The 288358-nt window shown below is 37.9% G+C and overlaps 2 protein-coding genes and 3 pseudogenes across 5 annotated transcripts; 2 read left to right on the plus strand and 3 right to left on the minus strand.

Annotated features, from left to right (window-relative positions):
• Positions 1 to 35558: 35558 nt before the first annotated feature.
• On the minus strand, positions 35559 to 37933 carry C2CD4A (C2 calcium dependent domain containing 4A). Its single transcript, XM_036081084.2, has one exon. The coding sequence runs from the start codon at positions 36810 to 36812 to the stop codon at positions 35751 to 35753; it is 1062 nt and encodes a 353-aa protein (XP_035936977.2). The 5' UTR covers positions 36813 to 37933; the 3' UTR covers positions 35559 to 35750.
• A 6384-nt stretch (positions 37934 to 44317) lies between these two features.
• On the plus strand, positions 44318 to 219418 carry VPS13C (vacuolar protein sorting 13 homolog C). Of its 4 annotated transcripts, none has more exons than XR_013450452.1 (85): positions 44318 to 44528; positions 54990 to 55033; positions 57909 to 57951; positions 60720 to 60815; positions 62219 to 62320; positions 66599 to 66661; positions 71448 to 71513; positions 71790 to 71899; positions 74140 to 74199; positions 77087 to 77146; positions 77960 to 78040; positions 79245 to 79302; positions 80772 to 80899; positions 82757 to 82863; positions 83409 to 83580; positions 84732 to 84794; positions 94516 to 94645; positions 95193 to 95287; positions 97539 to 97681; positions 98498 to 98690; positions 100319 to 100433; positions 101047 to 101183; positions 102120 to 102243; positions 104159 to 104276; positions 107560 to 107689; positions 108513 to 108591; positions 109662 to 109801; positions 113532 to 113685; positions 116876 to 116955; positions 118546 to 118605; positions 119944 to 120103; positions 120851 to 120967; positions 122050 to 122153; positions 122362 to 122529; positions 123016 to 123320; positions 125508 to 125655; positions 131206 to 131314; positions 134860 to 134996; positions 136785 to 136941; positions 137767 to 137846; positions 138374 to 138433; positions 139565 to 139727; positions 141331 to 141447; positions 142737 to 142840; positions 148176 to 148343; positions 148995 to 149299; positions 150256 to 150403; positions 153726 to 153876; positions 155915 to 156024; positions 158640 to 158809; positions 160300 to 160547; positions 161695 to 161924; positions 163628 to 163720; positions 165891 to 166256; positions 166647 to 166733; positions 168175 to 168330; positions 168503 to 168767; positions 170346 to 170506; positions 171476 to 171597; positions 172094 to 172388; positions 173652 to 174041; positions 175601 to 175705; positions 176384 to 176548; positions 178073 to 178201; positions 178648 to 178781; positions 180241 to 180367; positions 183877 to 184112; positions 188247 to 188388; positions 189887 to 190027; positions 190799 to 190880; positions 191013 to 191082; positions 191907 to 192018; positions 192137 to 192250; positions 194245 to 194384; positions 196046 to 196127; positions 197313 to 197426; positions 198221 to 198296; positions 198713 to 198876; positions 200121 to 200166; positions 201801 to 201924; positions 202444 to 202558; positions 203286 to 204690; positions 204793 to 204907; positions 207645 to 207733; positions 215537 to 215569. XR_013450452.1 is itself a non-coding variant. In XM_078079265.1 (85 exons), the coding sequence occupies exons 1-85, from the start codon at positions 44429 to 44431 to the stop codon at positions 217519 to 217521; spliced, it is 11259 nt and encodes a 3752-aa protein (XP_077935391.1). In that variant the 5' UTR covers positions 44318 to 44428; the 3' UTR covers positions 217522 to 219418. The 4 variants fall into 4 exon arrangements, 2 of the variants coding, with proteins under 2 accessions (XP_077935391.1, XP_077935392.1); XM_078079265.1 differs by lacking the exons at positions 203286 to 204690; positions 204793 to 204907 and adding exons at positions 217019 to 217099; positions 217420 to 219418 and having other exon boundaries at positions 215537 to 215660; XR_013450451.1 differs by having other exon boundaries at positions 203286 to 204907.
• On the minus strand, positions 92500 to 93080 carry LOC118521239 (small ribosomal subunit protein eS10 pseudogene; annotated as a pseudogene).
• On the minus strand, positions 115368 to 116402 carry LOC118521236 (heterogeneous nuclear ribonucleoprotein A3 pseudogene; annotated as a pseudogene).
• Positions 219419 to 286124: 66706 nt separating the features above from the next.
• LOC118521237 (signal peptidase complex subunit 2 pseudogene) lies at positions 286125 to 286797 on the plus strand (annotated as a pseudogene).
• Positions 286798 to 288358: the final 1561 nt, after the last annotated feature.

Here is a 288358-nt window from a genome sequence, read left to right on the forward strand (position 1 = left end):
GCTTGTGCGTGCTATCTCTCTGACAAATAAATAAAATAAAAAAAAGAAAGGTTTATTTCAGTATCCTAACTCATTATTGGTAATGTCACCTAACATTTTTAAGATTGCAGTCAGAAATAGAAAGCATAACCTTCATTAGCTTCATGATAGATCTACCTCTTACCTCACTCCTCTCCCTGACATAAACATATGAGATGATGCCTCCCTGTCTATTAAACTCTAAGTAAGACCTTGGCTCAAATTCCTAATCCAGCCTTTATAAAAAATAAAATGGCTTCCCCATGATTTTTGCAATCCCTGGGTAGTGTATTATATACTTATGGTAGTCATTTTTGGGTAGCTCAGCATTTATTCACTGTATTTCTAGCAACAGTATTTTTGGTTTTTCCTCCCCTCCCCCACTCTGAATCTGTAGAGTTAAATGGGACCCACCTCTAAAATTTGGGTTGGAGCACATATCCAATATCGAAGACCAGAAATACATTACATTCCTCTTGGCCACCACCTTTGACTCTGGGATAGGCATGAAACTCAGTCAGAGTCCATGATACTCAATTAGTCTTTTGTTGAAACTTTTGGGCAAGAGACGCTTACTCTCTCCTGAGAAGGTGTGAGGTTTGATAAAGTATTAAAAGTGTCCAAGGAATTTTAGGACTGTGTGAGCCAGTTTGGAGAGAGGGGAAAAAATGGGCTAAATTTACCTGTCTAATATTTGGGAAAAAGGAATCCATGTTTTGTTAGGTTGACAGATATCGGGTTACTACCAAAGGAGAGAAGACACCAAAAAGAGAACTGAGGAAGATGAACAAAAAAGGGAATTTGATTTTCTTAGAAAAGGGAGACATTCAGCCCCTTGACCTTTAAGAGTAAATGATGGGCCCAGCCAAGGGCAAAACAATCCAGTGTCTCCATAGCCAGAAAGGTTTATAAACATCAACCAGTGACCCATATATTTTAAGTTGCACTTAATGCCTAGAACATTTGAGTTGGAAGTGTTCTTCTTGAAAGACCAGGTTTGGAAAATAGTAGGATTTCATTACTAAAAATAAGTTTCATGTTCAAGGGAGTCTGATGTGTAATTTTTATTAATCTTCTTTCTCAAAGCAAGACACTGCATATCCCCATCTCTACATAGAGATAATGAAAGCATAAGACACATTCTGATCATGATAGCCTTTTTCTCAGTCTATGTGGGATGATCACGGATCTATCTTCCCCACTAGATTTTAGCTCCTTCCAAAGATCTTGCTTATATTATATTTTCCCCCAAAAAGCCTGGCATAGAATGGGCACTCAAAACAAGCTAGGCAGACTTAGGTTTGGAATCTTAGTTCTTTCACTAGATAGATATCCTTGAACAAATTATTTTAACCTTTATGAAAGCTCTCAGCACATGCTTGGTGCAGAATATATGCTACTTCTTCTGAATAAATGAAATGGAGGAAAAAGTTGATTTGCCAGTAAACTATTAAAAACAGGTATGGGGCGCCTGGGTGGCTCAGTTGGTTAAGCGACTGCCTTCGGCTCAGGTCATGATCCTGGAGTCCTAGGATTGAGTCCTGCATCGGGCTCCCTGCTCAGCAGGGAGTCTGCTTCTCCCTCTGACCCTCCTCCCTCTCATGCTCTCTGTCTCTCATTCTGTCTCTCGCAAATAAATAAAATCTTAAAAAAAAAAAAATTGCTAAAAAAAAAACAGGTATGACAAGAATCCATGACTTTTGGATCGTTGGCCCAAGAGTTTTATGTGCCAATCTTTCTTTGGTCAAGAGGAAGACATTTCTGGAACTCATCTCTCAAATCCAGCTTTTTCATATTTGACAGGAAAGCTGTAACCCATAGCAACTCCTAGCCCTGGTAGATAGAACGCTCTACAGAGGAAACCATGCGGCTGGGCCGCTAGGCACAGCTGATTAAATATTTGAGCAACTCATTTTATAATGTGATTTCACTAAGTGCCTACCTATTGCACCAAACCCATTGGCAATTAGAGGGCACAGAAATTGCCTCAGAATGCAAAGGCACATCTTTCACTGCTTAAAATAGAAAAATCACTAGTGCTCTCCTGGAGGACGCAAATAGAGATGTTGGGACATATGCCATTTTTAATGACTCAGGCAGAGACAAGTCCATGTCAATGGGACTCCTCCACGTTAGGCCAAATGTTACATGACAAGCAGTTGTAGAGCATGATTTAGAATTTGTGTTCTGGCGGCCAACCCCACGGAGTGTGGCTAAGGTTGGGATTTACCTTCATGTTTACCTCCTAGGGAGCAATCACTTCTTTTTGAGTTGTCCACAGCTGCCTGACTTCCTCTGACGTCAATGAATTAGCCAGACTTCCTTCTAAACACATTTTAAAAAAAGGATCTAGTGAATTAGAATTTTCCACTCATATGGAGCATAGAAAACATCAGCGTCCATCACATGTGATAAGAGTAAGGGATGTCCCCTGCAACATTTGTTTTCGTTTCATACATGAAATGCATTATGATAGAAATGTATTACTTATTGTGGATCATTTTAAGAAAACAAACAAACAAACAGAAAAGCCACTGGGTTTGAGGACTCCTATTGTTAAGATGGTTTTACCAAATGTTTGTCTTCATCTATTGCCACAAATTTCAGTGAAAATCGAATACAGTCACAGCTTATTTTTGGTAATAATACCTAGTATTTGTTGTATACCCACTACATCCCTGATAGTATGGAAGGTGACTCACATAACTTAATTTCAAGGTAAGGAAAAATATCCCTATTTTATTTTTATTTTTATTTTTTTTTAAAGATTTTGTTTATTTATTTGAGAGAGAGAATGAGATAGAGAGAGAGCACAAGAGGGAGGAGGGTCAGAGGGAGAAGCAGACTCCCTGCTGAGCAGGGAGCCCTATGCGGGACTCGATCCAGGGACTCCAGGATCATGACCTGAGCTGAAGGCAGTGGCTTAACCAACTGAGCCACCCAGGCACCCCCTATTTTAGCATTGAGGAGTCCAAGGTTTAAAACTGTTTGTTGGTATGTTTAACATCATACCACTTGCAAATATCTCCCTCTACGCCTGCCTTCTTTTCCTTATGCACAGCATTTTAATGAAAAAAAATAATAATTAGTGCAGCATTTAATGAAAGGATAATTAAGGTGCTCTTAAAATCTATTTGATTTAGGTTTGGAAAAGATCTGAACTGTTTGGACTTGGTTGTTTGGGAATTTGCCCCACACACATAAAGGTCTGGATCTACTGGGAGAATGCTGGGAAAGACAGAGGTGAAGGATTAATGCACAGGGGCCCACACTTCCTAGCCACTGACTCAAATGATCTAAGGAAGATAAAAGTAGGAGGCATTCTGCATCAACTCTGAAACTGGAGAAAAGTGTCCTCTCTATTGCAGGCTTGGAGGCATTTCTGTCATATATAGTCACCCAGGGCCAATTCACAGCTCTATGTCATGGAAAGTTCTAGCAGCCTCCCCTCTCCCTGGTTCATACATTCCTTAATTTAGAGGGTGGATACATTGCCCTCTCTAGCTCTAATCTCTTCTCTTTCTCTCCCTCCCAATGCTTTTCAACACACACAGAGATACCAGGGTGGGTTTGCCTATCCTGGGCTTGCTTGCTCTTCGGAGATTTCCTTTTTCTCTCCCCCGTTGGAGAGGAGGGTCATAAGGAGCAGAGTAGGGGGTCTTGGAAAGGTAGCTGACTCCTGCAGTTTGTGTATCACAGGCTCTTAAATGGGCTTCTACCAATAGGAGGTGCTGGTGGCAGAAGATTGGCAGGTGGGAGGGAGAATGCGGAGTATTTTCTTTACCTTCCTCTAATTCAGGGGGCATCTCCAGCAACCCCGCATTTCCTCTGTGGCTCCAGGTCCAGTTGGATGGGCCCACCATAATTCCAGTTTCTCCTGTTTGTCCCCGGTCTAGAGGTCATAGCATAGTGGTTGCCCATTACTGCTAATCTCGGAGCTGCCTTATCACACTCTACTGGCTCCTTGCTTTTACAACGCCTGTGTAATTTGTTCCCTGCATTAAAATCCCATAGTTTGAAATATCTGGGGTTATTTCTATTTTCTTGTTTGGACCCTGACTGATATAGTGGGGTGGGTGGGGCACTGGCCCAGAGCCATTCTCTGAACCCCAGTTAGGTTCAGCTGGAACTCTTTGTTACTTATTTACCTGAAGACAAATAATTATGGCCGTGTGAGTGGATATATAATCAATAAAGTGTCTGAGAACCTACTGACGTGTATATGCTGTAGCAGATGCAGGCTCTGGATCTTGGATGACCTATTTCTGCAAGCAGCATCATGATTGCTCCCCAGGTCTGACTCTGTGCAGTGGACAGGCATCACTGTTGGAGCCCAGGGCTAGCTGGATCCTGCTAAGAATGGGGAAGGGAGGAAGGGAGGAAAGGAGGAAGGGAGGGAGGGAGGGAGGAAGTAAGGAAGGAAGGAAGGAGGGAAGGAAGGAAGGAAGGAAGGAAGGAAGGAAGGAAGGAAGGAAGGAAGGAAGGAACGGTTCCACCATCATCCCCACTGCCCCATACTTAATCCTGTCCGGTGACTGTGGGCAAAATAAAGGTCTTACCTGGTTGTGAGAAGGACAAGAACCTGGGATACCCTGGGGTTTCCTGCCAAGGTATATTCTTCCCCTGGCCTTGGCAGTTCCTTTGTCTCTTTTTCTTTTATAACAAATGAAATATATCCAGAAACAAAATTCAAAGATAATAAAGCTTACCTACATTTAGTCACCTTAACAAAAAGCAATATAATACAACTATAATATAATGGAGAAATAAAATAAATGTAATAATGATAACATTTGTTTCATGTAAATGGTGAGGTTTGATTCCGCAAGAAGCCATGAATTGGTCGCACCCATGCCTAATACATGAGTCGAGCTTTAAGAAGAGGAAGCAGCTAAGATGCCGCTCGGTCCACAAGCTGTAAGGGAGAGTAAAAGAGCAGCGGTCCTGCGGAGGACACCGAAGTAGGAGCCGGTGTTAGGATACATAATAGCAGACCAGAGTTATTTAGCTGTGATAAGCAAAAGCAGGAAGTAGCCTTAATTGAAGTAGGGCTAACATGCCAAGACGAATGACATACTGACATAGCAGAGAAAACGAGGAAGTGTGACAGTCTTTTAATGAGCTGGGACTTATTTATAAGTATACCATCAATTATTGCCTTTATAATGAGATAGGACTGAGTGACAATTTCATGGAAAACACACTTCCTATATCGAAATCCTGCCACGCATTGACTATTTTTTTTTTTTTTAATTCCATCTCTAGTACATTAAAGACACTTCAGGGACCATATACTTCAGTAGGTGATGGAGAATAAAGGGTGGACTGGAAAAAGAACAGTCATTCAGGGGTAGAATTCAGGGTCACTATTAGAATAAGATGAAAAAAAAACAGGAACCCTAAAATAAATGCTTAATGTGATTACTAGATTTCTTATCTAAATGCCCATCCATCAGTTTGTCTACCCAGGCGCCGCCCAGGCTCTTGCTAGCCCATACGGTGGTCGTGATGGTGCCTTCCTGTAGATTCCTACAGGGCACCCATCCTGGACACTTCTGTAGAAAAATGCCTTAATGCGCTGATTTTGTCATAATAAATCTATAGATCTGTACTGTCTACAACGTGAATGTTCCCTTTCCTCCCCTCCCAGTGCACAATCTGCCCAACCCTTTTCTTCTGTACGACTCAGGCCACTGCTACCTCCTGGTTTTGCTCAGGTTGCTGTTTGTAATCATTCTGATTCTGAATTAAATTAGTAAGTACCTATTGATCACCTACTATGTGTAAGGTTCTGTGCTCAACACCGAGAGGGAAATATAGAAGGCATCAAGACATGGCTCCCGAAGAAACTTACCACTTGAGTTTGTGAAAAGATAGTGTGCTGGATATTGTCCCGGCTACTGCTTGGGTCAGCAACTTCATGTTAGATCATTTGATTCACCTGACAGCAGATGGTTTTACAACACAGATTCTCCTACCAATGTCATAGTAATTGTTTTGAGAAATGATGATTTGGAAAAAAAATAAGGTAACTTAAACAGTTTTTTTCTTTTAAGATTTTATTCATTCATTTGTCAGAGAGAGAGCAAAAGAGGGAGAGCACAAGCGGGGGAGAGGCAGAGAGAGAGGGGGAAGCAGGCTCCCCGCTGAGCAGGGAGCCCAACGCGGGACTCAATCCTAGGATCCCGGGATCATGACCTGAGCTGAAGGCAGACGCCCGACTGACAGAGCCACCCAGGCGCCCCTAACTTAGACATTTTAAAAGTAGGGCCTTACATGATTTTCTTCTACTTAAACATAGTAACTTTGGAACCTGAGTCTTGCTGGGAACGTGTAAAATCTTGCCTTTTAAGAGACTCAATTTTGTCTTGAGGCCAGTTGGAAGATATATCACTTTTTAGAGTGTCCACTGAGAATTTGCTTCTAGCAATTTCCTGGTGAGCTCCTTTTGTTTTTTAGCTGATAATGCACATAGGATGTGCCCTTCTCAGGGAAAACTACAAACTTGTAATAAGAAAAAAATGGATGGCTTTAATTAATCTGAAATAACACAAAAATACAACAATCATATTTTCCTTTAGGAGCTCTTCAACACTCTTCAACATGATTCAAGTGCACTAATAAAGTTGTCCCCGTCATAGAAAGATGAGCAAGCCATGCACAAGTCCTTAGGAACACTGGCAGTGGATGCTTCACTGTACTAGTCAGGTTCTTGGTTGCGAGCAACTGAAACCAACTCTAGTCCTTTAAGCAGAAAAGGAATTTATTGATAGAATTTTTTTAAAAAGATTTTATTTATTTATTTGACAGAGAGAGAGAGAGCACAAGCAGGGGGAGCCGCAGGCAGAGGTAGAAGGAGAAACAGGCTCCCCGATGCGGGGCTCCATCCCAGGACCCTGGGATCATGACCTGAGCCAAAGGCAGTCACTTAACCAACTGAGCCACACAGGCGCCCCATTAATGGAATATTTTTATGGGATTAGGAAGGCTAGAGAACAAGACTTGGAAAATGGGGTGGCGGGGGGTGAAAGAGAGGATCCATATAGTCAGAACAAGAGCCAAGGACATGTCCACCATTCAGTCAGTCTCACAAAGAGTCTGATGCAGCCACCATAAGCCCGAATGCTGCCACTGCCCCCCACCGCCTCGGAGAGCAAGTGTTGTGGGCACCTCGGCCCTGCTTCTCTGAGTCCATATCTGGAGGCATCTGATTGGCCACGCCCAGGTGATGGGCTCCTGCTCTAGTTACAAAGAGGGCTGGGAAAATGAGTCTGGCCTTTACAGCCTCTGTGGTGACAGCTGGGCTCTGCATCTTACCAAGCATCAAATTCAAGGGAATTCTGAAACATAGGAGGACGGTTCAGATGCTAGGCCATAAAGTCAGACAAACATTCCTTTCTCTCATGGAATGACTAAGGAGAATAATTGGGACAGGAAAGTGTTTTATCTTACTCAACTGATTATCTTCATCACTTTTAAAATCAGTATTCCTTTTTTTTTCCTAAAATTAAAAAAATGTAAAAAATCCAAAGTAGCACTTCGGCTATGCTTGTCCAAGAGCTTATGTTTGTAAATAAATGCCTTTTTCTTTGCTTAAGAAGCCAAAACCTGGGAATGTAAATTGGTGCAGCCACTATGGAAAACAGTGTGAGGGTTTCTCAGAAAATTTAAGACAGAACTATCATATGATCTAGTAGTTCCACTTGTTGGTATATACCGGAAGGAAACTAAAACATTTCATTGAAGATATATCTGCACTCACATTCCAAGACATGGAAACAGCCTAAGTGTCCATCGACGGATCAACAGATGATGAAAACGTGAGATAGCCACATAATGGAATATTATTCACCCATAAAAGGAAGGAAATCCTAGCATTTGTGACAACAGAAATGGAATTTGAGGGCATCATGCTAAGTGAAATAAGTCAGACAGAGAAAGACAAATAATGTATGACCTCACTCATATGTGAAATCTGGAAAAAAATAAACTCATAGAAACAGAATAGATTGGAGGTTGCTAGAAGTGAAGAGGAGGCAGTGGGCAGCGGGAGGTGGGGAGCAAACTTCCAGTCACAAGATAAATAAGTCAATAAGTCCTTAGGATGTAAGGTGACTAGAGTTAATAATACATACAACTATATTGTATGTTTGAAAGTTGCTAAGAGACTAGATCTTAGAAATTCTCATTACAAAAAATTAAAATTGTGTATTATATATGGTGATGGATGTTAACTAAACTTATTGTGGTAATCATTTTGCAATATATACATATATCAAATCATTCTTTTGTACACCTAAAATTAATAGTGTTAGACTTCAATGTCAAGTATATCTTAACTCAAAAGAACCAAGACAATACTTGAGGCACCAGGTTTCCTATTGCCAGCCTATGTCTTTCATCATTTCATTCCCTGATCAAGAACCTAAAGTGATTCTCTGTTGTCCACCAACAGTGCATCCCCACTCTCATTTCTTCACAGTGAGCGCTCAGTTCTAGTAGGCTACGCCATCCCCAGATGAATGGAAACTTGTTGAGCAATCTCAGAGACTCTTGCCCCATTAAACTAGTTTTCAGATGCTAAAGAGCTGACTCCTTCATGGTATGGAACTCTCTGGTAGCTTTCCTCTGTATATCGCCCACAGAAAGCTGGCCACAGAATCGTCCCCAGGCTAACGCAGCCCATGTGTGGACTTCAGTCTTTGGGCCAAGGAAGGTCAATGTGATATGAATGTTTCAATTGTATAAATCATGCCATCAAATTGGTGATTGTACATTAAAATGAGTATGTAATTAATTATATTAGTCCTGAAACAAAATTGTACTTGAATGGATACCAACTGTAGCTAGATTTTCTTTCGAATCTGGCCACAGCATTATGGTCCTGGTGTACACATTTTGATTTGGCTTTGTTCTTTCGTGACAACAGAGGAGGAAAACAGCGTAACTGTCAAAGCACATCTATGCTCTACTCTAATGACCTTTGGGTAATAAATTATGCAGTCAGTTGCACAGGAACCTAAATCCTTCCTTCCTAATTCCTAACTGGCTGAGCAGTTGTAAGGCCAAATTATATAGCACTGACTAAAAAGTTAATATGGACGTGGATCAGTGAATTACCGTGTATAATTCAGATTTCCTCTACTTCTGCCAAAAGCTGCCCCTCTTTCATTAGTTATTCCTTAGGTTATTGGGATAGAGTATAGCCCACCTGGGTTATTATAATACTCAAAGAGATCATGCATCCGTTTCACATGTAAGTCCAGAGCATCTGTGAAAGAGCTTTGAACTTTGTCAGGCTTTCAGGTAGAGGCCTCAAAAGCCTTTGTCACAATCAGCAAAGATAAAGAACTATCATGATGATAGCTCTTCAATACCTGACCTCTTTTGAGTCAAGAGAATGTGAAGGTCTTTGTTAGAATCATATAATATTATAAATGTACAGGCCAAATGGACATTTATTTATCAATCATTTCCTCCAACAGATAATTTCCCTTCTCTTATACTTAGCAGACTGATATTTTAAAGCCCCTTTACTGTAAAATATATCATCATAGAGAAATGAGCAAGAGAACAAAAGGGTACAGCTCAAGGATGAGTCACAAAGTAAGTGCTTGTGAACCCACCACCCAGGTCAAGAAATGAAACATGCTTACATGGAAACGTGTGCACAACTATTTATTGCAGCTTTTTTGGTAATCACCAAAAATTGGAAACAACATAAATGTCCTTCAATGAGTGAATGAATAAACAAGTGGTGGTACGTCCACATAATGGAATACTACTCAGTAATGAAACAGAACTAACTATTAATACATGCAACAACTTGGATGAATCTCAAAGGCATGATGAGAAGTAAAAGAAGCCAGTCTCAAAAAGTTACATGCTGTATGATTTAATGTACGTGATATTCTTTTTTTTTAGATTTTATTTATTTATTTATTTATTTATTTATTTATTTATTTGAGAGAGAGAGCACAAGCAGGGGGAGCTGCAGGCAGAGGGAGAGGGAGAAGCAGGCAGAGGGAGAGGGAGAAGCAGGCTCCCCGCTGAGCAGGGAGCCTGACACAGGGCTCCATCCCAGGACCCTAGGATCATGACCTGAGCCAAAGGCAGACCGACTGAGCCACCCAGGCGCCCCCTGCAGGTGATGTTCTTAAACAGACAAAACTACAGTCCTGGAGAAGAGACCAGTGATTGCCAGGGATAAAGGGGTTGGGGAGGAGGTAACTGTAAAAGGCTAGCATGAGGGTGCTTTTTGGGTGATAGAACCCCCAAATCCTGGCTTTGGTGATGGTTACACAAATCTACACATGTGTTAAAATTCATAGAACTGTACACCAAAAGAAAAAATAGTCATTTTTACTGTAAGATTATTTTAAATATTAAAAGACAAGAACTGGAACAGGGCAAGCACCCTATAGCCCTCCTGGTTTCTCCTGCCAGGGACTACCCTTCCTCCCACTGAAGAGATAAGATTATATTATATATATATATATATATATATATATATATATATTGAAAGATTTATTAATTTATTTGAGAGAGAGAGAGAGAGCGTACTCAAGAGGGGGAAGGGTCAGAGGGAGAGAGAGAATCTTAAGCAGATTCCCCGCTGAGTGGGGAACCTGATGTGGGGCTCAATCCCAAGACTCAGAGATCATGACCTAAGCTGAAACCAAGAGTAGAACGCTCAACCGACTGAGCTACCCAGGTGCCCAAGATTATATATATATATTTTAAGATTTTATTTATTTATTTGAGAAAGAGTGAGTGAGAGAATGAGAGAAAGAGAGCATGAATAGGGAGGGCAGAAGGAGCGGGAGAAGCAGACTCCTGGCTGAGCAGAAAGCCCATTGCAGGGCTCAATCCCAGGACCCTGCGATCATGACCTGAGCCAAAGTCAGACGCTTAACCAACTGAGCCACCCAGGCGCCCCCCAAGATTATATTTTAAATAATGTATATCAACTGCTTTGGCTTAGCAATATGCTTAAATCTTTTCTGATTGCTGTCAGGTGTCAAACAGTGCTTCAAGTCAAGGGGCTACTCAGCAAATCATAGGAGCTCAGGACTAGAAGTGTTGGCTTGTGGGTATTTCCTAATCCAACATATTTCATTCAAATTGAAAGCATAATACAATCTCAAGATATACTTACAGAATCAATAAATAAAAAACTTAACAAGGGCGCCTGGATGGCTCAGTTGGTTAAACGACTGCCTTCGGCTCAGGTCATGATCCTGGAGTCCCTGGATCGAGTCCCGCATCGGGCTCCCTGCTCGGCAGGGAGCCTGCTTCACCCTCTGACCCTCCCCCCTCTCATGTGCTCTCTCTCTCTCATTCTCTCTGTCTTAAATAAATAAATAAAATCTTTAAAAAAAATAAAATAAAATAAAAAAATAAAAAACTTAACAAAAAATAGAAGAGATTTTCAAATCATTTGCAGATCATTCTCAGTTCCACTGCCACTTCACTCAAAATCATCAAAAAGAGAAATTGAAATGATCTGTAAATTTGCTATGATAGCACAGCAACCATGAAATGTGGGCAAGGTTTTTTTGAAGCATTTTCTTTACAAATTTTATTTTTGACAACTTGCATTACTATAGCTATAGCAGAACGTTTTCTCTCTTCCCAAATTAAAACTATTTAAGGAACTCTGCAGGACAAGAAAATTGAACAAGTTCCCATACCTTTGAATAAAAACCCAGGCAGCTGAAAAAGAGGAAGTTATCAAATCAACCATGATCTGATTAATATTTTAAAATTTGTTTTTTTTTAAACATTTTGTTTATTTATTTGACAGAGAGAGACGTAGCGAGAGAAAGAACACAAGCAGGGGGAGTGGGAGAGGGAGAAGCCGGCTTCCTGGGGAGCAGGGAGCTCGATGTGGGGCTCGATCCCAGGACCCTGGGATCATGACCTGAGCCGAAGGCAGATGCTTAACAACTGAGCCACCCAGGTGCTCCTAAAATTTGGTGTTTTGTTTTTTTTTTTTAATTGAGAGAATATCCTCTTTGCTTTTTGTTGCTTTTGGTTTTAAGCTTCTAGGTTGATATACATGGTAACTTTTCTTTCATCACAAAGAATGTTATTTGGTTATTTTTCTTTTTATTTAAAGATTTTTATTTATTTATTTATTTAACAGAGATGGAGAGAGAGCACAAGTAGGCAGAGCGGCAGACAGGGAGAGGGAGAAGCAAGCTTCCCGCTGAGCGGGGAGCCCCATGCGGGACTCGATCCCATGACCCTGGGGTCATGACCTGAGCCGAAGGCAGCCGCTTAACCTACTGAGCCACCCAGGCGCCCCTGTTATTTGGTTATTAATAAAGTTATGTAGCCATGTGTGACAAGGCAAACTTATTTTTATATACTAAGGGTGGGTGTTGGAGGACTAACATCTGTTGCTCTTGTTCCGCATCCCTGTGCTCTCTTCTGGGACAGCTCCCCTCCCCGGAGCTCTAGGTCCTTGGCACCCCTGCCAGCAGCCGAGCCTTCCCCGCGGTGATTGGCTCAGGGAGGGTCACGTGACTAATCCCGGCCCATCGGAAGCTTTCCTAGGAATTGTGGTGTTCTTCTTTCTTCTGCGGTTACTAGGCTAGTCTGACACATGCTGGAAATGTTAGGAGTCACCACCTCCACCCACTATTCTCTCCATTCCATGCAAGAAGCCTAATCACAGTAGGAGAGGGAGAGATGGAGAGAGAAACAGAACCGTAGATGGTGGTTGCTGCGGCCAGGCATTGTTGAAGACCCATGTCCTTGCCCTGCCTGACAATACCCGTGTGCACACTCCTTGCCAGCGTCAGGTGTCAGTTATCTATGCCCTCTTATCAATTGTAAACAATAAGACTAACACTAATGGCGAACACTCACTGAGCTTGTATGATGTGTTAAGCCTTTGCCTCCTCCCCACCCCCCAGCCCCGTCATGTTTTATTCTCACAACCCCTCTAGAATGTTACAGGTTCAATCCCTACCCCTACTTACCAGTTGAGGAAACAGGCACAGAGAGGTTAAGAAATGTGTCGAAGTTCACGAAGCTAGTAAGAAGGAGCCATGGGATTTAAGCTGAGGAAGTCAGAACTTAGAGCCTCAGTCAGGTTTCTAGGCTTCCAATGTGAGAGAGATGCATACACAGGAATCCATGCCTCCTCTTTGAAGCCTTCCTGCATTACACATGCTACATTGAATTTCCTAGGTCCTAGCCTTATTTATGCTTGTGGCCACTTCACCAAGTGGTTAACATGAGAGGTAGTACAGAGTTGTGGTTAAGGGTCTGGGTTCATATTCTAGCTTGGCCTCCTACTAGCAGTGTGACTCCAGCCACCTTTACTCATTGTAAAATGGGAATAAAAACAGTACTTTAGCGGGGCACCTGGGTGGCTCAATTGGTTAAGCACCTGCCTTCTCCTCGGGTCATGATCCTGGGGTCCTGAGATGGAGCCCCATGTCGGGCTCCCTGCTCAGCGGGGAGTCTGCTTCTCCCTCTCCCTCTGCCCTGCTCGTGCTCTCTCTCTCAAATAAATAAGATCTTAAAAAAACCCCAAACAAACAGTACTTAGCTCCTGATGTTGTTTCAAGTATTAAACATGTTGATTTATGTAAGGCATTTAGAGCAGGATGTATCATGTGAAAAACTGCTATGTGTTAGCTATTATCAGCTCAATGTTCTCCACATTGCCTCCCCAGGTAGAGTTTAAGCTCTATGAACGTTGGGTCCCTTGGTTCCTCTGGCATCCTCTAAAGAGGCTGGTGTGGTAGGGATCACACGGTAGGCATTTATGGGTTGAATGCTCATGGGTGAAGCCTGCCATGTTTTGACTCTGTGTCCCCTCCTATAAGCATTATTAAAGATGCATAAGGCATGACTGCTCATTTGGAATTTTGCTTTTTATGCCCTAAATTCATATTATCTGTGTCAGTGGCGGCCTTCAATTAAATGTTGCTGTCCTATAAAAATCAGAATGTACACCTGAAAATCAGGCACACTTTCTGGGAAACTTCCCACTCATGACTCAGCCTTTGGAAACCTGACGTTTCCCAGCAACTGTCCCAACAGGAGGCGGCCTGGAGAGGAGTGAGCAAGGGAGGGGACTGGAAAGGAAATGTGAGCTCTGAGAAAACAGTCATCTCTTTCAAAATATCACCAGCAGAATGAGGCGCGTCACGTCCAGCTGACATTTCCATTTTATTGAAGAGATGCAAACAAATGATTTGGTAAGGGTTTCAGCCTTTATTGAATCAGTGTTAATTGCCCTTGGGGCTTTACTTAGTGAAATCACAAAGATCACCAGGCTTAAGCTACTGGAATCATCTTTGAGAAGAACAGCTTCATCATTTGGCAGCTGGAGATATCCATTAGTGGGTAATTTTCCTCTACATGAGGCTGTGCAGGAGCTTACAGGGCTGATTCCAAATTTTTAAAAGAGAGAAAGAGCAAAGTGTTGCAAGTGGACAGAACCGGGTTCAGAACCTTTATTTGCCATCCATAGCTGTGTGACATTCTGGAGTCTTCTATGTAAAATGGAAATAAATCACACCTGCTCTGCTGGACTGAGGTGAGGATTTGAGATAATAAATGGAAAGCACCTAAACTGTGCCTTGTGAGTCCTGGGTGCTCAAAAAGTAACTTTCCTGAAAGGTATGATACCAAAGGCAATGAACAAAACGGCTGGGTTGAATGTTACCAGCTTTACATTTAACAATTATTTCCTAACCAAGCAGATTTGAGGCGGGATATATTCAACTTAAGAATTAAGATACATAGTTGAGAAATGGAGCTTACCCCTCAAAACATAGGTAATATTGGAATGAATGTTCAACTGGCTTCATTCCTGGTAACTTCTTCTGTTCGTGTTTGTATTTTAGCTGGTGTCTTGAATACGGGGCCTTTTCATGTAAAAGAAAGGCTTAAAGCAGGGATAAAATATGGGGCAATACCTCCTTACCATGTGCCCATGACAGTCATTACTTACCAATTACAGTTCTCGTTGTTGAACCTGACTGGCTTCTCTATTCTTCTCAACACTGCTCCAGACAGCCTTTACTAAGTGAGCACATTTGGGATTTCAGATCAATCCTGGCTTATATTTGGATAATTCCAGGAATAATAGAAACCTGTAGGGTAGATAATTTTGGCAAGGTAAGCCTTCTGTGCCCCTCAGATCATATCACAAGAAGCTGCCAATAAAATCTAACTAAAGTGAACAGAAACAAACATCCATTCGCCTGCAGCTCTTTGAAATTTTGCTGCTTCTGATATTGTTTTTATGTGGCGCTATCAGCATGAATTTAAATCGACACAACCTGTTTCCTTTGAGAACTTGCTATATGTAACCCATGGAGTTCTCACAAATAGGACAGTGCAGAAAGCACAGAGGCAGTCTATGGAGGGGTCTGAGAGGTGAGGTGCCAAATGGATGCTGGTTCCTTTCTGTCACCCCGAGGAGGAGGGATGGAACATGCCCACCAGGGACCACTGCATGTTTGAAGCCCTCACAGGAGTTCTTCCCTACGGTGAGGCCCCGGAGGCTGCCCTCAGAGGCGGAATTGCTGGAGTGGAGGTTGGCTTGGACTAGACTCTAGTAATGACTTGCCAGCCTAAATAGTTCTCATTATCCAAAATTTAAATGTTTGGGCCTGGAAAAAATTAGGTTCAGCAGGTCTCACCATCCCCTAGGCAGCTCCCTAAACACTGGTGCTCTAGATCCCTTGGAGATGGGGACCAGGAGGGAGCCAGGAGGGAGCCAGGAGGGAGACTTGCAAGATGCCCATGGATGTGCAAACTGTGCTCCCAGAAGACCAAGGGATTCCAGGAGGTACTCTGGAAGCACCTAGGAGGTTGAGGGGGTGGGGCCTTGAAACCATGTCCGGACCCTAAGACAGATTTCTCACGCCTCCGCTGCTACTGCGCTGGTCTGAGCCGCCTCATTTCCGCTGTGAATGAGGCAATAGCCCCCTATTGGGCTCTTTCGCTTCCGTCCTCCTCACCATCTAGTCTATTCTCAAGACAGCAGCTAGAGTGAGGCTGTTAAAACAGAAGTCACATCCGGCTACTCCTTGGCTCAAAACCCTGCAGTGGCTCCCCATTTCCTTCAGCGTGCAAGCCAAATTCCTGCGCCCAGACTCAGACTGTGGCTTGCACAGTCCAGCCCCATTACGCCTGCAGTCTCCTCTCCCATTGCTCTCCTCCCCGTGCACGCACGCCTGCCGCCGCCCTCTCTTTGCTGTTCCTCCGACATGCAAGTGTGTCTCCACGTAGGGCCTTTGCTCAGGCTGCCCCCCTACCTGGGATGCTCTTCTCCCAGACATCTATTTGGCCGTTTTCTCTTTTTTCAAATCTTTGCTGAAACCTCAGTTTCTCCGTGAGGCTTTTCCCGACTTCCTTGTCTCTTACGGTTTTCCCCACAACAATCGGGCTCTCTGGACTCCCCTTCCTCCGGCTTACTTTACTTCTCTCTGTTATAGGTATCACCTTCTGACATATCCTATAGTTTGTTGATTTACTATGTTTATTGTTTATCGTCTGCCTCTCCTTGCTAGAAAATTAAATTTTCTAGCAGGGCTATTTGTCTGTTTTGTTCACTAATGTTTCCCAGGCAGTTAGAACATTGCCTGGCCCATAATAGGATTTCAAAAATAGGGCTTCAGGGCACCTGGCTGGCTCAGTCGGTGAAGTGTCCAACTCCTGATTTCAGCTCAGGTCATGATCTCAGGGTCATGAGACCGAGTCCCATGTTGGGCTCCACCCTGGGCATGGAGCCTGTTTAAGATTCTCTCTTTCCCCTACCCTCTGCCCCTCCCCCACCTCCCTCTCGCCCCCTCTCTAAATAAATAAATAAATAACGTTTCAAAAATAGGATTTCAATTAGTGTATAAATTAATAAATGAGTGAGCGAATACATGAATGGGTTTCTGGATCCATCACATCTTCATCAACCACAGTAATTTCCTCTTTAAAATTTGCTTTGTTGTTAGGCTTCTGCATAAGATTCCATTCAAAGAAAAGATTCAGCAGCTAAAAAGTCCATGTAGACAGCAACTCTGATCCAGTGCTCCACTTATAAAGATGGAGGAGCCTGGGCCCACAGGAGTCACACACCTGGTTAGAGCAGAACCAGAGGATGACCCACCTCTCCTGATTTATAATCTCCGCCTCTTCGGTCTAGTTCACTCATCATTCCCACCTAAATGCCCTCCCTACTCTTGCCTTAAATCTTTACATCTGCTTTTAAATGAAGCAGCATTTCCCAGGTACCTGGGTAGCAACGATTCTTGGTTTTGGCTCAGGTCATGATCTTAGGGTCCTAAGATCGAGCACCGAGTTGGGCTCTGCACTCAGTGTGAGTCTGCTTGAGTTTCTCTCTCCCTCTTCCTCTGCCCTTTCCCCCTACTTGCTCTCTCTCTCAAATAAATAAACAAATCCTTAAAAAAAAAAAAATTAGTCTAATCAGGAGTTTAACCACTAAGAAATAGTAGCAGGAGCCGTGCTCTGAACAGCCCCTCTCCCTTTTTCAAGCCCTGATTACCGCCAAGTGACGGGTTTGTAAGTATGTGATAAGCTGGGTTTTCTATTCCAGCTCAACCACCCCAGGTGTGATTAGGCTTATTAATGCTGTTATTGATAGTAATTAGCTTTTAGATATATTTTTTCTTCTGGCAACACCCAGTTCCTAGAAATTGCGCAAGCATTTCTCACATATGCAAAGGTGAATGAAGTAATCGCCATCTGTTCTGTATTTTCCTCCACAGAAGGTGTTTTCCCCTCTCTTTTTTTTTCCTTTATGGTACCTTAGCAGGGCAACGGTTGACAAGTCATCCAGCCAGAGTCATAGATATATTTAATGGACTTTGTCTTGTTTCCAACTTTATTTTTTATTTATTTTTTTTATCTTTAGTTTTGAGAGAGAGAGAGAGAGAGAGAGAGAGAGAGCAAGCACGTGATCCGGTGGGGGAGGGCAGAGGGAGAGGGAGAGAGAATCTTAAGCAGGCTCCACCCCCAGTGTGGAGCCCAATGTCGGGCTTGATCTCACGACTCTGAGATCCCGACCTGAGCTGAAATCTAGAGTCAGACACTTAACCGACTGAGCCCCCAGGTGCCCCTTGTTTCCAACTTTAAAGAAAAAAAAAGAAGAAAATTCCCCAAAGGGTTAGCTAGTAATGCTGGGGACACAGCATTGTAATGGTGGTCATTCTAGGACAAGTGGTCAAGGCCTCTAGCAGTGGCTGTTTCCTCTGTCTGGGATGCTTTGCCCACCAGGCCCGGCTGGGTTGGCCTGAGCTGCCTCAGCATCATCACCATCATCTAAGACAGACCTTCCCAATCTATCACATCTCTGTTCTATCATCTTCACATTACTTCCCTTCCTGTACCTCGTTTATCTATTGCTTTAAACTCATTCACTGTCTCCAGCCCCATCTAGAATGTAGACCCCCTGAAAGCTGGGATCTCATCTGTGTTGTTCCTTGCTGCATCCCAGGGCCTGGAAGAGGGCTTGTCATGAGTTAAGTACATACTTTGATTTAATCAATAGTTCAGAAACTTTACCTCATCTAGAGTTACTAATCCCTAGCCTACTTCAGCATCCCTTTTTTGTTTTCACAGTCCTTCCCACCCTTTGTAAGCAATTCCCTGTATTATCTTACCTTTGTTTGAAATACCCAGAGAGGTTTCTGTTTTCATGACTGGACTGGTCAGTGGTGAGGTGACCACCACTCAATATCTGAAATGAAAAAACAAAGCTGAATTTATTGCATCCTATAGTAAGGGAGGACATATATGTCAGGCAGGCACATTCTCTTTAAGCAGAGAAATCTACTGGTATTATATAGGAGTTTGGGGAAGCATGGAGTTCAGGAATGAGAGGACTTTCAGAGGCAAAACTCTTGTTGACATGATCTGCAGAAGTTTGGTTACTTGGCTGATTGGTTAACTCAGAGTCATGTTGATGGAGGTGAGTCCATCTCTGGCTGACCTTTAGAAGTGAGGGTTGACACTAGTTGGTTGGCTTGCAGAAGCCTGTTCAATGAGGCAAGCTGTTGATCAGTTAAACAGGCTTGAAACCAGTTTGGGTGCCTTCTTGCTACCAGGCCTGACAACAGTCAATCCTTTCTCAAGTTTGTGGAAATATTTTCTTTAATTTAAATTTTTTTATTACTATAATTTTTTAATTGCAGTGTAGTTAACATACAGTGTTATATTAGCTTCAGGTGTATAATATTGTGATTCAACAATTCTATTACTCAGTGCTCATCATAATAAGTGTACTCTTAATCCCCTTCACTCATTTTACCCATCCTCCATCCACTTTTCCTCTGGCAACCACCAGTTTGTTCTCTATATTTAAGAGTCTGTTTATTTGTTTGTTTGTTTGTTTTGCCTTTTGTATTTTGTTTTGTTTCTTAAATTCCACATATGAGTGAAATCATATGGCATTTGTCTTTCTCTGACTGACTTATTTCACTCAGCATTATACCCTCTAGAGCCATAGTAATAATATATATATACATATATATGTTTATATATATATACCCCACATCTTCTTTACCCATTTGTCAGTTGATGGACACTTGGGTTGCTTCCACATCTTGGCCATTGTAAATAATGCTGCAATAAATATTAGGGCACATATATCTTTTTGAATTAGTGTTTTCATATTCTTTGGGTAAATACCCAGTTGTGGAAATACTGGATCATATGGTAATTCTATTTTTAATTTTTTGAGGAACTTCCATGCTGTTTTCCACAGTGGGTGTACCAGTTTGCATTCCTACCAAGAGTGCATGAGGGTTCTTTTTTTTCTACAACCTTATCAACACTTGTTTCTTGTGTTTTTGATTTTAGCCATTCTGACAGATGTAAGATGATATCTCCTTGTGGTTTTGATTTACATTTCCCTAATGATTAGTGATGTTGAGCATCTTTTAATGTGTTTGTTGGCCATCTGGATGTCTTCTTTGGAGAAATGTCTGTTCATGTCTTCTGCCCATTTTTTAATTGGATTATTTGATTTTTTGGTGTTGAGTTGTATAAGTTCTTTATGTATCTTGGATATTAACTCCTTATTATATGTATCATTTGCAAATATTGTCTCCCATTCTGTAGGTTGCCTTTCTGTTTTGTTGATGGTTTCTTTTATAGTGCAAAAGCTTTTTATTTTGGCATAATCCCAATAGTTTATTTTTGCTTAAAGTTTATTTCCCTTGCCTGAGGAGACATATCTAGAAAAACATTGCTATGGCCAATGTCAGAGAAATTGCTGCCTGTGCTCTCTTCTAGGATTTTATGGTTTCATGTCTCACATTTAGGTCTTTAATTGTGGGAATATTTTTATTCTCAGTTTCTCCTTTTGGCCCTCATTTAGCCAAAGCTACAAGAGAGATTATCAAGGTATGTCCAGATCTTTGCCACTATCACTGATTTTCCTAAAAGATGTGGTTTCATTTGTAGACTTCTGGTTTTCAGGTTCCACACTGATCACTGTGATTCCATCTGTTTTCATCATGAAATGATATGCTGAATGATCTGTCAGAACAATGGCTTCTCAGCATTTAAGACTCTGGAAAACAAACACTGAACAACTATAAGACAAATGAGTATAACTAGAAAGATGATATAAAATGGTAATGAGAAGACAATACAGAACCATGACCAGGATTTTCTAGGCCCAAGTAAGAAAACAAGTCCAAATGTCTCCCTGTATCTATCTCAGATAGTCACGTATAATTACTTCTTTTAGGTTTGACATAGATTGCTTTATTCACCCATAGCATTCATCCAGGTACAACACAAAGTGCTAGCAGCGATGTGGGCTACCACACAGTTGGGAAAAAAAATCCAAGTGCACGGAAGTATTTTTCTGGACATGAACACTTCTGGAATTATAGAAACATAATCGTGGAAAACCTCTTTATTGACTGTAGGATATAGTGTTGTTGGATTAAGAATGTTACACCAGTGGTTGCTAATATAAGAAAGAGAAAGTAATAATAATTCATAATTAGCTAAGTACTTAGTAGAAAAACAGTGGGTGATTGTTGCTGAGGCTGACTCATCTGGCAGGAGATTTTGAAAGACAAATGGAGTTTGAGTACAGGGGGCCTAGTGAGTAAACATGCTGGTCCAATATTCCCTGGAATGCTGCCAAACCAGTCTTCAGATCAATCCTAGGGGAATCTCCAGAAGTAGTTAAAGGATCATAAGAGCCCCCACTCAATATGTCAGAAAAAAGTTTAATTTATTGCTTACTATAGTAAGAGAGAGCTGTGTTGATCAGCACAGTCTCTCTGAATAGAGAAGTCTGCTAATATGATACAGGGGTTTAGGGAAACATGGAATTCAGGGTTTGGAGGATCTTCAGAGGGAAAATGTGTTGGCCTTATCTGCAGATGCTTGGTTACTTATCTGAGTCTGTTGTTGGTTGGCTGTCATTCAGAGGCACAGTTATGGAAGTGAGTCCATCCCCGACTGGCCTACCTTCGGAAGTGAGGGTTGACACTGATTGGTTGGCTTGCAAAAACATGTTCCCTGGAGCAAGTTATTGATTGATTAAACACATTTAAAACCATTTTGGTGCCTTCTCATTACCATGGTTACGTGACAATCAGTCTTTTCCTAAATTAATGGGAACTTTCTTTTTATGTTCGACTCTAACTGATACACCTCCCTTAGTTTAGGTCTGGACTCTGGGTCTATTTCCCACTATGCCCTTTATTAACTTTGTGTATTTCTTGAAAAAGTTACTTTACTGAACTTTAGGCTCCTCATTTGTAAGACATGGCTAATGATGCCTACCATTAGGATTATTGTAAAGATTAATGTTACAATGGTCATGAAAATTGTAAATTATAAAACATCCTGAAAATATAAAACACTTGAAATCCTCTCAAATTGTGATAATATATGCCAAAGTGGTGTTTAAATTCTAAAGCACTTTATAGGCATAAATATTTATATGAACATTTTTAGTATTTAAATTATTATTATCAGGGGCACCTGGGTGTCTCAGTTGGTTAAGCATCTGACTCTTGATTTCGGCTCAGGTCATGATCTCAGGGTCCTGAGATTGAGCCCTGCGTTGGGCTCCGTGCTGAGCATTCTTTTTTTTTTTTTTTTTTTAAATATTTTATCTATTTATTTGAGAGAGAGAGTGTGAGAGAGAGAGCATGAGAGGAGAGAGGGTCAGAGGGAGAAGCAGACTCCCCGCTGAGCAGGGAGCCTGATGCGGGACTCGATCCTGGAACTCCAGGATCATGACCTGAGCTGAAGGCAGTCGCTTAACCAACTGAGCCACCCAGGCACCCCGTGCTGAGCATTCTTAAGATTCTCTCTCTCCCTCTCCCTCTGCCCCTAACTCCTGCACATGCATGCATGTGCACACGCGTGCTCTCTCTCTCTCTCTCAAAAAACTAACATAATAAAAAAATAAATTACTATTATCATGCCCTGTTCTTCAAGACCCAGCTCAAGTGTTCTTTTCTTCAAGAATATAGTTTTGACTACCCAAGTCTTCACTGATCTTCCTCTTCTCTGGATTTTCACATTTATTATCTGTACCATACAAATCATACCATCTTGATTTATTTACTGTAATTTCTGATTGTAGGTCTTATTACTCCAAACAGATTTAAAGCTACTGAAGGCAAGAATCTTGTCTTCATTAACATTGAAGAATATCACATGCTGTCTTAGAATTCGTTTCAGCAAAGCACTTGAGGCATCCGCTGTACCTGAGATAACTCTCCCTTGCTAGCCTGAATCTATTCCAAACTTCTCATTTTGCCAAATGATGAGATTAAAGCCCTGAGAAGGAGTACCTTGCTCACAGAATACAGAGCCAGAACTAGAACCTGGGTCCTCCCGTCCTTGTTATCATTCTTGCTTCAGTATCACTACAATGCTGCATTGTTAATATCCCCAAGGTGCCTGCCACAGTTGCAGAGCTCATACTGGGCACCCAACAAACACCTGTAACCACCTTTCTCATGGCTGAGTTGACTCAGGTATTTGGAAAGCAGAGCTTTTCCACAATTACTGTTGACACTGTAATTTAATACTGCTGGGTCTTCCCGAGGTGGCAGCTTAATTCATGATTGTGAATCATCTGACATTTCAGTTCAGTTTGTAGTTTTCATCCTCTTTTCCTTCTATAAGAAGTTCCATAGAGGATCTCCCAAATCTCTTAAAGTATATACCCTCCCTCACCACTTGCCAAAGTCTACACCAGTAATACAAATGGAAAGAATTAGTAATTGCAGGAAACCTTCCTAGTTAAACATGGCAATGGAAAAATTTATCAATCACCTTCATAATGAAAAGTAGATTTAAAGAGCGTAAGTCTAAAAATGTATTTGCGTGAGATTAATATATTCTCAGGCAAATTATTTAAAACTGAATTTTATACTTCTGAGCTAAAATTCTTCTTTCTGGTTCTTTCTCCAGGCACTTAAATGGGCACTTAACACAACAGTAATTAAACGCACTAGGTTCTTTTGAACTCCAATGCACAAATGATATTTTTGCTTTTTGGAGGCTGTTGTTGTAAATTAGACTCTGACATGGAAGAGAAGATTGGACAGGAAGGGGGCCTTTGCTCAGAAAGTGCCCAGAGCAGCATACCCTTTCAGAAAGACTCCCAAATTTCCATTAATACCTAACAATGATAGTTGCACTTACCAGAGCAAGCAAACCATCCTCACTGCCTTTCACTTGCTGTGTTATCTCTGGGAACACTGTGCCTTCCACAGACAGGTTCAGCTCTTTAGTTGCAACCCTATTTAATTTAGGATTTTTCTCTTCCTCCCCCAAGAGTCCTTTCTTTCCCCATTTTACTTTGTAAAAGAAAATATAACCAACCAGAAAGGGCAATTTATCAACATGCATTAGGAGCCATAACAATGTTCATATCTTTGATCCTGAAATCTTTTCACTTGGAACTTATTCTAAGAAAAAGAATCAAAAGAAGAAAAATAATAATAAATTGGGAAGAGTGAAAAATGTTTAATAATAGGGAAATAGTTATATTAACTATTACATATCTACTTCAAAGGTTATGATATCAAAGACTAACAGCAACATAAACAACTCTTAAATTATAATCATAAATTCAGAAGAGGAAAAAAATGGTATGTTTATATAGAGACTGTTTTTGGAACCATATAAATCTAGGTATACTTACGAACAAAGACTGGAAAATAGTGGACAAAGACAAAAATACTTTAGATCAGAGCAGCAAGACAATGGCTGTGTTTTGATGGTGATAATTTTTCAAAGTGTTTTTTAATAACACAAAAATTCATAGTTCATCAATGTAGTTAGTCTTATGGCATATGAAAACAGAAAGCACTCTAGTCTGGGAGTCAGGAAATGCCGCTAACTGGCAATATGACCCTGGAAAAATTTTTTGCTCTTTCATCTTCCTTTTATCATCTATAAAATGAGGACACTGAGCAATCTTTTTCTAAGTTGACTTGTAGTTTAAAATTCTATTATCTTTCATGGACATATTTTCTTCTTTATTTAATGCTGGTAAGTGTTTTAATGTTTAAGAATGGAGGGGCGCCTGGCTGGCTCAGTTGGGGGAGCATGAGACTCTTGATCTCAGGGTTGTAAGTTCAAGCCCCATGATGGGTGTAAATAGTACTAAAAAATAAAATCTTAAAACATAATAAATAAATAAATAAATAAATAAATAAATGTTCAAGGGTGGTAAACACTTGCCAATAATAGTTGCACTTACCAGAGCAAGCAAACCATCCTCATTGCCTTTCACTTGCTGTGTTATCTCTGGGAACACTGTGCCTTCCACAGACAGGTTCAGCTCTTTAGTTGCAACCCTATTTAATTTAGGATTTTTCTCTTCCTCCCCCAAGAATCCTTTCCCCATTTTACTTTGTAAAAGAAAGTATAACCAACCAGAAAGGGCAATTTATCAACATGCATTAGGACCGATAACAATGTTCATATCTTTGATCCTGAAATCTTTTCACTTGGAACTCTAAGAAAAAGAATCAAAAGAAGAAAAATAATAATAAATTGGGAAGAGTTTCAAGGCCTTAGTCCAGTGAAGAAACTCAAACCTAAATCTCAAGCTTAGAGAAATGGGCTGCATAAAATAAAAAGTAATCTGTCTTGGTTCAAAGCTAGTGGTTTTTCTTAAGCTTAAAGCTTGGATTTATCCACTTTTCAGAACAGCTCATACTTCCAACCTGCTGATGATTACACAGTTAATCATGCAGTAAAATGTCTTTAAAAGATGGATAAATAGGGTTATCCAAGGGCAGTGTGATAATATGAATGAATAAATCCTGACTGCTAACATAGGATGAGCTGTTCTTTTCTAATTGTTGCAAGGCACAGTGAGCTACTTTTAGCTTTTTATGTGCTGAGGTGTCAGCAACGCAAAGTTCTCAGGAGGTGGCAATATGATCACCGAAGCTTCCCCCCAGGGGCCATTGGGAACCTAAGAAGCAGTGTTTCCAGAACACATTTTACTTCTCTTGGATCTCAAACTTAGTTCCTTTTCCAAGGCTTACCTTCTCTCTTTTCTCTTTATACCCAAATTCAGCTCACCTCTTGAGTACCCAAGGCCTAGAAGAAGTTTTGTGGTCATATGCACATGGCTCCAAATCACTGGCCTTCCCCTTTCCTGGCTGTTATGACCATGGATCTTCTCTGAGCATCAGGAACTAGTTATTATGTCCTTCTTCAAGCATCTGGGGCACAAGAGATCTACTACTTAATGTGTCTCTAGTACATTGTCTGGTACATGATGAGTGTTAAATAAATGTCAGACCTTTCTCATTTCCCAATTCCCAATTCCCTCTGTTAAGAATCCTTGTCTGTAGCACTATTGTTTGTAACATTTAATTTGTTTTTCAAATGACTCCTATGGGTATAGCTTCTCCACTCAATCTCTTAGATGGAGGGTCTCAGTTACAGGATAAGCACCTACTGAACATGATAGAAGCTTGGGAAAGTGCGGTAACATCATCTATTATGAAGAAACCAAAAATAGAACTAATATTTATTAGGTGGTTCTACATACCAGGCACTATGTGTGGACTTGGAATACATTAGCTATTTTAATCCTTTAAAAAAAATCCCAGGTGGTAGATAATTTTACTGCCTCTCTACTAATGAAAACATGACATTTAAAAAAGCTAATGGATGTGACCAAGAAACGCAGAGAGTGAACAACAGCTGAGATCTAGAATCTACATCTTTCTGATTTTGAATATAAACTCTTAAGAAATGAATTTACTATCAACAACTTGTAGAGTTGCTGAGTACCCACAGCCATCACCCGAGCCCAGATCTGTAGACGGTGTGGTGCTTTTGCCCAGAGACTTGGAAACTGGCTCCACAGCAGTGTTCTTGCTCTGATGTCACTAGGAAGTTCATATTTCTGCTCCTCCAGCTGCAGGGTGATGCAGAAAGGAAAGGAGAGATTGTCGACTCCTCGGCAAAGGAGATCTCTACCAACCTGCCTAGAAGAAAGGCAAGAGTGTCTCTAACCACCATCTCTATTCAGGCTTTTCTTTCTTTCTTTCTGTCTTTCTTTCTTTCTTCCTTCCTTCCTTCCTTCCTTCCTTCTTTCTTTTCTTCTTTCTTCATTTATTTCTTCTTTCTTTCTTTCTTTCTTCTTTCCTTCCTTCCTTCTTTCTTTTCTTCTTTCTTCTTTATTTATTTCTTCTTTCTTTCTTTCTTTCTTTCTTTCTTTCTTTCTTTCTTTCTTTCTCTTTCTTTCTTTCTTCTTTCCTTCCTTCCTTCCTTCCTTCTTTCTTCTTTATTTATTTCTTCTTTCTTTCTTTCTTTCTTTCTTTCTTTCTTTCTTTCTTCTTTCCTTCCTTCCTTCCTTCTTTCTTTTCTTCTTTCTTCTTTCTTTCTTTCTTCTTTCTTTCTTTCTTTCTTTCTTTCTTTCTTTCTTTCTTTCTTCTTCCTTTCAGATTGATTTATTTTAGAGAGACAGAGAGAGCCAGGGGGTGGGGTGGGGGGCAGAGAGAGAGGGAAAGAGAATCTTAGCAGACTCCCCGCTGAGCCTGAAGCCTGACACAGGGCTTGATTTCATGACCCTGAGCTGAAACCAAGAGTCAGAGGCTTAACCAACTGCACCACCCAGGTGCCCCTATTCAGACTTTTCTTTAATGATACAATCCCTATTTCCTTTCTCTCACAACATTTGAACCTGGTCTATGATAGTTCTCTTTATATGTATTGGCTTTATTTATTTACTTTTATTTTATTTTTAAAGATTTTATTTATTTATTTGAGAGAGAGAGAGAGCAAGTGCTCATGTGCACGAGCAGGGGGCAGGGGCCAGAGGGAGAGGAAGAAGGAGAAGCAGGCTCCCTCCCACAGGGCTCCATCCCAGAACCCTGAGATCATGACCTGAGTGGAAGGCAGCCACCTAACCGACTGAGCCACCCAGGTGATGCTATCTGTATTGGTTTTAAATGCTAAATTTATAGCTTTGGGAAACAAACTCAGTAACTCAGTGCTGGCAAGGATGTAGAGCACAGTTCTCATATGCTCTCAGTTGGAAAGTAAAATGATAACGACTTTGGAAAAGAAGTCATCAGTTTTTTAAGAAGCTAAATTTACACCTATCACATGATGATTTATCCATTCTACTCTAGTGATTTACCCAAGAGAAGAGAAAGCATGTACCTACACAAAGTCTTATACATGAATAGTCATAACAGTAAAAAACCAGAAACAATCGAAATATCCATCAATATGTGAATGGATACAAATCTAGCTTCCTGAATGGGGTTAGCTTCTTTTCTTTAGCTTAGAATGAGTTCCAATATGTAAAGAGCTTGGAAGTTGTCACTCTCATTCTTACAACAAGAAAAAAGCTGAACAAACTGAAAATTATTGACATAATGACTTTTCATCAGAGAGCTGAGGTAGCAGAACAAACCACCACTCTGGAATCTGAGGAGAATATAGAGAATCCCAGCCAGGAGCAGCCTATCTGAAACAGAAGCCAGGCAAGTCATAAGCTGACAGGAATACTTAAATGGTAATTTTGACAAACTGCTGGGCCCTGAGTGTGCACTAATGTGAAGGTGAGATATTCCTGATACCCAAGGTCTTGGGGGTAGGGTTTTGGGTAGCGTACTTTCATAAGTTTCTTAATAATAACTATGATTAATATGTTAAGGGCTCTAATGGAAAAAGTAGAGAACATGCAAAAGCAGATGGACCAGGTAAGTGGAGAGATGGAAATTTGAAAAAAGTCAAAAGGAAATGCTAGAAATTAAAACACTATAACAGAAATAAAGGGAGCTTCTGATGGGCAGACTGCATACAGCCAGGAAAAGAATCAATGATTTTCATGATATGTCCATAGAAACTTCCCAAATTGAAATGGAAGGACAAAGAACAACGAAGAAAAAAACCCAGAGCAGACTACCCATGAACTGTGGGAGTGTTTCAAAAGGTATAACATATGCTTAATACCAGGAGGAGAAGAAAGAGAGAATGAGACAAATGTAATACTTGAAGTAGAAATGGATGAGAATTTTCCAAAATAGATGACAGATACCAAAGAACAGATCCAGGGAATTCAGATGAACAAGGAGGAAAAATACACGCACACACACAAACACACACACACACATCTACACACACAAAAATATCACATTCAAACTGCAGAAAACCAAAAACAAGGAGAAAATCTTGTAAGAAGCCAAGGGGGAAAATACCTTACCCATAGAGAAACAAGGAAAAGAATTATACTGGAATTCTCAGGGTGACTGTCTGGCTCAGTCAGTAGGGCACGTGACTATTGATCTCAGAGTTGTGAGTTCATGCCCCACACTGGGTGTCAAGATTACTTGAGAAAAATAAAATCTTTTTTTTAAGATTTATTTATTTATTTGAGAGAGGGAGAGAGAGCATGAGCATGGAGAAGGGCTGAGAGAGAGGGAGAGAAGCAGACTTCCCGCTGAGCATGCAGAGCCTGTCTAGGGCTCGATCCCATGAGTCTGAGATCACGACCCCAGCCAAAACCAAGAGTCAGTTGCCTAACCAACGGAGCCACCAGGTGCCCCAAGAAAAATAAAATCTTTAAAAAAGAAGAAAAAAAGAATTAATTATATTGGACTTGTCAGGAATCACACAAGGAGGAAGAGAGTGAAGTATATAAAGTATTGAAAGGAAGAAACCATGACAATAGAATTCTATATCCAGTGAAATTATCCTTCAAAAGTGAAGGAGAAATAAAGACTTCTCAGGCAAAGAAAAACTAAGAGAATTCATTGCTACAAAATGTGCTCTGCAAAAAATGTTAAAATAAGTTCTTTAGGGAGAAGCAAAATGACATAGGTCAGAAACGCAGCTTTACATGTCAGAGAAGGAATAAATATAAGCTAAATGAAATATTTTATTTTTCTTATTCTTATTTGATTTGATGGATAACTGTTCAAAATAACACGGGTGCCTGGGTGGCTCAGTCTGTTAAGCGTCTGCCTTTGGCTCAGGTCATGATTCCTGGGTTCTGGGATAGAGCCCCGTGTCAGGCTTCTTGCTCAGCAGGGAGTCTGCTTCTCCCTCTCCTTCTGCTGCTCCCCCTGCTTGTGCTCTCTCACTCTCTCTGTCAAATAAATAAATAAAATCTTAAAAAAAAACTGTTCAAAGTAACGATAGTAATATATTGGTAATACATTACAGCATAGTAATAATTATAGTATATAGGTAAGTAAAATGAAAACATTATAAGAGATGAGATGGAGGAATTGGAAATACTGTTTTATAATATACCTGCACTACCCATGAAATAATAGTGTTATTTGAAAGTGAATTTAGATTAGTTGTAAATGTATACTGCAAGCACTAGGGCAACCACTAAAGAAATTTTCTAAAGAAGTATAATTGATATGCTAAGAGAAAAGAGGAAGTGAAATTCTGTAAAATGCTTAATTAAAACCAGACAAGGCCAAAAAGGAAGAGAAAAGGAAAACAAGAATCAAATAGCAAGTGCAAGGAATAGAAAACAGTGACAAACAAGTGAATGGATAAAAGAATTGTGATTTATCAATTCAACATTCATTCACAAATATAAAGGAACAAAATACTGATAGAGACACCAACATGCGCGCATCTCAGAATAATGATGCTGAGTGAAAGAAGCCAGACCGCCCTCCCCCCAAAGCATATATATATATTTTTCCATTTATATGAATTTCTATAAAATATAAACTGATTTATAATGACAGAAAGCAGATGAGTAGCTCCCTGGGGACCAGAGAGGGGAGGTGAGAGAAGTTCAGAAGAGAGGGATTATAAAGGAGCATGAAGAAACTATTACGAGTGATGGATATGTTCATTATCTTGACTGAATTGAGTTTCATGAGCATATATGTATGTCAAAACTCATGAACTTGTATGCTTTAAGTAAGTGCAATTTATTGTATGCCAATTGTATCTCAAAAAAAAGTTTAGAACAATAGCTTACATGAAGAAAGAGTGCGAAATAAAAAAAGTAATGAGCATGGAGGTCTGGGAGGTCTGCAATTAAATTAATCATTTACTTGATGCATGGTCTTAAGCAACTTATTTAAGTCCTCTGAATCACAGTGTCCTTCTCTGTAAAATGGATATTGTAGCAGTTAGGATTATGTTCATATATTTCTGAAAACTGGACAATGGCAGAAACAAGTTAGGAATGTATTTGTCTTATGGACAAGAACTTTGGGGGGAGGCTGTCCAGAGCCAGCGTGGAGGGTCAGTGACGTCACTGAGAAACCAGTATCCTTTAGCTTCCTTAGTGATGGCTGCTGTTTCTCCCAACTTGTATATTCCAGCAGGATGAGGGAGGAAAGGGAAAAGGCACCATTAGCTGGCCTCTTCCTGCGTTTCACTGGCCATAACTGAGTCACTTAGTTATCCATAGCTGAAAAAGGGTCTGGGTAGGCAAGTGTTTGTTCTCTAGACTCTATAGCACATAAGGGAAAGCAGTAAGGGGCTGGGGTGGGCGTTAAAGGGGCCAACCTACAGCATCCACCCCAGGTATAATAAGAGTACCTACCACAAATAGTTGTTGAGAAGTTTCAAGAGCATAAAGGATAAAAATTAGCTGTGAAAACCATAAAATACCAACAAGAAAAGTCATGTTGTTATTTGCTTCCTAAATGTCCCAGAAGGCCTAATCTGACCAGAATTTATCATCCTCTCAAATTAATGCAAGTGCCATTATAATGCCGTAACAAAATTCTTAGCTAATGGTATGATAATATACAAATGATAAAATGCAAAAATAGTAAAAATTGTGTTTGTAAACACCATGGGCTGCCTCAGGTTTATTGTATCCGTTAGACTCATAAGCCTGGAGGCAGACGAGCTTCTATACACTAGAGTTGAACCACAAGGGAAGTGGTGATAAGGTATTAGCGGAATTTCTAGGAAAGCCCTTATCAGGGCACCCTGGAGGCCAGGAGTCCCCACATCAGCAAACTGGATTAAACTCTGTGTATGTGAACCTAGAGAAAAGGCTCAGTGTCAGGTCTTCACACAGGCCTTGCTTAACCACCCAATCTGAGGTGCCTTTTTGACCATAGTCATGCCTTTGTTCATTATCACATTTTATTTTCTGAAGTGCTACTGAAATTATTTATTTTCTGTCTCCTTCCCCAACTTTGAAAACCTGATTCCATAAGAGCGAGGACATTTTGTATCTTATTCACAGGTATAAATCGAGATTTTTGAAAAGTATTCGACCCATGATAGATATTCTAGATAAACCTTTTGTTTATTTTTCATTTTTTTTATTTTTTAAAGATTTTATTTATTTCTTTGGGAGAGAGAGCATGAGCAGGGAGGGGCAGAGGGGGAAGCAAAGGGAGCAGGGCAGAAGGGGAGGCGGGGCAGAGGGAAAGGGAGAAGCAGGCTCCCCACTGAGAGCCCATTGAGGGACTCAATCCCAGGACCCTGGGATCATGACTTGAGCTGAAGGCGGACGCTTAACCGACTGAGCCGCCCAGGTGACCCTCTAAATAAACCTTTTGAATGACCTTTTATCCACTTATATATATTTATTGCTTCCCCCATCTAGTTAATTAACTCTCATCACCTCACATATTTTTCTTCTTCTTTGTGAGAACATTTAAGTTCTACACTCTTTATAAATATCATTATAGAATACAAAGTTATCCACTTTAATCATATTATACGTTAGATCCTTAAACCTTATTCATCGTATAGCTGAAAGTTTGTACCCTTTAACCATATATTGTTACTTTAATATCATGGTACCTACTTTTTGCCCTGTCTTTCAAATATCTTTACCAAAAATAGTATCCTGACCTAGGTCCTGGGAATGGATATGGGGGAAAGTTTTGTGAATTGTAGTGTGTGTAAAAGAAAATTAGATTCTAAAGAAATAATCTTTGAGGCATGTTCGAGCCATATTAAAGCTAGTATTTTAAGTATAGAATACATTACCTTTACAAAACCAAGTAACCAAGCTATTGATTTGATTTTTAAATTTGCACTTAACTAAAGCTTTTTAAACTGGCATGTTGTGGTCTGTTGTGTGGGATTTTTCTTTGAATATGTTCATATATTTAAACCACAAAGAAGCAAGATTGCGTAATATCATTTGTGCAAAGATATGCATATCTAAACCTGATTGAGAAACACGAGAACTCTAAAAACAGTTTTCTGCAACCAACATGCCATTGACACATACATACTCCCAGCTTCGTAATTACTGGGAAGATTTCTTTTGTTTTCATTTTTAATCTGAACATTTTTTTGGCATCTTCTACATCCAGATAGCTGTATTTAGTTATTTTGCAGTGTGAATCTTCACCATAATCTGATATTAGCACACATCTTCAAGGTCATTGGGTTCTGACCTTACAATGGTCTTTAGTATTTAGTTGAGATGGTCTAATACCAAGGAGTAAAAACACTGACAAAACTTATGAGGGATCCACTAGAGGGCAGCAAAGTGCAAACCAAATTTAAATTTGCCCAAGGCAAGGCTGATGCTTTCATGAAAAAATTTGTATTGCAAAGATTTCTTAAATGCAAAACATTCAAATTAGTTCAGTAATGTAAAAGAACTTACATACAAATGTTTCTCTTTCTTGGAAGTAGTGGTCCAAAGACTCATTAGGTTGAAGAGCAAAATGAGAATAGAATTGGTCCTAGCCCCACCTCTTATACTAATTGTGTGATTTGGGGCAATCTACAGTTTGCCTTTTCGGTCCTTTTCTATGTTACATGGGTTTGCACAAAATAATTCTTAAAGTTCTTTTCAACTCTAAAATCCCAAGGTCTTATGATTTATGATTATATTTTAGTCATTTAAGTCTTGCTGATTAGGCTCTTACATTGGTTGATTAACCATAACTTGATATTAGTGGAGATTCTGTTTGGAAATACCCACCATTATTTCATGGAAAATTTAGGTCCCTGAAATATGTTGATGTTACCTTAATAAAATGATACTTCTGCCCCCAAACTATTACTTGTATATAATCTAGTGACAATAGTGATTGCAATGTTTTCCAAATAGGTTTTGATATTTAAACCATCAGTGCAATCTTTTATTTTTTAAAAAAGCAGCAAAATAGGGGCACCTGGGTGGCTCAGTCGGTTAAGCGACTGCCTTCGGCTCAGGTCATGATCCCAGAGTCCTGGGATCGAGTCCCACATCGGGCTCCCTGCTCGGCGGGAAGTCCGCTTCTCCCTCTCCCACTCCCCTTGCTTGTGTTCCCTCTCTCGCTGTGTCTCTCTCTGTCAAATAAATAAATAAAATCTTTAAAAAAAAATAAAATAAAAAAAAAAATAAAAAAGCAGCAAAATAAAATCCCAACGTGATATATTGTATGTAGCCAAGTTGTTTTCACTTTCCATTTATTTTCCTTTTAAGGTACTACATATGTGAACTCAGTATTAGTTATTCTACCAAAATTCTGAAATCATGAAGAAAGTTATACATTTTTTAAAAAGTTGTTGGCTTGAAGGCCAGGGATATGGTGACTTAGACTGAGGGGCACATGAAAGGTCTGAGCTACTGTTATGTCACCATTCACTTGGTCAACCACATGGAGCTTCTGGATGTGGCTGATTTTGACAGTGAATTCACAGTTATTCTTCACATTTGTTCAGTGCTGGTCATTGTAAGCACCCACCACAATAACCCATTTTCAGCTTATGCCTGAGTTGTGACTAAAACTGAAACCCTGTTCTAAACAGCATTTTTTCATGAGCACCAGTGGATAAAACTCTAACGGTTTAGTGAAAGCAGAAAAGGTTTCTGAATCCAGACTGCTAATGTAGTCATATTTAATACCACACCACACCACACATTCAAATATTTTCAACCCTCATTTAAGGACATATTTTCCTCCTATATGCATAAGAAAGGGAGAAATATGCTTATTTGGCAGTGAATGTGACCGAGGAAGGAAAGTCATCCCTTAAAACATAATACACTTATTATCACTAACAGAAGCCAGAGGTAGAACAATATCATAATTATGTTCTAGACTCCCTGCCTTTGCACATTAGCTCAGCTGGGGCCAATTAGGCTACCACCCTTTTTTCTATGACTGAGACTGGTTAGCATCTTCTCAGAACCTTAGACATTAGCGTGAGATAATAAATTACTCATTCGAGCCAATTTGCTTTTCCACTAGGGTGTGAGGATGTGAAGAGACCCCCAACTCAGAATCAACAGTTTCAGATATAAGTTGCCATCCTGCAACAGTAATGAGATGAACCCTTCAGAGGCTTGGTATTATTTCTAGAAACTAATGAGTAAAATACTGGTTGCTTACATGCAAATCCTGACTCTGCTCTATATTCTGTGCCTCAATATCCTCATCCCTAAAATGAGGACAACTGTGCCTGTCTTTCAGGTTTGTTTTAAAAATTAAACTAGTTAATACTTGTAAAACTGTTATTATTTTAACTTAGAATATTAAAATGGCTTCAATTTTCCCAGTGCTTTTCCAGCAAGATGTAACTAAAAGTATCAGGTTTGAGTTTCTATTAATAATTCACTGTTGAGGGGCGCCTGGGTGGCTCAGTCGTTAAGCGTCTGCCTTTGGCTCAGGTCATGATCCCAGGGTCCTGGGATCGAGCCCCGCATCGGGCTCCCTGCTCGGCGGGAAGTCCGCTTCTCCCTCTCCCACTCCCCCTGCTTGTGTTCCCTCTCTCGCTGTGCCTCTCTCTGTCAAATAAATAAATAAAATCTTAAAAAAAAAAAATAATTCACTGTTGACCTTGAACAAGTTACTTCACCTCTCTTGGCCTCATTTTTCTCACCCAGGGTCTTAAACAATGCTTCAAAGGTAATACCCGCTCTAAGATGGTCTCAGTAGATGTTGTGGAATAAACAAACTTCAATATGAGGAGGTTGGGGCAAATAGATCACCAGGACACCCTCTAGTTTTAACACTTCCTGTGATCCATTATCTCCCAATAGGGGCTGTGAGGAACATGAAGTGCAATTGTCTATCTATATTGGGAACCACTACTGCAGAACACCAGACCATTTGCTGAAACGAATTTTGAAGGCATTACACAAAATATTACGTCCTTTATTGTGATAATTCATCTAGCAACATATGTGCCAATATTGGACTGAACAAAGAGCTGGGTAGAAGAATAAATAAATAGCATTTATTTTGTACGGAGCGGCTGTCCGTGTCCGAGGTCCCAGCGGGCGGAGAGCGCCCCGAGGGCACAGACGGCCCGAGGCCCGGGCGCCCTCAGGGGAGCAGCAGGGAGCCCAGCAGCAGCTCGCCCTGGCCCAGCAGGCGGCCCCGCTCCCGGCCGCGGCCCCGCTTCTCCGCCTTGACGCGCACGGCCAGGCGGCGCAGCTGGTCCTCCGACAGCCCGTCCAGGCACACGTCCTGGTCGAAGGCGGCCTTGCGGCTCGGCCGCACCACGGCGCTGCGCTGCGGCCGCGTCTTGCCCGGCGGCCGCAGGACGAAGCTGACGCGGCAGCCGACAGCGCGGGGCTCGGCGGTTCCCGCGGCCAGGCCCTGGGCGCCCAGCAGCCGGACGCAGAGCCGCCCGCTGGCCCGACTGTACTGGGCGGCCAGGCGCAGGGCGCCCCCGGCGCCGCCCAGGGCCACGGTGCCCTCGGCCTCCAGGCACTCGGGCCCCGGGTCGGAGCCAGGCGGCGGCGGCGGGAACGCGGAAGGGGCCCGGGCCGGGGGCCGCGAGCCGGCGCCGCGCTCCTCGTCCTCGTCCCCGCTGGACGCGCCGCGGGCGCGCGCCAGGCCGCGGCTCCTCCGGGCCCGCAGCGCGCGGCTCAGCAGTCCTTCGGGGGCGCGCAGGAGGCGGCGGGCGCCGGGCGGCGGGGCGGGCGCGTCCGGGGTCGGGCGGGGGCCGGCGGGGAGCGCGGGGGCGGGGGCGGGGGCTGCGCCCGGGGGCAGGAGCGGGGCGGCCCCGGGGCCCCCGAGGAAGAGCGACTCCTTGCGGCGAGTGTGCGGGCTCTCGAGCAGCGCGCAGAAGCCGTAGGCGGTGCGCGCGCGCGGCAGGTGCGGCAGCGAGAGCGCGGCCTGCGAGCGCGGGTCCCAGTCTGTGTGCCCCGCGGCGTTGTCTATTTCTGCCGCTTGGATCCAGGAAACCCGGAGTGCAGCCAGGGCCGTGCAGGGCGCGAGTCGCGGGGGGATGCAGAACTCAGGGATGCGGTCCGGGGTGAGCACGTTTTCCCACGCGGCGGGCATGAGGGCCGGGACTCGGCGGCCCCGACCCTGAAGAATCCCGTTCCTGCCCCTCAGGAGGCGCTCGGGACCCAAGCGGAGCCTCTCCAGGCACCACATAAGGCGGCGGGTGCCGGATGCGAGCGACCCTCTGCTGGTGCTGCTGGGCTTGCACTTTGCAAGGGTACACCAGTCGTCAGAGGGAGCTCTGCAAGGCGCAGCAATTCCCGTGTCTTTTCTTCTACTTGAGGGGTGCTTTCTCCTTCCTCCCCTGGGACAGTGCAAGCTGCCCTTCACGCTGCTATGGCAAGCTATGCTTCAGTGATTGAGGAACAATCGTTCTTCTCTTGTCTCTAGTAGTCCTGTACAGTCGGGGCTTGTTGATTTAATCTCGATCCTCCGCTGGTTTAAGGCGGAGATTCTCACAATCTTGGCCTTTAACTTTGGTCGTGCCGTCCTCAATGCCAGGAGGCGCTTTGCTTGGGCAATCGTTTCCCGAATCCTTGGATTATTGCACTCTAGTCCTCGGCGAGAATTAAAATAATAATTATCCCCTCTAGGACTCACGGCTTGCCCCCAGGGGAGTTAAACAAGGATGTGGGTCCCTCCTAGCGTACCTGGGGTCCGGTGTCAGATGGGTGTCCGCCTGAGGCACGGTGCCAGGGAGGCGCGCAGCTTCTGGGAAGTTCAAAGCGCGCGCGGCGGGATTCAGCACCGCTGTTCCGGGACAGTCGGCCTGAGCCTTTATACCTGGGGCCCCGACAGCTGGCCAATGGGCGGGCGCGAGAGGCGCTGCTTGGTAACCTGACACCAGGCCTCCCGCTCTGCCACGTGGCTAGGTCGACTGCGCAAATTCGAAACGTCCAGTTCCTTCTCCCCCTTGCGTCTGGTGGGTCTGTAATTCTCAGAAACCCTAAACAAGTTTCTATTTTCTCACGTGCGAAAAAGGGTTAAATCTCAACTATATCGAGAGTCATTGGGGGGATCGCCGCACGTATGAGTGTGAATCCACGGAAGCACTCTAAGCCCACCACCACTAAAAGAAGATTAAAAGTCGGGTTTGTATTATTCTTACTTAAGACCGTCCCTGTCCCCTAAAAGCCAGCCTTTGAAGTTTCTTACCTGCTTTCTGGTGTTCAGTCCTGATTTTAAATGTATTTTCTTTGTTGATTATGTTACTCGGTACAGGAACCTTATGGAGTGCTGAAAATATTCCATATCTTGATCTGGGTGGGGTTACAGAGGTGTTTCCATATGTTAAAAAAATCAGTTAGCATACACTTAAAATTACGTATAGGATTGTGTGTATCTCATACCTTAATTAAAAGAAATCACAACCCACTTCTTAAGCCATGTGTGCTGATTTTTGATTGGGAAAATACACTCCTGCATACAACTGTGCTGTTGGAACCATCCTTTGAAGGCACCCGGACAACCTCTGGCCTTTCTAGGCTGTACCCACCTGGAAGACCGTTTTTCTTCCTTTTGAAAACTGACCCATGTTCATTCTGTAAGAGAACTGGTTCCAGCTAGCTCAGGTTAAAAGAGATCTGAGGCATTTTGTTCAGAATTTGTATGCTATTTCTGCTTAAAATACTGCCCTGTAAGTTAATTGCTTCTCCAAATAATGTTTAGTAATTAAACAAAATAATGTTCAGTGAATCATTTATCCAAAGGTGGTTTTAGGATGGGGCATGTGCATTTTGCTTTCAGGGTATACATACAGAGGCACTGTGCTTGATGATTTACATAATAGTCTCTGGAATTGTCACATAAACCTGCAAATTATGATTATTCCTAGTAACTTACCATGTTCACAGTGATGGGAAATGGAGGAAATAATACACATTAGTGGTCATAATTGAGTTGCTTTGGGAATTAAATGAATCTAATAATGTAAAATACTTAGCATTGTGCCTGGAACATGGTAAGTGCTAAATACACAGAAGTACTGATTATTATTAATGATAATAAAAATAGAAGAGACGCTGTTGAGTGCTGTGGTTAAGAAAACTGGGTCTGAAATCAGATCTGGTGTTTTTTTTTAATTTATTTATTTGAGAGAGAGAGAGACAGACAGAAATAATGACAGAGAGTATGAGTGCGGAGGAAAGGGAGAAGCAGGCTCCCCGCTCAGGAGGGAGCCTGATGCGGGGCTTGATCCCAGGATCCTGGGATCATGACCTGAGCCGAAGGCAGTCGCTTAACCAACTGAGCCACCCAGGTGACCCTCAGATCTGGTTTTGATTGTAGAATGGCTCCTTACTACGTGACATGAGCAAGTTACTAAACCTTTCTAGGCCAATGTATCAGACGTACAATAGTAGTTGGGACCTTTGAGAGGTAATTAAATTAATGATGGTATAAAAGAGACCCAGGAGAGCTCCCTCACCCCTTCTGATAATAGTAGTATGTACCTATAGGGTTGTCATAAGTATATAATAAGATAATGCATATAAAGAGTTTAGCATACACAGCCTAACATATACAATGTCTGATATGATATTTGTTGTTATTATAGAAGAGAACAAATGCTCATTAGTTCATTTATTCATTCAAAGCAATATTTACTGACTGCTTCCTGGGTTTCAGCCACCATGTTAGGCATGTGCAAGATCACATCAGCTATATTCATCCATCAGAGGAGCAATGATGAGGATGTACTATTTGAATTCTGTCTAGCAGAGGCAGGAGTGAGAAGAAACTATTGAACAGGATTTATATACACTTAGTCTTGGTAGGGAGGCAGGGTTGACAGGTCCCTGGGCTTGCCATGCCCTTGACTAGCTATTTCTTTGTCTTTATATCATCTCCATGCCTGGCCAGAATTCTGGGGGCAGTGCTAAATCTATGGGAGAATGACTGCTGAATTATATACTTGAGGGTGGTGTGCATGTGTTTTGACTCACCTTTTGTCAGGAGACAAGAGGCTGTTAGCTCTGCAAGTGAGAGCCTAGAGAGCCCTTGGTTAAAATGGTGAGGCTCACAATCTGAGAAGTTGTTAAGCAAAGCTATGTTGTGGTGGGAGAAAGGAAGAAAGCACCAGAGCATGAGAAATGATTTATGGGTGAAGAAATAACAGACTTTGGAGTAAATCTGTCCTAGGTTGAATCTGTTTATGCAAATTTTTAGCTATGGGACTGTGGGCAAGTTAATTAACCTCTTTGAGTCTAAGTTGTAAAATGAGGGTAATAATATCTATCACACAAGACTATTGTGTTAAAAATACATGAGATGTCTGGCACACAGTAAGTGCTGGTGAACTATTAGCTGTTATTATTATACAGGTTTGCTTAGTCAGGGACTAGTGATTCACACATGAAGTCCTCTAAAAACATTTTTCTTTGTGGCCAAGCAAGGCAGATTTGCTTTGTTTTTATTAACAATTCACCTTCTTCAGTGACACTTTAGAAGCATTTCCTGTGTAAGGTTTCTTGAAAACAGCAGCCCTGTCTTTGAATGGCGGGTCCCCTGTGGCCACATTAAGCCTTATGTTTTCCTTACCTTAGAAGCATGAGCCATGGAGTACTTAGGAGGATGGTGTAACTGGGTCAAGCCCTGTGCCTGGAACACATAGATCTACTCAGAAGAAGGCTGTGGCCCTTTAGGGCTCACAGCTGGAACCATGGGAACATCCAGTAATGGAGCTCTAAAATAATTTGGTGAAATAAGCATGAATAGATCACATACCATCCAGGCCAGAGGTGTTCTTGCAGTAGGAGGAAACTGAACAATATAAAGTAGACTTAAAAAAATAATCACTTGGAGGTTGGGTGTCACAGAAAGCAAGAAAAAGAGAGTTTATAACCAAGTAAAAAACATCAGTGTTCTGGATTATCCATCTTTCTCATTCAAGGAAGTGGAGTATGGAGCAATGGAAAAAACACAGGCCAGGGAGTCAGGACATTGAGCTTTAGCTCTGACAGTCACTAACTTGTTGTGGAACATTAGCAAGTCCCTTAATTCTCTTTCATGCTCACTGTTTCCACCTGTCAAATGAGGGGGGTTGGATTAGCCAGATTTGTTTTCCTCTGGCTCTCAAATTCTACAATCCGATCCAGTGCTTTCCCGCCAGCTAATCTTCCTAACTTTTCTGACGTCCATGGTGTTATGCTTATTCTCTAGCTTGCTCCTCCATTTCTTTCTTTTCCCCCCAAATGCCTTTTGCTTTTCTTAACAAAATGTAAGAAAATAGCGTGTGGATGTGAGGTAGTGCAAAGTTAGAATTTCTTATTTTTTAGTTTTTAAGCAAGCGTTGTTAATTTTTTTTTTTTTTTTTTTTTTTTTTTGAGAGAGAGAGCAAGCAAGCACACACCTGCGAGTTGTGGGGAGGGACAGAGAGAGAGGGAGAGAGAGAGAGAGAGAAACTTAAACAGACTCCTCCACAGCACAGAGCCCGATATGAGACTCAATCTCACCACCCTGAGATCATGACCTGAGCTGAAATCAAGAGTTGAACACTTAACTGACTGAGCCACTCAGGTGCCCCAAAAGTTGTTGGTTTTTAACAAGTGTTCCTAATTTTGACTTCCGTTTTTAAAACAGAAATTATATTTTGCTCACCTGTTGTTATTGCTCAATCCCACATTGCAATTTACTTTTGCAATTGCCTTTGTTGTCGCGTTATTCTTAAGCCAGATTGAATGTAAGAACTGTAATTACTACAATGTTCACTTTCCTATCCAAATTCCCTTGGGTATAGTGCTATACATCAGAGTGTTAATGGTGTTTCTTTACATTAGTTTGTTTTGGATTAGGACTGTAAATATCTGATTTCTTCAAGAAGTATGCAGGATTTGGAGCATTACTTTATGCACCTTATCAAACCCTCAAAACACATTTAAAAAGGAAAATATTAAAATTTATAAGCTTTTTCTACTATGTGGTAATAGCATTATTTATACTGCCAATATTAAGCTGAATTTTCCATCCTGAGATTTTCTATTCTTTCATTAACCTTCCAAAGTAAGATCTCTGAGAATTACTACTAGCTTAGCAGTGATTTAATAACTACAATTATTGAAAGAGAAAAGGGTGGCAATGTTCGGGGAGCTAAAGGAAATTAATGCCTGCTGTGTAATTTTGGGTAAATTGCTTAATATTCCTGACTTATTTTTCTGTAAAATGGGGCAGTACTACTACCTGCATGACTTATCTCACAGATTTTTTGTGAGGATTACATGAAAATGCATACCTTGGCATAATAATGGTATGATAGCTCATGAGTTATAACTGAATATTAATAAAATGGAATAATGCATATAAAAAGCACATACATTATTCTTTCAAAAGTGTAAAGTACCGTAGAAGTGCAAGGAATTATTATTATACAAGGATTAGTATTGCTCACTTCTCCTAGCAGATTATGCCTTCTGTTTCATTTGCTTGACCATGCTATTCTGCCTATGGCATATTCCATATGATCTTGCACTGTTCATACATCCTTGCATTGTTTGCTTAACTGTTTTATGGTGCATGCCTATCCCAACCAGATCATTATATATATATATATATACATACACACATATATATTTTTTTCTTTCCCTTCAGTGCATAGTTGGTGTGAGTGTACAAGGAGAGAGGGATTGTTGGAGGAGGATGGGTGGACTAGAAACACCTTGGGGATAGATCTAGGAGGGCGTTCAGAACCCTGGAAAGTTACTGGGTGTTTTTGAACAGGTGACTGACTTGAGTTCGCCTGTGCTTTAGAAACTAGCTCCCATGGCAGCGTGCAGATGGATGGAGAAGGGAAAAACTGGAGGCCAGTTAGAAGGTGATTGTGTGCTCCAGGTGAGATGTAAGAAGAATTTAGGAAATGTCAAAAGTGAAATAGACAGGTTTGGCTTTTATTTATTTATTTTTTAAAGATTTTGTTTATTTGACAGAGACACAGCGAGAGAGGGAATACAAGCAGGGGGAAAGGGAGAAGCAGGCTTCCCCCAAGCAGGGAGCCTGATGTGGGGCTCGATCCCAGGACGCAGATGGTGAAGGAAAGAAGTGCAAAGTGCCTGCTAGGTATTTCGTCAGGGTGACTGAGCAAGGAAAAACAAATGGTTAAGGATTTATTTCCTGTGTGTAGGAGTGGAGGATAGAGGTGGGTATCGATAGTACTGATTAGTATTGGTTCTTCTTTTATGTCCATTTTACATAACACCAATTGCAGACATTTTGACTTTTTTTTTCTTCTCCAGTGGATTTTGAACTTAAGTGATTTTTCTTTTTGACCCTGTCTTAGTCCATTCAGGCTGCTATAACAAAATGCCATAGACCGTGTGGTTTAAAAACAATGCAAATTTATTCCTCACAGTTCTGAAGATTGGGAGTCCAATATCAAGGTGCCAGGCAATTCAGAATCTGGTGAGGACCCACTTCCTGGTTCACAGATGGCTGTCTTCTTGCTGTGTTCTCACATGGCAAAAGTAGTGAGGGAGCTCTCTGGGGTCTTTTTGGGAGGGGTGGGGGGGTTCTTTTTTAAAAGGGTACTAATTCCATTCATGAGGACTTTGCTTAATTATCTAAGTACCACCTTAGGGCCCCATTTCCCAATAACAACACATTGAGGATTAATATTTCAACATATGAATTTTGGGGGGACACAAATATTTGGTTGAGAGCAGTTGTTTAGGAGCAATTCGGTTTTTCAGACATTATATGTAATGTAGCAAAGCAGTTAATAAATGCTTCTGACTACAAATAATCTTAGCATTTCTTAGGTTTATTTCTGTTCGCTGTATCTCAACAGCTTTCTGAAATATATTTTAGAAAAAAAGTCCAGTTCTCTAAAGAGAATTGGTTAATGGGTGGTTAAATTTTAAGGTAGAGAGTTCTTGCACTATAAAAGCCCCGCTTTTCAATGTCTTGCCACACTAGAACAGTTCAATGATAGTATGGAAGAAAGTGATATATAAATAACAGCTAACCCATACTTAAAGAAAATAAAGGAAGTACTACGTTTGTTCTTCATTTCCTTAATGAGGTAAGAAATGCCTCCTGAGTAAAAGTGAATCAAGCACAGGAGAAGGGTAAGAACAAAATGCACATCCCGTTGCCATTTTATCTTTTCATCCTATGATACCGTTCTGTTCCCTCTCACTTTTAAATAATTAAAATTTTCAAGAAGCAAAAAGAAACGGAGATGTTGCCCCCGGCGGGGTTAATGTAGCAGGACAAGAGTGCAGGGTCTCCTTTTTCCCACCTGACCCACGGGTGAAAGGGTAGTTGCCTGCGAAGTGCTGAGGATGGACTTGGGGCCTGGGAGGCTCCGGACCGGTCGCGTCGGGTCCGCTCGGGGCAAGGCGAGGCGCTGGGGAGCAGCTTCTGCCCTGGACGGTGAGCTCTGCGGACCCAAGGTCGACAGGAGGCGACGGCAGGCAAACAGAGCGGCCACATAGATGTCGCTGTGCTCAGTAACTCCTGCCCTTCCTTTTCTGTTTGGTGCCTCGGGCGCAGCTCCCCGTCGCTCCTCCGCCCGCCCTCGGATGGCTGGGGCCGCAGCCGCAGAGAGAAGGGGAGCTTGCTGCACAGCGGCCGCATCCTGAGATTGGCCGGGGCGGCTGCGGCGGCGGGGGGGCGGCGGCGGCGGCGGCGGCGGCGGCGCGCCTGCGCACAGCCCGGGTCACGCGCGCGGCGCGGGGGCGGGCCGGCGCCTGCGGGGCTGTCATTCGCGGCGCGGATCGCCGCCCTCAGCTGCGCCCAGCGGTTTCGGCTCCTCCCTCTCCCGGCGCCTTAGTCCCACCATGGTGCTGGAGTCGGTGGTCGCGGACCTCCTGAACCGCTTCCTGGGGGACTATGTGGAGAACCTGAACAAGTCCCAGCTGAAGCTGGGGATATGGGGCGGTAAGCGAGAGGGCGCGGCCGGCGGGCTGCCCGCGCTGGCGGAGGGGCCCACGCCACGGGCTCTTCCCGCCCGGCTCCCTCCGCCTCCCGAGACTCCGCCTCCGGGGAGGGGGCCTCAGCTGAGCCCCCTCCCCGGGCTGCAGGTGCGGGGTGCCGGGAGGCCTGTGCCCGCTTCCGCCGCCACGGGGTCCCGGGTACCCGCCCGGGGTGGGGAGATGCCGCAGGGTCGCGCTCGCGCTGCCCGAGTTCCCACCTTTCGCGTCCCGGAGGCGGACTCCCTGCTCTGTCCCTCCCTGCCCTCCTTGGAGGGTCCTCTCGCTGCCCTCAGTCTGGCCCCGTTGGCTCCACAGCATTTAAAAAAGCTTTCTCCTCTTGCACCGCGTGCGGGGGGCGGGGGGGGGGGGTGGCTGCGTGGTCACACACGCCTAATAAAGTGGCACCAAGGAAGAAGAAAGAGGAAATTGGGTTTCGCAGTTACCTTCTCTTGGCATTTTATGGCGAACAGGAACTGGCTTCCTTCTCTCTAGAATTGCAGGATTTTTGAAGGGATCTATTGGCCCTGGGAGATCATTACTAAAGGCCTGTTTAGTATGGCTTCTTACAATACTTTCACCTTTTGAGAAAACGACTTCTTAATATTTACTTCACCTCAGTAAGAAGATGACTTTCAGTTTTGTATGATAGAAAAAAATAATTCAAGCCACGACAGGCATCATCATTAATTAGGTGCATGCCCAAAACACAAACGTTTCTGTTCTCAACATTGAGTGTGTAGAAGTAGACAGCAAGTAGTATGCTTGCACACAGTTCAGAAGGATTGATTATTTGCACTGATTATGCGTATTAAGCTTTGGGGATCTTGGGGATACCGTTTCACTCTACAAAACACTTTTGGGAATTCTGTCAGCTTTGGAAAGAAATCCAAAGAACTACTCAAATGGATGGAACTGCTTTTAATTTAGTCAACAGTTTATGGACCTGTCCAATAGCGCTGTCCGATAGGGTAGCCACCAGCCACTGCGGCTATTAGGCACTCGAAATGTAGTTAGTGCGAATTGAGACTTGCTGTTGAGTCTAAAATAACGTGGAGTTTTGAAAATAGTGGGAGAAAGAGTGTAATATCTCAGTCTTCTATGTTGATTATATCTTGAAATAATACTTGATTATATTGGGTTAAGTACAGTATATTATTAAAATTCATTCCCTCGTTTCTTTTTCCTTTTTTAAAAAAACTTGGTTCCTGAAATTTATAATTACATATGTGAACCATATATTTATATTGAGCAATGTTGTTACAGAACTAAGAGTACTGCCCTGGTTGGGGAGGAGCCTTTTTGAATAGGTTGCTGATCATTTGATTGGTTCTGTGTGTTTTGCCCAGCACCACATCCTTTGTTTACATGCCCTCCCCCAATGCTAATATAATGCAAGAGAAAGAGAAGTAAAGGAGGAGACATTTAAGGAATTAAAAATCCAGTACCTTCTGCAGGAGTCAACTCTTTCTTCAGAATACTGTTGAATACAAATTATTCCTTCTGTAGTCTGTAAACATTATTATTTTTTAAGATTTTTATTTATTTGAGATAGTGAGAGAGAGCACAAGCAGGGTGAGGGGCAGAGGGAGAAGCAGGCTCTGCACTGAGCAAGGAGCCCCATGCGTGGCTAGATCCTGGGAATCCAGGATCCTGACCTGATTCAAAGGCAGACACTTAACCGACTGAGCCACCCAGGCGCCCCTCTAGTCTGTAAACATTGTTTGAAATCTGAAAAAGCACTGGGCTAGGATTTAGGAAACGTGGGTTCTAGGTTGTTGTGTTGGACAAACCACTAACCTTCCTCCTTGTTAGTTTCATCTTGATTTAAACTTTAAAAGAAAAAAAGTCATACCAGATTAATATAATATTCCTACACAGTCACTACTCAGAATCACCTAGCAAGTTAAAACACTGTGCCCTATTTGCGTCAGATTTTTTTTAAAGGAAGTTTATGGGTATATTCAAAGATTTCTTCTCTACCAAATCTTACTTTCCTTTTTCTTTAAAATTGGGAGTTGGAATAGGTACCATCTGAAGGTCCTTCCAGTGCCAGTACTCTGTGATTTTAATTGTACATGTTTTTACTATGAAATTGTGAAGTATGCTGCCTGGGGATTTTGAACTTTTTCACATCTGAAATTAAAATGCCACAATATTATGTCATTTATTCCTCTCTTTTTTGGTGGACTTTAGGAAAAGAAACTTTATTTTCTTTCATCTCATTTTCTTTTTTTTTAGAATGAGGTATGCTGCCGGTGGCAAACATCAATTTTATAATAGGCCTCGGAAAATAAACTCCTTTCTTTCAGGAACTGTATCCATTAGAAGTCTAATCTGGGATTCCCTCAGCTTTATCAGCCTACATCTCTGCTTCTATGAAGTTTTGCCACCTTTTATTTTTGTGGTTGTTATAAAGGAAGGTTCTATAGATATTATTCAATATATTTTCTTTTTTTTTTTCTTTTTTTTTTTTTTAAGATTTTATTTATTTATTTGAGAGAGAGAGTGAGAGAGAGAAAGAGCACAATAGGGGGGAGCAGGAGAGGGAGAAGCAGACTCCCTGCTGAGCAGGTAGCCCGATGCGGGACTCGATCCTGGGACTCCAGGATCATGACCTGAGCCGAAGGCAGTCGCTTAACCAACTGAGCCACCCAGGCGCCCTCAATATATTTTCTTTATGACACTGATTCTCCCATTAAAAAAGAAAGGCAAGATATGTGAACTATTTTTCTTCTCTGAAAATATCCCTGAAGAAATGTATCTTTAACCTTTTATGGTAAAAGGTATAATATACCTTTTAGGGGTATATTAATGAAATAGCTGATATTTATGACATCCATGATATTGACAGATTTTATAAAGAATTGAAAATTTTATATATTCTTATTTGAAAACTATTTGTTTTAGTAAATAGAGTTTGGCTGTTTCCATTTTTTTTGTTGTTAAATTTTCACATCCTGGGATGCCTGGGTAGTTCAGTTGGTTAAGCGTCTGCCTTGGGCTCAGGTCATGATCCCGGGACACAACAGGCTCCTTGCTCAGCGGGGAGCCTGCTTCTCTCTGTCTGCCTGCCACTTCCCCTGCTTGTGCACTCTCTCTCTCTCTCTCTGACAAATAAATAAAATCTTTAAAAAAATTCTTTTCACATCCTGAGAAAAGAATTCAACCTGTAAAAAAAAAAAAAAAAAAAAAGAATTCAACCTGTAAAAATGTCACAGGGCTAATCTTACTATTTTTTAGAAACAAATGGAAAACTAAATTGATACTTAGTTTGGAACTGGAATAACTGGAATATTTGACTAGGCTAAAGCAGTGATTTTCAACTGAAAATGACTTTGCCCCAAAGGAATATTTGGCAATGTCTGAGACATTTTTGGTTGTCGCACTGAATAGTAGAGGTGTGCTACTGGGATCTAATGGGTAGACCCTAGGCATACTGCTACATTCTGCAATGCACAGGACAGCTCCCCACAACAAAGAATTATCCAGCTGAAAATGTTTGTTGAGAAACTCTATTCTAAGGAGAATATTGAGATTGTCTTATGCGTTTTTAAGAGAACTTCTGGGTGCTGAACACATTATAGTAAGAGGTGAAAAAGGACTTAGAGGATGTATATGCCTCATGAAATTTATAATTTAAGAGAGAAACATGTCTTAACTGATTGAAAGGTATCATGTTGGTAAAAATGGAAAATGATATCAGGAAGTAGTAGCATGTAAAAGAAATAACAAAAAGTTCAATATTCTAATATATCTTTAGGCCCAGTTAATTATCAAAGCAATGCTTAAAAACTTAAATTGAAAATACCTTACCACACTTTTAAAGGCATCATAAATTAAAAATCCACCCCTTTTCCAGAAATAAAACTGGAAGTTGGTGGTTTGATAACCATTTCGCTAGGAAAGAATAAGAAATCCTCACTATTATGAGATCCCTGAAATGTTCCTGAAAGGGAGAAAGTTCGTTGGTAATCGGGCAGCTTTCCACCTTTCTTTGCCAAGACTTCCTGTTTCAATAGGGAAATGGAAAGAGTAATAGTCAATTGTTTCCTCTCCTGATGTCTCCCACAACAAAGTCTCTGTGAACTATTAAAGGGAGTCTGTGGGAGGTGCCTCCCTGGCTCAGTTGGAGGAGGGAGCCGTGGAGGAGCCTGTGTTACTCTTGATCTTGAGGTTGAGATTTCAAGGCCCACGTGAGGTGTAGGGATTACTTAAATAAAACCTAAAAGAAAAAGGAGTCTGCGTTAACTAAATTAGTTAATTTGGGTTGAATGGAAAAGTTCAATTGAAATGAATTGCTACAATAGTTTCTTCAGTATTCTTTACTAAAGCAATGGTTATTAAAATAATTTGATTTATTCTTTAAAAAACTTCAGTCATTTACTTTAGCTCACTTTTTTAGAGAATGAGTATGTCTCAGTATTTTGATATACTTTCAAATAAATAATGAGTCTGTGATACATAAAGGAAACAAAACAAATATATAGCACTGTATATTCTTTTTTTATTTTACAATATGCAAAACTAGTTTCATGGAGTAAGGTATGGCATTTTTGTTTGTTGGGCTTTTTTTTTTTGGTTTTGTTTTGTTTTTAAACACAGTTTTGAATTAGTCTCTGTTTTATGTTAGGAACATTGACCAGGAGGGGCGCCTGGGTGGCTCAGTCGTTAAGCGTCTGCCTTCGGCTCAGGTCATGATCCCAGGGTCGTGGGATCGAGTCCCACATCGGGCTCCCTGCTTGGCAGGAAGCCTGCTTCTCGCTCTCCCACTCCCTCTGCTTGTGTTCCTGCTCTCGCTATCTCTCTCTCTGTCAAATAAATAAATAAAATCTTTAAAAAAAAAAAAAGAACATTGACCAGGAGTCAGGAGACATAGGTTTTATTAGCTCCTCTACACATTAATTGTATGATCTTAGATAAACCACCTGATCTCTTTAGGCTTCATTTTTTTTTTCATATGCAAAGTGAGAGGGAAGTAGGTTTAAAGATCTTTATGGTTCTGAATAGTTATAACTTAAGAATTTCTGTCTTTTGTTTTTGGAAAAACGTAGGTTTTTGAAAAGTACTAAAGTGGTCATTTTGCAATGCCATCCCCTGCTTCTGTGGTTTCCACTGTGGCACTATTCTTTCTTCTGATAATCCTCCTAACATAAACCTTGACTCTATATTTACTTACTGGCTTTGTCCTTGTTAGTTTTACTGATTTTAGTTTCCCTTTTGGTTTTGGATTTTTTTCACACTCTTAAAATGCAAAGACCAAAAGTGGATCCACCAACTACACAGGCCTCTCAATGTATGGCATTTTTTTTCTCCACAAGGGAGATAGAATTATCTTCAGAAGTAGAACTGCTCTGCTCTTTGGGAGCCAGTGTGATGTTCTGAGCAAAACACTGGGCACCAGTAAATTTGAGCCCTGGCTCTACCACTTACTAGATTGACATAGTGTCCTTAGGCCAGTCATTTAGCCTCCCTGTGCCTGAGTTTCTGTGTCCTGTCTCCTTCATTAGAAGGCTGGTGAGGATCAAGAAAGGTTATAGCTCAGAAAGTATTTTCTAAAATAGAATGATTTTATCTGCTTATTGTAGTCGTCCTACCCCAGTGTAATATGCATTCTAAATCAGTTATGTCAGTGTTTACTGAGCACCTACTATGAGGAGAATCAGTAAGGAGTTTATAATCAGGTTGGGGATTTATATAGTTAAGTACCATGAGAAAGGTATAGCTAAACTTCTGTGAAAGTTCAAATAGATTATTTCTGACTGGAGGTATTTAACATCAGTACTATGTTTCTTTATTTTGTAGGCTCTTATGTGTTTTAGAAGCTATTCTTGGATTTAGGCTTGTTCCGTATTATGCCAGTACCATTTCATTTGTATTCATAAATGTACTAACTTGGTTTTTTTCTGTAATTTAGCAACCATTTCTTTTTCTATTGTATTTTTTTTGAGATGACTCCAACTCTGCTTACTTTGGCATCATTTGCTAATTTAATGGATTTACCATCATTTTCATCTTGTGGTTCATTAGTAAAGATTATTAGATAAATTTTGATCCAGGATTTACCCTTTAAGGTACTTCTGAAAATACCCTTTAAGATTAACTTTGGGGTGCCTGGGTGGCTCAGTCGGTTGGGTGTCTACAATCGACTCTGGTCATGATCCTAGGGTCCTGGGATGGAGTCCCGCTTCTGGCTCCCTGCTCAGTGGGGATTCTGCTTCTCCCTCTGCCCCTCCCCCTACTTGTGTGTGCGCTCTCTCTCTTGAAAAAAAATCAATCAATCTTTAAGATTAACTTTGAAACTTTATATGTGACTCCCCAGCTATGTGTGCTCATCAAAATGTCTCTAGTTTATTACTGAGAATCATAAGGTGAGAATGAGAAACCTCTTCTGAAACAGACTGCCCTTACTGCTTACTCTCATCCTTTAGGCCTCTCAGTCCATCATAAAAGGAAATCACTTCATAGAACTTCCTTACTTGTCTATCACCATGGTCTCCATGGAACTTCTCCATGGGATTAGAGACACCGGATTGTGGGATTGGCTTTAGGGCCCTCCTTGCTGGCAGTGTTAAGTTTATCTAGTTTATCTATCTCCAATTATTATTCATTCTTTTTCTTGTTTGTTTTTTTAAGTTTTGACACAAATATTTACCCTACCTCCGGATTTTCAGGAACTTTCTGTGGCCTCTGTTCTTAGCCCTGTGATCTGGCTATAGCAATAAAGTTATTTGCTTATATATGGGATTATTATGTTATCTTGAACTAGAAACAGGAGATTAAATACTACCTTTTTCCTTAGTATTCAGTTAAATATAAAATGGTTGATATTTAGGAGGGGGTCAGCTTTATTCTTAGTCTTATAAATTATTTTTTACATAAACAGAATTTCTGACATTCTGAGGATATAGACAATTCAGTTCCTGCATATATATCTACAGAAAGGCATGCAGTTTAGTGGAAGAGTACCTGTTAGCACGGTGCCTTACCTAGATAAAGTACTCGGCTACTGGTTGAATGAATGCACTTTTACCCTGGTGTTAATCTGTAATATGCTGCTATTCCTCCCCTTTTCTTTGTATTATGGCTAGTGGCTCCTCTTTCAGTGCAAATAACTTATAGAATGTGTCATTCTTATTTCATTGTTATATTTACTGTTTGTTAGATAGCATTCACGTTTTTCAGAGAGGAAGTATGCATTTGTTTGCTAGACTCTAAGCAGAAATAAGATTTTTTTTTTTTATGTGTCTTGTAAGTAAGGTAGATATTAGATGTAGGAGGAATGTATATAAAATATGTTGAGGTCCTATTGACATTAGAATTTACCTTTGTTTTGTTTTCCGTTCTTATTAAAATTTGTATAATTTTAACATAATCATATTTGATTTTTATAAAAACTAGCAAATACTGAAAAATATTAATTAAAAAAATCCTTAATCCTGTTAGCAGTAATCACTATTATTATCTCTTTGTCTGACTTTCTAAGTATACTTGTTTAACTCTGTTAGCCGTATTGGTAGTTTTCAGTATTTCACCTTTAAATACCATCTATTCGTTAAAGAATCAGAGTGCCACTGTGCTAGAAACAGTCCACTTTTTATAAGCGCAGTCATATTTTTACACACATTATGTTAGTGTCTTAATAATTGTTAAAAAATTACTTCATATCTAATGCAGATTATTTATGAGCACTCTTGGTGACACTTGACCCATGAGTGAGGATCACTGGGTCGAGCAATCCAAATTCATGAGCAAGTTTGCAAGTCTCTATATGGGCCTTAGATCTTGTTAAACTAGTTTGGATTGCTTCAAATATGTACTAACATCTGTGCAGTTCACTTCTTTTGGCTTGAATCGAGTCCCCAGTTGTAATTATTTATAATTCATCATCTGATGAAATTAAATCCAGGAATATTTTTCCTTTTTATGTAATTTTTACACATAATACTTGTTAAGGATTTCTTTTCCAATTCCAGAACACATGTCTGTTTTCCACAGCTACTTTTATTATCCCTGCATTTGGTCTGTAATATCATCTTGTCAGTTCTACCTATAAAATAACTTCTTACTCTGACTCTGCCTCTTTGACCCTGAAGTTACTATTTCAGGTTTTAATTTCTCTTTAGTGTATTTTTCTTTTTCTTTTTCTTTTTCTTGCTTGCTTGCTTGCTTTTTTTTTTTTTTTTTTTTTTAGAGAGAGCATGCGTGAGCAGGAAGAGGGGCAGAGGGAGAAGGAGGGAGAATCTTAAGCAGACTCCTGGGCAACATGGGGCGACGCCAGGTGACATGGGCTTGATCTCAGGACCCTGAGATCCTGACATGAGCAGAAATCAAGAGTCAGATGCTTAATGGACTGAGCCACCCAGACCCCCCTTCTCTTTAGTGTATTGTAGAAGCTGCTTGACTGCCTATATTCTTTCCATTTCTTCCTATTATAATGCTGATAGTATTTTCTTCCCTTTTGTGAGACTTCTTACCTCCTCTCATTTTTTGCAGGTTCAACAGTTTATTTTAGAAAATTTAAAATATATGTATAGCAAATGAACTTTATTATATGGAAATAACTACTCTGATCATTATGGTGTCTAGTCTTCCAGTTGTTTTCTTTGTATGTGTGCATATATACTCTTTAAATTATATCAGATTGGATCAATCTGGGCATTCTTTGCCCTTTTTTTTAAAAACTTAATATTCTGTGAATATTTTCCCACATCTAATTTTTTGCTCTATATTATAGATGTATTATGATTTATGCCTTCTTCTTGGACATTTAGTTCTTTAGGTTCTCCCTCCCTCCACCCTCCCTCCTTTGTTCCTATTCATCCATTCTTTCTGCCCTTATAACAAGTACTACAATATCCTTGTAGCTAAATTGTTTGGACAGATCCATGGTTATTTCTTAGAAGAGCAGAGTAATGGTTCTAAAATAAAGCTTTGATTTTGTCATCCCTATTATACGTATTTCATCTCTGTGTTGTGACCAGTCTGAACTTTTCATGCTAAAAACTCTTTGTTAGTCTGGCTCCTGCCAACCTTTCTGACTTTATCTCCTATCCTTTTCTCACACCCTTTAGCTACACCAAACCACATGTGGTTTCTAAAATGTGTTTTACTCATGCACGTGTATTTGCCCTCTTTTCTTATCCAGCTGGTAAATATTTCTTTGGCCTTCTAGCCTACATTTTGGTGGGAAGTTCTTGATCTCCCTAGGCAGTTAGGTGTCTCCTTCTTTGCATCTGTGCACTCTTCTCCCGGAATGCCACTAGAATATTTCCAAAATTTCAGAAATTTGGTCTCCTTTGCTAGGCTGTAAGCTCCGTAATAGCAGGGATGTTGTTCTTATCATCTCTCTCTTTTCAGCACCTAACTCATAGGAGGGGTTTTTTGTTTGAAAAAAATCCGAGATCTGGGGAAAAGTACATCCTAAGGATGGCATAATAGAATTAAATATTCTTTTTAATTCATTCCAAAATACTGTGAGGGGAAAAATTACTTGATTGAAAAATATTTATGGATAGCATAGAAAGTATAGTATTTTTAAAAATATAAATGTGTCATGAGTGAGTAAGTAAATATATAACTGAATAACTCAATGCTTGCATTTAATATTGAAATGATAGTTTTATTAACTTTTAGAGAATTTAAGTGAAATGGAAACTTTCTTTTGGTTAGGTTTTTATGTAAGCAAGAATATTTAAGTATAATATATCAACAAATATAAGTACAGTGTTTAAAACTGGAGTCATGTAATAGTATCATGATGGCTTTAAATAGATTTAAGAAGAATTGGACTAGTTAACATTAGAACCATAGGGGCGCCTGGCTGGCTCAGTTGGTAGAGCATGTGACTCTTGATCCTGGGGTCATGAATTCAAGCCCCACATTGGGGTGTAGAGTTTACTTTAAAAAAAAGTAACTTTAGAACCATAAACAATAATCATTGGGAAGGTAGCATGTTTGGAGTTTCAAAAGACCAACATTATATTCCTGTAGAAAATGTTCATTGATACCTTAATTAAGGAGAGAATCCTGGGTTGCAGTATAATTGATCTGTTCTAATAGTCATCTGTTTTTTGTTTTTTGTTTTTTGAGGTTTTTAGCTTAATCATTCAAAATGATAGATATTTTCTTTGGTTCTAGAGTTCTTTAGTCTGAGAGTCTCCAAATTCTTACTCATTGTCTACTTGAATGTTAGTCATTTTAAGTATTTTGTAATTTCTTTTGTATTGGGCTAACCTATATATATATACTATCACTTACATATATAGCACCTCTTTGTGTTAGTAGCTGCTTAAGTTCTTGAAGTTTTCTTTGCTTACCTCTTGTCTTCTTAGCACTTAGCATAGTGTCATAGTGTTTGGTACTGCATTATGACAGGTTACACTAATTGGTGTTTTAACTTCATATTTTCCCTCCTTTTTTTCTAAAGGTAATGTGGCTTTAGATAACCTACAGATAAAAGAAAATGCTCTGGTAAGTTTTCAAACTATGTTGATTACTCAGTTAATTTGGTAAACTCTCAGAAATTCTTGGTTACTTGGTATCTGGTATCAGGTACCAGATAAAGTGATTGAGTTACTCAGAGAAGGATTACTTGTTGAACTGTCTGCTATAGGAAAATCTGAGATTAAAAATTTAGATTTTTTTCCCCTGTTGATCAAAATGGTATTTCTTGGAAAGTGGAATGTTTTTCCTTGACTTAATTTGACTGAATAGCATTGTAGTAGACATTTGTCTTACTTTAAATAATTTTCTCCAGAATTATCTTTACATATTTTTTTGGTAAATAAGAATTTGATTTTAACAATTTATCAAATGAATAATTATATTTTTGGAAATACCTTGACAGTCCAGCCTTATAATATTATGGTGATATTAACAGGTCGAGTAGATTTTTTTGGATTCTCGTGCTCCATCCCCTACTTCCCCTCCCTCCCTGTTAGGCTTTAGCCTATTGGACTTAAATTTGATTTTATGAAGTCACTTAAGAATGAGTTTATTCTTTTTTTTTTTAGATTTTATTTATTTTAGAGAGAGAGAAAGTGAGCAAGAGCGCACACATGTGAAGAGTGGGGGGAGCAGAGGTAGAGGGAGAAGGTGAATCCCAAGCAGACTGTGTGCTGAGCATGGAGCCTGATGCAGGGCTCAGTCTCAGAACCCTGAGACCATGACCTGAGCCAAAATCAAAAGTCAGACTCTTAACCCACTGAGCCACACAGGTGCCTCAGAATGAGTTTATTCTTTAATTAATAGGTCAGATTTCTAACAAACTACAGTATGTTTTATAATCCTAGCCTTGACTTCTGGTTGGATTTCTACATGATGATGAACTGTGTAATTAAGGAGAGTCTTATACCCAAAGTGCTCACATGATTGGTCTCAGGGAAGCCAGTTTTGGATATGGAAGATCCTCGGAATAGGACTTTGTCACGAGGAATAACAACTGATTTTGTTCTACTAAAAACAACTTGGGGGCGCCTGGGTGGCTCAGTTGGTTAAGCGACTGCCTTCGGCTCAGGTTATGATCCTGGAGTCCCTGGATCGAGTCCCGCATCGGGCTCCCTGCTCGGCAGGGAGTCTGCTTCGTCCTCTGACCCTATCCCCTCTCATGTGTTCTCTCTCTCTCATTCTCTCTCTCAAATAAATAAATAAAATCTTTAAAAAAAATAAAAAAAAAAAATAAAAACGACTTGGCAGGCATGGTGGAAAGGGCATGGATCTTGGAGTGAGGCAGACCTGGGTTTCAGTGCTAGCTCTGCCCTTTTACCAGCTGTGTGACTTTTGGCACGTTTCTTAGTTTCTGTGAGCATCAGTTTAATCGTTTTTAAATTGGAGTTAATAATACAAGATAATATAGTATGTCTGTGCTTTTGTGGCTTGAATAAGATCAGAAGTAGAGCCTGGCAAGTAGTGGGCACTCAAAATATTTAAATTTTCTTTCCCTTCCTTTATTTATATAGGATGCTACAACTTTTTAAATTTTACCCCAAAATTTAGAACCTAAGACTCTTTTGCTGGAGATTGGAGTAAAGGTTATTTTTTCCCTTTTTAGGAAAATATTTTAGAAGGAAAGAAGTATAAATAAAATTACGGTGAGAGGATATATATCTAACATACTTAAGAGACAAATTGAACTCTTTGTTAGCCTAGTTTGAATTTGGGTTATAGTTAAATATAATAAATTATTTTGTAATTAATATTCTCCATTAATTCAAACTATAGCTTCCTTTCCCCGATTAAATTAGATTGGTGAGGTTTTACTTTGAATATGGGTTCTTTACATTTATTTTTAATGAAAAATTATTTCATGAGGATCGAAGTGAGCATGAGCCCAAACTTTTAGAAGTGTGTAGTTTAGAGTTTGTATCTTGCATAACATAAAGTATTATATGAATGCCCTTGAATGCATCCCTCCCTACCCCAGCTTGCTGCTGCCACCTGCATATAGAGCTGCTCTCTTACCACCAGAGAGGAATTTTGTTTTTTGGTCTACAAAAAGATCAGTATTATGTTTAATTCCTGTTCACCTAGAATGCTTGAGTGATCAGATGATTGGGTAAATTGATTATTTTAGTTAATTGTTACCTAAAGTACTATATTTCAGTCACCACGTTGATAGTATTAGTATGTACTAAGGTACATCTAACAAAAAGGCTATTCTGATTGGTTTAATTTTTAGTAATTCTAAAGACTCAAGTGATCATTGTGAATATCAATTATTGTTTAGTACTCTGTGAATAAAAAAGTTATTTGTACTTTCTAGTGGTTTGGAATCCAAATAAGTGAAAGTTTATTTTTATTAATGATTGGTACCTGTTAGTAGTAACTTAATCTAAAGTAAATGCTAATTTGGTAAATAATAAGTGGAGACTCTCCCTTTCCTTTTAAGATTCTTTTGTTTATTTACCAAATGTTTTATTTGAGTGAAAATAGTTGTTCAGTTATTGTTTTCAACTAATTTTTGTGAAAGGACTCTTCCTTTTCCTATTCTAGTATTTTAGATAAGCAGTGTCTATCATTATTTTAAAAGTTCATGGCATTTCCGTCTGTCTTGGTTTGGTTTATTAAAACAATATCCAGTTTATCTAATTACTTTCTTTAGCTACAAACTCTTTTCCTATCGTTCCTAGTTATAGTTTTGTTTCTCTTGTGAATTCTTTCCTCAAAGTCAAATTTAAGTCAATAGAAACTCTTTTTTTTTTAGGATGTCCTGAGTTACTCAGATACAGAAAATTTGTTTCATGTTTTTCCTTCGAGAAGATTGTGTATTTAAATGATGATATAAAGGTGATTTGGGGGGAGCTTAATAATTTAAGATGTCTCTTAAATTTTTTTCTTTCTTTCGAAGAGTGAGTTGGATGTTCCTTTTAAAGTCAAAGCTGGCCAAATTGGTAAGTACTCTTCACTTGAGTTATTCTTAATCCTTTTAGTTTTTTATTTTTCCGGTGTTATTTAATCTAAAAGATTTTTTAGCTTGAACAAAAATGTGAGAGGTTTTGGCTTATGTTGGTTAGAGCTTTTGGAGCTCTGGGCCTAATATATATTGTATGTCATACATAAATACTTCAAACTTTCTGATGAAAGGGTAGAAAATTACCCTCTAAAATGGAAGGATGTTTGAACTGCAATGATACATTTTAGGCTTTGGTTTTACTACACAAAATATATCTTGATTTTCAAAATTGATATCTAAATTCTGTATGCTTTTTCTTTATATGTGAAAGTAGTATAATTTAATTTGCAAAGCTCTAGTGAATAAAATTTAAGTGTAGCGTATTTCCCTCATGTTTTGTTCAATCATTTCACTTGCTATATTATGCAGCAGCGTGGTATAGAGGATATGTCTTGGTAAGTAGAAAGTCTTTGCAGCTAAACTCTTACACTAAGATCATCCATAGCTAAACCTTCATCTTTTTTGAAGAAATTTTTTAATAGAATGTTAACCCGTGAAGTCCTCTTAGCTGCTCCATATTACCTGATTTTTACTTTTTTAAAATTTAATTTACAGCCCTAGACAATTTGCTGTTACTTTAGAATTTTCACTTATGCCACCATCATTCCTTCCACTTCCATCACCCTGCTACTTCACCACGTGGCTTTCCTGCTTCATTTATTTTGTATTCAAGGAAGACGTTGTCTTTCATTCTTCTAGCATCTCTTAGTGATTACTTGAAAACTTCTGTTTGAGTCTACTTTATATCACCTATACGTGTTCCTTTTAATATAAAGTAACGTTTTTATGTTTCTGTCTCTTGAAACAGGAGACACTCCCTTAGATTGAAAGCATCGCTAGGGCATGCGTTGTCTTTTTCGTTTGTCTGTTATACAGAGCCTTGTGCTGTGTGAAGTGGTAATATTTAGCTGTGGTGATATCTAGAAGTATTGTGGTCCTGCATGCTTAATTGAAATCCTAGAGTAAAGCTAAAGCCATTCATTCATCCTTTTACTTTTGAGATATTTATGCATACATTGTTATGTGTGAGACTACGTAGGTAGCTGTGGGAGAAGCAAGGATGAATATATGTTTGTCTTCAGAGAAGTTAGATCCAATTTTAGGACATAGTATTAAAATTGCGTTTCTAGGGTACTGGATGAGTTATATTTAACTAAAGAACTTTTACATTATTCATTATGTTATTAGAACTAGGTTTATATTTTAGAAGAGGTTTGCTAATGTTTCAGAATTTGTTCTTTTTTCTTTTAAAGTATTATAAGAATTTAATGACTCCCTTCAGGGTTACTCACTGACCCTTTACGTATAAGGATGAAAAGCATATTGTTTAAAAAATATTTATCCCTTTTTTGGTTTATGGAGCATTTATATTAGTTAAATTTCTCTTAGGTTAAGATATTACACCTGTAAAGTCAGTGTGGCTAAGTAAGCTCAAGAAAGTTTTGGTTTTCTAAGAGCTAGACATATTTGTGGGTGTTCTTTGGTTATCCTTTTACTTAAAGATTAAAAAGTTTCCTATTCTATAAATGGTAGGCAGTGATATAACTAACTTAATTCCAGTGGAATTCAGGATAATGAAGGATGGGAGGATAATGAGTTAGGGTAAATGGAGAGAAGAAAAGGTATAAGGGACAGACAGTCCCTTTTTTGGTATGCTACAGTTAAAGGGGCATTTCCAGCTTTTTCAGTCTCATACCATAAAGGCAATCAAATCAACTTTTTTTTTTTTTTAAGATTTTATTATTTGAGAGAGAGAGAGACAATGTGCATGTGAGCAGGGGGAGGGGTAAAAGGGGGTAGGGGGTAGGGGAGAAAGAATCTTGAGCAGACTCCGTGCCCAGCGTGGAGCCTATTGCAGAGCTTGATCTCAGGACTCTGAGATCATGACCTGAGTGGAAATCAAGAGTTAGATGGTCAACCGACTGAGCCACCAGGCACCCCTCAAATCAACTTTTTAGGAGTTGATGAGTTAGCTACATATGTAACAGTATCTGTTATAAATATAGGTGGTTCTCACTATAAAGTCATTAGACTTAGAAATGGCATTACCTCTAGACTCCCCTGACATGGAAGCTATTTTGGAAACTCAACAGGTTTATAAACAGAAGAAAAGTAAAATTTAAATGGAGAAATAATTTGCGATTTTAACCCTGGGAATAGATTCCCAGGTAAAACTAGTTTACCTACATAAGCCATGCAGGTGAATCAAAATATGCTCCCTTACATGGCGTTATTTTATTTCCTCTTCTGCATATTATGCTGTTAAACAGTTCTTTGAACTTCGGGCATTTTTATTTAAAGGTGCCAGTGATTCTGGTGATATAAGTAGTTGAGTCACTCTGGCATCCACACTGATGACTTAGGTAGACTTACGTAATTTATTTAAGTTCTCTGGAAGTAAGTTTCCTATTTTCAAAATTGAAATGATAGCTTATATCATTATATATGTTGGGAATATCAAATGAAATGATATCAGAAAGTTGGAAAAGTATAAAGCACAGTATGAATAGTTACTTCTAATAGTAATTAATATGGAAGAGATCTTTGCAAACTTCAGTGTTGGGAGTTTTTTCATTTTTTTCTGAGTGATATACATACCATGTGTGAAGGGTTTTGTTATACTTTTTCTCTAAATGGAAAGTGGGAAGTGTGTATCTTCTGGAGCAGCCCAAATAAGAGTTAAAGGTTGAAATTATGTTTTTTTAGATAAATTAACTTTGAAGATTCCTTGGAAGAACCTTTATGGAGAAGCAGTTATTGCGACCCTAGAGGGACTATACCTGCTCGTTGTCCCTGGAGCAAGTATGTTGTTTTAGGTTATAACCATTCAGCAACAGCATAGTGAAATTAAGTTGTTACCTTGGTTAAATATTTTAATATGTTTAATAAAATAGAAGATACTTTAAATAAACTGATCATATGCATATATGCACAAATATACATACTTTTTACCTATATACACATATATATTGCCACAGTTGTACATAAAATATTTTTATGTTGTTGGAAAGAATAATTCCAACCGTTTGTTAAATTTATCCTCTTCTCTGTGGATAATTATTTTGCAACTAAGTCTTCATTTTAAGTTTGAGATGCATTAAATAATTTACTTTTGGAGAATGAAATGAAGTAAGTTTTTAAAAAGTACTGATGTGCTAATCTACAGATTTAAAGTTCGGAAATTTTTTTTTCTCTATTTGTTGCTTCTGATTTTGAGTGTATGTGCATTCAAAATGTGTGAAATACGTAATTTTTTTTCATCGTAAATAAAAGTGTTTTAATTTTTAATTAATGTTGTATGTAAAGCAGTAGTGTTTATTTAGGCAATATATTTTGTTATAACTGTTTTTTCAGTTATAAGAACAATATAATGTGAAGAAAAGTTTGGATATTTTAGGGAAGAATTACTTGTTTTCCCAACCATAAAGCAAACAAAATTTTTATTTTTATATTTTGCTTTCCATTTTTTACTATATACATATTTGATTTGATACAGCATTTGTCACATTATATGGATCTGTTTTTTTACTTAATGTATATATTTTTGATATGTGATAGTGGTAATTTTGAAAGGCTGTATGATATTTCATTGTGAGCTGCCTACTCTTTTGGACTCTTAGATTGAACATTATAAACACCTCATTCTTATAGATACCTTTTTTTGTTCTTTTGTGTTATTTCCTTAGGATACATTATCAAAAATGAGATTTCTAGATAAAAAGGAAATATATATTTTCTGATTGTTGATACATATTCTTAAATTACTTTCTGAAAGTCTTTTTATTAATCTATATTGATACCAGCTAGTACTGGATGTTACATATTTTTTATAGTTACTCAAAATTTTACCCTTCAGACAAAATAACTGGAAATTATCTGTTATATTTTCTGCCTTCCTTCTGTTTCTCCCTTTCACCTTTCTACTCACTCTCTCCCCCTCTTAACGTTTTTCCTTTCTTCCTCTCTCACTTTAATTCTTTTCTTTCCCTCCTGTTTTGATAAAAGCTTTGTAAGTAAATAGGAATCATTTATTTATGTTTAAACTTTTTGTAAAACTAATTTAAAGAATGCAGTTCTTTTGAGTTACAAAAAAAAAATGGCTTACAAGACTTACAGTATAAATACACAATCATCATGATGTTGAACTTTTCCTCTTTATTTAATAATTGTATTTCCTAGTGTGTGAGCTAACTATATATTTTTAGGTATTAAATATGATGCTGAAAAAGAAGAAAAATCCTTGCAAGATACTAAACAGAAAGAGCTATCCCGAATTGAAGAAGCCCTCCAAAAAGCAGCAGAGAAAGGTACAATATGTTTATGTTTTATACATGATCTTAGCCAAAAGACCAAGAAGTGATACAATATGTTTATGTTTTAGATAAACTTACATATAGCTATATTTTAGATATATTTAATGCACTGTAGAGAGGATGCTTTCATAAGCCTCCATAAGTTGTAGTTCCAAAGAAAGAATATTCTTTTAAAATCGTATCTCAAAATATTGAGATATGCAGTTTAAGAATCTGTATTTTTATGAAAACGGTATTCTTTTTTCTATTACTTTTGTATGCTAAATAAAGCAAGATGAAAATGGTTTTGTTTTATGACAATTCCGTGTGATTATTCACTTTTACTCACTTTTTGTTAATTAGTATATGTGGAAATAGTACCATAAAATGAGGAGAAAGACTTGGAGAGCACTAGAATTTCATTTCTTTCTTGATACAGGTCAGATTAAGTATATTTTTTAACACACTGTATTTATTTATTTATTTATTTTTTAAAGCTTTTATTTATTTGTTAACAGAGAGAGAGAGAGATAGTGAGAACAGGAACACAAGCAGGGGGAGTGGGAGAAGGAGAAGCAGGCCCCCCGCGGAGCAGGGAGCCCAATGCGGGGCTCGATCCCAGGACCCTGGGATCATGACCTGAGCCGAAGGCAGACGCTTAACGACTGAGCCACCCAGGCACCCCAACACACTGTATTTAATGATACATATTCATCAGTAGGCATATTGATATATATTTAGATAAATTGATACATACATAAAATGTATCATAATATATGTATAATATAGCATAATTATAAACATACAATTTATTATGTATATACAAAATTAAGTTATATTTTTCCTTTTCAGAAACAAACCCCAAATTCCTCTTTTTTTAAATTTTTGCATGGAAATAACTGTGATTATTTAAAAATATTTTCGTGTTAACAGTGAACTGTAAGAAAAAGCATGTATAGTCTGTCCTGTTCTAGTAGTATATAGCTTAATTGGCAAATGATAACATGCTATACGTTTTATATTGAGTACCTATGAAATTTTGACTCCTGGGTCTTTAATGCTTAGGCAATTTATATGTTTAGGCCTGGCAGAGAGGCTGTTAAGGATGACTTGATATATTTATAAGGGCTGAACATCTGTGGCACTAAGTTTGTGTAACTAGGACTATTAGGCTTGTATAATAATTACATTGTAGCTTCGTGGATGATAAAATTTAGGTTTTGCTGGGATAGAACTAAAATTCAGAAAGTGATACTCAGTTTTAACATTATTATCTTAGATTTTTCAGAAAAATGTTTTGAGTATAAAAGAGATGAATTCTGGGTGCCTGACTGGCTCAATTGGTAGAACATGTGACTCTTGATCTTGGGGTTGTGGATTCAAGCCCCATGTTGGATGTAGAGATTACTTAAAAATAGTATCTTAAAAAAATAAAAGAAATGAATTGGGATATATGGGATAATTGGGATATATGTTGATATTGTTTTTTTTAATTGCAGTAAATTTAATTATCTTGACTGCATATAATTGTTTTTCTAGTTTCTATGAATATCGGTCACATTTTCATGTATTATTATTTGTACGAATGATAAAAGACACCCTGGTCATAGATGCCCTGCATTTCATCATTATTAATAATTATTACTTAATACCATACTTTATTTTTGAGGCTTATTTTTTTCCCAATTATTTCTTGGTTTTAAAAGCACAAAGGTACCATGACACATGTATAGAGACTCAGAGAAGGAGAGAAAGTGATTCAGCCCCAAGCAGCAGATGATAAAATTGAAAACAAAATCATCATGCTAATCTGCTTTAAAAAAGTATTTTTACTTAATTTGTTTCATTTGGTAAAATACAGTGCTGCCCACAATCATGTGGGAAAAAATAAAATTGAAATATAAATGAGTTCATTTCTAAACAGTTTGGCAACTGTAAAAATAAACTTCTTGATGTTTTTCTTCTTTTATCTTATTGTAGTGAGTTTATTTTCCTGGAAAGGCTATTATAAAGTAAAGGGAAAGAGGAAATTCCTAGTGAGGCCAAAGATTCCCAAATCCTATATATTCTGTTTTTATCTAAGTGATATATACACACACTTTAAAATCAAATAGCTTTGCCAAAAAGACTTCTGATGAAACATGCCAGTCTCCTGTTCCACTCTTCTTTACCCTTTAGACCCATTCCTTAAAGGGAACCATGGTTTTAGATATATTAATGTTCTGTCATTATCTAATCTATTAATGTAAGGTATTATCTAGGATTTCCTGTTATGGTAGTCAAGGAGTTTACTTCTCTTACCATCTCCTTTCACTCTAAATTCCCCTCTCTCTCCTCATAATATGGTTATATCATAATTTTTGGCCAATTACTAGTCAAAATTTACATTACTATGACAGTGTAATTGTTCACTGTATAGGTCAAATGTACTAGATTATATTTCCTTTCTTATGCAACCTTTTGTTTTTCTTGAATTTGTAAATGCTTCTTTTTCATTTGCTTTATTTTCTGTGTAAATTTACCTTTAATTCTTTTCCCTTGCTATGTGAAATCTGTTATATGACTATCAGTGTTACTTTCCAATTGCCCCTATCCACCTATTGGTCCCCTCCCTGGACCCATTTTTCTCTTGGAGATCGACCATTGAAATGGTTGTTTTTTCAGTCCGGCTGCACAGTTGTCATCCTAGGATTGGTCTTCATCCCTCTTCTGTGTTAAATTCATTGTTTCCTGGGTCCTTTGCCTTTTGTTCTTTGTTACTTTGCTTTGCTAAAGCGTATCTAGTAGCTTTGAAGAAAGGATACATTGGATATAATTGTTAAAACCCTTTCAAGTCTGAAAGTCTTTGTTTACTTAAGCACTTGTTTTATTTGGCTGGAGATAGAATGCTAGGTTTAAAATTAGAATTTTGAAGGCAGTATTGTTTAGTTTCCAGGTACTTTTGAGAAGTCTGATGCCAATCTGCTCAACACATTGTTGGAAACCTAAAAATTAGAAAACCTGTGAATCCTGCTGTCAAAAACCTTACATTTTAGAGGAGAAATAAGAAATGTGCATAATCAATCTTAAACAGGAAAAAGTGTTGAGTCTCATCAAAGTGGTACACATAAGAGTGGTAAGAGAGTGAACATACCACATTAAGCCAAAGAGATCAGGACAGACACTATGAAGATAAATATTTCAGCTATGTCTAAAAGATGAGTTTTCAGAAAAGGAGAGAGGGTCTTCTAGGTAGAGGGGACAGTAAAGAGAAGGAAGTATAGAACAGGTACGGGGAATAGCTAAGAATTTGGGAGTTTGATGGAATGTAATTAGATGTAGGTTGAAAAGCTGAGTTTAGGTCAATTTTAAGAGATTTGAATGCCATGATGGTGATAATGGTGATCGTTATGACAATGATAGCAGCCAACATTTATTGAGCATTTATTATTTGTCAGTCACTCTTCAAAATGCTTCAGATATATTGACTCATTTAATAGTCATAAGTCTATGATATAAGGCTATTATTGTTCCCATTTTACAGTTGAGAAAGCTGCAAGTTAAATAACTTGTCCTAAGTCACACAGCTAGAAAATGATAGAGCTATAATTTGAACCTACTCTGGCTCTATCTAGATCCTATATTTTTAGTTTTGTGTTATAGTGGACTTTCATCTGTAACCAGTGAGAGAGTCAGTAGTAAGTTTTCCTTTTTCTTTCTTTAAAAATCCAGGAGTGATGTCGTCAAAGTTGTGTTTTCGGAAGGTTAAACTTGCCTTCGTGTCTGGGCAGTATGTGAGGAGGGAAATGGAGGAGAGTGCTATGTAGCCATCACTAACAAGAATGGATAAGAAAGGATTCAGAAAGTGTATCTAAAGGGAACAGATCAGACTAAAGCTAACTCTGAAGTTAGTGTAAATATCACAGCAATATTTCATTCTGCAAATGGGCAAAACAGTGGGCAGAAAGGGAACCAAAATAGCAGATTTTTGCTCTTTTTGAAAATTTCAAATAATTTGTTGAGACCTTAGCCATAATTGATATTTGTCTGCCTTGCTTAATTTGTAATTATTAATTGTTATAATTTTAATTATTAGAAAATTTTGTTATAATATGATAATAAAGTTTGTATGTTGAACTAATGGAAATAGTTCCTTAGAAATAGATTGTTCTGGTGTCGCCACATTTTACTTGTCTGTTACGTCTGTTACGTGATTTCTCAGTCTTTGAATTAAGTTTAGACATGTTTTACCTGTGAAATTAAGGTGTCTCTTAAATGCTTTGCATTCTGGTTATTGCTGCCATGCGGATGCAGGCGCACATTCAGGGGAGTTCATATATGGCTTGGAAAGCTTTGTTTACAAGGACATCAAGCCTGGTGGGTATGCATGGTTCATTATATTTAGCTATATAAAAATTATATTCCTATCTACTCTTGAGCTTTTAGTGGAGCCCATTTGATGATATGCCATTTTTTTTTTTTTTAGAAAATATGGAAATGTAATTCATGTTTTTCTCTTTTACCATCATTTCTGTTTCCCAACCTTCTGTAGCCATTTGTTCATTCACTATACTATTTAGTGTCTTCTTGTGGAAAGCACTGTGCTGGATGCTGAATATTCATGGGGTGAAGCAAATATGATCTACTGCCCTTGTGAAGCTTACAGTTCGATATATAGATAACTTTCAAATCTAGACTGTCTTTCTGACTTTGGTTCTGTAGTGTAGTAGTTTCTCAGTTAGTCAATTCCTCTCTATAGCAGTGGTTTTCACACTTGTAAAAAGCAATAAAATGGAACCTTTTTTAGTGAGTGAGACTTTATTTAGAGCCTTGATAAGAAGTGTTCCTCTGGGGTTCTTCATATCCTTCCTGATTTGCTTTATCTCTGTAGGAGCTCCAGAGGCACATGTGGACTATTGTCTTATACAGCATATTGAAATTTGAGGCTTCACAAAAGGCAGATTTGAAGGCTGACTGCTTTAGGATTTATAATAGGATTTTTTTATATGGTAGGGAATTTAATACATACAAGTACATTAAAATAATAATTCTGATATTATATAAAATGATTTGATGTATTTGATTATATTTTCTATAACTTTATAGGAGTTTATTATATTAACTTAGTTACACTTATAATTTGTTTTGATTAAGTGGCAAGTGGGGTCTGTACTAGAAATGTAAACAATAAGCATTATGTTAGAATTACTTCTGCAGCTAGAAGCTTCTTTAATATTTAGGTTCATTTGACAAATGGAAGAAGAATTTGCATGGCAAATTTCACAGCAATGAGTGAAATTACCCTGAAAGGCGTTTCTCTTTTAATAAAATCTGCCCCTTTAGCAAGTGTAACTGACTATGTTAATTTGTCTTACAGTTATTATTTAATATAAAAGATAGTCTGGAAATACTCATGGCTCAGTGTTTAATTTTGTTATAATTAGACCAACTTTCTGCAGTCTGCTAGGGCAGTATTTTCTGATATTCCTAGGAGGAATCTGCCTCCAAGGTACAAATGAATTCCAGTGGCCCATTCAAGTCATAACAAAAATCACTGGGTAACATTGGTGGTAAAAACAAACAACCCCCCCCCCCAAAAAAATCCAAACAGACAGTGGTCACTATAAAGGAAAACCTAATTAATTCAGAGTTTATTTCTTTAAAAACACTGCATTAACCTGGATAAAAATCTGGGCCTAGAATTTGGTGATTCTGAAATGAGAACAGTTAATTTTGTTGATGATATCTTGATTCATTTGGCTAGGACTTAATGTAGACTCAGATCATTTCATCTTTTTACTTGCTGAATGTGTATTCCTTCCTTATTTGATGTCATTTAAAAAATTTTTCCAGAGCATGTCTCTCAAAACGTCAAAACTATTTTCATAATAATGCTAAAATAATACGTGATTTTTCACTGTGCCGCTGCTGGAGCTGCCGGTGCATAGGCAACATTGGGTAAAGTTGTGGCTGCCTTAGCATGACTCAGGGCAGTGGCACCGAACGTTACTGGCAGCCAGCCATTGCATTGTTCAGTGTACTCACAGTAAAAAATAAGATGAAACAAAAGAAAAAGAGCACCAATTTTACTTAAGAATATTCTTGATGGAATAGGAAAAATTTAATTTTAATAAACTTAAGCTCTTGAGTATGTCTTTAATATTTCGTGTTACAAAGGAGGAAATAGGTATTAAGCACTTAAGTAGGATAGTTGTCTCAAGGAAAAATACCTGTGCGTTATTTGAATTGTCAGCTGAACTAGTTGCTTTTTTTTTTTTTTTTTCTTGGAAAACCATTTTACATGAAGAGTGATTGACAGACTATTATTCAGATTTGGGTGTTTGGTAGATACTTCAACAAAACAACTTCAAGAAAAAACAACTGATGATGTTTGTTGCCAGTGATAAGATTTTTTAGCTTTTGAGCAAAAATTAGAATTTTGGAAAACTTTTATTTGCCACCTGGAGCTTGGCAGCTTCCCAGTACTTAAAGACTTTTATGATGAGATTAGTGGTGATACAAATGTGATTTTTGATATTAAATAATGAAATCACTCAACATTGAGAAGATCTGCATAATTCAATGAGGTGATATTTCCATATTACCAATGCATGATAAAAAATCAGGTATGTGTCAAAGGTCCTTAAAGTGTAAGGTAGGCCAATTGATTTTAATTCGTATGAAAAAATTATTGATAAAGTTTCAGATTCCAAAATGCAACTAACCTTTAAGAAATTATCACTTGTTGAGTTTGGGTGTAGTATCCATAATTACATGAAAAGACCATGAGGATGTTCTTCCCTTTTTTATTACATATCTGTAGTTAGGTCAGATTTTCTTCATGTGCTTCAATCTAAACAACATTTCAACAGACCAAAGGCAGAAGGAGATAGGTGAATCTAGCTGTCTTCTGCCAAGCCAGACATTAAAGAGATTTGTAAGAATGTAAAACAATGCTACTCTTTTTACTACAACCCTTTGTTTGGAAAATATGGTTATTTTCATAAATATGTGTTATCAGTGCTATCACATGTTTTTTATTTTATTTTTTTACATAATGTTTTTTAAAATATGAATTAATAAATGTTTTTAAAATTTCTCCATTTTGATTTCCAATATGGTAAATATCAATAATTGTAACCCACACTAATAAAAAACTTTTTAGGGTTCTCAAGTAAGTGTGTTAAAGGTGTCATGAGACCAAAATATTTGAGGACTAATTTAGAGAGTGACACAGAATCATAAATTTAGTATTCATCAGGTTAAATAGAAACTTTCTCTAAAGAACTGTGTGGCAGTCAGATTAGATTTTGAAACTATTTGGAGAGTTTTAAAACATGGTACATGTAACATTGAGATCAAAGATGGAACAAGGGGCTAAAACAGTTGTGAAGCCAGAAAGATAATAGAAGGTCAGGTAAGAAGAGTGAGTTATGGTACAATCTAAACCCAGGCAGCTGAACCTGTTTCTGAAAGCTGTTCTAGCCAACTGGGATGGTTTTCAGGGCTACTCTGGCTTTCTTGTTTCTTTTCAAGTGATATTTCTTTGAAAACTCAGTCTTTCTCTAAATGTTTAATTTATGAATGAAAAAGACCATCATTATGGCAAGAAATACTGGTAATAGCAAAGTCCAGATTCTTTATGTCTTTATTAAATATTTTCTTCTTGAAACTCAGGGTTTTATTGTTGAAATCCAGGATTTGGTTCTTAGTTTTTATAGTGGCAGGACAATTTGCTTTAAAATATCAAGGGAGAACAATTTTGAAATTTCAAGCCAAATTTTATGTATATTCTATCAAATACTATATATATAACATGAACTGAACTTATATATTTTATTATAATGTTCAGATGTGGATTTTTTGATTCATTTGAACAGATGCATATCATGTGCTTTGTGCCCAGATACTGGATAATTCTTGTCCTAATGAAGCCTCCTGCCTGGTGACAAGACAGTTGTACAGACATTTCAATTTCAGTATAATCACTGCTTAGTGGAAGTCTATATAAAGTGCAGAGGTAGATGGCCCTGGAGCTGCTTGAAATCGTTGAAGAAAGCTTCAGACAGGCTCTTGCAGACCTGAGATTTGGGAGCCTTCTGGCAATTTGCCTGGTGAAGAACTTCAGGGAAGGCAGCTGAAGTTCAGAGAATGATCTATACATAGAGAGAGAAGCCTTAGCCATTAGAAAGTTGGGCTTGTTGTGGAAATTACGGATAGTGTTTCTGAAGTGTCCAGTGCAAGGATGAGTAGAGGAGATAGAACAGTACAGGGAGTTAGGGGTTAGGTCATGAAAAGACCTTTGTGTCATGCAAACACTTTTTCATTTTATCTGCCAGGCTGCAGAGAGCCTTTAAAAGAATTTCAAGCAGGGGATTAACAGGCTGTGAATGGTATTTTAGAAGGTATCAGTCTGGTGGCACTACAGAAGAATGTTTAGTAGGAGGTAGAGTGGAGACTGGAGGCAGGGGAAACCATACAGAGACCACCTGGTGTGCAGGCTAGAGATGACGTCTAGTAGGAAGTTAAATGTAAAGGTTTGTAACTTGGGTATTGTTTAATGCCATGAAAGTGAGGTAGTGCCAAATAAAAGAGGATGAGGTTTTAAAGGAATTAATTATTAAGCCAATTTCCAGTACAGTTCAGTGTACATTTTTTGCCCTTTTGGTGTTCTTTGTATCCTTAACTCATTAAAGGATTTTGCGTGTGAGGTGTATCATCCAGAGGAAGTCATCTGTCAGCAACCTGCCCATTCATTTCATTTGTGTTCCTGTGTCCCTACCATATACTTATGAAAACCTTTCCCTGAAAGTTTTATATTCTGTCATTATTACATTTCCAATATTTTGATAACATTGAAATTAAAATTAAACTTTGTATTGTGAAAAGTCATAAATATTATAAAGGGCTTTGCATATGGATATTTTGCCCAATTTTTGTATAATTGTATTTGTCAACTTATTTGCTAGATTAAAGGAGGTTATTCTAAAGAAGGTTTGTGAATTTCTGTTTGTATTGAAATAGCAGAGGTCAATTTAGAATAAAGTAAAGTGAATTGTACCAAAATTTGCTGTCAGGAAGAATTCTCTTGTTTTCTTTTCTGTCCTCTAGTCTGCTAACTTGAATTTTATCCTTTTCTCACTAAAATGCTTCCACTGAGAAGGACGTAAACGTAAAAAGCACAAAAAACATTTTAAGAAACCTTTTAAAGGTCTTGATCGCTCGAAAGGTAGGTAAAAGTAGTTTTTATGCCATGTGTTATTTATACACATCGCCACTTGATTTCTGTCTCCAAAGGTAAAATGAATGTTACATACAATGTAACTTCAAAAATAAGTTTTAAGTTGGGAATGCATATTAAAATAAAATAAATCTAAAATAAAACAAGGACACCAGAATAGGCTGTCCTTTCTATTGAGTAGTGCCTTAGCTATCCTTTGGTCATTTGATTATGAAGTATGTGAGAATTTCAACTCTTGACCTTGTATTTTTCTGTTTTTTATAGATAAACCAAAAGAAGCCAAAAAGGATACGTTTTTGGAAAAGTTGGCAACCCAAGTAATTAAAAATGTACAAGTAAAAATCACAGACATTCACATTAAGTATGAAGATGATGTAAGTAATTTCAATTTATTTAGTTTAAGTTAGTAATTAAATGTGTATTTTATGATAATAGTATTGATTTGTCTAGATATGAGTTACCTGTACTAGATTTTAAATCCAAGGTTGTTTTTTATTGTTGTTGTTATTGTTTTCTGATGAGTACACTACCGTATCTTCTTTCCTGTGTTACACCTTTTTCACCAGGCATTTATATATAAATGTAAAACCACCATATGTTCCTGTCTAAAGGTAATATGACAGATTTTCCAGTTGTCCTCTATTATTTATTTTGAATTTTAATGCTATAAGATGTATACTATTATAACTTTAAGGAACTATACTGACAAAAATATTAGTTCCAAGTGGTGATGGAAATAGTCAATTACAATGGTATTTGGTAGAGAGGGGACTAAACCCCAGGTCAGTAGACCACTAGTCTCACTCTCTTTACATTCCTTCAGCTTGGATTGAACATGCACAGCTTACATACATGTGCAAAAGTGTATTTAGAAACCACGCTTCACTTATAACCAGAGTTTAACGTTAGTTGATTAAAAAACTGCTGATTAATTTTAGCTAAACTAAATATACATTGCTTTGTTTTAAAGTTTGAAAAATATGTAAAATAACCTTGAATTTTTTTCGTTTACCTAAGATGATGGAAATATTATTCTGTCTCTTCTAAAATTTGGATTTAATTAAAGCCATACTGACATACATAGAATTTATTTTCTTTTCCTGATAAGTTCCTCATAGAACTTAAATTTCAGTGAGACATATTTGTAGTTTTTTAAGATATACTATCTCCATTTTATATTGACTTTATCTTTTGGTTTTATGTAGTTATTAAACTGAACTTTGTCAACAAATAAATGTCAAAAAACCTAACTCATCAATGCCCTTGTTTAAACAGACTTAGCAAAATAAATCAACTCAACACATCATGGAAGTGAAAGAATTATTCTTAAAACTAATGGCATATTGATGAATGAGTACCTCAGTTTGAACTTAAACTAAGCTTTTTACTGAGCAAGTACAATTAGAAAGGTACATCATTTCTCTCTCTTTAATAAAAAAATACAGAGAGGCACAGGAATGGGCTAAGTACCTCAATTAAGTTGGTATCATTGACAAAATATATTAAAATAATCTAAAAGGAAAGAATTAAAAAGTGCAGAGGGATCTTTCTTGTATCATTCCTTTTTCACTGTGATTACCTTAATTATCGTATGTAGGATAATGAAAAATAGAGTTTAGGAAGTGGGGAATGGGGAAAGTGTAATAATTTATCACGAAGATGTTCATTGAATGATAGTAATAGTTTGTGGGTAGTGCCTTAGCAAGTGAGGTTGTGTGTTACTAAATTTCCTTCTGAAATAGGTGCAAGTTATCTTGAGCTAGTTGTCTATAGGTATAAAAAAGTTGAGTGTGAGAATAAAGGAGGATATTAAAAACTGAGCTCACAATGCTATTTGTGCTTTTTCAATTATTCCAGAGCATGCATTTTTTCCTACATTTGACAAGGGTCTATGTGACTATGCTCTGGAGTCTACGTAACTATACTCTGGATGATTTAGAACATTATGTTTTTTCCCTCTCTCTTGAGTTTCCCTGGTTTCTGTCATGGTCCAAAAAAACTCTGTAAGACTTGGACATCCTTATGATGTCTAAAACAATGACATTGTACACATTGTGGTACAGTGTAACCCTGGTGTATCAATATAACTTAGGAATTGAAGATCAGGAATAGAAGAAAAGTTTTGTAGGTTAAGAGACTGAGGATATTAAATGTTAAGCATCTTGGGCATTTCCTAACAAAGTATTTTTGAAAGTTAAGGGTATTAAAGACTTCACATTTCTAAGTGTGAAAATTGTAAATGTTTGAAAAGTAATTTAGTTGCAGTGTTATCTGTGACATCTTGTTTTATTTATCTAGGAAGAACATCTTTAATGATAGACATAAAGAAAACTGTTTCTTTTTCTCTATTGAAACAAGAATCTTGTTAGTGAGAAAAGAGTTCACTTCATAAGAAAAGAGTTCCACTGGGAAAGTGTCATTTCAGTGTCCTGCCTACAAAATATGGCTAATCCTAGCCTTGTTATTCCCCTTTTCTCCTCTTTTTTTTTCCACAAATCCATTTGGGTTGTGGGACTTGTATACTAATTGCCCTGTGTTGCGCATTGTACAGAGTGGAACATGGATTTACTCTCACCATCAGTGTATTTTAATGTCACCTTTTCTTTTTTGCTAGGTCACTGATCCACAGCAGCCTCTTTCATTTGGTGTCACACTGGGAGAACTTAGTCTGTTGGTAATGTTGGCCTTATTTACAATTTTTGTGAAACCTGTAAAATATTTCCAAGTCACAGGGTGAATTGCCTAAAATCAGCTATCAATACAAATAGCTATTTTATTTTTATGTACAATTTTTTTACAGTTTTTCTAGAAATTTAGAATTTATAGTGATGCTGTTATTACATTCTCTAATTATTTTGCTTTGTCTTTGAACTTAAGAAATATCAAAATGCCAATACCAAATGTTTTTAAAGAATTAAAAGCTGTATCTTAAACATGTGGGAAAATAGGGCAAGGTAAATTTTTATAGATCATGTTCTCATTCTTGGTATAGGCAGATAGAATTTCCAAATAGATTGTAAATGTGTATATGTACGTGTGTGTGTATGTATTACACTGAGATGTATATAAGGTCATTTATTTTGGTTATATATTTTATTATATAGTTTGGTTTTTCTCCTAAAGATCTTTAAGGATAGTGTGTATATTTAGGTTGGACATTCTCCCCTCTATTTTCTGTGGACAACTAAGTGGTAGGAAAAACGTTTTGAAGTTAAGGACAGTGAACAATAAATCATGCTGGGTACGTGTTTGTCTTAATGATAGTTATATGGAGAGGGCCTTAGTAGGGAAAGAAGAGGAAGAGAAATGAAAGAGAAGTGGAATTCCAGAGGAACAGAAAAAGGACATGGTTACATAGAGGCCTTCAGAATGATATTTCCATACAGATAAGTAGAGATATCCATCAGATTGAAGACCAAAGAAGAAACATTGAAAAAAAAAACAAAAACCCTGGAGAAACAAAGTTAAGGGAGTCAAGGAAGCTAGTGTTTATTATACTGTTTATCCTCTGCTTCTTTCCAAAATGAATTTTAAGTGGCTTTTGATAAAAAAGAAATAATACAATAACAGAGACTAGAGATAATTGCTCCAGAAAAACCAGACTAACAATATTAGTCATAAATGAGCACAATATTTTGAGTTTCCAGCCAACAAAATAAAAAAATTACAAAATAGTTATGTACCTCTCATTGACTGATAGAGGCATCCTAGTGCATAAGAATGATGTGTAGTTTCCTTAGTGTGTATTGTTGTTTGATTCTCTGTATCTTTTCTCAGACTCTTCATACTGTTTTCTTAGCCTGTGTTACTTTCTTCCCTTTGTCTCCCTGGTGATTCTGTTCAGGTTTTAATTCTTATGTTAGATATTACCTTGTCTTTCTTATTCCTTTTTCACTTTCATCTTAGAATTTATCATTCTTTCTTTTATGCTCCCCATTATATTTTATTATGGCACCTGTAACATATTATTATACTGGTTACCATGGTGATCTTCTGTCTAACCTTCATTCTTTCACTGGTAAAATAGTACCTTTATTTTAGAATTTTTGCGTTGATTAAATGAGATAGTTTGTGTAAAGCATTTGGCACATGTGTGGCTCAGTTATTTCCTGCTTCAGCTACTACATTGACTGTAATAACAACAGTAACCCCAGACTTACCTCTTTCTGTATCCATAGCATTCCTTTTTTACATCTTTCCAATTATAATCTAACTCTTATATCTAGGGTAATCTTCCCACCTCTGATCTGGATCCCATCCTCCCCATGTCCTGGGAGCCTTTTTTCCTCCCTTTCTCTCTGCCTCTTTTCCTCCCTTCATTCTTTCCATCACTTTCCTTCTCTTTCCTACATCCTCAACTCCCTTCCCTCCCACTTTTCCCTCCTCCTACTCCTTCCTGTAAGCTAAATTTAAACACATTCAAGTCTGTCTTTTACAACAAAATTAAAAAGGCCCTTCTTAATCTCAGGAAACAAACTGAGGGTTGCTGGAGTGGGGGGTGGGGTGGGAGGGATGGGGTGACTGGGTGATGGACACTGGGGAGGGTATGTGTTCTGGTAAGCGCTGTGAATTGTGCAAGACTGTTGAATCTCAGATCTGTACCTCTGAAACAAATAATGCAATATATGTTAAGAAAGAAAAAAAGAAGAAGAAGAATGTAGCAGGAGGGGAAGAATGAAGGGGGGGAAATCGGAGGGGGAGAAGAACCATGAGAGACAATGGACTCGGAAAAACAAACTGAGGGTTCTAAAGGGGTGGGGGTTGGGAGGATGGGTTACCCTGGTGATGGGTATTGAGGAGGGCACGTTCTGCATGGAGCACTGGGTGTTATGCACAAACAATGAATCATGGAACACTATATCTAAAACTAATGATGTAATGTATGGGGATTAACATAACAATAAAAAAATTTAAATTAAAAAAAAAAAAAAAAAAAAGGCCCTCCTGAACCTTCTCCCACTCTACCTAGGCCCCATCTAACTGCTGCCTTCTCTATCTTTTCTTTCTAACTCAACTTTTTGAGAGAATTCTCTACCTTTACTATCTTTGTTTCCCCACCTCTGTTACTCTGCTACTTCTCTGAAATTTTTCTTAACAAGTCCATTAGTAACGTCCTGGCTGCTCAATAAACTAATTTTAGTTTATCTGATTTGACATTGTTGATCATGCTGACTTTCTAGAAACATGGTCATGCTGTTATTTCCATATTCTCATGGTTTTCTTTGCAATAATTATTTATTTGACTTTTTAAAAGAATGTGGACCTTCACTATCTTATAGGCTAGCTTTCTTTCTTTTTATTCATACCCAATTCCTTCCACACAGACACAAAGTAGATCAGCAGTTATTTTCTGGATGAATGAACTCAGTTAAATTAGAACCTCCTCAATTCTGTTTTCACTGTTTCTTTGAGTTTGTCCTATAGATATGTAAGGAAACAGCTCACAGTAGCCGTGGTTAGCTAGATGTCTTTTCTTTAAGTTATTTTGTTACAGTTTATAAATATTAGAGTACTGTTTTATGATATATATACTTTGTTTCACAGTTATTTTTTTCTTTCAGACTGCAAATGAACACTGGACTCCATGCATATTAAATGAAGCAGAAAAAATTATATACAAGGTATTAGACTGGATTAAGAAATTCTTGTTACTTTTCTAGGTGCAAACACTTAATGTAGTTTTTTGAAACCTTGATGGAGCCCAATGTGCCATTGGAGTATGAGTTAAAATTGTAAGGTCTAGTTTTGGCTCTGCTACTTACTATGTGACCTTCTGTAATCACTTACCTTTTCTGAGGTTTAGGTTCTTCACCTAGCAAAAGAAATCAGATAAAACTAATATTTCCCAAATTGTATTTTATGGAGCATTAGGTAATTGAGATATTAGCTTTGTAGAAAAAATATTCTCTGGTCAAGATTACTGACTAAAGTACTAAGCTGTACATAGTTAAACTGTGTGTTTCATTTTGTTTTAAACCACAGGACTTCACAATACTTTAAATATGCTAATAAACATTGTGAATTTTCAAGAGGGGTGTCTAGTATGTTGCTTTCCCCACCTTGCTGTTCTAGAATCCCCTCCCTTCACCCCTCCTTCTAAACAGTCATTCATATCCACTGGAGGAATCATGTCTTTCTTATTCAGCAAAACATGTACAAGTCTGTTAAAGAGTAAATTCTCAATTAATATTTGATAATTGAATGAATGAATCTCCGTGGAAATAGTGTTGCTGGAAACACAATTTACCAAATGCTAAGATTAATGAAGTCTATGAATAACGTGTGTATTTTCCCCATTTTTGCTTTATTTTTTTCCTTTAAAAGTTCAAAATGGCAATTGGATAATTCTAGGGTGAACATGAGAATAATCTTTTAATACTGATGCATAATTTTCATGTGTTAGTTGCTTGACCTCTTTCATTTTTCTTTTATAGCTTATACGACTTGATAGTCTTAGTGCCTACTGGAATGTAAACTGCAACATGTCTTACCAGGGATCAAAGGAACAGATCTTGGTAATTTCAGTTTATACCTGGAAGAGCTAACTCCACTCCCTAAATTTTTTTAACTTAAGAGGTCTTTAATGAGGACAGGGTATAGTCTTTTGTTTAAGTTGTATTTAACCAAATCAGAATTGTGAAACAGTTTTTGGAATCCACTCCTTTTTATGTATGTATGCATGTATTTATTTATTTTTTTTTCAAGATTTTATTTATTTATTTTGACACAGAGAGAGAGACAGCGAGAGAGGGAACACGAGCAAGGGGAGTGGGAGAGGGAGAAGCAGGCTTCCCGTGGAGCAGGGAGCCCGATGCGGGGCTCGATCCCAGGACCCTGGGATCATGACCTGAGCCGAAGGCAGATGCTTAACGACTGAGCCACCCAGGCGCCCCGCCACTCCTTTTTATTTCAAAAAAAAATGTTCATATAAGAATGATTACTTAAAGAGTATTGTAAAGAAAGAGGATACTTTTCAGATCTAAAGAATATATCCTTAGCAAATTTTCTTTTAAATTGAAGTATAGTTGACCTTAGCAAATGTTTTATGCATTTGTGATGATGATTTCTTCAACAGTGAAAGGTTAATTCAAAACTTCAGTGTGCTAAGTTAGTCTTAGTCATTTTTATTTAACTTAGAGGAAAAAGGAAGAAGAGTTGAATTTTCTGAACTTGAATTAATTCCAAGGTTCTCTCTCTTATTGCTCAGAAAGATATTGTAACAAATAATTTGCCTTTGTCTAGAAAGTGTTTGAGATCCCAATTCATGGATGTTTAGTTGTTTTTTATTTTTAAAGATTTACTTATGTATTTGAGAGAGGGGGGAAGAGAGCTCACACAAGTGAGTGGGAGGAGTGCCAGAGGGAGAGAGAATCCTGAAAGCAGACTTCCCGCTGAGCCCAGAGCCTGACCCCAAGATTCATCACCTGAGCCAAAATCAAGAGTTTGCCACTTAACCAACTGAGCCACCCAAGTGGCCGTTTTTGTTTTTGTTTTTAGTCAGAGGGGAACACAATGTATCATATTTTTAGATATTTTTAGAATTTTTAAAAATGATCTACTTCTATATTCTAAAGAAATATATCCATAAGTAATTCTCACTGTATTTTTCTTATGGACTACTAATTACAAAGAAGAGAATAAAGATATTGATTTAAGAACCATGTGTGTAGCTGAATATGTGTGCATTTTTTTCATTCTCATCTTCAAATTTTTGTTTAGGATCAGCTGAAAAGTGGAATTCTTACAAGTAACAATATACCTGCAAATCATCAATATAGTAAGTAGGGGTAAAAGTTTATTTCATGTAATAGGAAGCATAGGATTAAATACTCTGTCTTAATATACTTTTTCTGGTAAAGTTACTTTGACAAATAGAAAGAATTTTATATTTTAGTTTTATAATGCAGCATATTTGGCTTATAACAAATTGCTTAGGAATAGATTATGACACATACACCACTGGAGAATAAGAGAGAAGAGAGCAGGAGGACTGTAGTTTACTCCTAACAGCTAAACACCCTTGGCCTTCATGTTTCCTTCTTGTTATCTCCTTTGTTTTAGGAATTAGGTTTTCTTTTCTTTGTTTAATAACTAAATCTCTGAGATCTTGGTATCCACGTCAACCTTGCCATGTCACTATTACGGTGTTATGACAAAGCAACCACTCTAGAGATTTTTCCAAGTGGCTTTTCTAATTTTTGGCATCCTCACCTTTACTTATTTTTAAATAGACTGCTAACAAAGCAGACTATTTATTTATGCCATCTGTTTTCTCCATTTTAGTTTCATTCCAAAGAGGCTATTTTTTTTAATTGAGTATACCCCTTTATGTTTATCTTCAGCTTTCATGCCCATCTTCTTCCATATTCCATATTACTCTGGTTCACTATTGTTTTCTTCATATTCTTTTATAGCTGACTGCCATTATATAAGAGTTGGCACTTTCTCTTTATGTTCGTACATCTATTTAGTGATGATGTTTTCAGATGAAAGTGTTTATTTTCATTTGTGAAAGAACTAGTTCAGAAAAATCTACAACTTCATTTATAAGTGGTATCCTCCACTTATAAAAACCTCTAAGTTAAAATTTTTATACAATCTTATGCAATTGTAAATAATGTAAGATATCACAATTTATCTAATTTTAATGCTATTCACAGTGAAATTTATTATATTACTTTTCCCTGTCACCTTCCCTAATAACACCTTTTCATGCTAGTTCTTAACTTCAAGAATATTTTCTGACTTCATTCTAAGATTATATATGTAATGATCATTTTGAAAATTGTGAAGTAGTAAGCATTTTTTTCTTGGTAATATGAATTTAATTTGTGATTCTGTTCCTAAGTTCTGCCAGTGATTGAATAAGACAGATTAATCAAATTTTGTTTCCTACCTTGTGTTAATATTTTTAATGAATAATAAAATCATTAAATGTAGTAAGGAAGAGAAGCCTAATTTTACACAGACTGAATAACTAAGAGTAGATTGTCTATTACTTTTGTACATTTTTACCTAGAGGCATAGGACTCCAGTTTCCTCCTTGGAGATTCCACTTTAACTTGCAATTGGTATTATGCAAATAAGTAGATGCTTGAATATTTTTTGGTAGTGATTTTTTACAGTTTTTGCACATTTTTGATTATTTTTCTATACTTTCAGAGTAACAGTGTTCTCATAATTATTTGCAGTTGTTCATATGTAAGGGCATATAAACATATCTTATGTCTCCCCATGTGATGTAAGTTTTCCAGCCAATATCAGCTTCTGCAAAGCTCTACATGAATCCTTATGCGGAAACAGAGCTCAAAACACCCAAACTTGATTGGAACATAGAAGTACAGAATATTGCCATTGAATTGACCAAACCTCAGGTAAGATTCAGGTGGTAATTTCTAGCTTTGATTAGCTTTGAATCTCAGCTGCTTTTGTCCTTTGTGATTATTCCTTCTCCAGTGCTCTAGTGGTTCTTTTTATACTTCTATTTCTCTCTCTATATGTATATGTATATATTTTTTAAGAAAATAAATACCAAATTTAAGAAATAATTTCCTTCATTATATCTGGTCTTTTCCTTATTGGTGGAGAATCTTACCAAATTATAGCAAATGACATTATTTCCATTTAATTCCCAATTGATGGAAGATTTTAATGTGTTTTTTTCTTCCTCAGATTTTAATAAAGACTTTTATATTAAATACTGTCTACTTAATTTTTAGACCAACTATGTTGGCAGCTTTTTTCCTTCACCATTTGTTTCTCATTTTGAGTATATGCCCCGAGAGTTTGGATAACAGACCTGGAGAACTGGAAGTAAAAGGAGGACAAGGGATTTAGCTAAATGAGCTTTTAGCTCAGTGCAGTCCAATAAAAATATACAGTAGTTCCCCTTCTCGATGGTTTCCTTTTCCTTGGTTTTGGTTACATGGGTCAACTGTGGTCTGGAAGCAAATGATCTTCCTTCTGATGTATGGTCAGAAGGTCATTAGTGGCCTAACACTATGTCACAGTGCCTACATCATTCACCTCACTTCATTTCACTATTAGGCATTTTATCACAAGAAGAAGGGTGAGTGCAGTACAATAGGATATTTTGAGAGAGAAACACACCACATTCACATAACTTTTATTACAGTATATTGTTAGAATAGTTCTATTTTATTACTAGTTATTGTTGTTAATCTCTTACTGTGCCTAGTTTATAAATTAAGCTTTATCATCAGTATATATGTATAGGAAAAACATATCATATGTAGGGTTCAGTACTATCCATGGTTTCAGGCATCCACTGGGGGTCTTAGAACATATTCCCTGCGGATAAGGGGGGACTACTATAATGCTGGTTGTATATGTAATTTTAAATTTTCTAGTAGCTACATTAGCAAAGTAAAAAGAAAAGATGAAATTAATTAATAAAATAACATTTTATGTAAGCTAACGTTCCCAAAATATTATCATTTCAGTATGTAATCGGTGTAAAAAGTGTTAAGATATTTTACCTCCTTTTCTTTTTCCTAAATCTTTGAAACCTGGGGTATATTTTAAACTTAAAATACATTTAAGTTCAGACTACCCATATTTTAAGTGGTGAATAGCCACATGGTAACCATTAGGTAGAAGTGCATTAAGAAAAACCAAAAGGAAGAAGCTAGATTTGCCCCTTTCTTTATCTTATCTACAGTCCTGTGTGTGTGTGTGTGTGTGTGTGTGTGTGTTTCCCTCAGTTTGAGCTATTTACCAGGTACATGCAGAGTTATACTGATGGTAAGATGGGCAATTAAATAGCTTTATCTTGCTTTAGTTATGTAATGATTTTCTGGAGGAGTTTGCAAATCAGCTCATAGATAGGCAATGTTGAAATGATGGTCCAGAGGAAACTATGTAGTTTTAGGAACAACCATGTTCCAGTCACTAGTTACAGATAGTGTATTTTGTTGTTTCTAAGATGTTCATTTATTGCACACTGTAACATATTTGAAAATAGGATGTATATTACTATTGATGGTATGACAGTTTATTTGGCAGCACTTTTTCTTTTTGTAGTAGAACTTAAAAATTATGTTACAACTTGTAGTTGATGGCGTCTTAAATTTGATGAAATATAATATTAACAGGCAACCATGATATTCATTGTTCACGGAAGTTAGAGTTTTACTAGACTGAAAATATAAAATTTGGTGTTTATCCATGTGTGCAATATAATAAATATAACTGTATTTTTGTTTTAATAGTACTTAAGCATGATTGACCTTTTGGAATCAGTGGATTATATGGTTAGAAATGCCCCTTACAGGAAATATAAGCCTTATTTACCACTTCATACCAATGGTCGAAGATGGTAAGTTAGACTCTTTTTTTTTTAATGAGAAATATATAGTTAGGAACTCTCAGATTTAGGAGACCTTTAAAGCCATGTAATGAAGCTGCTTTTTTTTTTCTTTATAGACATGAGAGGGATATGTTTTGTATTAGGTCTTTGTTACTTTTTTATAAACACATTCTCTTGTGATCTTGCTTTTCCCCAAATTCTCAACTTAGCATTAAGACTTTAATCATTTTTTGGTCTTAGTACCCTTTAGTCACCACATGGGCTCAATGTTACAACCATATTGGGATAGTATTGATTTTGCATAACATGTCATTTTGTGTCTTTTTTATTTTGCTTTGACATACCATCTTACTGGAGTAATTTGCTCATTTTGTAATCTGTTTAAGTCAGAGAATTGTACTGGGGAATTGAAATGCTAATTACTGGGCTCTTACAGGAGAACAGTTAATAAGAACAAGAAATGTAACAGTGTAGATCTAAAAAGTGAAAGCCATTTTCCTGCTGCTTCTTAAACCTTTGTATTCAAATGTGCATTAACAAAATTTGATTTGCAGGTGGAAATATGCAATTGATTCTGTTCTTGAAGTTCATATAAGAAGGTATACACAGATGTGGTCATGGAGTAACATAAAAAAACACAGGCAGTTGCTCAAGTGTTATAAAAGTGCCTACAAAAGCAAGCTAACCCTGACTAAAGTCCCAGAAGAAATACAGAAACAAATTCAGGTATATCTCATATATATTGGTGAAAACTATTCTTTGCTAAGTCATCCTTTAAATTTTCCTAAATTTAATTTGAATTAAAATATAATTTTAGAAAGAATAGAACTGATCTCTTTTTGAGATAATTTTATGGGAAAATACAGAGTATTTTTTTTTTCAGTTTTTTCTTTAAACAAATCTTTCCCTCCCATCCTAATATCAGATAAAAGTAGAATACTAGTAACTATTTGGAGAAATGTGTCGTTTTTATAATAATATTTTGAAAATCAATATCAGAGCTATTCATATATATGTTTATTATTAGCTAGATATATGTTATTAGTTTTGTTAGTGGCTTTTTTTACGAGCTCAAAGTATTATATATAAAAAACAGCTCTTATTCCTCAAAATAGGAACCCCTTTTGAAATATAGAAAAATAACACACAATATATAAGTTGCTTAATGTCGTCTGGTCTTGATTATATAATCATTTCTGCCACAAATTCATAACGTAAAGAATTAATTGAATTCCTATTATTCTGAAATATACGAGAATCGCTAATATTATATATTAGAAAAAGCATCAAGTTTCTCAGCATCTCAGATCTGATGTTCTCATGTATAAAATGGAAACAATATCTGTTTTACAGAGTTGTGAGAATTGCATGAAATAGCAGATAGATTACCTCATACACAGGTCACCCAATACATGTTAGATTCTTATATATTTTTATATAAATTCCCCAAATCAGTTTCTAGTTTAACTTAGTTGTTGATTTGTAGAATTTTCCATTTTTAAATTCTGTGTTTTATAATGGTGCCTTTAGTACAATGGTTATAAAATAGTATGAAAAAGAGTGAGTCAGTATGAACCATAAGGATAATACCTAAAACAAGCCCCCCTCCTAAATATTCTTGTTTCTATAATGGTGTCATTAAATTCTTATTTTTATATTGTATTTATTGAGGATTTACTTTCTTAGAAAACTTATTTCCCTTATTGCAAAAACTAAAAGTATAAAAGCCAAGTGTACATTCAAATTTATACTTAATCCTTTCATTAGATCACAGTTACTGTTTGTTTATGGACTGGGTAAGCCTAGAAATTCTAGAATAAAATATTTTTTAATCTAATGCCATTTTTCTTGTTTACAAGTATCTCTTTGTTTTATAGGATTTGGAGAAGACTCTAGATGTTTTTAACATAATTTTAGCAAGGCAACAAGCACAAGTTGAGGTAATCATTTTTATGAGCTGATTTTATGTTTTAAGCATGTTAATACTACTCCTTTAAACTTGAGATCAAAAAATCTTAAGCTTCATGGGAGTTGTTCAAGTAACAATAAAGGTTGATTTTCCATGCCTTCATTTAGTCTCAGGAGAAAAATTGGAACATCGGGGAAAAAAACCCACTAATATGGAAGGGAAAAATTCATAAATTTTATAAAAAAATCTGAACCTCCCCCAAGAAAGAAAGTAAATAAAAGTTGTCTGTAATCGTAGCAACGTAGAATGCGGCGCTTAACATTTTGACATACGGTTTTCCAGTTTTTCTCCCATGCATATGTACCAACTGATACTTGCTTTTTATCCCCCATCCTTTCACTTTATCTTTGCTTTGTTTCCTTTTCCTTCTCTTCCTTCCTCTTTCCCTTCCTCCTCTCACCCTCTCTCCTTTCTCTTCTTTTTTCCCATAATTGGAATCAGTTTATATTTCATAATTTATGCTGATTTATGCCACTTGGCATATCCTACCTTGTCCACATTGTTCCATGTCAATCCTATTATTCTGTAACATGACTTTTTTGGTAATTAAAAAAGTCAATTACAAGTGCAGTACAACTCACGATAGAAAAGTTAGGAAATAGAGATACACAAAGAAAGAAAATAGAAACACCTATTATCTCACACTAAAGATACCTACTGTTAATACTTTTTTGTATATTCTTTTAGTCTTTTTTATATTCATAGATCTCCAAACACATGCTCATGTTTTTAAATGGAATTAAAGCACATACCTGTTCATTCATTTACTTAGTAAGTACTCATTGAGTGCCTATTTTACTAGCATCATGGTGAAGAGTGTGGGCTCTGGAATCAGCTTTGCCTACTTGTGTGATCTTGGGCTGGCTGTTTAACCTCTCTGTTCCTCAGTTTCCTCATTTGTATAATAGGATTGATTCATAGTACCAATATCATAGGGTTACTGTGAGGAGGGCATGATGATCCATGTAAGCCCTTAGACTATTGAGTACCTGGTACATAATAATTACTAAATAAGTGACTTACTTCATCATCATCATCATCATCATCATCATCATCATCATTTGCATTAGCAAACAGAAGTGAACAGACAAAAATCCCTTATTTACATTCTAGTAGAAAGGATAAGAAAAACATAAATAAAAATAAAGTAGAAAGGAATATAGAGAAGGAATATGTCACTGGTTAGGCACTGATGATGATGAGGATTGCAGTTTTAAATTGGGTGGTCAGGGAAAGCCTCACTAAGAAGGAAACATTTGAGCAAACACCTAAAGAAGGTGAGGGAGTCACCAGAAAACTATCTGAGGGAAAAATGTACCAGGCAGAAAGAATATAGCAAGTTGAAAGGTTTTGAGGTGGGGGCATATCTGGTTCATTCACAGAACTAACAGAGTGGTGAGAGAGAAGAGAGTGGTGGTTAATGAGGTCAGAGCAGTAACATAGTAGAGGAGTGGAAGGGGTGCTTGTGGGAGTTGGGGAGGATGCCAGATTGTAGGGTCTTCTAAATAATTATGTGAATTTGGCTTTTACTCTGAATTTGGGGAGCCATTTTGAGAATGGAATGATATAATCCACTTAAGTTTTAAAATGCACTCTAGCTGCTCTTTTGAAAACAGACTCTAAGAGAGAGAACAAGGGTGAAAATAGGGAGATCAGTTAGGATGCTACTGAAATATTTGAGGTAGAGATAATGGTAGCTTGGCTGAGAGTAGTTGCAATGGAGGTGATGAGAAAGGGTCATATTCTGGATGTTTTTTGAACATGGAGCTAATATTTCCCAACTTATTAGATATGGGTTATAAGAGAGAGAAGTTGGAGATGACTTTAAAGATTTTGGCCTGTTGCAGTTGGAAAGATGCAATTTTCATGAAATGAGATGGGGAAGTCTGGATAGAACGAGCTTGGGTGAGATGGAGAGATCAGGAATCCAGTTTGGGACTTATTAAGTTTTAGCTATATTTTAGACAATGATGTGGAGCTACGGAGTAGGCTGTTAGATACATGAATGTATGGTTTAGAAGAAAAATCTGTGCTAGATATATAAACTTGGGAGGGATCAGTACATAGATGGTATTTAAACCCATGACATTCAGTGAGATCACCTAAGAAATTAGAGTAGCTAGAGAAGTGTTCCAAAGACCCAAAGTATTCTGTTAGAGGTCAGAGAGATGAGAACCAACAAAGGTGACCATGGAGGAGTTGCCAGAGGTGTAGTTGGGGAGCTCTGTGAATGTAATATCCTCAGTCAAGTGAAGAAAGAATTGCAAGCAAGAGGGAGTGGTCAACTGTGACAGATACATGATTGGTCAACTGAGCTGGGGACTGAAAATTGGCTATTAGATTTACCAAAATATGGGGTGTTATAGCCATTATTTTTTCAAATAATTTTTTTCTAAGTAGGCTCCATTTCCAGCATGGAGCCCAACACTGGTCTTGAACTCAGGACCTGAGATCAAGACCTGAGCTGAAATCAAGAGTTGGACACTTAACTGACTGAACCACCCAGGCACCCCTCTTCAAATAATTTTTGATCAAATTTCTTTCTTTTTTCTTTTTTGGACTCTGATTTTGTACCCCCCCCCCACACACACACAGTTGACCCTTGAACAATGTAGGGGTTAGGGACCCCCTGCATAGTAAAAAATCTGCATATAACTTTAGACTCCCCCAAAACTTAACCACTAACAGCCTACTGTTGACCAGAAGCCATACTTATAAATAGTTGATTAAAACATATTTTTATGTTATGTGTATTATATACCATATTCTTATAATAAAGTAAGCTAGTGAAAAAATGTTATTAAAATCATAAGGAAGAGAAAATACATTGACAGTACTATACATATATTTATTGAAAAAAGTCCATGTGTAAGTGCACCTGTGTAATTCAAACATGTGTTCAAATAATTTCTGGTCTAGATTTCTTTCTTCTTTCCTTCCTGGGCTCCAATTTCATACACATACACACAAATGTGTACGTCTATACATATATATGTACATATATACTTAAACGTGAGACCTTTTGATATACCACAAGTTCCTGAGGCTTTGTTTCATTTTCTTCATCAGTCTTTTTACTCTCTGTTCTTTAAATTGTATAATTTCTGTTGATATGCCTTCAAGTTTATACTTTTCTCTTCCATCTCCATTTTATTTTCGAGCCCATCCTAGTTTTTATTTCAGAAAATGTTTTTCAGGTCAAAAACTCCTATCGAGTTCCTTTTTATAGTTTCTGTTTCTCTGCTGAAAATTCCAATCTTTTTAATAATTTCAAGTGTATTTCCCTTTCTATCATGTAACAAAGATAACATTGGTTTTCTGCTGGTTTCACCATATAGGTAATCTGACTATTGACATCTGTTAATTGATTAATTGTCTTTTCCCTTAAAAATGGGCCACATATCCTTTTTTTTTTTTTTTTTTTTTACTGCATGTCAAGTAGACTTGGATTATATCCTAGGCATTGTGAATATTATGTAGTCTCTGGGTCCTTCTTATCTTCTGGAAAATGTTGCTGTTTTGTCTTAGCACACAACCTAGTGAGGCTCTGATCTTTAGTTATGTTTTGCATTCTGTGGATCATGGTTCAAATCTCAATTCCATGTTTTCTGCCTTTGGTATGTTGGTTTAGGTCCATTTTGCACATGAGTAGTACAGGAGTTTGTTGCAGACTTGTGCAGGTGGGTTCATATCTCGGTTCAGGTCTCTAAACCTTTGCTACTTTCATTTAGGTTACTCTTATACATGGGAAGCTTGTGTTAGACTGAAATTCATGCAGGTTCATACACAGAATTAAGAGATAACCCATTCTCTGACTCTTCTCCCTCTAGCGTTTCCTTCATCCCCTCTGGTTTTCACAGACTCCATTTTTCTCATTCCTTGGCCAGACTGGAGTTTCTTTCAGGGGTTCAGCTGCTTGTGCCTCTGCAATGCTCCATGACTGAGGCTTGCCTCAGGGTACAGCCATGTGAAATAGATTTCTCTAGCTGCATGATAAACTCAGTGGCTTAAAGCAATACACATTTATTATCTCAGAGTTTCTGTGGGTCAGAAGTCCAGGTATGGCTTACCTGAGTTCTCTGCTTAAGGTCTCAAAATATTGCCATCAAGATGTTGGCTGGGACTGTGGTTTCATCTGGAGTGTCACTGATGAAGGATCTACTTTTGTTGGCAGATTTTAGCTCCTTGTGCCTGTGGGATGGAGAACTTCAGTTTCTTGCTGGCTGTTGGCCAGAGGCTGTGCTTAGCTCTTAAATTTCATTTCATTTCCTTGCCAGATGGGCCTCCAGACATAGACAGCCCACAACATGGCAGCTTGTTTTTTCAAAGGGAGAGAGAGACTGCAGCAAGACAGCTGGTACAGTTTTCATGCACATAATCACATATATCTCGTCACCTTACCATATTCTGTTGGTTAGAAACAGGCCATAGGTCATGTCCACGCTAAAAGGAAGGAGACTGCTCAAGGGCAAGAATAGGAGGGAAAAGTTATGGGGTGTAGGAGGGTAGGGAGAACATGTGGGGGGAATAAAAAAAACCATGGGAAACTCACTCTGGTGAAGGTCACTTCTCCAAGTTTTGACTCCATTCCTGCATTTGCCTACTTTGCTTTTCAGAGTCTGTTGTAGATGTTTTTTTTTTAAAGATTTTATCTATTTATTTGTCAGAGAGAGAGAGAGCACAAGTAGGGGGAGCAGCAGGCTGAGGGAGAAGCAGACTCCCCACCGAGCAAGGAACCTGACGAGGGACTCGATCCTAGGACCGTGGGATCATGACCTGAGCCGAAGGCAGACGCTTAACCAACTGAGCCACCCAGGCACCCCTGTTGTAGATGATTTTTATATTTTCAGAATTTTTAGTCATCAGCATAAAGGATGGGCTGTAGAGGGCTTATGTCACCATGGAACTGAAAGTTCATTGTTGGATTTAGCAATCAGAAAATCATTTAAAAAGCAATGTTTTTTTCTTTTTTTTTTCAATTCTTTTTTTTTTTTTTAAGATTTTTTATTTATTTATTTCACAGAGAGAGCAAGAGCAGGAACACAAGCAGGGTGAGTGGGAGAGGGAGAAGCAGGCTTCCCGCCAAGCAGGGAGCCCGATGCAGGGCTCGATCCCAGGACCCTGGGATCATGACCTGAGCCGAAGGCAGAGGCTCAACCATCTGAGCCACCCAGGCGCCCCTAAAAAGCAATGTTTATAGAAGAATGTGGGTAGAAACTTGATAGGAATGAGAGAGAGTGGATGTAAGGGGAGAACAGGTAAATGGAGTGGTAACTGGTGGGGAATGTGGAGTCAAGAAAAGGTTTTATAACTTGCTTTTTATTTCTTTTAAAAATTTATTAGTGTTTCATTTTTATGCCAATAGAATAATTTATCCAACATTTTAAATAGCTGAATGGTATTCCATTCTGTGCATATATCAGAATTTGCTTCCCTATTTCCCACTGGTTATATTTAATTATAAATGACACTGCAATGAATAACCTTGTCTACATGCTTTCTCAAACATCTCTTGTTTTTTTTTTGTTTTTTTTTTATTTGACAGAGAGAGACACAGTGAGAGAGGAAACACAAGCAGGGGGATGGGGAGAGGGAGAAGCAGGCTTCCCGCTGAGCAGGGAGCCCGATGTGGGGCTCGATTCCAGGACCCTGGGATCATGACCTGAACCGAAGGCAGATGCTTAATGACTGAGCCACCCAGGCGCCCCACATCTCTTGTTTTCTTAAGGGCAAGTTCCTCAAGGTGCAGTTTTTGGGTCAGGGTGTATGAGTATTTTAGAAGGTATTAGCTACTGCTGGGACTTGTTCCTATGAATTAAAGGAATGATTTGCCAGAGGAACAGATCATTTCAATCCTTCCTAAATTAAGTTGCTTGACTTCCATTGGATGTTCTTTTTAAAAATTTTTTTTGAGAGAGAAAGAATACAAGTGGGGGACGGGGCAGGGGAGAGGCAGAGAGAGAGAGGGAGAGAGAGAGAATCTTAAGCAGGCTCCACACCCAGTGTGGAGCCCAACATGGGGCTCAGTCTCAGGACACTGAGATCATGACCTGAGCTGAAAGCAAGAGTTGGACACTTAACTGATGCCCCTAATTGGGTGTTCTTAATACCAGTTACCAGTTGCTTAAAAATTGACAAAAGAGGATTTATTATTGGATGCTATAGACAAAGGGATGGATATACATGAAGAAAAGATACTTAGATTCATCCAAGGCTGAAGTTTTTTTACTGTAAAGGAAAATCCACAGGGTCACAGAATTTAAAAGACAGGCAGGAATTGACTGGAGTTATTTGCCATATACTTTTAGCTGAACTAGGAAGGAAGTGAAGACAACAGAGATGGTATTAACGTGAAACAATTCTGTATCTCTCTTTTTATTAGGTCATATATATTTTAAAATTTATTTTTGGTCTCATATAGATATATTTTACTTTGAAATAATTATAGATTCATAGGAAGTAAAGCAGAGATAACTCACAGAGGTCCTTGTGTACCCTCCCCTCAGTTTCCCCTAATGGTTATATCTGACATAATTATAATATTAAAACCAAGGATTAGACGCTGGTACATTGTGTGTGTATAGTTGTAGATCAGCTCTCATTTTTAAATGTATTTTTTAAGTGATAATTGTCAACATATAGGAAAGTCTTTTTTCCAGTATTTTTTATTTTGTTGCTTTATTTTCTTCATAGTTATTCTCACTGAAATTAGTATTTTTATTTGTGTGCTTTCTAATTAATTCACTTCTGTCTTTTCTCTTTATAAAGTCTTTTAAAATTTTTCAATTTATTTTAAAATCTCTCAAAGTCTGTGACATGCTGATCAAAGATTTACAAAGCTTTACAGATATTTCAGTGCTAATAGTGGCTTTATCTTTTAAAATATTTAAAAAATTTTTTATTTTATTTTATTATGTTATGTTAGTTGCCATATAGTACATCATTAGTTTTTGATGTAGTGTTCCATGATTCATTGTTTGCATATAACACTTTTTAGGGATTTAAATAGAGATTTGGGAGGGGGAAAGTTGAATGTTGCATTGGTCACTACATTACCTTAATGTCTCTTATCAACATTATTTTTTAAATTCCTCAATGATTAACTTAATTTATTTTTCAAAGTAAAAATGTTTCCCTTAAAGTTTAAAAATATATGTTGTGTATTACCAAAAAGTAAATTTTTTATGTGTGGTAAAAAAGATGGTAACAAAAAAATTTAGTGCTTGCTCTTTTAAAATCATCAGTTTAGGGGCACCCGCCCCCCGTGGCTCAGTTGGTTAAACGTTGGATCTTGATCTCAGGGTTGTGAGTTCAAGCCCCAGGCTGTGTGTGCTCCATGCTGGGGGTGGAGCCTACTTAAAAAAATTTTTTAAAAATTCTTTTAATTTTTAAAATGTTTAAAAAACCTCTTAACTAAACCTAGAATTCTCTTTTTAAAAGTAGGCTCCACGCCCAGCGTGGATCACTGCCTGGGGCTTGAACTCACAACCCTGAGAGCAAGACCTGGGCTGGTATCAAGATCCAATGCTTAACCAACTGAGCTACCAGGGTGCCCCAACATTTTTTGTTTTAAGTAATCTCTATGCCCAATGTGGGGCTTAAACTCATGACCCTGATATCAAGAGTCGCATGTTCTACCCATTGAGCCACCAGGCACCCCAGTTTAGTTAAAAAGATTTTTTTTTTTAAATTTTTTTGTGGCTACAAATTTATTCAACACAAAACATCTCCAACTTTACTGAGGTGGCTGACCACGTCCACGACCAAATCTGCCTCTAAACTGGAACTCAGTTGCTGACCCAGCCCCGGCCTCATCTTTCTTGTCAGCACCAGGGGACACAGCGCTTCGTCTGTAGGTGTCTCTGTGAGCTTCCACTCATGTGAGTCTTGAAGGTCGCTCTCCCTCCAGACCTTTGGGCCGTGGTTGGCCAGTCTCAGGGCGGCTGCGGCTCAGAGTGGCAGGCACAATCTTGGGGGGCAGGTGGAGGTGATCATGGAGATACTGGATGCCCTTGTTGGTAAGGTACCAGTAGAAATGTCTCCAGGCAAACTGTTCCTTTACGTAGCCTCGTGATTTGAGAGACTGCATGGCCTTCATGACATGAAGGTTGGGCACATTCTTGTCTGCCAGCTCAGGGTGTTTGGGCATGTGGACATCCTTCGTGGCCACCATCACTCCCTCCTTGAAAAGGAGTTCATAAATGGCAATTTGGTTCTTCTTGGGCATCAACATCTCAGCGGCTGCTACATCCGGGGCCGGGGCTCAGTTAAAAAGATTTTAATAAAATATCAAACACTGCACAGCTGTTCCTGTATTTAGATTTATAGAGAACTGTTCATAAATCCATCTGTTTATTAAGTCCAGTATGTAAGACAGGTTTAAGCTTGCAGGCTCTGGTTGCATTTTCCCTAAAAGAATTGTTGATAGACTCTTTAAAGCTTAAAAACCCAGATGATACACATTTAATTGGGTGCCTTTTCTGAAATAGCTCAGTTTCATCTACTCCCTGCTTGATGATCTCCACTGTTGTTGAGGAAACTCTTAGGTAGTTATCTTGTTGGTTCTGAATCCTGCTGCACATTAGGATCCATAGGGAATTTTTTAAAAAAATGGTGCCTAGAGTCCATTTCTCAGGATTTGATTAATTGTATGTGGTGGGGCTTGGGCATTGCTGTTGTTTTTTGCTTTTGTTTTTGTTAAAGCTTCCTGATGATTCTTAAGTGCATTAAGGATTGAACACCACTGAGCTATGATATCCACAGTAGCTGATTTGTCATTCACTTTCAGTTTGCAAATTCAAACAGGGCCTGAACATATGCACTTCTCTCTCTTTTGTACATGCTCTCTTTTGTACTCTCTTCCTCAAATAAATAAATAATATCTTTAAAAATAAATAAATAAAAATAAAGAGAACTTACTTAACTTGGTTTAGACTTCTCTTTACTAATTCAACTTTTTTTCAACTTCTCTTTTGGAGTATTTCACCTTTTGTTACACAGGGAGGCTTGCAATAGGTTACCAATTTACTACTAATTTAAAATACTATAAATTTTAAGTGGGAAAATTATTAAAGTTTACTTACTCAGGGAGTGAGAAGATAGAGTCTAAATTATTTATCCCCTTTATTCTATTTATTCTCTGTTTTCTGCTTTTTAGTTATTCATCTATATTTTAGTATTTCAAGGAGTTGCAGAAAATCAAGCCAGGATTTATTGAGAAGAGAATGAAATGAGATTTAAGGACTATCTGTTTTTATTTATATTCGACCCCTCTCCCATGTCCATAGTTAGCAAACCAGTAATGTATATGAATTCTGAAATATGATTGTTTTAAACTAATACTTCTGAGTGTGGAAGCATCTCCTTTATAGAGAACTTTTCATTTTATAAATCTGCAGTCTTAGTGGCTGTTAACTTAAATATTTGGAAGACATATTGCTCAAAAAAATTCACTTGAATATTTCTGTTAAAATGCAGCATCATCAAAATTTGATCAGTAGGTGTGTAAAGTAAATTAACGGTGGAACTATATTAACCAAATCATGTTGAACACCATTTCAGAAGGTTCTCTTGACCGTTTTTAACCTAATGTCGTGTTAAAATAATTAACCATTGTTCTTACCTGGCTATACCTGAAAATGAAGAGGGCATTTACTCTTTAATTAAATTTAATAAAAATGTTTACTTTTCAGGTGATTCGATCTGGGCAAAAATTAAGGAAAAAGTCTACTGACACAAGCGAGAAACGTGGAGGCTGGTTTAGTGGGTTTTGGGGTAAGAAGGAGTCTAAGAAAAAAGATGAAGAATCTTTGATTCCTGAAAGTAAGTTCCAAGTCAGATAATTTGTTGTACACTGATAAGTAAAAAATACATAAATTCTATTTTAGCCAGTTAGTGGACTTTTACGTTTATTATAAGCAAATTAGTGTAAAGGTATAAGCAAATACTTCAGGCTGGAACATGTCTGGGTTTATCTAACTAAATTAAAATTTTGATATTTTTGAGGAAATTATTTGTGTGAAATTTTATAAGTTTGAATTCAGAAGCGTCAACATCTGCCATTTCTTATTGTTACTTTTTACATGAATATCAGAAGTTTCACTTAATTTTTAACCTACTTAGGGAATTCTAAAATTCTTATATGAGACCAGAATTCCCTTAATGGTGTCTCTTTGCCTTTTCTTGACATAAGCAAGCAAATGCATGATGTTTGTTTTAAGTAGGCACAGTAGTATATTAGAGGGAATTACCCGGCTGCTTTTGCTTTTAGCATTGATTTTAGAGCACTTGTTAGTTTGGTTTGATTGTTTTTATTGTATCTGTAAAACTGAAGCAATTGATTTCTTAAAATACTGTCCTTTCTTTGTAGCTATTGATGACATTATGACTCCAGAGGAAAAAGATAAGCTCTTCACTGCTATTGGTTATAGTGAGAGCTCCCACAACTTGGCTTTACCCAAGCAGGTAATTATTTTTTAGGTGGTTTAAGAAGTATTTTATTTCATTTTACTGTATTATGTTGAATTGGATTAAATGAGTTATTGATTTTTATAAAAATGTTATCATTTGTTTCTTCTCACAAGAGTGTGTGAGAAGAATTGGAGTAAATTCTTTTTTAAATGTTTGATAGAATTTACCAGTGACATTATCTGGTCCTGAGGTTTTCTTTGTCGGGAGGTTTCTGATTATTGACTCAATCACCTACTCATTATTGGTCTGTTCACATTTTCTATTTCTTCATGATTCAGTCTTGGTGGATTGTACATTTCTAGAAATTTATCCATTTTTTTCTAGGTTGTCTAATTTGTTGGTATATAAGTGTTCATAGTAGTCTCTTATGATCTTTTGTATTTCTGTATATGAGTTGTAATATCTCCTCTATTACTTATAATTTTATTCACATGTGTCATCTTTTTTTCCTTGCTTAGTCTAGCTAAAGGTTTGACAGTTTTGTTTTTAAAGAACCAACTTTTGGTTTTATTAATCTTTTCTATTGTTTTTTTATTCTCTATTTCATTTATTTCTTCTCTAATTTTTATAATTTCCTTTCTTCTTCTAACTTTGGGCTTTGGGATGCCTGGGAGGCTCAGTTGGTTAAGCTTCTGCCTTTGGCTCAGGTCCTGGGATCGAGTCCCGCATCGGGCTCCTTGCTCGGTGGGGAGCCTGCTTCTCCCTCTGCCTGCCACTCCCCTGCTTGTGCTCTCCCTCTCTCTCTGAAAAGTAAATAAATAAAATCCTTAACTTTGGCCTTAGTTTGTTCTTCTTTTTCTAGTTCCTTGCGGTGTAAAGTTAAGTTGTTTATTTGAGATCCTTCTTTTTTCTTGTATGAATTTATCACTATAAACTTCCCTATTAGAAGGAAGATGCTTCTGCTGCATCCCATAAGTTTTGATGTATTCAGTTTCCATTTTTGTTTATCTGATGCTATTTTTTTATTTTCCTTTTGATCTATTCTTTGATACAGTGGTTGTTCAGGGGTGTGTTGTTTAATTTCCACATATTAGTGAATTTTGTAGCTTTCCTCTTATTAAGATCTTATTCCATTGTGGTTGGGAAAGATACTTGATATAATTGATACCTTCTTGAATTTTTTGAGACTTGTTTCATTGCCTAATATATGATCTATCCTAGGAAATATTCCTGTGGGCTTGAGAAGAATGTTTATTCTGCTGCTGTTGAGTGGAATGTTTTGTGCATGTCTGTTAGATCCCTTTGGCTTACAGTGTTTAAATCCACTGTTTCTTTATGATTCTCTGTTAGGATGAGCTATCTGTTGTTGAGAGTGGGTTATTGAAGTCCCCAACTATTGCCATTTATTTCTCTTTTTAGTTCTATTAGTATTTACTTTATGTATTTAGGTACTGTAATGTTGGGTGCATAAGTTTTTACAAATCTTATGTTTTCTTGATTGACTGATCTCTTTATCATTATATAATGACCTTCTTGTCTCTTTTGACAACATTTAACTTAAAGTTTATTTTCTTCTGATATAAATATAGCTACCCTTTTTGAGGGGAGTTACTATTTGCTTGAAGTATCTTTTTCCATTCCTTCACTTTTAGTCAATGTGTGTCCTTAAAGCTAAAGTGAATGTCTTTCTTGTAGGCAGCATATCATTGGATCTTATTTTTTTAAAAATCCATTCTGCCATTCTTTATCTTTTTATTGGAAAATTTAATCTCCTTACTTTTAAAGTAATTATTTAGGTAAGGACTTACTGTTGCCATTTTGTTAATTGTTTTCTGTTTTATGAATCTTCCTCTCTTAATGTCTTCCTTTAAGGTTTGATGAGAATCAACTCCCTGCTTCTCTGTCCTACCTCGTTTTGACCTATCTATTTTTTGGTCAGGATTTTTTTTTTCTCAGTGTTTTTTTAACCCTTCCAAGACATCAAGCAGATGTTCTCTATATTTTGTCCAGTTTTTGAGCCAGAGGATTGGTCTGAATTAGTTTGCTTTAGTGAAAGTTGATGAATTGAGTCTTTATATGACAAAATATTTTATCAAGTTTCATTTTTATTATCTCAAACTAGGAGAAATGAATTTTGGATCTCTTGTAGTTGTCCTTTTTGAACAATTTTGTAATTTTGTGTTGAAGTTTCTAATGTTCTTTTTGAACATTTAGATCACCTTATAATTCAACAAATTTAAATAAGAAATTATTAAAGAAAGTAATAATTAAACTGTAACAATTTTCATTCATTCTTTTTGTTTAGTATGTTGCCCATATAATGACACTGAGACTAGTGAGCACCTCTATCACATTAAGAGAAAACAAAAATATCCCAGAAATACTGAAAATTCAGATAATTGGCCTGGGCACCCAAGTATCTCAGCGACCAGGAGCACAAGCACTTAAGTAAGTTTTAAAAAGCTTATTATTTCAGTTTTTATTTCTAGATATGACTTGGCCAAAAAATAGTGTTATTTAGCATTAAACAACTTCTTTAGTTTCTTTTCCTTTTGTGTGTCAGATGGTCTTTTTATATTTGAATTTGTTTTGTTACAAAGCTATATGAGGAGTTCATCATTTACTCTACCCTCTGTTCTTTCCTTCGCAAAAATTTATTGGATACTGTTAAATTTATCAGTTTGATACTATGAAGGCTAGCATAGGAACATTAAGTTTCTGTTTTTAAGAAGTTTATGCTGTACATGTTAAGAGAGGATAACCAAAAAGTTAATGATATAAGAACTATATAACATATTAGCTGTAGGTGAGAAGATGCTGTAAAGTGAAATCCTTGAGGTTAATGCTACACAAGCTCAGTTGCAGAGGAGAATAACTTGGGCTAGAAGAATTGGGATTTAGGGTAGCTGAGTAGAAAGAAGCAGGGATGAGGGTGTTTTCAGGTGACATGAAATAGAGGGTTGAGTTCCCTGAGTGAAGTGTAGCTTACGTTCATGTAACAGTGATCATCGGAACTTCTGTAGTGTTCAGGAGTTGGCCAAAGTGGGTTTCTCATGCGGATGAGAAGTTAAGAGCCAAAAACCAAAACAAAACCCCAGATTGTATGGGTAATTAAATGCCAGGCCAAGGAGTTTGGACTTTACCTCGGGTAATAGGTGTAGTACTGGCTCTCAAAGGAGTTTTTTTAAAAGGAAAATTTATATTTTAACCCATTATGTTACACAGCATCTTAATTATATTATTTATTTACTCACTGGATTGTAGGGTGGAAGCAAAATTAGAACATTGGTACATAACAGGTCTGAAACAGCAGGGTGTTGTACCGTCACTCGTGGCTTCCATTGGCGATACTACCTCATCCTTGCTTAAAATCGAGTTTGAAACCAACCCAGAGAATAGCACGGCTGACCAGACTCTGATTGTTCAGTCTCAGCCTGTGGAGGTCATCTACGATGCTGTAAGTGCAAGGAGAAAGTCAATCTTTATTAAACCCATCTTATACTTCTGACATATGGTGTTCTTATTTTTCCTCTTTTATACCTAACATTTATTTACTTAGCAACTAAGTTTACTAACACTTTTTTCTTGTTTTAAAAGCAGTACATGCGTACCAGTTAATTTTACTTTTTCGTATGCTGCCATTTTTTTTTCTACTGTACTTATCTATGCTTATGTTAAAGTAAAAAAAAAAATCTAATATACTATTCAAAAAGTCTGTGTTGGAGTGCCTGGGTGGTTCAGTCGGTTAAGCGTCTGCCTTCAGCTCAGGTCATGATCCAGGGTCCTGGGATTGAGCCCTGCCCTGGGCTTCTTGCTCAGCGGGGAGTCTGTTTCTCCATCTCCCTCTGCCTACCGCCCCCCACTTGTGTGTGCACATGTGTGCACATTCTCTCTCTCAAATAAATAAAATCTTTTTTTAAAAAAGTCTGTTTATTGTACCAACTACTCCCAAATAGTTATACACTGACTTCCTGTTCCAGTTCAGTTTTGCTTATTTTCCCTTTCCTCTAAATATCTGGACCAATTCAAATTGCTTTAGGAGTAATAAAAGAATTTTAAATATTGTTCATATGAAAAAAAAGCATTGACATTTAGATGTCATTGAAAATGCTGGCTCAAGTTCTGTATCTATGGTTCCATCTTTTATTCAAATGCTCTTAACTCATCTCAGGCTAGCCAACAGGATCACTAGTCATTGTATCTTTGTAAGTTCGTCCTACTCTGTTGTTGAGAACCGTGACTTTTTTTTTTTTACTTCACAGTTTAGAAGTGTAGTCACAGGCAGGGTTTAATTTAATTTTTTAAATTAAAAAAAATTTAAATTGTGGTAAAATACATAAAATTTACCATCTTGGCAATTTTTAAGTGTATAGTTTAGTAGTAATGTCCATTGCTATATCAACATGACACCTTAGAACATACAAAGTCACCTTAATGACATGCACACATTTGTTGCTTCTCTAGTAAGCTTACTTGGGCTATTCCTTTTTTTAGATTTTTTTTTTTTTCCACGAGAGAGAGAGATGCAATAGGGCAGAGTATCTTTGGAGGTATCTCCTAGGTTTGGAGCCACAATTGTTTAGAATTAAACTGAAACTTTATTTTATTTTATTTTTTTCAGACTAAAACACATTTTATTGTCTTTGTCAGAAACTGTGAAACGTACATTTTTTTAGCAGGTACTAATTGTACCAATGAGATTTGTCCAAACCACTCTCATCTGGGATGTGGTTAATTCTTTTTTTTTTTTTTTTAATTTTTATTGTTATGTTAATCCCCATACATTACATCATTAGTTTTAGATATAGTGTTCCATGATTCATTGTTTGTGCATAACACCCAGTGCTCCATGCAGAACGTGCCCTCCTCAATACCCATCACCAGGCTAACCCATCCTCCCACCCCCCTCCCCTCTAGAACCCTCAGTTTGTTTTTCAGAGTCCATCGTCTCTCATGGTTCTTCTCCCCCTGCGATTTCGCCCCCTTCATTCTTCCCCTCCTGCTACTAGAATTAAACTGAAACTTTAAAATTTATAATATGGAAGTACTGTGTAGAGCTTGCTTATATTTTAAATTATTTTACAGAAAACCATCAATGCAGTGGTTGAATTCTTTCAATCAAATAAAGGATTAAATCTTGAACAAATAACATCAGCTACATTAATGAAGCTGGAAGAAATTAAAGAGAGAACAGCTACGGGTAAAGAATTTATCTGCATAAACATCAATGAAACTCAAAATTTTGTCTATTCTAATGAAAACTTTGTGTGTAACTCTGGTTCTAAACATAAATACTTTTATACAGCATGGTCTCTAAACTCAAGCCAAGTACTTTATGTGGTTGCTTAACTAAAGAAATGATGAATTTTGGGGCACCTGGATGGCTCAGTCTTTAAGCGTCTGCCTTCGGCTCAGGTCATGATCCCAGGGTCCTGGGATCGGGCTCCCTGCTCGGCAGGAAGCCTGCTTCTCCCTTTCCCACTCCCCCTACTCTGGCTGTGTAGGGGCTTCCCTCTCTGGCTGTGTCTCTCTCTGTCAAATAAATAATTAAAAAAAATGTTTAAAAAAAGAAATGATGAATTTTTCTCTCTCTGGATAAAATACTAGCTATGTTGGGTTTACTGTACAGTGTAATGATATGATTGTCTCCCATTGACCATATGCAGTTTCACCTTAGATGCTTAATTTTGAGGATAGTCTGTGAGAACTGATGCTCCTCCATAATACTTTTCAAGTGATACTCGTATTCTCATTGTTAATAATATAATTACGTATGTCAACTTGACCATCTAATCTTTTATTATTTCTTTTAGGACTTACACACATTATTGAAACTCGAAAAGTCCTTGATTTAAGGATAAATCTGAAGCCTTCTTATCTAATACTTCCACAGACAGGTTTCCACCATGAAAAGTCAGATCTTCTCATTGTAGACTTTGGTACATTTCAGGTAGGTGTATATCCATTTCTTCCTGCCCATTTTTGCTCAGGTTGGAAGCTAGCTATCTGACAGTTTGCTGGTTTTCCCTCAGAGTTTACTTAAATTAAACTTAGACTTATTTCTTCTTAGTATTTTGTCAAGCCTAGCTTAGATTGAGTATTTTATGTATATTTTATGGCTATTAAAAAAAACATGGAAAACCCCTAAAATTTTCTGTAATGGTAGATGATTTAATATTGAGGACTGGATTACTGCTGTATTTTTCTAGTTGTAGAGAAGTACTAGATTTCCAGAGTTTAATTACACAGTGTTATTTGTTAATTTACTTATTTTGACAATAGGAAATTATACACATATTAATATACTTGTTATACCACTGTCAGCAATTAAATTGAGTAAGAGAACGCTAAGGTTTTGGGTGTCGAACCCATTAGAAATCCAAGCATCTGAGAAAAAGTGAAGATTTCAGAAAATACAGTCCCGAATGGATCCTTGCTTCCTTTGGGAAGAGGGAAAAGGAAATGGAGGTTGAAGCTGAATTCTAATGGCCTGTTTATTCAGGTGATGTAATGAGAAGAAGAAGGAACAAAACCTGTGATTTCATGGTGAAGAGGTTAGGTTGTAGGGGTGCTGAGCCATGAGTTGCAATAACTGCTGAGAGCCAGGAAGAGTTGCATGTCTAGACAGGTTCTTTGAGGTAGACAGCTGTGTAACTGATCTTCTAATTAATACAAATATGCTGAGTACCTAGTACCCAAACATATTAAAGAGGTATACTGAAATATTATATTCCTAATAAAATACTTGCAAGAAATTGTCAGAAAATTAAGCAGAATGTGAACTCACTAAGGACAGTGTTTTCATTTTAGTTAGGTTTTAAGAAAACACAACAAAAATATTAATATATTTTTCTGTTAAGAAAATTGAAGTTTTTGTCCATTTTAGCTTAACAGTAAAGATCAAGGTTTGCAGAAGACTAATAATTCATCTCTGGAAGAAATAATGGATAAAGCATATGACAAGTTTGATGTTGAAATAAAAAGTGTGCAGTTACTCTTTGCAAGAGCAGGTAAGCTTTTGCTCAGTTTTTAGGATCTTGAAATTATGTTGAATAGCTTAGGTAAATATGTGTGCATGTATATCAACCGTGACAATGTTTTGAACACATATCCTGTTGGTCACTTAAGAAAACCAAATCGGAGCCCATCAGTGCAAATCATTGCCACAGGTAGAAATAGAGATAAAAATATGCCTATTCATCTTCAGGTACTTAGCACCGTTTGAATCTAGGTCCAGTCATTGCCTATTTGTTGTGATGTGACTATGAAACTGCCCAGAACACAAAAATAGAAGTTGCCATTGGCTTAAGTTTTTCTTTCTCAGTGCTTTTGGGATGTCTCAATGTTGTCTTCCCTTGCTACTTTATTTTTAAATATTTTGACTTTACTAGCCTAGTCATTATTTCAGTAGTATTACAATCTACTTTTGTAGATATCTGACAAGTATGGATATAGTCTTAAAACCCTAAAGGTAGTTAATTATTTTCCAGAAGTTATGGTGTTTTCTACTGCTTAAGTAAAGAACACTGGTTCTCCATACTTGTTTAATTTCTAAAAGCAATAATTATTTGCTAAATATCCTTGAATTTAGCACTTTGTGGTAGGTCATTGGAAGAAAGAAAGTAACTCTGTGTGCAGAGTGTATACTCTAGTAGGAATGAAGAGATTTATTAAAATGTAAATACATAATGTTTTATGTATTAATTCCTTGGAGGGAAGTACTTTTACACAGACCATTTTACACAGACCATTAAAACTGCCTTTTCTTTCATATGTACTTAATAATAATTGTTTGAGTTATAAGTGATAAAAGATGTTCAGTGATTGCCATCACTTAAGATCTGTGTAGGATTCTGTTGGAAAGTCTGACTCTGGAACTTTTTTTTTTTTGGAGAAAAGTGATTATTACACTTTTTTATCATAAAATCTTACTTAATAAAACTCATTTTTGTTTTAGAATTATGTGCTAAACTAGTGTAATTTCTCTAAGGAACCCCAGAAACCTCTTTTTTTCCTCTGTCATTTTCTTTTTTTTTTTTTCCTTTTTTCACTGCAACCACCTACCTTGATCACTAATTCCAGAATTAGGGCAATAAAATCCTGTTTTTTTTTTCCTATTTGCTTTAAAATGCAAGATGTTATATGAACATCCTCCAAATAAATATTTACAATTATTTTTATATCACAGTCTTTGACTCCTGTTGGTCTTATTTTATTTATTTTTTGTTTTTGTATCATTGTTTATTTTAATCTGTTATAGGCCATTTTGATTGTTCTGTCCCCCCATCACATATGCACTAATGCTTATAAACATATTTGTATATAAAACTATTTCTTTCCCACTGATTTTTTCCTTTATGTTTTTATTCCCCACAGTAGACTATCCTTTATCAGTACTTGTGGATCACTTCATAGTCTTTAGATACATAAGCCAGATTGATAGCCTAGACATGATAGACCTAGGATGAGGATAAAGAATGTCAAATGGAGTTAGAGTAGACATGTGAAAAAATAAACACTGAAATTCCTTGTCATTAATAACCCTCATTTTTAGAGCATGGGTGAATTTTAATTTTTTTCTCTGATGTGGACTGTATAATTTATTATAGCAAAGTATTTTAGTATTCATACAGCAGTAATAATCCAATGAGAATTGTTTAGTAATTAAGTGGGGAAAAGTGCCCACTTATTATGAACTGTTACTGCTAACTAGAAAACATTTTGAAATAAACAGTTACGTTATTAACTGTCAATCTTATTTTATTTTTTTTGTCAATCTTATTTTAAAAAATAAAGGTCATTTAACATATGCTGAAAGAAGTAAAAATTAGTATTTATTGAATACGTTTGCTGTTTTCTATTAAGTTAGAGTAATTTTTCACAGAACATCTGGAAAACTAGTTTAATTTTAAAATTTTTTTAAAGAGGAAAACTGGAAAACGTGTCGATTTCAGCATCCATCAACTATGCATATATTGCAACCCATGGATATTCATGTTGAGTTGGCCAAGGCAATGGTAGAAAAAGACATTAGAATGGCCAGGTAATGTATTTCTTTTATATTCTAAAATTAACAAGGCGAAATGTATCTGTATCAGTTACTGGATTTTATTTATTTATTTATTTATTTATTTATTTATTATGTTATGTTAATCACCATACATTACATCATTAGTTTTTGATGTAGTGTTCCATGATTCATTGTTTGCGTATAACACCCAGTGCTCCATTCAGTATGTGCCTTCTTTAATACCCATCACCAGGCTAACCCATCCCCCCACCCCCCTCTCCTCTAGAACCCTCAGTTTGTTTCTCAGAGTCCATAGTCTCTCATGGTTCGTCTCCCCCTCTGATTAAAGAACTAGATTTGTGAAAGACAGAAAAAATGATTATCTTATAGCAGAAACACATTTTTAAGAAAATGTTTATTTGAATTATGATGTATCTCTTCTCTTATTTCAGAAGTATTTGGAATTTTATAATGTGTAAAAGTTGGTTATCCGTGTTTTTGAATGGATCAAATCCAACAATTCAATATCAATAAAATAAAATCTTCAAAAATCAGTGATGTGGATGGAGCTAGAGATTGCTACACTAAGCAAAATAAGTCAGAGAAAGACAAATACCATATGATTTCACTCATATGTGGAATTTAAGAAACAGAACAGATGAATGTGGGGGGGGGAGGAAAAGAGAGGCAAACCAGAAAACAGACTCAACTATAGAGAACTGAGAGATGCTGGAGTTGGAGGTAGGTGGGGTAGATGGGTTAAATGGGTGACAGATATTAAGGAGGGCACTTGTTGTGAAGAGCACTGGATGTTGTATGTAAGTGATAATCACTAAATTCTATTCCTGAAACTAATATTACACTGTATGTTAACTAACTGGAATTTAAATAAAAACTTGAAACTAGGGGAAAAAAATAGAGGCTCTTTTGATAATGAAACCACATAAAATCTTGAGAATAATTCAAGGGAATGAGAAGTAGGAACTGAATTTTGAATTTAAGGAGATAATTATGAAATATTTATGCTGCCTTCTTAAAAACAGCCTTACTGAAATATTATTGATATTCAGTAAGCTACATCTAATTAAAGCATACAATTTGATAAGTTTTGACATGTATATCAGTAAGCTACATCTAATTAAAGCGTACAATTTGATAAGTTTTGACATACGTATATATCTATGAAACCATCACTATAGTCAAGATAATGAACACATCCATCATCCCCCCAGAGTCCTTGTGTCCTTTTATACAGTTGGCCCTTGAACAGTGCAAGGGTTAGAGGCACTAGCCCCCATCCCAGTCCCACACTCGCTCTTTTGAAAATCCATGTATAACTTTTGATTTCCCCTAAACTTAACTACTAAAAGCCTACCTTTAACTGGAAGCCTTACCGATAATATTAGCAGTTAATTAACACATATTTTGTGTATGTGTTATATCCTCTGTTTTTACAATAAAGCTAGAGAAAAGAAAATATTATGAAGAAAATCATAAGGGAGAGAAAATACAATTACAGTACTTCATCGTATTTATTGAAAAAAAATCCGCATTTAAGTAGACCCGTGGAGTTCAAACCCAAGTTGTTCAAGGGTCAACATCTCTATTTGTGAGGGATATTTGTGCTTTCATTGTTTTTGTATCAGCATATCAGGGTAATGTTGGCCTCATGGAGTGAGTTTTTTGGAGGAAGTTGTGTAGAATTATTTCTTCTCTATATGTTTGGTGGAGTTCATTTAGTGAAGCCATCTGGACTTGAGTTTTGTTTTTTGGGGGAGAGTTTTTAACTGCAAATTCAGTATATTTCATAGATAGAGGGCTATTCAGATTTTTTTGAGTGATCTTTGGTAGTTTGTCTTTTAAGGAAGGAATCTGTCCATCTGAGTTTTTGAGTTTATTGTCATAAGATTGTTCATATATTATTATATTGCCTTTTTAATACATAGAGAATTTGTAGTGATGCTATATCTCTCTCTCTGCTGATGTTAGTAGTTTGTGCCTTTTCTCTTTTTTTCCTGATCAATTTATCAGTTTTGTTGATCATCTTCTGAAAGAATCAGCTTTTGGCTTCAATTATTTTCTCTATTGTCCTTCCGTTTTTTATTTCATTGATTTCCACTCTCATGTTTGTTACTGCTTTTTCCCCTTCTGCTTCCTTTGGGTTTCATTTATTTCATTTTCCTAGTTCTTTAAGGTGGAAGTTGAAAACACTGATTTAAGAACTTCTTTTCTACTATAGGCATTGAATGTTGTATATTTCTCTTGAAATACTCCTTTACTGTACCCCTCATATTTTGAAATTCTTAAGTCAGTAGGCTGGGGTATTCCTAGGTCTTCCTTCATTTGTTTTCCGTTTTTCATCTGTCTTTTGTTGACTAATGTCCAATGTCTTTTAAACCATTGTTTCATGTATTTTGTCCAACTTTGTAGTTATTTTGGGTGGGAGGGTTCATCCAGTCCCTCTATTTGAGATGCCTTTAGTTTCACAAATAATAAAGAAGCATCTTTACATATTTATGGTGCTTTCAACTTACAGAGTACTTTTATAGAATGTTCAGTATCTTGAGACAGGAATAGCCAACCGGCCTCTTTTCATTTGTGCCTTATACAGAATATCATTCTTCATATAATCATTAGGCAGCTGTCAACTTGAGCTGCTCACGTTGGCAAGTCAAAGATAAGCAGTAACTGGAAAGAACTTCCTGAGCAGCAAACAGCTGCCACAAAGCTATTGAGACAGATAAACCGAGGCAGTTATGCTGAGTAGGGAAGCCGAGTAGAAGCAGGGCCCAAAAGTAAGCAACTAATGAAAGCATAGCAGTGATTCAGCAGTGGGTAAAACAGATGTCCTCAGGGTGCATATATTTTAATCAGGAGACATAAAATAAGCAAATATATATGATATGTCAGGTGCTGACAAGTATTAGAAACGGAAATAAAGCAAGGCAAGGGGATAGAGAGTGATGGAGTAGATACTCTTAGATATGTGTAATATAAAATCTTTGATGCCAGGAAATAGTTAAAGCATGTATAGTGGTTTTAAAAATTAGACATTGTGTTTGAAAATATGTTCATAAAAATCAGTTAACTTTAAAAGGTTTGGCTGCTGAAGAGGGATACATTAAAATTATCTGGAAACTTGGCTTACGCAGAACCTCTCATTCTCTGACAATGTTGACTGAATGAGGCATTAGTTAGATTAAAACATGTCCAGAGTCACTTTGACTCCACAGTGTAGTCTCAAATCCATTCCCCCCCTCCCCCATAATAGAGAGAAGCTGGACCTTAAAACCTTACAGTTGAATTGTATTTTTAGATTGAAAGTATCTGGAGGACTTCCGTTGGTGCATGTGAGGATTTCTGACCAGAAGATGAAAGATGTGCTATGTTTGATTAACAGTATACCCTTGCCACAGAAATCCTCTGCACAGTCTCCAGAGAGACAGGTAAATGGATATAATAAAAATGCTGCATCTTTACATATCTGTATATGGTGAGGTTTTTTCATCTTTCTTTGAGCTAATTTGTTTTTGAATATTTTTTAGGGCCAGTTTCATTTATTTGATACACTTCTGAAGTTTAATGTTGTTGATTCTATACAAAAGTGCATATGGCATTGAATAGGTAAATTTTGAAGCCTGTTTTCACTACTGTTTAGAGTGGTGGTAGGAAGTCAGCTTTTAGAGAACAAAGGGAACAAAAAGACATAAATGAAAGGAAAAAAATGTTTTACAAATTTATGAAATGTGTTTAAGTAAATTAGATACAAAAATCTTCCTTAAAACTATTACAAAATAGAATAATTTGTATGTAATTTTCTTACACATTAGACTTAAAAGTTGTAGATAACTTTAATTGGAATTGATCTTTACAACATAAAAAAGGTGTTAAATTTCCACTTACTTTGAAATGAAATTTGAGAGAGCCCACCAATGCTGATACCATTTTCCAGGAACCTGTAATACAGACGCACAGTTAGTATTGTCAGAGACAGCAACTAAATGATACACTATGATAAGTAGACTTGTCTACTAGAGTAGTACACAGTCTGCCCTTATGAATACAGGTGGTAGTCTTAATCGTTAGTAAACACTAGCCAACCATTAGTTGATTGCATAAAGTGCTTTTTTGGAAGATTTGTGTATTGTGTGTGTATGTGGCTTTCCATCTCTCTATATCCTCTATTACTTTTTCAGTATTTTTCTCATTTAAGTACATTTGATCCTGCTAAATCAGTATGTTAAGAAAACTTTTTGTATTCTTTTCTAGGTATCCTCAATCCCCATTATTTCAGATAGGACAAAGGACCTACTTGGTACTTCACTGTTGCTAGATGGAGTAGAATCAGGTAAGGAAAGTAAATGTTCTTTATTAAACCAAGCCTATATACATTTGTATATAGAGATAAAATTTTCAGAAAATAAAGGAATTTTGAAAGTATTAAAGCAATTCACTGGTTTTAGTCTAGTTGTTCTAGAACACATGTTCTAGTTGTTCTACTAACCAACAGTGTCATTTTGAGTCACTTTTTTTTTTTGGTTTTGTTTAAATTCAAGTTAGTTAACATATAGTGTATTATTAATTTGGGGTAGAATTTAGTGATTCATCAAGACAGTATGGTACTGGCACAAAAACAGATAATATAGATCAATGGAACAGAATAGAGAACCCAGAAATGGAGTCACTTTTTTTTTTAAGGCCAGTTTCTTCATTTGAATGAAAGGATTTTTTTTTTTTTAAGATTTTATTTGTTTGAGAGAGAGAGTGAGTGAGAGAGAGAGAGAGAGAGCACAAGCTGGAGGAGGGAGAGGGAGAAGCAGACTCCCTTACTGAGCCAGGAGCCCAACATGGGGCTCAATCCCAGGACCCCGGCATCACGAGCTGACCTGAAGGCAGACGCTTAACCGACTTAGCCACCCAGGTGCCCCGAAAGGATTTTTGTGATTGACAGTGCATAAGAGTCTAAATAAGCTACTTTTTCTTTTTTGCCCCGATTTCTACCTGATCTGATCTTTTTTTCTAGCTCTGGCCTAACTGATCTTGTTTAATTTTGAAGTAGAGTGTAAGCTTCGTGAGAACAAGGACCATGTCTGCCCTGTTTACTTTAGTACCCTTAATGTCTGGTACAGACTGATACATGATGGATGATGCCCAAAGTTATTTATATTGAATATTGAATTAGTGAAGTGAATTGAAAAACAGAACTATTGAAGAAAAAAATAATAGGGTAGTTTGGTCTTTATATATCATTATCACATGCCAGGTTGAGTTACTTGGTGGGATTCGAAAAACATAACTGTATTCTGATTCTAAATATGAAGATTATATCTAATAAATGAATTTTACTTTTGAGAGATTTGAGTGTTTCATGCAGTTTTCAGTGGACATTCTCTCAAGTCAAATGAATGTGTTCTTTAGAGTCTGATGATGAATATTTTGATGCCGAAGATGGAGATACACAGACTGGTAAAAGTGTGACAAGTTCAGTACTAAAAAAAGTTGCAGAGGCCCCAAATGAGGAGTTCATTAATCTTTTACTAAAGTTTGAAATTAAAGAGGTAGGTATTTTTGTTTTGTCCATAAATAAATATATTGTTGTCATCACTATCCTTGTAAACTATCTCATACTAGATTCAAACATTAAGTATATTAAAAATATACTCTGTCTTCCCTACTTCCTAACACACACACACACACAGTTCCAAGAAAATGAAATGTTATTTTGTAAAAACTGGTATGAGAGTGATCTATACTGTATCTAATCTATTCTGGAAAAGCTCAAGATACCTAAATGAGATTTTCTTTTCTGTAGAAAATTTCTATGACATGTTTACATTAATGTTTCTTTTTTTACTTTTAAGCTAAATAATATTGCTCATTGTTATGTTTATAGTTCAGAAAAGTGTAAACAACCTAAATTTTCAGCATGTCTTTATATCCATTAAAAGCATGTAATAAAAGGAAACATTGACCTGGAAAGATGTTTATAAATATCATGCTTTTAGAGAAAAAAGAGATTATAATACCAACGACATCATGATTCTATTTAGAAATTACACATGCATTTTTTTCTTTGATAATGCATGATGGACAACCTTCATTTCTGTGCAGTGGAATTATGGTTTCTTATTTGTGCCTGTTTGCTTTTCCAGATACTCTAAATTTTTAATAGTAAATATGCATTGCTTTGATGATAAAACACAAAGGTATAAAAAGATGTTTCTTATTGACTGCTTTATATCCCAGTGTGAGATGATGTCCTAAAATGTGATGTCAGAAATACCAGATTTTAATTGTGTATATAAATCCCTCTAAGTATTATTGGTATTTGTTTAAAGGAAATATGTATTATTTATCTTTAGCCTTCTTTGACTTCTCTCTTTTTTTCATATGCCCATCTAAAGTATCAGAAAATCCCTTGACTCTAACTTCAGAATACATTCAAATGATTGCTTTTCTACTGCACTGTCCAAGTCACCGTCTTCCCTGGACTAGTGCAGTAGCCTCATAATGTCTCTCTGCTTCCATAAGGTACTCTGTTCTTAACACAGTAGCTAGAGTGATCCTTTTTTTTTTTTTTTAGAGAGAGCATGCCAGTGGGGTTTGTGGGGGGCGGGGAGGAGAGGGAGAGAGAGAACCAAGCCTGATGCAGGGCTTGATCTCATGACCCTGAGACCATAACCTTGAGCCAAAATCAAGAGTTGGACACTTAACTGACGGAGCCACCCAGGTGCCCTCAGAGTAATCCTTTTATTTTTTATTTTTTTATTATGTTCAATTAGCCACTGTATAGTACATCATTAGTTCTTGATATAGCGTTCAATGATTCTTTTAAAGTAAAAGTCAGATCATGTCATTTCTCTGCTCACAACCGTCCGTTGGCCTCCATTTTGATTAGAGTAAAGGGTTAAGTCCTTCCCATGGCCTGCTAGGCCTTACATGGCATATAGGTCACCCCATGTGACTTCTTTAGATTCATCTTCAGTTCTCTCTGCATTGCTCACTCTGCTCCAGGCATATTTCATGATCCCTTCAGTAAATATTCATCAAGTGTCATCATGGAGTGCATTGTTTTAGATACTGAAGTTATAGCAGCGAGCACAAAGTTCTTGCCTTATGGAGCTTACACTTGCCTTTTGTTCTTCCTTATATATACCAAAGCACATTCTTTGTGCTTGCCGGGGTATTTTTTTTTTTTTTTTGGTTGATGTTTTTTTTGCCTGGAACACTCTTTTTCTGTATGACTTGATTCTTTACTTCTATTAGATACTTGCTCAAGTGCCATCTTACTGGAAAGGCCTGACTACCCAATAAAGGGAACCTTCACTTTTCCCCACTCTTCTTAGAATATAAGCTCCATCAGGACAAGGACCTTGTCTGTCCTGGTCACTTTGATGTTCCTAGTGGCTGGCATGGCCTTGTACATGGTAGATGATGCCCAATAAATATTTTATTGAATATTGAATGAATAAACTAAAATGATAAACAATGATAATCAGAATCATCTAAGAAAAAATAGTGTTGTTTTTCTCAACTTGACTTCTTTTGCCATTTTGAGGTTTTAAATGTTGCTGTAGTGAAATATATTAAATTTTTTCTTTATATCTTAGTGTATGTTTAGAAAATTCTCGATTACAAAAATATTTACCCACAATTTAACATATTATTTTATGATTTCATTGCTTTCACTTAAATCATTGATTTATCTGAAATTTACTTTTGTATAACAACTCTGTACTGAATATCTTATACTATCTTAATTGTTTCTATTTTTCAGTTGACACTCCTAGTTTTTCTTAAGTATATATCACTGCCAACAATGTTATTTTTGCGTTTTTTCAGTATTTACATTGTTCTGGTTGTTATTGCCACCTAACAGGTTATCCCAAAACATGATAGCTCAAAACAACTGTTTTATTTTGCTCAGAGTATTATGGGTTAGGAATTGTGGAAGGGCCCAGCTTAGCAATTTTTTAAAAAGATTTTTATTTATTTATTTGAGAGCGGGAGAGAGAGAGAGTGAGCACTTGTGGGGGCCAGGGGGGCAGAGGGGAGGGAGAAGCTGACTCACCGCTGAGCAGGGAGCCCGACACAGGGCTTGATCCCAGGACCCTGAGATCATGACCTGAATCAAAGGCTTAACCCACTGAGCCACCCAGGCACCTCCCAGCTTAGCAATTTTTGTGTATAGTTTTTCATTTGGTTGCAGTCAGATTTGCTGGAGCTACAGTGACCTGAAGCTTCAGAGGGCCTCAGAAGTGTCTCACTCGTGAAGCTGGCACTTAATACTGGCTGTTGGCTGGGAGCTCAGCTGGGACTGTTTGAAATGCTTACTCATGGCCTCCTGAACATGGCAGTGTCTGGGTAGTTGAACTTTTTACATGGCAACTAGCTTTCCCTCAGTATGCATTCCCAGGTGGAAGTTTTATGGGTCTTTCTTATCATTGGAAGTTATTATAGTGTTGCTTCCTCTGTAGTCCGTTGAATGAAGTAGTCACAAGCCTGTTGAAATTCAAAGATGGTAGACAAAGATCTCTATCTCTTGATGGAATATCAAAGAACTTCCATGTTTTAAAAATTGCCACATAGGGGCGCCTGGGTGGCTCAGTCGTTAAGCGTCTGCCTTCGGCTCAGGTCATGATCCCAGGGTCCTGGGATCGAGTCCCGCATCGGGCTCCCTGCTCCACGGGAAGCCTGCTTCTCCCTCTCCCACTCCCCCTGCTTGTGTTCCCTCTCTCGCTGTGTCTCTCTCTGTCAAATAAATAAAATCTTCAAAAAAAAAAAAAAAACATTGCCACATAAATATTTTGTATTTGATTGACTAAATATACTGGCTGTCATATCCAGAATAAATTTAAATAATACTGTAATAGTGAATAGCCTGTCATACTTTTTACTTTAATGGGAATGCTGTTTTTTTTTAAATCAACACACATGATTTAAACATGATGATAGGTTTAAACATGATAGGGTTAAACATCTAAACATGATAGGTTTAAGAAAAACATTTTAGTAAGAATACATACATTCCTGAAGTTTCTACTAAATTAAAAAAGTAAATCAATAATTGATGTAAAATTATATCATGATTTTTATATAGATGTAGTTGTATTCTGAATAATAGAAATTAAGGTGATAATTTCCAGTCATAGTAAATAACTTTATGGTAGTAAGAAAGTATGAGCAAAGTTTCTATTATTCTCATGATGATATGTATGAAGAAAAATTTTGTTTTTAAGCATGATTCTAAAATTCATCAAGCCTTTATTGTCTGTCCTGATCTTTTAGGTGGTTTTGGAATTTACCAAACAACAGAAAGAAGAAGATACAATTCTAGTATTTAATGTTACTCATTTAGGAACAGAGGCTACGATGAGAACATTTGATATAACTATGGTATCTTATTTAAAGAAAATCAGCTTGGATTACCATGAAATTCAAGGTAATAGTCGTAAAAATAGAAATGATGGTTTATAAATATAATATCACTTTGAGTATCTGAAACACTTGTGTATATAATAATATTTATAATAAATAATAGCTAGCACCTGTTTTAAGAATTTTATAAATAATAACTCATTTAACCCTTATGACAATGTTATTATCTCCAATTTACATATGAAGAAACTAAGGCATAAATTTTATATAATTTAACCAGAGTCATACTGCTGGTTAGTGGCTAAACCATGATTAAAACCAATTAAAACCCTGGAAGTCTGGGTTTGTATTCTTAACTACTGTGATCTGCTGTCTTAGAGAGTCCATATAAATCTCCTTTATGTAGGGAATATTATTCCCATTTTACAAAGAAAGGTTAAATAAGGAGGGATTAAGTGGCTTATTCAAGACCATGCATTTTAGGAATGGCAAAACCTAGAATTTATCTCTGATCTTGTAATATTAAAGTCTTTGTTCTTTCTATTAAATAGTGTTTATATATCAGAAGCAGCACCAGGTTATAAAAACTTAGGATGGGGCATAAAATTCATTATTTTAGAAGCTCTTATGGTTTATTTCAGTGTACATCTTGTGTGCTAATTAAGTATTTGAGGAATGATGTAATGGGTGAATCTACAGTAATTACTTAATATTTGCCTAATATTTTACAAATATAAAGTCCTATTTTTGTTATTTTTTAATAGTTGAAACTAAAACACATCTCAGTTTAGAAGAAAAATGTTTTATATGTTAGTCAGTTTCTATAAACACTATGTTTGGATGGAGTTTACATTACTGTCTTGAGGGGAAAATGTAAAAAATTTGCTAGCCTGTTTTTTCCTTTAGGGAAGGTTATGACCTTGACGCTGAAGTGAAAATTCTGAGATTTCTCAGGAGCAGGAGTTATAGAACTGTAAATAATAAAAGATGGATAAAGTGGTGTATAAATCACTTCTTCCACAGCTTTTTGAGGCAGTTCCTTGGTATGTTTATGTGAAGGATATAGAGGATATCTAGTAGTGTACCTGTAGTTTTTAAATTAAAAGAAATTTAGCAATTCCCCTCCCTTAGAAAATACTTTCTTTTCTAATATGCCTTCTCTCTTAGCCTAAACAAAGAAAATTATGCAAATTTCTTTAATATGAATGAAATATTCTTAGAATTTTATAGCTGAATAAGGTATTACATATTTTTCTTTTTCTTTTTTTTTTAATTCCTTAATTTTTTATTCCTGGTACCACTACCACAATTTACAGGGCAATATACCTGATGTAATAAAAAGAAAAAGACAAAGCTACAACAGATAAAAGACCTCAGGAATGTACATCTAATTGACACTACATTGCATTAATCAATAGCTGCACTTTTTGCAAACTGTGGCTATGACAGTCCTGAACAAGAAGGGTTTCCTGTTTAAGCTGCAGTAACTTTTCTGACTCTGGATCATCGTTCCTTCTGTGGCAGATTTTTACAGTTCCTCTAATGCATTTGGGATGACTGTCTCAAAGTAACCTGCAGCTTTCCTGACAACTCCTCGCTCTCCTGCTAAGAACTGTAGCCCTTTTCTTCTGAAATTTTTTTAGAACCTTCTGCTACCATATCCACCACTTCCACCACCAGATCCATAACCACCACCATAGGGACTGCCCGAGCTTCTTCCATCAAAACTGCCCCCCTTCATGGGCCCTAATTTGATTGCTGTTGTCCACTATAATTTCCAAAATCATTATAGTTCCTACCACCACCATAGTTACCTCCAAAATTTCCTCCTTCATTGTAACCATCATATCCTCCACCACCACCTCCATATCTGCCTCCTTGGTTTCCATATCCTCGTCCACCACCACCATAGCCTTCTCTACGTCTATAACCAGGACCACCACCATAGTTGCCACCATCACCTCCAAATCCATTATATCCACCATCACCTCCTCCATAACTACCTCTGCTGCCACCACCTCCGCCACGATAGCCTTCTCTTCCACCGGAGTTTCCACCACGGCCAAAGTTACCACCACTTCCAAAGTTTCCTCCACGACCCATGAAGTTGCCAGATCCACCTCCACGACCTCTTTGTGATCCAGCAGACTGCATTTCTTGTTTAGAAAGGGCTTTTTTCACTTCACAATTATGCCCATTAATAGTGTGGTATTTCCGAACAACAATTTTATCAACTGTATCATGATCATCAAAAGTTACAAAAGCAAATCCTCTCTTTTTTCCACTCTGCCTGTCTTCTATAACTTCTATGGTTTCAATCTTGCCATACTTTTCAAAGTAGTCTCTCAAATTATATTCTTCTGTATCTTTTTTAATACCACCAACAAAAATTTTCTTCGCTGTTAGATGGGCACCAGGCTTTACAGAATCCTCTCTAGAAACAGCTCTCTTTGGTTCCACTACATGCCCATCAACCTTGTGTGGTCGGGCACACATTGCTGCATCCACTTCTTCAACACAAGAGTAAGTCACAAAACCAAAACCCCTGGAACATTTTGTTTGGGGGTCTCTCATCACCACACAATTTGTAAGTGTACCCCATTTTTCAAAATGTTCTCTTAAACTATCATCTGTAGTTTCAAAGCTCAAACCACCAATAAACAGTTTTCTCAACTGCTCTGGTTCCTTTGGATCATGGCCCTCCTCCCCCCGGCGGCGGCGGCGGCGGCGGCCACGGCCGGAGTCAGGCTGGGGGCAACCGGGCGGCGGTTTTACCTCCATTTTGAGACCGGACTCACCTCTTCCAACTCGAGTTCAATATGGGACCTGGTATTACATATTTTTCTAGTTCAGTCTTGTTATATAGTTGAGAAAACTAAAGTTGAGTATCTCCTAGTAAGGGTAGAGATGAACTAGAATTAATTTTTCTTAATTCTTAATTAACTTGTCTTTCTACTGCCATATAAATGCACATATGTCCTTAAAAATATCTAGGGAAGTATTGATTATTTTTGAACACAGATGTAAAATCAAATGAAAATAAATATGCATGTTTTTAAGTAAGCTGGATGCTAAAGGTAAGATCAATACTTAGATTGGTTTATTTATTCACCAGTGCGTGAAAATATGTGCAGATAGTCTTTTAAAGCTTAATTAACAACATTTTTTTTAAAAAGAAAAAGACATACAGAAAATTCCAATCTTAAAAAAAGAGCAATTTATTTGAAACACTTTTTTCTTTTTCTTTAATCTAGGATCCAGAAAGAAGCCCCTTCACTTGATTAGCTCTTCTGATAAACCTGGATTAGATCTCTTAAAAGTAGAATATGTTAAGGTAAGGGCCATAAAATGTTTACATATTTATTGTATACTCTAAACTGTCCTCTGGAAGGAAAAAGATGATTAGTAGAAAAAGCAGATCAGTAAATGCTCTAGATGTTTGTCATAGGTTTTAACCACAGGGATATCCACTGTTTCTTTTTCCATTTTCATGTTACACTTTCTCTTTCACTTAAGTACAAGACTAGGACCATTAAGAAGCCACCAAGCTCCCTGTCCCCAAAGATAGAAGCTTGGGATGACGTAGAATGCACTCCTGTCTCTTGGGGCATATTCACCTGCCTATATTCGTTGTATGTGTAGGTGATATTTGGCTGAGTATCCTTCATCTAAAGGGATAAAGTCAAATTTGATTGGGTGCAGAAAAGAACTGCCAGGATTGGGAAAGGACTTAAAAAGATATCATATGAGAAATGCTGAAGGAAGTAATGGTATTTTGCCTCATTCAGATTAGTTGATTTGTTTAATCATTCAACAACTATTTATTGAATGTCTTTGTCAGGTTCTGTTAGGCACTTGGGATACAGAGATTAAAAACATTCCCTGTTTTCAAGGAAATTAAGGACTTGTAGGAAGATAGACAAGTAGATAAAAATTAAAATATAATGTGGTTGATTCTCTCACAAAGAAGAGTATAAAGTTTTATTGCATTAAAGAGGCAGAGATGGGGAGCCTGGGTGGCTCAGTTGGTTAAGCATCTGTCTTCGGCTCAGGTCATGATCTCGGGATCCTAGGATTGACCCCCGCATCTGGCTCCCTGCTCGGCGGGGAGTCTGCTTCTCCCTCACCCTCTGCTCCCCCTGCTCATGCTCTCTCTCTCTCTCTCTCAAATAAATATAATCTTTTTTTAAAGATTTTATTTATTTATTCATGAGAGACAGAGAGAGAGGCAGAGGGAGAAATAGGCTCCCAAGGAGCAGGGAGCCCAATGTGAGACTCAATCCCAGGACCCTGGGATCATGACCTGAGCCAAAGGCACACACTTAACCATCTGAACCACCCAGGCGCCCTCAAATAAATATAATCTTAAAAAAAAAAAGAGGCAGAGAAACTGGCCTAGCCAGAAGGCTTCTCACAAGAGGTAAAACTGAATTTACTGTGGATGTTCCCAAGAGACAGAACTTGAACCAATAGATAATTATGATGGGAGATAGATTTTTGACTTAGTATGAAGACCTAATTAAATCAAATTTCTCTAAAGATTAAATTTGTAAGAAAATGAGATTTCTTTCACTGGAGTGAACCTAAAATAGACTTCCCAAAGATATAAAGGGATTCAGGGATTGGGTGATGGATGGGCTAGATGACCTTTAAGCCTTCCAGCCTTCAGAGTTTATAATTCTGGTCTCTAGCTGTAGTTTCCACCTGCATGATCTTCCATATTTGAAGAGGAGAACAAATTTGCACGACTGTAATAAATAAATAATTTGGCTATAAATTTAAAATAATGACAGTAAAATTAATTATATAATATACATAAAATTACAGTTCTGAATAATATAAAAAATAAGCTAAAGATCATAGTAAGTGATTTATTTACTTTGGTCTTAAATCTTTCTTTAGAACTTTTGTTCTTTTTTTTTAGGCTGATAAGAATGGACCTAGTTTTCAAACCACATTTGAAAAAACTGAACAAACACTTAAGGTAAGAAATTTAGTTTAAAGAATATATCTTATTTGAAAATAACTTACTGTGGAAGGCTCCAGTATCCTTTGAGGAGTAATGACTGGGTAATTTGATGAAATTATCAAGAACCAATAAAAGTTATAAATTAATCTCATAGATACCTGCCATGCTCTATATTTATCATTTAGTATCGTAGAGCTGGTGTTTTAACCTACTGTGGCACATCCTAATTATTTCTTATAAAGGGAATGCTATAGATGACAGAACTTTGATTTACAAAGAAACAACAGGATTTTAAACAAATCATACTATATACTGCTGTTTAATGCAGGGCTGAGAAAGTGAAATACAAGGAGAGATGTTGAGTACTTCTGGAGCCACATTAAGGTAGTCACATGGAGGAAGACGAAACAAAAAGTAGTTGTGGGTTACATTAAAAAGATAATCAGAGATAGGAATTTTAGGTTACACTTTTGAGAGATGGGAGAATCTGTTGAATATTGTGAACCCTCCTTTTTATAGTTTTTTATATCCACTTAGTGCTCTGAGGCAATAAAGGAAATTCTTTTTTTTTTCTTAAGATTTTATTTATTTATTTGAGAGAGAGAGAGAATGAGAGAGAGCATGAGAGGAGAGAGGGTCAGAGGGAGAAGCAGACTCCCCGCTGAGCAGGGAGCCCAAAAGGAAATTCTTCTATATAAGCAAAGATTTTTTTTAAAAACTTTCATTTGCTATTAGAAAACCACATATTCCTGAAAGCAATTTTTGTTGGTGTCTTAGCTTTCTTGAGTCACTGTTTTAAAAAATGTAACTTATTTTTCTAAAAGATATATTATCTATCTATCTATTTAAATGATAAGACTATTATGGTTTTAGACAATCACTTAGTAACTGAGAATTCACTTATAATTGTACTTTTTATATTTAAATCTCATGAATATCACATTTGAAATTATTTCTTGACCTAGTATTAACACATGGTGATTTGGGAGTTTCATGATCTAACTTACATGTTTTATGTAATCATAATAAAGAGTCCGTTGAAGATCCAAAAACATGATGGATATCGGGATGGTCATGACAAGCAGATTATAGGCTCCATGTTAATTCTGCTTGGGAAATGGAATAATTAGGTTACTTTGATATTCATAGGAACTCTCAATGTGTGTAAGTGTGATTTACTCTCTATATATTTCCTGTTTAAGGAGTCTAGGTTATGAGTCTTGATCTCCTCTCTCTTCCTTCCAAGCTGTGGAAGCAGTGATGTAAGCCTAGCTAGAAGCCTTTCAGGTCCATCGTGGAGATTATGGGTATGACTGGCCTGAAAAACAGATTTTCTTTTTTAAAAATTTCTAGGTGGCTTTTTCATCTTTAAATCTGTTGCTGCAAACACAAGCTCTTCTGTCTTCTATTAATTACCTGACAACCATAATTCCATCCAGTGACCAAAGAAGTGATTCCAAAGAAGTGCAAATTTCAGATGAGAAGCAACAAAAAAATTCAGCTCTGCAGAAAGGTATGAAAAACACTTCATTTCTTGTTAACAAGCATGTTAGAATCTAGAGGAAAACAATGAATCTTAGAGATCATTTAGTTCAGTCTTTTGTGTGCCATTTTCCCCACTTCTGTCCTTTTCTTCAAACAAAATCATATGTGGGTAACTGCTATATAAGGCAAAGGTAACTAATACTGTTGCTTTAAAAAAAAATACCTGTTTTTGTTCTTTGGTGGTGGTGGGGAATGCTTTAGGTGGATAATAGGGAAGAAAACCTCTATTTACATTGAGTTCTTCCTCCCTTATCTGTGGCTCCTGAAGAGGCCCCACAGAGGGTTGGTCTTCCCTTCCATTTTACAAATAAGGAAATAAGACCCAGAGACATGAGGATAGCAGTGCAGGGATAGCATCTAGTTGGACAAGAGCCCAGATTTCGGATCAGGAAGAATTCAGTTTAAATCCTGCCTCTGCTACTTAAATTAAGTGACCGTAGGCACATTATTTAACTTCTCTGAGTTTCAGTGTCCTTCTGTTATTTATTTTGTGTTTTTTTTCTTGCTTTTAAATTATAAAAGTAGTATCTCAATATGAAAAATGCAAACTGTACAGAATATATAAAGCAAAAAAAAATATTTGAAATCTTTAAGAACTTGAGAATTTTATAATTTTTTAAAACAGAACTGTGGATCACTTAATCTAAGGAAGAAACCTTAATAGAGTTTGAATTACTAGAATCCCATGTGATAGAATGCTTTGTTTTATTTTTAGTGATTGTATCCTCTAAAGATAGGGACATTATTGACTTCAGGCTGTTTGCCAAATTGAATGCTTTCTGTGTCACTGTTTGCGATGAGAAGAACGATATTGCTGAAATCAAGATTCAAGGTAAAAGTTTTCACACTGTTAGAAATTGTTTAAAAGATAGCTTTTTTTTTTTTTAAAGGTTTTATTTATTTGACAGAGAGAGACACAGCGAGAGAGGGAACACAAGCAGGGGGAGCGGGAGAGGGAGAAGCAGGCTTCCCGCGGAGCAGGGAGCCCGATGCGGGGCTCGATCCCAGGACCCCGGGATCATGACCTGAGCCGAAGGCAGACGCTTAACGACTGAGCCACACAGGCGCCCCTAAAAGATAGCTTTTTAAAAAATGTTAAAAATATATAAATGGAGGGCTCTGAGCTGTGAAAACAATAATTTTTTTCATGACATAATTGAACTGCATGTTTTCTTTGCTCTTTGGGCTGTAGCTGCTGGTCAGAATCTGACCATCAAATTGAAGCACACATATTAGTATTTTGAATCTTTCTGAGAGTTGTCTTGGAGGTGAAAAGAGATACTAACGTCCATGTGGGGATGCTGTTGATTAGCTGGGATAGATGTCAATCCAGAATTCAGGTTAAGGTCTATGAATATGCTTTCTATTGGTACAAATGCAAAACAACCTTATAATGAAGAGGAGAGCCTATGAGCCCATTACGTTCTTTTAGGCCAAAGCTGCTAAGACTAATCTGATTCTGTCTTTACCAGCTCATTGTGATCCGATAAATGTAAAGAATATACTTAATGAAATTCTTGAATAACTAAAAGCCCCCAAAATTACGTGTTTTTTTGTTGTTGTTCTTTCCAAGCTGGCAGTGTATCCGTAGTGAATTTGATTCATGAAACTTAGAGCTTCTGTGTAAATGACTGGATATAAGATATAAAGGGTTTCCTGAAACCCCATGGTAATCCATTTGTACTAGGTGTAGTTTTTTCAGAAGGTTGAAAATTCAGGTAATTGACTTATAATGAATTTATAGGTTTCATTGTTTATACACTAAAAATATATAATATTGCCGCTTATTTATCAGTTGGGAGTTCAAATATAGCTAAATTTTCACCCCCAAATAAAATTACACAATGTAAAGAAATACCTTGATCTTATTATGGTAGGTCTTTAGAAATTGTAATAATATAATTTTTTTTTCAGGTCTTGATTCTTCTCTTTCTCTTCAGTCAAGAAAACAGTCACTATTTGCCAGATTGGAAAATATTATTGTCACAGATGTTGATCCTAAGACAGTCCATAAAAAAGTAGGTGTAGTAAATAGATAGCTAATATGTTTTGATAATTGAATGTGAGATTTTATTTTTAAATATACTTTAAGAAATATTAATGAAATATGTCTTGATACACAAATCTTTGTTTCAATAATGATTAAAAATATAAGCCCCTTTTAAATGAGCGTTTATTTTGTCATTATCCTCTTGGAAAGAGTACATTCAAATCTCTGCTTTTCAGGCTGTCTCAATAATGGGAAATGAAGTTTTTCATTTTAACTTGGATTTGTATCCAGATGCTACTGAGGGAGAGTCCTATACTGACATGTCCAAAGTGGATGGTGTGGTATCACTGAGTGTTGGCTGTATTCAGATTGTCTATCTTCATAAATTCCTCATGTCACTTCTGGTAAAATCTCTATTTATATATTGATTTTTCAACTTAGAAATACTTAAGTAAGTCTGGTAGTTATGATTGCAGATCTTACAAACTTTGGATTTTAGGACGTGCATTGTTTTGATTATAGATGGTATTTATGTATTAATGTAGAGGTCAAAACCTCATTTTAACAGCTGAAATCTGAGTCATTTAATGACTTTTGTCTAGAACTGGAATTATTTTTTTGCCAGAACATAGTGCAACCAAATTTTCAAGTAAAGAAATACTGAAAATGCTTTTTTCCCCCTTCTGTTCCTCAGCCAAATACCCTTAGCCCTTATCAGGTAGCTCATAAATACAGATGGATGATCGGTGATTCCTTCCTAATTTTAGATAAATAAGACTCAATTGAAAGTTATGTACAGGAAAAAAATAGTGCATAGATAAAAAAGAAGATTGCATTATTAATGATGTGCTTGTCATCTGTTTATCTTCTTTTATACTTTGTGTCTACAGAACTTCCTGAACAATTTCCAGACAGCCAAAGAAGCTCTAAGTGCTGCCACTGCGCAGGCTGCAGAAAAGGCTGCCAGGAGTGTGAAAGATCTTGCCCAGAGGAGTTTTCGTGTTTCTCTCAGTATTGATCTGAAAGCACCAGTTATAGTCATCCCACAGTCTTCCATTTCCACGAATGCAGTAGTGGTCGATCTTGGGCTAATCAGAGTTCAAAATCAGTTTAGTCTGGTGTCTGGGGAAGACCATTTAAACCCTCCAGTAATTGATAGAATGGATGTGCAGCTAACAAAGCTCAAGCTCTCTAGGTATACTCTCTTTCAATAATTATGGATTTAAGTATTATTTAATGTTTTCCATGAAATTTTGTGTACATTGAAATTTATACCCACAGTGCTTCTGTGGCACAGAATATTTACTTATTAATTCATTTTTTGAAAAGATTTTATTTATTAGAGAGAGAGAGATAGCAAGAGAAACATGAGCAGGGGTAGGGTGGGGAGAGGGAGAAGCAGGCTCCTTGCTCAGCAGGGAGCTCAAGGACGACATGGGGCTTGATCCCAGGACCCCAAGAACATGACCTGAGCCGAAGGCAGATACTTAACCGACTGGCCACCCAGGCACCCCTGAATAGTTTTTTTTTTTAAATCAACTTTTTATTTTGAGAAATTTCAAACTTAACAGAAAAATTCCAAAAATTTTACCATGGACACACTTACAATCCTTCACCTAGGTTCACCAGTTGTTTACATTTGCTTTAACTCTAAGTGTATGCATATTATTATCATTTGGAACATCTTTTTAAGTTAATTTTTCCAGGTGAGATGAAATTGACTTATTATCTTAGTTTGAGGTGTATAACATGATTCGATATTTGTATATATTGTGGAACAATCACCACCATAAGTCTAGTTAACATTCATCACTACACATAATTACAGTTCTTTTTCTTGTGATGATCTTTTAAGATCTACTCTCTTAGAAACTTTTAAAAATACAATACAGTATTATTAGCTAGTCACCTTGCTGTACATTACATCCCCAGGACTTAATTTATTTTATAACTGGAAGTTAAAACATTTTTTGCTGAACCTTTTGAGTATAGACATCTTAACCCTTTGCTCTAAATGCTTTAGCATGTGTCTCCTAAGAACAAGAGCATACATCCTCTTATATAACCATAATGCAATTTCAAATTCTGGAAATTTAACACTGATCCAACAATAATATCTAATATGCAGTCGATATTCAAATTTTACCAGTTGTCCCAGTAGTGTCCATTACAGTAATGTTCCCCTTGATCCAGGATCACGTATGGCATTTAATTGTATCCCATACTACTGAGGGAGATTTCTATACTGATAGGTACTTGCTCTGGAATAGTTCTTCAGCCTTTCTTAGTCTTCCATGATGATGACAGTTTTGAAGAGTACAGTCTAGTTATTTCATGGAATGTCTCTCAGTTTGGTTTTGTCTGAGTGATTCCTCATGATTTAATTGAGCTTGTATATTTTTGTAAGTATCTGTGTAAATAATGATGTATCTGTAGAACTCCCACCAGGTGAATATGAAAGTCTCTATATCATACATTTTAAAATCATTTTCTACCCCATCCAAGGAGATTTAATTATCCTGAATAAAAAAGGAAAATTATGGGGCGCCTGGGTGGCTCAGTCGTTAAGCGTCTGCCTTCGGCTCAGGTCGTGATCTCAGGGTCCTGGGATCGAGCCCCACATCGGGCTCCCTGCTCGGTGGGAAGCCTGCTTCTCCCTCTCCCACTCCCCCTGCTTGTGTTCCCTCTCTCACTGTGTCTCTCTCTGTCAAATAAATAAATAAAATCTTTAAAAAAAAAAAAGGAAAATTATAAGGCAAGTTCAGAAAATAGTTCTGGAGAAGAGCTTTATCAAACTCTTTAGAAAATGCTAACTGTTCATCTTGCCATTTTTAAAAAATCTCTGTATAAATGCATATATCAGTCCTTGTACAGCTGTATTTGATGATTCCCCCCATATATTCAACAATATGAATTTCTTTTTAAAATTTAATCCATGTGTGACCTACTGTTTGAAGAAGGTTTTCTTTTTTTCTTTTTTTTTTTTTTTTAAAGATTTTATTTATTTGACAGAGAGAAAGACAGCCAGAGAGGGAACACAAGCAGGGGGAGTGGGAGAGGGAGAAGCAGGCTTCCCGCTGAGCAGGGAGCCCGATGCGGGGCTCGATCCCAGGACCCTGGGATCATGACCTGAGTCGAAGGCAGACGCTTAACGACTGAGCCACCCAGGCGCCCCTGAAGAAGGTTTTCTTAATGGCTGATTGTATATCATGTATTTTAATCTGTCCTTAAAGTGAATTATTGATTGAGATTAGCAAATACTTAACTAGCACTGTTTCAAATCAGTGTTTAGAGCAGCAACTTTTGATTTTGTGTCCTTTTAATGATAGGTTGCATTTTCCTTCTATGTTTATGCATAGATATCAATTATATTTTTAATTAGGACAGTGATCCAGCCAGGCATCTCCCATCCTGATATTCAGCTCTTGCACCCAATTAACTTGGAATTTTCTGTAAATCGGAATCTAGCTGCATCTTGGTATCACAAAGTGCCTGTTGTAGAAATTAAAGGACATCTTGAGTCAATGAATGTAAGTATATGAGTGAAAAAAAACTCATTACTGAAATTTTAGATTCTGAAGACTTTCTTAGTATAAATCCATATGATACATGAAATTGTTTACTGATTGGCGTACAAAAAATTTCAATGAGGTCTTGTCCAAAAAGATGTTTATTATTTAGCAGAATTTAATCTTCAGTTAAGTGTAACTTAACATTTGTGTATGTATGTATGTATGTATATATGTACAGTTGATATACAATATTAGTTTTGGGTGTATAACATAGTGATTCAACGTTTATATACATTGCAAAATAGTCACCATAATGTCTTTTATCATCTATCATCTTACAAAGTTAATATTGTATTATTGACTATATTTTCCATACTGTATATTATATCCTCATGACTTAGAAGTTTGCTCTTATTAATCCCTTTCACCCATTTCATACCCCTAACCCCCCTTCCCCTCTGGGAACCGACCACCAGTCTGTTCTCTGTGTCTATGAGCCTGGTTTTTGTTTTGTTTTGTTTTTTAGATTTCACATATAAGTAAAATCATGCTGTATTTGTCTTTCTCTGACTTACATCATTAGGCATAAGTGTTTTTGTTTTCTTTGGATAGATAAGCAGTAGTGGAATGGCTGGATCACATGGTAGTTCTTTTTTTTTTTTTTAGGAACCTCCATACTGTTTTCCATAGTGGCTGTACCAGTTTACATTCCTATCAACAGGACCTGGGTTCCCTTTTCTCTACCTCCTTGCCAGTACTAGTTGTTTCTTGTCTTTTGGGTAGTAGCCATTCTGAGAGGTGTGCAGTGATATCTAATTGTGGTTTTGATTTCATTTCCCTGATGAGTAGTGATGTTGAGCATCTTTTCATGTACTTGTTGGTCATTTCTGTGTCTCTTGGAAGAATGTCTTTTCAGATCCTTTGCTCATTTTTTAACCAGATTGGTTTTTTGTTTTGTTTTGTTTTTTTAAGATTCTATTTATTTATTTATTTGACAGAGAGAGACAGCGAGAGAGGGAACACAAGCAAGGGGAATGTGAGAGGGAGAAGCAGGCTTCCTGTTGAGTAGGGAGCCCGATGAAGGGCTCGATCCCAGGACCCTGGGATCATGACCTGAGCCAAAGGCAGACGCTTAATGGCTGAGCCACCTAGTCGCCCCAACCAGATTGTTTTTTTTATTACTGAGTTGTATGAGTTCTTTATATATTTTGGATATTAACTGCTTATCAGATATATGACTTGCAAATATCCTTTCCCATTCAGTCAGTTGCCTTTTCATCTTAATAATGGTTTCTTTTTCTGTGCAGAAGCTTTTTAGTTGATATAGTTCCAGTTGGTTATTTTTCCTTTTGTTGCCCTTGTCTTTAGAGTCAGATCTAAGGAAAAATCTTTAAGATCGAAGTTAAGGAGCTTAACACCTATTTTTTTTTTTTTTTTTTTAGGAGCTTTATGGTTTCAGGTCTCACATTCAAGAGTTTCATCCATTTGAGTTAATTTTTGTATATAGTGTAAGAAAGTGGTCCAGTTTTATTCTTTTACATGTAACACTTAAATTTGAACACATCCAAAACTCTTCACCTCCCACAGAGTTTGTTTTTGATGTCCCTTTTTACATCTTTTATTTTTACTACTTTTTTAAAACATTTTTAGTAGTTTTATAAGTGATTAATCTACTACCTTTACTATATATTTACCTTTTCCAGTGAGATTTTTACTTTCATATGTTTTCTCTTTATTAATTAGTGCCATTTCTTTTCATCATTAAGTCTTTTTTAACATTCTTAAAAGGCTGGTTTAGTGGTTCTGAACTCCTTTAGCTTTTGCTTGTCTGAGAAACACTTTATCTCTCCTTCTATTTGAATGATAAACTTGCTAGGTAGAGTATTCTTGGTTGGAAATTTTTTTTAGTACTTTGAATAGGTCATGCTACTCCTTTGGCTTGTAAAGTTTCTTCTAAGAAATTTGCCAATAGCCTTATGGGTTTCCCTTGAACATAACAAGTTGTTTTTGTCTTACTGCTTTTAAGATTCTCTCTTTATCTTTTACTTTTGACATTTTAATTATAATGTGTCTTGGTGTAGTGCTCCTTGGGTTCATCTTTTTTGGTACTCTCTGGGCTTCCTGGACCTGGATATCTGTTTCCTTCCCTAGGTTAGGGAAGTTTTCAGGTATTATTTCTTCAAAAAGTTGTCTGCCCCTTTCCTCTCTCTTCTCCTCTGAGACTTCTGTAATGTTAATATTCTTCTGTTTGTTGTTGTCCCAAAAGTCCCTTAAGATAGCTTCATTTTTAAAAATTTTTAAATGTTGTTATTACTCTGTGTTGGTGAGTTCTGTTGCTTTATCTTCCTGTTCACTGATCTGTTCTCCTTCATCCAGTCTGCTGCTGAACCCCTCTAGGGTATTTTTCAGTTCAGTTTTGTATCTTTAGTTCCCTGACTTCTGTTTGGTACTTTCTTATATTTTATATCTCCTTGTTGAAGTTTCCACTGTGTTCATCCATTCTTCTCCTGAGTTCAGTGAGTACCTTTATGATCATAACTTTAATTCTTTATCAGGTAGATTGCTTATCTCCATATTATTAAAGTGTTTTTCTGAGGTTTTGTATTCTCTAATTTGAAAATATTTGTTTCCTCATTTTGCTTGACTTTCTGTATTTGTTCCTATTTATTAGGTGAAACAGCTCCTTTTTTCAGTCTTGAATGAATGGCCTTGTTTAGGTGATGATCCTTCTCTCTCAATCTTGCCATAGCTTGTGGTTGTCTCTTGAGCTTTTGTGGTTGTCAAAACCGCCTGATTTATTATTGGTATGCCCTCATTATTTAGAGTGTATCAAGATCTGTCAGTGGAGGGGCGCCTGGGTGGCTCAGTCACTAAGCGTCTGCCTTCGGTTCAGGTCATGATTCCAGGGTCCTGGGATCGAGCCCTGCATTGGGCTCCCTGCTCAGCCAGGAGCCTACTTCTCTCGCTCCCACTCCCCCTCCTTCTGTTCCCTCTCTAGCTGTCTCTCTCTCTCTCTGTCAAATAAATAAATAAATAATCTTAAAAAAAAAAAAGATCTGTCAGTGGATCCAAGTGGAGGAATATTATTTAGCACCTAGTTTTTTTTTTTTTAAGATTTTATTTATTTATTTGAGAGAGAGAATGGGATAGAGCATGAGAGGGGGGAGGGTCAGAGGGAGAAGCAGACGCCCTGCTGAGCAGGGAGCCTGATGCGGGACTCGATCTCAGGACTCCAGGATCATGACCTGAGCTGAAGGCAGTCGCTTAACCAACTGAGCCACCCAGGCACCCAATTTGGCACCTAGTTTTAAGCTGATTGGAAGCCAGACCCTCAGGCAACAGCTTTTAAAATATGCAAATATATACAGTCCTATGGGACTGCAGTCATAATCCCTGCTGGGCTCCAGACTAGGAGATCTGGAGGTGTCCACTGAGCAACAACTGAAAAAATTAGTGTATTGCATTGGTGTATAAATGAGTGTATGAACTCCTTTCTGGGAAGTCTTGTCTAGCTGTAATGAGGCCAAGAGGATGTGCAAGGCTAGTGTCTCCCTGCTTTCATACCCTGAAAGCTCCTCCTTAGTCTCTAAATGTGTGGGAAACCTGAAGTCTGTCCCTTAGGCTGATGCTCAAGGTTGAGTGAACAGGTCTTTTTCATAGACTAAGGATGTGCTTCAGTCTGCTGTCTGTGCATTGCCCTGGGTGTGGTAACTTGCCAAGAACTGTCTTTCTGATAGTTACGGTCCTGTGGAGCTCTGGAACACCAGCCTTCTTGGCTAGCAGGGCCAGGAGATCAAGGGTGTTCACTTTGTGGATTGCACATGCCTGCTGGCTTTAGGAAGACACCTTGTGAGTGTAGGGGGCAGAGCATGCTCCCTGGCTTCAGAAAGGCAATGGGAAAATGTCTTGACTGCGTGTGCCCATGAGCTTCAGCAGCAAAACAGGCTAGTGCCTTGTGCGTCTGTGTACTGACTTTAGTCTGGGAGTGGGAAAATGCCGGGACCACTCACCCACTCCAGCCATGGGTGTGTTGCAACTGCCTGCGCTTGCAAACTTGAGCTGGCAAGTGGGAGAACTCCACCACAGTTTTGTTCTCTGGCCCAGCCAGGTTGCGAGGCAGCACTGCCATTGCCAGTGTAGCCCAGCCTCAGCAGGTGTCGTGACTGCTCCCCTACTCATCCCAGCAAGGCTCTCGGAGGGTGCTGTGTCTGAGCTCTCCTGTCTGTGCTAGTGGGCCATGTGGAGAGTGCAACTGTGGCATCTGCTAGCGTGTCAGTCTCCCAGCAGTATTTCAGATGTCTCCTGCTCCTTCAGCCAGTGCCCCCAGATCAGCAAGTGAATTTCCCTCATATGCGGTCTAGGTGCTTTTCAAACTGCTGGTTTTTCACTGGATCTTGGGACAAGCCCTTTAAGAGAGGAGTCTCAGTTTGGGACCCCTGGAGGTCAGTCCTGTTGGTTTTCCAAGCCAGACATTCTAGGGGCTTCTCGCTTTGGTGCACATCCCAGGGGCACGGGTACCCCATGGGGAGCACCAACTCCTCACTCCTCCATGAGAAGCACCTGTGTGGTGAGATCCTTCCCTTTTGTGTGACATCACTGGGGGTGGGCTTTTTTGTGAGACCATGTCTCTCTGCCTCTCCAGCTTATCTCAGTGTGGTCCTTTTATCTTTTGCTTTGAAGAGCAGTTCATCAGGCTTCAGGTCTTTCTCAGAGGAAAATGATGCATATGTAGTTGTAGATTTAGTGTGTATGTGGGAGGAGAGTTCAGGGTCTTCCTATGCCACCATCTTGGACCCCTCTTCCTTATTTAATTTTTAAATTTGCTATATGTACACAATAGCAGAGATCTGTGTGTAAATTATTTATTAGTATATCTCATTTTATATGTTATATACCCATACTTTTAATTTTAGGGGTATCTCAGTACCCCTATAGCATTGAGGGCAAAGCTTATTTTTTATATTGAAGATAGCCTTTTTATTTCATTGGAATTGTTATTTTTAAAAATGTAGAATTTTTGTTTTTTCTGAGTTTGTCACTTTTTTAAAATGATTTGATTTCTTTAATCATTATTATCTTTCCCTATAGTTTATATAAGTTAAGTAGATGTAACTAATACTGATTTATAAATCACCTTTTTTTCTCCAAACATTTTATTATCTTTGAAACCAAAAATATAAAATGAAATAAGTAGTGAAATACTTGAGTGCATAATGAATATATAATTTTTCAGTGTTAAGGTTATTCTTTCTTCAGTGTCTTATAAATAGTAATTTATTATCTATATTAGAATTGTTTCATTTTATTTAGCTATTTTTTAAAGGAATTAAAAAAATATTTTATTTATTTATTTGAGAGAGAGAACAAGCAGGAGGGAGGGGGAGAGGGAGAGGGAGAAGCAGACTCCCTGCTGAGCCCAGAGCCCGATGCGGGACTCAATGTCAGGACCCTGGGATCATGACCTGAGCCAACGGCAGATGCTTAACCAACTGAGCCACCCAGATGCCCCTAAAATTTTTCATTTTAAAATGAAATATCTTTATCTTTTCTTTTAATGATATTTCACAGGTTAATCTCAATCAAGAAGATCTTAATCTTTTATTTAGAATACTAGCAGAAAATCTTGGCGAGGCTACTGAAGACTTGAATAAAATGAAACCAGGAGTACAAAAGACAGGTAAGAGACTGACAGTAGGTGGCATAATACACGTATCTATTTATTTTACAATTTAGTAGGGGAAACAGACAATAAAAATGACATAAATATATATTTACAAATTGTGATTTGTATTACCATGAAAAGAAAGAAGATGTTTATTTGTTGAATAAATATTGCATAAACCTGTAGTTAGAGCTGATGGACTCTCTTTAGTTATGGCAATAGTTGGTTATAGGTTCCGAACTTATTTCTAAGTTGCATTAAATTAGGAGGAACCATAAAGAAGCATTTTACATCTGGTAGATTCCTGGAATAATTACTGTATGCAAATAAAAACACTCAAAGTTGGCAGTGGGCTATGGTAGCATAGTTAATCTGATTTTTAAATTAGGTTTTGTGGTAAAATATCTTTAAGAATGAAAACATTTGATAAATTACACCTCAGCAAAGAAAATACTGAAAAATTGTACTGCAGTAAAAACTCAGAGAATTTAAATTATTAGTTGCAATGGCCTTTTGACTTAAAGGCAAAGTAACTACCAGACCTAATTTTTAAAACTGTTTTATATATGTATATGACATGCACATATAGTCATTTTTTTCAAACAAATGGCACTATCCTATAAATGTGTATATGTGTGTGTATTTCTGCACTTTGCTTTTTTTATTTCAAATAACAGTTTATCTTGGTGTTCATTCTATATCTGTAAATATACTCTGTATAGTTCTGTCTCATTCTTTCTAATGGCTGCCTGGTATTAAATTATCTTGAAGTATTATAATTTATTTAGCACGTCTGTGTTGATGGACATTGCAGATTGTTTTCAGTCTTTCACTCTTACCCATTACATTGAATATCCTTGTCCATACACTTTTACGAGTGCACATATATCTGTAGGGGAAATACCAGGACTTCTTGATTAAAGGGTATTTAATTTTTATTAACTTAATATATGTTAAGTTAATGAATTTAATTAATTTAATTGAACATTTTTGACACCTCTTGCCAATTGCTCCCCTTAGAACTTGTACTAATTTTGCACTCCCACCAGCTTGTTTTTTTGTATTAAAATTTTTGCTAAATTGCTAATTGAAAAATGGTATCTCACTATATTTTTATTTTTAAAAAAACTTTTTCTTACTATATTACAGAGCACAAATAGTAGTAAAGAACACAAATCTTAAGTGTACAGTTCAGTCAATTTTTATGTATAGCTATACCATATAGCTCTTAATCACCATGATTAATATATAGAACATTTCCAGCTCGCCCCAGAAGGCCTCCCTATGCCCCTTCCCAGTCAGTACCAAACACCCACCCTGCCCTCAAATCCACCCAGAATTAACTGCCATCCTTATTTGTAATACCACAGATAGATTAGTTTTGCCTGTTTTTGAATTTACCATAAATGGAGTCATACAGAGTTTACTCTTTGGTTTTTGGCTTCTTTCAGTCATTATTTTGTTTGGGAGATTCTTCCATGATGTTGTTGTGTAGTGGTAGTTGTTCTTTTTAATCCTGTGCATATTTATCATATGAATGCATTAATATTTATTTTATCCATTCTACCTTTGATGGCAAACATTGGGTTGTTTCCATTTTTTGACTGTCTTGAATAAAGTTGCTATGAATGTTGTTATACATGTCTTTTGTTATACTTATATACTGTCTTCTTTTGGTTGTATAGCTAGGCTTCACATGTTAGGCTCATTTGTTAGGTTTACGTTTAGCTTCAGTAACTTATGCCATATTATACCAAATGATTTTCTGAATGGTTGTACTAATTTACCAGCAATGTATGAGGGTACTAGTTGTTTCACATTCTCACTGGCCCTTGGTATTGTCAATATTTTTAAATTTAGCCATTCTGGCTGATATGCAGTGGTATTTCTATGGTTCTTATTTGTTCCCTGATTACTAATGAAACTGACACCTTTTCATATGCTTACTGGCCATTTGGATATCCTTTTCCATGACATGACTATTCAAATCTATTGACCATTATTTTTATTGAGGTTTTTTTTTTTCTTAGTGATATATTGGAGTTCTCTGTTCATTCTGGATGTGAGCCTTTTGTTGGTTGTGTGTGTTATATGTGTATGTGTTGATATAGGCATAGAAATAGCCCTATCTGTGATTTGCTTTTCATTCTTAATTGGGTCTTTTATGAAAAGAATTATTTAGTTGTAATGAATTCCAATATATCATTTTTGAAAGTGATTAGTGCCTTTTATTTCTTAAGAAATCTCTGCCTATTCCAGTAATTATTTTGTAAAAGCAAAATATTTGCTAGAATCATTTCCCCTGGATCACACTGTGGAACAGTGCTGGAATAAGGTGATAGTTAAGAAACCTCACCCTATGTGTTTCTTTCTCAGAGTTAATAATTGACAGCATTGGTTTTTCATATGGTTTTCTGGTATGGTTTATGGTACAGAATTCTTGTGTTAGTGATCATAGATAATGTTAACTCCAATAATATTAGTAACTAATGTAATGTTAATGAGGGTTAGTTGAGAGTAATGGCTATTGTGAGACTGATGAGTTTGGACTCTACCATTTGCCATCTGTGTGAAGTTGGGCAACGTCCTGAATCTATCTGAACCTCAATCTGCTCATCTGTGAAATGAAGACAAAAGTTTTTATCTTGAAGGGTTGATATAAAAATGAAATGAGACAATCCATGTACAGCCCTTAGCATGGTGACCAGTACAGAGGTAAGCAAGTGATAGCTATTATTAATTTTGTGTATTACAGTTAGAAAGCAATTTTATTGCATTTCTGAGTATGTGATTTTCAGCACAACAATATCAGTTTCATATAGCTTTACTTTTGCTTTTTTGTATGGTATAAGAGGTTGTAACCATCCCTCCCATTTTTTTTCTTTTCTAGCTTTAACTCTTGTTATCCACCTCATGATTTAATCATATCAAACTCTGTTTCCAAAACCTATCATGATGTGCTATCTACAATTTTGCACAATCTCTTATCTTATTCTTGGGTGTCTTCTCTGTATGAGGAGGTCCTTAAGCTCTACCTGAATGATAACTCCCTTATTAAAACTTTCTTGACCTCCCCATAACTATTTCATGTTCTATATTTTCTATAGTCTATTAACATTTGTCTACTTAATGTGACCAGGCATAGCCTGCTTCTTTTGTTTGTATTTAATTTTTTTTTTAAAGATTTTATTTATTTATTTGACACAGAGAGAGAGAGCACAAGTAGGCAGAGTGGCAGGCAGAGGGAGAGGGAGAAGCAGACTCCCCACTGAGCAAGGAGCCTGATGCGGGACTCCATCCCAGGACCCTGGGATCATGACCTGAGCCCAAGGCAGACGCTTAACCAACTGAGCCACCCGGGCGCCCTGTTTGTTTGTATTTTAAATGTATACGTCTCTTCTACTAAACCATAAGCTTTCTAAGGGCTGGAACTATGTATTACTGATTTGTAAATTTTCAGTGCTTTCACAGGTCCAGAGTACTCATACATGTCCTCAATGAGTATTTATGGAAAAAAATGTGTGGATAGAAGTGAAAGAATTTCTTTTAAACATCTTTAGGTGAAATTAAAGGGCCACTTGAAACCTCTACAGCAAAACAAGATGTACATGCTTCCCAAGGTACTTTAACAGCTGGAATGGAAGAAATGAGATCTGTAGACATCATTAATGTGCTGCTGAATTTTGAAATCAAAGAGGTGTGTAATTTTCATCTGTTTCTGTAAAGTGAATAAGTAAAAGATATTTGGAATTACCTCTACTAAAACTTGTAGATTATTGATATGGATGAAAAAATCTTAATGTAGGCTATTTATAATTTGTATGTAGCAGTGCAGTTTGTAGTAAATTTGAGAGTTTATGAAAGATGAGTTATATTTGGGGTATACGATATTTCATAGAGAACATGGTAGCATGTGTCCTGTAACATGCTTTTCAAATGATTTTAGGACACTTGGGATGTAGCTTGCTTTGGATTTCATGTAAGAAAGTCAGGAAAGGGAAGTAGTGACAGAGAAATCCTTTGCAAATTTTAGAAACCCTTAATAGAATAAAACACAGTATGTCTACATGTTTTAAATATTATATTACCACTATCTGCTTTCCATCTGCAGATCTTTGAGGAAGGATTAGATGGATTTTCCTCTTCTGTATTCACACATTAATATTCATTGCATGTGCTAAGTGCTGAGGATACAGAGTTAAAAGGCAGAGACTCTGAACTCTAACAAGAAAACAAACAATTAAAATTTTGTAAGTGCTCCCATTAAAAATGTGCCTGAGGAGCTTGTGGCTGTGATAGTAAGGAGGGGGATCTAAGCAGGCTGAGAGTGTCAGGGAAGATTTTCTGGAGGAAGTGACATTTGAGATGAGTTTTTAAGGAAGAGTAAGTAGAGTCTGAGAAAAGGGGATCAGGAAAGGGGCTGGGGCAGGGTTAAGGTGTGAGTATATGAGAAAATATAGTAGATAAAGGGACTTGAAAGAACTTCCTGCAAAATCCCTTTGTCATTAATAGTAGAGGTTATGTTCTTCCTCTGAGTTAAAAATAACAAACTTTAAAACAAATGGGTTCTACTTTTCTTATCTGAAATATATGCTTTGCAACTAATTTCTTTCATCTTAAAACTTAACTGTTTTTCTGGTTAATATTAGTTATTGAAGATACATAAGCTTTAATAATTGAAACGTTGATGTATCATTCTATTTGCAAATGGGCTTCATTAACATATGTGCATAGAAAACCCATAAGCTGTTTTTCATATCATTTGTAATAAATATTATTACAGTTCCATTCCCTGAGGACATGGGAAGTAGGGGAGGCAATTTGCATTCCCCAGGCCAATACTTGACACTGAAGACATTTTTGGTTTTCACTATCTGGGGAGAGGGAGCTGCTGACAACCAGTGTGAGAGGCCAGCATTACCACTAAACATCCTACAGTGCACAAGTCTGCTTCCTCACTGCAAAAAATTATCCAGCCCAAAATGTCAATGGTGTCAAGTTTGAGAAATCTTGCCTTAGGATTAGTATAAAAGTTGCCCATTTATTGTATAGACTTCCAGATGAAAGGCTGTCCATCAGACTAGAACTTCTGGGAATTAGGCAGAACTACTTTTTTTTTTTTTTTTTTTTGCCTTGATTCTAATCACTAGAATATAGTGGCAGTGTTTCAAAAATGTGAACAAGTAAATGTGCCTGCTCGGCAGGGAGCCTGCTTCTCCCTCTCCCGCTCCCCCTGCTTGTGCTCTCTCTCTCTCTCTCTCACTCTGTTAAATAAATAAATAAATAAAATCTTTAAAAAATAATTCAAATAAATGTACCTTCCAAAGTAAATAACACTAGGCAATTTTCCAGGCACAAATAGTGGTACACATGTTTACATTGTATGAATATTTTTATTATATCACTCTGGATGGTTATGAAATTGTTGACTTACCTTCATTGTATATAAGTGGAATTGTTTGTGGTAATCCTGGGCCTTTTCTAGGTTGTGATTACTTTGATGAAAAAAGCAGAGAAGAAAGGAAGGCCTTTATATGAACTTAATGTCCTGCAGCTTGGAATGAAAGCTAAAGTTAAACCCTATGACCTGACTGCTAAAGCTTATCTAAAAAAAATTAGTATGCGATGCTTTGAGTTCCCTGGTAAGTGTGAATTATAGTCTGTGTAAATTATTCATGTTATAGGCAGTGGTCCCTACCTTTTTGTCAATAGTAAGCAATTTATTAATGTCATCATAATTAGTTAATTTAATTTATTACCTTGATAAAAAGGAATTTGATATTTAAAAATTTATTATTTATGTAGTTGCCATAAAGTAAGAATATATCTAAATATATATATTACCTATATTTAGCATGAAGTAGGATATATTCAAATCCACTTTTTAACATGCATTAAGCCAACTTTTTTTTTTTTTTTTTAAATTTTATTTATTTATTTGACAGAGAGAGACACAGCGAGAGAGGGAACACAAGCAGGGGGAGTGGGAGAGAGAGAGAAGCAGGCTTCCGCGGAGCAGGGAGCCCAATGCGGGACTGGATCCCAGGACCCTGGGATCATGACCTGAGCCGAAGGCAGACGCTTAACGACTGAGCCACCCAGGCGCCCCGCATTAAGCCAACTTTTAAAGTTGCTATGGATGTTTAAAGTTTATAGGAACTCTATGGGGTAACTTTAAGTAAAGCAAACATATTGAGAATAATCCCTAGCTTATGTATTTTATAGCTTTGTTCTTCAGTATATTCTTTCTGATTTATTCAAGTGAATAATACCAGTAGTACAAATGTTACAAAAGTTATAACTGACTGGTGCTGGTTTTTTTTTTTTTTCAATTTTTTAATGGAGTTTTTTTTTTTCCAAAGCCACTTTTATTGAGGTATGATTAATATACAGTAAAATTCTGTTTTAAAGTACATTTGAAATGTTTGAAAGACTTACTGGAGCTGCCCTGTGTTTTTTATTTTTAGACTCTGCAGGAGAGCCACTTCACATTATTAACTCTTCTAATGTAACTGAGGAGCCCCTGCTGAAAATGTCACTGACAAAGGTACCTGGTTTCCTTCTAGGATTTTTTAATATTTGAATAAATAAAGTTATGTAATTCTCCCATGTTTAGTATTTCAATTTTCCCCCCTAAAATTTTTCATTCTAAAGCTCATGGATTGTAGTGAATTATGCAAGCATCCAAAAATAACCTTGTGAATAACCCTTATATTGTTGAATAAGTGAGTGTACAAAGTTCTGTGGTAATCCAAATTTGTTATAATCTAGATATGCTAGCATTTTTCCCTACCTTTGGCATTTAATCCTAAGTAGGATAAGGAATTGGAGTTTTTGCTTCTATAGGATGTAAGAAATGCTTCACTTTTTTTGGCACATGCCTCTTTGCTGTTAAGAAATATGCTTATAATGTTTTCATAGCATACTTTGAAAAGTAGAGAATATATATATGCATATATATGTATGCACATGTATATATACCTATGTATGTAAGTTTATATATATATATTTTTTTTTCAATGTGTGAATTCTTGGTGTTTTCAACCCAGTGGTTTAATCTTTCACTATTTCTAGGCAGACAGTGATGGACCAGAATTTAAAACTGTTCATGACAATACCAAACAGAGACTGAAGGTAAATATTTTCTAATTCTCTATAAGGCAATGTTATATTAATTATTAAATCTAGCTTTATAGCCATCCTCTTTCTCCGCATCCTCACCAACAAATAATATACTATTTAAGGGAATTTTATACATGGTTATTTGGCCTACTGTTGATGGATGTATTAAACATTTGAATTATATATTGGCTTTAGGATTAGAATAAAATTAACAATGAAGCTAAAAGCATGGCTCAGTACAGATATTGCTTACAATACATTTGAGCTTATATAGTCTGTCTTGGACCCATCTGAAATGTGATTGACCTAAGGCCTGCTAGTACTTCCCGTATCTTTCCTTAAAACCCACCAATTAAGGTCAGAATTAGAGTTGGGCATGAGGGGGGCAGAGTGTTTGTTTATTGTCTGTTTGAGATTAACACTGTAAGAATGAGTTCTTTCTTTAAAAAAAAAAAAAAGGACCAAGTCTGTGATTCATCAGTCTTACACAATTCACAGCGCTCACCATAGCACATACCCTCACCGATGTCTATCACCCAGCCACCCCATCCCTCCCACCCCCCACCACTCCAGCAACCCTCAGTTTGTTTCCTGAGATTAAGAATTCCTCATATCAGTGAGATCATATGATACATGTCTTTCTCTGATTGGCTTATTTCACTTAGCATAATACCCTCTGGTTCCATCCACGTCGTTGCAAATGGCAAGATTTCGTTATTTTTGATGGCTGCATAACACATTATATATTAAAAAAAAAAAGATGGTAGGAAGGGAAAATGAAGGGGGGGAAATCGGAGGGGGAGACGAACCATGAGAGACTATGGACACTGAGAAACAAACTGAGGGTTCTAGAGGGGAGGGGGGTGGGGGGATGGGTTAGCCTGGTGATGGGTATTAAAGAGGGCACGTACTGAATGGAGCACTGGGTGTTAAACGCAAAAAATGAATCATGGAACACTACATCAAAAACTAATGATGTAATGTATGGTGATTAACATAATAAAATTTTTAAAAAAAGGATCTTAATTGATCTTTTCTTAAACGAATTATTCTTCAACATATACTTATTTGTTTATGTTTGAAGCTTAATATAAAAATGTCACCATATCTGAAATCTGTCTTTCTAATTGTTTATTATCTTAGGTTTCATTTTCATCCTTAGACTTAGTACTTCATTTAGAAGCTTTACTGTCCTTCATGGATTTTTTATCATCTGCTATTCCATCCTCTGAACCTTCCTCTTCTGAAAAGGAATCTGAGCTGAAACTACTTGTGGGGGAGTCCAGAAGTATCGTTGTCAAAGCTGGTATTAACTTCTGAGTCATGGTCTAATATTTTCTGTCTGAACTTTTAATAATCGTATGATAACTTATATTTTCAAGCTAGGACAAATATTCAGCACCTTAATATTACAGCTGCTCTGACAGATTAAGTTAGTTTCAAAAGAGAGCAAATTTTATTCCTGCGGTAGAGACAGGATAATTTTGTGAGGGATTTAAAATACATTTTTAATATTAATCATGTATTTGTATTTGATTTCACTGTCAATCTTTTATGGAAAATAAAGTTGTACATACTTTGCATTGATATCTCTGCAGCCTTCACTTCAGTGCAAGTGAGAACAGAAGAAATTAAAATATGAATACAGTCATGCATAGTACAAAGGCCCATTTCTGTCAGTCACGTAAACCCACCTGGTGCTCAACAATTTTAAATGCTCTGTGGGGCACAAAAGGAAGAAGATCATGGAAGAGAAAGACTCACTTTGGTTTCTAACCAAAACTGAGTTTAAATCACACACACATATGGGATGTTCCTCAAGCATATGGCTTGTGCTATGAATTAGATATGATGTTATCCTGAATGAACATGCGCCTATTTTTAAGCCAAATGTCATTTAAATTATTTTTCTTTCATATTACATGGTATGAATATCTAACATCTAGTAATTTAATTTTCAGACCATTGCCTGTTTGAGTGACATCTGTATTACTGACATCTTTAAAGCGTAAAACTCTTAGTAATATTAGATCTGATATAAGGATCAGATTTTTTTTTTAACCAGGGATCAGAGCGATACTTTTGCTATAAACTAGAGTTAAAGAGTTTTATTGTTGTCTTTAATGTCCTTGCCGTATTAATACCTGTGGAAATGCTTCTTTATGTAACATGCATATATACATACATGTACACACACAGTTGAATAAATGAAAGAGCAATGTTTAAGTTCACAATAAACTACAAAAATTACTAATCCAAAGAAACAGTTTTCCAGTTATGCTATGTAGTTGATTTTAATGGTTTGATTATAGTTTTTATGGTTTGATTTACATCTTAAGGGAAAAAAAAAAAATCCCTGTTATCACCTTGGTGATTAAGGATTGATGTCCTGTGCTTTTACAGTATTATAGGAAAAGGTCTGTTTCCCTCAGGCAAGACAGATCTCTAGAAAAATATGTCCTAAATTTATCAGTTAAGACCTGGACCAAAGTAGATGAAGGGAATCCATTTGATTGTGATTCTTATACACACACACACACACACACACACACACACACACACACACTGTAAATTTTTTTGTATTTTTTTAACTTAGCTCTTTATGTTTATGTCTCATAGACCTAAATCTTTTTTCCCAGAAGAAAAATTATAGGAAAGTTTCCATCTAGCAAATTGTATTTTCAAGGTTCTATTAAAGGTTGCCTTTATTCTTAAGTTGGAGAGGAATATGCTAGTTTCTGATTGGCATTTGAAAATTGAGTCAAAATCCATATTAATTATATGTTATCTTAATGGAAGCCTTTTTGATTCTTCTTAGTTCATAATGTACTTTTTGTGAATTTTACATTATTTAGTCTGTTATATCATCTTTGCACTTTGCTAATCACAAGCTTTCTATTATTTTTCAGTATCCAGCAGTACTTCTGAAGATGATGTGTTCGATTTAAAGGTCATAGCTGAATTAAATGCATTTAATATCTTTGTCTGTGATCAGAAGTGTAACATTGCAGATATTAGAATACGTGGTAAGTAATGATATTCCTTGGTGTAGGTATTTCTGTTTCTTTACATAGACCTCCAGGAAGAGTGAGTTTGTGTATGGTAGATTTCTTGAGTCATTGTTTTGTTTACTTACATTGAAGACTTGCACAAACTTTTCAAAGATGTACTTTGAAATGGTAGACGTGAATTTGTTATGATTCACAGCTGACATGAAATATTTCTTATGTATTTTTCAAATTTTAGAATAAATCTAAGGCTTAATTGCTTATGTTCCTTTTGTATTTTCAGAATAAAATACAAAAGAGAAACTGAGAAATTAATATCACAACACCTCACTAAATAAAGAAAATGTTAACTATGTTTATTTCCCTTGTCTTTTGTACATATATAGCATCAGACTAGAAGTACCTAAAAGAAATTTTGTGTTACTCATCATCAGCTTGATAAAAGGATAGGTTCATATTATACCATGGGTTCTTGAACCAATCTGCCAAGATTCAAGTTTTGGCTCTAACATCTATTAGCTGACCTTGAGAAAATTAATTAACCTTTCTGTATCTTAGTTCCCTATGGAGATAGTTGTAATAATTATTCATGGGATTGTTGTGATAGTTATGACAATTATTTGTAGGATTATATATGCATTTACATATATTTAGAAAAGTGATTGGTACATAGTAAGCACTCGAGAAAAGATTAAAAATAAGTACTGTTCAACAAATATTACTAAGTATCTATTTCATCGGTGGCATGGTATTAGATCGAGCTTATTACTGGTTCTTAGCTATAGGCATTCTCTTTTACTGAGGAGCTGTTTTAGAAATCATTATGGCTTTAGAGATTATGAGAATAACCAAAATTTTTTTGGATAGAAAGATTCTATTTTATATGTAGTTTTTTGTAGAATGAATGTTTATTCATCAAATTATATTCATTTATGCTCCATTATCAGAGCATTAGTTTTCATAATAAATGCTCGTGAGATGGCTGTTTAAGAAATAGCATGTGTCTTCCTCTATGACCACTTACAATCTTGCCAATGCACAGGATATTTGTTTGGAGACCTGTGATTGATTCTCTTTGAAATTCAGTTTCTTTTGTCTTTAAAATTTCCACTTTTATGTATGAAATACTTAAAGATATTGTAATCTTTATTAGGCATCTTATACATAGAAGTTGATACCTTTACTATGTGTAATAGTAATTATATTCATTCTCTATCTTGGTAGTATATTTTTTAACTTGATTAAATACCACTGAATCGGTTCACTTGGATTGGGTGAAAAGTTTGTAAATGTTATGTTTCCCGTAGGAATGGATGCCTCTATTTCTGTGAAGCCAAAGCAGACTGACATGTTTGCCAGACTTAAGGATATAGTAATTACGAATGTTGATTTGCTGTCCATTCACAAAAAGGTAATTAAAAAATAGGTTTCAGGAAAAGGAGGCTGTTCAAGATGTCAGGGTAGGAAGATCCTGAACTCACCTCCCCTACCGCCATAACAATTCTACAACTACAAATGAGATAATTTTCTCTGAAAAAGTCATGAAAACTAGATGAACAGCACCTTCACAACAGAAGATAAACAGGCCACATCGAGATGGGTGGGAGAGGCAGAGATGTACTCTTCTGCCATAGCTTGCAGGCACCCATAGCACACACAGGAGATGCCCAGGAGCGCCTGGCTCTGCTGTCCAGGTGGGATTGTGCTTCCGGGCCCTACTGGTCATGTTCTGTTCTGTTCAAGGCCACTCCTTCAGTGGGAAAGGTAGGTCTTTCACCTAATACATAGAAACAAACACAGAGAATCAAGCAAAATGAGGAGGCAGAGGAATGTGTCCAAATGAAGACAAAGGCAAACCTCAAAAGAACCCTTAATGTATCGGTGATAGTTTGCCTGATAAAGAGTTCAAAGTAACAGTCATAGTGATGCTCACCAAACTCAGGAGAAGAGGGGATGAATAGAATGGGAACTTCAACAAAGAGATATAAAATATATGAAAGGACCAAATAGAAGTCATAGAGCCTAAGAATACAATAACTGAATTAAAAAATACCCCAGCGGGGCTCAGCAGCAGACTGGATAAAGCAGAACAGATCAGTGAGCTGGAAGACAAAACAATGGAATTTGCCCACACAGAGCAGCAGAACAAAAAATGAGAATTAAAGAAAAAAGATGATAACTGAAGGGACCTATGAGGCAACATGAAGTAGAATAATATCCACCTTATAGGAATCCCCAAAGGAGAAGAGAGAAAGGGACAGAAAATCTATTTGAAGAAATAATGGTTGAAAACTTCCCTAAACTGGGAAAGGGAATATCCCAGAAAGTTCCAAATGAGATGAACACAAAGACTGCAACACCAAGACACATTTTAATTAAACTGTCAAAAATTAGAATCTTAAAAGCTGCAAGAGAAAAAGAACTTGTTAATGTACCAGGAAAACCACATAAGGCAGTCAGCAGATTTTCAGCGAAACTTTGCCAAGCCAGAAAATGGCATGACATATTCAAAGAACTGAAAGGAAAAAACTTTCAACCAAGAATACTCCACCTGGTAAGGCTATCATTCAGAATAGAAGGAGAGAGAAAGAATTTTTCAGACAAACAAAAGCTAAAGAACTTGTAACGATTAACTGGGCTTACAAGAATGTTAAAGGGACTTTTTTCAGCTGAAAAGAAATGGCACTAATTAATAACAAGAAAGCATATGAAAATAAAAATCTTACTGGAAAAGGTAAATATATAGTAAAGGGTGGATTAACAACTTATTAAAGCTAGAATGAAAGTTAACAGACAAAAGTGGTAAAAATAGCTATAGTTATAATAATTAGTTTATGGATACAAAGGATAAAAAGGTATAAAATGTGACATGAGAAAAATATAAAATGGGGGGGAGACAGTAAAAATGTAGAGTTTTGGAATGTATTCAAATTTAAGTTTCTGTCAACCAAACAGGCTGTTATCCACATAGGATGTTTTATGTGAACTTCAAGGTAACCACCCAGCAAAACTTACAGTAAATGCACAAAAGAAAATAAGGAAGGAATGTAAATAAAACACTAAAGGGAGTCATCAAACCACAAGGGAAGTGAGACTCCCATCAAAAAGCTGTTAGAGCTAATAAATGAATTCAGTAAAGTTGCAGGATACAAAATTAGCATACAAAGATCTGTTGCATTTCTATACAGTAATAATGAACTATCAGAGAATTTAGGAAAACAATCCCATTTACAGGTGCATCATAAAGAATAAAATATCTTGGAAAAAAATACCTAGGAATAAATTTAACCAAGTAGGTGAAAGACCTGTACACTGAAAACTGTAAAACATTGTTGAAAGAAATTGAAGAAGACACAGATAAATGGAAACATATTTCGTGCTCATGGATTGAAATAATTTATATTGTTAAATTGTCCATACTAAAAGCATTCTACAGCCTGTGTGCAATTCATATCAAAATTCCAGCGGCATCTTTCACAGAAATAGAACAATTCTAAAATTTGTATGAAAACACAAAAGACCCCAAACAACCAAAGTGATCTTCAGAAAGAACAAAGCCAGAGATCTCATGCTCCCTGATTCAAACTATTCTACAAGGCTATGGTAATCAAGAGTATGGTATTGGCATTAAAAGAGACATAGATCAGTGGAACAGACTAGAAAGCCCAAAAATAGACCCATGTACATATGGTCAATTAATTTTCAACAAAGGAGGCAAGAATATACAGTGGGGAAAGGACAGTCTTTTTAGTAAATGTGTTGGAAAGCTACATGCAAAAGAATGTAATTGTCAATTAAGTGGGACAGCTACGTATAAAAGCATGAAACTGGACCACTGTCTTTACACCATATAACAAATTTAATTCAAAATGGATGAAAGACTTGAATATAAGACCCAAATCTAATACTCCTAGAAGAAAACGTACATGGCAAGGTCCCTGACATTGGTCTTAGCTAAGATGTTTTCTTAGATCTGACTCCAAAGGCAGGAGAAACAAAAGCAAAAATTTTTAAATGTGACTACATGACACTAAAAAGCTGTATAGCAGAGGAAGCCATCAACATATCAAAAAAGCAGCCTACTGAATGGGAGATTTTGCAAATCATGTATCTGACAAACAGTTAATATCTAAAATATATAAAGAACTCATACAACTGAATAACCAAAAAACCAAACAATCTGGTTAAAAAATGAGCAAAGGACCTGAATAGGCATTTTTGCAAAGAAGACATACAGGTTGCCAAAAGGCACATGAAAAGATGCTCAGCATCACTAATCACCAGGGAAATGAAAATCAAAAGCACAATGAAATATCACCTTACATCTGTCAGAATGGCTTTTATCAAATAGATAAGAAATAACAAGTGTTGGTGAGGATGTGGAGAAAAGGGAACTCTCATGCCCAATTGGTGGGAATGAAAATTGGTACAGCCACTGTGGAAAACAATATGGAAGTGCCTCAAAAAATTAACGATAGAACTTTCATATGATCCAGCAATTCCACTTCTGAGTATCTGTCTGAAGAAAACAAAAACACTAATTTGAAAAGATACATCACCTCTGTGTTTATTGCAGCATTATTTACAATAACCCAGGTGTGGAAACAACTCTAAGTGTCCATCAATAGATGAATGGATAAAGAAAATGTGACGTATATATACAATAGAATATTACTCAGCCATAAAAAAGAATGAAGTCTTGCCATTTGTGACAATATGGGTAGAACTTGAGGTTATTATGTTAAATGATATAAGTCAGACAGAGAAGGACAAATAGGGTATGATTTCACTTTTAAGCAGAAACTAAAAACCAAACCAAAACAAAACAAAAACCTCAGACTCCTAGCAAATAGAGTGGTGGTTGTCAGAAGGGAAGGTACTGGGGAGATGAAATAAGTGAAGGGGATCAAAAGGTACAAACTTCCAGTTATAAAATAAATGTCATAGGGACATAAAGTATAGCATGGGGCATACAGTCAGTAATATTGTATGAACTTTGTATGGTGACAGGTGGTAACTCGACTTATTCTGGTGAGTAATTTGCAGTGTATACCAATGTCAAGTCACTATGTTGGACACGTGAAACAAATACAATATTTTATGTCAGTTATACTTCACTTAAAAAAAAAAAGAAAAAGGAAAACCAGTTACACTCCAAAATAAGATGCCATTATCCCCATGAAAATTTGGGTTAAATATTAGAAGATACTTCACACAAAAAGATTATGAATGGTCGTAAAGAATATTAAAGATGTTCAACAACACTAGTTATCAGGTAAATGCAAATTAAAGCCACAAGGAGATAGATACCCATTTCAGGGGCTACATTAAAAAAAATTGACAATACAAAATAAACCCTTAATGAGGAAAAAAAAAATGACAATACCACCTATTGGCAAGGATTATAGCAACTGGAACTTCTGTTGCTGGTGGGACTGTATAATTATATAATCACTTTGGAAAACAGTTTCAGAGTTTCTTATAGAACCCAATATATATTTACCATATAACTCAGCAATTCCAGTCCTGTGCATTTCCCCAAGAGAAATGAAGACACATGTCCACGGAAATCTTTGAACATGAACACTCATAACAAGTTTGTAATCATAACCCCAAACTGGAAACAATCCAAATGCCCATCCAAAGAGGAATGGGTAAACAAACTGTGGCATATCCAAACAGTAGAATACTACTGAGCTATAAAAAGGGGGGAAAAAAAAGTGATACATGTAATGGGGGTGAATCTCAACATGCTTAATGAGAGAAGGCAGACACAGAAGAGAACATATCCTATGATTCCACTTACATGAAGCTCTAGAAAAGACTAGTAAGTGAAAGCAGATCAGTGGTTGTTTGGATCTGGGTTTGGGGGAGGGTCAGGGATTAGCTGAAGGGGAGGGGCTCAAAGGAACTTTTTGGGGTGATGGGATGTTCTATATCTTCTTTTGGTGGTATTTACATGGGTGGTATAAATTTGTCAAAATTTCTCAAAGTATATACTTAGGAAATGAATGCATTTTATTATATGCAAATTATACCTTAAAAAGTTAATTTAAGAATAATTATTTCACAAAAAATTAGAATGTACAGATTAATAGAAACCAAAAAAACAAACATGAAAAAATGCTTTTTAATGAAAAATAATTTCTGTATTGAAATTTACTTTTGGGACGCGTGGGTGGCTCACATGGTTAAGTGTCTGCCTTCAGCTCAGGTCATGATCCCAGGGTCCTGGGTTCCAGTCCCATATCAGGCTCCTTGCTCAGCGGGGAACCTGCTTCTCCCTCTCCCTCTGCCCCTCCCTCCTGCTTGTGCACGCTCTCTCTCTCTCTCTTTCTGACAAAAAAATAAAGTCTTAAAAAAAAAAAATTTAGTTTTGATTTTTGTGTTTAAGATGGCTTTATTCATTTGTTCATTAGATATTCATTAATGGTCATGTGTCAGGCAGTTTGTTAGGGATTGGCCATGAATATAGTTATTCTGTGCTTTGACCTGGTGTATAGACTACGTGATTTATAAGTTATGTCTGACCAATTAAGTGATTGATATTTTCATTGATTAAAACAACTTTTGTAGAAATAGGAAAAAGTTTTATTAAGTATAATCTTTTAACAATTTATTGAAGGTTGAATTTAAATGGTGCTTCTTCATATATCAAGGATTTTTTAATAAGGAAACTTATTTATAATATAGCTCTTTTGATATAGCTCTTTTCCTGTAATAACCAGTTAATTTAATACTTTTAGGCTGTCTCTATTTTGGGAGATGAAGTCTTTAGGTTCCAAATGACTCTTTATCCAGATGCTACAGAAGGAAAGGCCTATGCTGATATGTCTAAAGTAGATGGGAAACTTAGTCTCAAAGTGGGTTGTATCCAAATTGTTTATGTTCATAAATTCTTCATGTCTCTTTTGGTAAGTTTATTTATAAATGTATTTGTTTCTCATGGAGACCTAAATATTTTTGCCTATACATTTGAACCTAGATAGTCAAAATATTTACTAATAGGGCTGTGTAATAAATACCCAGATGCTGAACAGAATATTATAGTGAGGGAAATCCTTTACATGATGGATAACCAAATGAATTTTTGTTATCATTGTTACCATTCTTTCACATTTCCATAGCTATATAATTTAAAAGTACTTTTTTGATGTTTTAATTTAGGTATTTTCAGTGTTGTTTTATGAAATACCCTTAAAGGTATTTAGCTAAAAGATTTTTTTTATGAAGGACTAATATTGGAATTTACAACTTTTGATTATAATTGTGATCAAGAAAATTAATTATTTCCATGTAAATGTCATGGGCTGAAGAGTTTTAAACTGTTTATGCCTCTTAGCAGGGCTGTTATTCAAGGCTTATAAGTCATGGATTTCTACCTAAATCATGAGAGGTGACAGTTGTTAATATCTCAGAGTATGTCTTTCTAGACTTAACACTATCCATATATACAATCATAAATAGCATCTCTTTTAACTCTTTTATTTAGTTTTTAAAGTAAATGCTTTTTAAAGTTAGTCCTGTTTTTTTTAGGAAATCTAAATATCAGTCTCTTCCAACAGAACTTCCTCAACAATTTCCAAACTGCCAAAGAAGCTTTGAGCTCAGCCACAGTCCAGGCTGCAGAAAGAGCTGCTTCCAGCATGAAAGACTTGGCTCAAAAGAGTTTCCGCCTTTTGATGGATATTAACTTGAAAGCACCAGTTATTATCATTCCTCAGTCTTCAGTATCGCCAAATGCTGTTGTAGCAGATCTGGGTTTAATCAGAGTTGAAAACAAATTTAGCTTAGTTCCTATGGGACATTATTCTCTTCCTCCAGTCATTGACAAGATGAACATTCAACTAACTCAGTTGAAATTGTCCAGGTATAAATATATAATTCAGTTGTGTATTACTGCTAGAAATAGAATTCTCATAAAATCTTTGCTAGGGATAAAATACTCTCGTGATTTGTGGTTCTCATTCCTTATTTTTTATAATTATAAAACCATGACCATTGGTTTTTGGTCAGTGGTAATACTAGTGCACTTCATAGAATCTCTGTTTTGTCTTACTACATTTATAATGTGATTTTCTACATTTTATAAAAATTTCCTATTAAATTAAAATTTACTCAATAGCACTTAATTTAGATTTTTTTTTCACTTTGCATAATAGCTATTTTCTGTAGATGGGAGAAAACTTCTTAAAATGTAATAAAAGTTAAGATTTTTTTTCTCATTTCCAAACCTTGTCACATTTGGGAATTCTCAGTGTGTTATCTAAAGGATTATTGAATCCAAATGGGAAAGTGTTGGGTCTGTTGAATGACAAGAATACTCATTTCATTGTACAAATGGTTGTTGGCAGTCATGCTCGAAATGACTGTTACCATATGTTTGTTTAACGTGTAGGTTTGGTGAGTTTTTCCCTTTGAGTTTGGAGAAGTACCAATAACACAAAACTAAGGATTAAGTAGACTTTCTTTGTCCTCCAAGTTTTGGAGGATGTTAACATTTGTTTGTATGACACTGCACTAGTTGCTAATATTTGAATGGTCTTTGTGAAAGTAGTAAATAGTGTAATAGTCATACTTTCTGTCTTTGAAATCAGCATGAGATAGGTTTTGTTTTAGAAAGCTCTTGATTTATTCTGATTTGGATTGATCTGTGAAAAGAAGCATGTTTTATTTTTTTATTTTTTTTAAGAATCATGTTTTAAAGAATTACGATAGTAGCCTTCAGTATCTAGGAAAACTGTGGAAACTGTTACACAATATGACAGTCTTCATTTTAAGATGTAAATTTCAAAAATATAAAATAAATTCTTATTTATCTTTCAGAACTATTTTGCAGGCTGGCTTGCCACAACATGACATTGAAATTTTAAAACCAGTCAACATGCTTTTGTCCATACAGCGAAATTTAGCAGCAGCATGGTATGTGCAAATTCCAGGGATGGAGATAAAAGGAAAACTAAAACCTATGTTGGTAAGTGTATGTATACAGTGTATGAAAATTTCTAGGTAAGCTTTTATCATTGATCACAGTGCCATTCTAGCGTACATCAGAAGTGATGAAGCAGGGGTGCCTGGGTGGTGCAGTTGGTTGGGCATCCAACTGTTGGTTTTGGCTCAGGTCGTGATCTCAGGGTTGTGAAATTGAGCCCTGCATGGGGCGCCGCACTTGGCGCAGTTGTGGAGTCTGCTTGAGTTTCTCTCTGCTCCTCTTGCTTGTGCTCTGTCTCTCTCTCAAATAAATAAATAAATCTTTAAAAAAAGTGAAAAAGCATTAAAAAGGAATACTTTGTTAACTGAAAAGAGGTCATCCTAATTCTCACACTTTTCTTTATTTCACTTTAGTCACATACCTGGTAAACCCAGCAAGAAGTCTGAGATGAAACCCATTGGAGTCTACTGAAAATATTATTAATAATTTTGGAAAGTTCTATTAAAGTTTTAGGCAGTTGAATGCTAAGACAGTATAAAGTAATATTTAGATACCACATTCAAAGCACCTTAGGAGTATTTTTTTAAAAAGATTTTTAATTTATTTAAGAGAGAGAGCACGCAAGTAGGGAGAGGGAGAGGGACAAGCAGACTCCACGCTGAGCATGGAGTCTGACTTGGGGCTCAATCCTATGACCCTGAGATCATGACCTAAGCCGAAATTGAGTCAGTCACTTAACTGACTGAGCCACCCAGGCACCTGCCACCCCCCCCGCCCCCCGGGTTAGGAGTATTTTTAATGTATAGAAGCACTCTTTTAATTAGAAAAGTGGACATTTTAAATAGGTGAATATGTATATTTGGTAAGCATATAAGTATAGAAATATTTATAATAGTGTAGTTAGCAGGTCATGTGTTGGCTCACAGGGAGAGATGATACTGGTCAAAGATGCTTATGGAAGTATAGGAATCCTATGGTTCTTTTGTACCTGTGTGTGAAACCATTGAAGCCAAACAGTAGGGGATAGGGGAGGAGAGAAAGTGACTAAACAGAGTGTGTGAAAAACAAATAAAAATTTATTTTTAATACCTGTGATTACTTCAGAGTTAGTTCTTGATAGAAAGGGTCAAAGCGGAGTTCTACTAGGGAAGAAGTTAAAACTGAAGTTTATTGTAGGGACCAAAGGTCCTGTGTGTGGTTATGAGTGGATGCAATATGTGGGACGAGTGTCTATTTAGGGTAGTCATAAAGACTTCTCTCTTTCAGAGTATGTGACTCTTCTTTTAACTTCTGCCTTGCTGTTAAGAGATTAGATTCCAGGGCTAACATTGGACCTTTTCCCCTTGCTTTTAAAGATTGTGTGGTTATAGGTTTGCTGAAAGCAAAAGTAAAACCTGTATGTCTATCAGTAGGAGAATGTGGACCAAACGATGGTATATTCATACAGTGGACATTATAAAGCAGATAACATGAGTGAGCTAAAACTATGTGAAACGAAATGGGTATATCCTAAACATAAAAATGGAAAAAATTGAGTTGTAAAATGATAGTACAATTCTATATTATTTCGAATTTTACAACAAGCAAGACAATGGACAGTGCTATATATTGTTTATAGGGAATGCAATAGCGGTAAGTGTAAGAAAGCATTCATGGGAAGAATAATTCTCTAATTCAGCATAGTGTCTTTCTCTGAAAAGGAGAATAGAGGGGATGGGGTCTCAAAGATGTAAACATGGGGCTTCAACCATATCTGTAATCGGGAAACAAGATCTGAAGGAAATATAGCAACTTGTAAGATTTGACAAAGCCAGATGATAGGTACACTGGGGAGGATTATCGTATTCTCTCTGCTTTTCCTTTATGCTGGAAGTATTTCAAAAGAAACAAGAAAAACAGTAACAAATCCATCAGTTTAATGTCAAAGTGTGATCATCACTTTAACTAAAAGGACCCCTGTTAAATCAAGAATGTATCCGTAGTGGGTACAGTTTCCACTGCCTAATGTGTCAGCAATCCAGGCCTCTCAGAACACCTCCTCATTGGTATGAGTCTATGTACTTTTCCTGGGCCTGGAGTGCAGCTAAGAAAGGGTATCAGGTAGGTAACATCAGTAAGTTGTTTTGGGTAGGTCAGCTTGAAGTTCTTAAACAACTGTGGGGCTCTCTCAAATTGTCCTTCAGACTTACTGAGGGGTGAATCGAAGTATATGATACGGGTGCTCTTTTCAGCCACAGGAAACCAGAGGAAGTGGTGAAGTTAGCTCCTTTTCAGGCAGTTGTAATATCTTGGTTGGTATCACACTCAGGAATGAATATACAAGGAATTTCTGGGGAGTTAAATTGACATCTGTTCTCCTAGGACTGGGGCTTGGGGCAAACAAGAAATCCTTGGTCATTATCTCATGCTAAAATATCTCCCCATTTCCATTTAGGCTGGGAATCAGGCAGCTCAATAGGGGCCTACTTTGGGTAACAATGTAGGGCTTGCTGGATCTCAGGACTCTGAGAGCACAACCTGAGCTGAAATCAAGAGTTGAATGCTCAGCCAACAGAGCCACTCAGGTGCCCCAGATTTCTCCTTTAAAGATTGAGAAACCTGAGTTAAGGAGACTAAGAAACTTGGCAAACAGCACAGCCCGAAAGTGGTCCAGCTGATACAGAGCTCCCTGATTCAAAAGCTCTTGATCTTCCTCCCTCCCTCCCTTTCTTCCGTCCTTTCTATCTTTCTCTCTTTTCTTTTTTCTTGTTACATATCCCCTTTCATAAAGGTAGGAGATGAATAAGATATTCCTTTCCTGCTCTGCGCTTTGGTTTTTAAAAATTCTTGTTAGATGCATTAGTTATTGTTCTAAGTGATATTATTCTTGATGAGTTGAACAGATATCTTAGGTTATGTCCAGATGCATATATACAGGGAATAAGAGCTACATTGAAGGAGAGAATCTTTTTACTTCTTGGTGGGGGTTAGAAACTGAACAGCACTCTTCATGTACTGAGTTTGGATGGAAGTGAAGTGGAGCTGGTTCTGGGCCAGAAGAGAGAGAGGCAGAGTGGAGATGAGGAGATAGAGGGGAGAGAAGCACAGGTCCAGGAACATACAAGAAAGATAGGAACAGACAAGGCAAGAAGAGTGATGGATGCAGGGGCTTGGGCGTGGGTGCAGGCAGAAGTGTGTCTGCACACACGAGGAGTATCTCATACTATACAAGATGAAATACCTCTCTCCTGTGTTTACTGCCCCAACTCTTTGTTGTTGTTGTTCAGATGGACATTGAATTTGAGGAACTGTAAATTAAGACATGGATGTGATATTCTGCGTTTTTATTCCTTTATATTAACAACAACTTATTGTTGCTTTCTAGATTGCTCTCAGTGAAGACGACTTAACAGTTTTAATGAAAATCTTGCTGGAAAATCTCAGAGAAGCTTCTTCACAGCCAAGCCCTACACAGTTTACCCAGGAGGCTGTAAGAGTAAGAAAAGATGTTCTGGGTGGGCCGGAGCACCTCAAAGGTACAAATTGATGAAGATTTTTGCTTTGATCATGGAGAAAAATTAGTGTTAATGCTGTATTTATGTTTAGTGGTCTTTTTAGTTGTCCAGCATAATGTGGTATGAACTGATTCAATATTGTAGTGTTTACTGTGGAAAATTGGCTGGTACAGGGTCTGGGGCTGCCTTGGAGCTCCCAAGGAAAGGAGGTATGCTCATTGTCTTCTATAAGGGGAGAGGCGATCTGTTGTCTGCAGGATACATGTTTGCCCTTTACTTGTAAAATGTGAATTTGCTGAATTCAAGAGCCACCGAGATGGTAGACCTTGAGAGAGAGCAAATTAGGCACGCGGCAAAATAAGGTCCCAAAATAATAGAGAGAAAAGAGTCTTGGTATCCTACTCAGATGACTGGCCCATAACAAAGCTGTATAAAAACAGCTTTACTTATCTGGTTTTATTAGTGAATGATGTAGTCACATACATAAGGGAATTTTCCAGATTATTAGAATGGACTCTTTTAAAAGCACTGAGCCTTTTAAATTCAGTCATTTTAAAAAGATAATTTTTATAAAATAAGTGTCCTTCTTGCTCAAAACAGTTATATAAAATATACTTTTACTCTTTTTTCATCATTTAAAGTCATTGACGTGAACATCATGTTTTATTAGACTTGTAAATATTAGGTTAAAATTTCCATGGCTGAAAAGATTTGAAGTACACCTTGTCCTTCTAATAAATGTCCCCAGACTGCCCTGCTTTTATAATGCTCAGATTATCAGCTATTACTTCAGAAAGTAATAGAGATAAAACTGCCAGTTAATAATACCATTAATATTGCTTCTCCTATAGTTGGGCCCAGTGTGTTTTGAAATATCACAAAATAAATGACTAGAGCAGTGTGCACAAAAGGTTTTTGTTTTAGGTGGATAGTAATGAGTGCTACATGAGCTTGGTGAGGCCAGCATCCCTCCCCAGATTGGGTTTATGCTACAGTACGGATAAATGCTAGATAAGCAGGCTCTTGCTGTGGTTAGACAGGAACTATGTACAGATGAATAAAAATAGCAGGCAGGCTTTATGTGATTAATGATCTCATTATGTTCAGCTGTGGTCAATTTGTGTTTCTGGTTCTGGCTATATGGTTAATGTGGTCCTTGGGAAAACTTGTGAATTCAGATGAAAGCAGCAGACAGTGAAGATTGGAATATGAATTACTTTCAGGAAAAGTGAAGGAAAAAAACCTTAGTGTTTCCCGACTTGGAGAAGCCTTTATGTGGTTAAAGTTATGCAATGTTTGCTCTTCCAGTATCTTGTTAAGAGCACTTCCCTGTAAATGATCAAAGAATAGCATCAATCTCCAAAAGAGATGATAAAATGACTTTGTAAGAGTGATTGACAAGCAGTATCTATTCTTAATCTTACCGTCTAAAAAGTTTTTTCCTAATAATGAGGGAATGGACAAAATTACTTCTTGAAATCTCTTTTACCTCAGAATTCCAAAGGCTCCCTGCCCCATATTGTATTTGAGCTCTGTTTGACTCTGCTATGAATTATATTCTGTTCTTGTCAAGGGTAATGAGTTGGGTGGTATAGGTAATGAAAGATAGTGAGAATTGCACTGTACTGGCAGAGGACCTGTTACTATCTAGTTGTCTGTTCAAGGACAAAGTTATTTTTCTGTGCCTCCAATTTCATAATCTCTTGACATTGGCTTATAACCATTTAAGTTAAATGCTTTGATAATTGTAAACTACTCTATTATGAGCAGTCTCACTCTGGGGGTGCTTTTTAAAAAAAAGTTGTCTTGATACTGTACAAGACCCCTTCTTTTTGTTGCTTTTTAAAAAATGTAGATGGCCTGCCCCTGTCATTTTGCCCTGTACTAAACATATAGAATAAATCATTGCCATTTTAATTGTCTTATAATATGGTTTAAAGGATCCTAGAAAGTATGATACATATTTAGAATAATAAGTTATCTTAGCTTTTTAAATAAGTATAAAATAATGTACCTACTTAAAGCTTTTTAATTTTCATACTTATGTTTGATCCGTCAGAACAAGATTTGCCAGACTCAAAGCTTTCTATGGACCAAAGTGTCACTCTTCAGTTTGACTTTCACTTTGAATCTCTTTCCATTGTCCTTTATAACAATGATATCAACCAGGTATGTAGTAAATGTCTTTATTTAGAAAAAATCTTTAGCTCTTGATATTTACTTTTAGAATATTGGCATTTTTTGATTTGACTAGTTAAAAAATTAATATGTCTCTTAAATTCTATTTGGCCTACAGAATATACATTGGTCTTGCTCTTTCTTCACTTTGTTAGTATTTCTAATCTTACTCAGCTAAGGAAAAGTGTTTACTTCTTTCCAAGTAACATCAGCACTGAAACCACTTAGATCCATCTCTAGTAGAGGAATTTTATATGTGAATAATTAATTATATATGTAATTTTATTACATAGCTATATATGTATACATATATAACTAAGGAGAATAATTTAGTAGTAGCTTTAGAACATTAAAAGATTCTTTTAAAATTCATGATTATCCAGGATATATAAGCATTAATTATGTTTCTTTTTTTTGCATTAATTATGTTTCTATTGAATAAATATTGTATGTAATAGATATGTATGAAAGATACTTATCAGTGGATTGAAGAACCAAGATCTAGTGCCATGATTTGAAGTAATTAATGTACCAGTGGTATTTTAGAAAGTTATTTTTTGTTATGTAGATAGTATCTTTAATAAATATTTTTATTAGATCAGTTGTCATAATACTCATAATAAACACATCATATGATAATAACCGTAGTCTGCATTGATTATATCTGTTGTTAATGTTTATTTATGTTATCTTATGTTTTATATTGTTTTCTCAGAGTTACACAATATTCATATATTATTAATGTTGAGCCTTGAGCTAGTATTTGCCATTTATGCAATGAAGTACTTTCATTTCTAATGTTTAATGTTAATGAAAAAACAGAAAATGAACTATTGGAAAACGAACAGTTAAATGTATTCTTCATTTCACTTAAGGTACCATCATTCTACTGGTTTCCCAGCCTTAGAATGTTGGTATCTTTTTTTACTTCTTTCTTTGTTGACCTTTATTCATTAGACACCGAGTATTGTCGTTTTTTTCTTTGTTCTTTCCTGTCACTTCTCACTACTACTTTACTTGAAACTTCTTCGTTCACCCTACTGCAATGGCTTCCTTGTTTGTTGCTCTTTTTCCTTTCATCCACACTAGACAGTGGCACAAGTTCAGTTTCCTAAATGAATCTCATGTAGCCATTTACAACTTCCCATTCCACTAAAAACCACTCAGTATTACGTTATCTGAATTTTAGCTTATTAAAAAAAATTCAGTGGCTCCAAGTTGTTTACATCAGTAACTGTATACTGTGATCAGCAGATGTGTCACAGGTCATTTCTGTATTAATAATTACAGATCAAAAGTTTGTGAATTATTTACATTTTTAAAACTTACATTCCAAATTTGCCAATGATGTCAGTAACGCCTGAGCCATATGCATGCAGTGTACTGTGTGCGTGCAGCGTGACAGATGCAGAGTTAGAACGAGTGTGCCGGGAATGGCGCCTCACCGGTACCCCTCATATCAGTGCCGTCGTCTATAGGGAGCAGTTGTAACTGAGGTTGTTCACTTCCCTGAAGAGATTTTTGTTGGTTGGTTTGTTGTTGTTGTTTTCTTTTTTGCGGGAGCGGTTGTTGTTTTAGTCTGGGCATACAGACTTTACCTACAGAATTTGGAGGTATGTGTTACGATTAAATAAAGATTGAGTTCCTTTTTCCTGTAAATGAAAGTTTAAATCTTTGGTTGGAGATTTGAGACCTCGGTTAGGCCCCTGTATTTCCAGCCCTCATTCGCTACCATTCTTTTTTTTTTTAAGTTTTTATTTAAATTCTAGTTGGTTAACATATGGTGTAATACTGGTTTCAGGAGTAGAATTTAGTGATTGTCATCACTTACATATCCTACCATTCTTTAATTGGAATATTCAAGCCTAAGCAGCTTGTACCTCGTGCCCTTGGAGCATCTTTGAACTGTTTACTCATGTTTTTTCCCCATCTAGAGTATCTTCTACCTCCTCTTAGCCCGTATAATCTCACCCAGCCTCTGAGGCTCAATTCACTTCTCACTTTCAAAAATTTTTCTCAGCCCACAGTGATCTCTTTGACCCTCTGAGCTTTTGTTATTTGTATTCTTTACCTAATCACTTAATATTCTTTGTGGAATATGGGAGGATTAAATATGAATTAATAAATGACTACCTGTCAGTCTTTGATCAGTTATAACTTATAGCATCTCCTTGTGATGGTTCTTGTAATGTATTTCTATTTTCTATATTTGTTAGGGTGTAAGCTCACTGAGATCACCTACTATGTCTTGTTCTTTCTCATAAACACATAGTTCCTATCACAGTGTTTTTTTGCGGAAGAGCTCTTTAAATATTTATTAGTTAGACTGAGTAATAAAAATATTTCCTGATTATTTTTATTTGCATTAAACTGTGATGTAAATTTTTATATATTAACCATTGTTGAATATCAGCATGCACACACGTATTTTTTTGTATATACCTATACACTCACAAACATACATATTATTGTTTTATTCTTATGTTTTAACACCCATGCTTTTAAATTTTATTGATTTGCCTTTTGTCTCTGAGAAGAAATGTGTTTAAAAGTAGTTGCCTACTATTTAAAGATAATTGATTCTTTTGCTTGAAAATATGCCACAGGAATCCAAACTTTCATTTCACAATGACAGTTTCCGGCTTGGTGAACTCAGACTACATCTTATGGCCTCTGTAGGGAAGATGTTTAAGGATGGCTCAGTGAATGTCAGCCTTAAACTTAAGACATGCACTCTTGATGATCTCAGAGAAGGCATTGAGAGAGCAACATCAAGGTTTGTCATCTCTGAACTTGCTGTACATTATGTAAGGTTGACATTGTACCTTGCCTTGCTGCCAGGCATTGATTGCTAGGCTTGGGATTATCAAAAGAGGTCTTTGGTCTTACTTCAGTTTGAAGTGCATCAAGAAGTAGTGCTAATATCAGATTCAATTGCTTTGAAGTTTGAATTAAAGGGACATTTAATAATAAAATGGAGTACCGTCTTAAAAGCGGGAACTAAGAGAATGTTAGAATTTTAATAATGAAATCCACATGGGGTGGTTTGTTGGTAATAGTTTTCTAAATTGTCTCCAGTAGGCAGGATTTTTTTTTTTAATGTCTGAAAGTTTTAAATTTTTGTCTTACTTATTTTGTCTTTATACATATATTTTTTAAAGATTTATTTATTTGAGAGAGAGCACAAGTGGGGTAAGGAGCAGGAGAAGCAGACTCAAGTGGGGTGATGTGTAGAGAGAGAGAGGGAGAAGCAGACTCTCCGCTGAGCAGGGAGCCTGATGTGGGGCTCGATCCCTGGTGTCCAGGATCATGACCTGAGCTGAAGGTAGACGCTTAACCGACTGAGCCTCCCAGGTGCCCCAATTTTGTCTATATATTTTAAAACAGTGTTCTGAAATTTCTTTCAGAGTTTTACTAGAAATGGAATCCCTAGCATTTTCACCTTATCAACCCAGTTTTAAAACATTAACTTATATCAACCTTCAATAAAGTGGGAAATAATGTAACTTTAATAGTGAAATTATATTTTTATTCCTCCGTCAAATAATGAGACATAATATTTTTGTGCTTGATGTTCTTTGGAGAAAAACTATGCTGCTCCCTAAACTGGGACTCCACTGAATACATACTGGATACTTCTGAGCCCTTTGTTTTTCCTAGAGATGAATAAATGAGGAAAGAGTGCTAGCATGCAACCAGCTTTTCTAGTTTGCAAATTTCGTGTTTGGGGTGGCAGTCCACTGTTGCGTAGGCAAGAATGATAAAGGCCTTCCTCTGTTTGGTAACCTGCTTGTCCCAGCACATGTGAGGATGTGTGGGAACAATCATTGCAGACCCTTATTAAACACTGGCTGATATGAATTGGATTGAATACTTTTGGACTCAAATTATAGAGGATGTTTGGAGATAAATTTGTTCAGGGAGGTTTTATTTTGTAAAATAATACAAAGAGGTTGTCCTTTAAATTTTGTGGGACCACATTAATGTGTCTTGTTAATTGCTGAAATCCCTTTCAGTAGTCATTCATTTATTTTTCTGCTATTGCATTATAATTATAAAATATTCTGTAATTGCTTAATAACATGAATCATAGGAGACTATGCCTTGGTTGCTTATTAGCTAATTAGACTGTGGTTAACACTGATCTGTTTTCTATTAAGATTAAAAACTCGAAGGTGAAAGAAAGATTATTAAGATGTTTAGGAAATTTTTCATCTTTTAAATTATTTTTGCAAGAATAAAATAATGAATGTATATATTTTTTAGAATGATTGATAAAAAGAATGACCAAGATGACAACAGTTCTATGATTGATATAAGTTACAAACAGAGCAAAACTGGGAGTCACATTGATGCTGTTCTTGACAAGCTATACGTATGTGCCAGTGTGGAGTTTCTGATGACTGTGGCAGATTTCTTTATCAAAGCTGTGTCTCAGAATCCAGAAAATATGGCAAAAGAAGCACAGATTCCACTACGGCAGACAGCCACAGCAAAAATCAAGATGGAGAAAGGTTAGCAGAATTTATCTGTTGTAGATGACAACTTGTTAACAAAGATTACAGACAAGAAAAAGGATGAATGGACAATTTAAGAAAGTAAAATCGCTCTTTCCAATTTAAATATATTCTGTGGAAAAACTTTAGTAAGCATAAATTTTTCAGAGAGTTAGAGTAGAAATATTTATCGGATTAGGGGCTAGGAAACACCTGCTCTGGTTCCAACTCTGCCATTAACATTGCCTTACTTATCCAAAAATTGAGGGAGTTAATCTGGGTCTTTAGTTGGCAGCCCGTTTTATAGAAGGGCAATCTTTTATTTAAAGAAAATATATGGAAGAATTATAGCACATTGAAGAACAATTGAACAAATAGAGGCAGAAGGTGGGCGTATTGGAGCACCTAGCATGATGCCCCTGGACATCACTATAAACACCTTAAACTCAGTGGAGTGTTTGTGGATGTCTGGTCTTAAGGTACATTGAAGTCACTTCCCTGTTCAATAAATTGTTTATTCCAGCATTACCAAGTAGACCAGTGATTTTCTTTGTTAAATTATGACTCTCTAAGGTGAGGCATTTATCTTTCTAATGTATAACTCAGCAAGACTGGAAAATGCCATTTATTGGCAAGGTCAGAATTTGATTTTTCCATTTACCTTTCCTAAACAGTAATCACATATGATATCTCTATATTCATACACATATTTAATGTATTTATACAAATAGATTGTAGGACACTATGTATTTTATGGTAAAGTCAAAGCAAACTTTGATAAAAAGAGTCTCTTATCCTCTTCCTGATATTCCCCTCTCCTGTTTTCCCCTCCTTGTCCCTGCAACATAGCATAATACACACTCATGTACATAATGTACACACCTTAATTCTGACAAAAATAACTTCAAAACAAGATTATTCTTGCTAGGTCAAAGTGGAAATGATCTTCTTATGACAGAAATCAGATTGCATTATCCCACACAATCAGCATTTGTTAATAATCATTTATCATTAGTATTAATCAACTATTAATATTGTTAATTCTACCATATCTATTATAGCAAGATATTAGAAACAGCTTAGTGACTTATAGACAACATATACTCAAGAAACAAGAGATATTTTACTATAACTTTTTTTGGTTCCTATTTTTTTTTTTCTTCAGATGACTCTGTAAGACCAAACATGACTTTAAAGGCCAAGATCACAGATCCAGAAGTGGTATTTGTTGCCAGTCTGACGAAGGCTGATGCTCCTGCTCTGACAGCCTCATTCCAGTGTAACCTGTCTCTGTCAACATCCAAACTTGAACAGATGATGGAAGCTTCTGTGAGAGATCTTAAAGTCCTTGCTTGCCCTTTTCTCAGAGAAAAAAGAGGAAGAAACATTACCACAGTAAGAATTAGTTTATTCTAAGCTTGGATTAGAATGGCAGAAATGGTGGATTCATAGAATCCTAGAACGTGAGAGCTCTGTAAGACTTCAGAGATTATTTACTACAAACCTGAGGTTTTACAGATAAGGATGTTGAGTTCCAAAGATGTTAAATGATTCAGCCATAGCTGCTAGTGACAGAACTGGGAACTACCTTTAGACTCATTTTCTTTTCATTGTGCCATCTTTTGTTGAGCAGTATTTGAATTTTAGTACAAATCAACATTCCTTTTGAGCTGTTTCTGTTGTTTACCACAGTATATCCAGTGAATGACTGAACGAATGCATGAACAATTATTAAAATCTTTAAGCTTAGAATGAAAAAAAATTCAATTGGAGTCATGAGACGAAAAGAGATTGTGTTTTGCTGTTTTAAAAGTTAACTTCAAAAAATAAAATAAAATAAAATAAAAGTTAACTTCAATTATGTGTTCACATTATTGTTGAAAAATATGATTTTAATTAACTTAATTGCCATACCAATAATTTTTAAATATTAAATTGAGGATTTAACATTAAAAAGGATCATTATATGACTCATTTGCAGTGTTATTTTATTTTTTTTAAGATTATTTATTTATTTATTTGACAGAGAGAGACACAGTGAGAGAGGGAAGACAAGCAGGGGGAGTGGGAGAGAGAGAAGCAGGCTTCCCATGGAGCAGGGAGCCTGATGCGGGGCTTGATCCCAGGATCCTGGGATCATGACCTGAGCCGAAGGTAGACGCTAAACAACTGAGCCACCCAGGCACCCCTGCGGTATTATTTTAAATTAAAATTTGTGGACCAAATGGCTTACAGAAAGAAATGCAATGCTAGGCTTAGTCAGTACTTTATCATGAAGCATTCTTTAGCAGGATCATCTTTTGGCCTGTCACAGAAAGCTTGTATTAATCACTCCATTAAAAGCTCATCCTAATTTTTTTTAAATGAAAGTTAGGCAACACTAATTCCCTTATTCAATTCAGGTGCAAGGTTAGTTTATTTCCTTGATGATATATGTATATAAATATAAGCTTCATAGTTTTAATACATCGTTGGATTTGAAGATTTGAAATTTGTTCTTATAAGGACCTTAGCTGATATTCAAGACTGACCTCTTGTTGATCATATGGAAACTGTTAATTACCTATCTTACCACAGTCTTTTTTTAAGGTGTTAACAGGACTCCTTGTTTAAAATGTTTCAGGTGATTTAGTAGTCATAAAAATTACAATGAAATAGCAGTTTAATTTCCTCATATACTTCTTTGTGAATATAATACTTTAACATAGTCTTTACCTCATTTTTACAGATATTTTAAATGCATGTTTTACAGAGGGCATCATTAAAAGGTATTTTAGTGAAAGGAAACATTTTAAACTTCTATTAGTAAGTGTGCATCATTACTTAAGAATTTGACGTAGAGGAATTGATCAGAACTGCTTAAAATCCTTTTCCAATGTTAACAGATTTGTCATAGTTCAGAAGAGCCCTCACAAGAAATTCTCAGCTAGTTTAATTTACCTTTTGCTTTTAGTAGTAGGCTATAGTTAAAGATCTCCAGTTAAGTAAGACATATTCTTGTGTGTATTTTATATGTGTGTGTGTGTGTGTGTGTGTGTGTGTGGATATAAAACAGATCTATTACTAAGGAAATGTGAATTTGATTTATTTGTTTTTAGGTCTTACAGCCCTGTTCTTTATTTATGGAAAAATGTATGTGGGCCTCAGGAAAACAAAATATAAGTATTATGGTTGAAGAATTTATAATTAAGGTTAGTGCCTATCATGTTATTTGGGTAAAAATTCTTATTTTTCTAACAATATCTTTTGATCTCTCTTGTAACTACAGCATTATGCTAGTCACCTCACATACTCAAACAGTAAATACCAGTAACGTTAAAATGCATTTTTCTTTAAAGCAAATGTTTATTTCTTTTTTAAAAGAGTACTTTTAAATATCTACAAATGATCAGTATAGTTTTTGTCTATTATTTTTGCATGTATGTGTGTTGGGGAGATTGGGGGACAACAGAGATAGGGTGGGAAGAAAAGGGGAAGGAGGGATGGAAAAATGAAGTTGCTATTATTTGTCATAAGTTATTTTTAGGTTTTTATTTGAGATATAATTTGAATTTAATAATTATGTAATTAAATGTTTTATTTGTCTTATAAAATATTTATGACAGATGAATGCTAGAAGTAAGTTACTAGGATTTGCTTTTTTTAAATCTCTTACATTTGAAGTATTGAAAAAAAAAATCTTCTCCAGTGGCATTTGTATTGTTTAAATATGACCTCATGATTGGTTAGAAATGGAAGATTTAGAATACTTTCCAAAATCTATTTCTCTCTCTGTCCAAAGGACACAAAATTGAGGTTCTGATAGTAGCTTTACTATAAAATAGCCAATAGTGATTAAACCAAGGCTCAAACTAATGTCATTTGAATTACCATACAAATAACAATGTAGTTTTCTCTCAATATTTTAAAGTACTAGGTAGTTCTAGATTGTATTTTGTTAACAGATTTACTTTTTTAAAAACTCAAAGTATGGGAGGATTGTCTTTCGTTGTGTATCAGTTTATTTGTTTATTCAGCTAACACTTTTTGAGCTCTTACTATGAATGAAAAATGTCCTGTTCAAGGCATTGGGGATACATAGTCCCTATCTTCAAAAAACTTAAGGACATATTAAGAAGCAAATCAGTGAGTCCAGCTTTCAGAGGTAGAGGCATGCACAATATGCTGTTGGGAGCACAGACAAAGGGCCTCTAACTCAGACCAGGACATCAGGGTAAGCTGCCTTGAAGTGGGGCTACTTGAACTAAGTTTTGAAAATCTGATGAAGGTTAGATGGAGAGGGAGGATGAGGATTATCAAGACAGTACCGACAATATGCACAAAAGCAGAGGTATGAAAAACCCTTTACAGGCTTAGAGGGGTGATCCTACATGGCTGGAGAGAAGGGTGTGGTGGAGTTGTAAGATTGAGAGCACTAATTATAGGTGACATTAATAAGGCAAGAACAAAAAAGTGACTTAGTTGACAGGTGAGTTTGGGAAGAGGTACATACCAGATCCTTCTTTTGGTGTTGTAATCATATATTCTTAGCATATTAAACAAGTAGAGGTTGTGAGAACTGAACAATATAGGAATCCACTTAACTTATTTAACCCAGTATTGCTCAAACTTTGGGAAACCCTTGCTAGCTAATTGATTAGGCATCAGATCACAAAGGCCTTTGTGTCCTAAGCTAAAGAGAAGTTTGAACTTTATCCTTAAAATTAGGGGAAGTTGAAGATTTTAGGCATAGGAATGGCATGCCCAAGTTTGGGTTTTAGAAAAATAATGCTGGTGGAAGTGTGGAGGGTGGGCCATGAGGGTGCTGACTTGACCTAGAGGACATTGTCAGTGTAGAACTAAGGCACAGTGATAGGAATGAGGAGGTGAGCAAAGATACTATACAAAGATAGTAAGAGGTAGATTTTGCAGATCTTGGGCTAAGTGTTAGGGGATCTGTGGTGATTCATAGGCTTTTTGTTTCAGTAAGACAAATGAAAACCATGTATGTATATACCTTGATGAGGATCATACACTTTGGCTTAGTTAATGCAGCAGTTTGAAAAATGAAAAATTCAGTTATACATTTTTCTGTTTGCATAACACTATTTTACTCTGAATTGATCAATTTAATTTTAGGTTTTGACAGTTGACATATAACATTAATTACTTAATTCCAGAATAACCTGGGCAGAAATCATTGTTATGAGGTTAGTTGTCTTGACATATGATTTTGTGTATTCCCTTTGGTTTTCCTTAGGTATGAACGTAATATATTTAATATTTACCTATATTTAATTCATTTTTAAATTTTCATGTTATGTATTCTTCTCATCTGAGAAATAATTTATTCTTAAAATTTTTCTGCTTGCTTTTTTAAAGATTTCGCCCATAATTCTGAATACTGTGATGACAATCATGGCTGCTATGTCTCCAAAGACAAAAGAAGATGAATCCAAAGATACATCTAAGGAAACAGAAAACCTTTGGGGTGTCAAACCTATTAGTGATTATAACTCTTGGTTTCTTGGTGTTGACCTGGCAAGAGAAATAACAGAAAATTTCAAAGACTTTCAACATCCATCAGTAGAGGAAAAGTGTGCTGTTGTTGTAGAGTTGGTTCAGGTTACCTTAGAATGTGGCCTTGGGCATCGAACTGTACCTTTATTACTGGCGGAGTCTAAGTTTTCAGGAAACATTAAAAATTGGACTTCCCTTATGGCTGCTACTGCTGACATGACATTAGAGGTATGACCACAGCATTTAGTACTTCCAGAGCCAGCTTCTCAAAAGTACAGTTGCAGGATTAAGATGTGAGCTTTTCTTGTTTGTGCATGGCCACAGCAAGTTTTTATATATGAATAGATAACACATTCTAACATTTAACTTGTTGATGTGTAGTAGTATTTAGTTGATCATTATTCTTTAAAGGTTTTTTTTGTTAAACAATTTGTTTATGGCAATAAAGTAAGAAAGAAAAGGAAAATGCACCCTCTTTAGAGATATTCTTTGTGTCTTTAGGCATGTTAAAATGACGATTGACATATACATTAATTACATAATATTTTTTCCTATTGGTTATAGAAATATGTGGTTAAAGTTGAAAGACTCTGTTATTATAATTCTGTGCCTTTCCAGGTTCACTATTACAACGAGACCCATGCTGTTTGGGAGCCACTGATTGAGAGAGTGGAGGGGAAGAGACAATGGAATTTAAGGCTTAATGTAAGGAAACCATAAAATATCTTTATGTTGAACTGCACTAAGGGCATTCACTTACATTTTTTAGTTCAGTGATTCTCAAGATGTGGTCTAGGATTCTGGAGTCCCTTTCAGGGCATTCATGGGATCAGAACTATTTTCAATAATACTCAGACATTATATGTCATTTTTATTCTCATTCTCTCATGAGTATACAATGGAATTTTCCAGAGACTATGTGATATTGCAACAGAATGAATACTGAGGCAGAAATGAGAATCCACCTGTCTTCTCTTAAGGCAGGCACTAGAGAGATTTGTAAGTGCCCCTCTTTTTACTATTAAAGATAACTTTAATAGTTATCTTTCATTAAAAATATTAATTTTTATAATTTTATAATTAAAAATAATATTAAAATTATTATATATATTTATATATAGTAATATATAATATAATATATAATATAATAATAATATTAAAAATATTCAACATATAATTATTTATGTTGAATATGAATAAATATTATTCAACATATAATTATTATTTTTAAATGAATAAAGTTTTCTCAGTTTTAGTTTCTAATAGAGTTCACGTGATAGGTATAATCCATATAAATGAAGCTTTTTGAGATCCTCCTTGGTTTTAAGAGACCAAAAAATTTGAGAAAACTTGAATTCTAGTTCATGATTTTTTTGTGTTATCTCTTTATGGTATTTCTTGAGAGCACTTCAGAACCCTAGATACCAAAGCACATTTTTCTAGACTAAAAGGAACGTGAGTTATATACCCTTAACAAATGATCACAACACAACTTTCTGAGGTAGCCTGACTAAAGTGTGAGGCACTGAAATCGACTCAGCAGATTCTTATTTTAAAGATGAGAAGTCACTTAACCTGTGTCCCAGTTTCCTCTCAATGAAGTAGTAATATTTCTGACCTACCTGTCTCTGGCCCAGACAGGCTAACAAGTAATTTTTTTAAAGGTTTTTGAGCTCTGTTAGAACAAAAACTATGATAGAATCTGATGGCTGGTTCAAAGCTTATCATATTTTTTATAGGTGTTAACAGTAAAAAGTAGAAGGAATTCCACATTACCTCCAATAAGGATCAGTTTAGACTTTAGGGTCATCTTAGATTCCTCATCAACACATAGGGACTGACTAGTCAGATGTCACTGGGTCAATAGCTTGTTCTGGGGAATGCACAAGAGACAAATATCGTAGCTGACTTTGAGTGCTTTCGTGGCACGATTCTAAACATTACCCCATGTACTGACTATACACTGAAAGAAAGATTGCTGATCTGTGCTAAATCTAAGTGAAGAATGATTATTTTTGAAAATGAAACATTTGAGGAGTTTTAATACAAAGTGACCAGTTTAGGAGAATTTAACTCTCTGAGAGTTTTTAAATTTTATTATTAACTGACTAATAACTTAAATGTGTTATGTTATTTATCATCATAGGTAAAGAAGAATCCAGTCCAGGATAGGAGTTTAATGCCAGGAGATGATTTTACTTTTCTTCCTGAGCCACAAACAGCAGTTTGTATTTCTTCAGGAGATACAATGAATATAACAATATCCAAAAGTTGCCTTAATGTTTTCAACAATTTAGCGAAAGTATGTTTGGTTTTTGCTTGGAATCTTTCAAATGGGATTTTAAATTGAAACTTGTATGGATTATTGATGTTTGTCATCAAAATTAATTTCTTAAAAATGTATAGTCTTGTTTAATTTTGGGAAAAAATTGCATTTTGCAAAAATTTTATTGTGATGTTATGTTCCTTTTCAGGGTTTTTCAGAGGGCACTGCTTCTACTTTTGACTACTCTTTAAAAGATAGGGCTCCTTTTACAGTAAAAAATGCTGTAGGTGTTCCCATTAAGGTGCAGCCCAATCATAATCTTAGAGTAATAGGCTTCCTTGAGAAAAGTGGTGTTTATGATGTTGATGCTGGTCAGAATTTGGAATTGGAATATGCTAGCATGGAACCTTCACGTCAAGGAAAATTAGCTATATTGAGCCGTCAAGAAAGCTCCTTCTTCACTCTAACCTTTGGTATGCTATATTTATTTTATTTTAAAGGCATATTTGGAATTGTAGGTGTGGGACTTATTTTTGATAAAATATGAAGATATTGCTGCAGATACAATGGGAAACAACATTTCTAAAGGCTTGAAACAAATAATTGATAAACTTTTGTCTCGTTTTCTTCCTTGAAACTTGAGAAAATTAAATTTGATTAAAAATTACCTTAGAGGGGCACCTGGGTGGCTCAGGCACTTAAGCGTCTGCCTTCGGGTCAGGTCAGGATCCCGGGGTCCTGGGATGGAGCCCCATGTTGGGCTCCCTGCTCAGCGGGGAGGCTGCTTCTCCCTCTCCCTTTGCCCCTCCCCCTTCATGCTAGCTCTTGCTCTCTCGCTAGCATTCTCTCTGCCTCTCTCTCCCACTCACTCTCAAATAAATAAATAAAAATCTTTAAAAAGTTTCAAAAAATTAAAATAAAGAACTGCCTTCGATAATGATCTTGGGGTTGTGGGATTGAGCCCTGCGTCCAGCTCAGCACTCAGCTCAGAGTCTGCTTGAGATGCTTTCTCTCCTTCTGCCCCTACCCCCACTAACACACATCCAACTTGCTTTTGTAATAGTCTTCATTTTAAATGTCTGACTAAACACATGCACGTGCACATATGCTCTCTCTCTCTAAAATAAATAAATCTTTAAAAAAAAGATTTACCTTAGAAAACTAGATTTCTGTGCCCTTAAATTATACAATATGTAGTGTGCTTCAAAAAGAATGTGTGTTCAATGAGGAGAGGAAAATTAACTATATTCAGAAGTCCTAAAATATTGACAGTAATTATCACCAATACAAAGAAAAGGTGTTATTGCTATATAGTTGAAAGAATAAGGAACAGGTTGGATTTTGTTTAATACATTTCTTAAAATTTTTTATTTTAATTCTAATTAGTTAACATACAGGGTAATACTAGTTTCAGGTGTACAATATAGTGACTCAGCACTTCCATATACTGGTACTCATCACAACAAGTGCACTCCTTAATCCCCATCATCCATTTCACCCATCCCCCCCACCCCTCTCCCCGCTGGTAACCATCAGTTTGTTCTGTAGACTTAAGAATCTGTTTTTGGTTTTTGTTTTTTTTTTTTAAAGATTTATTTATTTATTTTGAGAGAGAGAGTGTGTGTGTGGAGGGGGGAGGAGGGGCAGAGGGAGAGAGAATCCCCGCTGAGGATGGAGCCTGACGCAGGGCTTAATCCTAGGTCCCCGAGATCATGACCTGAGCTGAAATCAAGAGTCAGATGCTTAACCAGCTGAGCCACCCAGGCGCCCCTGTTTCTTGGTTTTAATACAACTTAAAACCCCAAGAGAAATTGTTTTGGGTCAAAAAATTTTATAACTAGTTTCTTTTCTTTTTTTTTTAAATTTTAGTTTCTTTAGTTTCCTTTCTTTGTTAGTTCCTATGTCTTAAAAAAGCATTTTGTGTAGTCATCAGTTTTAGTCATAAAGAAGAATAGTCTTGTCATTATTTTAAATTGCTAAGAAGTACTCTGTCTTAGAGAAACACAGGTAAATTAACATTTGGAATGCTCCTCACTTACGTTCTGCCTCAGTGCCTCATGGATATACAGAAGTTGCAAAAGTCCCCGTTGCCAGATCCGGAAGGCGACTGTATAATGTACGGAATCCCAATGCCAGTCGTTCTGACTCAGTCTTGGTACAAATTGATGCAACTGAAGGGAGTAAAGTAATTACCCTTCGCTCTCCTCTGCAGGTAATGCACTAAAGTGAATTGTGTCCCTTCAAGTAAAACAAGAAGTATTCATTTAGCTGAATATAGGAAAATGATAAAACATTAGGTCCATACTGATTATTCAGAAATAAATTCTAGATTAAACTGGCTGCTATTTCCAATCCAACCTACTTTTGTAATAGTCTTCATTTTAAATGTCTGATTAAACAGTCTTGTTATTTGAAAGCCCATTTTTGTTGTGGTCTAGGTTTAAAATTAATGAAACTTTTTGTCTATTTCTTTAAAGATTTAGAACTGGGAGTATTAATAATTATATCTGGTTGTCAGATAGGATAACATTCCATTCTCTTTGTATATCACTTGGGACTGTCTTTTTCAAGTATGTGTGAAGGAATATTGGAATGATCTCCCCAGAAAAAAATTTTAGTATCGTAATCTTTTCTACCTTTAAGACTTTATCCATTTTTCTTCTGTGCATTATTACAGGTTTCATTATATGGTCATCAAAAGAACATTTCTTCCTACTTAAAACATCAGATACAAAATGAAAGGATTTCCATTTTTGGCCATTGTTATCTCTCAGTTTGCTATTAACTCTAGCCTATATTGTAGTTAAGGAAAGAGAGTTGTAGTACTTTTCCTCATGTTTCCTTTGCTATCCTTTCCTGTTTTTGCATGGTGCATTGAAAAAAGGTTTTAATGGGGAAAATATTATGGCTGAACTCTTCAAAATTAATGTATATTATACACTAACAATGAACATAGAGGATAGAGCATGTGAATATCCTAGAAATTTTCAACTGCCCCTTAAACATCAAGTTTCTCACATATAACCTTTAAATATCCCAAAATGTTTCAATTATCCCTAAAAATATCTTCTAATACTGGGTTTGAAACTTTTTAGATCAAAAAGTCACTATGTGCAGCTCACACTTTTCTTTCAAGCATCTATATCTTTTTAAACAACTTGTATGTCTTTTTACCTAACAGATTAAAAACCATTTCTCTATTGCATTCATCATCTATAAATCTGTTAAGAATGTTAAGCTATTGGAGCGCATTGGAGTAGCCAGACCTGAAGAGGAGTTCCATGTTCCTTTAGATTCATATAGGTACATACTTCTTTGAATATACTAAGTTTTAAAAGTTTCACAGTACATATTTTTAATTCTATGAATTGAGATCTATATTCTAGAAAAAATAACCTTCTATTTTCATTATCTGAAATATGTAAAAGCCAGCTTTAAGACATATATAAATATATTTATTTAATCACTGAATTTACCAGATGAAAATCTTATTGTATATTCAATGTTTTAGAATTTTCTGAAAGCTGTCTTTATTAGATTGCCTTTATATTTGAAGTGACTATTTTTTCTGACTTGTCACTGTTTACAGATTTTTTTTTTTTTCCAGAAAGTTCCTCCATGGGTTAGCTGTATGACTTTGGGCAAGTTTCTTAACCTTTCGTAGCCTTGTTTTCCTCATCCATAAAAATTAGAATAATAGTATTTACCTTGTAGTGTTACCAAGAAGATTTAATGAGATTCTTTTTCTTAAGTTTTTGATAAAAACTTTTTTCCCCACTCTGTTTTCTTTTTTCTCTAGATGTCAGTTGTTTATTCAGCCAGCTGGTATCTTAGAGAATCAGTACAAAGAATCCACCACTTATATTTCTTGGAAGGAAGAACTTCACAGGAGCAGGGAAGTCAGATGCATGCTGCAGTGTCCATCAGTAGAAGTCAACTTCTTACCTCTCATTGTCAATACAGTTGCTCTGCCTGATGAATTAAGCTATATATGTACCCATGAGGAAGACTGGGATCCGGCTTACATTATTCATCTTTATCCTACTCTCACTTTGCGGAACCTTCTCCCATATTCTCTAAGATACTTACTCGAAGTATGTCTCTTGTATTTTGTTTGACCTTTATTATTGCAGAGTGAATTCTGTTTTGTTTTGTTTTTTACTGTGTTTTTAGTTGAGGTCAGTATTTTCCATAGCATACTTTAATATTAATAACAGGAAAAACTGATACAGCATTAAGTATATGACAATCACTGTGCCATGTGCTTTACATGTTTTAACACATTTAATCCTTGCAATAACCTTCTGAGGTAGGTACTATTATTATTATTAGGCCCATTTTACAGATGAAGAAACTGAGTCACAGAAGGTTTAAATAACAGGCCCAAGAACCCACAGCTAGTAAGTTGTAGAGCTGGGATTTGAACCTAGGCAATTTGGCTCTTTTGCTCCCTTCCACTGAACTCTGTTGCATCTGCTATGAGTTAAGAACCATAATAATCTCTATTAATTAAGTAAAATTCCATTAGCTAAGGGATAGAAAAAAGCCAGTGGAGAAATACTTCATCTTACTTTATTCTAAAATTAATTTTAAAGTTTTTATTTTAAAGTTAATAGTATGATTATTTGATCCAGGTTTCTGTTGAACTTAAAATAATTTGTCTAAGAAATAACGGGGAACATTTTTTAGTAATGATGTATGGTAAATATTTTTAGATTTTCATGCCACAACATTTTAAAATACAAAAGTCTGGAAACTGTTGGAACCTAAATTATTTCTTTTCTTCATCTGACAATGAGTCATCCCTGAGGTGTAAAGACTAAAATGAATTAAATGAACTAAATAGTACTTATGCAAGAGAAGCTTTCAAAAAGAAAGCCTGATTTATTATGTGGCTATTATTCATTTCAAAAATAATTCTACCTTACTTAGATAGCTTGTCAGAATAGTTTGATATCACTTTCCTTCTCTTTATGTGGGAACCACTAGGCATAGTGTGTGAATAGCAGATGAAGCTGAAGCCCAGGCAATTAAGTGGCTCATCTAATGACATAGACAACAGCCAGCATTCCTTTTATTCTTGGCATAGATCTGACTTTATTTTCAAAACTTATGGCCATTGGCCTACTCATGGCCAAAAGACAATTTCTGCTTTTGGCTATGATACAGTGTTTTCTTTTTAGTTGTTAGTGGTTATTGGACATTCATAATTTGTAAACATACTTCACTGAAGACTTGTCAGTTAACCTGAATCTGGTAGGTTATTTATTAGCATTTTTATAAAATATGGATGTTGCTATTGAAGAGGTTTTTAAAAAATCACTAAGCAAATTTAGTTTTTGTTTGTTTGCTTTTAGGGAACAGCAGAAACTCATGAGCTCACCGAAGGCAGTGCTGCTGATGTTCTACATTCAAGAATCAGTGGAGAAATAATGGAATTGGTTCTGATGAAATATCAGGGCAGAAACTGGAATGGACATTTCCGTCTATGTGATACACTTCCGGAATTCTTTCTTGTATGTTTTTCCTCTGACTCCACAGAAATGATGTCAATTGACTTGTCAATACATGTCAAACGAATTGGCAGCCGGACGGTGCTATCTGTCTTTAGTCCCTACTGGCTGATCAACAAGACTTCTCGGGTTCTCCAGTATCGTTCGGAAGACATTCATGTGAAACATCCAGCTGATTTCAGGGATATTATTTTATTCTCTTTCAAGAAGAAGAACATTTTTAGTAAAAATAAGGTGTGTTTTGGTTGATATAACAATTTAAAATAGATAAATTCCTAATCTGGAAACTCGTGAGTCATTTAAGCCTTCCTTAAATCCATTCTTACCAGTTTGTGAAGTGCCACTGTGTATGAAGTAGGTCCAAGGAGACTTTTCAGGAATACATCAAGTGAGATGTTAGGACTAGCAAGAGTTTCCCAAAGCTGAATTGCCCTTTTCTCCATGGCCTTTAGAATTACTTCTGTTCTTTTAGTAGTGTCAGGTAGAAATCTTGATTTTAGATAGTTTACCAGTGATGAAATAGCATTTCAGAAGGTGGAAGAGTTGGATTTGGCTTCTGTTAACCGAGCCCACCTAGGTATGAAGCACTAAGCCAGGCCTCTGAGAGAGAACCTAGTGCCTAACCCTGGTCTTTTGTGCTCCGGTCCCTTCTTTCCTTTGTAGATTCCTGTCTTGGAATTGCTTATCACACACTGTCCCAAGTCACTGCTAGGCCTTTGTCTGTGCTGCACCCTCTGCTAGAATGCCTCTTCCCCTCTTCTTTCCCTGTCTGCCACATCTTTTCTGGTTACCTGCTTTTCATTCTTTGGCTGTCATTGTGCTCAGGCCTGACATGTGTGAAGGATTTCTAACTGTCTAAAATGGAGCTAGGTATTACATCCATGTCCTCTTAGAGCAGTGGTTCTCAAATTTCAGATTAGAATCACCTAGAGGACTTTTCATACACATTTCTGGGTTGTGCCCCTATTTGAGTCAGTAGGTCTGGGTAGGGTCTGAATATTGCATTTCTAACAGATTCCCAGGTGGTGTTGATGGTGCTGGTCCAGGCACCACATTTTGAAAACCACTGTCTTAAAGTATCGATTAATCCATAGCGTTGTAATTACCTGTTTATGTCTCTTACCTCTGGTTGTCCTCAGGCTTTTTATAATCTAGTTGGGTAGATGGAGGAGCACAATTAGATCTCTTCTTTAAAACTTTATCTAACTCTCATAGCTAGAAGTAAACTTTTTACCTTCTCACCTTGATAGCATTTTGTACCACTCATGCAGCCATTAATCACCTTGAGTCTTACATCATAATTATTAGTATGTGTTTCCCATCTCCTTGTTTAGTTGGAGCTCATTAAACAGGAACTGTGTCCTGTTGTCTTCCATTCTGCTGATCATGATGCCTTTCATTTAACATTTGCCGAATAAAGACATAAATTCTCTATGTTTTAAAAACTTTAAGAATTTGTTAGGTAGCTCAATATCTTAAGTATAACACTGGAAAAATGTCAGTTTACATTATAGTTTTTTTTTTAAACAACAAAGGGTCTCATTGGTGTACATCTTTAAATTCACTAAACTCATTGCATAGGTGAATGGAAAGATCAGAGCTCTGCTTTTATTCTACTGGCCTCTAGAATATCTGTGGTTCTGTGACCCATTGGCAGTATGGCTTTGATTATTTTTTTTCTGTGTCCCATGATACTAAATAAATTTCTAGTGGTCTAACAACTTTCCCTCAAATAAAATATTAATATAGTCTTTTAGGTTTCTTATATGATGGTTATGTGTTCTCTGGTGTAGGTACAATTAAAAATTTCAACTAGTGCCTGGTCCAGTGGTTTTTCATTGGATACAGTGGGAAGTTATGGGTGTGTGAAGTGTCCTGCCAGCAATATGGAGTACCTGGTAAGATTCCGCTTGCTTACTTACCTCTGACTTCATTCACGTTTTCTTTGGTTCAGTAAACCAGCTAGATTCTAAGGGGTACAGAAATTTGAATTCTAAGTATTATGTAAAGGACTGTTATCTCTATAAATTTCTGTGGCCACTAGTATCAGGACAAAACCTGAATTTATAAAAAGTTTAAGACAGTAAGTTGAATCCTCATTCCATACTGTTCTCTGCCAAATGTTTCTTAAATACTAAATTTGATTATGAAAATTTGAGTAATCTGATGCCAGTGGACCTGTTTTATTGCCACTTTGAAATTTTCATCTTAGTTCATTAACAGAGTGATGATAAAACAGCAAAACTTGAGCCTCTCCACTAATTATAAAACAATTTATGTTTGGAATGTTAAAAAATAAAGAATACAAATAAAATAAATATTATGAGTCATCATTAGTTAGATTACCACTTGATATTTCTTGAATTGATTTCTGATGGAGCCAAATTAACCAAAAATTTTTCTTAGTGAGAAGATAATCAGTAGTTGAATATGACTTATATTAGTTACTTTATTTAACAAGCGTTATTTTAAAGTATTTTAAGAAATCCGTGTATGAATGGGATATGTGTGTGTACCTTTCAAAGGATCTATATAAAGTACTGGGAAATGATAAACTTGTTTGTTCCTTTACACAGGTTGGTGTTAGCATCAAAATGAGTAGTTTTAATCTTACACGAATAATTACTCTGACTCCCTTTTGTACCATTGCAAACAAGTCATCATTAGAACTAGAAGTTGGCGAAATTGCATCTGATGGCTCAATGCCAACTAATAAGTGGAACTATATTGCTTCTTCAGAGGTAAGATTTTCCTTTACTATAACTGGCTCCTAAAACGTACAAATAAATATGACATATAAATAAGAATTGCATATACTTCTTTGTTATACCCATTTTGCTACAATATTTGTGTATTTAAATATGATAGCCAACTTTGACTTTTCTTTTGCACTGTAAACACATGTTAAAAAAAGAAGAATAAAAGTACCGGTAATATTTATCACTAGCCAGTCTAGAGGGCTAACACCCAGCCTCTAGTTCTTCCTATATGTATAGAACATATGGATGTGTATTGTGAAAAGAAGATAAAGATAATGTACTATGAATTATCTCAATAGGATAATGTCTCCGCATTCAGGAAGCATATAATCTTGTTGGCGAGCTGAAGACTCATATAAATTAACACATGGAAGAAAATATATGCTAAGTTATAGGTGGTTTTAGAATTTCTGAATAGATTATCTGAAAGTTTCCTTGAAAATTTCCTAAAATTCAACCCCCTCACTTTACCGAGAAGGAAATTGAATCTCATACTTTTCTAAAGTCAGTACAGTCATTGGAAGTCACCATCATTGTGGCCAAGATCGAAAGGGAGTGTTTCATAGAAGAGGTGGGATTTGAACTAAACATTGCAGGTTCAATAAGATTTTAGGAGTGAAGAGAGTGAGGGAATGAGTGAGGAAGAGGACAGGTGCAAAGATGAGTATTACTGCTTGAATTTGCCTGAGTTTTCGACCAAACCAGCTGACCTTAAAGAAAGAACCATTCTTCTGTACATCTCAAAAACAAAATTGTATATATATTTAAAAACTTAGCAAGAAGCTTAAGAGGAGGGATTCCAGTTGCACAAATTTAGAGCTCTGAGAGGCATGGGCTTTCCAAGGCTCTTAGAATGATCTCTGTAGACTTGGCAACAAATAAATGCTCATTATCATTGATGTGGGTTTGATCATAGTAGCATTTTTATTCAGAAATAGAATTTATCTAGTATTGTATAACAGAGGGACATTTTGTATTAGGAACTAAAACCTCAGTTTTATAGATAAGGCTCAGAGAGGTGTATGCTTTGATTAAGATCAAACAGTTAGGAAGGTAATGTTAGGATTTCCAGCAAGGTCTGTGGTGTTCTCTTCTCTGCCTTCAATTGTCTTTCTAGTTTATCTAGGATAAGATAACACTGAAAGAATTCATAGTGCATTAAGGAATTATAATAGGATATGCACAAAAGCAGATGTTTTAAGATTATAGGTTTTAAATATTCAAGATATTTGAGGCATTTTTAGTCAGTAAGCTCTTTAGTTTCTCATAATTATTCTATAAGTGCATACAGACTAATAGATCTATGTTCTTCCAATGGAGTTTCTTTGGTTTCATAAATAAGCCTTATATTTTTAATAATTTTAACATGAGATGTGGAGGAAATATTTTAAGAAACTTAGTAATAATTGTATCATGATCAGATTTAGAATTGAAAACTTAATTAGCCATTGTCTTATTTATACCCCAGTATTGTTTTAAGACTGATCTTAACTTTTATATTTTTAGTGCCTTCCCTTTTGGCCTGAAAATTTGTCAGGCAAACTTTGTGTGAGAGTGGTGGGCTGTGAAGGATCCTCCAAACCATTTTTTTATAACCGACAGGATAATGGCACTTTATTGAGCTTAGAAGAGCTGGTATGTTTTCATGGTTTATTTTATTTTAATTTATTATTTTATTATGTTTTCATGTTTTATTTATTTATTTATTTATTTATTTATTTATTTATTTTTATTATGTTAGTCACCATACAGTACATCATGTTTTCATGTTTTAAAATACAGTGTCTTTGATTTTTAAAATTTGCTATAAAATATTTTATTGAAACATGCTATAAAATCTGCTAATTGAATTTAAATTAAAAAAAACCAGAATTCAACTGGAAAAAAAATCTGGTAATCATTTAAAGGTGCTAATATATCTATTTGTGAGGTGCTATACATATATTTGTAAGAGATCAGAACCAGTGTGCTTTTCAGTAAGAACTTAAGAAAACAGACTTTTTGTGTCTACATAACTGATTATTCCAAATGTCACTGCAAGTTAAACCATACCTCAAACAGAATTTTTTTTTCTACAATAGAATGGGGGTATCTTGGTGGATGTAAACACTGCTGAGCATTCAACTGTCATAACCTTTTCTGATTACCACGAGGGATCTGCACCTGCCCTAGTGATAAACCACACATCACAGGACGTCGTCACATACAAACAGAGGTATGAAAAAAAAAAGATTCATGGGAAATCTCATTTGCTTTTTACTGGCCCACAGTCCTTTCTAAGAAACACTTGGGGTGGTAGATTTGTTTCACATTCCACATGTTTTCTGATTTTAGAAAGGTAACATGGAACACATGCTGTTTATTATAATACCCTCAGCAGGTTTTGGGACAGTTTCTAGAGTCCAATACATTAACATTCCTGCAGTGAAACTTATAAATATTCATACCAAGTGGGATATATCAAAACTATTAATAATCTCACCTCAGTTCAGATTAGGTTTTTTAGCCAAATGACTTTTGATACCACACTAATAGAAAAATCTTTGGACGTATGGAGCTTTTAAAATTTTGGAATTGCATATAAGGAACTGTGAACCTATTTACCTGTTTAAGCATTGTTATTCTTTTGTAATCTGGAAATACTCAGTAAACCTCTCCTTATAAATCTCTATCAAGTTTTTTTTTCCCCCAGTAGAGGTGGTAGAAGATTAAATGAGAGGACAATGAATAGGTAGTGGTGTTGAATATAAGTATGGAACGATAGGAATTTTGTCGTTCTTGCTTGTGCTGTCATTTGGCTTGGATGATACCATTATTTAATGACATAACAGATAGTTTTAAACCCTTAAAATATATATTATATATTTGCCAAGAATTATTATTATAAATCTGCAAGGCATTATTTTACATATGTATAAAATCTTATATATGCCTAAGGTTATTTTTACATATAGAATTATTTTATATAAAATAATGCCTTGTAGATTTACCTGTTCTTAACTCTCCTGGCTTGAATCCACTGGAAGATTTAGAAGTACAGAATGGGATTGAAACCTAATTGGGTTCTTTTTGTTGTTGTTGTTCGCTGGAAAGTTTTTTGTAATATGGACTAATACTTCTTAAACTTTAATGATAAATTTGGAAGATCTCCCAGAACTCTTGTTAAAATGCACATTCTGATTTAGTAGGTTTTAGGCGGGGCCCAGGATTTTGTACTTTCAGCAAGCTCCAGGTAATGTTGCTGCTTCTCCATAGATCACACTTTGAGTAGCAACAGTGTGGACCTAATTTTTGCTTTTTTTGAGACTCATGTTTCTTATCTGTTGCATTTGATTAATAAACTTAAATTTAAGCACTGAGTGACATTCTACTGCTGCTAAAGGATTTGTTGTTTATAGTTTTTTCTGCAGGTGAGCTCTGACGTACCAGTTGGTTTACTTTAATGAATTCCATTGCCTGCATCAGTTTGGAGCATACTGCAATTTCAGAAAGGCAATATTCCCTTCCCTCAAGCTTTAAACCATTAGTTTATTGGACATTTTTAGGCAGAGTTCTGTTTATTAACAAAGGCAATTTTAGAAGATTTTTGTGCCTGTCCCCTGCTCTGTAAACCACAGGTCTGGGTTTCTCAAGGCCTGGCTGTTTTCATCTTCCCTCTGGTGGTTGTGTTTCAGTGGGTCACAGGAGGAAGTGTACTTGGTGCCAGGAGAAGCTCGACTTTTTGCCTGGGCAGATCCTACTGGTACCAGAAAACTTACCTGGACATACGCAGCAAATACTGGAGAACACAGTCTGTTAAAGGTATCATGTGATGTGAATGAGTGCTGTATGAGTTGCCTGGTGGTGAAGGGAGCATACAAGCCAGCTTCACACAGTCATCTTTGTCCTTACTGAACTAAAAAGGAAATGGAAGTATTTTCCAAATAAGTTGGTTTTGGAGTTTAGATTGCAAGTAGTTCATACCTGTATTTTAGGTTAGTCAAAATAATTTATTTACAATTTAAAAAATAGGCCTGCTTTATCTTGCCCAAGTAGAGCCCAGTAAAGTATCTTTTATATGCCCTTTCTTTCTTTTTTTTAAAGAAAGGAATTTTAAAGGTAAGTGAAAACAACTTTATTTTGAACATATGCATGCCACTGTTGGCTGTGAGGTTTTTCGGCATATTTTCCCAATGAAGACCATATGTTTTAATTAAAGGAACCTGACAGTATACAAATTATCCCATATAAGAAATTTAATGAAATATTTATTGAAACAATATTTAGGTAGCTAATTTAATCAAATATGTTATTCTTAGACTCTTAAACTTTGGGAAGGTCTTAAGGATTCACCTACCAGCCTTTCTCTAGCGTAGGAATTGCTCCTGTGTTAGCAATATAGATCATTTGTTTCTGTAGAAATATAACCTATTATGAAAAGTTCATACAGTGTCCTATTCCACTGTCTGATAATGCCAGTTTGTTAAAAAAAGCTTTATTGACTTTTGCTTTAAAATGGTAATTGGCCAACAGTGGCTGAATTATCCTCTCCTATATTCCCTCTGAAATACCCATAAAAGAGATAAAAACTTACCCACTTTTGAAAAATTAGACTGATAGTTCCTCCGTTACGAGATTCTTGGAATAATTTTCACCATGACAATTTGATGGAGCTATACTAGCTTGCTTGTGCTTTACTTTTTACAAGACCGAAACTCAAGGTTTGTAAATGGTACAGAGGCTTAAATTCTCTGATCCTCTTAGCTTCTTGGCTCAGAGACATGGGAGCTCTAGCAGAGGTCTCTGACTGTGCTGGTATTGTTTCCCCTCTCCTCACAGTTAACGCTGCTCAGTAACTACAACACCCAGTGGTAGTATATAGACACTAGAGAGAAAGTGGGAAGGACCTCCTGGAGGAGGATGTTCAGATCTGTATATTGAGGCAGATTGAGGAAGAATCTGGGAATAGTGTATGTGGGGATTGTGGTTTTTAATGTTTCTCTTCTATTTGGTGTCCGAGAACCAGGCAGTAGGAAAAGTAGATAACTGTCTCAGTCAGCACATAATCTGCCACATTCTGGAAACTGAGCTAGAAGCAGGGCTGTTGCCCATTCCCTTGTCTGCTAAGTTGATCTGAGAAGGGAGTTCCACTCAGGCAGGTGGACATGGTAAGGGAATTCAAAGAAAATCCACACATTATTGGCAAACACTAGATCTGAACAGATCTTCCTTATTAAGTGTGAATGAACAGGGAAAAAACAAAAACAAAAACAACAGCAACATGGGGTTTATGAAAAAAAATAGTTCAGGAGAAAAATGTAGCGTTATCCCATAGAATCAGGTGATTATACCCCTGAAATTGTTTTTTACTACAGGGGGACCACAGGAAATTTTCCAAATTAATGTCTTGCATCCTCAACCAAGTTATAAAGCTGTAACAGCTATGAAATAGAAGAATGCATGGTGAAATAAAAAGATACAACCAAATGAAGTAAAAGGGAGTAGGGAAACAATATATTCTGTTCATACCATAAATATACCATTTAATCTTAAATTTTAATTACAGAAGTACAGATTAAAGTTTTCATTTTTTTAAAAACCTATTAATGAGTGGAACTAAAATCATTGGTAAGAGGATTTTAAAACAATTGAGAAAATGAAAATAAAGACAATTTTGCCCTTAGAGTAAAGGAAGGAGACCTAAGGAAGTATGTAACAAGTGGCAAATACCTTTTATTGAATCTGTCTCCTGTGTTAATGCTTCCTGCGTATTATCACTAATTCTTATGATTGGAATTCAGAACTTCTGGTTAAAATTCAAAACCAGGTCTATCTGACTTAACAGTCCATGGATTTTTTCCACTAAACCATGCTTCCCATCAATTATATCAGTAAATGAAAATGGTTTAAATTCTCCTATTAAAGACAAAACTCAGATTAAGTTAGAAAACAGTGTCTAACTATATGCTACTTACCAAAGGTATGACTTAACCAGACTAACACAGAACATTATAAGCATGAAGAGGCATTAAGGACTTAGGAGGCAAACAGAAGTAAAAAGAAAGCAAAGTTGTTGATTTTAATTTCTGAACAACTATAATTCAAAGCAAAAACCTTTAAATAGAATATGATGATACGAAAAGAAGGCATGAATTCATCATTCTCAGTCTTAAAAATGATGAGTTCATGTCATTTGTGACAACATGGATGGACCTTGAGGGTACTATGCTAAGCGAAATAAGTCAGAGAAAGAAAAATACCATATGATTTCGCTTAAACATTGGAATCTAAAAAACAACAACCAAACAAAAAACCCCAGAAACAGACCCATCAATACAGAGAACAAACTTGTGGTTGCCAGAGATTGAGGTGGGGGGTGGGCAAAATGGGTGAAAGGGAGTGGAAGGTACAGGCTTCCAGTTGTGGAATGAGTAAGTCATGGGGTTGACAGGTACAGCATAGGGAATATCGTCAATGGTACAGTAATAGCCTTGAATGGTGACAGATGGTAGCTATGCTTGTGGTGAGCATAGGATAACATGTAGAGTTGTTGAATCATTACGTTGTACTCCTAAAACTAATGAAACATTGTGTGTCCACCATACTTCAATTAAAAAAAAAAAGCAATAGATGTTAAACAGCAACAAAACTCAGCTATTCCTATGCTCTTGATAAATCCTTTATTTGCTTTTTTTCCCAAGAAAGCATGAAATGAAAAGCACATAGTAGGTACTTGTACTGCTTGGTGAAATGAACTCTTATATTTATGTTAAGCCCAGAATGAGGAGGAAATCATTATTTCAGTCTCTGAAAACACTGACCAAATCAAGTCATATTTTTAGTGCTGAGACCTTCAGCCAAGAAGGCTTTGCAAAACAGTGCACACTAAGTACAAACCATAGTTTTATATAATGTGACTTATATAAATATTTGCAGTGTTGTAAGTTATTAAAACATAAAAATAACTAGGTTAGTTTTACGTGAAGTTACTGTTCTAATAAACTTAGGAACCTCTCCATCTTGGAGACAAGTAAGCGTCTTAGGACACTGAGCACCCTTGCAGGATACTCTTGTTCCTGCTGAGTGCTCTTTGAGCAGTCAAACCCAGGGTACAAAAAAAATTAAGCACTATTAGTGTTTGTTATTGTTTGAAAACATCGGTGAGTTATGTTTTAAAATAGATTATGACTTCAGTTAATTTATGTCATTTTGATGGTTAGTTTTCCAATTTATAGTCATTCTTTTTAAACTTTTCTACATGTTCTCTGTTACTGTAGTTTAACTTTATGTAATAAAAACTTAACCGCTTATAAAGTCTTTCTTTTCCCCAGGATGAATGTGGCCAGTTTCCCTATGATGCAAATACTCAGATACACTGGGTATCATTCCTAGATGGGCGCCAGAGAGTGTTGCTTTTCACTGATGATGTTGCCTTGGTTTCCAAAGCACTTCAGGCAGAAGAAATGGAGCAGGCCGATCATGAAATAACCTTTTCTCTTCACAGTCTTGGGCTTTCCCTGGTTAACAATGAAAACAAGCAGGAAGTTTCATATATTGGGATAACCAGGTACGGAAGAAGAAAAGGCATCAGAAATCTTTAAAAAGCATTGAGTTCATAATACCAAGTTTAATGAGAGTAAACAGCTTTTCTGAATTTTGATGTACTGCGTATTCTTTCAGCATAACTTACGAACAGTTTTTTTCACTGCTAGTTGAAAAGCCTCCTAAGATAGAAAGATGAGTAAGATAATGCCTCTGCACTTACTGTACTCATCAGCAGTTAGTGGGGGAAAAAAGAGGTTTGCTTCTTTGTTTTTGGTATGTATTTTTTTGATGAATTATAATAACAGAAAGAAGTATATATACGTGCAATGGCAGTACAGAGATAGAAGCAAGTAAGTTGTTTTGTGCAGTGGAGGCTGAAGAAACTGGCCTGGATTAGAGGAAGCCAACAAGAGTGGGTCAGATAAATTGGAGAAAACATTCATGGAGGAGGCAGTATTTGACATAGGTACATAGTCTTTAATGGGCGGTTATTTAGAACTTTTAAATAGTGATGGAACCAGTTATTTTCTCGATTCTGCTTGTATCTGTATAAGAAAAATATTTGAATTTATTTATTTTGACTTTTTAAATCTCACTAACTTTGGTAAAAGATTCCTTCATTTCTTGGAGGCTGATGGGTGGAATGGTTAACATGTTACCATGTATCATCTATCAATAATCATGTTTAGTGTAAAAGTAAAAAATTAAGTCAATAAAAATATCACGTATGTAACACGCTTTACACAACACCTGACAGATTAAGAGTTCTAAAAAGGGTATACATCCATTGATATAATATTAATTAATATATTTGTGTATATTTGAGTAATATATTCTCTTGGTTATACACTTGAGTATATTATAGTATTTTTAACCTAAATATGAAAATAATTTTTAAGTCCTATAAATTCAGTTTCTTCACTTTGTTGTTCTTTGATATAACTTATTTTTACTTTAATATTACTATACGTTATTACATTTTGTCAGATTGGTCTTTACTTGTAAGGACTTTTAAAAATTCATCTAAAAGAACTTGATTATCTTTTTTCTGATGGCAGTACACATTTAATACACATTCAGTGGGGATGTGTACTGAGGAAAAATAAATCAGTTACATAATTTTTAAAAATAGACTTATTTTTTGAGCAGTTTTAGGTTTTTAGAAAAATTGGCTGTAAAGTACAAAGTTCCCATATGCCCTGCATCTTTCCCCTATTATTAACATCTTGAAATAGCATGGTACATTTTTTACTATTGATGAACTAGTGTTGATACATTATTATTATCTAAAGCCCAGTATTGATGTTGTTTAAGTTAGAGTTTACTCTTAGTGTTGTAAGTTCTGTGGGTTTTGAGAAATGAGTAACATCTGTCATTACAGTGTCCTATAGAATAGTTTCAGTATCATAAAAATCACCTGTGTGCCACCTGTTCATCCCTTTCTCCCTCCCCCTGAACCTCTGGAAACCACTGATCTTTTTACTGTCTCTAAAGTTTTGCCTTTTCCAGAATGTCATATCACTGGCATCATACGTATGTAGCCTTTTCAGATAAGCTTCTTTCACTTAGCAATATTTTTTTAAGTTTCCTCATGTTCTTTCTGTGGCTTGATAACTCATTTTTATAAATCACTTAATAATATCCCATGTCTGGATGTACCACAGTTTATTCACCTGTTGAAAGACATCTTGGTTGCTTCTAAGTTTTGGCATTTATGAATAAAGCTGCTATAAACATTGGTAGGCAGGCTTTTGTGTAGACATAAGTTTTTAATTCATTTGGGTAAATATGAGTGTGATTGTTGGATTTTATGGTAAGATTATGTTTAGTTTTGTAAGCAACTGCCAAATTGTCTTTCAAAGCAGCTGCACCATTTTGCATTTACACCAAGAATGAGTGAATGAGCATTCATTGCCCGATGTCCTTGTCAGCATTTGGTGTTGTCAGTGTTTCAGATTTTGGCCACTCCAACAGGGATGTAGTGATATGTCATTATTGTTTTAATTTGCAATTCCCTAATTACGTATGCTGTTGAGTATCTTTTCAAATGCTTATTTGCTATCAGAATATCTTCTCTGGTGAGATTCATGTCTTTTGCCCATTTTTTAATTTTTCATTTTCTTATTAAATTTTAAGTGTTCTTTGTATATTTGAGGTACAGTATTTTATCAGATATGTGTTTTGCAAATATTTTCTCCCAGTCTCTGGCTGTCTTTTCATTCTTTTAACAGTGTCTTTCATACAGAAGAGGTTTTTAATTTTAATGAGGCCCAGTGTGGATTCTTCCTTTCATGAGTTATGCTTTAGGAGTTGTATTTTAGAAGTCACAAAAATGCAAAGTTACTTACATTTTCTAATGTGTTACCTGCTGGGTTTTATAGTTTAGTGTTTGATATTTAGGTCTATAATTATACATTTTGAGTTAGTTTTTGTGAAGTGTGTAAACTCTATGTCTAGATTGATTTTTTTTTTTTTTTTTTTTTTGCATGTTCAGTTCTGTCACCATTTGTTGAAAAGATTGTCCTTTTTCCATTGAATTGCCTTTGCTCCTTCTCAAAATCAGTTGCCTATATTTATTTGGGTCTATTTCTGGACCCTTTATTCGCTTGGTGTGTTTGTCAGTTCTTTCACCCATAGCACACTGTCTTGATTTCTGTAGTTTTGTGGTAATCTTGAAGTCATGTAGTGTCAGTCTTCCAACTTTTTTCTTCTTCAATATTATGTTGACTATTTTGAGTCTTTTTTTTTTCTTAAGATTTTATTTATTTATTTGACAGAGAGAGACACAGCGAGAGAGGGGACACAAGCAGGGGGAGTGGGAGAGGGAGAAGCAGGCTTCCCGCTGAGCAGAGAGCCTGATGCGGGGCTCGATCCCAAGACCCTGGGATCATGACCTGAGCCGAAGGCAGACGCTTAACGACTGAGCCACCCAGGCACCCCGACTATTTTGAGTCTTTTGCCTTTCTATATAAACTTTAGAATTAGTTTATCAGTTAGTTGGGATATTGGTTGGGATTGCATCGAAGCTATAGATCAACTTGGAAAGAACTGATATTTGACATTATTCAGTCTTCATACGCATGTACACAGATCCTTGTATTCAGATCTTTGATCTCTTTCATCAAACTTCTGTAGTTTTCCTCATATAGATTCTGCACAAATTTGTTAGATTTTGTTTATACCTAAGTTTTTAATTTCTCCGGTGCTAATATAAATATTACTGTTTTTAATTTCAAATTTCAGTTGTTCATTGCTGATATATAAGAACGCAATTGATTTTTGTATATTAATTTTGTATCTTGAAACGTTAGTTGCAGGAATTTTGTTGATTGATTCTTTGGGATTTTCCGCATAGACAGTCATGTCATCTGAGAACAAAGACAGCTTTATTTCTTCTTTCCTAATCTGTGTGCCTTTTATCTTCTTGACTTAATGTGTTATCTAGGATTTCCCAGTGTTGAATCGGAGTGGTCAGAGTAGACATCCTTGCTTTGTTCCTGATCTTAGTAAGAAAACATCTAGTTTCTCACCATTAAGTATGATGTTAACTGTAGGTTTTTCATAGATGTTCTTTTTCAGGTTGAGGAAGTTCCCCTGTCTTCCTAATTTGTTGAAAAATTTTTTTTGTAAGTATGTACGGTGACAGATGTTAACTAGATTTATTGTGATGATCATTTCACAATATATGCAAATATTAAATCATTATTTTGTATACCTGAAATTAATGTTACATGTCAATTATACCTCAATAAAAAATAAAAAATATGTTTTTTTCATTAATAGACTTGTATTTTTAAAATTTGTACTCAGTTGTTTTTATATTTTGAATTTCATCAATTAGAAAAATTTGTGCAATTTTTTTCTCTTGTTATTTAAATAGCATTTATGTAATAACCTCAGTTTTGTCTCAGCCACAAAACCTAAAATATTTACTATATTGCTTTTTATAAAAAGTTTGCGAGTTCCTTGATTGATTGATGTCAATGTGTGATAGAACATTTCGCCTGCCCCTTTTCCTTATGTACTTTTGCTGTTTAAAAAAAATCTTGTATAATTTTCATAGGAGATTTATAGTTGTAATAATTTGAAGTTGAATGACAATTCCAGCAAGCCTAATATATACTCCTAATTTAATTTTCTTTGTGGATTGTTTTAGTTCTGGTGTTGTTTGGGAGATGAAACCAAAACAGAGATGGAAGCCTTTTAGTCAAAAGCAGATAATGTTGCTGGAACAGTCCTATAAAAAATATCAAGTATCAAAAGACCACGGATGGATTAAACTAGATAATAATTTTGAGGTATACCAAATTTTTTTTTGTTTTTATTTTTATGTATGTATTTTGTTGGTGGATAACAAGTAAGGAAAATTTACTGTCCAAGTAAAAACATGTGTGCAGAAACTAATTTATTTATTAGCAAATAAACTTTTTTTTTTTTTTTTTTTTTTTAGATTTTATTTATTTATTTGAGACAGAGAGAATGAGAGAGAGAGAGAGAGCACATGAGGGGGGGAGGGTCAGAGGGAGAAGCAGGCTCCCTGCCGAGCAGGGAGCCCGATGCGGGACTCAATCCAGGGACTCCAGGATCATGACCTGAGCCGAAGGCAGTCGCTTAACCAACTGAGCCACCAGGCGCCCAGCAAATAAACTTTTGTTAGTAGGATTGACATGACTGATACTCTTTAGTACATTTTAAATTAAAATATGTTATTAAATCATACTGTGTAACATTTAAATAAATGTTTCTCTTTTGCATTTTTGTAATTTCTTCTGTTTACAAGACAGTTTCATGGAACTTGTTCTCAGTAAGATTATGCAGAAATTAATATTGCTTATTGAAACTTTTGTTCTGTTTTGAATTGATACCAATATATATTGGTAAATAAAGTCTGTGCAAAATTATGTATTTCAGTAATGAAAAACCTGTAGAAAACCCGTTCAATTAAGTTCATTAAATGTGAATGATTGTTGGACTTGGGTAGATGTCACAAATACAGGTGTACTCTCTTCAGGCCCTTACAGTGTTGCAGCTGAAGGTCACTTTTGCCCTAAGAAGACCCCAGAAGCTTGACTGCAATTTCTCATGTGCTCTGGTTCAGTCGTACAGCTTTAGTTATTCTTTGTCTTTGGTATCTAATGGTTGGGTTTGCCTTGGTCACCAGATACGCTCCCCACCCTGACCCTCATCCCTGTAAATGTTGGCCATGCTCAAATGAAAACAAACTGTCAGACATAAATAAGCTATTAACTATTCATTGTTTAACTTCGTTAAGACAAAATTTAAGAGTTACCAAATTATTCATTACTATTGAGGTTTTTAAAAAATATAAAGCATGGTTTATTTTCTTTCACTGCAGTTTATATAACTGAAAATTTCCTCAGTTGTTTTCTTATTTTCCTCATAATTTTTGTGCAAAAGTGATGATTCTGCTTCAAAGATCTCAACTGTAGATCACCTTAAGGCAGATCTTTTGGTGAGACTTAGAGATTAAAATGTTTTCTCCTTTCAATTTGTGAGTAAATGGATATTTAAATGGGCTATCCTGCCAATACCAAGTCATCAAAAACATATGTGCTGGGCGCCTGGGTGGCTCAGTTGGTTAAGCGACTGCCTTCGGCTCAGGTCATGATCCTGGAGTCCCGGGATCAAGTCCCACATCGGGCTCCCTGCTCAGCAGGGAGTCTGCTTCTCCCTCTGACCCTCCCCCCTCTCATGCTCTCTGTATCTCATTCTCTCTCTCAAATAAATAAATAAAATCTTTAAAAAAAAAAACAAACATATGTGCTTTTTTCCCAGGTCAATTTTGATAAAGTTCCCATGGAAATGCGCCTCCCTGTTCATTGCCCAATAAAGCGAGATTTTTTATCAGGGATTCAGATTGAATTTAAGCAGTCTCCTCACCAGAGAAGTTTAAGAGCCAGATTGTACTGGCTTCAGGTAACATTGTCGTTTTCAGTTCAATAAGTATATCTGATCACTTTGGGAAACTTGGGGATGAAATTTTTTCTACAAGACTCTAGCATACGTTGTAAACAGTATTTTTCTTCTCGTTTCTGTGTTTATTCCCCTTCTCCCATGTATCCTGTGGATTCTTTATACTTAGCATCCAAGTCCAAAGACCTTGTGACTGTTGAAACTATTTAATTTGGCCAGTTAGCCTGCAAGAGCATTTTCCTGCACTGAAATTGTTATTTTTAAATATTCCTTTGAATTTCTCATGGGATCCCCAAATAAGATTTTCCTTCGTCATTCTACACAGGAGTGAACATCAGAGAATATTTTTGTCTGCTTGCTTTCTCCCTTCTTGCTTCTCTTCCTCTCTTCCTTTTAACTACTAAATACTACTTAGGACATTTTTATTCTTTTTCTTCTTTCTAATTTCATATCCAGTCTCCACTTACATTTTACTTAAATTGTAAGCTGTCAAAATCTCACATGATCCATAGGCACAAATATTTTGATTAATAGTGTGTACATTGCACAGTGTTAATGCACTGATGAGGATATTAAATATTCCTTTATGTAAAAGGTTGCCCTTGCTGGCATATGTACGAATTTTGGATTTAAAGTGAAACTTCTAATAGCACCACATATACAATGCAGATATTTAATTCTGATAAAATTAGCAACCTCTTATCTCTAAAAGTAAAAGTTATTACATTATTTCAAATCCTGCTGAATTCTTTTCTTTCTTTTTTTTTTTTTAAGGTTGATAGTCAGTTACCAGGTACAGTGTTTCCTGTTGTGTTTCATCCTGTGGCTCCTCCAAAATCTATTGCTTTGGATTCAGGTAAAAAAAAAAAAAAAAAAAAGAAAAGAAAAAATCGAGACCTCTATTTTAAAAATTAAGTAGACATTATTTTGATCTAGTATAAAGCTTGATTGTCTTTTCCTGTGTTTTTTTTTTCTTTCTTCCTCTTAGAGCCCAAACCTTTCATTGATGTGAGTGTCATCACAAGATTTAATGAATACAGTAAAGTATTACAGTTCAAGTAAGTAAAGATTCCCCTATTTATCTAAAGGAATTTAAAATGAGAATCTACTTTGAAAATAAATTTCACTCTTGTGAGGCTGACTTCCATATAAAACTTATTTTCCTGGGGCGCCTGGGTGACTCAGTCGTTAAGCATCTGCCTTCGGCTCAGGTCATGATCCCAGGGTCCTGGGATCGAGCCCCATGTCTGGTTCCCTGCTCAGCGGGAAGCCTGCTTCTCCCTCTCCCACTCCCCCTGCTTGTGTTCCCTCTCTCGCTGTGTCTCTCTCTGTCAAATAAATAAATTAAAAAAAAAAACAACTTATTTTCCACCTGAACATACAAATCTACTTTTGGTCAAGTAATTTTCTGTGTTGAAACTTAATAATAGTCCCTCTATATTTTAAAGTGTAAAATTCCTTAACCACTTTTCCTCTTTGTAATTCCAATTAGAATATAAAATAGCCAGTGAAATATGAGTGATGTATGTATTTGTGAAATGTGCTCTTGAAAGCAATTGCTGTGGCCCTTAAAAATGGAATAATACATGCTGTATCATCTAATTGTATTTGTCTCTTCTGTAACATGATAAATATGGGATTTGGGACTTTAAATGCTAAGTATCAATACAGCAGTATTACCTCTAGTGAAACCTTAACTCGAATGGGAAAAAAAAAAACATCTCAGTTAAGGATACTTTGGTCTTGTTAACATAACACTTTTTTTAAGAGATGAAGGAGTAAAATCTTATTGTGACTTCTGGCCAAAATCAAAGTTTAACATTGAAAATTACAAGGTTTGATAGAAACCCTTTTCTGTCTTTTAAAAAATTTTTTTCCTCAGGTATTTTATGGTCCTCATTCAGGAAATGGCCTTGAAAGTTGATCAGGGGTTTCTAGGAGCTCTTATTGCACTGTTTACCCCAACAACTGACCCTGAAGCTGAAAGAAAACGGGTAACAATTTTTATTTCTTGGGAAAATTATAAACAAACAAAAAAATAAATCAGCCATTCTTTGAACTAATTAGAGAAAAAAAAATCAAAATACTAATTCTTCATTTCATTTTTTTCAGACAAAGTTAATCCAACAAGATATTGATGCTCTAAATACAGAATTAATGGAGACTTCGATGACTGATATGTCAGTTCTTAGTTTCTTTGAACATTTCCATATTTCTCCTGTTAAGGTTTGTTGCAATTATTATTTTGAAAATTGTGCAGAATTGTTGTAGGATTTTTAAAGGCTCTGTGTATAAATGTGTGTTTTAATTTGTTGTATCAAATATTTGGTGGGAATTTTGTTTGATTAATTGAAATAATTAAGACAATTCTCTGTAACATATGTACAACCATAATTCCCACAGAGAAACCGTCAGGGCATGTTCTCTAGTCTTGAATTAATAACCCCTTTATTCAAGGAAGGAGCTGACAAAAGCATTTCTTAATTAAGCGAAGAAGTGCTCACCAACATTTAATGTTTTGGTTGCACTTTGTAACTACTATCACTGTCTAAAGAGAGAGCTATAATGGGTGCCCGAACCAGAATGTGAAAACGCTGAAGTAGGTATTATACTGTTGATGTGGTGGTTTTCACCCTTCCAAAATTTGATTATAACTAAGGGAGTGGAAAATTGGATACCTTTCACTTGCCTGATTTTGTACTTTATGAACCCATTTCCTTTTCTCCTTTTGTTGTTCTTTTTAGGTTTTATAGGAAGAGGTGACTGCATAGTAAATTCACAAATGCCACCAACCATAACTCTCTAAACTTGTGTAATGGGCCAGATTTACAATTAAGTAACTCTAAAATATTGATGGTCCTTTACATTCTCAAAAACTGTTTACAGCACATTATTTTCAATTGCATACACCATTCCTTTCAGCTAAGTAAATTAATTTATAAAATGGAATTGAATTACTATTTTAAATTGATGTACTAGTTTGGTAGTATTAGACATATTTATAGTGTTAGGTTTAAAATTTATATCATTTTATGTGGTAGGTTATACACAAATTTCTTTTTCATTATTAAGTGAAAATCACTTATGAGATTGAACAATACCTTCAACAAATATTTGCTGAATGCCTACTATCAAAGTTACTCTGAAAGTTATAAAATGACTTCATGGAGCTTACAATCTTAGGGGAGTGCTAAAGATTGTTAATTTATTGATTCATGATTTTACACACATTAGGAATTATGTCATGAAGTTGAATAATTAAGATCATGATAAGTTGTCTTCTTATTCCATGATGACTTTGCCTTAGGGAAAGGCTGGACATCTGTCCACCTAAGCTTACTTTTCTGGGATTTGGATACTCTCTGACTCTGCAGATGTCCACATCAAATCAACAAACAAACAAACAAAACCACACCCAAAACCAGGCTTTCCCGGTTTTATCCCGTCTCTTTTATTGAGCTCTACATTGGTTAGGTAAAATGCAGAATAAGAAAGGAAAGTTATCTGCTTTATTTGCCCAGATAGAACTACCTTCTGCCTGTGCCTTTTGCCGCTATTGCACTAATGATGATACAGCACAAAGTAGAAGAAGCTAAATGGGAATGTGAAAATCTCATGTTTAAGTACTGAGTTGAAGGAGTCTGTGAAAGCTGAAAACCTTATTACTCTTTTAAAAATTTATTTAGCAACTTGCTAATTGTTGCCGTAATTGTCATGTTGTTGTTATTATTATGGTACAATTATAATTATTATTGTTAATTATATTGTATAAAAATGTACATATTATATATAATATATAATTGTAATTGTTAATTATTGCCATAAATTATTTACCTCAATTGGATGAAAATAAATGATTATTTATTATTTTGACTGGTAGACATGTTTTGTGTGCCAGTTGACATATTTTCTTCTTAAATGATTATACTATTTTTGTGAAGTGTTTTGAGCCCCTCCATGTAAACACAATGGTATTTATACACTTTAGATAAAATTTTAGCTCTTTGGAACAGACTAATTTGTATTTTATCAAAAAGCAAATATGAGAATCAGGTATTAGTGAGTTATCCTGTGTGGTGTGTAGAGTAACAGATAATAACTTTGTTTAGGATTCTGAAAGATACAACATCTGTTTGTATCTGGAAGATCTGATTCCTATGTATGTAAATTTTTTGGTTTTGCTTTTAGTTTTTATTTATTAAGCATTGTTTTTCTTTTAGTTGCATTTGAGTCTGTCCTTGGGTAGTGGAGGTGAAGAGTCAGACAAAGAAAAACAAGAAATGATTGCAATTCATTCTGTCAATCTGCTGTTGAAAAGCATAGGTGCTACTCTGACTGATGTGGATGACCTAATATTCAAGTAAGATTTATGTTAAAGTAGATGGGGAGGGTTTTGTACCAAGGTTATGTTTCTGGGTATTAATTCTTCCCACTTGGGCTAGAATGTTAGCTTAGAAAATGATAATTCTCACTATACTTGAAGTTTGGCCCCTTTCTAATTATGCTTTTTAGATATGCTTATTTTACTCTTAAAGAGTTTTATATTTTCTTTAGTTATTCATATGTTGATAATACATGAATGTAGAATAAAAATGGAATTATTTTAGTAGTAGCTTATAAATTGACCATGTTTTAAAACAGATTTATATTTAGAAATATGTAGCAGTATGGTGAGATTTCAGTGTAATCATATGGAAAAGCATAGACAATAACTCTTTGTAACATTTAATCTGAGAATAATTACATGTGCTGGACATAAATAAATTCAACGAATGTTTATTGAATTGAATATTCAGCAATGATATTGGAATAAGTCGTTATCTTGGAGAAAAGAAAAACCATTTGTATTATTTCCACCTTACTTGTTGTATACATCAAATTTCATAGGAATGGAAGGATTAAATATAAAATTCAAATGAAAAAGATTGAGGAAAATATCAAGGTTAATTGTAGTCAAATCTCTGAGTAAAGGCAGTCTTCTCAGTTTAAAAGCAATGGGAAAACCCGCAGTGGAAAATACAAGATCAATTTGACTACCTAACAAACACTACAAAACAAAATCAATGGAAGCAATTAGAAAATGAACTGGGAAGATATAATGACGAGTATGACAGAGAGAAGATTGATAGTCTTAATATTAAACACAGATAAGACAAACCTAAAGATTCCTGTGCTGTAATTGCCAGTGGACAATAAGAGATAATTTGCAAAAGGGAAGATACAGCGGCTGATAGATATTTGAAATGCTCAGCTTTATCATTTCTCATATAATATATGCAAATTAAAGCAAATTATCAAAGATTTCAAAACTGAATAATTCTAGTACTAGAGAGGGTTGGGTCTAACAAATGGGAACTTTTTTTTTAACTATTTGTGTGAGTGGAAAGATATATATCAAAGCCTCAAATGTTTTTTAGTAGTTTTTCACTCAGTGAATCTTTTCTTGGGAATTCATTCCAAAAAATAATCATGAAATGCAATCAAAGAGTTATATTCAAAATTTACATATGGCAATCCTAATTATTATTGTCAAGATTTGGAAATGTCTGACAGTGGGAGAATTGTTTTCTTATGACACTTACACATGATGGAATGGTATACATCCATTAAAAATGGTTGTATAGAATTTTGAATAACCTAGAGAAATCCTTATTCACAATACTGAGTATAAAAATGCATACAAAATGTTTTAAATATTTTTGAATTGGATAGAAAAGAAAGAATTCAAAGCCAGAAATGACAAGGAAAAAAACCTAAAAAATCCACTGTATAATGGGATTATGGTTGAGTTTTTCAACCTTTTTACTCTTTGAGTATTTATGAAAGAGTTGTATGAGAATGTGCTATTTTTACAGTAATTTTGTTACCATGATATGAAGATCTTAAACATAAATTATATGTGGCAGATGTACAAATCAAACTGTGAAGGAATTAATGATGATAAATTTATCATGGAAATTTTAAGTCTCTTTCTTTCAGAATGTAATCATCGTGCCTTTGAATCTTTCTTTCTCCTCCCAGACTTGCTTATTATGAACTTCGGTATCAGTTTTACAAGAGAGATCAGCTCATGTGGAGTGTTGTTAGACATTACAGTGAACAGGTAATTTCCTATCATAGTAGCTCACAAGGAATATACGTCGTAAGGTATCCGACAAAACATTTGTATGTGATGGCGCACTGTGCAAAAATTGTTTATCTAATTTACCTCAATTTGCAGTCTCATTCGTAGTTTTCTTGAATGATGAATTTCTGTGTCTTTCGTTTTTTCCCTTCTGTATAAAAGTTTTTGAAAGTTTCCTTTGGCGCCTTTTTCCCTTTGCAATTATACATTTACCACTTTGGGAAAGAATACTGATGTAGGAAGCATCACACTTACTTCGTAAATGTCTCAAGTTTCTAAGCACAGTCTAGTAGAGTCAGGAGAGGAGTTCTAAGCCAGGCCCTTTCCCACGCCTCAGTTACTCCGTGGCTTGAATTGGATGCAGAGGCGTAGTAGTGGTTTCAGGGTAGTCGGCTAGCATCCCTGCACCGTGGAACTCCAGGGCGACGTTGCCCTTTCCTTCCTCTGCTGCAGGGTCTTTTCTCCTATGGTGTATATAGACATTATGATTATTACATGTTCAAATAAGGATATATTTTCCTTTGTGTTTTGTTTTGGTTATTATTTCCCCATCTAGTTTCATAGTAATAGCAATAGTAACATAATAATAAAATAAGTAAAAAAATTTAAAAAATAATAAAAATAAGTAACTATTGTTGAATTATATATTCATTTAATATGTGTACTCAGCCTGGCAAGGTAAGTGTAATCCACCTCTTACTTTTTTTTTTTTTTAATTTTAATTTTATTTATTTGTCAGAGAGAGAGTGAGCGCACAAGCAGGGTGAGCAGCAGACAGAGGGAGAAGCAGGCTCCCCGTTGAGCAGGGAGCCCAATGTGGGACTCGATCCCAGGGCCCTGGGACCATGACCTGAGCCGAAGGCAGATGCTTAACCAACTGCCACCTCTCAATTTTTATATATGAGAAGACTGAGGCCCTATTGTAGAGACTAATTGACCTGTCCAAGGTTACATAGCTGCTAACTGGCAGACTGCTTCGGACCTGTACTAGCATAATGCCTGGCACATAGTGAAAGATCAGTTAATGGATGTAGTCATGGTTATTCTGCATTTTTTTCCTTTAACAGCCTCATGTAGTCAGTATTCTCCTTTCTTCCCAAGGCATCATGATATTGTTTCTTATAACAGTAGTAAAGGACTTACTATACTTTTTTTCCCCTTTAGTTCTTGAAACAGATGTATGTCCTTGTATTGGGCTTAGATGTGCTTGGAAACCCATTTGGATTAATTAGAGGTCTGTCTGAAGGAGTTGAAGCTTTATTCTATGAACCCTTCCAGGTATTGATCTTTTATTTATTTTAAGTATAGGTACAGAAAATGTTACTCTATTTTTTTAATGACAAATAATTTGTACTTTAATTGTATCTGGGAATTGAATAATGTTCAGGTAACAAAAATACATCATCATATTTTATTTAAAATTACATGAGATGACATTAAAAGATTGTTGTAGAATTAATTGAGCACTTCCAGTGTCTGGGCGATAAATGTGCTCACATTTTCCAGGATTTCACGTAGTTGTAAGGAAGAATGCTAGGTAGGTTAACACCATTTCAAACCTGTTTCACCACTATGGAAAGGACTCGGGATAAGAAAAGCTGACTTTGTCTCGTATTCAAGCTTTCCTCTAACCGGTTCACCTCATTGGGTGGAGGAATCCAGGAACCCAAAGTAGTGAGGGTTTTAGCAGGACAACACAGAGAGAACACATGGGAGAAAAAGACTATGTGGGGTCTTAGTCTCGTTACCAGTGCAGCTTGCTGCAGCAGTCTGATGGGACTTGGCACTGGGAGGCCGACTTCAGATTGTGACTGAAACTGTGATTTATTCCTATCCAGATTTTGTCATCTCAGAAGAGTTTGCCCATGTGGGTTGAAGGTATCTTCAGACACAATAGGTGTGCCGTCAGTATTTGAGTTAGAGGGTGAAAATTGGTATCACAGTGTTTGTGGATCTTTACAGATTCCCTGTCTTCATGGAAACCCTGAAATACTAGATCAAAAGTCTTAAGCTTATTTAAATTTTAAATAGCAAACTTTTCTCTCTCTCTCTTTTTTTTTTTTTTTGGTCAGGGTGCTGTTCAAGGCCCTGAAGAATTTGCTGAGGGCTTAGTGATTGGAGTAAGAAGTCTCTTTGGACACACTGTAGGTATGTATCACCTATTTGTGTATATAAATATATATATTTTTATTGTAATTATTCTAAAATGCATTGTTTATAAAAAATAAAGAGGATCAGTTTTCTAATAATCCCTTTTAAAAGATGTGTTCCCATGTTCTTAAATGGAAAATAACACTGACTTGCTGGGTTTGTTTATATGTCTTTGTAGTGTTGTATCAATGTGCTTTTTTTTATACAATACTTTTTAGAACAGTTTTAGGTTTACAGAAAAATTTTGGAGAATCAGTGTACTTTAAATAGTTTTATTCTTCTTCTTGATAAATGGGAAATGATAAAAATACATTTCTGTATGTTTGTCTATGAGACCGAAGGTGAAGCACCTGTTTAAAGCAATGGTAATGATCTTTAAAGAAACAGTGTGACTTCTCTGGGTCTTCCGATAGGTGGTGCAGCGGGAGTTGTATCTCGCATCACCGGTTCTGTTGGAAAAGGTTTGGCAGCAATTACAATGGACAAGGAATATCAGCAAAAAAGAAGAGAAGAGATGGGCCGACAGCCTAAAGATTTTGGAGACAGCCTGGCCAGAGGAGGAAAGGGCTTCCTGCGTGTAAGTCTCTTATTAAATCTTCAAGAAGCCCTGAACTTTGATACACACTTTATAAATGTACTTTAGCTGGTTTTTTGAAACTTGGAATATTACTTGTGAGTCAGGGTCTGTCACAGTAGCAGTAGCGATAAATTGTGGACTTTTCTGTTTCCTTCTGGGCTCTCCTTCCCCAATATCACTATCACATCTATCCCCCAAATCCCAGACTTAGTTTGGCACTTGGGCTGGAGTGAGAGCACTCTTCTGGAAGGCAAAGAAACAAAGCAGAGAGAAATATGGTACATTATGGTAACTAGGGGGAGGAGAAGTTGTTCGGGTCATTATCAGTTGACCATTTCTGTGGAGGGGAGGTATACAAGCTAAGTGTTTGTAAACCAGGAACTGCCTTTCACTGTTTTTCAGTACTTTAAAAATTATACAGGTAATGTATGAATATTGTTTAATTATACAGGTAATATATGAATAGTCTCTGTGTAAATAATTATAAGAACTTGTCAGTTCTCCTTTTAATAAGTAATGGAAATATTATAGGTAAAGCTATAAAGTACTATTTGATCACCCTCACCTCTTCCCAGAAATATCTAATCTTCTCAACAGTGTGCATACTTCAGTTCTCTTTCTGTGCATTTGTATAATGTACAGGTAGTCTTATTTACTACCATTACTTGGCAAGTGTTAAGAATGTATAAGTGTATTACTGTTTTAATTTTGGAAATAATTTCAGGAACTGTAACTTCTGTGTTTGTACCAGTGTTGTATGTTATCTAATTGAAAGTGCCTTACTTGTCAGGCTATTTGCGATCCTTCACAGTTCCCTTCATTTTCAGTTTTCCACACTTCCGCTAAATTACGAAGTCATTTCATTAAAATTTATAATTAGATCTTAGGGATTATTTGGGTCAGCTCATTCATTTTACTGGTACAGAAACTGAGGTTTAAAGAGATTGGATCAATTGCCCACGGTTACATGCTGATTGGGGCCAGGGCCAGGTGTGGAATATCTTCATCTGCTTTCTGTTTCTTTCTGTTATAAAATGTTACTTCTACAAAGTGCTTTTGTTTAAAATTTACTATTGTATAATATTTTAAAAATCATAGTGCTCACTTAGGTACATATTCACATTATCCAAGTTAAGTCCTCATTCTTTAAAAAAAGTTATTTCTAGTATGTATGTAGAGACCTCTAGTGGTTGGCTTAAAATTAAGCAATTTCCATTCAGGTTTATGACTGATCTCTCTTTCAGGGAGTTTTTGGAGGAATGACTGGGATAATCACAAAACCTATGGAAGGTAAGTTGAGAATGTTTCCTTTCAGTGCAAAGTCTGAAGAGTTGATATATAATAAACATAATAGATGTTATTGCTACGAGTTATTTGAGAGAATTTCTGATTTCATGTTCATAGTCTTCAGTTGTTTTTTAATCAATGTACTTTCTTCAGAAAGTTGAAAGAATCTATTAAGTAATAGACTCTCACCCAGACTTTGAATGTTATTTTCAGCAGGATAATAGTTAAACTAGGTTCCTTTAGGTCCTCAATAGCAATTGATTCATTTTTTTTTTTATCCTGTTAAAAAAGTACTTTATTTGATCAAAACCCCAGTTGGCTTCTTTGTAGAACTTGACAAGCCAATTCTAAAATGGGGATTCAAGTGGCCCCAAATAGCTACACCAATCTTGAAAAAGAACAAAGTTGGAGGACTTACACTATCCAATTTAAAAACTTACCATAAAGGTATAGTAGCCAAGACAGTGTGTTACTGGCATATGGATAGACATAACAGATCAATGGAATAGACTTGAGATTCCAGAAATAAACCCTTACATTTGTGGTCAGTTGATCTTCAACAAGGGTGCCAAGATAATTCCATGAAGAATAGCCTTTTCAACAAATGGTGCTGGGACACCTGGATATAAACATAGAATTTATGTGTCTGGCAACAACTCCACTTCTAGGTATATACCCAAGAGAATGGAGAACCTATGCTCACTCAAAAACTTACATATAAATGTTCACAGAACATAATAGCCAGAATGTGGTAGCAACCTAAAGGACTATCAACTAATGCATAATTAAACAAAGGTGGTATACCTTACAATGGGATAGTATCCAGCTATAAAAAGAAATCAAGTGCTGATACAAGTACAAGATGGATGAACCTTGAAAACACGTTGCTAGGTGAAAACAGCCAGTCACAAAGACCACATATTGTTTGATTCCTTTTGTAGGAAATGTCCAGAATGGGCCAATCCACAGAAATAGAAAGTAGATTAGTGGTTGCCTAGGTCTGGGGGGTAGGGAGGAAGGAGCTAAATTGCACAGGATCAGGTGAAGATGGGTTGGGGGAAGTGGAGAGTGATGCTAACAGTCATGTGGTTTCTTTTTGCGATGATACAAATTTTCTAAAATTGACTGTGGTGATGGTGGCACATGTTAATGTACCCAAAACATTTAATTTGTACATTTCAATGGGTGAATTATATGGTATGTGAATTATAATTCAATAAAGTTCTTATACTTAAAAAAAAAGTATACTGCTTGAAAAATCTTCTGTTGGTAGACATAAAGAGAAAAATTTCTGGTCATTTCTGAAACCTTAGACTCTTAGGCCTAAGAATCAGTGGTGGTAAAACTTGCACATGATTCAAGATGACCTGGAGGACGTGTTCAAACACAGGTTGCTGGGCCCTACTTCCAGAGTTTCAGATTCAGTAGGTCTGGGGCAGGGCCTAATAATTTGTGTTTTTAACACACTTTGAAAACCACTGTTTTTTACATGTTAGTATTAAATTTAACTTCTTTAGAAAACAAAATCTAGAAGCCTCCTGGGTAAAGCATTTCTCTATTTGGCTCAGGCTTTTGTTGAGTTCAAACTTGTTTATTTTAAAATATCTTATACATTCATTGTTCTTGGTTCTATAAAGGTGCCAAAAAGGAAGGAGCTGCTGGATTCTTTAAAGGAATTGGAAAGGGACTTGTGGGTGCTGTGGCTCGTCCAACTGGTGGAATCATAGATATGGCCAGCAGCACCTTCCAAGGAATTCAGAGGTAATTAGGTACACATACTGTGTGCAAGGTTTGGGTCTGTGTGCTAATGGTTGCTAGACATGCATCAACAGGTTAAACACTTGGCCTGCTCTTCAGGATGTTGACGTCTAAGTGAAAGCTATGACAGGTTCACAAGGTGGGGTGCCACCAGGGAGGAGTAAGAGGAGACCGTTTTTATGGTTCCCTTTCTCTTATTTTCAACAAATGTTGATTGGTACCTACTATATGCCAGGCCCTGTGCTAGCTGCTTGCACAGAGAGTGGACAGCCTAGTCTGTGCCTTTGTTATTTTGTTATTTTCTTTTTTTTAAGGAAAGGTGGGGGGAACTTGGAGTCCAATAGACTTTGTTTTAATACTTGGCGCATTATAATAGGCACATTATTTAAAATTACTCTGTTTTTATCAAATATTGATATAATATGGAATGTAGTACAGTATTTAATCCACACATATATTTGTATGTATTATTTTGAAAGATTCTTATGTATTTTTTTATATTTACTCTGCTGCCTTATACAGAGCAGCAGAATCAACCGAGGAAGTGTCCAGGCTCCGTCCCCCTCGTTTCATCCACGAGGACGGCATCATTCGCCCATATGAAAGACAGGAATCCGAGGGCTATGATTTATTTGAGGTATAAATTCTCTTCTTCATGGTCACGGGTAGAATTTAATATTAAAGATTTCTAGGATGAGGATTTCATGGGTGGTTCTTAAAGTTCCTGATTCATGAACTTCTTTAAGGATTACACAGGGAACGTCATTTGTAGAGTAAAATTTATTATCTATCTTTTATTTTTGCATAATGTGTTAAATGAGAATGGTAATTTTTTTCTGCACAGGAACAAAGCCTTTTTTGTGCAGAAAAGATAATGTTAAAAGAAGTCATAGGCCTTATTACTGTTGGTGTGGTAGCTCATTTAGTTAACAGTTAACTTTGGTCTCCTACTTTATAGCCAATTATAGGAATTCCACTGCTTCCTTTGCTCCCAGCCAAATTAATTTATTTGGATAACTCTGTAAATCTAGATTTATTCAGGTAAACAGAAGCTGGAGGAGAGAAAAAAAAGATTATGCACAATTACAGTCTTTTTAAACCTTAAAAATATTTTAAGGTGCATTTTTTTGGCTTTTATTTTAGTTTTAACTTTACTACATTTAAATAATCTATACATACGTAAATTGCTTTTCTCCCTTGACTGGAATCCCGTCTCCCCAAAAATTTATTAATATTTTCCTACTTTGACTTCAAAATAATACGACTCTTTATTGTTCTTAGCCTTTGGTTTTTATTGTATGTGATTACATTTTATCTTTCTGCATGCTTCTAACTTTATTTTCTTTCTTTTTCTGCCTACACAGCAAGAACCGGAAATACAGGAGTAAATGTTTCCTATACTACTACTTGATTTCATCCTTAAAAATCAAAACAAACTGTGTTATTAATTGACTGTCTTTGATTTATTTAGATTGAGTGTTCATTTCAGTGAAGTTTTCTTTACAACTCTCCCCTCTCTCTCAACTTTTTATTGTAGTGGTTTGACTACACACAAAGATGGTGGTATTCCTGGTAATACTGCACGGGAATAAGGGATCAGTATAAAAGATTAAAGGGTGTAGGAAATTAACTCTCCTCTTTTTTTAGTTGGTGAAAGACTTTCTTGTGTCCAGAAGCAGACAATTTTACTATCATTTGGAAAATTTTATCTTTTCTTATGGTATTCATGTATTTTCAGGTAAAGCCGAAAAATAAGGACAATTCTCATGTCCAGTCTATTATGTGTTCTTTACATTTGTGAGTCCTGATGGTGGAATTACATAACTATGTTTCACCCTTCACCCAAGATTGACTCAAATTATGGGGCTGTTAACTGGGGCATATGTTTTATTTATTTATTTTTTAAAAAGATTTATTTATTTATTTGGCACAGAGAGAGAGATAGAGCACAAGCAGGGTGAGCAGCAGGCAGAGGGAGAGGGAGAAGCAGGCTCTCTGCTGAGCAGGGAGCCCTATGTGGGACTCGATCCCAGGACCCTGGGATCATGACCTGAGCCGAAGGCAGCTGCTTAACCGACTGAGCCACCCAGGCGCCCCTGGGGCATATGTTTTAATAATTGAAATATAAGTTGCTGTTGATCCGTTCTTAGACCTCAAATAAGAGTTGAGACATGAATTTTGAGATTTTCCTTAATCTCTTTTTTCTTTTTTTTACCTCTCAGTACTCTTGCTAGTCAAATGGCAATCATTTTATGTTATATACATTCTCAGCCTTTAGCATTTTTGCTTTTGAAAACTTGAATCTCCTTGTTTGTTATGCTTATTTCACAATTAGTATTTTGAATTAACATAAATAGAAGTTGAACATATAATTTGGCAAATTATTTAAGTGTCCCCTGAATTTATAAATATCTTTATTTTGTATAGATATCTGTATTTTTAAAAACCAATCATTTTTGCTTTTAAGTTCTTAAAGAGGATTTGTTATCTTAGAACAAAAATAATTCTAAACTATTATTTTGAAATTAGTACCCTTGTAGTTAGTTCTGAAAATAAATTGTGTTTTGATTTCTCTCCTTATTATAAATGATAGAGATGTTTGATTTGATTTAGCAGCATCTTATCTGGCAGCCTTCATTCTTCTCCCCAAAATTGAAACCAAAGTATACACTTATACTTAATGTGCCGTCCATTTAAAGAGAGTGAAACTGCTGACATGTAACTGTTCAGTTGGGACTATATACTGTTTAAACTGCAGTTACCAAAAGAGTAAGTTGAATGCTTCTTATTTAAAACAAGCACTTTAAAGAAGAAAGAATGACAGCCAAAGATCAGCCGAAACCATAGCTGACAAACTTTTCTTGTGCCTAGATAATTGAGGGTTGGCAAAAATGTCACCGCATGTACAGTTTCTCTGAGAACCAAGCACATAACTAATTCAAGATGCTGTCTTAAATCATCACTAATAATTAGCCTTCCTTCTTAGGTAAAAGTAATGATTTTTAATTTTCCTGGATATATTGAAATTTTAATGAGACTTGACTTTTGGGAAATTGTATAACTTGTTTAAATTTTTTTCTTATGGTTTACTTTTTGTTTGTTTAGCTCTTTATGTTATTAACCTTGTGATTTCCCTTTTTACAATTGCATGTCTATAAGCACAAAATTCAAGTAACTTTTTATTATTTTAGCTAAATATATCTTGTCTGATTTATTAGTTTTTGTTGTGATATCAGACAGCCTTTTAAACTTTAATATATTTATAGTTACTGGAAGAAATAGAATGGTTGTACATTAATGAGAGGACGTGGTAATTTTTTTCCATGGGTGACAAGGATAGGCATGGATAGTTAAATTCAGGTTATTTCATTCCTTGCCTATCTTGCTGTAATCACTTTGGTATGAAGTATTTATTGATTATCTAAACTGTGCTGGATATACAAAAGAAATAAGACTTCAGTCCTTAAGGGACCAAGTATAACAAAATGTGTAAATAGTAAAGAGCACTATAGTGTAAAACTCTGTCCTCCCAGCCCTTACTATAACATGGGTACATTCTAAATAATTTATTTGGGAATCTTTTCATTTACCCCATTTTCTTTTTCCCTTGAGTATTGCTCTGTATTCTTTACTCAGCTTTGAAAGTTACTAAATCATATACTTTGTTTTCATAGGATATGCTTTCCTGCTTATCCTTTATTCTCCTAAGATAATTACTGTTTACACATGCATATATATATGCATGCACACACACACACACACACACACATATATAGCCAGTTTTTATTTAATATTCTTTTGGTTCACATACTTAGGACTATATAATATTTAAAATGGTGTTTGTTGCTTTTTTATTTTAATTATATTTTTCCATGTTCATAGAAATGCTTCATTCTTAATTCTTGGATTACCGTCTCTTGAAGTAACCTTACAGTGTGTATTTGACCATTCCAAGTTGTTGGCATTGAAGATGCTTCTGTTATTTTACTAATAGTAATAATTCTGTGATAAACATCATTATACATATTGCTTTTTCATGTGTTATTTCCTTAGAATTTACTTGAAAATATTGAATGCTTTTGCTAAAATATTGTAAATTCTTCAAGATGCATTTTGGGAAGGGAGAGTGAGTATTTTCTCAGCTAATCTAGTTTCCTGCTGCCATCAGTGACTGAATATCTTAATCTGATCTCAGAGTGTAGTGGATTTTAGTCATGCTGAAAACAATTTCTATAGTGTAGTGTGATGATAAATTATACTTTAAAAGCTTTCAGTGGTTCAAAGCACAACAGCCTGATAACTAATGAAAATGCGTACAAGATGGAGAGTGGGTAGTATTTCTTTCACATTGCATCTCAGATCTAAATATTTTAACATTTAAATTTCAAAGCTGAAAATAAATGTACTGAATTGTTCTATTCATTTCCCATTTTCTCTTTATTAAAGAACTTAAGGTATAAATGTTAAAAGATTTTAGCTAATTCACACAGGCAAGATGTGAAACAAGTGACTTTAAATCCCACTTGTTTCTGAGACTCATTCTGAAGATGAGATCCCACTTCTTTGGGGATTCATCTTCTGTGTTCCTGGCTTTTCATAATTGTCAAGGAATGACTGAACTGAGGATTTTTGAAAAAATGTGTATGTAAGCATTAAAATAACAACAAATGTGTTTTCTCTGCTTGTGATTATTATTGATAATGTTATCCTTTTAATAATATTGGTGTTGTATTCTGGGTTATAAATGTCACAGTCTTATTTATTAGGTATGTTTTTGTTCTGTAGTTTCATATACATTATATCATCTGATCTTTAATCATGCATTATAATGTCAATAATATTTCATTAGCACTGATTATAAAAAATAACTTCATTTTTTAATGTGTGCTAATTCAAATCACAATAGTTTGGAGATGGTTGAAATGAAAATAAATGTATTTTAATGTGCTACTATTTATACTTGAATTACTTATGCTTGTTTATTGTCTTTAGCAATAAATTGTGCCAGCTATTTGAAATCTTAGAAATTCTTCATGTTTGTGTTAATATTGACATTATATTTTCTTTTCTATCAAGAATATAATTTGTTACATACATGTACTTTTCATGCATGTTTAATCTATAAGACCAAATACTCAAAAACACTAAATATCAGTTATCTTGGAATTTTATTATGTGTATATCTATCTCTGTGTAAATCAGTGGTTCTTAACCTCTGAGAAGGATCACAGACCACTTAAAAAATCTGATGAAAAATATGAACCATCCTCTGAAAAAAGTTGCAGAACCACATTTTCAAAATGTTATGTGCTATTTTAGGTGGTTCATAGACCTCCCAGAGTCCTTCCATGGACCCGAGATTAAGAACCCCTGTAATGTTAATGTCATACTATATTAGCGTATGTTCATATTCCATTAATGAAAATGTGTGATTATTTCTGCTAGATATTTTTAAACCTCTCAGTTATCACAGAATGAGATATATTTTATCAGAATATCACTTAGTAAGCATTTAATACAGATTTGTCGTTTAAGGCACAGTGGAAGTTAATTTATAAACATGCTGTGAATATTTTTCTAGCTTCACATGCCAATATTGTGCCTTTGTTTCTAATAATTTTTTCCCTAACTAGCACTGTTACTATAATTAACTAATATATAGTATTGGAAATACTATTTGGATGCTTGTACTGTGCAAATCTTGAGTCTTGTTTTCTTTTCAGAATCATATCAAAAAGTTAGAAGGAGAGACTTATCGATACCACTGTGCTATTTCTGGAAGCAAGAAGACAATCCTTATGGTTACAAATAGGTATTAACTTCAAGTGACATTTTTTCAAATGCAAACTACATAGATGATAAGAATTTTGAAAACTAAAATGGCAGAGGATTTGGAGAACTACACTTAAATTATAAAATGTTCATTGTCATTAAATCACAAAAATACAATCTAGATGGGTCCTTTAAGGTTATCCGTTCCAACCCTCTCGTTTTGGAGATGCCGAAACTGATACTTAGTATGACTTAGGGTGTTATCCCAGTTACACAGCTACTGAGTGGAGTCTAGAATGGACTTTGTATGTGTAGTAGTCATACGGTTACATGTGAATTGTAAATCCAGCTATAGAGACTGAATTCATGAATCACTTTTTCTTACTAGGTTTTATTTTAGATGATTAGCCTACCTTTTTTAAGGATGGTATTACTTCTGTGTGTTTTTCTAATTTTTTTCTAAGTGTTTTGGGAGTGGTAGATAATTTTTCCAAATAAAAGAACTTAAACTACTAAGTTTATTTTCCTGAGATTTTTCCTATATCACTTATTTCAAAATGACTATTATATGTTAATAATTTTCAAAACCTTCTAAGTTATGTATTTCATAGGACTAAGAGTACTTACAGTAGGCAAAAATCTGTGTTAGATTCCTTACTACTGCACTGAAATATATTTGGATGGGAAGAAGAAAAAGGAAAACTACAATGACAGGATTCTGATTTAAACCATGAGCTTTTTCAAGGAGTTAACCAACCAGTCATATGATTTGTCCATTAAGTAAAAATATTCACAAAACAATCTAAAAAGTGTTTTTTACTGATTGGACAAGTAATCATTTATTTTTTATCCCCATAATTTTGTATTTTATCCATTAGATTAGGCCAAAAACAATGTTTATTTGTATTATATGTTGTACTTAGCTGCAATGACAGTGTGTTAATTCATTTTAAAATTGTATACCTTTTATATAATTCAACACTAGGTAATGGAAATCAATTAGGGGTTTTTTGGTGGGGGGTTGTTTCTGGTAGTACTTAATACTTTAGAACTTGTTTGATTTAGGTATTTTGTGGGAATATTACTGTACACATTATATATCTGGTTTTTCTTCAAGTAAAATGAAAAATCATGGTAATTTTAAATCTAATCACTTACAGAGCTTTTTGGTGTTTAAAAAAATGACTCATTGCTAGACTTATGCTTATTTGCATTGTAGATAATACAGATCAGGAGTCAACAAAATTTCTTTAAAGGGCCAGATTGTAAATATTTAGGCTTCGACGGCCATACTGTGTTTTCCAACTATTCAGCTCTGTCCTTGTGGTGGGAAAACACTCATGGGCAATATGTAAATGAATGGGGGATGGCTGTGTTCCCATAAGATCTTATTTACTAACGCAGGCCATGGGCTGGATTTGGCTCACAGGCTGTAGTTTGCCCACCCCTGATAAAGACAATAATTTAAAGGATGAAAATAAAGTAACCATACATTGTGGTTTGTCTAGGACAGAGCTGGTTTGCACTTTTTGTCCCAGTGAAATTATTAGTAGCCACCCCTTTCATTCTTAAAAATGTCCTCATTTGAATCATAAATTATGATAACCCCTAAAAATAGCCTTTACCAGCAATCCCGCCAGTCGGCTATATATGTATTTTGTAAAAACTATGTATTTCTTCAGCCAGCTGCAGTATATGTATTTTGTAAAAACTACAAAAAATACATTATATATATTTAACTAACCTAGGTTTTTCACCAAACAATGTATTATGATCATCTTCCCAGACCATTAGATGTTTTTAGACAACATGGTTTTTTAATGACTGTACTATTGTATTTATGGATATACTCTAACTTATTCAGAGATGGTACCTTCCTATTTGATACTCAGTGTTTTCTTCCCAATATTATAAACACGTCTTTGCAGCTATGTCTTTTTTTCTATAATTATTTCCTTAGGATGAGTTCTTATCAGTGAGATTGCTGATTTAGAAACTGAGGATTTTTGAGACCCTTTTATATATTGCCAACTTGTTTTATCAGAACAATTGTATTGATTTTTTTTTACATACAACTAACAGTGTAAGAGAATGCCCTTTATCCTGTGAGTTTTGCTAAGACTACTGTTATCATTTAAACTTTTTTGTTTTTGTCAACTTAATGGGCAGAAAATAGTTCTTTGTTTTAATTAGCATTTATTTGATTGCTAATGAATATGAGCATTTTATACATTCATCGTCGATGTATATTTTCTGTTCCGTGAATTGCTTTTTCATATCCTTTGTTCATTTTTTATTATGTTGGTCTTCTTCTTACTGAATTTAAGTAACATTTTATAAATTAATATTAGCCCTTTTTACCCAACGTATTATTAATATTATGATTACTTTTTGAGTTTTCCAATATATATAGAGCTTTTAATTTTTCCATATTGAAATTCATCCAAAATTTGGTCTGAATTTTTTTTTCTTATCAGTTTTTAGAAAGAAAATATGAGTTCTCATGACCCAAATTTATTTGGCCATATCTCCCCTAGTTGGTCCTAACTCCTGCTTAGTATTTTATTTTAGTAATCTTCATTAGGAAATTGTTCTCTGAATAGACATTTTTTTTAACCATCTGTGTTAGTCTGTATGGGCTGCTATAACAACAATTCTATAGACAGGCAGCTTAGACAGCAAACATTTATTTCACACAGTTCTGGAGGCTGGGAAGTCCAAGATCAGTGTGCCAGCAGATTCTGTGTCTGGTGAGGGCTCACTTCCCGGTTCATAGACGGCCATCTTCTTGCTCTGTCCTCACATGGCAAAAGTGGTGAGGGAGTGTTCTCAGCCGTCTTTTATAAGGGCACTGTTCCCATTCCTGAGGGCTCCAACCTCATGATCTAATCACCCCCAAAGGCTCCACCTCTAATACCATCACATCGGCGTTGGGATTCAATGTATGATTTGGGGGAAGATATAAACATTCCAACCATTGCACTATCAATGTCTGACAGAAATAGGGACACAGATAAAAGTGGTATCTTCTGTTCCCTCCTCATCTAAAGGGGGACCTGTACATTATTAGTGACATCGTAGTGTGCTGGGTGCTAAGATAAAGTGATATACAGAGACTCTGAAGACAGGAAAATCTCTTGGTCCAGTAAGGTGGGAACCAAGGTGTCAGGGGTAAGGTGTTAGGGAAGAGGTACTTGAGCTGTGTCTTCATACATGTAAATAGCAGACAGGGATAAAACAGCATGGCACTTTGAATGGCAAGATCATTTGAAATGGCTGGACAGAGTGTTGGTGGGGAAGCATTGGGAGGTGAAATAAGTTATAGGTGTCTGCTCATGACATCTGAAGGGTATAGATTTTATTAATGTGATGGAAGATTACTAATTTCTTTAAAAGTATAAACATTTTATTGCTCATTAATGCAGCCTTTCACATAGATGTATGTACACATAGTTCACACATAAGTCCCTCTTTTTCTCACTCCCACTGAAGGCTTATACACAAGGACTAATATGATGAGGTTTGCAGTTTAGAAAGGTTTCTGGCAGCAGTTTGGCTGCTGGATTGGAGGAGGATCACAATGGAGTCGGGGACCAGTTAGAGACCAGTTAGTTTTCTATTGTTGCACAGAAAATTAACATAAAATTAGCAGCTTAAAACAACACAGACTTACTGTCTCACAGTTTCTCTGGTTCTGGAGTAGGCTATGGCATGGCGGGGCGCTCTGCTCAGGGTCTCACAGGCTGAAATCAAGGTGTAAACTTCCTTTCTGAAGGCTCTGGGAAAGAATTCACTTCTAAGCTCACTTAAATGTTGGCAGAATTCAGTTCCTTGCAGTTGTAAGACTGATATTCCAGTTTCCTGGATCTCTGTCAGCTGGGCACCTGCTCTCAGCATCTGGAACGTACCCTCATTTTTGCCATATGGCTTTCTGCATCTTCACCCCAGCAACCACACTCTGGATTCTCAGTCTCCAACCCAGACTTAAAGGGCCCTTGTGGTTGTGTGATGCCCACGCAGATAAACTTTTTCTTAAAATCACCTGTACCTTCAAAAACAGACATATAGACCAATGGAACAGAATAGAGAGCCCAGATACGGACCTTCAATTCTATGGTCAAATAATCTTTGACAAAGCAGGAAAAAATATGCAATGGAAAAAAGACAGTCTCTTCAATAAATGGTGCTGGGAAAATTGGAGAGCTATAGACAGAAGAACGAAACTCGACCATTCTCTAACACCATACACAAAGATAAACTCAAAATGGATGAAAGACCTCAGTGTGAGACAGGAATCCATCAAAATCCTAGAGAACATAGGCAGTAAACTCTTTGACATCGACCACAGCAACTTCTTTCAAGATACATCTCCAAAGGCTAGTGAAACAAAAGCAAAAATGAACTTTCGGGACTTCATCAAGATAAAAAACTTCTGCACAGCAAAGGAAAGAGTCAACAAAACGAGGCAACCCACAGAATGGGAGAAGATATTTGCAAATGACACTATAGACAAAGCACTGATTTCCAAGATCTGTAAAGATCTTCTCGAACTCAACACCCAAAAAACAAATAAGTCAAAATATGGGCAGAAGACATGAACAGACACTTCTCCGAAGAAGACATACAAATGGCTAACAGACACATGAAAAAATGTTCATCATCATTAGCCATCAGGGAAATTAAAATCAAAACCACATTGAGATACCATCTTATACCAGTTAGAATGGCAAAAATTGATGAGGCAAGAAACAACAAAGAAACCTCCAACGAGAGGTTGTGGAGAAAGGGGAACCCTCTTACACTGTTGGTGGAAATGCAAGTTGGTACAGCCACTTTGGAAAACAGTGGGGAGGTTCCTCAAAAAATTAAAAACAGAGCTATCCTATGACCCAGCAATTGCATTACTGGGTATTTACCCCAAAGACACAGATGTAGTGAAAAGAAGGGCCATATGCACCCCAATGTTCATAGCAGCAATGTCTGCAATAGCCAAACTGTGGAAAGAGCCGAGATGCCCTTCAACAGATGAATGGATAAGGAAGATGTGGTCCATATATACAATGGAATATTACTCAGCCATCAGAAAGGATGAATACCCAACTTTTACATCAACATGGATGGGACTGGAGGAGATTATGCTAAGTGAAATAAGTCAAGCAGAGAAAGTCAATTATCATATGGTTTCACTTATTTGTGGAACATAAAGAATAGCATGGAGGACATTAGGAGAAGGAAGGGAAAAATGAAGGGGGGGGAATCAGAGGGGGAGACAAACCATGAGAGACTATGGACTCTGAGAAACAAACTGAGGGTTTTAGAGGGGAGAGGGGTGGGGGGATAGGTTAGCCTGGTGATGGGTATTAAGGAGGGCATGTACTGCATGAAGCACTGGGTGTTACACGAAAACAATAGAATCATGGATCACTACATCAAAAATTAATGATGTATGGTGACTAACAACATAAAAAAATTAAATTAAAAAAAATCACCTGTGCCTTATAATCTAACCTTGGGGGAGAAATCCATTGTATTCATAGTCATGGGGATTATATAGGCCTATATACCGGAGGATGGGGAATCTTCGGGACCATCATAGAAGTCTGTCTGCCACACAGACTGTGGCAGTTATCCCGATAGGAAGCAGTGAGGCCTACACTAAAATAATGGAGACAGATAATAGGGGGCAGCCTTGAGAGACCAGGGCCTGGCGACTGATTGAATGTGGAAGAGAAGGGAATACAAGATGACTTTATGGTTTGGGGCTCAAGTACCAAGAGGATTGGTATTAGTATTTACAGTAATTTAAGGAAAAAGATTGTTTTTGTTTGTTTTTGAATTTAGTGAGACATAGATTTGAGGTATCAAAGTAGAGGTGCCTCAGTAGTCAGGGACAGATACAGATGTAGATTATAAACGTAGGTGTAGGTCATTGGAGTTCGGATAAGGATTGGAGTTGAGATCTTGGAGATTTTCCTGAGAGAGTGTGTCAAATAGAAGACCAAGATGGTAAACATGGAACAGGAGGAAGAGAATGACAGAAATTTAGGGTGGTAGGAGAACAATATTATGATTGGCATGGTCAAGAGAAGAGAGAATTTAAAGACAGTGGGAATGGTGAATTTGCATTTGACACAGTGATTTGTAATAGTTATCTGTAACTCTTAGCTCTTGGGATTCTTTCTCTTCTGGAACAGGAGGCGGAGGGAATGGAATCTGCTTCCTGGAGACTGTTCGGAATATGGCATGGTGTTGAAGGATGTCACAAAGATGAGAGGGCAATACCAGCACTTGTAGGCTGGGGCTAGGGATGCTGAACTTCCTACTGTACGCAGCAGTCCCAAGTCAGCCCTAAATTCCGGTAGTTCCTCTGCTGAGAAATACAGTGCCGGGGGTTTATTTCCATCCCCACCCTCCATCAGTCATCAAGTTCATTCAGCTCTACTTCTAAGCATCTAGAATCTAGCTTGCTCTCCCCCCTTGTCACAGCTGCTGCCTTAACTGAGGTTCTCACTGTTTCCTGGTTGGACTATCCTAGTAGCTTTCTACCTTGATTGTCTATCCCACCTCTCCTTCCTAGGGCCATGACTCTAAAATAGGAAACTTGATCGTGAAATTTCCCATTGCCTATAGATTTAAGTCAAAATTTACTAAAATTGCAACAACAACAACAACAACAAAAATACCCACAAAAAAACTTCAAGATCTGACACTAAGCTAATTTTCTCATCTCTGTGTAGATCTAGTATTCCAGCTACAGACCTCTACATTCATCAAATAAACCTTCCCTTATACTCCTCATTATGTCAATGCTCTGTTCCTTTTGTCTGGACTATCTCTGCCCTTTCCCACCTGGAGAACTTTCTTTCAAGAGTCCGCTCTTATACCACATACTTTACCCACATAATCAGTCCCTTTTTCTGGTGCTGCTGAAGAATTTTTCTCACATTCTGCTTCTGCACTCATCTCACTGTGCTGTCAGATATATTCACATGTTTATTTCCCTTCTAACCTAGGAGTGCCTCTCAAGCAGAAATCCTACCTTCTTGTTTCTCCAGCACCCTGGATATTTGTAGAATTAACAGTTCCTCTACTTTTCTAGTTACGCTTTCTGTAATAGAAACTTCAGAATCAAGTATGGTTATATCAGTAATTTGAATCACACACTGGGAAATCAATGTGGATGTCTTTTAAGGGTTCTTTTTCCTTTTTTAAGGACGATTTTTCTTTTCTTTCTTCTTCTTCTTCCCCTCCTCCTCCTCCTCCTCCTCCTCCATCTTTTTTTGCTATTGAGTAAAATGGGATACTCACTCTGTGATACAGTACGTCACTGTTAAAGTGTTCAAACCTGATATTTATTAGTAGGCCTAAAGTGAATCTTTGCTGACATTTGAGGTTTGTGACATTTCCTACACATTCTTTCTTGACTGGAAGGCATAAATGATTGACAGTAAAGAGCAATTAATAATTTTCCAAGTAAAACATTTTCAGGGGCTTCTGCCTTTATTGCTTCCCAGATGAGAGTACAGCCTGTTCCTTATGTGTTTCAAAGATGATTTCAGTTTTACAGTCAGTTAAAAAAAAATGACACACTTCTGAATTTTGCAAGATTTGCAGAAGGGGAATTTTTGAAAGTCTGCTGTGTTAGTTGGTATGTGCCGTATTTGCTTTTTGACAGTTACCTAGATTTTTTTTTAATGTGAAGCATACTTATTTTTTTTTTTTAGTGCCAGGTTATATTGTTTACTGAGTAAGTACTGCCTATGGCATCCAGCAGAGCAAAATATTAGAATAATTAACCATGTTTATGACTACCTGAGTGTTTTTGTTTCCTTTTGCAAAATAGGCGAGTGTTGTGTATAAGTGAAGTTGAAATCCTCGGCCATATGTCCATAGACTGGCAGTGTCCATTTGAAGATTTTGTACTTCCTCCCAGTGTCCATGGAAACCTGCTAAAAATTTCAGTCAAGGTAAGAAAACATGAATCACATGTTTAGAGCCAAGACTTTGTTAAATGAGTGGAAACCAGTGCTTTCTGGCTGTCTTAGTGTTAACTACACAGAGTGTTTGAAGGATCATCACTATGACGATGATTATATTACTGTTACTATAATATGGTGAAATATAAGGAAAGATGTATAATCAATTTATTTCTGTACTGTATTTTTTTTACAGTCCTTGATTGTGTTGAGTGTCCAGTGAAAAAATTAGGATGTTGATGCTTCCTTTTTTGGTAGAATAAAGCATTAGTAAATACAGTTTTTTTGTTTGTTTTTTTGCTTCATAGGAATATTTTGCTGTAATCTTAGATGCTTTTTGGAACATTCCCTTTTTTTGGCTTTTAGGAGATTATTATAAATATTATATCTAAAACACTCATGTTTTATCATATTTGGCACTTACAGGATACTAATACAATTTAAGTATATGATAATACTCTTCCTTCCCATCATTTTCTAAAGAAGAACTTTTAATTACATAGCAGGTAATTAGAAGAAATGATACCCCAACCCTTTGCTTAGTTCTCAGGCCCACTTTACTTTGAAATGTATCATTTTTCTCATATATGATATATTATAAATTTATTTTCACCCCTTTAAAAGAAACTACAAATTGTCATTCTGAGGATGGTAATTCCTGGAGTATGTATTTTCTCCTAAACAATAATGATATTATCTCTATTACTGAAACTATCTGAAAAACATTTATCATAAAATTTAATAGTTAGAGATGCAGGTACTATTACCCTTTAATTTATGTTTTCTTCTCATAGAAGTTTACAAATAAAAGAAACTGTGAAATAATACCATTTTGCATTTCAGCCTTATCTCATTGTAGAACATCAAAATTGAAAGAGCCCCTTGATATATGAGACATGGTTTTCAAACCAGAGAAGATTCTGTCACTCTGCATATATATTCAGTTATCACTTTTCTTTCACATCAGTGGTGAGAACTGACTCAATGTGTTTTACATTATATAAGAATTTTATCTATCAGCCAAGGAAATGAAAGAAGGGTTTTTTGATTTGTCAGATGTGGTGAGTTATCAGGTGGTGTTTCTGTAGGCTCTTTATCATAGCCTGTAGAAAGCCATTATTTTATCCAGATAGACATGTACTCATCCAATTTCATAAATTCTAACAGCTCACATATGGAACCACTATCCTTGTACCAAAATGATTTAGTTCTTATCATACCTGAATATGGGTATTTGGTTAGTCTGTAGCTTATAAAATAGAGTTGACATTTAAGCATCCAATTAAAGGATATGGTTTTTTTTCTTCCCCAGAATAATTTCTTTTCTGTCTTTGTTTCTTTTGAAACAGGAGCAGGGTCTGTTCCACAAAAAAGACAGTGCCAGTCATGGCTGTCGGAACATCTACCTGCGGGACACCACCACAGCAGAGGTAAACAATTTACTTTAAAGAATGCCCCTTTAGTTTTTTGAGCTGCAAGATTTTTTTAAAAATCTGTTATAATAATACTCATTATTTCTCCTAAAAGATTTTCCAGTTTTATCTGGATGGATAGGTGAGCTTAAAATAACATACTGTGGGCTTACGGGCAGAAGGGTCTTATTTTGCACAACCCGCATAGACTGTGTGTGCTTGTCCTGCACTGCTGGACCTGTGTGGGGGGCTTCATCCAGCTCTTACTTTCATGCCTTTCTCCTCCACATGAGCCTGTACTTGTCTTTACCATTCATAGTAAATATTTTATTTTACAGAAAGTATATAATGCCATTGATGACGCACGGTCAATGAGACACCAGCAAAAATTGATGAAGCAATCATCACGGAAACTTCTCAGGCCCCAAATACCATTTTAATCACAGATCCCAGGGGGCTGCTACTGGGAGAAAAACCAACCAATCGGTCTTGTCTATAAATCACTCTTCTTTATCTTGCTAAAGAGAATTTTTCAAGCAATCCTTTAATTTTAGAATTTTTTTTCTAGGATCATGAGTATTGGATTTTCCATGTTTTCCCCTTTAGGTTTGACTCTAATTTTGTAACCATCTGTACGTCAGCAACTCACTTCGACGCTGCCACCTAAATGGGTCAGGCCCTCAAAGAAATATCACTTGAAACTCAGAGTGAAATTTCCATTAATGTTAAAGTTGTGAAGCAAAGGGCAATGGACCTGTTTTTAATTAAAGTTTTTGCTGAAGAATAAGAGAAGAGCTTAGAATGACTAGTGTTCTTTAGGAGGTTTGGACAAACCTTTGGACAGGTATTGGATATTTTATTTAAAGGTAATTTGTTCAATAACTGAACTGAGGTCATATTTTTGGTAAATCAGATAACTGACTGAAGACAAGCCACTAAAGGGAGAGATGACATGTTTCCTATTTTCTTTTCATGAAAACGTTATTTTTCTCCTTTTAATAAAAACATGTTTTACTTTGCTGCTTATTTTTCTTCCTTGCATTAGAATATAAAAACATATGGAAAATCAAATCTGAAAATATCTGTGGTCTGTGCTCTGTAATGTAGCCTTCATAAAACTTTTGAAATTATTTACATGCTCCTTTGAGAGGAACTTAAGTGGCACAATTATAACTTGCTGATACATGGAAATATTGTACTTTATGTTTTTCAAGACTCAAATATGAAAAGCTCAGTATTTTTATATTTCTAGAAATTGTTTTTTTATAAGTTGAAAGATTTTTAAGCGCATCATAAACTAATACTTAATCCTATTGCATACCTAGAAATGTATTTTAAATACTTATTAGGAAGAATGAAAAATCTCTAGTTATTTTATATATAAATAAAATAAAGCATATATAACAACACTGTGGAAAATACCTGGTAAGCATGTCCTTTGAGGGAGCAAACTTATGAGAATCCGTTCAGTACAGCATTATTTTTGTCCTTTCCACATCTCACTTATGCTGATCAGAGATATGCTGCCTATAAAAGCTTTTTTTAAAATGCTCAGAAGTATATACCTTGAATGAATCTTTACATTCACTCATGGATTTTAACATGACATTTATTTCAAATCACTGAATTAATGATGAAATGAAGATGTGGACATACCTGGTTTGCTCTGTTTTTGTTGATAGGTGGTCAGGCTTCTACTATTTTTATTGATGTTTTTTAAGACCAGCCTTAAAACTTTTTAAATTTTTCCTAGTTAATAATTACTGTAGACTCCAAAAGGAGGATATAATAACTGATACCCTAAATATTTGATCTATGATACAGTTATGGTGGGCTTTGCCTTTTCAACATCATTTATTTTTCTGTGAAGGAACATGTCATATATAAAACTTCTAGCCTTAAACAGAATTTCTGTATCATTCGTTAATCACAACTTATTACAGGGAGTATCATAAACAGAATTTCATAGCAAATGTGTTAGTTTTTTGTGTCTTTAAAGCTGACTTAAGCAGGAATTTGAGATATCTGATTATATATTTCATAGGAATCACAGCTATTGACGATGTCCTAAATATTTAAGAAACCATGTTGTACTGATGGCATGTACAAAACATTGAACTAAAAAATTTTTATAGAAATATATAAATTCATCATCTCAGTTGGCTTAAAAATAAACTTTCAAATGTTTGTAACATTTTAATTTGATTTAATCCCCTGGGACAGAAATAATTCATTGGTAAAGTATAATGTCTTTTGTGTTTTTAAAAATGCTTTGAGAGTTAATTATTTGCTTATGAACTACTGAGAGAAATAAAATATTTGATGCATTGTTTACAAGTGTGAAGACTGTGGGTTTGTGTTAAATATTCAGATAACACTTACCTTTCCTTTCTATGTCTTTCCCTTTTCCTTTCCCAATCCTGTAATAGTGGGGACTTAAATTAATAGTAATGGAGCACTTAAAAAATGCTAGTTAGGGAAAGGCTTTGCTGGTGGGTACTGAGGTCTCCAGTGCAAGGGGATGTATTTTGACAAGGGCCCTGCTCCCACACTTTGAAATCCTTGGCTGCTTTTGCACTGGGTTATGCTTTCCATGGTTTCTCTCCGTCATTGATGGTGTATGGCAAGGATACTAGGGCAGGCCCATTCCTGGAGACAGGAATTCCTCTGATGGCTGACTGGCTTGAAGACTCTTCAGTGGCCTTGCAGAACCTTTCTTAGACTGCATGGTAGTCTGGGAGGCTTCCACCAAGTCTGTTTCTCTCCCCTCCCCTGCCCCCAGTCCCTCTACTGGGAGATCACACTACAAATCTGAAGGCGCTTCCAGTACTGTATTATGCAATAAGAAGAACAGGTGCATGATGTGGACTGTAGCAAAGCAGGGGCATCGAAATAAGAACGAACAAAATATTGGAAGATGTGTAGACCAAAGTTTCATACGAAAAATCTGATGTAGGATGGATTTACTTACATGTGTTTCATGATTTTGAATTATGTTTGAGGGAGGGAGGACACTATCTTTTCAGTTTTTTGTTTTATTTATTTTTTTGGGTTTTTTTGTTCGTTTGTTTTGTTTTGTTTTGTGCTTTAAGGCCTCTGTGTTGATCTGGTGTTACCTCTACCTGTATTTTTAAGTGTTCCACGTGCATTTCTAAGGCACACAGCCAGGACTAAAGATTAATGCTCTGGTCTTAAAATAATTAAAGGAGAGTTCTACAAATATCTATGCCGGTTAAAATATAGAGATGCAATTAGTGCCAGAGCTACAAGAACCATCTTTTTACTGGGGAGAAAACTATCTTCTTCGAGGCACAAGTCCTTTTGATTGAGAATTACTGCCAGAAGGTCCACTAGTACTGATGGAAGTGGGTTCACTGCGCGTATGTGTTGGTTCTGAAAAGAAAGGGCAACTCACCGGAGCAGAGGGGGAGCACATTTCTCTTGGTAATTGTGCCTACAGTGGAAGAGTTTAGGCTTATTCTTGAATTCACGCTTGACAGTATCTTGAGTTACAAGGCTGCATCATTCAAATAGTCAACATAGTGGGTCTCTTAGGGCTGAAAAAGGCTTTAGAAAGGCCTTTTGGGTTTGTTCTGTTTTGTTTTTACATAGACCCACCATCCCTTACCAAAATTCAAAAAAGCCCAGAAAACTAAAAAGTTTTTCATAAATTTGAAGTAAACACATTTGACAGAAAAATCTGAACTGACATTTGGCTAATTTTGGCATTTATTATTTTTGGTATAAATGAGTTAGGCTGTAGCAAAATTAATATATTCAGGTATGGGGCACTGCTCCAGACGTCTTGGGAGGTGTAGAAGCTCTGTGCTGTGTGACGCGTATTCTGCCTTTCTACAATTTAAAAAGCTTTGTATTCTGAATCACATCTGGTCAAAGGGTTTCAGGTAAGAGATTGTCGATCTGTATACCCTTAAATTATCAATTTATTAAAGTTGCTTCCCAAATTTTAGAAAAAAAACTACAGGAGGAGCAACTGGATTTTCTTCTACTTCGGACCACGCCAGTGTTCCATTTTACAGTTATACTGGAAAACTGTTCTGATAAAGTGTTCAGAGTAATTGATGTCGACATACAGGAGACTGAAATATTACCACAGGTTGATGCATCATAAAGATTTGTGAAAACTATGGAGAAAAAAATACAAATTAGAACAAAGTCATGATTTCTGCCCCACCTTATATATTAAGTAAGTAAGTATCTGGTGGATGAAAAGTTTTTAGAATTGACCTCTAGTGGGAAAATAATTCGAATAGTAATGAAATAAGCTAGCATGATCCTCTGCATTGATGGTATCCACTAGGATAATAGTGGACACTTCACAAAGAGGATTCAGCTCTCAGTATTTTTTTTTAACTTGAAGAACCAAATGGTTTCCTCAGAGATTGACTATAGTGCTTAAAGTTTCCCAGGGGTAGTTTAAATTTCATGATAAATAATTTTCATTAAAAATAGATTTCAGATCTTGGTCTTTGGATTTGTTTGTTTTTGTAGAAAACATTTACCTTGGGTGCCTGGGTGGCTCAGTCAGTTAAGTGTCTGCCTTCAGCCCATGTCCGGCTCCCTGCTCATGAGGGAGTTGGTTTCTTTCTCTCCTTCTGCCCCTCTCCCCCTCCCCCTCCCCCCCCCGCCCCGCACTTGTGTGCAATCTCTCTCCCTCTCTAATAAATAAAATCTTTTTAAAAAATGTTTATCTTATAATTCCATTTTTTCTCAAACTACTTTCCTCCTTTGTCATCATTTAAGCTTTATACATCTTTTTTCCTTTCTTATATATCATTTTATTTCTTTTTACAGTACATTTCCATTATTAAATTCTCTTCATTAAGTAGATTTTATACTGGTATTTGGCATACTGTAACCCAGGGGCCAAAAAAATCTGTTCTTGTAAATAAACACAACACCCATTCATTTGTCCTGGTTATGGTAGTTCCCACTCTACAGTGGCAGAGTTGGATAGCTGTGACAGAAGCAATATGGCTGACATATCCTAAAATAGTTACTATCTGACCCTTTACAGAACAAGTCCAACAATCTTATTTTTTTTTTTTTAAAGATTTTATTTATTTATTTGAGACAGAGAGAATGAGAGAGAGAGAGCACATGAGAGGGGGGAGGGTCAGAGGGAGAAGCAGGCTCCTTGCTGAGCAGGGAGCCCGATGCGGGACTCGATCCAGGGACTCCAGGATCATGACCTGAGCCGAAGGCAGTCGCTTAACCAACTGAGCCACCCAGGCGCCCTTGATATACTATATAATGAATCTTACAGATGGAACAGAAACAAGACACTAGATGATTTACCCAAGATCTTATGGTGAGATAGGAGTTAAAATTAGGATCCAACACCTACCAACCTCCCTTTTTTATCTCCACCTCTTCCTAGAAACAAGGATACTTGGGTCAGTTTTGAATGAACATGGCCAATGTTAGCTTCTTGGATTTCTTTTAGAACCTCACAGCCTTATCCCAAAATTATTTATGTATTTTCTCCTCATCTGTGTTTTAGGTCTAACAGTGACACAAGTATTTCCCATAGTAACATTCAAAATCTAAACTGGCCCTTTGTCTAAATTTATTTTTTCCTAGAGAATTGTTATGTGTGGTCTAATATTATTGTAGCAGTTTACTAGCAAAGATAACTTTTGAGGTGTAAAAATTAGGAAATAAAAACTTTGGGTATAAGACATAAAACTTGCCTCTTTTCTAACGTACAGCTGGAACAAAGAATCAAATGCAGGGTCTTCGGCCATATTCAAGCCATTAGAGAGTTCTACTGATATCAGAAGCAGAGAAAAATGCCCAAGTTACATACTTTATCACAACTAGATAGGGGCTTACCAAGGAAGAAATGATATTTTAAAGCACAGTACATCATATGATAGAGTAGTAATGTAACAAATGAGCAGGTGTTTGAAGATTGCAATTTGAATGGAAGCTACAACATTTTAGCTTCATCAGAGGATTCTGCTGCAAATCAGTTAAACAAGCACTTATTGATGGTTTAAATTAAAAAGCCACATTTGAACAGGGCCCACTTCCCTTCCCTATGGAGTGCTGTTAAAGATTCTTAACCTACTGTGACACTTCTGATCAAATCTTCCCTATTTCATTCAATTCAGGTTGATTTACACTTTCAAAAATAGTTTAAGAAAAAGGGTGTGTGTGTCATGAATAGAAGATTAGCAGAATTCTTAATTTTTTTAAAATAAAGATTTCCTAGACTCTGCAGTCATTTGAGTATCAGTAACTGTGTTATGTCAGTAGTAGATTTTTTTTTTTCTTTAAGATAAGAGAGTCATACTTCTGAGAGATTCTGAAATAGTTGTAAGGTCTTTGTGACATTTTAATACATGTGGAATTATTGACCACAAATACATTGCAGGAAACAGTTCCTTGCCCATGTTAAAGATTCCTATGGTTAAAGTTTAGAGATCTAGAAAATGCTTCTTTTGAGTTGACCTCAAATGAATAGAGTGGAAATCTTGCATGACTATTATTACAATCCAGATGGTGAATGGATACTATTGAAAACAGTTTTGTAAGGGCCATAAAGAGTGATTACCCATGACTTACACTGGCGAATAAGAATATATTGCCCGTTCTACCTAAAATTAATGACTCATTCGGTGTTGAATTATAATGCAGCTCTTTTAGAAGCACCAATAGTGCTTATTTTTATGTCAAATTGATTAATTTTAATATCATTTTTGGGGGAGAAAACATTCAGAGGCCTTTGTTTTAATTGTACTTAAATTCATAGAATTATAATAGTCCCTGGTTGGAAGGTCCTTATATTCAGCATGAAGCTGTTTTCCTGTGGCTTCCACCTATTGAACTCAGTCCCAAATACTTGGGGCCATCAGAGTAAGAATGGCTTTTTCTATATATGGAAGCCTATATATGGGAGCACTACATAATGGAATTAAGGGTTGGTCTCATGTCCTACCATTCATTCAATAAAGCATGTAAGTCTTCAAGTTCTCATCTTTTTCTCTCTACGATCCCTGATTAGACATAACTTCAAGTCATCAACAAACAGTTTACCCATGTCCCTCTCAGATGGTACACTGAGCTGACACTGAGCTGAACCAGATACAGTACATTGCAGGAACCAAATAAGGCAGAGTGGAACTTGGACAATTCCATATTTTCTTCCGCTTTCCTGCTAGTAATAAGTATCCCAACCTATTAACTACTTAAATAAAATTACCCCATTGTTGTAATACTTGTCCCCATTATTCTACTTTATTCAACTTATAACTTACTTACACAAAAAATTGTTGAGTTATCCCTTTGATCAGTCTTACTATGCTTGATCTTAGCCAAAAGGCTCTTACTAAAAGCAAGAGTGAATTTGTGTGGTACTATAAATTTAGAAATCAAAAGACCCCCCCAAAAATCCTTTTGCCTCCCTCAGCCTCAGTTTCTTCATTTGAAAACAAGATCTTTGGACCAGATCTACCTTTTTGTGACTGTTACAAATTCTAGTTATTGATAAAACAGTAAGTTTATAATTGTTATTTTGAAGTGTGAGTTGTGTTAAAGTTTTTATTCCCTCTTTCTCACAAAATCCCCATAGATATTAAATATATATTTTGAATGATCAGTAAGGTTTTTTGTTTTGTTTTGTTTTTTTAAATCACAAAGCCTGTAACAGAAAAAGAAGAAGTTTGAGATACTGTTGCTGGTCCTTGCATGTGAGCACAGTCTGGATGGGCGGAGAGTGCAGGTAACTTGGTGCCAGAAGAGAGCCTTTACACGACCTGTGAGGAGGAATGACCACGTCTGGAGCCAGGCTATTGCTCTGAAGATAGAATCCTGCTTTTCTCCTCAGAGACACACCCTCAGCAGTGCCCTTTAGTTGTCTGAGGATCCAGGCAATATTTGATGGAGTCATAGCTCACAACATGCCACACCAGACCAACCTAGGCTCTCTGTAAGATATCACTACAGTGGACTGAATGTTTATGTTCCCCCAAAATTCATATGTCAACATTGTAACCCCCAAGGTGATGAATAGGGGGTGGGGCCTTTAGGAAGTGATTAAGTTATGAGGATGGGGCCCTCATGAAGGAGATTAATGCCTTTATGAAAGAGACCCTGAAATGCCTGGCTGGCTCAGTTGGAAGAAGATGTGACTCTTGATCTCAGGGTTGTGAGTTCAATCCCCACGTTGGCTGTAGAGATTGCTTAAATATTTTTTTTTTAAAGAGTCGATTTTAAAAAAAGACAACCTGAGAGAGCCCTCATACCCATCCACCATTTAAGGACAGAGTAGGCACCATTTTGTCTATGAAGAAACAGGTTCTCACCAGACACCAAATCTAGCATCATCATCTTGGACTTCCCAGACTCCAGAACTGTGAGAAATGTTTGTTGCTTATAAGCCACCCAATTTATGGAATTTTTGTTATAGCAGGCCAAAATAGACTAAAACAATCTTCCACTCAAAGATTCTCCTGCTGGCTAGCCCTATCACCTGAAATATTGTTGGAGACCTTGCTTTGGATAGAGGATTATAAATGTTAGCCCTGTGGGTTAATTTGCCAAATCAGAAAGAGGGTAGGTCACTGCTAGGATTAGACTGCCAAAAAATTAAGAAATATCCAATAAAAAATGTAAGATATACTTAAAAAGTATTTAAAATGAGATACTATACAAACAGAAGAGGCAAATTTGAATAAGAACTAAGTGGATCTTCTAGAGATAGAAAATATCATTGAAATAAAAAGTCAATGAACAACGACAACAGTAAATTAAATATAGCTGAGGTAAGAATTAGTGAACTGGAAAATAGAATTGACTCAGTACATATCCTGGAACACAGTAGAAATCAAGAGATGGAAAATATAAATAAGCGACATAGAGAATACAAAGAGAAATCCAACATACTTCTAATCCAAGTCCTAGAAGGAGAGAATAAAGAAATTGTTGATATATTCCAGAATTTATGAAAGATATGATAGATACAGGAAACGAAGTGAGCCCAGAGTAGTATTTAAAAAAAAAAATAAATCCAGACATAACATACATTGGTTTGAAATGATAGCAGTGCAAACACAAAGAGAAAAGCAGAAAAAAACAGATTAGTGACAAAGAATCAACAATTAGACTGACAACAGAATTCTCAACATAATAGCATGTAGGAGACAATGGAATATTTACACATTTTTGAGAGAAAACCAACTGTCTGCTGAGTTGTGTTTAATCAGCAAAATTATCACTGAAGAGTATGGGTTAAATAACCCTTTTCAGAAAAGAAAAAAGTATTTCCACTTTCAGATCTTTTTTTTAAAAAATTACTAAAGGATGACCTTCAGGAAAAAGGAAGTTGAACTCGGAAGGAATAAAATATAAAGTAATGGTAACAAAGAATAGATAAACTTTAAAATACTGCTTTAAATAGCAACAAAGGTGCATAAGAAGTTTATCAGAACTTTGCAAGACACGGAGAAAATTATAAAACCGTATTGAAATAAAGCTTAAATTTTCTTAGATGGGAAGTTATACAATGTTCATGAGTGGTAAGACTCATTAAAGAATAATCATGTTCAAACTCATGTATAAATCCCATGCAATTCTAATCAACATTCCATGAAGTATTTTTTTTTTAAAGATTTTATTTATTCATTTGAGACACAGAGATACACAGAGAGAGAGAGCATGAGCAGGGAGAGAGGCAGAGGGAGAGGGAGAAGCAGGCTCCCCGCTGAGCCAGGAGCCCGATGCGGTGCTCCATCCCAGGACCCTGGGATCATGACCTGAGCTGAAGGCAGATGCTTAACCATCTGAGCCACCCAGGCACCCCTCTATGAAGTATTTTTTTTGTGGAGCTTGAAAGATTGTTCCAAACATTCACATGGAAATTGAAAGGCCAAGAACTGTCAAATCAATTTGAGGAACAAGATCAAGTGGAAGGTGTGTTTTTTTTCCTTTCATATTTCAAAGCTTACTACATAACCTGTAGTTTTAATGAAAATGATGTAATATTTTTGGAGAAATAGATAGGTATATGTAACAAAATAGACTAATAACAGAACCATACATATATGGAAATATGTAATATAATAAGAATAATAAGGATAGTAAATGAAACATTCTTACTATATAAGTTTCAGGCACAATTGTAAGTGCTTTATGCAGTCTTTATTTTAAAAGATTTATTGATTTATTTTAGAGAGAGAGAGAGAGAGCAGGGGTAAGGTCAGGAAGAGAGAATCTCAAGCAGATTCCACATTGAGCTTGGAGCCCGACGTGGGGTGAGATCATGACCTGAGCCAAATTCAACCAACTGACCAGCCAGGCGCCCCAGTGCTTTACATATTCAGACTCCTTTATCCTCAGAGGTGCATTAAATTTCAGTCAAGCACAGCAGCATTGCTCATAATAGTCATGAATGGATGGATAAACAAATCGTGGTATACATATACAATGGACAATTGTTCAGCCATGAAAAGGAATGAAGTATTGAAACATGCTACAAAATGGATGCGCCGCCATAGCACTCTGATAGGTCAGAGAAGCCAGACACAGAAGGTCCCATTTTGTACGATTCCTTTTATATTAACTATCCAGAATAGGCAAATCCACAGAGACGGGAAGCAAAGTAGTGGTTGCTAGGGGCTGGGGAAAGGGGAAATGGAGAGTGATTACTTGAAGAATATGGGATGTTCTTCTAGGGGTGATGAAAAAGTTGTCTAACGAGAGAGCGATCGTGGCCGCACAACATTGTGAGTGCACTAGAAGCCATTGAATTGTACACTTTAAAATGGTTCATTGTTGGGGCGCCTGGGTGGCTCAGTCGTTAAGCGTCTGCCTTCGGCTCAGGTCATGATCCCAGGGTCCTGGGATCGAGCCCCGCATCGGGCTCCCTGCTCCGCGGGAAGCCTGCTTCTCCCTCTCCCACTCCCCCTGCTTGTGTTCCCTCTCTCGCTGTGTCTCTCTCTGTCAAATAAATAAATAAAATTTAAAAATAATAATAATAAAATGGTTCATTGTTAATGTGAATTTCACCTCAAAAAAATTTCCATCATCAAGAATAGACTATTCAATAAAGGATGCTTGGGAAATTGATTTCTTCATATGGAAAAATATAAAGTTTTCTTTTTCATATGATACACTAAGATAAATACCAGGTATATTAAAGCCCTAGATGCGAGTAATACTTTAACACTTACACGTACCTTGTTGAACACACACTAAACACTTCCGTCAGAAATCTCCCTTTTATAAAGCACAACACACGTACTTGATATTAAGAGAATATCGTTATGGTCTTGAGAAGCTAGGATTTTCTGCAAGAGAAAGGACCAGTAGAAAGTGAAGTGACAAACCACGAACGAGGAAGGAATATTTGGAGCCAGGATAACTGACAAACGGTTATTAACTGAGAATATATGATGAACTCCCTCACCGCAGTAAGAAAAACGACAACCCAATAGAAAAATGGGCCAAGGCAATGAACAGACAATTCGCTGAAAAGGAAATCTGAAAAGAAATCAGGAACATGCAAATCGAAATAATGACATGCCCTTTTGCATCTGTCAGATTGACAGAAAATCCAAGTTTGAGCACAGCTGATGTTTCACGGGATGCGGAAATGTGGGCCCAGTAAAACATTGCTGATGGGATATAAAATCGCTTTAGAGAGCAATTTGGCATTACCCACACAGCTGAACAGGCGTACAAAACAGTTCCACTCTCAACATCCAACCTAGAGAAACTCTCAAACAAGCAAAGAGGAAATAAGTAAATATACAAGGATGTTTACTGCAACACTTTAAGTAAAAACAAAAATATGGAAACAACTGTCTATCAGTAGTGGATAAAAAAACATAAAAAGAATACTAAAATGACAGTTGTAAGAAATGAACTCATGTGTGTGTTCACGCACACATGCATACATAAGCTAAAAAAATGTGGAATGAAAAGAACAAGTTGTGAGACATTTCAGGCACATGAAAATCACACATGCCAACTCCAGGACACTGATTATTTCTAGGAAGGGTGGGTGAGAAAAGGAATGGGATGGGAGAAGGGTGGCTTTCGGTATGTCTACAGTGACTTGTTTGTGAACAGTGAAAGGGATGGAGAGCAAAAATGGCAAAATATTGACATCTGTTAAATCCAGGTGATAAGTGCTTGAGTGTTTATATAAGATTATTTTTCACACTGTATATATACAAAACATTTCATATTTGAAAGAAAGAGAAAAAGAAAGATCACGGCCTCATGCTCATGGTAATATATGAACTGAAGAAGTACGTTAGCACAGCTCGGTGAGTTGGACCACCCCACGCACCCCCACCCCCACCCCCACCCCAGGATGAGTTGCACCCAGAATGCACAAGGGCTTTCAGGCCAGAGCTGCAGAGCATTCTCTATGGACACTTCCTGTACAAGGGGGCCTCCTGCTGCGGGAAAGAGGGCAGATGTTGAGTAACTCAGGGTCTCGGCAAAAGGCAAGGAGGGAAAACAGGAGAGAGGGGGCCAGGTCAAATACAGAATGAATCCGGCCCTGAGGATGTCCTCTTAAACAAAGCCGAACCCGTGCATGCATCTGCTTTCTCCCCACACTCCCTCCAGATGCCAGCAGTGAGACGGACACGGACCTCCAAGGGGAGGACAGCTGATAAAGGGTGTTCACAAATTTGACTGTACTTGACTGAGCAAACTGGATACAGCTGACCCAAGGTTTGGTGGGGATGGGTGGGGGTAGGAATCATGCTGAAGAACGCTGGGGAGACTTAAAAGTAAAGGAGGCCATTTTGGGTGTGGAACTGAAAAGAGGAGGATTCATTGAAAGTCCTAAATGAGTAATTAGATCCCCACATCTCCCCAGTCTCCCACAACCAGCTAACATCCCTCTTCTGAACTTTGAAGGACACAGGTGGGAGGAAGGAGACGTGTGCAGGGGTGTGACGGGTGGGGCGGTTAGTACCCTGGGGAAATTGACAGAGCTTCTGCATTCTGAGGTACCAGACCCAGTGGGGGCAGTTTGGGGTGCTACACTGAAAATGGGGAGCAGTTAAGGAAAAATGAATATTTTGATGAAGCAGACCACCCCCTCCCCCGGCCCCAGCCTCCCCTTCTCCCCTCACACTCCCAAAACACTGAGCATGCAGGCTCAGACTCCCAGACGGGAAAATGGATCTATTTTCCCCTCTAGAGAGCTAATTTGCCCAGGAGATTTTTGACATTTTGAGATTTTGACATTAGAGATTTCTGACATTTGATGGTCTCCAACAAAGTAGCTGGGTTTGATTGTGCCACATGATGTCGGCTGCAACAAGGCGAAGATGGGCTCTCAGAGCGAGAAGGAAGCCGGGAGACAAGGCCTTTGTTTTAGAGAGCTGTGAACCGAGTGTTAGGGAGGGCAGGGGCCTGCGCAGTGAAAGCAAGTCAGACTGCACACTACTCTATACAATGCAGTTGTCTTTTCCTTGAAGATAGAAATGCTATAAAGTATAGTAAAAAGATACAGTCAGACTCGGTGGAAGGGAATTTCTAAGGAAAGTCAATTTTATTATTTTCATGTACAAATGGTTTTCTAAGTTAAACTAGGCTATCAAAGTATGGTCTGGCCAGGGCTCTGGGGGACCCACTTTAATGAATTAGATAAAGTTGATTCATATCTCATATACTAAATGATTGTCAATTGCTGCTTCTAAGGTAATTGAGAATGCTTGAGAGTAACTTAAGTGACACTTTACACTATTAATTAGCTCTACCTAACTTTTTTATTTCATTGACAGAGCAGAGGCCTGGCTTGAATTACTTCAGCAATCCAAGGTAATGAGGTTTTCTGGGTAAGGAAATGTTTCTGGATCTAGTATGGCCTGACAGGAATCTGATTCGGGTTTAGGAAGCTCTTGACCCCGGGTGGCACTTGCTTTGCGTTTCCATATGGCAGCCCAGCCCTACATGTACCTTGTTGAACACACACTAAACGCTTCCATCAGAAATCTCCCTCTTATAAAGCACAACACACATACTTGAAACAAACATATTTTAGGGCTGATTTGATTAATTAATTCAAAGACCAGAGCTCTGGGCAGTTAGTTGGTTCTCGAAACATTTGATTTTGAATCAACATCTTTGTCAAAACAGACAGGGACAAGGTGGCCTCCTAGAGAAAGATAATGTTCCACTCATTTGCTCTCTAAGGAAGCTTGCCGTATCTTTTTTCCTTGTGTCAGAACCCTATGGAGTGCCTTTTCATAAAGAAATACTGTATCTACTTCCAGAATGGCTCTTGTCTTCACAGGGCTGATAATCTAAGCAGGAGATCCCATATAGCACAGGGCGGGGATGGAGTGTATGGTTAAGGAGTGACTCAGACAAATCCGGGATGTCTGCATTTGATTCCACTTTATGATTTTTCCTTCTTTTCCCCAAATTCCTTTTTTTTTAAATCTGCCCCCTTTCCTTGTTCCCAGCTGCTGCGGAGGAGAGACTCTGACCTCACCTCTGTTGGTATCAGGCAGAGCCCATTGTGCGGCTTGTCATGTTCCTGGACTGCCCGACTCTGAGACTGTGACAGCTGGGGTGGCCATCGTGGGCAGAGAAGAGATACTCTTATTTATCTTGACGATGCTGCTTTTCTGTGATGTGGGCAACCCCTGGGCCCCAGCTGCACAGGATAAGAGAGGAGCACCAGTCTGTAGTGGGAAGGCCTAGGCAGGGGTCTCAGGGATGCCCTCACCTCTCGCCCGTCTCCTTGATGGGAACGGAACACGCTGGTTCTGAAAGCCCTTCTAGTCCTTTAGTGGGCTGAGTAGTTTGAACCATGAGTAAAAAGCCCTGGTTGTAATGAGCTTGACATTCTTTTAAAGAATGGCAGGTACGTTTGTCCTTGGTGAAATTTAGAAACCTTTCTCGGAATCCAACCTGCAACCCAATTGTTAGCACAGGTCAATTAATGAAACACTTAGTGCGCATCTACCATGTGCCAGGCACTGCACTAGCTGGGGGCACAGACATTTAGGGCTCTGCTTATCGGGGCCATTTGGCCCAGGGAGGCATCGAGGTAAGGAAGAAACAACTGGGTCTAACACAACTTTATAATTTTCATTGTTCTTGAAATTTGAGAATAAAATTTCCTTCTGTTAATTCTCTTGTGATAAAGTAAACTTATATATTAATATGTGCATAATTATTATTAATCTAAGCACACTTGAATGGTACACTTCAGAATTAAATTATGAAGCACAGTGTTATTAATGCAGAAAGAAAATGGATGGGCATGCTGACGGATTTAGTTACCTTTTATAAACACTGAATTGGCTTCTTGAATTAAAATAATCATATGTGTCTCTTGAAAAGATATTTACACTGACAGGTTATAAATGCTAACTAAATTCCTTTCAGACCAAGCAGCCGCCAGGTCCCTTAGACTTGGAGGCATTTAATTTAGGAAAGGTGAAGTTTAAGATTAATTAATCATTTTAAGTTATTTTTTTACATTATTTATAATGTTTTAGTTAAGTGCTCCAAAGAACAGCCAAAGTCGTCTTTTTGCAGGGAGCATCTTTTTATGTTTTCAAATCTGTTATTCAAAAGCCGTGTTTTTGGTAAATTTGGATGTTATGTCTTTCCAGGAGTACTTACCACCGTTTTGTGCGCAGTCTGATTTTGATTTTCATGGTTCTGAGTGGATTCGTGTCATTGGATCCGAGACACTGTTTCGGACCACTTTTCTTTTCTAAAGACCTCTTGGCATGAAAACCTTTCACTGGATGTCCCACATCCTCTTCCTTTTAAGCATTTCCTTTAATCTGACCTTTCTGATTTGAAATTCTAGTGTTTTAAATTCTTTTTTTTCACCCAGTCAGCATCCTGTGGGCGTGGGTGCTGGAGAAGCGGGTAATGGCTGCCAGGGCGTACAGCGCATATGGGGGGGCAGGAAAGCCGAAGGAGGGAGCAGAGGCTTTTCCAGCACATGGTGTGAACCTCTGCACAGTGGCCGAGAGGCTCTGTTAGGTTCCTCTACAGTAACATGGAAATAATAATACCTGTCTCGTGGAGGTGTTGGGGAGATTGCACAAGATCATATGTGTAAAGCGTCTGGCAGGATGCTCGCTGCTCAGAGGAACCAAGTAAAAGATAGCTAATAATTAAATCCGAGTGGTCTTTGATTTTGTCGTTTTGACCCAATATTCCTGTTAAATGTCTACATTCGCACCCTGTAGGTTGCATCAGTATCTGAAACCACACAAAAATTAACTGTGCAAAACTATATTGATAAGCATATATTAATGACCCTTAGTGCTTAAGTAATTCTGTTTTGATGACAGTTTTTAATTCAGGTGAGAAGGTAGGCCCACCTCCGTACATGCCCACAAAGTAGGGCAGAATGCATCTGCTTGAAGTATTACTGGAGTCGAGTTCCTGCGAATGCGTGGGCACTGCAGAATGGACTTTATACTTTAAAGGGACTAAGAAAAGACCAAAATGTTTTGCAAATGAAGTGATGCGATTTAAAAAGAACAGCCACTATTTGTCTCTTTTTTCAGACCTTCTGTTTGAAAGGGCTGGGCCCAGCTTGGATGCCCAGACTTGAAAGTTCCCTGAACCAGGAGAACCATGTGCGAAACCCATCAAGGAAGTAAGGCTTCCCAAAAACCCAACTTCATTGTTTTTCTTGGAGGTGGAGAGAGCGGCTGCTCAGAAAACTTTGCAAGGTTTCTGGGAGCTGTTATGAATTAAAGGTCGTTCCCTGGACTGGATTCGTAGGAGGCACCAGAGTCCGCCCGCCAGTCAACGTGGAAGCAGATGTGTGCTGGCGATCCCGAAGCGGAGGAAAGAAAATCTGGAAGAAAAACTCACTTGGCTCGCCTAGTCTCACTTTGCATCTCTCCAGGCTGTCTTTCCCCCGACTTCCACTAGAGGGCACCAGCTACCAGCTGTGCCGGCGCTCCGCGTAGGGGTCTTTACTGATCCTGGGCCCAGGAGACAGTTGGGGCCTGCTGCAGAGACTCCGGAGGAGTCTGGGTCCAGTCTGGGGTTCAGGGTTGCCTCAAGAGGTGACCCTTCAACTCCCTGGAGAGGGTGGGGACTGTGAGAGCCCTACACTTCAGGACTGGGATTTCAGAAACCCCAGTGAGGGTTTTTTGATTTTTGATCTTCTCTGTCTCTTTGTTTCTAAAGGGCACTGCAGGAATGAATTCTGTTGGATCCCAGGGCTCTGGGGACTATATTTCCTGAACGCCAATCGCCAGACCCCTCCAAACACATATGTCCTTCTGGGAGCACCAGACTGGAATATTTGAAACCAGAAGTCCAGAAAATCCAGAACAGATGTTTTCCCTGAAAAAGGCAGGCTCTGCGTCCCAGAGCCCCTGGGCCTCCCTGCCCCTGGCCAGTGTTGCTCCTGCGTTGGCCCTCTTATGAGTGAGGGGGATTACTCCTGACTTCACATTCTCAGGAACAGGTCAGTGGTTCATGGTGCCCTAAGTGGGCTCCCTGTCAGCATGCTCTGTAAGCCGCAGGATGTGATGAATGTCTCCCAATCCTGCCCTGCTTGCCCCATTCTTTGCTTCTGCTGGCTCTGTGTTGGAGGACCTAATTTTGAGCGACCTGCCCTGTATAAATTGCTTCTGCCACTTGGCAACATTTACTGAGACTAACCGGGAGCCACATTTCCACTGCATTCTGTGTCTTACAGCAATATGTTTTGCACATATTATGCCTTTGGCTACTTCCACAACCATAAGGCATGACTCTTACCCTTCCCACCTCACAGATGAGAAAAACAAGGCCCATTAACGAGTAAGTGCTGGCCCCAGGACTTGAACTCACATAATCTGATTCAACAGGGAGTGCTTGTATTTTTTTTTTTTTTTTTCAGGCGTTGGCAGCAGTAAGAATTTATTTGGGTTTGACTCCAGGGAAAACCTTCGGACTCCTTGAGCTTCACATGGGTGTGTGTTAACGGGGAGATTATGACATCCCCTCCAGACACTCTTCAGAAATGGCAGCATGAATTTTTCCTGGACTGGTTGAAGGGCATCCTTCCTTAAGGCAGGAGGATGAACTGGACGAGCCCTGGAGGTGGCTTCTAACCATTCTGTTCTGTAGAACAAAGCCCCCAGAAATAGACAAACCGGTCCCTTTTACCACAAGAACATCTGTGGATAATTGTATGAAAACAAGCTATTTCCAGGCTAATTAATAACTACCGTGGAGTCTTTTAGGAGGTGCTCATCTCGGTAATAGATTTAAAAATTCTATTTGGCTTAAGACCTCATTGTTCAGGAGCTGGGCGGCTGTCCCGCGAGAAGAATGCAGTTCTCCCCGTGGCCACAGGGTGGCGGAGTGACCTTAAGCTTCTTTCTCGCCTTTCAGTCTCAGGACAGGAAGCGAAGCTCTGGTGAAAATGAGCAAAATGGGAGCAACTAGGAGCGTGTTCAGAGTGGCATGGACTTCACGTTTATAACCTCTTAAAAAGGGAGCGGAAAGAGCTCTGTTTCCAGAACGTCAGTGATGGGACGTAGTGAGGAGAGGGGATGCTGGCTTCTGAGGTCGTAGGAGAGGCTCTCGGCGTGGAGGGGCCGAAGGCACTCCGGGGCCCTGTTACCTGGCAGATGTTGCGTGGGCTCCGTCCTGCAGAAGCCCACTTTGGGCATTCCCAAACTACTGCCTTCCCCTCTTCTCTCTCTGAACTTTCTTTCCTGGGGCTCTGCTTTTAGAGATGTCTTGTCCCCAGTTTTTACTCATTCTGTCTTAAAGGGATGGTTTAAGTGCTATAGAAAACGGGGGGGGGGGAGATAATGCACTGTCCAACGGGCTACCAATCCATTTCTGAACCTCAAATTTAGACATATGTATCTGACATGAGTGGCTATAGTTTGGGGAATGGGGAGGAAATATTTAAATGAGGGACTGATTTGGGCTCTGGGTTTACAGGCACCGCGCGCAGACGCGCGCGCGCGCACACACTCACGCACACGCACGGCGGGAGCATAGACGCATCTAGGCTTGAAGGAGCGTTTACCGCGTGCCTACTCTGCGCATGTGCTGCAGGTGTGAGCCGCTGTCGGGACGCTGAGCGCCTCAGTAGGCTCCCGCAGCAGGGCGAGCGCGCAGGAGCCCCACGGACGCGGCTGCTGCCCACACGGAGACTCTGGGCTTTCACCTCCTGCAGCCCAGCCAGGCTCCGGATGCCGCTGTCTAAAGACAGCAGAGGTTCAGTGTCATTAGCTCTAGTCTTCTTAGCAAGATTAGCAGAAGCAATGTTGAATTTCAATGTGGGACCGGTTTCCACGCACATCTTGAGGGATGGAGCAGCCTGTAACACTTTTCCGTAGCAGTGATTAATATTCATTTTCTCACATTTGAGGCTGTGGCCGTGTGTGTGCACGCGTGCTTGCCTGTGTTTGTGGATCAGACACACGCACACGTAACACGCACGCGCCCTGGTGCGGGGAGGCGTTGCTGCTCACGTTTCAAGACAGAGGCTGGATGTAACAGCTTTTTTCCTCCTTCCGGATGCACTTTCGCATCAACAGTTATGCCATTCATTTACTAATCTCTTATAGATAGTCATAGAACACCTACTGTGTGCCAGGCAAATTAAAATGAATCAGAGTCATGCTTATTTTTGGAAAAAGGCGGACCCCAGGGAATCCATCCTTTATTGGGTAGGGAAAAAGCGGTGCCGGAGCCCTGTGGCTGAGGATGTGGGCTTGGGGCTGCTGCCTGGGTGGGCTTCCTGGCCCAGGCTCTTCCTGTCTGTGCATCATTCACTCACGCTCCTCATCCAAATATGTGGGTAATAGTAGCACCCACATCACTGCATTGCTGTCAGGAGCAAATGAATGAATAGAAGGCTTTGCACCATGCATGCGGGAAGAACCCAATAAATACAGAGCCATTACTAGTCTTCCTTTCTCTTTGTGAACTAAAGCTTCCCATGATCCTCTTTTCACAGAGATTTCGCCTGTGCTTATGGACCAGCTAACATGGAGACCGAAGGTGAACTGGACACAGCTGTTTCTGTTCCGGAAGCTGGGGACGGCTGGGGAGGCATGTCATCGTGGCCACCGGGGAAGGGGTAGGTGGTGACACGATGACCTCAGAGATGAGCCCATCGCTCTGGCCAGTTGGGCATGGGGTGAAGATGAGGGACAGCTGCTGTGGCCCCTGACTCTGAGCGGGTTGCCTGCCTGGGAGCCACCATCCTTCTGAGGCATCACTTCCAAGGCTTTTCAGCAACTGCAATCCCTTAAGGAGAATAAGCTCCTCAGAAACAAAGAAGGACTCTTCTTCGGTCAAGAGGAGTCTAGGGCATCAGGGAATCACCTTTAGAGTCAGTCTAAGGTCTGGTTTCTGAGGGATCCCCAGGTCATGGAGCCCCTGTGTCACCTTTTAGGACTCGGTGGTCAGGTCATGCTGGTGCCCATGAGACAAGATGCCCCTGACAAGTTCGTGTCTGCACATTTTACACCCAGAGCCATGCCTCACCCAAGTTCTTCCAACTTCACGCTGAAAGTGTGTGGAAAGGAACCATCTGCTTCGTTCCCCAAGCCCTGAGTTCCCTGGGTCGAGAATGAGTGACCCCAAGCTCTCAGAGGAGGGTGGACCAGCTCCTGTCAGGGAGGCTGCAAAAGGCTGTGAGCTGAGATCCACTAGGGACCTCATGCTGCCCTCACCCCAGGACTGTGGCGGCTAATGGGCCAGGGGGTGGTCTTGTGGTAGCTCGGTGCCAGAGAGGGGGGCGGGGGCTCTCTAAGTGTTTGCTGGGAGAGAGATGGAGAGAGCGCAAGAGTGAGCGTCAGGGCCCCACACCGGGCATCAGAGGGGCAGTGAGATACCGTGGGAGGGGTGACACTAGGGATCTGAGATTCTCTGTTAGCCTGGTGACCTTGAGTAGACTATTTCAGCCTGTAGGGCCTCAGTTTTCAAATCTGTAGAACAGGGAAGAAGAAATGCTGTTGCCTCCCTCACTGGGCTGGACCAATGTCAGTGAGTCTGACTGGTGTGTGCAGGCAGCTGTGGTCCTTGAAGAGGGGCTTCTCCTTGGGGACTGGCATTCATGAGGTGTCCCCTGTCTCTAGCTCTGCCTCTCAGGAGAGGTGTGTGCGGGTGTCCACAGCCCATCCATCCTCACCACGGGGCTTACACATGCCCTTTCCAGGGCCAGGGCCAGGTCAGTTTTGAAGTCATGAGGCTCTGACCTCACCGAACTTCTCCCTCCCTCGCTGTCCCTCCCACCTGTGTTGTGCTCCCTCGCACTGGGGTGTCTGTGGGACACCTCACCTTTGCCGACACCCTTTTCTTTAACCAAACCCCAGGTTTCTCAGTTTCTAGGACTGGCTGTCCAGAGGACTGGGCAATATGGGCATCATGGTGGTAACACCGTAACCCCTCCCCCCTGGCTCCCGCGCCCACCCACTGTCTCTGCAATGCCTCAAACGTAAGGTCTGCATAAAGAAAACTATTAGGGTCTCATGACAGGGCCAAAGGGGCCAGAAATTCCTCTTACGCTTCAAACTATTCAGGAGGCTTTGCCCTGGTGTCGGCTTTGCTGTTGTGCTTTCCCCTCATTCACCCCCATTTGAGCTTGTGGTGAGGACACCTACAGCACCCCCTCTCTCTGGACTCCTCCTCACACCCCCATGCCCTCAGCACCCGCACTGCTTGTCCCCCTGCAGGTCAGGGGGACAAGGGGCCTGGACAGGTTCCTGCTCCCAGGTCTGGTAGGGTTTGGGGTTTGCAGCATGACTAAGCTATGTCACCACTGACAAGGGGCTCGTAGGCTGGTTGGGGACGACAGACAGGCTTTAGATCTGGCCTCATTCTTGCATCTGTAAAATGGGTTTAGCTGGGTCCTTCAGTTGAGCAACACCAACCGTCCTGGGTGTTCCTCAGATCCACTGATGCCAGACCATCTTGTGTCCCCATTGACAAGCATCTACTGAGCACTTCCTACATTCCCAGTACTGGCCTGGGTACTGGGGGGATTTGCAGTGAACAAGGCTGTTTTCTCCATGGAGCTTCTGGTCTAGTGGAGAAACAGAGGAAGCCTAAAACTACATAAATTATTATATGTATTAACGTGGCAATAATTACATAATTGTTATCCTCACTTCCATCCTGTGGCATGCAAGGGTGCTGCTACTTCGTGGGAAGCTCTGGGTCTGTCTTCTGTTCATGAGCCCCATTTGCTTATTTCGATGTGTTCATGCAGCCCTTCTCCACCAGTGTTCCTCATGGAAACCCCAGAACACAGAAAAATGATCTGAGTGACAATTTTCTCAACTCTGCCAAGGATCGTTCGTAACAAGGACCACTCTGGATGCAGAGGAGAGAAGCAAATCCACTACATACCATGGATGCCTTAGGGCACTGGACTTTTTTTTTTTTCTCTCTGCTTTTTGTGACATGTTCTTCCATTTTTCATCTTCTGAACATGGGTTTCTCTCACTGCCTCTTCTGAAACTTTTATTTTTTAATCTCCCTTCTTGGATTATTTCTTCTATCCTTTATCCTCCAGAGCACAGAGGAAGAAAGAAACACAGCACAGTGGTGGGGTACTTTCATTGGCGATGGGTGATGGTTTTTCTTGATTTGAAGATCTACACACAGAGGAGTGGCATCTAAGATAAAACATGTTGCCATCAGCAGCCAAACAGGACTTTTTTCAGGTTAACCTTTAAGAAGAAAATAAAAGCCATCGCCCCACCCCCAGTGGTGGCTGACTTTGCTAATAGAACAAGGTACTCCTGGATGGCAGGGGAACCCGGGCAAAATGGCAGCTGGGCAGAAGGAGGCGTTCTGGCTGATGGTGGTGGGTTTCGCCGACTGAGTGTGGGAATAAGAGGCTCCAGTCATGAGCAGTAGCCCCTGGGGCCACTGCTGTGCCTTTTTCTCCTGACTCCTCCCTGGACCCCCGACTCCATTTGGCAGGGGCATAAACCCCATTCAGTGTGGGCTGAGGCTATGGTCCCTACTCACTGTAGTCTGGGGTCTCTCTAACCCTGGGTGGGGCGCTTGGAGGACAAGGAGCTAAGTAGGACTTCCTTCCAAAAATGCCCGGCCCAGCTGTGACTTTGGTGCTGAAAGAAGTTTTGCAGGTTGAAGACAATGATTTGTTATTGTTATTGTTTCATATTCATCAAAGGCCTGCAATGTGCTGGATGACATTGAAAAAGATTCGTGGTGGGTAAAATTAAACTGAGCTCAGAACTGGCCTGGTGCCTCCGGGTCTGGCAGGCCAAGTTCTGGCGTCTTCTACTTGTCCACAGGAATGACCTCAACAAACCAGGAATGAGAAGCCCCCACCAACATAGCCCTGCTGATAATTCTCCTTAAAAAGGGCATTAATTCTCGTCATTTTCCCTGCCTTGGGTTAAAGAGGGGACAGTGATATGGTTACCTTCAAGAATGAAAGATCCAGGGAGGGAAGGTGACCCAAAAATGTAGCAAAGCTAATCAGTGTGAACAACATCTTTGAGCCAAATCTATGACATCAGCGAAGCTGGGCTTCAGTCCTTCCCTCCCTAAGGGGGGTGGGCTCCTCATTCTCCCTCTCTCTTCAAGACCACCTGCCAGGAAATGATTACATTCTCATTCCAACTAAAGAATGTTTAAAAAGAGCTGATAGGCCCCAAATGAAGGGATGGAATCTGAAACCAGTCAGTCTAGAATTACCTGGTCTGCACTTGTGAGGTATTCTTCCTGAGAGTCTCCTGAAGCTCCCCAAAGGAAAGTAACCTTGCCACAACCAATCTACTCTCTGCTGGTAAAACTTCCTTGTCTCACTCTCTTCTGCCTATAAAATTTGGTCATGGGTTGGGTTAGAATGACTCTAGGTCACCCACCAACCTCAGGAAAATGTCCATGGTACAAGGTAAACTGTAAAACAACACACAATCCCCAACCCTGTGGTACATCCCTCTTAGCTATTATTTGGCTCCAAGTTACCCAAGGCTTGGTGAAAGAAATGTCATCCTTGAATCCTAAAGAGTTGAGTGTGCAATTTTCTGTCATACCTGCTTATTTTATGTCTAAGAACTGTGGTCCTGGAAGCTGAAAGTGTCTACAAAAAGACAAAATCTTAAAACAACCTAAAATACAATGACCATCATGGGGAGTGTTCCAATTAGACAAGATCATTCATTTAAGACATGCACTTGAAAGCAAGGGTTCCTGAGTTAAACAGACAGAATGGGATACCTATTTTAATTGGTATTCATAAGCTTCCCAAAGGCTTTAAGATTTCAAAATAGCTTTTTTTGAAAGATTCATTTCAAAAACTAATGAAAAATTAAAGACACAAGAGGTATCTAAAACAAAAGATTATAAGGCTGTCATGACTCCTACTGTTCTTCTCTATCCTCTTTTACCTGCATACTCATTCCAGTTATCCTGTCTAAATTGTCTTTCCATTCTGAAGAGACTACACAACCATAAACAAAAGTCTACCAAGTTAATGACCTTACAGATGCCCCCCATATTTACCTTTGAAGGAGCACTCCCATATGGACCCATCTATGATGGATGGAATTCTGAGGGGTTTTCTGGTAAACTTCTATGTCGTTCCCTTAAACAGCTAAGGGAAACTAAAATTAAAATTAATGGACAAGCTTACCAAGTTCTGGCAGCTAATAGAGCCTACGGATGGGATCCTTTGCCAGTGAAGGGTGAGAGTTCTTACCAGAATTTCTACCTGTAGTGCCCGGTCAACAGAGGAAAATAAAATCTTCATGTGATCCCTTCCTTTTCAAATCCAGACCCATTGGCTATAGGACAGCCATTACCTTCTTGTTCGTCTTGTTTTGTGTACTGATAATTTGGCTTTGGTCAGGTTGGGGGCCTCAAAATATGACCAGACAGAAATGTGGTTTGCACCCCATTTGTGACAATCTATGTGTGGACAGAGCTCCATTTGTGGCTGGGGTCCTACCAAACTGTTGCCAGACCTCAGGGGAATTGTCAAAGTCTTGCTTTCTTCTGGTTATCTTTGGGAGTGGCTCTGGATCTTGGGAGGGTAAGGTCTATACCCTCTTTGGGCTTGCCTCTTATATCCAGGGCAGGTTATTTAATATTTCCAGGAACATTTACTCTTTGTCTCGGGTTTCCGCCCGAGAAAGGATTTTTTTAGGTACCTCTGTGGTCAGAAGTCAGCCAAATGGGAAGCTGATATTCAGAGCCTGGTAGAAATATTTTTCTCCCCTAAGCTAAATGTATCCAGGGGGTGAGGGAGGACACCTCTGAAGCCTTTTTGAAAGGATTTACTAAGACATTCCAAAGACACACAGCTCTAAGTCCAGAACATAGAAATAATGTGGTTTGATAGGCCGATCAGCTCCTTGACATAATTTAAGCTGCAACCCAATTCTTTGAAGAATTAAAAGTAACTGTCCTTATCTTACAAATCTTGGCAAAACCAGAAATGCAGCTCTAGAACAATTCAAAGTCCACCTACCTTTTTGCCAATCGCAGAAATTCCCCTATTTATCTGAAAAGGCTTGTAAATATGGTAAGAATTCTGGCCTTAAGAAACAAAATTCCTTCCTGAAGCAACTTGCATTCTTTTATTTATTTATTTTTTAAGATTTTATTTATTTATTTGACAGAGAAAGAGACAGCGAGAGAGGGAATACAAGCAGGGGGAGTGGGAGAGGGAGAAGCAGGCTTCCTGCCGAGCAGGGAACCCAGATGCGGGGCTCAATCCCAGGACCCTGGGATCATGACCTGAGCCGAAGGCAGACGCTTAGCGACTGAGCCACCCAGGTGCCCCAGCAACTTGCATTCTTTCCCCATGCCTTTGAGATGTAAGTGCTCCAGCTGGTCTTCTCCGGGAACTCCTATCTGGGTCACCTCTTTGAAATACGAATTTCAGGGAGGAAATTCTTATGGCAAGGAAAACAAAAGGGGAAAAGGTGATTTGGAACTTTGGTGAATGCAAAAACTTAACTGTCTTCTCCACAAACACTAGTAAAAAGCTGTTGCCACAGGCCAGGCCACCTTAACTTATTCCATCTGCCAGAAGCACAATCTGGATCTAACTTCTTTTATAACCAGTGTTCTTTGTATTATTTTACCTGATTCATCACTAGAACTTTAGAATGGAATCTGTAACATCTCTGTTTGTGTCTGTCTGTAGGTTTATGTATGTTTCTCTCTCTCTATATGTTGTAAATGTGTGATATTTTCTACCTCCAGATGCTATGGCTAAATTAACTGATAGACGAGCTCTATTTAATTGATGCAAAGATAGCTAGTTAATAGGTAGGAGGGGCTAAAGTGCCTAACAATTACCCTATGGTATTAAATGTACCACACGTGGGACGGTTTACCCTTTAGGCCAGTAGGCTCAGCCCTGGCTGAATATTAGAGTCATTTGGTGGGGAGGGTCTTTTAAACCATACCAATGACTGGGCCCCTCCTGAGATTCAAATTTAATTGGTCTGGTGGTGGGGAGGAGAAGCAGCATTGGTGTATTTAAAACACTCTCCATGTGACTGCAAATGAGAAAGCAGAGCTGAGAACCCCTGCTAATCAGGAAGGCCAGAGAGAGGGGCAGCAAACACAGGGCAAGAGTTTCTCCAAGGATTGGGTGACGGCTATGACTGTGCTTACTTAGAGAAATTCAATCTTAAGTCCTGGGAAGTAGAGCAAATGAATTAACTTTGCTCCCAGGGAAGAAAGGGTATGGAGTGGCTGGACCAGCTGAGATTCCGGAGCTCAGGAACCAATTTACTAAGGCAGTATCATTAGGGTAGCCCTCGAAGGTATCTAGTTCAGAGAGAGACCCAGAAATGTGGGACTATTCCAGTAGCCCTCAGGGCCTGACCTTTGTTTTTCTTCACCCCCTGGCAGTGGTTGGCTTGACTGGAGGAGCCACGGAGGAGGGCCCTGGAAGGGGGCAAGACCATGGCATAGGGCAGACCAGGGAAAGAGAATCTGAATCTTTGGAATTATGCCACCAGCATGAGAATCCTCCCATAGCATGGAGAACATTGGGTCCAGATCTCAGAAGGCAGTTCGTCTCCCTGTGGCTTCTCTCCCAGGGCACGCTGCCCATGCCTCCACTAGATGAATCCCATCAGGATAGGGCTGGTTGTTCCCCAGTGCGTCCTCATTAGCATTGAAAGGCCCCCTGGCAGTTTGAGAGGGGATCTTGTTCACCTTTGTACCCAAACCCAATGCTTAACACAGAGCCAGACATAATAGTTGTCCAAAAGGATGGGACCCATGACCCCAGTTTGCACGAGACTAAAGGGATGCCCTGAATGTGGAACTTTTCGTGCTAAAATGGAGAGAGTCTTGGCAAGCTGGGACGTGTTGATCACCTGGAATCTGAATGGACAGTGCCAGTGACAGCTCAGAAGCAAGATTCCAAACTGGTGAGTGGTTGGCTGTCCTAAGGCTTCAAAGCTGCCTTGGCTAGTGTTGGCATACCCTGTCTGGGGGGTGGCTGTCTTCCTAAATGATGTCTCTGGCCTGGCATGAAGACCCTACCAAGGTCACCGATCCCACCCATTACTTCCCATTTCTTCTCACGCTGGAAAAGAAATTATTCCAACTCTATGGGTGTTGGGGGAGGGAGAAGGGGAAACAACAGCTTAAGTCAGGGGCTGAGAGTCTTCAGAGATAGATGGGATATTTACCTCCGCTTCTGAGAAGAGAGGGATGTCTGGAAAACAACATCTGGCTACAGAAATGGTACAGAAGAATGACACTGTACTAGGCACAGTACATAATAGTTACCAAAATCATAGCTACTCTCTTTGAACACTTGTGTTATGCCAGATGCTGTGGTAAAACATTTTTTTTTAACATTTATTTGAAAAGTGTAGGAAACATAAAAAATTAAAATGTCCTTTAGTCCCAATTCTGAGATGGTAGGTGTGATTACATAAAGTTAGACAGGAGAGTTCTCCTGCCTTCACCTGGGCCACCCAACGTGAACACAGTTTGGGGCAGGTCCCTCTTTTTTTTCTTTTTTTTTTTTTTAAAGATTTTATTTATTTGACAGAGAGAGACATAGCGAGAGAGGGAACACAAGCAGGGGGAATGGGAGAGGGAGAAGCAGGCTTCCCGCTGAGCAGGGAGCCCGATGCGGGGCTCGATCCCAGGACCCCGATGCGGGGCTCGATCCCAGGACCCCGGGATCATGACCTGAGCCAAAGGCAGACGCTTAACGACTGAGCCACCCAGGCGCCCCAGGGGGGCAGGTCCTTCTTGACTTTGTCCAGGTAATGCAGATACATCCATGTCTGTGTCTCAGCAGGCATATCTTTACAAGTGGAATCAGCTGGTCTGAAACATTTAGTCTGCAACTGTTTTTGTTTTGTTTTTAGTATATATAGACAACCTTCTTTCCAGATCATTGGATATTGATCTTCTTTGTTCTTTTTACTTCTGCATAGCATCCAGTGTATGAATACGGCATAATTTTTCTACCTCTCCCTTATTGGTAATTTAATTATTTCAGGTGTCACTAATATAATCATTACAGTTACAATGCCACAATTAAGCATTTTTACATCTTTTTACATATGTGTACAAATCTTTCTGTTGAATACAGTCTTCTGAGTGGAGGTGTCTGGACCAGAATTCATCTACATTCTGATCTTCATAAGTATTACAAAATTAACATCTGAAAAAAATCCAAAATTACCAGTTTATATTTCCAACTCCACTTCTCTACAACCATGCCATTATTGGATGTTATCATTTTCAAAAAACCATTTGCCAAATCTATGAGTGGGAAGTGATATTTTCCTGAACATGCATTTCGCTGATCATCTTTTTGATCAGAATCTAAGCATCTCCTCATTTGTTCATTGACCATTTAAATTTCCTCTTCTGTTCATATCCTCTAAAGGGCTTATGTTTTTCTTATAAATGTATTACAGATCTTTTTGTGTAAGACAAACACTTTGAGCACTATATCTTACCTATCTTACTATAGTTCTCGTTTTTCAAATAACGTTTTGATTTGATTTGATAAAATCTGTTCATTCATTGCAGTTTTCTCTCCCTTCATTAGACTTTATGTGATGGTACCATTCTCGCTAAATTCTTCTCCCATATTCTTACTTTAAAATAAATGGTGCAAAGGGCCAGGAAAAATCTGTAGGACCTCAGAGATATCAGTAAGTAGGGATTGAGTGACAAAGTCGAAAAAAGTGTCACAAAGATGGAACATAAATTTCATACATGTTGCCAGGTAGAAACCTGGCCAGATTTTGTTATGGGGGAAGCATGCATAAAGAAACCCTCCATTCTTTTCTCCTCTTCTCTATTCATTTTTGGGTTTGAAAACACTCATTTTGGAAAACCTGGCTTAATTGTTCTAGTTGTGAGCACCCTGCTTGCCCTCCCACAGGCTTCCGTAGCTGTTCTATCCCTGCCACGCCCTGGCAAGATAAAGCTGTATAAAAGAAAAAGAAATAAAGAAAGAAAAAGTTGGACAGGGCCATCCATGGTGGCAGAAAGTGGGTTTCTAGCCACTGAAGGTGTTTAAACCTCTTGATGGAGTTTTTAGAGAGAAAATGTGGTCCTAGGTTCTAGTGACCTGTAAGCCCACTTCTCACCCTGAGATACTCTGATTCTGGGATTCAGCAATGCACATATTAATGGGAAGGAATATCATATAATATGTTTGCTAGTAGTAGAACTGGAAATCATAGAAGGGGAATGGGAGTATAGCAAGTTTTCACTGGAGTGCAAATCCCAGCAGGGAGGGAGGGTGCTGGTAGAGAGGGCAACAGGAGTCCTATTTTAGGAGTGTATGGATAGTACTTTTTACAGACCTAACACAAAGCTGGCATGAACGCAGGATCCAGGAGTGAAGGAAGACTTCAACCATCTGGCCATCAGCCTGAGTCTCAGGCAGCTAAAAACAGATAACGTCTTGTCTTGCCTTGCTGACAATTTCATCTCCAAAGGGAGAGAAAGCAAAGAGGAAAACTGGTTAATTGGGATCCAAAGAAATCTATCTGGGGTAGGAGAGAACAAGTCCCCAGAAGGCTGTGGCCCTTGTCGTGGAATCTGGAATCTGTCTACAAGAGAAGAGAAGCTGAGAGTGGAATGGGTAACATCATCCCCACATGACCCCAAAAGGGTCAGAGAGTGGAGGGCTGATTCTTACCCCCTGAAGGCCTTAAAAGATAACATTGGTTACAGGGCCAGGAGGCTCCCAATGCCATTCTGTCTATGTGATTAGAAATGACCCAAAAGAAAAAGGTGGAAAAGGCTCATAAAGAAACGACTCCAACCACCCCCAAAGAGGGGAGGAGTGTGTTAGTCAGCTTTCTCCAAAGAAACAGAATGAATGGGATGGACACACACACACACACACACACACACACACACACACACACACACTTTTTTTTTTTTTTTTAAGGAATTGGCTCACATGAAAGTCCTGAAATTCATAAAACAAGCTAGCAGATTGGAGGTTCAGGTAAGAGTCGATTTTGCTGTCTTGAGTCCAAATTCTGCAGGGCTGCAGGTTAGAAACTCAGGCTGGGTTCTTAGGCTGCAGTCTTGAGAATTCCTTCTACTTTGGGGAACCTCATTCTTTGTCCTTAAGGCCTTCAACTGATTAGATGAGGCCCATATACATTACGGAAGCAAATCTGCTTTACTCAAAGTCTACTGACCTAAATGTTAATTTCATCTTTAAAAAAAAAAAAAAAACCCACCTTCCTGGTGACATCAAGACTGGTATTTGACCAAACAACTGGGCCCCCGTAGCTTAGCCAAGTTGAAATATAAGTAACCATCCCAGGGAGCATATGGCCAAGGGCAAATCTGAGCACACTGCACTGCCATGCTCTGCTGTAGGATGAATCCCAGGAAGGCTAAGGTGGGCAATGGCTGTAGAGCCATCTAAAGACCATGGTGGGGACAGAGTGACAACTAGTGTGCAGCAGGCAGAAGGGGCACAGAGTATAGCAGAGCTCACACTTGTCTTCTTTCTTTACCAAGGAGAAATCTCTCCAACTTGCAGTAGATAAAACTTGAATGTATAAGAGACTGGAGACAAGAAGAGACCCAAGCACCTTTCAGTGGACAAGACAGGAAGCGGAGACCAGCTCAGCTCAGGGTGCTGGGTCTTCCTGGAGATGCTGGACTCCTGTCAGGATTTTAGAGAGCTCACAGGGAGCCAGAGGGAATCAGAGGGTTGCAGGCTAGTGTTCAGCTTTTCAGACAGGGAGCATACTGGATATAAATTGCCAGCCAATTTCTAAAATAAATTACAAGCCTCTGGTCTGAGCATTTAGAGATGAAGGGTTTGCAGAGGGAGAGCCAGCCTGGGGTAGCAGGTTGGAGATGTACCTCGCACCTGTGCATCTGCACTCCTGAGCACAGACTTGCCTTCACTCAGTCCCTACAGTATCCCTTCTGGAAGCTGAGCAGAGTCAGAGGCTAAGGGGCTTGCCCCGGATCCCACAGCTGCAAGTATGGGACTCCGAGCATTCGTGGAGTTCATGCTTTTTCTCATTCTCTATAGCAGGGCAGCAAACTATGGCCACAGGCTGAATCTGGCCCTCCAGCTCTTTCTGTATGTTCTGTGAACTAAGAATGGATTTTTTAAATGGTTGGGGGGGGGGGGAACCAAGAAAAATGGGCTTATATTTTTCAACATATGAGCATGATATGAAATTCAAATTTCAGTGCCCAAAGATAAAGTTTTATTGGGACACAGCCATGCCCTTGGTCTATCCTCTATGACTGCTTTTGTATGAGAACAGCAGAGTCAAATAGTTGTGACAGAGATTGTGTGACCTGCAGTGGCTGAAATATTTCCTCTCGGTCCCTTTGCTGAAAAAGTTTGCTGAGCCCTGCTCTCCAGCCTCTGGGGCAGCTCCTATATTGGCAGCAACTGTCCTGCCAGAGAGCATCTATAGAAACGTCAGAACCTGGGAACCCAAAAGATGAGGAATGTTTTTCATGTTGGCCCAGCTTGAGTGAGATGACACCATGTGGCACGGGAAGGGGACAGGACAAGGGGGCAGGATGAAAGATTCTGGGAGCTATTCTAGTCTTTTAGACAAAAGGCCCAGCTTTCAGTAGAGCCTTTGCAAAGTGTCTTGTGATAGTCATGGATCTAATACAGAAAATGTGAATCTGATGGTATCAATTAGATGCATGTGTTATTGCCTGGTCAACTGTTCCCACAGGATGGGATTAATGACTTGTGGCCAGTCTAAGGCCTCTAGTAATATAATATGTGGTGGGGCCATGTCTCTGAGCCTGTCCTATCTCACAATTACATTCAGTATTTGGATGAAGACACAGAGAGCATGTTTACCCAGTCCAGAGTAAAGTAAGTCTGGTGCATTAGCAATTGAAGTCAGAAGACTAGGAATTTTGCATTAACAAGGAGATTACAAGATATAAAAGCATGAAAAAAGCAAATGCCGTTTTAAGGCTAAGAAGAGACGTAGGGTGCCCAGGTCAAGAGAAACCCGGGACATGAAGTGTGTTGGCTAGATGTGCTAGGAGCATTGTGTCCTGTCCCGGGCACAACCCATGGGAGAGACCTTTGCAAGCGAGATGACCAGTGAGAACATGGCCAGGCCTGGTGATAGGTCTGGAAACAGTGCTGCATGAGGAATAGGAGAAGGGCACCAGGAATATTTGGCTCAGGGAAGAGAACTTAAGTAGGGTGTTGCCTTAGTTGGCTTCCCCGGAAACAGACCCCCGAGACAAGGAGTGGGACGTGTGTTTTATTCAGGAAGTACAGAAAACCCTGGAAGGGGTGTGAAGAAGTGAGGCAAGGAAGGAAAGGCAGCTAGGAAAGGGTGTGTTATCCAGCTGGTTCCCACTGCAGGGAACTGGGCTGCAAGCTTCGGAGAAACTCTGGGAACTGGTGTAGAGCACACATCTCAGGGATCCCATCCCAGGGGTGAGGGATAGTGGGCGCTGACTGAGGGCTGTGCCCAGGGATCTACCCAAGGCTTGAGAGGGAGCCCACAGACTCGGAGAGCCACACTGGGAGCCGGAGGCTGTGTGCGCCTGGTACCAGCACATGCGCTGTGGGCTTCAGAACCATCCCCAGAGGTCTGAAGAGCTGTGATGTGGGTGAGAGTTAACAGGAAGCTCCTGTCACAGTCTGGCTATTGTGGACACTGCTGCTATGAACATATGTGGAATAATAGAAATAGTGCAGAGGATCATAGGGGAAAGGAGGGAAAACTGAAAGGGAAGAAATCAGGGAGGGAGATAAACCATGAGAGACTCTTGATTCTGGGGAGCAAACTGAGGGCTGCAGAAGGGGAGGTGGGTGGGGGGTGGGGTAACTGGGTGACAGGCATTAAGGAGGGCACGTGATGTGATGAGCACTGGGTGTTCTACGCAACTGATGAATTAATGAACACTCCATCAAAAACTAATGATGTACTATATGTTGGCTAATTGAATTTAAATAACAAAAAATAAAACGAATATTCATGGTGGGGGAAAAAAGAGAGTTAACAGGAAGCGAATCTGTGGTGAAGGGAAAGAAGCCTTTTCTAACCATTGTAACTCCATGACTTGGCGACATCACAAAGCAGTGCAACCCCCAGCAGCAGGGCCTGAGGGGCCCAATGTCGGAAAGGCTTTGGAAGCCTTCTGGCTTTGAGGGCGATGTTGACGATAATGACAGGCCATTCCTTTCCAGGTGCTAGACAGGCTAATTTTATGAATGAAATTCTAATGGGCTGTGGAGCACCGGGTAGTGGGTGAGAGAACCTGGCGGTGATGGCCAAGGGCAGGGGGTGGGTGAAATCACACCGTGCACACTGCGCCCCACGCCCCCTGGGGCCTGGGCCAGCCCTGGGGTGATGGGGGAACTGCAAGCCAGCTCCAGTCCAGGGCTTTGATCCTCCCGATTCCCAGCATCCGTGTTGGCGAGCAGAATTGAAGGGGCCTTGAAATAAAACCTGAGTTCAAAAATAGCCCTTTGGGCAAAAGCATTAATGCAAGAGGCAGTCGGGGTCCTGCATGCTCCCCCTAGCCCAGTGGCCCCTCAGCTTCATTTCAGAGGCCTTGGGGCCCCGTACCCCTCCATGCCTTCCCTCCCAGACCCTCTGAGCTGGAGTCAGCCGTTCACGACAGAGGCAGCTCATTATTTTACTGCAGTTGACTTGGAATCTGAAATCAATCGGGTATCAAATATGCAGTCCTCAGTTTGATACCGTTTTTCAAAGGTGCAATAACGTTCAGAAATGACACTGCATTTCCTAATTATGAAATTCTGTCGTTGCCGCTCCGTCTAGGATGACTTGGCTGCAGGGTTTTCTTTTTCTTTCTTTCTTTTCTTTTTTTTTCTTTTCTTTTTAAGGTTTAGCATACACCACGATTATTTTAAAATTGCTTTGGAAGAATGTATTTCATCAGTGAACTACGAGCGTGCTTATTACTGAAGTTTGGAGGCAATTTGAGAGGAAGGATAAATTAGCACAGAGACTCTGGAGGCCTGGGAAACATGCCCTCCCTCAGCCCCACCGCTTCCTTCTTACCACAGCTAAGAAAACTTTTCGCTGCCAGGGCCTCCAGACTCTTCTGTCCCCCTCACCCATGGCACGCTGGTCAAGATGGCGAACGTGCTGGGGATGGGAAGGGGCTGCTGGGGGACTCCTGCCTGACACCAGACCTGGGGAGCGGCTGGGAGGAAGGATGGAGAAGGTGTGAGAACCCCCGGGCTCCCTCGGGCCCCCCCGAGCTCCACAACTAAGAAGAGCCGCTACAGAGGCTGGAGCTCCCACTGAGCTGAGGCTTTCTTGGCTCAGGAACACGGATGCCTCTGTGTGCGGTGGGACTGGGGAGTGAGTTCCCAACACTGAAAAAGTGGTTCAAAGCAAGTCATGGACACACAAAGGGCATCTTGAGTTTCAAAATCATTGCGTTGAACGAGAAAAGCCAAACAAAAATGGGCACATGCTTTCCGAGTGCACTGGTATCGCTGTTATGGGATTCTAGAAGCTCACCTACGGTGATAGATGTGAGAACAGTGGTGCCCCTTGGAGACATTGATGGCAAAGGGGCAGGAGGAACATTCTGGGAAGATGGGAACATCCTCCATCCTGATTAGGGTGTTGTCACACGAGTATATAGGTTTGTCAACATTCATGGAAATGTACACTTCAAAAAACATATTGTGGTGACTCGATACCACTTAGATGAATGCAGAGAGAGGCTGACAGCTAGCTGTGGCCCACTCTGGACACTCTCCAGTTCCTCAGGCCTCTCAGGAAGGCACCATTTCATTGGTTTCTGTTGAGAAAGAGAGTTACATGGCTGCCCATTCCTGCTTAGGGATCTGTCCTGTTACCCCAGCTAGAAGCCCAAGACGTCAATACTGCCCCCCACTCTCCAGGGAAGCAGCTTGGCTTTGTAAGTAATAGATTCAACCTAGAGCCCACAGCCTCCCTAGCTCAGCAAGCCAGCGACTGGCAGCGGATGCACAAAGTCAAATGCTAGAGGACAGACGCGGGCCACACGCCCGTGCCTCCCAGGGCTGGGGTGAAGGGAACCCCTCAATTCGTATGAGAGGACACTTCCCAAGGAACTTTGTTTTTCCTTTTCCTTTCTTTCTTCTTCTTTTTTTTTTTTTTTTTTGGTAACAAAGACCTCTTCACATTGGTGGATTATGAATATGCAGGAATGATGGTGTGAGACCACTCTGCGTCTCTGAACTGAGGCCAGTTTAATTCCTAGGACTCCAGTCACTGGTACTTTTCCTGCATTTTCAGCAGCACCTGAAATAGATTTCACTTCATATGAAATGCAAAACACTGCAGAGTAGAAAGCTCACCCTGGTCTCTGATCCAGGCGAGTGTTCTCAAGCCTGGTGTTCATATTTTTTTTTCTCCCTTTCTTCAAAATACTGCCTTGCTAAGCCCACAGATGGGGATCATAGGATAAGTAGATGCATAATATATTACCCAAAATATTCCACCAGGCATCTCCTCTTACAGGTCAGGAGGACTTGCAAATGGAGTCTTCTGGGGTCACTGCATTTCCATCCGAGAGAAATTCTCTCTCATAATTAAGATTATGTCAGCATTTCCATTACAGACCCCAGTGGTAAAATCCACTCTGAAGTGGAGCTTGGTTTTAAAGCTCTTGGTCTTGAAGAAAACTCCCCCGCTCTGACATTGGTTGTAGCACTCTTCCCCTTGGAAACTAGAGAAAGAAAAATGCACTGTAAGTGAGGAGCACAAGTGCTACACTGTTGGACAAGGGGTTGGGAAGAAGGGGTCTACCTGGGCCCCCATGGTCTCCCGGACAATGCCAAGTGCATGGGGCAGAGTCTCCAAGTCTAAGCCAGTGTTCCTCAAACTGTCCCCTTAGATCCCCTACATCAGAATCACCTGGGCAGTGCCATTCCAAACGGATTTTTACTCTCTTCCAGCGCAGTCTACCTGCCCAAACCAGCCCCATCCAGTCAGAAATCAGGATGGGGCCTGGGAATCGGTGTTCTGTAACTAAGTTTCCCAGATGATTCATTTCCTCAGGGAAGTTGAAGCCTCCTAATCTAGGCTTTGCTCTTTTGTTGCTGGTGACCTTGGCCAAATATCTTCACCTCATTGTGCCTTTTATCCTCATTTATAAAATAACAGCTAACATTTATGTCAAGTATGTTCCAAGAGAGTCCTGTGATTTAGCTCATCTAATCCTCACAGTAGCCCTAGGAGGTTGGCACTGTAGTTACCTCCATTTTTAGGATCGACATCGAGAGGTTAAGTAAGTTCCCCAAATCACACAGCTAGTCAAATGGCAGAGCTGGGCTTTGAACCCAGGGTACCTGGCTCTACCACTTTGTGTTGCCTTTTAGAGGACAGTTAGAACTCTCACCATCCTGGGACGCCTGGGTGGCTCAGTCAGTTGAGCTTCTGCCTTTGGCTTGGGTTATGATCCCAGAGTCCTGGGATCCAGCCCCCCATCGGGCTCCTTGCTCAGCAGAGAGTCTGCTTCTCCTTCTGCCTGCCCTCCCCCTGCTTGTGCTCTCCTTCTCTCTCTCTCTGATAAATAAATAAAAATCTTAAAAAAAAAAAAAAAAAAAAAAAAAAGAACTCTCAGCCCATCCTGGGCCGTGGAAGGCAAATGAAGAAGAGAATGTCAAACTGCTCTGTGGCCTGTGATTATTTGTATGGACCTTTGACATCAGATTCTCTGAACCCTGGGTCCATGCCTCTTTCCAGTTCTTTGTGTAGGACCGTCCTGGCTCTTCCCAGTGTCCTGTCATCCTCCTTCCCTCTTTTGGTGCCACTCAAATCTTTGACTTCTGAACAGCTAATCTCACCAGCTCATTTATGCTCAAGTGTTAATAAATGATGATAGCGTAATGCATTTGCTTTTCTCAGATAACACACTTCCATTTTAGCTGAAGTTTTAACTCAGAATTCCTTAATCTCCTGACACTAGGGAGCCCCCTCACTATCTTTCTCCCTACCAGCTCCATGCTCCATGAGGTGTTTCTGAAAGAAGCAAACTTCATTAATTAATTAGGAATCAGTTCCACATACACATCTTTATGTTTTATGAAATGGAAGAGAATTTGTGGACATTATTTCAGTGGCTTATTTGAAATCTCAAACACTTCAGAAGGAACCTTCCTCATTGCCATCTTATGGGTCACCAAGTGTCTGGAGCCCCCTTGGAGGAAGCCATTGTCTCTCCCCAAGGGCAAAGTAACATGGCAGAACAGAGTCTGCCGAGGCGGGGATGGGAGGCAGGGGTGGCATGATTATGAATTTGTAACAGGCAGCGTCCCACTCTGTCTCTGGGTTGGGCTGGTTGTGCTGCTCAGGACATTGCCCCTGGGGGCCAATGAAAGGATGAACAGCAGTCTCATTAATGGGGCAGTGGCTGGAGTGTGCAGTCCATGGAGGCAGGACAGGGGCGCCTCTGTCACCTGGCAGTCTGGGGTGGGGACAATGTGATGAAGTTGCTGTGCAAACTATGTTTGCCTGACAGTCATTACAGTGCTTCACTTCTCTGTGAAACTTACACTTTCCCCTGTGTTATTAATGGGTATATATTCCCTATACTCAGTATGCATACCCGGCACACAAAGGCGCTCAATATGCACTGCGCATACAGGTGACTTTGTGGCTTGTGGGGCGGCCTCTGTTTCTTCTTCCTCTCCCCTCACTTGCTTGCTTCTGGCCCACTGGCCTCCTAGAACACATTGGTCATGCTCCATGCTCCCGTCTTGGGGCCTTTAGCTGGTCCCTTTCTTAGGGTTTTATTACTGAGAGTCTTGGTGTTAGTACTGGTTTTAGCCCTTTAAGTCTTATATCCTGGAAAATCCTGCAGTGCTGGGCAAACTGAGGTAGTTGATCACCTCCATTTCTCTAGAACATTCTTCTCCAAGATACCAATCAGGAGAACACCTTCTCTCCCATTAGGCCTTTGCTCAAATCTTGCTTTCTCTTGCAGCCCACTGCTTCCCATCCTCACCACTCTGATTCCCCTTACCTTGTTTCCTTTTTTTTTTTTAAGATTTTATTTATTTATTTGTCAGAGAGAGACAGAGCACAAGCAGGGAGAGCGGCAGGCAGAGGGAGAAGCAGGCTCCCCGCTGAGCAGGGAGCCCGACGTGGGACTCGATCCCAGGACACTGGGATCATGACCTGAGCCGAAGGAAGCCGCTTAACCGACTGAGCCACCCAGGCGTCCCTTGTTTCCTTTTTTTTAATAGCACTTTTCACCTTCTTGCCTACCATGTGCTTCACATACTTATTATATTTATTATTGATTGTTCATCTGTTGTCACTAGAATTAAGCACTTAGAAGGGCTGTCTATTTCGTTTTCTGATTTAACCCAAATACCTGGAAGAGAATCTGGCAAAAAGTAGATGCTCAATAAATATTGAATGAATGAATGAGTGCTCACATTTTCTATGCAGATTGTACTAGATGCTATGGGAGGGATTTACAAAAGCATAAATTGTAATCCCTGCTTTCAAAGAATTTATAATCTAGCAGGAGAAGGACAGCAAGAAGACATTGTCAAGACTTCATCATCTGAAAAAGATACATCCTTTATCCTGAGACCCACTTTGGATATAATCTCATTCCTTTCACCTCTGGTTGTATAGACGTCGTGAAAAGACAGCCTCCTTTTAAAGCACCCATTTCTTCATTGCCTATCATGTCCTGTACCATCTGACTTTCCCTTCTCATGCTTCACTGAAATCCTCCTCCCTAAGGCCATCCATAAGCTCTTTATTGTCAAATCAGTGACTAGCTGTTGGTCTTCCACTTACTGAACCCTCGGCCACATCTGCCTACACCAGACGCTTCCTCCTTCATCAAGGGCTCCCTTTCCTGGATTTTGTCATATCTCCTTGTGTAAACTCACTATTTCTTTTGCATGTTTGTATCCCTCTGAGTACTTCCTAGATGCTGGTTTCCTGAGAGTTCCCTCCTTGGCCTGCTCCTGCCCTCTCTTTACTTTCCCTAGGTGGCCTCACTTACTCACAGGGTTTTAGTATTTTATATTCCTGATCCCCACGTGTGTGTCTGTCTCCAGCTCAAATCCCACCTCCAAGCTTCAGCCTCTCGTGCCCTGCCTACTTAGCCTCTTCCAATTGCTGGCCACATCTCAACAGAACTAACCACCAGCCCCTCTGAAGGTGCTCTGCTTCCTGGTTCCTTTATTTCTGTCCATGGCACCGTCATTTAGCTCTCTGTCAAGCTGGAAAAGTGCAAATCATCCTTAACTACTCGTTTCCCCTCACCTCCCATGTTCAGTAAACCATCAAATCCTGTTAATTTTACTTCCAAAATATTTCTCAAATATGTCACTTTTATTCTGTACCAACAACCTTCCCCCCCTTCCATTCAGGGTTACTCCAACAGCCTCCTAACAGATTCCTTGCCTCTGGTCTTGTCCCCTCAAGCCCATCCTCCACTCCACACAGCTGTCATTCTTTCCCCATTTAATGCCTGTCCTATATGAAACATGGTGATACATATCAGAGATACAGCAGTGAAAAAGACAAAGGCCCTATTCTCATACATCAGTGGGATCCACATAAATAATAAACCTCACACTGGCCGTCTCTGGCCTACAAACTTTAAACGTGTTTCAACCCTTCTCCCAGTTATTCTTTGCATGTTTGGGGTCACGAGTTCCTTTTAGAATCTGATAAAAGTTAAATTCATGCACAAAACTTTGCTTACTAGATTTTTTTAAGTTGCTTACTTACACATTTTAAACCTCAGGGGAGAGGGCACTGGACCCTGAAGGCTAGACTTTTAAGAATCCCTGACCTGTACTATCAAGTTTAAGCCTTTTTGAACAATACACACGGCCCTCCACGGCCCGAAATGTGACCCCTCTTCTGGCCTTGCCACCCGTGTGGCATCACGCTCACCTGTCTCATTCTTTGGTGTCACAGCAACATGGGACTTCCTGAAGTTCCTCACATGCATCATTCATTCATCTGGTGACCATTTATTAAAAACCTATTTTTTTAGATTCTGAGTAACCAAAAGCACAGAGATAAAAAAGAATACATTACATTCTAACTCTGTGCCTTTTTCTCACTTTGGCTGTACCTTCTCCTGGTGCCCCTCTGGTCCTTCCCATTAACTAGCCATTGTCCACTTTAAAATGCAACTCAGGCATCTTTCTCCCTGGAAGACTCTCCTAAATGTCACCTCCCTCTTCCTATGGGCTTCATGTTGTAGTCCTTCTCTGGCTACCCGTATTTCCTAGCAAATGTCTGTTTCCCGTCCCTTAGTACATTGTATGATAATTTTCTGTTTATGTGGATGTTTCTTGCCCTAAATTAGCAGCTTTTAAGGCCAGAAACAGTTTTGCTCTTGACTCCCTTATTTCTGTGCCCGCTTCAATTCAGTACACATTAAGTATTTGTGGAATGAATGGATGAATAGGAGGGAGGAATAAGGCTAGAAAGGCTGTATGAAGCTACACCAAAGGAGATCCCCGAATGCTGGCGGAACCGTGTTGTTCTTTACTGGGTAGCTTATGGAAGAGCTGCTGGGAGTGATGGATAGAGGATGATAGGGTCAAAGGGAGTCTTGGTAACGGCAAATTTGGCAATGGCTTCTGGGGTGGGTGGAGGGGGACAGGCCCCTGCCAATGGCGGGATCTAAGCACGAAGGCAGAGAGGCAATGTGGGCCGAGGGAGGAGGCCAAGTGGAAAGGCTGGTCTGCGCGCTCAGGCACCAGCTGCGGGCCGGTTATTAAGCATTTCTCTCTCCTGGCCTTAGTTTCTCCACCTGTTAATTTAGGGGGTTTAACTGGCTGTGTTCTGGGATCCTGTTTTATGTTTCTGGGCTTTCCCTCCTCGACAGCGCCTCTCTGTTGCAGGCCCAGCCGCGCAGCTCCGTTTGGAGCCCGAGATTTGGGGCGCTTGTTAGAAGCGGCCCCCGGAGGCCACCGTAGCCCCCTCGTGCCTCGCGTAATTTGGACGCCTGGGTAGAGAACTCAAACTTGGAAGGCTACCGAGGGTACTTCAGGGTTGATAGGGGTCTCAAATATTACCAGGGCTTTGACTGCCGGATCATTAGGCCCCACGCGACGGCTGGCTACATCTCCAGCCCCTTAGTCCCACGGCAGCTCCGCCATTGTCTCTCTCTGGATAGAGAAACGGCGGCTGGCGGTGACCTTCCCGCCGGATCAGCCCGTCATGAGAGCCGGACGAGGCGCCCCCGTGAAGGAACCCCGCGCAGGTAGGGGGGCCGCCGGCGGTCGGCTCCTGCCTCCGGGCCCGGCTTTAAAGAGACCCAGCGTCCCTGAAGGGGGCGGGGCCCAGAGCGGGACGGGGCCTGGCACCCGCGACCAGCCCACCCTCTGCGCGCACGCCCGCTTGTCCCGGGGCGTCCCGGCGACCCCGGCAGCTGCCTGGTTCCCCTTCCCTAGAGAAATGAGGGCGTCACGGCCCCGAGGGCTGGAGGAACTGCCCAAGTCTCTGAGCCCTATCTCCACCAGGGCTCCCTGACTCCAGAGTCTGTGGTCTTTCCCACCACGGAGGAGTAGAGAATCAGCCCCTGGGCACCACCGGTTGCCCACACTGGGACTTTACTTATTATTATGGAAAAATCCAGGCATCTGGGAATCTAAGATGGGGGTGTGAGTGATGACTCTGCCATTTACTGCAAGCCGTTGGCAGGTGACTACACCTGTGAGCTTCATTTGCCTTATCTGTGAAATGGGGCTGATTCCACTTACTCTATGACCTCGTTGTGAGGAATAGCTGGGAAAACCCAGATGCTGATCCTTGTCCCTCCCATCCGCGGTGGGGTGGATGAGCTGAGCTCGTCTCCCACTGCCGGCTGTACTTGTGTTTCCAACCTGGGGCTTGTCCTGCCCGCCCAGTTCCATGGCGGGCCCCTCCCGGCAGGCCTTGGTTGCCAGGGGTGGCAGAGGCTCGAGGGAACACAGACTCCAGGCTTCCCTGGAAGTGACAAGACCACTGTGGGAGGAGGAGGAGAGGGACATCTCCAGGGCACCCTTTCACCCTGCCTTTGTGGGGCTGCCCTAGTGTTATCAGGAAGTAGGGCTGGAAGGGCTCAGGGGATGGGGGTGGGATAGAGGTGAGGATAGTGGAAGCCACACGCTTGGGAGACAGCAACTTCCCGAGTGAAGCCCAGGCCCAGCACTTGCTGGCTGGGTTACTTTGTGCAACTTACTCAACCTCTCTGCTCCTCAGTCCCTGCATCTGTGACTCAGTGTATCTCACAAGTTGTTATATAGATTTAGAAAGGAGAGGAGGCTGAAGGGGGAATATTGGGGCTATATAGTTTCTAAAAATTTGGGTTATTGGGTTAACATGGAATATTTTTTCCTAATTTGTGAATTTATTGATATAAAAAATCTTACAAATGGACAGAATTAAACTGTATTTTGGTGTAACTTAATGAATAATCTTTGTTTCAAAGACTCACAGCATGTTGGAATTCTGGTTAAAAATCTCAGCTACTTGATCAGTGTTGATAAGGAATCCTTTTTACTCTTTTTTCCTAATGTCAATTGCAAGAGGACGTTGGGAGAAATCATGACAAAAGTGGCCAGGAAAAACAAAACCTTCACTGTCTCTTATAACTATTTTGAACACATCCACTGAAATGTTTTCTTTACCTGTTGACTCTTACTCCCCAACAAAGATACTCTTCCTCCCTGAATTCTTCTTTCTTTCCATTTTCAGTATTAATTCTCTCTATGATACCCTTTTCTAGAAACCGAAATAGGGATTTGCTTGATGATAAATAATGACACAGTATGTGGTCCTGGACTAACACAACATACCAGTGCAGGCTTGAGGTTTCCCTATTATTTATTGTGCTATGAGCACAGCTCTCAATTGGATCCTGGTCTTAAATCAGGGATCCCATCAGAGAACCTAATGTGAAGGGAAGCCAGATGCACCAGGAGCCTCCTTTATTTATCCTCCCTGGCTTGTCAAGCAGTCCGAAAACGGAGACTCGACATTAAAAGGTATGTGCTGAATAACTCTGTCTGGTTGCTAATGACGCCGTGATGTGGCAACACTCCAGCTCTTGCTGATGCTACTCCGAGCAGATCAGCATTCTCCAGGAGTCAGGCCCAAAGTCCTTGGTCTAATAAGACATTTAGCATTTCAAACTTACAGCCAGACCATCCTCAAGGCATTTTGAAATTTTATTGGAGTCTTGTGGGAAATGCAAAAGGGTCAAGGGATTAGAAGAGCTGTTTAAAGAGTTTTGCGGTTGACTCAGTTTGTTAAAATCCACTGGAGGTGTTGCTTGCCATCCCTGGATATGGTATGGGGACTGGTCCCCCGGGGAGCTGCATCTGGGTCTGGTGGGTGTTATTCCACGGGCATATCTACTGATTGCTAACTGTGTGCCGGGCACTGGGCTGCATTCTGGAGATGGATGCAGAGGTCGAAACCCTTGGTCCCTGCCCTAAGTAACCTGTACTCTCCAGAGATGGGCAAATGGTTGTGGAATCTAGGAAAGGCTTCTGCAAGGTTCCCTGTGAGGGCAACCGGAAGCCTGTTGGATGCTGGCTTTGGGGTATCCATTCCGAGGAGAGTTTTTGGCCTCTTCTCCCTGACCTTTGCCTCCTAGAGAACAGCGGTGATTCCAAGTTCCAGAAGGGTGATTTTCAGGGGTCCTCTTTTTGCAGTTCTGGACAGTAATTTACTAAAGAGCAAGGAATGGCATTTCAGTGAAAGAAAAGTGGTAGCAGGTGAGATCCTGGATGAAGTCTTCATGGGCACAGATGGATAGCTCCCTCTGCCCCCCGCCCCGCCCCCCCGCCCCACAGCTGGTAGGGGGCCATGTGGTTAAATGGAAAAACCCTATCCCCTTTCCTGGCTCTCACTTGTCAGGCCTGGAACCAGGGATATGCTGATAAACTGGCTCTCAGAGGAGGGTAGAAAAAGCCCTGATGTGTAATGTTTGCCCATTTCTGTGGTGTAAATACTCCTATGATAGCTAATTACAAGCTATGAATAGTTGAACACCTGGCCTGAAAAATCCCTGAAAATTTAATAGGCTCTGGGGAGGCACAGAAGCTGGCTGGCTTCAACACACCACTGCATGGGACCTTGATGAACCCTCCTTTCTCCAGAGGGAACAGTTTCTGCCCTGGTATCTGCAGGGCTGTGGTGAAAATGGAAGTGAGGTAGGCCGTGCCGTGGACTTTCATGGTGTGTGGCACACAGGAGGGTCTCAGTAAATGTTGGTTTCTTTAACTCGTTTTTTCTCCACCCTGGGAACCGCAGAGTGAGATGTGTCCTGCCACTTATTCATCCATTCAACGTTTTTTGAACACCTACGAAGTGTCAGCTGACCTGAGGTTAAACATAGGTCAAGATTAGAGTCTTGTCTGCAAGCATCCTACAGACCAGCGTGGGGGACAGAGCCATGGGTCAGAGCCTTGGACGGGAGCTCGGGGATGAGTGCTGTGTAGAGGTCATCATGGGAACAAAGAGGAGGGGGAAAGAGAAATGGGTGTTTAGAGGTTTTTTGGTAGGAGGGGACGTGTACTGAGTTGTGCTACATGAGGTAGATAAAAAGGGCAGAAAGTCACTCTCAACCAGTGTAGACGAGTGACTGTCTTTTCATTATTGCTCCCCTAAGGAGCCTTTTCAGACATATTCCCCCTAATCATTCTTCCCTTAATATGCTGCATATCTGTTTATATTCTGCAGGCATATTTGTGCTTTTTATATTAAAAGAGTAAGATTTTTTTTTCTGTTCCCCCAGAACCAAAGGGCAGTATTGCCTCCTGTTGAAAGTGTGTGCTCCAGGTGAAAACCCCCAAGGGAGTGGGTGGTTAGAGACCATGACTCTTTTTGCTAACCAGTGAGCACACAATATGCAGTTAATAATTATTTGCAAGGTGAATGAATACATAAATAAATGTCACCGCCAATAGGATGAACTAGTGCAGGACGTGGGACAGAAGAGTAAAATAGCATGGGTGAATGAGGCAATGCAGGGTTTTGCTCCTATTCACAAATAAGGAAACCGAGGCTCAGGAAGTAGGAAGTGCTACGGTTGGAGAGGTAAGTTGGGTCCATCTGGTAGGTCCTCAAATGCCAGGCTGAGATGTCCAATGCCATTTGATGAGATTCTTGAGCCCTGGGCTCACACTGAGGATAGATTACCCATGGCTCTTAGGACTCTTCGTGGCACCCCTTAGCAATGAGCCCAGATGTGGACGCCAAGGCGGAGATGAGCAACCGCTGGCTGACTGATGACGCTCCAAAGGTTTAATGAAAGAGCTACAATTACCAAGCTCTCTGCCTTTGGCACTTGAGAATCCATTTCAATTTCCCCTTTCTTTCTGAAGCGACAGTGATTAAGGATTCATTCTGCACATAAAACAAGTGATCAATGGCTCCTGGCAGTTGCCATTGTCTCTCCCCCCCACCCCCATCAGTAGACAATGTATCTTGGGGAGCTGCCGGGGCCTGAGAAAAATGAGTTTGCCAGACACAGTTCTATTTTGATTTAGATCACAAATAGCTCAGCTCAGTTTTTACATTGATAACAAGGAGATGGGCTCCATTTCCTGAGTTCTGCAATCTCAGAATAAGTCCATCTCTGTTGAGAGAGGGAGAGCAGGAGAGATCGATCTTTTTGTGTTAGTTGGAATGCACTGTTCTCAGATTTTTGTGGTGAAGCGGACACATGAGGAGTCTCAGGCTGACTGACCTGGCTCCTTTCCTGGAACCTCAGAGATCGGTGGAAAGGGGGGCCAAGCTCCATTCTTTTTTTGTTGACAGCCTACGGGTGCTGGGGACTCCAGGGGGAAGGTGGGGCACTTGAGGAGAGGAGGTCCAACCTCCCCACTCCATATCCTAACCCCAAATACTCTCCTGCTCCGTAATCCCTTTCTTCTAAAGGGGAATAAATATTGAATCTGCAACTGAAGAGCCCAGTTTAGGAGTAGGAGCCCCTCATGAGAACAAAGGGTGATCCGTGAAAGAAGCGTCAGTAGAAGCAACTGCTGAAGGCTCTGGGGAAGCTTCACTGAGGAGGAGACATCTGCACAGACAATGAAGGGAGAGGTAGGGGTTTTCCAGCCAGGCAGTCCCCGGAGGACACCAGCTGGGTGAGGACAAGGGTCCTGGGCAGAGGGCTCAAGGGGAGGATGTGGGGAGGTAGGGACAAAGTGTTGGGCCAAGTGTCCAGAGACTGTGGCACTGGGGTTATTCTGAGGCAGGAAGTGAATTCACATAAAATAGTGTCTGCTTATAATTTCAACCATAAAAGTCACTATTGAAAATGAATTTCAGAAGGAAAGAAACCAAAATGTTAGGCTTATCTCTGGTGGTCTCGGGCGACATTTTTGTCCTATGTTAGACTTTTCTGTACATCACTTCTGTCAGTGAGCATGGGCTAGTTTACTTTCTAGTTTTTAAACAGCTTTGTTGAGGTATAACTCACATACCATATAATTGATTCACAGAGTTATGCAGTCATAACCGTGATCACATTGAGAACATTTTCGTTAGGCCCCGAAGAAGCCCTATGCCCGTTAGTACTCATTCTCTATTTTCTCCATCCATCCCCACTCCTGCTTCCTGTCTCTATAAATTTGTCTCTTGTGGAAATTTCATGAAAATGGAGTCATACAATACGTGGTCTTTTGTGACTGGCTTTTCTCTCTTGAAATCATGTTTTCAAGGCTCATCCATGTTGGTCTTGGATGGTATTCCAGTCCTTTTTGTGGATGAGTAATATTCCATTGAATAGGTATAACACATTTCATTTATCTGTCATTAGTTTTAGTGGACATTTAGATTATTTCTACAATCTAGCTATTATGAATAATGTTTCTATGAGCTTTCATTTACAAGTCTTTTTGTGAACCTAGGTTTTCAATTGTCTTGGGTATATACACCTAAGAGTGGAATTGCTGGGTCATATGGTAACTACGTATTTATATATGTTATTTTCCAAAGCAGTTCTACGATTTTACATTTCTATCAGCAATGGATGAGTGTTCCAATTTCTCCTATCTTCTTTAATACTTATTGTTACTTTTTGTTGTTGGTTTTTGTTTTTTAATTTTAGTCATCCTGGTGAGTGTGGAGTAGTGTCTCATTGTGGTTTCAATTTGCATTTCCCTAATGACTAATAATGTTGAATAACTTTTGATGTACATATTGTCCATTTGCTTATGTTCTTTGAAGAAATATCTATTCAGATCTATTGTCCATTTTTAAATTGGGTCATTTGTCTTTCTATTGTCAAATTATAAGAGTTCTTTATAGATTCTGGAGATAACATCCTTATTAGATACGTGGTTTGCAAATATTTTCTCTTTTTTACTTTCTTGACAATGTCCTCTGAAGCACAAAAGCTTTTTAATTCTATGAAGTTTAATTTACCTGTTTTTCTTTAGTTGTTTGTTCTTTAGGTACTAAGAAACCTTGGCCTAATCTAGGAACACAAAGATTCACCCCTATGTTTTCTTCTAAGAGTTTTATAGTTTTAGCTCTTACATTTAGGTCTTTGATCTGTTTTGAGTTAATTTTTATATATGATGTACTGTTCTGACTTTATTCTTTGCATGTGGGTGTCCAGTTGTCCCAGCACCATTTGTTGAAAAAACTATTTTTCCCCCATTTAATTGTTTTGGCATCCTTGTTAAAAATCACTTGCCCTTAAGGTATGGATTTTTTTTTACTGGACTCTCAGGCCTATTCCATTGATATATATTTCTGTCTTTATGCCAACACTTTATGCCACACAGTTTTGATTACTGTAGCTTTGTAGCAAGTTTTGAAGTTGTAAAGTGTGAGTCCTTTACCTTTGTTCTTTTTAGGTATTATTTTGGCTCTTCTGGGTCCCTTGAATTATATGAATTTTAAGATCAATTTCATCAAAGAAGCCTACTGGGATTTTGATAGAGATTGCATTGAAACTGTAGATCAATTTGAGGGCTTTACTTTGAAAGAAGAAAGTGGTCTTGAAGTGAGACAGTATGGTATAGAAGAGAGAATAGATGAAGGTGTCAAAGCCAGGCAGACATCAGTTCATGTCTGATTTCTCGGTACTGACTTGCTTTGTGATCTTGGGCAAATCAAGTCTTCTTTGAGCCTCAGATTCCTAATCGAAAAACACACCTAAGGATGCTCACTTCAAAGGTGTTTTGAGGATTAAATGAGCTTATGTGTGCAGGGTGTAAGGACAGTGCTTGGCACATAACTGATGTGTCCATCTATTTCCTGGGGCTACTGGAACTCACCCAGTTAACAGGAGGGAAAGTACCAGGTTAGAAAAACGTGAAGGCTGGAAAGGACTTCAGTGATTAAATTAACACATTGAAATGTCATCATCTGTGACCTCAGTCTTTCCTTTGCCTCTAGAACATTTTTCTCCTTATTATACCTTTGTCAAAATTGCACCCACCCTCATAGCCCAGTTGGAAATAATCTCTTTTCTGAACACACCCAACACTTTTTTCTTCTCCGATAGCATCTAATTCTGTTTGCAAGCTTTCTACAGATTTGGGTATGAATCTTGACTCCACTTGTAAATCGTAAGCCAATAACAGCAGGAATTAGCCATGCCTTCCTCGAAATATCAGTGTGGCAGGGCTGGATAAAGCATGGCTGCATTCATGTTTAGGCACCGCAGATCTGTGTGTGTGTGTGTTGAGGGGGTCCTTTCCCTGCACTCTTCCCCCCACCCTCCCCAAGCACATGCTGCCCACCTCACGCTCAGCAAGACTCTGCTAACTGTGAAATGTCGGAGGACAGAGGTGAGTTGACTCTTGAAGGCTACTGAAGGCTACAGAGGTCTCTTCTGCCTTGTCTTCTGCTCACTCCATTACATACGCCTGGCATAGCTGGCAGGCAGCCAGAACCTTCTCCAGCATGGAAGAGTTACTTTTAATTTTGCCAGTTGGACAGATGGAATATAGTATCATGTCTTGATTTGTACTTCTTTCATTATTGCTGGCATTGATTTTTTTTCATCTATTTATTAGCCATTTGTACTTCTTTTTTGATTATGCTTTCCAGCTGAAGTATTTCACCATTCTGATTTGAACTGATATGGAGTAGACTGGTGACTAGCAGGAGATACAGTTCAACAGCTTGTCAGGGATTGATAAGTCAGAAGTTTGGACTGGCTCAATGTGGGGATGTGGGGGGGAAGGGAGGGTGTGAGGTGCCTGAGAGACCTAGAGCTTCACCCCTGACTTCTTTTGGTGCCACTCTAAGTCATGATGGCCTTTATACCACCCAGTCCCTATTAAATGCAGATTTTTGACATTGTAGCCTTCTGCATAGAACTATGGCTGAGATCCCTTTCTCTTAATTCTTTCATTTAAGCCTTCTTGCTGACTTCAGATGTTGGCGCCTCTGTTAAAATGTCTCTTATGTATGCACAGGCTTCTGATCACTTCCCTTGGAAAAACAGAATTGAACATTACAGGCCCCTGTTGGGGTGAGAAACTGCTTTTTTGTATCTGTTGCCAGTTGCCAGTTAATTACCTAAATGTTTGATAAAGGCTAGAAGCTGGGCTGGGGCTGGAGACAGAAAGGAAGAGGGCACTCCATGTGCTCACTCACCACTGAGAGAGTTCCCGAGGCCTGGAATGTGCTATTGGAGCAGGATGCTCAGAAAAAAGTTGCACTAGGCTCTGGTGTTAAGTCCAGGGTGAGCTGAGAAGTAAGCACCTTGTCCTTGCTCAGAACCCCAGAGGAAGGCTTTGTGGATGGCTTCACAGAGCTGGAGATGTTTGGACAGAAAGTGGGTAGACAAAGGATGACCATGCTCTAGGAGGAAGGGACAGCCGGGGCAAAGGCCTGGTGCCACTAAAGAACTTGACATGTGGGAAGTGGCAGGTGACTGAGACGACTAGGGCTCTAGGGTTCTGGGCTTGGCAGGTGGGGGTGAATGATGAGGATGAAAAGTGGGTCCTGGGTGGCCGGGGGAGGCCTGTGGGCTATCTTCTACAGGTGATGGGGATCTAAAGGTGGGCCAGCATCAGTTAGAGTGCTCAGGAGAGGGAATCTGCTGCCTCTGTCTGTTGATGGGTTGAGGCATTAAGTGACAGGGGGTGGAGGGCTAACTCTGGCTTCTGGTTTGGGAGCCTGGCTGGATGGTGTCAGGAACTGAGATAGGGGGTGTAAGTAACGAGTTCAGAATGGAACATGTTGAAATGTTGAAACGGAAGAGTCTGTGGTACATGTGAGAAGGTGGGAGTTTGGGGAATACCATATGTGGAAAAAGGAGAACCGATGAGAGAGACAGAAGTTAGAGGAAATTCACTCCAGGTCAGTTTCCTGGAAGCCTGAAGAGGAGGAGGTATTCCCTAGGAAGAAAGCTCCAGTGATACTGTCAAATGCTACTAAGAGGCTGGGCAAGATCAGTGTTAAGATGGATTTGGCAATGTAGTGTTCAGCTAAGGGCATGGGCTTTCAGTTGAGATGAACCTAGGTTTAAAATCCTGGTTCCAGCACTTAGTATCTCTAGGGTCTTACAGATGACAGTTAACCTGAGCCTCAGCTTCTGCATCTCTAAAATGGGGAGAGGAGTAGTAGCCACTTTATATATAGAGTTGTTGTAAGTATCAGGTGAATTATTGCAGGTAAGGTACTTGGCACACATCCTGGCACATTGGGAACAGGCAATAAATATTACTATTTAGTTACAGTGGATAAAAATGGTAACAGTATCTTTACAAATTGTGGTAAGAATTACGTGAGAATCTGCATGAATGTCATGTCTCTTGTTCAGTCTCAGGTGCACGGGTGTGATATGATTTATAATAAGAAATGTACATTTAGTCTTCATCCCCTTTCCTGGCACAGATCTCCTAAAATCCTTGGAATTTCCTAGGTAATGAGAACCATAAAGTTGTCTTTTGTTATGTTGATGAATGACGTTTAGAAAGCGCCTTTGGATGGGGCCTGGTTGCTATGGAAACCAACCTAGTGATTAGAGGGTTGGAACTTTCAGTCCTATCCCCCAACCTCTGAGTAGGAGAGAGAGGCTGGAGATTGGGTTCAATAGCCATAGGCCAATGATTTAATCAATCAGGCCTATGTAATAAAGCCTCCAACAAAACCCAAAAGGACAAGGTTTGGAGAGCTTCTGGGCTGGTGAACACATGGAGATTCAGGAAGAGCTACACGCCTGGAGAGGGCATGGAAGCTTCACACCCTTTCCCCATACATTGCTTATGCATCTCTTCCATCTGGCTGTTCCTGAGTTCTATCCTTTTATAGTAAACCAATAATCTAGTAAGTGTTTCTCTGAGTTCTGTGTGCAGCTCTGGCAAATTAATCAAACCCATGGAAGGAGTTGTTGGAACCTTCGATGTATAGCCAGTGGTTCAAAAGTACAGATGACAACCTGGATTGGTGATTGGTATATGAAGTTGGGTGTGGGGGCAATCTTGTGGGACTGAACCCTTAACCTGTGGGATCTGATGTTATCTCCAGATAGATAGTGTCAGGATTGAGTTGAATTGTAGGACACCCAGCTGGTGTTGGAGCATTGCTTGGATGTGTGGGAACCCCCCTCAGACACATATACACACACACACAGTATAATTGGGAGGAGAATGCTTAGTGGAGGTGAGAGCTTTTGCCAGGGAGAAGGCATGAGCTGGATCAGGCCAGGAGTAGTGTGGTGTGTGGGTGAGAGGCACCCGGAGTCTGGACCAAGGCTGAGTATTAGATTCAAGTTTAATGCAGGTGGGTTTCATCTGAGAGGTCTGAGAATACTTTGAGACTGAAGTGATAGTATTAGGTGGGAGGTGGTTTTTTTGTTTTTTTGTTTTTTGGTTTTTTTTAAGTGAGGGTCTGAAACATAAATCTAGACAAGGCTAGGTTAAGAGGGTCCAAAGAATGAGCCTTCTAGGCAGACTTGGGCAGTATGGGCTCAAATGGTGGGTGCTTGCTTTATGGGGAACTGTGGCTCAATCCTCTTGTGGGAACTCAAGAGCTGGCTCCACCCTGCTGTGCACAGGTATGAGAGCTAGAGACTGTCTACAGACACTGCTAGTTCAGAGGCAGGGCTCTGCATGTTTCCAGGCATGACTCTCACTGGCCCAAGACCAAGGCCTGAGCGCTAAGCCTGCAGCTGACAGGGGACATTCTGGGCAACTGGGGATCATTGTTTGCAGACTGATGCTGTGAAAATGCCCAGACTGGGACTTCAGGTCAGGATGGTGTTCATGCTTTGAAAGCCCCTTGATTTCAAATACATTGCAATGTTAGATTAAATATTTCAAAAAGAACTTTAACATAGCCCCTTCAACAGGAAACAACACAATTGAAGATGGCAATTGAGGTTATAGACTTTCTGGGCTCTTGGATGTGGGAATGGGCAGAGGGGGCTTGAAATATGGCTGCCATCAGATGACAGGGACTAAAATTTCTGGGCTCATAACTGGGGACTGGATCCTCACTCACTGGGAGAAACTGAAGGGCTTACTGCCAGCTCTTTACAAGGGGCTGGAAGAGTCTTCAGTTACTGCTTGGCGATGCAGCATATTCTAGAGCTGAATGCCCAGGTGAGGGGAAGGACAGAGGAAGCTACACCACAGGACCTCAACTATCCACTGCTGACCCAGTGATTAGCTCTGTGTTATCCCCCAAGATCACCTTGGAATAAGAACCCTGAGTCAACATAATCAGATCTGACTCTGGACTAGGAGTCTTAAGGGAGGAAACCCAACAACTCCCAGACAGGGAGGGGTGAGAGGAAAGAGAGGGAACTTGCTAACCAAAGTTCTAAACACATGAAGAAAACTAATACTGAGAAAGACAGCCAGCCAGCTCAACAATCTGTAGAATTCACTCCCATTGAAAGTGAATAATAGAGCAATCTGAAAATGACTTTAAAATGAGTACTTTTGAGATTATCAAAGGTGGTATGTGCAAGAAATTATGAAACAAAATCAGGCAGGTAGAAATCAAGAACAGGTGTATGTGAAAATGAATGAATTAGACTCTGGAAATGAAAACTCAAGTGATTGGAATAAAAATAGATTCAGGAGACAAGATCAACTCTGGATTCAATGTGTGCAAGAGAGCACCAGTGATTTGGGAGATAACACTGGAGAGTTCACTCCATATGTTGCAAAGAGATATAGAGATAGAAAATAGGAAAGAAAACTTAAGAGACATGGAGGACAGACTGAGAGTCTCCACTTGGGCTTCCAGAAATAGAGAATTGAAGGAGTGGGAGAAAGCAGTTTTCCAAAAAGATAAAATCTGAGAAGATTCTGAAACTGAAACAAAGACACAAGCCCTCAGATGAGAAGCACATACTAAACGCTGAACAGGAACACGCCCTAGCTCAGTGCCTGACAAACCAATGGTAGCTGTGCAGTAGATATTGGTTCCTTTTTTTCTCCCTCCCTCCTTCCCTCCCTTCCTCTGTCCATTTGTACTTCCTTCTGTTCTTCCTTCCTCTTTCTGAAAACAATTGCTGAACATCTGGTATGAGCTTGACATTGTGCTGAGTTTTGGACAAACAGAGAAAACTATAATACATTCCCCCTGACAAACAGCTGAAAGTTTGGTAGAGAAGACAGATGTGTAGACAAGTATATGTGTAAACAAGTATAGTTACAAGGACCATGACAGAAACCTATATAGAACCTGGAAGGTACAAAAAGGAAGGAAATTTATGTGTGGGTGTGTGGAGGTGGAGGCTTGATAGAGTAGGTGATCCTTTCATAGTGTCATGGAGGGCGACAAGCAAAGGAGAGGGAACAGAGGGACAAAGGCACAGAGGTCCATGCTTTTGCACTTGGGGAACCTGTAGGCAGCTTCCTGTGGTTGGAGGGGATGTGTGTGTTTTTCCTTTTTTCACCCCATGTATTATGAACTCCCTGAAGGTAGACTCTTTGGGGGCAGTACTTTCCCAGAGCGTATCCAGTAGGGTCTGTGAACAGCTGACCTTTAAAAAGTGTCCGGCTGATTCACCTGATTAGATGCAAGAATCTCTTGGTGGATGTATTTTGTCACCAAATTTTGGGAGAGCAGAGGCTCAATGCTTGTGTTATTCATGTTTAGGTAGTCTTTAAACCCATTTCCCTTAGTGCACTTGCTCCAGCAGCCCCAGGGAGGTGCTGATCTGGAGAGGCTGATCTGCCCTTGCAGGTCCTTGGCTGATTCACTGGGGGAGAGTTTCTTAGCTTCTCTGTTCTTTCATCTGTCACTGAGGAATGACAATGCCTGCCACCTCTATGTTTCACAGATATGTTGTCATCAGGAACATTGGCAACACTCTTTGATATATAGAGATGAAAGATGCTGGATTAATTCAAAGCTTTATTTGTTGTTTTTCACTATTATTACTAGTTAAATTGCTGAACACACTTTTGACAGTCTTGTCAGAAGCTCTTCCATATGTCCTCTCCCGGGAAGAGTAAACATTGCCTTCAGAGGCTTGACTACTATTTTTTTTCTTTCTTGGCAGTGAAAAATGACTTCAAATCACAGTATTTAGGATGATGATATTTTTGATGTACTTTCTCCTCTTTCAAGCTCTTACTCTACTCCCTCTTCCTGTGTAAAAATGAAAGGGCAGAGAAAAATTCAGATGTTAGCCTTGCCTTGGCCTCCAGAGCCATCTAGGGGTCAGTGTGAGGAGGCTGTCATTTGATGGGCCATGAAGAGGGGTGGCTATTCAGAAACAAAGACTTCCTGGATGTTTAGTTTCTTGGTGGCTGTTAGAAGGGCTATACAAGGTCCTGGTGTGCATGTCTGGCTGTTACTGTCTCCTGAGACACCGCTGAACACAAATCTGCTTTCTTTCCTAAATCGTAAGGTTCTCAAGGGCCTGGATTTTGTGCAACCACTTCGGTCCTCTGGGTAGAAAATAATTTTTTGAAGCTAATAAATTTTAAGGTTTTAGGGTCCTTCATCGCAGATCTCATCCAAGACCCTAAAAGAAGCCCAAGCAAAAAAAAGGATTTTACATGTTTTTGTAAAATTCACAAAAGTAAGATATTTTAACAGCAATCAGTTAAGACCACAGCCTCTTTCCCTTTAGTTTCTTCTCCATCACATTTCTCTTTGTGTCCAGGTGGTGTGGAGTGAGCACAAACATTTTTGGGATTCTGCTAAAGGAAAGTTGGCTGGAAATATGCCAGTTTGACTGTAGTTTGCAAAGATCACTGGGAACATATCAGTAAAACAAGTAAGAGTTTACAGATTCCCGATTTGGACCCACGTGAAGAATACTTTCCTTTGTCACCTTCATTTATTAAAGAACTAGGAGAAAATTCAGACGAAAATTCAGAGACCGTGAAATGAAAGCAGTAAGATACATGATGGAATCAATATAAATTCTTCACTTCCTGATGTCAGAATAGTCATAAAAAATTTCAGATTCTATTAACAGGAGAAAATCTATAAGAAAAAGATACATTTTGGAATTCACTGACATTTGGGTCCAGATATTTCTTTTTTTTTTTTTTTTTAAAGATTTTATTTATTTATTTGACAGAGAGAGAGATAGCGAGAGCAGGAACACAAGCAGGGGGAGTGGGAGAGGGAGAAGCAGGCTTCCTGCCGAGCAGCGAGCCTGATGTGGAACTTGATCCCAGGACCCTGGGATCATGACCTGAGCCGAAGGCAGATGCTTAACAACTGAGCCACCCAGGTGCCCAGGTCCAGATATTTCTTATCTGTAGCTATCCTGGGCATTGTGGAATGTTTAGGAGCATCCTTGGCCTCTACTCACTGGGTATCAGTACATACCACCTCCCCAGTTGGGACAACTGAAAAGTCTACAGATGAAACCACATATGCCCTGGGGGCAAAATAGCCCTTTCTGAGGACCGCTGACAGAACACTGAAGGGGGTGGAGGAGAAAGAAGCTGCCCTAAGTACTTCTGGAAATTTGGGTTTTGGCTTGATACGGTAAGGCTAAAGACGAAAAGAACTGCACACACATACTTTTCCTGCTGAGATATGGGTTAGCGATTCTTTTTTTTTTTTTATTTTAAAGATTTTATTTATTTATTTGACAGAGAGAGAGATAGCGAGAGCAGGAACACAAGCAGGGGGAGTGGGAGAGAGAGAAACAGGCTTCCTGCCAGGCAGGGAGCCTGATGTGGGACTCGATCCCAGGACCCTGGGATCATGACCTGAGCCGAAGGCAGATGCTTAACGACTGAGCCACCCAGGCGCCCCGGGTTAGTGATTCTGAAACTGCTTTCTGTGTATACTAGGGTTGAACAAATAAGAAAATGTAGATAATAAGAGCCAGGTTTCTCACTGTGAGAAAACCAAGTTACAAATAAGGAAAGAGGAAAGTGTAGAATGAGTCTTGTGTTGCTGGAATGGACTCAGAGAATTAGTAGGAACTCTTAGTGTCTATAACACACACACACACACATATATACAAAAATAAATACAGGTGTATGCATGCGTGGGCCAATGTACATACAAAAACATTCTTCTGTCCACGAAGAGGGCCTGGAAGCAGTGAAACCTCAGGAGCAATAAGCACACCTAGTACCCACATCTTGGTTTCTAAATTCTACTCTCCATTAAAAGGATAAGTGGCTGATTCCAGGGCTGGTATAGAGAAAAGGCCAGATGAGCCTGGAGCACCTTGTGGCGCCAGAAAGTAAGGAAGTTCTTAAAAAGGCGGGGGGGGGGGGGGGGGGGCGGCATATTGAAGGACACAGGAATCAATCTGAAATAACTCTTAATGGTTAAAACTAGAAGAATTTGAGCAACAAAGTCAATTAGGATAGTATTGGATTATAACTCAAAGAATAAAATAAGTAGCCACGAGTCTATACTCATGAAAAGTGCTAAATGAGTAAATGTGGTGGAAGGGACATGTGAAAGAATTCCATTTAATAAATGTTGGAGGTATGAGAGAAATGGGAAATCACCGTTAAAACCATAGTATTACCTTAATAATAGTCATTAAGCAAGCTCCACTAACGGATGATAAGATTAGAAGATGAAAGTCTAAGGCAAACCAGGATTTTTGCATAATCTTAAAATATCTCCTTCCAAATATTTGTTAAATACAAATAGGGAATTAGTAACTTTCCAGTGGAGAAACGTGGAGATGCCACCTTTACCAAGTGATCAAGGTTAACACCAGCAGTGAGAAAAGAGCAACGTCCTGTCCCCCTGACGTGATGCACTGGGGCACATCCCATCTGTGGAATTCTTTCTAGTAATGCATCAGCTCAATTTAATCTTGAGGAAACTCCAGAACATTCAAATTGAGGGACCTTCTGCAAGGCACCTGACCAGTATTCTTCAAGAGGGCCAAGATCATGAAAGACAAGGAAAGGCCGAGGAACTGTCACAGACTGGAGGAGACTAAGGGGACACAACAACTAAATGCAGTGTGGATTGAATCCTGGAACAGAGAAAGGACTTAAGTGGGGAAACTAAAGTTTATAGTTTCGTTCAAAGGATTGTACCAATGTTAATTTCTCACATTTGTTGATGGTGCTATAGCTACATAAAATGTTAACACTGGGGGAAGCTGGGTGAACTCTTTGTACTACTTTTTACATCTCTTCTGTGAGTCTAAAATTATCTCAAAATAAAAAAAATTCAATTAACCACACCAGAGGAAAGACTGAATTATCTTTCTAATTTTTAGATAGGAAATATTATAAAATAATTGCTACATGAAATGGAATGACAGAGTATGCTGTTCAAAATGTAGGAAAAAAACCATTATTATAGAGGTGTATAGAGCAGTTAAGTAAGCACAACATTGTTATATTTGTCAACTTCTTATATTTGTAATTTGTGGTGATTTATTTATTTTTATATAAATGTTCATTTTTGTACTTAAATTTGTATTCTTAATCTTGTGATCAGAGTCAGGCCCAGAGGGGAGGTCTATTATACAAGTTGGCTTCCGGTCCCATTCTTTCCATCTCTCCTGGCCTTTTGGCTGTGCAGGTGATTGCTTTCTCCACAGGTTTGCCCCCATTCTCCTCTATGTAATGGTGAGTTTAGCAACCTTCCTGCTCCCTCCACCCATAATTTTAACACCCTCAAGATGTGTCTGCAAAACAGACCCAATGGTTAAATAAAGTTCTCAGAATCCTGCTGACCTAAGACTGCTCCTAAATTTTCTGGCTGTCCACCCAGTTGCGATTTATATCTCTTTTCTGTGTTTCATTCTCATTGGAGCTTCATTATTTGGGGTCTCCAATGATGAGAAAATATATATGCTTTTTCTTTTTTTTTAGGTTATTATTTTCTGTCCTAAAAAAAATAAATATTCTCTCTTTGAAATGAAAGAAAAAGAATTCTTTCCAAGACATTTTAACCCTAACCATGACCATTATAAGTATTTTGATATATCTCCTTCCTGTCTTTTTCTTACACATAGGGTTGTGAGTATGTATATTTTGAAACACAATGGTACTAATGCTGTATGTACCATTTGTTTCCTGCTGACAGCACAATGTAAATATTTTCTCACAATGTTTTATCTAGTCTTTACATACATCGTATTAGTCAGGGCACCTGGGTGGCTCAGTCGTTAAACGTCTGCCTTCGGCTCAGGTCATGATCCCAGGGTCCTGGGATCGAGCCCTGCATCGCGCTCCCTGCTCAGCGGGAAGCCTGCTTCTCCCTCTACCACTCCCCCTGCTTGTGTTCCCTCTCTTGCTGTGTCTCTCTCTGTCAAATAAATAAATTAAAAAAAAAAAATCTTTACATACATCGTATTTGTGACAGTACACTCTTCTGTCGAATGACTATTTTAATTTACTTAACCATTTCTGGATCACCGGATGCAGTGATGTACTTTGTTAATGAAGTATGTGCATGCGTATTTGCATGCCTATGTGTGCCTGTATGTGTGATTTTTATAAGATGAACTAGGGTATGACTACTAGAAAACCTCAGATAGGTATAAGCAATTTAGGGAAGGGCAGGGTCTCTACTGGGTCCCTGGAGTCATACCTTGGAGGCTGTGAAAAGTAGGGCAGACAATGTCACCAGAAACACAGGTTTTGGTTCTAGGAAGGGTCTGGAGTTCAACTTTTTGGTTGAGCTAAATGGTTTTTCTACTTCCAGGATGAGTGTCTAAGAGGATGTTTATTAAGCACCAGGAGAAATGAAAATTAATGCAAATGTCTTATTAGCCACTAAAGCCCAAAGAAGGGCAGAATGAGACATTGCAGCAGAGAGGAAATGCAATCCATAATAATGGAGCAAACAGCATGTGTGGAGACTTCCAATGAAGACAGAGACTTGCAATGTAATTAAATCAAGTCCTTGGACAGCTGAGAAGCAGGGCCGTTAATGTGCTGAAGCCCACTCTGCAGCAGAGGAGGCTGAAGATGCATTAGAGATTCGAGCCTTAGCTTCTAGTGTCTGTGGAAGCCCCACCAATCCTGTGGCGTAGTATCTCAAAGAGAATGATTGTGCTGATTAGTAACATGAGTGATACGGAGGGCTCAGATGCTGTAGATTTGCCTAAGGTAATTTGCCTAAGGAATGCAGATGGTCATTTATGTATTTGCAAAAACCAACAAGATTTTACCAAGGGAGGGGTGTTATTCAGTTCATACAACTTTGGACAGTCTGCCTCCTAAACAGTCCTTATGCTTTGAAGGATATTGGTGACATTCAAAAGTCCAGAAGTGCTTGGCAAGGAAAGAATGATGGGAACTTAAGACACATCAGCCCAGGAACTCTGTGAAAGCCAGCTAAGTGTTTGGAAGCAAGCTGACATTAGAGATAGTCAGCAAACTACCAGAGGAACCCTAAGGATTACAGGGGCTGCCACTCAGCTCAGAGAAAGGGCTTTGTATCAGAAGCCCCAGCTCTTGCCGTGTATGCCATCTTGATGCCCATGATTTCCCACAGATGTTTCTAAACAAAGCAAAAATGCTCATCTACACACGTCCATAGACCCTGCCAAACAGAGAGTCGGGATTCTCTCAGGGGCCTGCTCAACTGCTCAATGGAGAAAGGAAAATGAAAGAGGGGAAATTGTTCTTTTGGTGCAGAATGGCGTGGGCTGAGGTGATTCCCTGCACCATGTTGGCATCTGACAGGATGAGAGTTATTTCTGAGCCAGATGTAGAGAGGATGTCATTGCCCTTTTTAAAGTGACTGTTTTTTCACCCAGTGGAGGCAAAATCATTATGTGGATTTATTTCCAATAAGGCAATGGTTTTCAGAAGGGAAAGGTAATAAATTCTAGTGACAAAAATCTGAAAACAGCTTTGGGTTCTGTTTCCTGCCACTCCAAGAATGATGTCCCATACTTTGGTACTAAGCTTGCTAAAAGACAAAAATTCACCTGAGTAAATGTGAAGAATCATGATCCCATCTGGTAGATAGAAAGGAGCTCTGAGGAGCTGTACAAAATAGATGACTTTTATCAGCAGGAGGAGGCAGGGCAAGGAAGTTTTTCTAGCAAAGAGTGGATTGTTTCAGGCAAGGTCCCCTACCTTTAGGGGACGGCAAGGGTCCATCCAGTGGATTATGTCACTAACGTTGACCAGGAAATCCAGACTGACCGGTTAAGATTCCATTCCTGGGAGAGGCTGAAACCACAGTTAGGTTAGGTATTAAGTCTCAGTTAGGTGACATGGGCTTAGCACAAGTGATTCCATTTTGGGCCTGCTATCTCTTTTTTAACAGGTTCTTTGTGATCTGGGCATTTTCCAGCTTCATTTTCCATCACGTTTCTGCCAAGATTATGCTACAGTTAACCTTGTGGTTTCTAGAACATATTAGGCTCTGTCAGTCCTCTAGGTCCTGAAATGTTGATGAAATGAATGCTTTTCTCTGTCATATGCACTTTGCCTTGGATGGATGCCTTCCACGCATCCTTCGAGATCCAACTTGACATTTTTCCCCTCAGGGAATCCCTGTATCAGACCAGACTCCAAAAGGAAACAGACAGTGTATTCACATTAGGGTGATTCCAGGAGGGTTTAATAAAGTTACCAATAGGAGGTACTATTCACAGAAGAATGGACAGGGTATAGACCTGTCAGCATCCCTAGGTCCAAAGGGGTGAGAAAAGAGAGGAATTACCAGAATCCAAACTCAGAAGGGCAGAATTGTGCATGAAAGGCCATCTTGAGAAAAAATCAGGCCCACTTGATCAAATGAATACTCTGGGTGCCCACTCTTTTCTTCCTCTGATCTCCTGTTGGAGCTCCCCATTAGCTATACCCAACCAGAAGCCAGAGAGGCATGGGAGTCTTGTTGAGAGCCAAACGGATCAGCCTGGGGGCAGAGAATAAGGCAGGTTGAGAAGGAAAGAAAGTGGATCTGGGGGAGAAATAGAAAATATTCAGCTCAGTCCCCTTTTGTCCTGCAGATTTATTGTTCTTTGTGTGAGAAGTTCATACTCTCCAAATAGCAAAGGCAAAAATTCCAGCAATTCAGTTTTACTTATATGGGAAACCTAACCTACTAACCACACTACTGATGTTCTTTATATAAAATATTTAGGGGAGTAGGGGAGAAACAAAATAATTAAGTAACATAAAACATAGCTGTATAGTCCTTTATTCTGTAGCTTATCTTGAGGCCCATGTTGATAATCACAGCTGTTTTCTCTTACCACCGATTCCGTGTTCTCCTTTCCTTTGTCAGATGCATAGGTTGTATGGGATTCTTTCTCCTTATTGCTAAGGATTCTGAAATCTGTATTCCCATAAGGTCAGAAGTCTTAACTGTCTTGATTTTATTGTGTCCTGTTGATCAAGGCCACTGGGCTGGGGAGTAGAGAAAGGAACTCTGGTAAATACTTAGGATTTCAAACCTAATGCTTATTTTTATTGAGTATCAGCAGTCCATTTTCCACCCAGCAGTTGGGCTCATGCACATGCATACCAGCCATTGGAATAACTCCTTTAAATTCCTTTTTGTTAAGTAGTATGAGAAGCCCAGATTGGTTAGGGGGAATCTCAGCTTTCATTTCTTTGGAACCATGACTTACAAACCCATTGACCCCAAAGCTATGGGAATGGGGAGCAAAAATTCTCTAAGTGAGTTATGGGAAATAATAAGAGAACTACTCACATTTCTACTACTAGTTTCTTGAAACCAGTATCCCAACTGGGAAAGATGAAACCCTGTAGAGGTTGCTGGTTTAGGGTGTGTTTTGCATCCTGTAGGAAAGTAGCCTAACCTCATGAGGTGTTTCTCCAGCGGGTACTTAACTAAACCCTTAAGCTATCCCACTGTTTTATCAAGCTAGCTGCATCTGAGTATAGGTACAATTCTTTCCTGAGTGTGAGCCCATGGTCTGACTATTATTAAATGTGTCCCCTGGTTGGAAGGAACATTGTATGAGGTACCACAGTCTTGGATAAGATATTCTGTAAGTCCATCAGTAGTGGCTTTAGCAGACACAGTTTGGGTAGGAATGGCAAACATACCTGAAATGTGTGTCTAATTCTGCGAATACAAAGCATTGATCATTCCATGATTAGAAGGATCTAATGTAGTCAGCTTGCCACCTGGTATCTGGCTGGTCTCCACAGGGACTGGTGCCACTCAGCACTGGTCTCCATTGATGGCATGTTGGACACTTAATATTGGAAGTAATCAGATCAGCCTTGATGAAGGTAAGACCGTGCTGCTGAAAATGTGCATAGTCCTAATCCCTACAAAGAAAGCCACTTTGTACGTGAGTAGGCATTGTACACATTGAGCAGGTATCAGATGACTGGGGAAAGGGACTGCTTGACATCCACTGGACTGATCATCTTGACTACCTTACTGTTGAGAGCTGCCTCCACTGTGGATGCCTCTAGTGGGCATTTAAATGGACAGGTGTCTTCACATTCTTTACCCATTCTGAGAAATTTGTCCCCTTCTCTTTCAGTCTTTCTGCTTCCCATGAGACAGGGTAGAACTTCAGGCCATTTTTCCTTCTACATATTACTTATTCTTTTTTTTTTTTTTAACATGTTCCTTGTTTTTAACCTTGGCATATGGATAGATTTCAGTACATGAACTTGGATGGGAAATAATTAAATCCCCATTTTCACAAACATCTAACTGAAATGTAGAATTTCATTTATGAATGGTAGTTAACAACCTACATTAGCGCTAGTAGTATCTGTGATTCTGTCATGAATAGAAATCACAGAGTCTTTAATAATATAGCATATTTGTTTGTGGATACCTTGAAATATCTGTGCATCACTACTTTGAAAATAGGGTGGTTTTTAGACATGTTTCTGGAAGAAGGTACACTTTGGTAATCCGGATACCTGTGATGCTTTTCAGTATTCCCTGTCTACAACTGTTTGTTGATAAATTTGTGAAAATAGTTTAGTGGCTTTCAGAGTTTTCTAAGGGTTTGAAAAACTGGATGGATGGTTCAATGAGAATTCTTAATTCTGTATAGGGTATTTCCAAATTTGGATTTGTCAAATAAAAGAGGAGAGAAAAGCCATATACACTAGACACAAATGGACTGCTTTGTGGGCTGGAGCAGAAGGAAAACGCTGATAGCAACACTCGTTAAATGGTGACATCTGATCTAGAGTAGTTGATGTAAAAAAATTCATTCTGAAGTCTGTCACTAAGAATTGGCAATTTTGCCATTCTTCCTCAGTGTATGACTGCATGTAAACAGACATTTTTCTTACTATGTTTTTTTTAAAGTAGGCTCCATGCCCAACGTGGGGCTTGAACTCGCCACCCTGAGATCAACATTTTTCACTGTAGCCGGATCCTTGCTTTTGCTCCCTGTGTGCATGCTGATGCATTTTTAAAAATTCTTATTTTGTGAGTCCCTCTTGGAAACTACAAAACCCTTTAGTATTTTGGAAATGGTAAAAAGTTTTTTTTTTTCCCTCAAACAAAACTTTGCCTAGAAATAAAAGCTTCAGACTCTGCACAGATGGTGCTTCTACAATGCTTGATGATGCATCTGCTTTTGGTATATAGTGAAACTGGAAGCTCCTTACATTTGTGTCACTTAATTTCTTTTTCATACAGACATGTATTTACATTATGTTTAGATTCCTTCAACAGTTCTGAAAGTTTGGTAAATGCCATAAAGTCATCAACTTTATCAGAAGCAGGTCTCCAAATCATAGTATTTAAAGACTTTGTCAAGAAATAGGAGTAGGATATGAGGAGCTTTTCTACCACAAAGAGGTCCTTTGGCAAAAGAACCTACTAACCCCTGCTAGCAAACTAAGGGCCGAGTTTTACCTTTTCTTAAAGAAAAAGAAAACCTACTCTTGAACCTTTCTGAAAGAATTTTATCCATGAGTTGGCTCACCTTGTAGATATTTTAAACCATGTGAGTAAGATAATAAATCTTTCAATTCACGTTCTTGAAGTTACCTTTATGGATGCTACTGAAAAATTTAAAAGCTTTCTTGCCTTAGCTACTGATATGGAAGAAAAAAGTAGAGGCCACCACCCTTACAAACTTTCAATTGCTAGAGGTGTTGCTTTTCCACGATGGAGTTGAGATACAAAATTCTGTCAATTTCTGAAAAGATAAATCAGAAAACACGTGGAAACTCTTCAAAAGTTTTTCAAAATTTATCTCTATCTTGATGGCACTAAAGTTGAATTATGGACTCACAGTCCCTCTCTGATACAAACTATATTGAAGATGTGGACTGAGTGAGCCAAAGAACATGTTGGTTTTAGGACAAAAGACGCACTGAAATTGGATTTTAAAACAGCCTTGAAAATATTTGATGTTCCTTAAGAGAACCCATCTTGATCTTATGAAGTGAGCTATAGAAACTTTAATTCTGCTTGTAACATTATATCTTTGTGAACAAGAATTTTTAACATTTGTAATCATTGAAACAAAATGTCAAAATTATTTGGATGTCCAACTTTATGTGTGTGTGTGTGTGTGTGTGTGTGTGGTCAGTCAATGATCACCCCAGAGTTTAATGTTATTTTACATGCTTAACAATGGGAGACCTTACATTACACGTCTTTATTTATTTATTTATTTATTTGTTTATTTATTTATTTATTTGTGGGGAGAGGGGCAGAGAGAGAGAGAGAATCTTAAGCAGACTCTGCGCTGAGCACGGAGCTTGGCACAGGGCTCTGGGATCATGACTGAGCCAAAATCAAGAGTTGGACACTTAACCGACTGGGCTACCCAGGTACCCCATATTACACGTCTTTTAAAAAATAAGTTTAACCTTGGGATGCCTGGGTGGCATAGTTGGTTAAGCATCGGATTCTTGATTTCAGCTCAAGTTGTGATCTCAGGGTAGTGATATCAGGGTAGTGAGATCCAGCCCTGTGCCGAGCTCTGTGCTCAGGGTGGACTCTGCTTAAGATTCTCAATTCCTCTGCCGCCTCCTCCCCTCTCAAATAAATGAATCTTTAAAAAAAATAAAAAGTAACTTTAACCTCAACTTGCCTATATTATGCTATCTTGGTATTTAATGTAATATATATATTGCTATATTACAAATATATAACTATGCATATATACATACATTCACGACATATATAATGAAATATACACACACACACATATTTCAATATGATTGGCTTTCTGTATAGTCTTTTTTTTTTTTTAAAGATTTTATTTATTTATTTGAGAGAGAGAATGAGAGAGAGAGAGCACATGAGAGGGGAGAGGGTCAGAGGGAGAAGCAGACTCCCCGCTGAGCAGGGAGCACGATGTGGGACTCGATCCTGGGACTCCAGGATCATGACCTGAGCTGAAGGCGTCGCCCAACCAACTGAGCCACCCAGGCGCCCTCTGTGTAGTCTTATGTGTTTTATTTTATGCATTTAAAACTGTTAATCTGGAAAGGTGTCTCTATACCTCACCAGATTGCCCAAGAGGACCAGGGGACATAAGAAAGCTAAGAAGCCCTGTTCTGAATGCAGCACCAACCAAAGTTGTCCCCACTGAGAGGAAGATGGTCAGGGAATAAATAGCTACTGAATTCCTCCTCCCTTGATCCTTTGCTGAAGTTCCTTACTCTCTGAGCCCTCCAGAAGCCAGGTCAAGGGAGACTTTTAGAACATTCATAGAGGTCACCCTACAAGGACAGGCAGCAGAGCAGAGTGGAGGGAAGGGTGAATCTGGAGCAGGCATTGCAAGATACCTGGAGGCTTTCTCTTCTTTTCCTCCCAGTGCTGTGTCACTGTGCCACACACCTTATGCTTCTGTCACAGTAATAGTATTTTAGTGACTTCAGTTCTGCTCAAAAAACATTTTTGAGTACCTACTAGAATCCAGGATTCATATATTATCTTGCTAAATACTTGAAAAGTGGATATTAGCATCTCCATTTTACAGAGCAAACAAGCTTGGTCACACAGTTAGCAAATGGTAGAATTGACTCAGTGTAGGACCTTTCAACACTTTGCCTACAACATCTTTCTTTCTAATCAATTCATGCGGGTAGGGAGATAAAGGATTCTGAACTATAAGAGAGAGGTAAAACAGGTCTGGGAACATTTGTACACAAGTGTGTTAGGTGTTGCTAGAAGCAACAGGCTTGTGCAACTTTGTTTGGACTGTAGGCTATCGTAAAGAATAGAAGTTCAAGTTTAAACACTTATAGTACATACTCTAGGCCTATAAATAACTTAAGACCTATTTACAGGGAAATATACCAGAATAAGCTTAGCAGTTTTTCTTCTTTATGAAGGCTAAAGTTTTCTTGTATGTCTGGTTCCCCTTGTGTGTACCCATGAAAGTTACATTCACATGAAATATGTATTACTTAGGCTTTTTTTTTTTAACATTACCACTGCCCTAATTTAGCACCTCACATTTGTCCTTGTCTTTTGCAATAACCTCCTAGCCCATTGCTCTGCCTCTCATCTCTTCTTCTTCAATAGAATGTATGGATAGTATGTTGTAGGTGCTAAACTCCTATTCTAAATCCTTACAGTTCAATCAATCCTTATATATATATATTAAATATTACAATTAAATATATAATCAAATACAATTTAATGGATATTAAATAAAATTTAAATATTAAAATAAACAAAATATTAAAATAATTAAAATATTAGATATTTAAATATATTTAATTTTAAACATATACTTTTAAATTTTTATTTGAATTCAATTTAATTAACATATACTGTATTATTAGTTTCAGGAGTAGAGTTTAGTGATTCATCAGTTGCCTATAACACCCGGTGCTCTTCACTTCAAGTGTCCTTCTTAGTGCCCATCACCCCATTACCCCATCCCGAAGAAGTTCTGTCCCGTCCCTCCATGCTGCACCTCTAGTTTCTCTCTTGGCTAGTCAGACCCATTTTAATTGGAGAGCTGACCAAGTCCAGTGAGTTCAAATACCACAAAGACTTGATTCCTAAATCTTTATATCCATCTCTTTTTTAGTTTTAGACTCATTGCCTACTGCATGTCACCACATAGATAGATGGGCCAGGGCATCTCAAACTCAGCATGACCAAAAAGAACTCATCTTGTTCCCCTTAAAAGTTGTCTCTGAACTTCTCAACAAATAGTGCTGGAGAAATTGGGTATATGTAGATAAATAAATGAACGTGTACCTCATACCATATACAGAAATAAGCTCAAAGTGGATCATAGATGTAAAATATAAAGCCTAAATCTTTAAAACTTCTACAATAGAATGTAGGATTTAAAATTTTGAAACCTTGGACAAGGCAATGATTTCTTAGCCAAGACACAAGAAGTTCTAACTATAAAAAAAAGTTTGATACATCGGACTTCATCAAAATTAAGTACTTTTTGAAAACATCATTGGAATTATGAAAAAAAAATCACAGACTGGGAGAAAATATTTGCAAATAATGTATGTGATAAAGGACTTATATTCAAATTAAAAAACTCTCACAACTCATTAATTATGACAAATAATTTGAATGGACAAATAATTTGAATAGACATTTTACCAAAGATATGATCTTATAAGTACATGAAAAGTTATCCAACATCATTATCATTGGAGAAATACAAATGAAAATCATGACACTCCACCACACACCTATTAGAATGGCTTAGCTGAAAATTAGTAGCAATACCAAATGCTGGTGAAGATGCAGTGCATTTGGAACTCTTAGATTGCTAGTGAGAATTATAAAGGTATAGCATGGTAGAAAAGTCTGGCAGTTTCTTAAGATGCTAAATAAATACTTCCCATACAACTGAGAAATCCTCAGTCTTTACTCATGAGAAATGAAAACAAATGTATACATAAAGACATGTACTCGAATGTTCATAGCAGCTTTATTCATAATAGCCACGAACTGGAAACAACCCAAATGTCCTCAGCCAGTGAATGGATAAACAACTTATTACATACAATGGCATACTACTCATGATGTAAAGGAGCAAAGTACTGATACAGACAACAAGATGCATAAATCTCAAAAGCATTATGTTAAGTGGGAAAAGGCCACACAAAATACTACATAGTATATGATTCAATTTATGTGGAATTCTGCAAAGGCAAAAAAACCTAGAGGATCAGATCAGCAGTTGCCAGATCTGGGATAAAAGAAAGGGAGTGACTTCAAAGAAACATGAGAGAACTTTATAGGGTGATGGGAATATTGTATATCTTGATAGTGGAGGAAGTTGCATGACTATATATGTTTGTCAGACCTCAGAACTACATACCTGAGACAAGATGGTGGCGGCATCTACGCAGGGTGCGGGGACTGGTGCTGGCGGTGGTCCCAGCTGCAGGACAGGCAGTAGCCACAGAGACTTGTGGGACAAGTGGAAGGTTGATGATAAGCCTGTAAAAATTGACAAATGGGATGGATCAGCTGTGAAGAATTCTTTGGGTGATTCTGCCAAAAAGGTACTTCTGGAAAAGTACAAGTATGTGGAGAATTTTGGTCTGACTGACAGTCACTTCACTCTCTGTGCCGTCTCCTGTTTCTTTGCCATAGTGGCTTTGATTTGGGATTATATGCACCCCTTTCCAGAATCTAAGCCTGTTTTTGGCTTTGTGTGTCATATCCTATTTTGAGATGATGGGGATCCTGACCATTTATCCTCATATAAGGATAAGTAAGGCCCACAGGAAAGATCCTGTAGGAATGGATCCTGAGGATATTTGGCAACTGTCCTCCAGTCTCAAAAGGTTAGATGACAAATACACTCTGAAGTTGACTTTCATGAGTGGAAGAACAAAGCAGCAGTGAGAGTCCGAGTACACCAAGTCCACTGCTAAGTTTTTTGACCATAGCGTGACACTGGTCATGGATGCATATGAGCCTGAAATATCCAGGCTCCATGACATTCTTGCCACAGAAAGAAAAATAAAGCGGTGCCTGGGTGGCTCAGTTGGTTAAGCATCTGCCTTCGGCTCAGGTCATGATCCCAGAGTCCTGGGATCAAGTCCCGCATGAGGCTCCCTTCTCAGCAGGAGTCTGCTTCTCCCTCTGCCTGCCATTTTCCTTGCTTGTGCTCTCTCTTTCTCGCTCTCTCTCAAATAAATAAATAAAATCTTTTTTTAAAAAAAAGAAAAACAAAATAGCCAATTCTAAAAGCAGCTGTCTTTCTGCTGGATGATGCTGAATTTCAGGGTGAGGGAGAAGGAAACAGAGAACCTAAAATGGATAAATAAGATATGTTAAAAATGGCCCTGTCTTGTCCTGAACTTTTAGTCCATTCTGGATAGAATCTTCTAGTTCAGATATGAGAAGTTGTAGTTCTAATATCTAACTTTAGCGTTCTTGGTCTTCTGATTGCATTGTTTTGATTTGCTTTTCTAGAAAAGCATTTTTTGCTAGCAGCCCTACAGACTTCCTCCTTCATACCTAGCAGTACTTTATATCCTATAGCTTTGTGGCATACAGCATTTGAAGACTCAGTTTTTAAAATTGTTAACCTGTTGCTGACTTTCTTGTGTTAATTCCTGTTTCAACAGCCATTTCCCTTAATTTGGGATACAACTTCTTGTGTATGACAGCTTTCCTTAACACACCATTTTTGTGGGTGTGTATATATCTGACTTGGGGAGAATTGGGAAAAAAAAAACACATCTTTTTCATTTGTTTAAAACAGACTTTCTGCCTGTTACATTTTTTTTTTTTTAAAGATTTTATTTATTTATTTGACAGAGAGAAACACAGCAAGAGAGGGAACACAAGCAGGGGGAGTGGGAGAGGGAGAAGCAGGCTCCCCGCTGAGCGGAGAGCCTGATGTGGGGCTCGATCCCAGGACCCTGGGATCATGACCTGAGCCGAAGGCAGACGCTTAACGACTGAGCCACCCAGGCGCCCCTCTGCCTGTTACATTTTGTGATCTTAACCAATTAAAGAAGCCAGGGTCATTTTTAGTTTTATCCTGTCTATGTTTTCCACTACTATATCCCTGTTGATTTGTTCGTGCCCTTTATTAACTGCCATTTTCTAAATTTTTTTTTTAATAAAAGGAAAGATGTGAAAAAAAAAAAAAAAAGAACTACATGCCTAAAATGGATTAATTTAAAAAATACTTCCCCCCCAAATGACTTCTCCTTCAGTGTTCTCTACCTCAGGATCTGGTTCCACCTTCCAGTAAGGTCCCCAACCCTGATAACCTGGGTGATAATCTATTTTGCTCTTTGACCTCAGCAAAACAAGCAGTAGCAAAGTCAAACAAACTGTTCCTTGAAAACTCCTGAATCTCCCTTCAGCTCTGCATCCCCAGTGTTTCTTTTTTGTCCATGCCGTGATCCCCCCTTGCGTGGATTACTGTGACAGCCCTGATAGGCCTCTCTGATCCTGGCGTGGCGCCTTCCACTGCTGCCGATGGACCGATCAGAAAGGCACTCTTCTTCATGGCATTCTCCTGCTTGGAAATGTTCAGTATTTCCTATTCATTGCATATGGGATTAACACCACCTTCTATTCACAACTGGCCCTTGTT

Source organism: Halichoerus grypus, chromosome 8 (genome assembly GCF_964656455.1).
Source record: "Halichoerus grypus chromosome 8, mHalGry1.hap1.1, whole genome shotgun sequence".
Taxonomy (NCBI): Eukaryota; Metazoa; Chordata; class Mammalia; order Carnivora; family Phocidae; genus Halichoerus; species Halichoerus grypus.

Coding starts and splice junctions, on each gene's coding strand:
- C2CD4A (XM_036081084.2), bottom strand. CDS start 36,812: ATGTGGTGCCTGGAGAGGCTCCGCTTGGGTCCCGAGCGCCTCCTGAGG.
- VPS13C (XM_078079265.1), top strand. CDS start 44,429: ATGGTGCTGGAGTCGGTGGTCGCGGACCTCCTGAACCGCTTCCTGGGG. Junction 149,300..150,255: donor ACTCAGTTGAAATTGTCCAG/GTATAAATATAT, acceptor TTTATCTTTCAG/AACTATTTTGCAGGCTGGCT. Junction 198,877..200,120: donor GAGGAAAGGGCTTCCTGCGT/GTAAGTCTCTTA, acceptor TCTCTCTTTCAG/GGAGTTTTTGGAGGAATGAC.